Source organism: Sparus aurata, chromosome 9 (genome assembly GCF_900880675.1).
Source record: "Sparus aurata chromosome 9, fSpaAur1.1, whole genome shotgun sequence".
Taxonomy (NCBI): domain Eukaryota; kingdom Metazoa; phylum Chordata; class Actinopteri; order Spariformes; family Sparidae; genus Sparus; species Sparus aurata.
In genome coordinates, this window is record NC_044195.1 from 24,488,500 (window position 1) to 24,761,649 (window position 273,150).

The 273,150-nt window shown below is 42.5% G+C and overlaps 1 protein-coding gene across 3 annotated transcripts; it reads right to left on the reverse strand.

Moving 5' to 3' along the window:
* Positions 1–34,806: 34,806 nt before the first annotated feature.
* epha3 (eph receptor A3) lies at positions 34,807–150,815 on the reverse strand. Of its 3 annotated transcripts, XM_030428377.1 has the most exons (19): positions 150,614–150,813; positions 142,274–142,338; positions 131,749–131,760; positions 130,256–130,916; positions 89,750–89,905; positions 85,102–85,461; positions 77,398–77,522; positions 69,954–70,116; positions 68,984–69,089; positions 68,466–68,530; positions 66,393–66,518; positions 61,443–61,628; positions 57,451–57,512; positions 54,999–55,208; positions 52,034–52,183; positions 50,734–50,927; positions 43,534–43,689; positions 39,206–39,328; positions 37,278–37,477 (listed from the first exon to the last, which is right to left on the reverse strand). In XM_030428377.1, exons 1-18 carry the CDS (start codon positions 150,705–150,707, stop codon positions 39,247–39,249), a joined length of 2,973 nt encoding a protein of 990 aa, XP_030284237.1. In that variant the 5' UTR covers positions 150,708–150,813; the 3' UTR covers positions 37,278–37,477; positions 39,206–39,246. The 3 variants fall into 3 exon arrangements, with proteins under 3 accessions (XP_030284233.1, XP_030284237.1, XP_030284236.1); XM_030428373.1 differs by lacking the exon at positions 39,206–39,328 and having other exon boundaries at positions 34,807–37,477; XM_030428376.1 differs by lacking the exons at positions 39,206–39,328; positions 131,749–131,760 and having other exon boundaries at positions 37,372–37,477; positions 150,614–150,815.
* Positions 150,816–273,150: the final 122,335 nt, after the last annotated feature.

Consider the following 273,150-nt stretch of genomic DNA (forward strand, 5'->3'; position numbering starts at 1 on the left):
CTTTATTCATGCTGCTGACTCTACTTTTCAGTTTATTAACCCTAAGTGCAGGTTTTCTTCACCATTACTGCGATGTCATGGCACACCGCTTTGTAGAAGAAGGTGTTTTCTGTGGTGATTGATTGCAAAGTCACACCGCCACCTACAGGCCTGGCATGCACACCACAGCACTTGCAGTTGTTGCTGGGGATCTGTGTGCACGAGGACTTTTTCCTACCATTTGTTGTACAAATGTGGTATTTTTTTTTTAAAGGCAAAGGAAAAACAGAACAAAAACTGTTGTCAAGTAAACTTGGCCTAATATTTAAGTGACTTATTCCATCGTGTCACTACTTCAAGTTATATCAACATCATCAAAGCCCACTCATCATGAAAAACACGGTGATAAATCAACACAACCAATCAGGCTGCAAACTTGCAGACTTCCCTGGGTGACCCTACGACCTCTGTGAAACAGACGGCATCTAGGGGACATCATGCTTGTCTGAGAGTACAGCCCAAAGGTATTACCCTAAACACCACACACACACACACACACATTTCCCCTGGCTCTGTCCTAGGCAGCATATGGCAGACCTTGAAGTTCAAGGACACCCGTGTTTCACAGATTTAGGAGATTCATCACTGACAAACGCACATTCATCTCAGCCTTACCTTGTAGAAAAGACACACACACGCACACACAACCATGCTTGTGCACACACATGACAGAAAAGTCAGTGAGAGGCATAGGCCACCACCGGCTCTACACAGATTAGCTTCCATCTGACGACTGGAGGTGCAGCGGCTTCAACAAAAGGCTCCCTAGAGAAGGGGTGAAAATGGACACACATACAAAACACACATCGTGTCTTTTGTTGACCTTGTGTGGATGCATGAAGGCATTCAAAAAGTTATTTCTGGCAGACATAAGCTCTAAACAGTTTACATTAAAAACAATGTAAATCCTCATGTTTACTTTATCCGTACCAATGTGAAATCTAGAAACCTGCTTGTTACTTTTTGTTGATGTAGATGGGATAAGATTTAATCCATCCACACAAATATTGAAATCCGCGGACGTGCTGTACACGATACGGAGCGTCGATGCAGAGACACATAGTGCGTCTCATGTGACATATTGTCAACAAACAAGTAGTGCTGCCCGGCCCCTCTTATTTGTCAGCAGCCTGGCCTTGGTGTCTCCGCCTGACATGTTTGAATAATCCGGGTTGTGCTTGAATAAGCACAGCTCGTATCAGCCTCCCATGGATCCGATGGATCATATCTGTTGGCCCGAGCATTTGTCACAACAAAAAGGCGGAAACAGATACAATGGCTATGGCAGCTTAGATCATGTCTAATGCTTCACCCACCATTGTTATTGATCGTAGGCGTTGTTCAATAACCGTGGTGTGTTTGTGTGGTCGGATGTGTGTAACGCTACGTTAAAACCCATTTCTTATGAGAGAATTGTGTTGGCATGACTTGACTGTTTGATGAGACAAGAAAGAGGAAGTTGTTTTTCTTAATTAATATGCATGAGTATAATAATAAATAGATAGATAGATAGATAGATAGATAGATAGGTAGGTAGATAGATGGACAGATGTGAGGTTTTCATTGATTTTTATGACTCTGACCCGTAAAAGAACAAGACTGTGTGTGTGTGTGTGTGTGTGCCTGTGTGTGTATGTGTGGCGGACTAATTAGCCTGTTTGTTCTACATGCTTTATGGGTCCTAGGGGAACGCCAGGAGATGGGCACATACATACCTTGCTCCCTACAGAGGCCCATCTGTTGTACCCACACACCTACACACCTACACACACACACACACACACAAACACACACACACACATACCCACTGCCATAGAAAGCCACTATAAAAGTGCTGATGAGGGAACACAGATATTGATGGGATCACTCATTTGAGCTGTCTGTTCGGAAACATTGCTCAACTGACAGCAGAACGAACACAGTGATGGAGAGGAGAAAGAACAAAGGCTGGGATGGCAAAACCATCAGTATTTATTTGGATTCTAGCATTAATGTTTGTATTATTATAGCTCCTATTGCTAAGATAGTTGATTTCTGAGTCTCATACCCAACTTGTCAAATGCTGAGACTCTTGGACGGCAGCTGACCCAACCTACAATCCCAAAGAGTCAGTATTTGACTGGGTAACCCCCCAAAAAACAGCGTCACTATCTTACAAATTTTGTAAGAGCTTTAATGAAAACTCAAACATTTTGTTGTAACATAATGGGAAAAGCTACAGTATGAAATGTAAAATAATCTGTTTAAAATAATCTAGGATAAGACAATAAAAAATCTAAGTATACAAGTAATATGGGTTGAAGGTTTTTCTAATTAAGACCATAGCACAACAGTATCTATCAAATGTTATCCATTATATAACTAAAAAACGTCTTTACTTTACATACTAAAATGGCAACCCAGTTCTCCTCAATCAAATATTAGCTGGGTGCAAAACCACAGCCAAGTTTGAACTTAATGTTTCTTTATGTTGCAACTTGTACTGTTTAGGTTCAATTTTCTAATCTTATCACTTGTCACATCGCTGTGCCGATGCTGGGTCAAAGCATAAAAAAACACTAAGGGTAAAGAAAACATCATGGATGCCTTACCATTTTGCTCCGAGTCCTCCTTAAAAAGTCTCGGTCAAAGTGTAGTATGTGGCTGAACCATGTCTGGTCAAGGTGCAATAATGTGGCCAGTTTGTTACTGTAGTTGTCCGTGGTAGAGCTCATGTACAATTCGAGTGAAAATGTAAAAGGTTGGTGTAATGAAATGCCCCCTGGTGACGTAATAATTGTTTGCGCAGATTTGTTTTGAAAGGGCAAGGGAAACGTTAGCACACGACTGCCTGAACCAATCCTGTCACTTCATCAGTCAGTCAGCCATAGACACGTTAGTAGGAATGGCAATCAATGTGGTACATAGCCTGTGACACGTACACACTTGGAGGTATCTGCGTTTCACTGGAACATTAACTGCTAACATAACATCCTGGCAGCTGGGCTGACGTCGAACATATTGTCTAACTGCCAAACCACATGTATGTATAAAACCATTTCAATACATAATTGATCACTGCACACTCAATTGTGTGCGAGGCATCAATTTTTCCAGGGTCAAACACAGACTCATGTTGTTCTCACACTTTAATATCTTCCGATCAATCGCAGAGGTTCATGACCATTCTACAAGACTTTCACCTTCTTTCCTCCCATATTTTTCCATATCTATACACTCAAAAAGCCTCTGTAGATCAATGAACAGAGGCCAGCCATGATCTCTGAGTCTTATTATTAATTGTAAGTTTTCCTACTGAGATGCGCCACCTAAATTGATCACTCTGATGAATGAATCCTGGCTTAGAAAATGTATAAATTACCTTTGTATGCACCTGGGTATAACACTTACTCCGCCATTTGTCAGGACCACACTCTGTGATTATGTAAAAAATACCTTTCTGAAATGGGAAAAGATCCATTCCCCTCAGAAGTTGTCAGAAACCGCTGGCCATGAGACCGTATATACATCCCCGTGGAATTTATTTAATTATCACTCCACACCGATGCTGCTCGCACAGGCTGAATACATAGTGTCTCAAACAACAGGGATCTCCCACCGTACGCTTTCAGAACTCCTCGGCAAAAACAAAGGGAGGTGGAGGAGTCAATATTCCACCTCTCGGAGAGACACATAACTGTGAGGCTGAAATATAACACATTGTGTGGTAAGCTCTTTCTCACTTGGCTAACCTTGAATGAAGCCTCAGATGAGAAGAAAATGCTATTTTCACCTCACTCCTGGGCTTCGCTATGAGCTATCTGTGTGTGTGTGTGTGTGTGTGTGTGTGTGTGTGTGTGTGTGTTTCTCCGTCTGTGTTTCTGTGCTCTATTTTCAGGCAGAGATTGCTTCTGTACAACCAAGACCATCTAATTACTGAGTTTCCAGTTTATTAGCAGCACCTGTTCGATCTAATGCACTGGTCGTATCCAACGCAGTCAAATACCGAAATAACAAATTCTCTTGGTTCCTTTCGGTGTTTTATTTTGTCTTGTATTTTGGGGTTTTCAGCAATACTTACATTACATGCATGATGGGATTTAGTTGATTTCAGTTTATTAGCCTGGGCCCCGAAGGAGACTGAACACCAGAGACATCTCTCAATATAATGCAATCCATTACAACACTACCAGTAATAGACTTGGTTCATCAAAACCTGAATATTCAAATTTTATTGTAGATATATTGTAATAGATTGTATTTGATTATATGGGTAGTTAGAACATTTGTCTAAAAGTCTACAGTCATACTAACGGCTATTGGCACAATTGTTTGCACTTTGTTTAATGCATTATTATGCTTTCGTTTGCCAATTAGCACTTAACCCAAAGAACAGCGGAGCCTATCAGGAATGCCATTCATTTTGCAAGCATTTAGCGATATACCAAGTGTTTCGACAAAACATGCTAATGCTAAGCAGGTAGCACGCTTATCATGAGCCACGTCTCAATTTTATGGCTGATGAAGAATGTGAATGTGACATCCTGTCTGTGGTGAATTTCACATAATTTCCTATGTCACCGCAATCAGTTTTCAAATGCAAGCTTCGAAGTCACAACTATGGTGAACATTTTAGTGTGTAAAGGGGATGAGTGTGTATTATTTCAATTGAACAGTTGATGAGGTATTTCAGTAACCGACAAAAGTATCAAGCTGCCAATGGTGCTGGTCAACAGGATTCATCCACCAGGGGACCATGAATGAATGGCAGTCAATCCAAACTTTGGGTGACAGACTTACAGCCTGCAAGCATGGCTAAAAGCATGTTTAATACAGAGATCATCTTGCAATGGAATCAAACCAGACAAGCAAAGCCCATCGACATCTTCATGTCACAACCCATAAGTACTCACTAGTCATTACTTCATTATTACATTAGTACTCAGTTGACACAAGATGGACCGCACCCATCTTCAAACTCACATTTATTTTGATCTCAACGACACACAACTACACTGCACAGCTTTTGAGACTATGGCATCAACAAAATCTGTCCACAGACAGACAGACAGACAGACAGTCAGCTGGTGGTAAAAATATGAAAAACACAAAGAAAATCAAAAGCACATTTCAGATTTTTCTCTTCTTCTTTTAAACCTCGTCACACTTTTCATTTTCTCCTGGTGAACCGCTCTATCGGTGGAAGAGAGACCCCTCCGGATTGGTATGATTTCTCTGATAAATGGATTATTCGTCACAGCAGCAGAGATTCAATCGCGGGGTATGAATGGTTCAGCAGCTTAAGTGCGTGCAAAAGCCTCAGTACTCAGTGGGCAGTATCGTATTAAAGTTTGGGTGACATCTGAGACACGGTATGTTCGCGTGTGCAACTGATTTGAGATGGCTGCTTTTAGCGAAGCTGCTTATGGACGTTTTTTATGATCCTTTTTGGGCTCATGGTTTCAACCGAATACGTCATGCTCTCGAAGAATTCTGTTAATTTTCGACTAAATTTCAAACTGAAAAGCCGGGGGCTGCATGAGGGTCTGTATTACACATGTGAGTCTGTTTTTCCCTCCCTGCATACCAAACCACAGTGGGGTGTCGCTTTCACAACTTCATTCCTTCATCCATCAAACACTCAGCCCTCGCCTTTCTGTTTTTTGCCTCTGTATATCAGACCCCATCTCTCCCCCGTCTGTCTCTCACTCCCTCTATCTCAGTGGGATTCAGGCCCTTAAACTACTTTCCCTGTGGCCTCTGACCTCCCAGGTCACATCCTCCCCGTCCCTGACCTTCAGAGTCAGAGCAGCCTTGGGAAAGCGTCGGCGGGCTGATTTACCGATACGCGGGACGGTGGAGCTCCAGGGAGGTCAGCAGGGGCTCGCATTGCTTCACGATCCCACGAGCTGGGCTGGATTCTGGGTTAGTGGTGATTTAGTGATAGGGTGTTCTGGATCTGAAGTGCAATGTCAAAGGACATGTGGGAGACATGTAGAAATCCGAGAAGTGTGTTGCAATGGAGTGATGTCTCTTTACGCAGCTCCATCATGTTAGACAGGCGAGGGGACGAGAGGGGAGTGGCTTCCGGTTCAGTTAGATGTTTTTTTGTGCAATGAGGATCACAGCCCCAGTCTCATGTAATTAAAAACACCTCACTAGATATCCAGATTAAAATATTTCAGATAATCAGGCTTTGGTTTACTGTTACAAATGATTTGAAATGTGTTTTGAAATGCAGTGTGAGGGGGAAAAGTCGTTAGCTGAATTTAACTTCAAAGAAAGCTTTCCCATAGCGCCAGTGGCTTCTAGCTGTGGTGGACTTGGAAAATTCAAAATCAGTATATTTGCACTGAAAGAAAAAAATACTGTTTTCTGCGTTTCAAATAATTGTCCAACCCCTTTACAAGATTAGATTTTGATTATACGGTACTTTTTATAACCGTTCATTATGTGTGTCGTCTTTCGGAACCCCAGTCAATAAAAGTTTAAAAGACAGTTTTTCTTTGTCTGGTTGGAAAGGTTGGAAATCAGGAAGGAGGCTGTAGTGTTAACATGATACTTTATTGGTCCCTCAGGGGAAATTATTTCCCTTTTGCCCCCTTTTACTTAAAGGTCAGAGGTCAGTGTCAACTACAAAGCAGCACCACCGGAGGTGGAAAATGTTCGGTCCATCTCAGTCAGTACATTTCCATGCACACTTAAGGTCATAGCTCAATCAGGGAATTTAATTTGATTATTGCTATTGTCCCAGTATACAAGTACCAGGGGAGAATTGATTTATTGAGGGAGATATGTCCGACTCCACTACAGTAGGTGGCGATATGCACCGTTTCAGCTAGTTGCTACTTGACCTTCATCCGGCTGACCTATTACATGTCATACCAAACAGGTTACAAAGCGCCAAACAGGCTGCACAGCGAATGGTGAAAACATAGATGACTCTTTTACACTGTACATTACATAATATATATTGTAGTAATACCTTCATCATCGTCTTCTTCCTTCGTTTATCCCGGCTTCCTAATACATATTCATGCCATGGATGACTTACGGGTCAATGCCCTGGTGCATGTGCAGAACGCTGAGACCAGTTCAGGTCCAACTTAGAGAAATTTGATTTTGGATGTGTGATTTCAGTCTGATTAACATGTTTACATGGACTTCAAAAGTCATGTAAACATGTAAATGTAAATGTACAGCAGGAATGTTTGAGCACCATCTTTAACTGTACCGTTCATCTGTAAATGTTCCACAACACTCTGTCAGCTTCAGAATATCGATTGTCTTGAGCTCCACTTAACCCAGGATGCATCAACAGCATCCCTGCAAAATAATATTGGTTGGAACTTTTTACCTGTGGGGAGGTGAGCCCTGGCACAAAAACGGCTAAATCCCCACCATGCAGACACTAGCTTGATAAGGCTCGCACAGTTGGCAACCACGTTAGTGTTCGAGTAATATTACATTTTCAGCGTATTGGCTGCTAACTCAGTGTTTGACTGAAAACAGTGGCACACTGATAGCAATGTGGCCAGAAACGGGTGCCCATTTCGGTCTTGCTTTATCAAACATTACAAAAATATAGATAACGTAAAAAAAAAACATGTACTTTTTCTTGTATTCATTCTCAAATGTCAACTAGATACATAGTTTTTATGTTTAAATGTCTTTTCATCACCAGCAGTGTGCTGAAAAAGTACAGGGATGTAAAGACATAAGCCACATTATCTACACCAGACTTTTGTGTCAGGTTGAACTCACACATGGAGAAACCCTGTGGACATTAATACACAAGAGAACAGATAGAGGGAGGTGTGGATTAAGATAAAATCCAATCTTCATGGATTACCCTGACATTCTTCATTCCTCCTGTACATTATCAGAGTGCAGTTTTTTTTTTTCCTTTTTAACCGTGTGCATGTTTGTTTATCTGGCAGAGGGGATTAAACACATTGTGTGCCAACACAACCATGTGTCCTCTCCCTTCACTTTGTTCATCTTACATTTTCAAAGAGCCAATTAGCATCATCCATCTGCCACCATACTTTTAGATGCAGTGCACTCCTGAACTCGGAATCTCGCTCGCTCACTTTTACGCTCTGTTTAACTGGCTCATGGAGGTTGCAAAACGCATGCATACATGTAACACATAGCGTGCGCAAGATGTTAACAATAGTTTATCAGCATCATTTGTAAAGAACGCGGCGGCATCTGACTCCCACATAGCTTCTGTTCTTATCAGTGCCTGGTTAATGATTCAAGTGAGCTGCAAGCAAGACAGATAAAGAGTTACGTTACAAGGAAACATACGTTATTCCTTATGGTTTTGGTTATATGATTCAAACTGTGATTATATAAAAAAATTTAAAGGTGCACTGTGCAGATTTGTGTTTTACTTCGTTCGTATTTGGTGGACCCTGCCACCTCTCTAGCTTCAAACAGTGTTCTGTTCCTCTGAGATATAACAAATACCGCTGAGCACTATAATTACCTCATTAATATTGTAAATATTAAAATTCTGACTTTGAATGTCTTCAGAACTACAAAATGTCCCTTTAAATCAGCTCTGATTGATTAACCAGTTTATATCCTTGGTACTGGATCATCTACATGTGCGGAATGATTTTGTTTAAACATGTTCAAATATGCTTCAGATAAACATACTGCATGTTTACAGCAATCTAATATAATGAAAATCTCTTCAGTTTGTATACGATAAACTGTTAGCATATTAAAACTGTGCAGTCATCACTAATGGACAAAGGGCACAGCCCATTTTGGATAACCTATAAAGCTTCAACACACACAGTTTACAGTGAATTCATAATAAAGGAATCTCCCCGGCTACTATTGGCGTACTTTGAACTGTACCTTTAATTTCACTGTCAACAGCAATCACTAAAAATGGTGTATGAAAGTACCTTCACCCAGCCTCTAGTCCTCTCCGTCATGGTGGTCCTTCATTTATAGCCTCCATTAATCATGTGGCAGTCATTAATTCAGCCAGCTCTATCCTACAACAAACATGAGCCGTTTGTGACATGTTTGGAAACAATGTCAAATCACCTAATGACAGCCCGCGCTAAACAGACAGCTGAGCGCATGGCATGTTTTCAGCTTTGCACATGTTTAGGGGCTTTACTCAAACAAACATCATCAATTTTATTCCCGTGTTGTTTTGCCATTTCCATATGAGGGGAAGAGCTCACATACACAACATCAACACTCGGAACTGAAAGGTTCCCATTGACATAAAAATGACAAACGCTTGAGTTAAATATTACACAAAATAAAGGCTTATTCTTATCCGGTTTTATCCGTTCTGATGATACACATTTTTTTATCTACCAAAAATAAAGGACAAGCAACCACACTACTACTTTTAGGATTCTTTTCATCATCATGTTTAATTATAATATAATCCATTGTTCAAATCCAAGCTAACCACCCAGGCCATCCTCCATGAAGGAGCAAGCTTCACAGTTAACCCTTATGCCAATAGTGCATTAGATTCCCAAATCAGTGATATTAAGTAAAGAATGTGTCATTGGCTGTCTTTTCTACTGATGTGTTGAAGCTATGATGTCTCACACTGAGAAAAGCGCTTGATTGTCACAACCAAAGGAAACCAGCGCATCGTATTTTCAGCATGGCCATAAGTTTGGTAAGTGGTAAAATGAAATTAAGTGTAAATTATATATGAACACCTTGTTAATGCACATTGGCATTAGAAATTGATCCTCGTTCCAGCCATGAGTAAAGTGTGCAGCTCCAAGCCCCAACGACCTCGACAGCAAGGAGCCTGGAAAAGAAGGTAGGATCATTAAATCACAGAATCTCGCTTTGGTGCCAGACCTTGGTGACAGGTTGGTCTTTAAGTGTGTTTCTCCACGCATCTTCCGTAGACTTCAATACAGCTATCTATGTCGTATGACATCAAATGAAGAGACGCCTGCAGTGAATTGAAAGACCACACTTCAGAGAGTAGGCTGATTTGCTTTGCGTAATTGCAGCCTCGATGGAGATATCTGGTCGGGACTGGTCCTGTTTCATCCTGATTTGGTCACAATTAAAAGCCTCGTCAAACATAAATCATTTCTGGAGTGATGACCCGTCCTTCTTTGTTAGGTTCCTTGCGTAGGGCAGTCTGAATGTAACCTGAAAGGCAAAACTCATGTCGAGAGACACAGTTTTAACACCGCTCACTGCTGCTCGTTAAGCTTTCTGCTCAGAGAGCAAAGTAGAATTTGAAGGCCCGTCGGATGAGCATTTTTATCAACTCAGATCTTCAGGGGTTCAATTTTAATGGAGGGTGGACAGTAAAAATGACAACATTTAGAGACATTTTAATACTAGCCGAAACTTTAATAGTGTGTGGGACAGTAACATTGTTTTGGAAACTGGTGGGGGTTCGTGGCCCCTCCCCCATCCCCAGTGGAAATTACACCCTTGCATGCCAGTGGAGCTGTTGGCAGCCCCGGAGCAGATGTTTTCATTTTAGCTCATGTGACTGGCAATGGGATCGTTTTGTATCACACTCCATCATGAAGCCAACGCTGATGACAAGGTCATATCACAGTGTGTGAAAACTGCCATTCCCACCCATAGTGGTGGGGAGGAGGCAGATAAGGAGGAGAGTGAAGATCAAGGCATTGATTACCGATAATATTTCTTTATTCTGGAGCTATCTCTGTGCCGGTACGTGCTCATTCATTGACATGTGCTTCAGAATCACACACTTTCCACCACTCACCTCCCTGTTTCCACACATACGTGACAACTGCGCGCACACAACTGCCGCCTTAAACATCAATAACGGATCGGCAAATCCCCGAAGAAACTCCAGCAGGCCAGCTCTTCACACATTAGAGCAGCCGACATCATGCCAGCCGCATCAGCCACCACGGTCTGTAATAGTTATACAGCTTACATTAAGAAGTGCAGTATAAACAGCCCCGTCCGTGCACCAGACCTTCTGAAATGCAACAGTTGCTTGGACCAATCTGTAATAAGCATACTCAGCCCTAAGGCACGCATTAAACATTAACACTGGCTCTATACAGGCCTGTAATCCAGCTCTGTATTCCTTCATGTGAGCCGAGAGGCCAAATCATACAGCCCAGAAAGAGAGTAAAGCAACAGACATCTTGATTTCTTCTGTACATAGGCCAAAAAAACTTCCACTTTAACGAAAAAAACAAGTGCATCTGGTCACTTTGAACATTTTGGTCTGCACAGGGACCCACAAATATCCTACCTACATTTCCTGTGAATGGAAAAGGTGAAATTGTAACAGTGAGGATGCTAGTTGGATATTGTGCTCTGAACCTTCAAAGTAGCAAATATTGTCATATTTTGTGTGCTGAGCATATGGATCGCCATATGGAGGAATGGATCGTAACGCAGGAGTAGATTTTTGTGGGATGATTTGACACTTTTCCACCCTCGTTTTAATTTTGGAACAGCTTAAATCTGAAGGTTAGACCAAAATAAAGTAAATACTGTGGCTGTATCCAGAACCTTTAGTCCCAGGATATACTGTTCAAGTAAAGGTTTCTTCAGCATATTGCTATCCTCATTTCCACTGCTGTGTGAGGGCCTGTAAAGATTTGAGAAATCCACTGACATATGAAAAAAAGCCACAGCTGTTTTTACACGTCATTTTTGCACACATGAAATGTTCCATAATGCCTGGACTTTTTCTTTGGTCCATCTGTCGTATCCTTCCTTCCGTAACTCCATGTTGATGTGAAGTAGGATAAACAAAAAACTAGCTGGTTTGCAGCTGCAGATGTTGAAAAAATGGCTGATAAAAAGATGAGACGACGGCTCTGACTTAGGAGGCAGAGCAGTCATCCGCCTAGTGAAAGGTCAGTGGTTCGATCCCTGCAGTCGACATGTTTTTTTTGTCTTTGGGCAACCAAATGAAACTCAACTTGCTCCCGATGGCTTTTCCATCGAGGAATGTGGCTTCTGACAAACACAAACAAACACTAAGCAACTATACCAACCCAATGGCCATGATACATGTTAGCTAAGTACGTTTACTGCAAAACCCCAAACTTAACATTTCTTTATTTAGTTGGTCTGTTTCATTTTTTTTTATTTTCATCACCATGATGTTCTCCTAACCACTTGGTTTGGGTTAGGAGAACATGATGGTTTGGCATAAAATACCTCTTTTGTCGCCACATAAGTGGCTGGATATGGTCCCACTTTAAGTGAAAAGTAGCCAGCTTTGATCAACACTAAAATGGCTGGAAATGTCCCTACAGACTCGAACTACTGTTGCTTGTCTGGCAGCCTTGTGGCTTGTAATAATGCCACCACTTCCCTCTCCACCTCTGGATGTGAAAGTCAGCCAAGCATGTACCCTGAACGTGATATGCCATGTTTAGTAAAAATGTCAACCTTGGATGTATCTGTGGTTTGCAGAACCTTTAACTGCTAAGGTTATGTCTTGGTGACTGGACTGGTACTATATTGTACCTCAAGCCATTTGACTTTTCTATCATTTACAGTCTCAATTTAAATAGTCAATTTTATCTACTTCAGGGGGATCCAGTCCGTAGAATGTGTGTATACGATAACCTTTTACTTTTCAAAGTCATGAACCACATCATTTCCACTTGAATTCAGTGTCTTTCAGTGATGTATTTGAAAATGAGTGGTTGGCAAGGTCCTGTGTGTGACACAGCTCGCGCTGCTGAATGCTACTGAGATCATGGTATTCATCAGTTAACCACACTTCCCGTCTCTTTTCAGCAGACAATGATTGCTATGTAGCCTCTGCTGAGGAAGCTTCCTGCTGATGTGTGGTGATCAGCCTGTCCTTTGTGTGTGTTGCTCAGTGCGATGGTCCACACTGAGGATATGACTTTTTATACAACACTTTTGCACTGGTGACAGGAATCCCGACTTGGCAGGGCAAAATAAAACGGAAGACTTTCAGTGAACCTTTCCCCACGAAGCACACGCACTGCAACAATCCCGAGCCTGGTCCTGTTTAAAGGAAGGAATTAGGCCGCACTGCTCAGCGGTTTTGCCGTTGAACTCTGGTATTAATTGAAAGCTGGATAATCTGCTTTATCAGGAGCAGATTGCAGAGTTCATGTGATGCATGCTTTCTTTTAAACGCTTCCAATTTGGCTTGTGTATGACTTGGTACAAAGAAGTACAGGATGTTGTTAGACTGCTACCACAGCCACAGAAAATTCTCGGTTTTCCTGACCCTAAATTGAGGTGTTGAGGATTCCTGTGAGTCTGCAGTACTTGCAAGAACAGTGAAGTTGTTTTACATTCACGTTAAACATCACATTATATTTAAGATTGGCCCTCAAGCCTTTGTCTCATTCGCTGGAAGCAGTGGTTTACGTCCAACATTGGTTTCTTTTAGCCATGATGGTGATGTTTTCCTAACCCCACGGCACACCCTAACTTTAACCAAGTACTTAAAGTTGTCTTAACAGCGCCTCACTTTAAGTATGACATGCACTGGAAATGATTGCATTGGTTGCTTTAGGAAACACTTAACCTTGAGGACTTACATTTCTTTCCCTCCCTCCCTTTCTCTGCTCTCTTCTTTAATGTCTTTGGTAGCAGTTCGTTTGAATGTGTAGGAGGGCATTTAAGCTGCAAAACAGTATCCCATTCAGTACTGCAATACGTATCTTTGTAATCTGAATTCTATTAAAATTCCACTTCATGCTTTCAATTTAACGCTTGTGTATAACAACACCAGTGCAAGTATTTACACTGTTACTCCCCCAGGCTAGTGTCAAAACTTGAGGCAGCTCCTCTGAAGGGAACCAGACATGCTACTGCAGCTGGTTAGCAGTACTTTTGGGTTCCAGTTGGGAAATATAAAAAGAGGACAAGATGTCCGCAGATTTGCCTGTGAAATAGTTGAGGACAGAAAAGACATAGTACACCGCATTCGCAAACAGGATTAGGGAAATTAAATCAACAATGTCGAAGAAAGGGACATGTGTGTTAACTAATAAGAGTTGATGCAGTTACAATAAAATGAAGCAGTGTCTCACACAAGAAAATATACAAAGACTAAATGACAAGCTATCAAATTCACAATCATTTCTGCCACGAGGGGTCTCTCTATGAAAACAAAACAGAAGACATTCGCCTAGTGGTGTGTGTGGAGAGCCAGGCATGGCTGTTCAACTCATCAGAGCAAGCCAAATGTGGAGGACAGCACCAGTTGCAGAGCCTGACCTTAAGGAGGAATAAACACCCGCAGTCACATCGCATTGTGCTCCAATTCAGAGATGTATCCGATTTAAAAGTGGATTTATCTTCACTCCCGTTAATCAACCTGACTGAGGCAGCAATTTGCAGAGGGGACACCGTTGACAGGTGTTTATATAATGTTATGCTGACTATCAACTGAAGCTGGAGACTAAATTTATATAATGAAAGTAATGTTACACAGAGGAGAGCGGAAAAGAGAAAAGAGTACAGGAGTCTCTGGTGAGCGCTGAGTTTAGTGATTGACCTGAATGCAACAACACAGATACACACACCCTCTAGTTTAGCTCAGGAACTAAGGAGGTTAAATCAACAGGCGACCAAAGAAAATGCCCTGCTACCTTTTGTACATTTGTGGAAGTACACAACTTAAAAAGAAAAATGACAGGGTCGTAAGAATGTCTTGTCTTTAGAAATTTGAATCCAGAATCCTACTGTCTCTTTGAACTAGTTAATTGGATCAAAATAAAAATAGGAAGAAATGTGTTAATTGCAGCAAAACGTCGCAAATGTGTACTTTTTATTATTAGCTAAATTAAATTAAAAGCAAATGTAAGAGGTAGCAATACAAATGCCTGCAGTCATGGAGTCATGAGATTACTTTGCAGGCTGTTGAAAGTCTCTCTTAGAAATGCACAGTATGAGATGGAGATAGATAAAGTTGTAGAGAAGTAAAACTTACCTTACCATTTATTGATTTTACAAAACATGAAACTAATATTCCTTATCAAAATGTATGTATATCAAAATATATATCAAAAATGTTATTATTATTAACCTGAATTATTTTTTGTTGGATTAGGTAGTGAAAAGTACATGAGCATTAATATTAAAGGTTTGCTGGGTTTTTTGAGGAAAGACATTGGACAGGACAGACATTATTATTATTCTTTTTCTTAATTTTTTTTTTTCTATAATTCAACTTCAGTTAATCAGCCACAAGTCAAACACAAACTCTGTTACTGGCCCATTAATAACTTGAATCTCATTAGCAACATATTGACCTTGAGACGGTTGAGAAGAACATACAATGTTTTGTTTATGTCTGTGAATGAGGTGAAGGAGTTTGCGACATTTGGCAAATGAAAAGATTCCCCTCTACCCACACCAGCAAATAAAATGATAAATAACTTCATGTCCTAATCTGTAAACCTTACATGATTTATCTAAACTTTAAAGAATTTGGCAAGCAAGTGGACACCAATAACAATTTGAGATTTTCAGCCAAATGAAATGAAATGTCGACATGAATCGGTTTTGCACAAAATCACAAGAGAGTTCATCATGAAGCGGTCCGACAATGAAACCAAACGTTTGTCAAGAAAATGAAGTGTAAATCTAGGGATGAATTTTTCCTCCGACGTGTCTGGTTTTAAACAAACGTCTATCTGGCAGCAGGAAGAGGGAGTGACGTAGCGCTAACCTGCCTGTGATTGTGATTCAAGCCCCTGCATTATGAATGATATACGAGCGGGCCAAATATGCTTGATGGCATAGTAATTAGGAGCCATATATTTTCCAGGGCAACGTGACGCCGGAATCATTACCGCCTATCACCTTGATGAATGTTTCATGAGACTTAGTGGTTATGAATATATTTGTTCGCATTTTGTATGTACATATTAAAATTATGGAAAGTTCCAGGGAGAGAGGTTGTTTGAGAACATTTAAATTCCAGTTGCTGTCCAGTTGTTGGTTGCGGCTGTAGCTCGGATGCTTGGCTGAAATCATAATTTTTTTGAATGATATGTTTTCTGTTAATCATCGTTACCGTTGCCGGCCCTTTTTAATCATTTGAGGGTGAGGTTTTGGAGAAAACAGTGATTGCCGTCTTAATAATATTGGCAGCACGTTGTCAGCTATTGGCAGCATCGCTCCAAATATTCCAGTGTTTGTATGGGCCTTCGGTATATATCGGTCTATCAGGCTCCGGATCAGTGAAAGGATTGTGGAAACAGAGAGTTTGGGCCAATTGGAGGAAATTTAAAGTATAATAATCCTCACGCAGCGGATGTAAACCGAGCGAAAAAGAAATGTAAATACGGACCAGTCAGTGTTTCTCGCACACGAATGTGCCCACACAAACACACACGTATTCTTACATATGTGCATTGCAGGTGCGGCTCTTGTGACTGATGAGCCCGAGAGAGTTTCCAGAGAGAGAGCCGCTCTGTGACAGCTGCCTCTACACACACTGTTAACATGAAGCTCTCCATCCCACTCTCTCTCTGCCTTCCCCTTTGTTCTTTCTCTCTTCTCTCCATGCCACTCTTGCTGGCACATCTCTCTCTCCCTCTCCCTCCCTCTCTCTCTGTGTCTCTCTGTCTTTCCACTGTGGCCGAGCCGTGCCAGAGTCAATCTCTCATCCCCGAGGAGCAAGGTGCCAGCTCTCAAGGTACGGTAACAAGAATAAAACGGAGAGTCATCTAAAAGAACTCTGCTCCGTAGTCCACTACAGGGCAGGGTGAAAACCAATCTGTAGTGGTTTAGGGGTCCAGACCAAAGAAGGGAAGCAGCTGCAGCCATGCCAGTGCCAGGATTGCATTTCTATCTCCACACATTGACAGAAAGTTCAACAATTACCCCAGAGCCCAGCCTCAAAATATGATTAGCATGGACCCAGATGATAATGGCTTTTACATGCAATTACGCCAAAGGGGGAATTACCGAGTGTATGGGAATAATGTAGCTGGGGAATGAGACAATTGCTTGCTAATGTCTGTTTTTGTTGGCGGAGCCACTGGAAATTTATTTATTCTAAGTTTTTATATGCAGACAGGCTGCGTCTGCAGTAAACGATATGATGGATATTCATGAAAAAGGGTTATGTTTATCTTATTCAATTAATAACATGCAAGGTTTTAAGAGTTTTTTGGACGGCAGCAGTACTGTACAATTCGAAAAACGACAGAAGCATGCAGCACAGACTTATTTAAAAAAGTTCACTGTTCAGAATCTGCTAATAAATGTGAAAGTAACACTACGGCAACTTAACACCGAGATCTACACATTTTCCACACATTGTGTCTCTCTCCAAAGAGGTAATTGAAACGAGGTGAGAACTCACACAGATGGTACGACTGTTGTGAGGAGTTGTGTTGAAGCCTCTTGTTTATTTGACTCAGCCACCACAAAAGCTTGGAAGATTCACCAGTTAGTAAAAATGTGTGACAGCTCGGCTTCTTCTGTTGGTGTCAGATTTATCACTTTCAGTTGCTCTCTTTAGTTCTGGAGGAAATGGATGCAAAAATCCAGATTTCGAGGACTTTAAACAGCACGTGCATTTTCTCAATAACCCATTTAATGGCCATAGCAGATAGTTTCCTTTAAATCACTTAAAGCTGCAGCTGAGCTAAACATAAATGCACTGGAATTGTTTGTTTCTTTGAGTCTGTTGTGTTAATTTGATCAACCTTTTCACCAACATTCAAACAGTTTATACACCACTTTCTGGGGGATGATTTTCAAATTGCATTTTATTGCATTTTAAATGCAATTTTGTGTATGTAAAATTAAAAAACTACATTGTAACATCTGTAGCTAATTATTTGTGCTCCTTAACGCTTTACTACATACCAATTTAGTATGTTTGGGAAAAGGCCCACAGAATATTTTAAACACATAATCTTAAACACAAGTGTTTCATATTTGTCAACCAGGTCAAGCAAAGTAACATCCCTCAACAGTAGAATGCGGAACAGAAATACAATTAAAATCAGCATATTGATATATATAGTTACATTTCATAAAAACTGATAACAGATACTATTGTTTGAAACTGTCTTCTGTCACTTGGTGATTAAAAGTCTTTTGTTGCAAGACCCGCGACAGGAAATAAAACACAAAATATTAATGACATTGAAATCTGATTAGAGATTGGCACAAATGAAGACCAATCCATGCTTTAAATCTGACTTGTATTAAGCTAGACAGAACCAGTCAACAGAGGAACATGCTATAAAAAAGAAAAAATAATAAAGCCCAGCTCTTTTATCGGGTCGTACCTGGAGGGTTTTTAAAAATAGAGAGAAAATAAAGCCTCTATTTTGAACACAATACCCTTCAGGAAAATCCTTCTCTGTGACTTAACTTGATTTCCAGAATTTCCTGAAGCACCTTTGGGTGAGGCCCAACAACAAAGCGAACAATAACTCTTTCTACCAGACAGAAACGTTTGACTGAGACGATATTTCCAGCTGAGGTGAAGCCGGTTGACGATAGCGTTGCTGTGAGAGATTTTCTCAGTGGGTGTTCTGCACACCCTTCTATACAACAATACTCAGAGACACACATGCACACAAAAAATAACTGAATAAATGGGCACCGAATGAATCTGTAATCCGAACCCTCGCCAAACTGTTTTTTCTCATTTTTCAACAAATCACATTGTCGCAAATGTGATTCATATTTGTAAATGAAGTTGTTGATATTTTTATTTGTAATATATTATGTTTTACTGCTTCTATCCTGAAACAGCCACAAATTCAGTATATTCCAAGTTGAACAATCTGTCATCTCTCTGCCCTTGTACGTCTGTCATAAATACAAAAGCAAAATGAACAAAAACACAGAAGAAGAAATGGCAATTAATCAAATAACCAGAGAAGTGACACGAATGACAATTGAGAAAGAGCTGTATTTTTGTGCAAGTGAATGTTTTGTTGAAAAACTTCTAAATATAATGATAATAAAGAGAAGAAGAAGGAGAAGAAGAACAAAATAAATGAGCTGAACATTTGATCAAATCTGTAGTACATATTCAATCAGATTGCACTGTATCAACCATACAAAACATGGGAAAAATGCTGGCTGCGTACGATCTTGGCAGCTCAATATATCACACTAACCTTATTAGTAATCATCACTTCCAAAGCTCCCCACTTCATTTCTATTGTTTAGACAATCTCTGATCAGAATGCTTGTGAAGAGCCGCCGTTGCCACCCGGCAGCGTCAGCTTTTTTCACTGGGAGTCAGCTGCGTCGTCTGGCGGTGTTGGGTAACCCTGAGTCAGAGCTCTGTGGCCTGTCTCGGCGTAAACAGATGGTCTCTCCGTTGATGACTAGTTTCTGATCTCACCCAGATAGGGATTCAGGCTGTCAGATTGGATTTCCAAGCTCCGCAGAGGTGAGACGACCGAAATCGCATGAAATATGTGGAGCATAAACAAAGGACCCTGGTCCGGTTTCCTAGGAGAAGTTCTATTTAGATAATCACAATCGAATTGTGTGAGGAGTGACAAGTCCTAACGTAGGAACCTGTGGTTTTGTGTGCGTATTTAGCGTCACTATCTATGATGTTTGTTGACAATAAAGATATTCACCTTGAAAGAAGAAGAAAAGAAAACAAGAAAAGAGTATCAGAAGCTCCTTTGGTTGGGCGGTAGCTCTCTTTTTTTGAGGTGGGCCAAAACAAATACGTCTCCTTCTTAATTCTTCCTTCTTATACGAAAGTTCAGGTAGGAACTCCAGAGTTTAATCCAAAAAATCAAACGACATTTTGCCGTAAATAGGTACAATATTACATTATTACAGAAAGTATACGCAATTACACAGTTAGACATGAACTTTAAAAGGTGCTACATAAGTAAGACCAAACAATCAAACATGAAATCATAACCAAAATGTGAAGAAGCAATAGTTTTGATATCATGACATCTATACCGTATTTTGTGTTGCGGAGGTATCTACTGAAGTTAGCATGCTAACTAGCTAGCCTCTTGTCTGTCCTTGCCCAGAACTCCTGTGCTCCCGCGTAAACATCATCACTTCCTCCAGTACTCCGAACTCCCATTCCACACGGCTAGCTGCCAGGCTAACTGAGCTAACCAGCTAACTGCAGCAAAAATAGCAGCAGTAAGCAGTTACGCTAGTAATATGCTGCCCGCTACTTGTTTTGAGTATGAATTCGACATTAGGCGTGTATATTTCACCTTTTTGGCAACAATTACTAACTGTGAACTCACTTTAACCATCAATTGAAAATGTTATACACCACTTACTCCCCCATTTCCTGTTGTCACCCTTTTCACCTGTCACAATCCAATACAGACAAAAAAAGCCTCCAAAATTAATAATATGATAAAAAGAAATCTATTTTATTTTAAGCTGTTTGCCTAATGTTAAAGCTAGCTGACATTAGCCATATTCGTTGCTAGCTAGTTGTGAAGTTTGAATCAATGTAACTCACCACCCGAGAATGTTGTGGGGAAGCCCTGTGAGTCGATTACCAAGTGCAGTAGAGTCCTGCAGTAATGATCATCATTGAGCTGCGGAACTCTTTTATATTTGGACCCATTTACTGCAATCTAATGTTGTTGTGCAGTCATTTCTGAGGATGCTAAAACTACGTTAGCTAGCGGCCTGCAAACTTTATCTCTCTCGAGAGGGAGTCTAACACAGTTTCACGGTGTGTTAGACCATGGATTAAACTTACACCGGAATATCCCTTTAATGAGGTATTTAACCATTTAACTCCCAAAACCAACATCCCAATCACCTTATTAACGAGCTTCATAACCACAATCTGAGGATTCTTAATTTTGTATTGGTTTATACTATACCAACATAAACCACAACAGAAGAATCGTCCTTTGTTATAAGAGACAGCACAAGCCATGCATCTTCCTCGCAACTACTGTACGCTGTCACTGAGCGCAGAGCCTGGACTTAATAAGAACCAAATGTCCTTGACCTTTACTCACACTGTCCACTTTCCTTTTACATTCCTCACACACTGACTCTATTCTTCCATCTCATGATGTCAGTTTAAAAAAAAAAAAAGTGCATATTCTCTGGACCCAGATGAGGGAGGAAGAAGGACTTTCCGCGTGGGATGAAGTGATCATCCCTCCTCCCAGAGCTTACAAGCTTGACGAGGACCAGGGTTTATCTGAACCAAGCTGCTTAATACAATGAAAATATTCCTCCCGATCTCTCCACCTTGTTTTTTTTTTCAGAGGGGAGACAGTAGGAGGAGGAGGAGGAGGAGGAGGGGGGATTTGGAAATTTTTGTGGGGATTGCATTTGATCAGACTGGACCTTTACTAGGATCCCGCCTCACATTTTCCATCCAAAGAGGCTGAGGCGCTAGTGGACCATCACATCATTACAAGGGCTTTGATAGTCATACCTCTGTTATAAGGGAAAGTAGGCAAGGTGCCCTGTGTGTGTGTGTGTGTGTGTGTGTGTGTGTGTGTGTGTGTGTGTGTGTGTCTCATCTGCCAGTTTGGCCCACTTCGGTTTGCAAAGGTGCTCTCCAAACTGAAATACAAGATTTTTGTTGTAGAATAACATTTGCCCGACGTTTCTTCTTTTCTCGTCCTATTTTTTCCTGCTCACCGGCAACCTCGAAATAATCCAAAACAAAATTGTTTGAGTCCTGTGTTGTCATTCTGTAAATTTGCAAACTGAAGCTCTCATTCCATCCTCTTTTGTGACAAACCATGCCCAGACACTGTGATGTTACAGAATTTAAAATGTGTCACGTACGAGTTTCCTCTTCCACACTCCACAGTTTTGCTGACATTTTATATCCAAATAATTTCCCACAATCTCGACCGACATTTCATAATGCCAACCCAAGAGGAGCAATGAAATTAGAGATGATCAATTTTTCAATTTCAAAAACAACCAAAGCGAAAAAGTTACAAATATACAAATATAAGTAGAAGACAGAAGAAACGATGCCATGCTACAAAACGATGTAGCATGGTCAAAATACAATTAATTACTTTTCATAAATTATCTTTACACACTTGTATCTGTAACACAAATGTTTTTGCGGTACACAATTAGATCCGAAAAGTAAACTAGCTTCCAATAAATGTGATTTACAAAACCCCTGAAAATGTGTTGGTACAGCAAAAATGTTAAATATGAGCACGTTAAATCAATAAGCATGAGGTCATTTTCCTGAACTCATTACGTTGTGTATACTCAAACTTTGTCTGCTTTTACATATGTTTTTTTTTTCTTTTACCTTTACTTATCATATTATGTTTTACTTCTCCCTCAGGGATGAATGAGGTGAGGAGAGAATATTACATGTGAGAGACTAGTGGAATCTCAATATCCTGATGGGCGATCTCAGCATCTCAGCGTGCAGTGGTGTAAATATTTTTGGAGTTTTGAATCTTATTTATATTGTTTATACTGTCCTCGCTGCTTTTTTACTTTTATTTAATTGATGTTCTCTATTTTTGCTATCCCCTTTGCTGCTGTAATAACGCAAATTTAGTCGCTGTGGGACTAATAAAGGATTATTTTATCTTGTCTTGTCTCATTTCATGGGTTTAAATGTTGGCACAGCTCCTTCCAGTGGAACCATCATGGAATGTATATTCAGAAAAGGTATGTACAGCAGTTACAGTCATGTGAGTGATGTTCTCTTGATCACAAAACTGACCGACTCTCCTCACGCATAACTGCAGCTGTCACTATGTCATATCATTATCACTTTTTATCATACTTTTTCTGTGCCGTGGTGACGGCCATGTTGGAATTGGTGACGTTTATTTTGCTAAGCGATGAAGTTCACTGAAACTACCGCAGTTGTATATTTAACACAAACTGTGACTTTGTGGACTTGCAAAAATTAGTTTTTAGATCACAATCATCATTGATTGCACAATTCAAACTGGGTCAAAAAAAAAAATCATTCGTCTCTTGCCATCGAGCACCATCCATACGGTAGGGACATCTGTACATTAAAGCAGAGGTGGTAATAGATGCAGAGTTAGAGTGGGCTCACAGAGGGTTGCTGACTTAAACCCTTTGCATGGTGCGATTCTCAAGCACCGTGGTTTAAAAGCCCTTACTGCAAATATGTATTCTCAAACAAACCCAGGGGAGCTCCTCTTGACCACACGTGAATGTGAAGTACAGCAGATTGAATGAAGATCACTCTGAACACATTGTGCTGGATTGTGAAAATTCACATTCACATTTTTTTCCTCTATTGCGTTTAGTAATACTTAACAATACTGCATACATTTTAGAATCACTGCACAAGACAGTACGTATCAAAACTTCAACACAGCACTCTCCATACGTGCGTGTAAGTATACATGTTGTGAAACATGTAATCAATAAAGCAAAAAGGCTCTTACCCCTAAATGTTAGGTCTGTTCCTCTACTAGCCCACTATAATGCTGTATTAGCAACATAATGCCTCCATTAGGACAAAGTGTCATCTTACCAAATCAATACCGACATATCTGACAGTTCCCACGAGTCTCTCCGTCCGTCTATCTGTCCCCTGCTAACTGCTCGTGTCATTAGTGCATTAAAGCAGCCACTTCCCTGAACTGTTTGGACGGCTGTAACTGGAGAGGAAGTCAGAACCGGAGCATGAAAAACCCTGCCGGCACGGCCTGGCTCGTTAATGTCGTTTTCCCCTCTTATGACAATCATCGGAAGAGGATCGGTTTTATAATTTTTTTTTCTCGTCGCAGCAATCAGCTCCATCCGGTTCCTGAGGGCTCTCCCCGGGCCTGCAAAAGTCCGTCTGCATATGTACAGGTGCACATGTAAAAAAAAAGAGTCCCGCACGAATGTCCCAGCATTCGCCAAACCCCGGCTTTGGCACTGCTCGACTCGCGCGACTCAAGGTAATTCAGAACCGTACACGTGTGTGAGCGAGCCTTTCCACCCTCCTCCACACATGCACAAACAATGAGGTCCCCCATGAAAGTAGGACTGAGATCTAAGGCGACCTAACCGAGTTTGACAGTCAACAGCCCTATTAAAGCAGGCCCCACTGCAACCAAACACAGCGGTAATTGTAAATGTCAGGCAGAATTAACACAAAAATAAATAGCCTCGCTCTCCCTGTGTGTGCGCATGAGGGGGAAGAAAGAGGGAGACATTTTGCAGTTCAACTTTTTGAGACACACACAGTCAGTCATCGCCCGAGCTTCACAGCGTGTCTCCTGTCTAATTTTAATCTTAAGAAGAAACCTGACCCGCACTCAAAAGCATCAAATTATACATTGTGACTGTATAAACAGATTACACTCCGTGAACCATGTAACATTTATGGCTTTTCAACACAACACATTCACCGTACCGTTGGCGCTTGCGTGCTTTTTTTATTTTTTCCATACCCTCCGCCTAGCCGTGATCGCACTGCAAAATGAAATGACGATGATGAAAGGACTAACCCAGGGCTGGACTATTCTCCCACATTCCTGCAGGACGAGTGCGGTGTGACTGACTGACTGGCTGGCTGGCTGACAGACGGACTGTGGTCAGATCTGAACCGGCTTACTTTTCGGGGCGGGGGGGGGGGGCCGGAAAGAACTTGTCATGTCTCCCGAGCTGACATGGAAACACACAAGAGGGGAGAGGAATAAAGAAAGAGAGAGAGAGAGACTGTGACTGAGAAGGATAGGAGTCCTGCTTCACGCGCCGTGTGGAGGCATTCATGCATGTATGCCTTTTGGTCTCAGCAGTACGTCTGCTTGTGTCATTTGTTGTTTTCGCTGTGTTATGTCCCAATTGCCCGGTGGAGCTCTGTATTTATGTGTGCAAGCGCGGATCTGGTGTAGTGTTCACTGGTTAGGTCATGGCTCCTGGCCCGAAGTCCTTCTAGACCGGGTATGGATTAGTTTATTATTGTTCTGGGAAGAGTTTAGCCACACAGCAGCTCCATCTGCAACATTCAGAAGGGAGGGACTTTAGTTTAAAGGCAGAAGTATAATTGCGAAAAAAAAAAAAAAAAACTGAATCAAGATTTAAGATGGTTACATATGAAAGCTGGTAAACTCCTTCACGCTACACAAACACAGAGCGCATAAACAGTTACTTATATACATTTATAAACATTTTATGTTTATAAGTGCATTTTTTTGAATTCTTTGAATTTGCCCGGGATGAATGTAGAACAGCTGCAGCCACAAGATGGTGATGATAACACGCTCGGCAGCCTCACATCAAAAGTTCGACGTCTGGGAAACTCTGTGCACCAAGCATCTATGAAGTAAACACAGAGTCCGCCTCCTCGTTTCCCCTCTTACTCCTGCGGACTGTCGGCTCAGAACAAGATCCAAGTGCAACATCTTGATCCGGAATGTCGACGTGGAGGAAGGTCTCTGTAAACAGTCTCCGACTGTCTGAGTCCCATTCGTCTGTTTGTTTTTTGTGCTACTGGACATCAGCCAGGAGCCACCTTGAGTCAAAGCTGCATCAGCATGACTCTTATCTCTTCCTCATTGGAGCTGCTCAGGTCTGATGGTCAGCAGATGCCGTTAGCAGTGATTGTCTCAAAGTCTGTAGGATAAAGAGGTCACCGCAGGAGAACACACTGATAAGATACAGGACCAAAAAATAAAGAACCAAAAAAAGCAGAACTTACTGTAAACAGGAAGAGAACTAGTGTTTGAGTGCTCCACTGATTTAGCATCACATATATCACAGTTGGATACATGATTCATTTTTTTTTTTTATTTTAAAAAGGAACAAAATTGATGCAGCAGGTCCACTTCATCGGTCCTCCTCATTTTTAAAACCTGTGGCCACCATTACCCACAATGCAACTTGGCCAGCGACAGTTTGGTTTGAAAGTTGGGTGTGTTACAGTAGTAGAAGTTAATGTTGCCTCCAGCTGCAACCCTCAAGCTCACATGATGAGCGGGCTGCAGTGGTCTGGTAACATTGAATCTTTCAAGCTTCACACCCCGGACTTCATTCAGTTTCATTTTCAAACTTGTCTTCAGCTCCGAGCGACACTGACTAAAGCGACGTCACTTGAGGGAATGATCAGACGTCATGCAGCTCCCACTGGAGCCACAAAATACCTTTTTTTTCCCTAAACCTTAGTGATGTTAGGATTTTAAATGTTTCAGTACTTTTCCATGAACATAAGAGGATTTCAAAATAATCCTTAACTTCACCATGTTACCCTGTATGTGTTTAATTAGTTTAAGTTTCTGTTTTTGTGGGTTTTTTTTAAAACATAGTAACAAAGAGAACATTTAGATCGTTTATTTGAAACACTATGATAATCTTAAACTCCAGAGCAGTTCAATTTGAGGCAGCAGCAGGTTTTACAATCATCTCTCTCTCTCGAGCAGATTTATAAGAAGCAACCACCTCAGTCCTTTTTTTATGTACGTTTGCAGTTAAAAAACATAAAAATACTTGATATCAGACCCCCTTTAAATCACAGTGTGTCAAAGCAGCTTCACTTTTAATGGAATCTGGCCACTCTAAGTCACCAACCAAACAGTAGTTCTGTCTTTCAACAATATCGCCCCCCCCACACCCGATAATAAATAGTCACTCCTTAACCACTGCAGCAGCTGGTAAACGCTGGCCGTGATATCTCCTGGAACTCAGCTGCTAACTCAAAAGTGGCATTAACATGTGGCCTTGCAATTCGTGGAGGTCAAGCTGAGCGAGGAGCGAGAAAAGTGCTAGAAACACCAGTAGTCAAAGAGAGACCTTGTCAGAAACGTATCCCTGCGTCCCTGGCCCTCGACCCCAATCATAAAACTCACAGACACGGAGGAGAACCCACCAGTAAATCAGCCCGTCGCTGGCTGACACGCCGGGTTTGATCCTGGTGATATATGGCTTTAATATGTGGATGGAAAGATGGGGCAGTGAAGAGGATGCAAGAAACAGAAAGAAAGAGAAAAAAGACTTTATATAAATATTACCCTTACAATTATGTGATAGTGTTTCATTATAAATCAGATCTTCAGTCCTTCACAGATTAACTGTAGTCTCTCCAAGCATAAATGTACCAAAAACAAACTTTGACTATACAGTTCGACTCAAGCCTGGGAACCTTGAAAAATATGCAAGCTCATGTTTCATTTTCTCTGGCACGTATGACTGACATCAGACAGATTTCCCTGCGAGTTGGTTTGTAACGGGCCAATCACAACCATTTTTTCGACACCGGGCGGGTTTGATATGATGGCTGACAAAGGAGCGTCACACATGTTTCATAGCTCTGATTGGTTAGAGGTCTATCCAATTGCATTCACAGGCATTTCAGTCAACGGCAGACGATAACGCCCCTCGGAGAAGTTCCAGACCAATACGCATTTTGCGGATTAAGTCTGGCGATGTGTCGATAGAACAGTTTGGCAGCTCTAGATTGTGTAGACTGGGAGAAAATGTGTTCAGCTGTTTGAGCAAGATAAATTAAGACTCCAAAGATTCCTCTCAGGAAATGACTTTGTGTGTTTTAGATGTTGACACAGAAATAGATCTCAGAGGGTCTCGTGATGAACAGCAAGTAGAGGGCATGTTTTAGAATTCAGTATATCTAAATGTTAATTCTAATGGAGTACAGAAAACCTTGTGCGGAACTTGGTGTTGAAAATATTTATAAAGTATTTTGTGCAAATGTGTCGGGACCCAGAAGCAGAGGAGAGGCTTTGGATGAGATGAATAGTGTTTTATTGTAAAGGCAAAGCCGAATTAGTGGGTTGAGGTGATGAGGGGCGGTGAGCTGGATGAGATTTGGACCTGGAGCACAGGAAATGTTCAGTTTTTGGAAGGTGCAAAAAAAAAAAAAAAAACAAGGTAGCAAAAGCACTGGAGGGCCTCAGTGCTTGCACCACATAGACTGATCAATCTGGCAACGAGTGGCTGTTGGGTCGTGAGTCGGGTTTTAAACACCGCAGGCTGGTGAGCTGATGAGGAACAGGTGAGCTGATGCAATCAGAAGGAGTAAAGTGGAACAGACCAGGTGAGATGAGTTGGATCGGCACGGCCAGAGACACGCGGCTTAACACAGAGACGAGGGAGACAGACGCTGGGACACAAGGGACGGGAAAACACGGAAGACACAAGGAAAAGAGGGGGGGAAACCTGGAGCCCATTTAAAAGCCATTACACAAGGTCCCTGTAGACGACGAGGGTCTTCACATTTATTGAATTAGACAATTTAAACTCAATCAATTTGAGTATTTCAAAAGTTTTCTCAATACATTTGTGAAGTGTGATACACACAATTCTGTTTTTGCCTGACCAGAGCTACCAGCAGTGTGTCATGAGTGGAAGCACCAACTATGTTTCCACATTTCTAACCGGATTTCTTTCAAGGTGCACTGTGGAGTATCATTTTCAATCAAAAGAGAGAGATCTTCTATTGTGCCTAAAGAAAATGAATAAACAAACTGACCTAAAAGGACAAAGCAATTTCATCCTGTCTTACTTTGTTTATATGTGGCGGACCCTGCCACCTTTCTAGCTTCAAACAGCGGGCCTTACTGTCATCTGAGAATAGCTTGTTTGCTCAGTTATACAGTTTAAAGTTCATAATATTGTAAATATTTTCTGAGTTTTTTATTTCTAGTAGTGCCCCTTCAAATCATATCAAACACTTATCAGTATTAGTACACTGATTGTTGACATTAAATCTGACAACTAGAGCTTTGGCATCGGTGTATGAGACCTTTTTTCTGTTTACATGTGTCTGTTGAGAAAAAGCCAGAGATGAAAACTGTAGCGGGCCTGCAGGGTTTCTTGTTTTGCTTCCAAATTTACCTCCAAATCTCCTCATTTGCAAATAAATAAATAAATAAATGAATGTGTAGGAGCTGGATGCTGAGTAAACAAAAGGCAATCTCGTTCCAGAAGGAAGACTCCATCACGCTCAACTATGTGAAATTCATTCATGTGAATGATGCAAAGGCTGTGACAGCAGTGGAAATCGGGCTCTTGTGTTTGCATCGTGATCTCATCCTGTAATCATCCGGCCCTGTCGCCATAGACGAAAATATAGAGGGAGGTTGAAGGAGAGCAAGAGCTATGTAGAGCCTATGTACTCCTGCGTAATTAATACTAATTAGACGCTAATGTCTATAAATTGATCTCAACGACCGGGACGTGTATTAATATGTGATTCCAATGATGCAGACTTGAAGAGCAGAGGGGAGGATGAGAGGGAAGCGGATGGAGGGCAAAGAGGTGAGAAGCGAGGAAAAGACATACTGAACTGAAAAGGAAGGAGGAAGAAAAGAAGGTGGAAGAGGAATAAAATAGAGTGGAGAGAAAGGAGAATAGAGAGCGCTGGAGATGATGAACAGAGAGGGAGGGAGAGACAGATGACAGAGTGCTGACATCAGAGGGCCAGCAGTCCCTCCACATCACTCAGCCTTCATGGAAAATCAATTCTCCGCGGCATGGACGATGGTGTCAACAGCGGGCAGGACCAGCAGCTCTATAGCCTCGCCTCGACCATTAACATTAACAGACAGAGTGGTAATAGCACTCTTCAGGTATTATTACAGTCTCTCTGATCTTCAGATGGGGTTCTGGGCCAGGCTCCAGAAAACGATGCTTAATACTAGTAAAGGAATGACAAACTTTTAGAGGTCATTTTGTGGAGAATCTGGGGCAAACACCAAATTCTGATCAAATGTAGCGATATTCAATGGAAGCACGTGTCGTTTTGTTGTTCACATTCAAGGAAAAAATGTATATTTGTGATGTTGCAAGGACATAAAAAGGTTTTATAAAGTGCACAATAGATTTGTGAATCGCACATGGCCACACTACTTGGTGATCCACTCAAAAAATGATAGACTGTATTGGAAGAAATCTAGACTTAAAGTAAACTAGCCTCACAAGCAGCTCTGTAAGGCTGCACTTGTACTTGCATGCTAACATGCTCAATGAGGGTACTGTTTCTACAATGGCGGCCATCAGTTTGGGTTGCTCAGATGTTGCGCTGCTGTTTTCAAGGTTTCAAGTCAGTCCAACGTAAGTTGCCTTCTGTCAGACAGCAGCTTAGGTTGGCATTTAGCCACCTCCTAGCTTATGATACCATTTATCAGTGTGACACAATATAAGAGGAAAGGTGTAGATTTATTCTTAAAGCATCACTGCATATCTTGGACATTTTTATTTAAGCCTAATAGTAAAACACATTAAATGTAATCAGGCGATAATGTTGACAAGGAAGTGGTTAAATGCTAACGTTAGCTAATGTTTTGTTTTTTTCTTCTTCCTAGTTGCTGATCAAACAGGAAGCATGAATTTATAACAATTTGCCAGTTTCCCTTCATCTATATGACTTGAAACCTGGACCCTTGCAGTGTGACATTTGAGCACCCTGAGTGTGAAACCAAAGGAAAATGGCCATCATGTGAATAGGGTCTATACAAGTTTAGCAAGCCGAGGTGCAAAAATGCACCCAATTTGCATAAAACATAAAGTAATTAAATAAGTGGTGGTGAAGGAAAGGTCATGGGATGACCAAACTCATTAGGATACATCATAAGGAAAGCAATCAAAAGTCAAGGAATTTAACTCAAAACCAAATTGTAAACCTCAATGTAGCGCTAGAAGAAGTCAGAGGGTCACGACAAATTTTATCACAATCTATGAAAAAAATATGTGGAGATGGTGGAGAGGTATTTCAGTCCAGAAAGACGTCGACCGACTGACTGACCATCTTAAAAGCTTCATGTTTAGCATGTCTGAAAATCAAGGCTCAAGACAGAAACAGGAAAGTTATGTGGTTCTAAAGCTTTGCCTTCCTATTTATAGTGCTTCCTGAAGTTGAATGTAATCTTGGTCATATCACTGTGTCCCTCACAGAAAAAATAGACCAAGTTTAGCCAGAGGCTATTAACTTGTCATTTCTGAGACCGAAATGTCCTCTTCTTAGAGTGGGTTGAAGAGGTGGCGGGGTCAAGTCATTTATGAGCTTTCTTTGGACTGCTCAGGATGAACTTTCCCACCCATGACAGTACCGAAACCACACATCTGTGTGATATTGTACTGTAAATATATCGACTTTATTTAGTGTGATTGGATACGCCTCTGTGGAAGTTCCATCGGGGTACATCAGAGGGTGAAAAGCTGTGTCTTCGTCTGATTGTTTAGCTCCACGGCACCTCATGCATCTGAGATTTATGTGTTGTCATGTGCTCGCATGGAACGCGCTGGGGGGGTAAAACCCAGTCCGACATTAAAAAATCAGAAATAGCAAGACATGCAGATGCTATTAATCTAGTGTCAACATGCAAAAATCCTGCAGGTGATTTCAAACTTCCGATGAACCAACCCCAAACATGAACATGATTTTTAATCCCACTTGAGACGTGTAGCTGACAGCAGGTCTAGGTCTACCTGGGGTCTAGCTTGATGAACGTACACCTGCACTCTCCGCTATAGACGGATATGTTACAGTCGTACCACCGCTGTGCTGATAGCTTCACTTCCCTTTGTGATGGAACCATTTGTTAAAGTGACAGAAGCGGTCGGAGCACTGCGGTCCTGGGACCTGTGTGCATGTACGTGTGTGTGTGTGTGTGTGTGTGTGCTGCGACGATAACACTGTATGTTACTTTGGTAATAAAATGATTGAAGAGTCAGTGCACGCTCAGGTTCCGTAGAGAGCACAGGCATTACAAAGCCAGCAACCGACATGCATCTATCCGTGTATGTGCGCACGTGTACATGTGTGTGTGGCGGAGACGGTATTGTGACAGCTTAGTGCTCCCCGCTGTGTACATGTGTACGCAGAAGATCCTCTTTGTGTCAGCGCTGCCTCGCTTTGTGTGTGTTCTGCACAACAACTGGAGGGAAAAAAAAAAAAAAAAAAACCTTGATTAATTCCAAAAATCTGCTGCTGCAGAAAGATAAACATGTCGTGCAAAACAGATAATTAACACATGACATCCCGGTCCTTTATCATTGAACTCTGAACCCAGGAAGTGAGCTTAGGAGGATGACTTTCTCGCAGCGGGCTGCGTGGTTAGCCGAGCAGTGCAAGGTTTTGCAAAGCGGGCCCCTGCGAAACAGCTGCACACAGCTGGAGGCCAGTTTTTTTTGGGTTTTTTTACCGAGAACAGAGCGGGTGGAGGAAGAGAGAGAAGATAGAGAGGGATGAGGCCACGGAACAGGCTTCAAAGGGAGGAGACATCGCTACATGGGGAGGATGAGATGTGAGCCACCGTCATGCTCCTTTTCCAGAGCAAATAAATAAATAAATAAATAAATAACAAAATTAGGTGGGATTCTATCAACTGTATTTAAGTGAACAAACGTGCTTTAGGAATACAGACAGTAATAAAAAAGACTGTAGACAGCCCCAGTGTATGTCAGTCGTTTTCATTTGTTAACCATCGTCAACATTTCTTGGTGCAAGCAAATGTTTTCAGAAAATGATGCCTTTAAAAAGTGATGTGGGACAAAATTGTCCATTTAACAGAGTGCTGAGGACGGGTTCCCAGCGTCCCCAGTGTGAAGGATGGGGACGCTGACTCATGAGTCATGACGGAGGGAATGTTTGACACATAATTCAAACAATAAAAATGTCTGAAAATCTGTCTTCAAGTCAGCATGTTTCGCAAATTAAATGAATGACTAGCGTCTGTTTTCGCTCTTTTTTCCCCCTCACTCTGGTGTGTGTGTGTGTGTGTGTGTGCTCACAGTTTTTGAACAGACGGTTTGGCCGGCGGAGTGTTATTTACTCAAATAAAATACAGGCTGAAAACCACAGTAAGAAAACTGTCAGTGATGGTTCCGTGACAACCGAGCCCTACGTAGAAAACAGCTCCAGTGTCAAAAAAGTCTGGAAAAAAAGCAGCTGTATTTGGGATGATTGCATATTGCACCCCTGTTCAAAATGGGAAATGAATTTTACACATCATGACTTTGTTTTCTCATTATCATTACTCCCCGAGTGGAACCATGCTTTCTGTATCAGCGGCAGCTAGGGGAGCGCGTTTCAACAGCACGTTGCCAAGCGAGATGATGAATGGTGCTGCTTAATCTGCTCCGGCGTTGTTGCATTATTGTGTGCCACTGTTCCGAAAGTTCTTATCTGCTTGGACAGGGCTGCCACAGGCATCATATTGCCAGCACACCTGACTTCTCTCCTCCTCTATGTGGCCTCTCTACCTCCCCCACTTTCTGCCCCTCCCTCTGTCTTTCCCATCACCCCGGTGGCTTCGGTACCATGGAGTATTTTTTTTGTTTTTTAGAAGGAAATAAGACAGAGTTGGTGTCGTTGTCAAACATACTGTGTTCATTGTATCCTGAATTGGGGAGGGCAACGTCCTGTTTTCTCTTCCCGTGCACATCTGCCTGGGAACATCTGGACAGTGTCGGCCTTTCAACATCGAGCAGAGCGACCATCACTCTCTCCCCGTCTGACACATCTCATCTCCTCCCAGCCAGCCAAAATAGAAAAAAAAGTACACTGATACTCCACATTAAAATCAGACAACAAATTGACTTTAACTACGGATGATCGGAAACAAAATACTTTATTAGATGTGGCGGTGGGGAGACGAGAGGAGAGGAGGAGGAGGCAGCTGGGTGCAGAGGATTAGAAACAGAGGTGGATAAATTGGAAGCTGGTTAACAGATGTGGGAGAGTTTGTGGACGGAGTGTAGTAGGTCTGAAATGCACCTATTTGCTAAACTTTGCTTAATATTAAAGGTGCAATAAGTAACAATTAGCCACTTTGAATTCATACTAGAAACAAATAGAGGCAGCATATCACCAGCATAACTTCTAACTGCTGCAAACTATTCAAACTATACATCTATGATCTGTAGCCACTGTTAGCTTGTTAGCTCATTTGGCCCCGAAAATCTCTTTTTCTCAGCTGTCCGAAGCTCCTGTGCTAGCGGTATAAACACCAAAACTCCCCTGGCTGTCCAGTTGATTGCTGCATTCAAACTATACAACTATGATCCGTAGCTACTGTTAGCTTGTTAGCTCAGTTAGCCATGCAGCTAGCCGGACAGCCAGGGGAGTTTTGGTGTTTACTCTGCTTGCCCAGGAGCTTTGGACCACTGGGAGAAAGAGGTTTTAGGGGTCAGGGCTAGCTGGTTAGCATGCTAACTCCAGTGGATGTTTGTTAGATAAACTCTGTAGATAAATTTAGTTCAGTTTTAAGTGTTTTGAACTATAAATCTTATATACTGCATCGTTAATGTACAGTTATATGTGTCTATTAAAATTTGACCCACTTTTACTTAACACTACTTTTTATTTTGTAATTCTTTCAATGAGATATTCGATATTAAGTGTTAATTTTCTGTTGATCTTATATTTTATTTTATTTATATCATTTTCTAACTACAAGTGTATTTTGATCTCTCTTTATTTTACTTTAAATCCTGAGTATGGAACGATAAATTATTTTGTAGACTCATTGTTCAATTCAAACACAAGCACTGACATCTTGTTATACTTAATAGTGAAGACTTATAAATGTGGCTATGAATGACCTCTCTATGGACTCCTTCTCTGTTCAGGTTCATTGACCTGTGAACTCAGTGATTTGAAACACCTGTTCCGTACACTATATATGTCAGCCGAATGATTGCTGGCTTTTATCCCGTAGAAGGCAGGATGTGCCAAAAGATTGATCTGTGGAATGTATAATAAAAAAAAAAGAGAGAGACGACATCTGAGTTATGAGTGGTTGACTTGATCTTTTCAACATATGGAAATATGCTTACAGTTAGAAGAGAAGCCCAAAAATTATTTGCCGCCGCGCAACATGGTGACAGGATGCAATGAAAACACAGGAGCAGCTCTATCATCGTCCATTTTTTGGAAAATATTTTGCCAATATTTATTATAAAAATATAAATGTTTCCACTACAAATCATTTTACATTAGTAGACAAGGCCATCTACATTTGCACACGTAAACTCTCACACAGACACACGGGTCAGTCTTGAGACAGAAGATGAGGGATAGGGTGCATAACAGTATTGCTCTCTCAGATGTCCCAGGTTTATAAAGTAAGTCAAAAAACCAAAAACACAGATAGCACTGACACATAATTTACTGTATGCTACAGAAAACAACAAAAAAACATCATCATTGCGCTGTGTAATGTTAACAAATAAATAATAATGTAATCATAATTGCCTTTTTATTGTAGAAAAGAAAAAAAAAACAGAGCAGACATATAATTCAAAATAAGATAAAATATAATACAGATGATTTTTGTCTCTTTTTTTAATTAAAAATGTTGCACAATTTTTTTTATTTATTCTTTTATACATACAAACATTTGTACAAAGAAGGATGGCCATGTACATATAGTGGGATCTGTAGCGCTAGTTGCTATCATTACGATGGTTTTACATTATGTACATGCTAATTAGAAACGCATAGCAGCAACAGCAGCATCCACAGGTAAGACCGAGTAACAGAGGACCGACTGACACGATGGACAGGGCCGGGGTTCCCAAAAGCACCGAAAATCACCTTTGTCCATTGGCCAAGGCAATAAAACGTCCATTCAAAGTGCTCAAATAGTTTTATACAACGGTAAGTGCTCTGAAGAAGCTTAAAGATATTACCCGTCCAACAGCACAAAGTACCAAAGTGCCAGTTTAGAAATACTGGGTAAATGTTGCACTGAAGGAATCGGCCGGGTGATGTCAAACATCTTTAAGTCTTCACAGTACAAAGATCATCTCCGTTTTTAAGGTGCCTTTAGGAAATCCCACCCTGGGCATACAGTATGATGTACTAGGATACAGAAAGCAGTCATTTTCTGGAAGTGTTGCATCTCTTTCAGGGCATTTTCACACCTTGTTAGTTTAGGGCAGTGATTAAACCCCCACCCTCCCCCCAAAAAAAGAAGACAAATTAATCAAAAACAGAGCTTTTTGCTCAGTGATCCCACGACGATCCAACCCAACGAGAGGAGGCACTCTACTTTTTGCATTAAACACACAAGCATTTATGGATTAACGGCTAATTAGTTCTTTTTGTTAATAAGTTATTCTGTCCAAAGCAAAACGGACTGAAACACCCTCAGATCAGCTGCTGATCTCGACCTTTTTAAACGTATTGTACGCGGAAAAACAGATCCCGTTCGTTAGAAGTGACACTTGATGTGTAGGGTTGATGATGCTGACCAATCTTACCTGAAGAAGTAAAAAACAAACAAAAAAAAAACCTCACTTCTAGTTAAAAACACTTCCGCAACACAGCAAGAATTGTCTGAAGCCGGCGGCCTTGACGTCACCGCTCCGTCTTATTTAAGTTCTTTTTTCCTCCTTCCAATTTCCTTCTCACAGTTTCCTCTTTTTCTTGCCCCTCTGGCTCTGCCGCCTTCTCTCTTTTCTCTCTTCCCCCCTTGTTCGAAGAAAGTAGCACAATTAACGTGTACATCCTGAGATTTCACACAAAAAAAGGGGCATCGGGGTTGAGGGAATGGCGCTAGAACTGTACAACATCTGCTCAGAAGCACATAGAACATAGATGTCACCATAAAGAAAACTCTTGCGTGTGAAGTGTGTTATGGCCCCAGTACCTTTCGAAAAGCACAGCATTCAATACGTTGTACACGTGACGGACTCATGGCGTCCATACGATGAGACTATTGAACTGATTATCATAATTATTGCTTTTTTTTTTATGTGACATGTCTACTGAATGCAAATGCTATAGGTTAGAGCTACGGAGTAAGATGGCTCGGTTATTGTCTAGGTGCGTGTCCGTACGGGCTCCTTCATGGATAGAGACGGTAAATGTAGGTAGTTACAAACAAAATCTCACGCCTCGAGACCTCATTAGTCCAAGAAGGGTCCACATCCGGGGTGAGCTGCTGCTGTCGGCCATGCTCCTCTACACAAGGCATCTCAAGCTGTTTCACCGCCTCGTTCCACAGGCGCGGTGGGAGGAGACTGTGAGCATGCCCGTCCCCTTTCTTTTTTTTTTTTTTCAAAACCATAAAGGGAAGGCTGTGCAATCCAGCTGAGCCAGTATTGGAGAGCTCCGGCTTTATGTTAGTCCAGTCCTTGCCCTGTATCCTAGTCCAGTCCAAGTTTGTATCTCAGGCCAGGTCTCTCTGACCTCCTTGGCTTTTCACTTTTTCTACCCTCTTATTTGTCTGTAAGGCATCTCAACTTGGGCATGAAGGGACGGAGGGCTGAAGAGTCAGCTGGCAGCGCCGCACTGAGCTCTTCATCTGTCAGGACGCGATATCATCTCTCAAAGAAAACAATGGAAGCCCTCGTTTGAATCATATTTTTCCATCCATTTCCTGTTTAGATATGAAGCCACCGTGTTAGACTGTGAGTAGCAACCACGCTGACAGACAGGTCTCTTGTGTTCTCAATCCTCGGGGTTCATTTGTCTTAAACAGGTACCGGGCCGTTCTTGGTGTGGGAATCTAGGGCTTTGAGGCTGCTCACGATCTTCTTCTGCGGTCCAACGATAGTCACTCCAACTTTTTTCAGATCCCTGAGAGGGCGGAGAGAGGAGTGGGACCAGACAATGATGGAGGGAAAGATGGGGAGAAAAAAGATGGGGGAAAATGCGCGTTAGTGTTGGCGGATGTGACACCCATGTGACATTTGATGACATGCTCCCAGTGCTGCTCCCTTGCATCTGTCATTCACAAAGGACTGCATTTCCCAGAAGGCCACTGGGCTGCCACATCTCTTGAGGTGGTATAAGAGGGGGAGGGGTGTTGCCTCCACTCTCCATCACTAACGGAAACGGAGGTGGGCCTATGGGGCTCCACTGACAGCTGCTATTATGACCCTGTCAGTGGAGGAAACAGGGCCACGGTGGCATAAGAGACCTAGTTTCCTGCATTGCATTGAAGTGGGACTAGTATGTGGACAGGAGCAGCACTGGTCCATGTGTAGCATACAATACTCGCATTCAAAGAAATCTGTTAACTTGTTAAAACTCGTAGAAGCCCGTAAAAGATTAGTCACATGCATTCAAGTGTAAGAAAAGACCATGTGTGTAGCTACAGCGTCAGTTTCAAGTGTGTTATGACTGACATACATCGAGTACACACAGTAGTTAGTCAGCTCATTGAAACATCCAAGTCCTTTTTGAAATATACAGAAACAACAACCTGGAAAAATAACTTTAGAGATGAGTGTACACAAGAAGTCACGGCACACGTTAAGACTCATCTCTTCTGCCCATCTAGTAGCAATAACAATGGTATTAGTAGAAGCAGCAGTGTTGCGGTGGTGGTGTCACCGCGACAAACACTTTTAGCCATTGAGACATCTTAGTGTCGCGGTAAAGTTCATATTATTCAGATGCAAGCAGAGCGTGTAGTTCTCCAGAGCAGCCAGAATAGCAGACATCTGGAAAACGTTGGAAAACGTCTTGACCAGCAAGAAAACTGAAAGCGACAAGAATCACAGCGTTCCTTCACTTGGTGCCACAATATAAAGGGATAGTTTACTCGTATTTACGTTTTAAATGCAAACTGTACAATTTGTTGTATGTTTTCCATAAAGTTTACCACTAAAAAAGACCAAAAGAGGTTTTGACTTAAACAGGATGCCATTGAAAGGCAATAGTCTTGGGACAGCTACAGCTAGCAAAATAAAGGGTAATAATTAGGAGCATTTAAGGTCTAATATTGTTCATTGGTAATATCTGTCATGCTAGTTTTCTCAGAATGTTTTCTTTTGTTGTCTTGAGATCGACCTCATTTGCGATATAGACCAACATTACCAGCCACAACCACATTATTTGCAGGTCTCCAAATACAGCTGGATGGAAACACAACTATTAAGATATCACTTAAAGGTGCAATATGTAAGAATGTGTTTAAAACTAAAATGATCACACAAGAGAATGTGCAGAAATGACAGTATCTATGTATTGGGTTGTAAAGACATCTATTGGAGTTAACATGTTAACCAGCTAAACCCTAGCCACGTTGTACCACGGGAGATGTTAGTCAGATAGTTAACAATGCCGACACTACCCCAGTGCTCATTAGCTTCATGGTTAACTGTACTTACTAGGTAACCACAGCTACAATTAACAGCAGCTAGCAGCTATGTTTGGAGTGTGAATTTAGGAGATGGCCCATTCTTACATATAGCACCTTTTAATATCAACTAACTATCCCTTTAATAGTCAGACAAGTGAGAGCCTAGTCAGTGGTTCTGGAGGTAGGTTAGTGCTGGTTGTTCTTGGTCCTCCACCCACCATCCAGAGCCTGAGGAGGCGGAGAGGAGCTGGGCTGGGCGTTAGAGAGTGGTGATTCCCATGGACGGCTCCCATTCTGGGCAAGTGGCCGGTGTGACGTGGACCTCCGTCAGAACCACTCTACTGAGAAACAGCCAGGCCGGGCAAACATTAACATTTTGAACTGGTTGTCATCAATATGTGCTTCCTCTAGAACAGTAGTTAAGGCACATTTCAAATGTGATAATACATGCTTAATGATTAAATTTGACTTTACAATGCAAGACAAACAAACATTAATGTTACAGACAAGAAAGAAAAATATGGTAACATTTTATAAAAGCCAATAAATGGTAAATACAAAAATAATTTACTTTAGTTAATCATTATTTAAGTGTTGTAATGCTGTACAAACTATTTACTTAGCAATTGCAAAGGTTCCTATACATAGGTTGCACTTTATAATGGCCATGTTTGTAGATGCACTACAGAATATTAATCAACCATTAACAACATATTATACAAGCTTTTCATTGATTGTTGTGAAATAACTTTTAACTAGAGTTTAATTAACAATGAATGTACCATTTGTTAATGATGGTTATTGTAAATTGTTAGCAAAAATACTCTTTAGACCTTTAAGTGCCATGGAAAGTATCTGTAAGCAAAATATACTGCCTCAAAAGATACAGAAAATACGATATTTCATGTCGCTGGTGGACAGTAATTTTAACAGCAAAAAATTTAAATCTTAGCTAAAAACTGTTAAAAATGACAAAAATAAAAAAGCTAAAAAACCCAACAATTGCAATCGAGGTAGAGGTCATAATTAAGCTTTACTATGATTCAGTTTGTATAATTGTGACTCTTTGCTTTTGGGATATAACCATTAATAATCTAAAGCCTATAAAACCTGTTGCTTTAAACTATGGTGTGGAAAGGCATCTGAAAAGCAAACACAATAAGACATATCACAACATAAACTCACGCCTCAACAGTGTTAAGTAGCAACACATTGTAAATTCATAAGGAGATGAACTTGGAGTCATGTGCAATAACATTGTTCATTGTTCTTAGAGTTAATTCATTTTAATGCAAATCATATATTCGAATCTGTCATGTAGCCAAGTTTTGATGTCTTGATAAGTGTGGAGACCCTAAAAATAAATTGCCAGCATACATCAGAAAACACATAGTAACTCATCACTGTTGTGCCTTAATGCTGTTCTGCGTCCGAACAGTTGTGTTGCCATCTTTTCTTTGCATCACAAAAGTTATGTTCTGCATTTTTGAGCCAATGTACTCTCCAGGAGTTGCGCGTAAATGGGTGTAAATTAACATTACCCCTTTCTTAATAAGATGGGCCTTTGTTATATCAGGAGAGTGTCCCGAATCATATCAGAAACAGACAGTGATAGAACATGTATAAACTGCTGCAACATGAAACACATGAGGTTACGCATCATATTAACACAAAAACACCTGAAAGTTCCTTCCTAAAGAGTGCCACAGTGTTAACTTAAAAGTGAGTTCTGGTGTTTTTTTCGTAAACAGAAACCCACCAACTTTAACAGCTGCATCACTTTATTATCACTCACGGGCACATGTGTCCAGGCTCAGGACCAAGTTCATCACTTCCCTCAATCAAATACCTGACATGAACCTTGCATGCACCCTGTCCAGAGGAAGAAAATAGTCCAAATGATGCAGTATTCCTCAGTCAATCCGTTCCATCCCATCTCGGGAAAAAAAAAAAAAAAAAGGACTTAAATTACTCCAGCAGATGAGTCAGCACACTGCAGCCAAGTATGATTACTGCTCCTCGGAGGTCAGAGCATCGCCGAGCCTTGTGCTGAATATCAAGGACTAGATTAAGACTGTACAAATCAATACAGCGATCTATATTGAGCAATGCCCCGGTCTCAAGCCAAGTTTGTTAGCCTTGTAGCTGAGCAAGCCTTGGGTGCCTTAGCTTCAGCCTTCAGTGGATTAATACTGCAGTAATCCAATTTAGCATCTAGCTACAGAGACGCATCATAGACTAAGATGATTTCTTTAGTGCAAGGTTACTCCAGGGCAGTTTATCTGCCATGTATTCTGTCGATACCTAATGTGTATTTCCATGTAGTGCAGTGTGAGCTCTTTTTTTTTTTTTTTTTTTTTGGAACATGTTGAATGAAGACAACTTTTCAGTAATTAGAAACATATTCATTGAATGAATGGGATGAGAGATGTCGAGAGCAAAAATGTGTGTGTCGAGAACAACAAGCGCAAATCATCATTAAAGAGACTCAGTGTTATTGCTACTTATCCACAAATGTCTCTTTCGCAGCAGTGAGTCAACACTCTCGAGTAAAGCTGCATTTTGCTGCTTGTTCCTTTGGCATAAAGTGTCAGAGTTCCCTTTTCTAATTGAAGCTGTAGGATACAAGGTTCTATGGTTTTAGCCACAAGTCATTGCATTTTGTAGCTGCCCATGTGAGAAGATTTCAACTTTCCTTTTCTTCACCCACATACACCATTTTTCACCTTTTTTCGCACACATTGCTTCTTCTCCGGCCATCAGTGTAAACGATTGGTGGTTTGGTAAGTTATTGACAGCAGTTACAGCTGACTGCAGCGCTGACCACCACTACCTCCCCGCCGACCGCCCCGCCGCTACTGCCGTCACCACAGCGAACGGCCGCCTTGATCACAATGATTAGAAACGTCCAATTATTTATCCGGTCACATTCCACACCAATTAAAGCAGCAGCAGGTCGACAGAGGGAGGGAGAGAGAGAGAAGAGAGAGAAGAAGAAGACCGGGAAATAGCTGCACTCTGAACTGTAAGTCCGAGGGAGGGCTTGTTTATCGGTTTAATCTCAGGATTTATTAACACTCTGCCGGGGATTCATAATTCATTTAAGTCGTTTTAAGTGCAGGACTGACCACGATCTGATCCACTATCTCAGACCCTTTAGTCAGCATGGAGATCCCGTCAGCGGAGTCCGACTTTTTACTCCCTGTCTCCGTCCCTATAAAGTCCCTTTGAAATAAAATACAGTTCCTCATAGTTCCTCATACTGCAGAACTGAACGCACTCAAGAACAACAAAAAGAAAAAAAAAACATCTGTGCGCAAATCATTTGCTTGTTTTGGAGTAACATTGCTCATTTCTTACTGACATGATGTGCAAATCAGTCCTATTTTGTGCTTGAAGTCAGAATTGACATCCATTTTTTTTTTTTAAACCAAAAACAACCAACACATGGCCACATTAAGGGAATCAGCGGTGCCTAAACATAACCATATAAATGTCCATGCATAAGAAAAACATCTGGGTGCTTCGCATTTGCTACAAAACACATTTTGCCAACATATTTGTCATGGAACGGTTATAAAAAAACGGTCTCAAATTAATACTGACGCCTTTATATGACCTATAAAAGCTAAATGGGACCATTAGAAGAAGATCAGTTATTTCTACATAGTTATTCTCAGTGTCTGTCATTGGGTTGGATTCCGACTCGTGGTTCGGGTGAGTCATAAACTCCTTTTTATAGTGGGGAGCTGAGAATGATTAGAGATACCTCGCAGCTCGAAGGGAAGAAGCTGCTCTGTAGTCCGGCCAGACTGCAGCTTATAACGTAACGTTGTGTGTTGGCCTCGGTAGTTGGAGTTATATCTTGCTGTTAGCTTATGTATCATGATTACATTACATTACAAGGGGATGTTGATTAACTTTAGCTTTACCTCAACAGAGAGAACTTCAGATCTGTTCACTGTAGTGAAAACATACTGTACGTCCTGCAGCGTGCTCTCATTCAATGTGAAACCTCCAGATTTCCTCCCAAATAATTTTCTGACAGTTCTTGGCTTTGTGTTTTAACGCTTCACGGTATAGAAGAGTGCCATGCATACCTATTTGACAGCTTTGCCTTTATCTGCTCGTTCAAAGGCCCCTTCTCTCAGCTCTTTTATCTTGTCAAGCCTTCCCCTCTCCTTCTCTCCCTCAATAGTTTCTCTCTCGTTCCCTCACCCATATGGAACTTTCCTTTCTCTCTTTATCACTCTGTCTTTTGACGCTCTCACCTTCTCCCTCTGTGGTCATACTTGCAACATTGAGAGCGTGGCTAAAGGCCTGTCATTATGAATTACCATGACTCTCATCTGGACACCTTTGGTAAGGGCTCTATAGCTTTCTTTACTCGCTGAGAACAAGAGTGTGTGTGTGTGTATAAACTTCACCAAGAGCCTCTTCAAATTCCTGGGTCTTGCCACGGGTACTGGGGCCCTGTATACACTGCTGACATGAATAGGCAGAGAAGCTCAGTGTGTGTGTGTATCTGTGTGTGTGGTTGTCTTACTCTGTGGAGGTCTTGGCCAGGGTGTCACAGGAGCTGTAGCTGACCCCGGAGAAGGCCTCCTTGCAGGGCAGGGTCCTCATTCCATCCATCCAGTCAGCCATCGTACCCGCAGAGGGAACTTCTGAACTGCTCCTGTCCAACAACAAGTTGGCCGGCCTGAGAGGACACAGGCGGAGTATCGTTAAAGATTTTACAGGAACACGATGGCATAAGAACCAGATCATCAGGTGACACGTCAAATCATCAGTTCCAAACTGCTTTTTTCTCTGTATCCACCTCATTCATTGATGTCAATGTCAATGCATAGTATGGAGTTTGTTCTGAGCATATATGCCCCGTTCTTGTCACTTGAATGGGGAGTGACGATAAGAAAACTTCCCCCCCGGGGAAATCAAAGCCCGCAGGTGGACAGTATGAGGGCAGGGCACCTAGAGTGCTTTCTGAGCAGCAGCCTCAGTAGCTGCAACGATTGCGACATTGTTGCAGGAATATTTACAGTGAGCGGTGTAGCATACTCTGGCAGAGGCGGAGAAGAGCAGGCAGCACCGTCAGCACATAGACTGCCTTACTGTACATTGCAGAGAGTTCCCCATTGATACTACTAATTCATTATTGCTGCTATACTATTGGCAGCAGTCAGTGTTTCATTTAAAGCTGGGTTAACAGATCTTTCATCACCGACTTGTCATCCTTTGTGCACTGTTGACACTCAGTCACAGAGTCATGACGGGCTCCGGGGCTGAACACGTCATAATCATATTCATCAGCAACGCTTCTGAACTTGATCTACAACTCTGCCTGACTGATCATGTTAGTTGTGAAGCTTCTACCAGATTTTTTCATTTCACTTGTACGCTGCATGAAAGGAGCGAGAGGTCTCACTCCTCAGCAAATTCTGTTACCAGCTCTGGAAAAAATGTAATGTGTGTAATTCAGAATGTCGTAAAGACTTTTTTTAACGTTGTCTGGAATTTTTTTTTTCTGATGAGGTTTATGATCTGCTGCTTTCAGTTGTTGCCTGTTTTTCAGCGCAACTGGTCTCCTGGCAATGCGAAAGGAGTAAATAAACAATTTTTAGTGGGTTACCTACATACTTAAAAAAAACACATACATACTAATGTTAGTGTAAAAGTGTTATGATTTCTGTAGCTGTACAATGTTGGTGAAATGTTATAAAACCTGAAACCGATTAAAGGGAAACTTGAGAAGGAATGAATGGCATGGAAGAAGATTAAATAATTGAATTTAAAAAATGTTATACCTTATAACATTATACACATGTATAAAATATTTGAATCATATCAAACTTATACTTACATTTATACATTTGTACATACACACTGTGCTGGCACACCTATACATGACTAAACGAAAACCAGACGGCTCTCATCAGTGATCCACACAAACTGTTACATACTGATATACACTGAACCTGCAAAGTGCCTTTGGGCTTTGAATACGGGGGGGAAATCAAACCGTCACAGAAAATATTTCCATAATATATTTAACATATTCACAGACAACTTTACTAACAAAAGCAGCATCGGTTTCTGTCTAATGTCATTACCGTTTTCCTGCTGTACATGTGCCATGCGGCGAAATGCAATTTTAGATTTGATTAGACCTGATGGCTTCAATTGGATCAAATTAAATTAAATGCACCGCGTTGGGCTTTAGAGTGCTCAGTCAACAGTAGAGGGTGAAGGGAAAGGCTGCGGGCTCTGCGCTGACTCGCTCTGATTGATGGTTGCCGAAGACGTCGGGGAGGGGGGGAGAGGAAGTGCGAGAGAGTGAGACAGACACACAGAGAGGATCAGAGGAGAGCGGAGAAGACACTGAAGATTTATCAGCGTCTGATCTCTGATGTCACCGTGGAGGCTGTACACGAATGTGTCTCACTTTGTTCTTGTGAAACCTGATCGCATCGAGGCGAGAAGGAGGAAACCAGGCCAATAAAACACATCGGGGTCAGTCTGGGTCTCCGAACACAATGACCAATCAAACGTGACGGTTAACACATTCTGTTTGTTTTATTGCTAAATTTGGGGGTAGCGTTCAAAACTGGGTTGCAAACACTCCCCTTTTGTCCTAAAGAAAGGCTGCACCTGCCTTGCAGCAAAGACAAAGGCACCTACGTCAAGACTGGCACACACACACACACACACACACGCACACACACACACACACACACACACACACACACACACACACACACACACACACACACACACACGCACGCACACACACACACACAAACAAATGCACACAAGGGAATACAGTCTCGCAAACAAGGCAGGACAGAACAGGGAAAAGGGTAGTTCTCCCTCTGGGGACACTATTCATAGCCGTGTAAATAAACTCATTAGAATACCAGGAAGTCCACTTCTACATAACTGATTTGGATCGGCAGGTACGTTTGGAGCCAGTGTGCATTATTATGTGCGAGAATCTGGGAAATATTACCAATGATTAGGTTAATGTAATCCACTTGCAAGGTTTGAAAAACTTGATTGAAACATTTTCTAGTACCAAAAAAAGGTTAAACATATTTTTACCTACAAAGTAGGTGTATTGGAATTTAAAATATGGGTAGTGAAATTATAAACTTGACTCAATCAGAAATATGCACAATCTCCCGTTAAAATGTCATCATTCACCAAATATCTAATGTCACAAATTAAGTGTCTTCACATGAGATACATCTACGTGTCATCTGCACTACATACCATTTTGGATTGTCTCAATCTTTCATTGATCTTCATTGTATTTCAGAAGTAAAACAGAAATATTAAGGATGAGTGATAAAAGAGTAGAGGCGCACATGCCCTTATTTGCTGAATTTAACATCTACCCATGCTTTTATTGTGAAGAAGTGAGAAATAAAAGTTCCCCAAGTACTCACAAGGGTAACTTTTTAACTTTAATCGTTTGTAGCACTGGAAAACTGCAATATATGCTTTGTTCCCTTCATGTGGATGCTGTATATTTTGACTTAAAGAGGCATAACACAATCAATAGATTATCACAGTAGAAAATCATCAAGCCGCCATTGTGCAACGTTGCCAAAAAACACCATGCGAGGCTAACAAAAAGGTAAACAGAGAGAAGAGAAGCGAGATGACATCTCAAGCTGTGGCAGGAAAAAGGGGAAAGGAAAAAAAAAGATGCATTTGAGGCATTGGAGTGGGTGTTGTTACAATGATTGAGTCTTTTCCTGCCAGATCAGAGGCCTGTCAAAATTCTGAGGGCCCCCCCAGGACCCCCTGGAGAGACTCGTTTGTAGGAAAAGAGGGGAATCGGGGACTGGGAGGTGCATGAGGGGAAAAGAAGCTAGTGTGTGAATCTCCCTGAGAGGACAGTGGAGTTGTAAGTGACTATTTTTTTAAGGCGGCATGAAGGAACGCTTGAATGAATAGTTATGACCGACTTTTGCTGAAATGAATATTGGGGCAAAAAGATATTTATAGCCACAATTTCTTAGATTCTCACTTTTGGGGCTGTCAGGATAAAGCGCTCATCTTTTTTGCAGGATTATTGATCCTCTCCTTTCCTGTACCCCTCTTGTTCATTTTTTCTCCTCGGATCTCATCTTCCCCTTCATCCTCCTCCTTTCTTTTCCCCTCTCCTGCCTCCTCGGAGAGATAAACTGCAAATGACCTTGTTTCCCCTCCCTTATCATTTTCTTTGTTTCCTTTGTTATAACATCTTCAGCAACATTTCACGGCAACTCGGGAGACAAGATGATTGGAGAGGAAAACCGGGAAACAGAGGGAAGCGATGGAGAGGAAAATAAAGACAAAAGGAAGCATCTGTCTGAAGGCAGAGGGGGGTTTCGAAACCCCTCGTGGACTTAGCACCATATAAGAATGCAGAAAACACCCGCTCGAACAGAAGGAAGAATACATACACGGGAGAGAGAATAAAGTCTACCCCCCTTCTCGTTTTCATTTCCCTTCCCCTTTTTTCTGCTCAATCTTTCATTCTTTTGACCTCTAAATAACCAGGGCTGTGTAGTCTCTTGTTTTTAGAGCTCTCAGGGGAGGAGCGAGGAGGATGAGGAGAGGAGCTTGAACAGATACATGTGGGCAGGACGGAGTGGGAGGAATTCAAGTCTCACTGTGTTAGTGGGACAATTCCCAGGATGTCACTGGGAGAGGTTAGACTGACGGTTCTGTACGGGACCGACGTTAGGACTCTGAGCCGAGACGTTGATGTGTCCATTCGGCATCCTCCGCTGGCTGATGGATATGATGCATGCCAAATCAATACTACTCAGGTGGTCCGAGGGAAGCTATTAACCCAAACTAATCCAAGTGTAACATTTTGATTGGATTCCAGTCAGGCATGCACGGCTCTTACTCCGAACTCTTAATTCATCTCACTTGCCAACGTTTCAGCGTAGAGTTCTAGTTGTCTTTAGGAGACACAGTTTTGGTGTTTGGGTGATTTCATTTAATGGTTCTGGACTCCAATGCCAAAATACCAATCTTGTATCACCCATTCAGTTTTCAAGATCATGTCTATTATTGCCAGGGTTCATGCCATGTTCTCGCAGCTGAAACACACTAGTTCGTACCAATCGGCAGCCTATGAGGAACTGCTGGCAGCCGCAGGTGAGGTTTTCAGCGCGGCGACCAGCGAGAGAAGAAAATAACAACGGCGGCTTGAAAAGAGGTTGTCGTAGATGCTGCTATACCATCGGTTATATGACAACTCGAGAGTATTTCTTTTATTGAAAGAAACGAAAAATAAGAGAGAATAAGATGTTTTTGCTCTTTTCCCACCCGGATGTGGCAAGAGTATGACTTAACGTTACCCAACTGGTGGTCGCGTCCAGAGCTCCTTGATTAGAGAGAGTCATGTGATCTCTATTTACTCCAAAGGACTTTTTGTCTAAAGCAGTGGAAGTAAGTTGCTAATACTAGCAGCCCAGTACTGAAAATCAATTAATCAATAAATCATGTATTAACTACAACTGCTAACTACTAACTGTCTCTCTGTATTCATGCATTTGAACTGCCCGCTTAGAAAGTGCTGGAACTCTCCCTGAATCATGTGACTATCGCCATTTTCGACATCCTTTGTCATACAGATCTCAACTCAAGGGTTCTGGTTGCGTTATCCTGCTGTTAATCTGATTGATTAAAGTCAGTAAGAGAAAGACAAATGGGTCGTCCAAACACCTGCCGAGTACTTTTTGAAAGGACCTTTTTCAAATAGTTACTTTGCTGTCTGTGCACTTTTGCATACATATGTGCATTCTTTAGTACCCTAAACTGGTCTCCTTTCACTAATTGAAAACTTTCTTCCCATTTCCATTTCCAGTCCCAACCTGACCCTACAGGCCAAAATCCACACCAGCATAGACCTCCTTCTGTGGGCCATGGCCACAGCCCCAGTTACTTCCCTCCAAGCCCTTCACCAGGGAACGGCTTTGCTTTTGTTTCAAACCCCATTTCCAGCCCAGCCCTAACTACTGGAAATTAACGGACCCTTAGTCTCCAGACAGAGGTTGTTTGAGTTACGGAGAGGACTAATGTAATAGATGTGATTTATTGTTACAGGTTTACAGAAGCTTGTCATTACTCAGTTTAGCTTGTATGGCTTGGGGAAAAAAGTTTATTACGTAGAAAGCCCAAAGCAACTACATCTGTACTGACCACTGCACATTAACATTGACTGACATGTATTTAGAAGGAGTTGTGTTCTGGTGTGTTTCTTGCTGACCACAAAGAAACAAAATAAACTGCGATCCTTTATGTTCTATACGCCCTGTAAAGCCAATCGGATAGACAGTAGGCTTCTGACCCTGTATGGGCTCCTGTTAGCCCGTAATTAGTCCCGGGCCGCCAACCTTAGCCCGATGACCCTGGTCCCTCTCCATCCTCATGCAGGGACAGTAAACTGTGACCAGGTCCCACCCGAGATGCTCTACCCCAGTCCCAGGCGTTGGTCTGGGCTTCGTGGAGGAGGTGGGGCGCTCCATTAGAGAGCCAGGACAGCCCTGAGACAAACGAGGTGTGTGGAGCTGAGTGCAGCTGCTCCCGCTGTGCAACTGCCACCGCCACACACACTCACACGCAGACACACACGTACATACACAGCTCTCATAAATCACCCCAGCCACCTCTGTCGGCCGGCCTGTGCTCGCCCGGTGTTAAAAGCCAATCAGGGAAATTACATGCAAACTCCAAGGGACCTATTTTCACTTTCTTAAGAAATCATTAGTCAATGTTATGAGCTTTGACGTCTCCATAATACCATGGCCGTCTGCTGCAGACCTAGCGCCTGCCCCTCCTCCCGGCTGAGAATTGACAACTGTACATGGACTGCTCTGGTTCCCCACGGCCCCCTGGGAAAGAACGGTGGTCCCAAGAAAGGAGGAAAGTATAAGGGCCGGTAAAGACGGGGGTAAACAAAAAGCAGCATAACAACAAGTGGAATATGACATTAGACTGCATGGGAAAGGGAAAGATGAGGAAAACAAATAGTTTTAAGTAAATATGGGGGGGATGATGTGATAAGTCGTGCTAATTCTCATGTAACACCCTGCAAACACAGGAAGCAGGAAGGCAATATTTATGTCGAGCTCCTGTAGCGCCTGGTTCCAAAAACAAACAGAAGTGCACCGGGGGAGAAAGGCATTAAATGCTAATACATAACCTCCTTTTCCCCCCTGAAAAACTGGATCACTTTGTCTTTTTTATCGTCTATTAACCGTGAATTGTGCTTCATTCACGGACAATAAAACAAAGGTCTTAGCTGATCACTAAGCAGGCTATGTATTGACCGGCGACGGCCCATAATGCTTTGCATGGAAGTCATAATGGGGAGTGCTGGACTGCCTGGAGCCAGGTGTCTGTTAGTCAACTACATGGGAAGCAAAGGCAGGAGCGAAACGTCACCAGGAAAACAGTAACTGCATTGTTCAGTCTTGGCTTTATTGTTTGAATTGTGTGATAACATAAACGATTACTTGCTAGTCCTTTGAAGATTCAACTACTGAAACCGGATGGCAACTCTCTCACTGATTCACATTCAACAAACTGCCGCACACCCAACGTTCCTCACATGCAAGCGGCAGAAGTCTAGATCAGCAGATGAAAGCCGACCACCTCTGCCTCCCCGCATCACCTGCAGGCACTTTTTCCTCTTATAAATTCTTTCTTTTTATAAAAACATGCAGCGTACTTCTCATACCTGGACGTGGTGTTGGCTGTGATTTTGAGGCTACCGGGGTTACGGATGAGTTTATCCAGGATGCTGACGATCTGTTCGAACTTGGGCCGGTTGTTCCTCTCTTTCTGCCAGCAGTCCAACATCAGCTGGTAGAGGGTGGCAGGGCAGTCCATGGGCGGGGGCAGGCGGTAACCCTCATCCACAGCCTTTATTACCTAGATGTAGGAGGGAAAGTCAAGACTTGAGAAATGAAAAATGGAAAATCTTCAGTATCAAAACATCTAATATGTTCTGTTCTAGTTGTTACGGCTGTTTTGTTATGTGGGCTTTAAAGCTATCCTTGTAGAGATATTCAATATATCATTATGCCCTGAGTGTAAGTGGTGGATTACGCATACTGAAGTTTTTGATACAACACTTAATCCGTTAAGCTATTGCATTGTGGAGCTGGTTGTGACATGAAATGGATCCGGCGAAAAAAAAAAAGAAAAAAAAAGTTTCTACTTCGATGAATGGGGAGCTTAATAAATTAAATGACATAATGCTGCAAATGAGCCACTTCTGAATGAATTTAATACGGCAAGCCTTTTAGAACCATTCAAGACACGCTGCACTACACCCTAATAATGTGATCGCTAGGGTGAAACATTCAATGTTTCAGTCTTGATTCTAACAGCAGCTAACACTACCTTTTTACATAACACATTCCCTTATTTCCCTCTTATATTCCTTCATCCTATGACATTTACCTTAAAGATTTCATCAGCAAATGTTTTGAAATATACGGAAAGTGTTCCCACCATTTAGTGTTCACACCAAAACAGGGAAACGTGCAATACACGTTCCACTTGCATTGATGACAGCATCATTCAACTATTTCATGATTTTGTGTTGGCACCGTCAGCCCTTTGGTTCAGGTTGAGAAAGTTCCTGATCTCTTCTTTCATACAGCAGTGACTTGAGGCCTTAGGAATTTGCCCTAAATCCCGATCTCCCTGTTTCCATCACCAAAGTGCTTTTGTTGCCTTAACCTAACCACAAACATCTCCCACTGTACGTCCACCCTGACCACCACCTTGCATCTCCAAGGCTGCGCATTTCATCCACTGAAAGAAACGCTGTCTCTCATCCAACATACATAATCACGAAAACTATTTACCACTCTACAAAAAACAATTTCTAGGAGGCGGGGTTGATCAGTGGGAGATGCTGGTGCCTTAACTTCCTTCCCATCGGGGCTGGCAGCACCGCTGCAGCGCTGGGCACGCCACACAGTCGCCGCTGCTAAGGGAATTTAACTTGGCACAGTGGCAGTACTCACATCCTGATTGGACATCTCCCAGTATGGCCGTTCCCCATATGACATCACTTCCCAGAGCACAATGCCATAACTCCAAGCATCGCTGGCTGATGTAAACTTCCTGTAGGCAATAGCCTCTGGAGCCGTCCACCGGATAGGGATCTTACCTCCCTGAGAGACAGAGAGCGAGAGAAAGATTAATCAGTCAGTCAGTAATCCAGTCAGTGTATCATTCAGTATATTCTAACACAATCTTGGCACCTATTTTACCATGTTCTTTGGGCTACATGATACATATATCTAATATTTGGTATATGACACCCGATACACTCTGGTTTCTGTCACATCCAAAGGCCTGCATATATATCCTGAAAGATTCAGACAATTCATAAGCTGTTCTGTATCCTGTTAACCCAGTGGACTCTGTGGTTTGGGCTGAGCGTGATGATCTCAACCACAGATCCAAACTGTAATAGTTATCCGAAATATTATTGTAATGTGGTGTGGAGGGCCTGCAGTGAAACCTTCAGAAGAGATTTTCAAATGTCTGATTGAATATTTTTGCTCCGTCACAAGGCAAGCATGACACAAATATTGGAAATTGAAATATTGTTCTATGAAATTTGAATTTGAGTGTAGCCATATAAAGTGACACTGCACCTTCGTACAAGAACATACATATAGGTCATATTTATTTTTAATCAAAGGGTGTTTGGCATCAACCTTAAAGAAAGAAGGAAAAGACACATTAATAAAACCATAATCCAAAGTTTCCTGCTGAAATTCTCACTGTCGTGTCTGCTACATTCATCATCCGAGCTGAGAAGCAGCACAAATGAAGAAAATGTGGCTGCGGAAAAGAGGCTGGCGGCAGCCAAAGCTAACAGAGACATCGGCCAAGTCGCTCGGCTCTCGCCTGGTGCTGTGCATTCACACGCGCTGCCTTGCTAAGAAGCCCCGTCTAATTCTGCCTGATCCATAAAGTAACACCGCTGTCACACCTGCTCCGCGAAGAGGTCAAAGGGCGAGACGTGTGAACACCACACACGCGCTTGGCTCACGTGCACAAAACACACATATACAAAGTCAATCATCCATTTTGCCTGAAAAGTCGAGGCTACGGACTTTAAAAGAAAAGAAAGTTCCACTGAGGGATGGACATCTGCCAGCGTGTGTGGAGTGTTAGTTACTGTAACATGGCAGAGTTTATTATTCTGTCTTATTATTTTAGATTATGTATTTCTGGGAGAAAGGCAAACGGCACACTGACTGTTTATTTGACAAGCAATTCTCAGCCAGAAAATTATACTGTGTTTAAAGGGGCTGCACGAACAGTCTCGACCACAGGATCCTACGACGAAGACGACCACACACACACTCGCACATGCACACACCCGCACACATGCACGCTGCAAAAACTACATATAAATGCCTGAAGTGTGGCATTTCTGTCAATAGTGTTTAATTCTGTGACACATGGTTCAACAACTGAAACAAGTTAAATATGGTGAAATAGGTCCAGTGCAAATCTCCTCAAACTGACACTGGCCTGCCTCCGAGATGTTCATACTTGTTTCTCGAAAACTGAATTGTCTCACATACTAGAGGGACTTTCTTTTTGGGGTTTGTATTCTTGAGGCTTCTATTCGGGGTGTTGCAAGAAATATCCTCAGAGAATGTCTGAGCACTGAGAATGTTTCCACAGTTGACGTTGCTATGGAAGCTCTAAATCAAATCAGTCCAAACTGTCACTGTTGTTCAGGTTTTATGGTCTCAGTTTTTATATATATATATATATAAAAAAAAAAGTTAAGAGAGTTGAGGCCAAGTTGTAAAGTAAATCTTCAAATATCACCTAAGTTGCAGAAATAAAAGCCAGAGACAAAGGGCAGGGGTAACACTTTACAAAAAGGGACGGAAAAATATGAGCAGTAACTGATGAGCAAGTAGGATTCAGTCAGGATGATTCAGTTATAAGTGTTTAAGGAGTCTGCTGGGTAATTAATCAGTATGATGTCTCACTTTACTTGAGGTACACAGAAAGAGTAACTAATGATTCAGTAATTAGTAGTTCACGAGTCATCACAAGTTGGTGCCAATCAGCTGGTTGATAGTCAATCATCAACTCATGAAGAGAGTGGCCAGCATGTAAATTCACAGATATTCATGGTAAAGTAATCATTACCTAATGATTCGTTAATATAGTATCTCCTAGTCTCTCTCTAGTAACTCATTGTTATCTACTACATAGTCCTCCAACCACAGTTATTTGGGAATTATTCATTAACGATTCATAAACTATTAAGTCATTCCTGAGTCGTTCCTTACTCGCTCCCCGGTAACTACTCACAGTTTTGTGTACCTTGTTGTAAAGTCATACCCAAACCTCTAAAAGTGAGATGTGATACCATTGAAAGACTATGATGAAAGATGCTTTAGAGGACATTTATGCCACAAGCGGTGAACCTGAACCAAATTCTGTTCCACATACTCGTGTACACATATGAGTTTTTATCGGTATAATGCATCCTATCAGGACGCATCATTCTTGGAATGTGCACTGTGATTCAGGGAGGTGAGGCTCTGCGAATAAATGTCAGTCTTATCACAAATTTGCTTTTCTTTATGTGGTCTTCTCCCCTTACCATGCAAGGAGAATGGAAGACAGATGCAGTGTGCGTCTGTTTTCTAAGATTACCTCATTATACGACATGTGAAGGAGAGAGATGGCAAGCGAGGATGGAGGTGTATATATGTAGCTCATTTCATTATAATTTATGTGATTATGCACTCGGTAGCCACAAAGACAAGAACATTAATAACTGCTGATTTAATAGGGGAACAGTAGACCCTTTTTTGTTGCATTCTGGGAGCTTTTACTGTGACTAACACATCCCTGAAATAAATGGTTTGCCCTGGGACGGTGCCCAACATATTTATTCACGCTGTCATTTATGTCCTTAATTGAGTTTTTGTTCCAGCTCACCCTGGTGGTGTAAGCAGCCTCCGGGTCGTCCTCCAGGACTCGGGACAGGCCAAAGTCTGACACTTTACACACCAGATTGCTGTTGACCAGGATGTTTCGAGCTGCCAGGTCTCGGTGAACGTAGCCCATGTCTGACAGATACTTCATGCCCGAGGCGATGCCACGCAGCATGCCAACCAGCTGGATGCCTGTAAACTGGGCATCGTGTTTCTGAAAGAGAGAAGGAAGGAAGGAAAGAGCAGGCGTACACTGTTAATGCTACACTCTTAATATATTTTACATAAAACACAGAGGGTCTGACCTTTTGGAATATTTGCATAAAATGAAAGCTCTCTACATTAGTAACCACAGCATTTTCATTAACCTTTGAAAGCCACCTTTGACATTCTGTACCTCATCTTCAGCTCAGCTGTGAAATACCAAGGCAGTAATGTATGGACATTAGGATCAGACCAATATATAAATAAAACGGTCTTTCTCGTTCAGCCCATTTACTGCTATCCGCTCCACTATTATTACATATTTATAATATAATGGCTGATGCGATGACCAACGGGAGCCCTTTCTCTTGAGCCGAGTGACCTAATCTGTGACATTCGTAGAAAAAAAAGCAGGGACGTGTGTTCGTGGTGCAAATCCTTGATATCCAAACTGGATTTTTAGCTCAACAAATTGTTTGCAAAGCGGTTAGACGTGGCATTCAAACAGACCCCGGACAAGATGTAAACACAAAACACATTTTTTTTTCTATTTGCATTGGCAAGCGGTAGTGTTGACGCTGCTTTACACTGGCGAGTGTTTACAAGTAAGCCTATATGTCTAGTTGGGAAAGAGATATCAACAAAGACGACAGCAAATGCTGAACATCATGAAACACTGTAAAAGAGCGGATAATGTATCCATCCAGAACAAGTGGTGACCATCCATTGCTCTTCATGTGCACTCGTTTGCTCTGTTTTAGTCAAAGGTCACCTAGTTTGCGACATGACTGTAAGATGAGTGTGTTTCCCTTTTGAAATCCAACGGGGCCTGCTTCACATCCCATTTCGTCTGGAGCAATTTGTGGCCAGAACCACCTGGCTGAGAACACAGAGCTACAATGGCTTTGGATTTTCGTGCGTGTGTTTCTACATATGACACATTTTCTACGGTGAAGTGCAGGCCTCTGGGGGAAAAAATGTCAGGAAACAACAGTTACTCCCTCCTGCATGTGTCTGGACGCTGTGCAGACACATGTGGAAAAGGGCTAAAACGGGCATCGGTACACACGCTTTCATGCCAGTGTTGCGGCTTGGCTGTTGTGCTTTGGCTAATTTCAGCAAGGCAGGTCCATTCCTCGTCAAGAGACAGAGGCATGGCAAGACTCAAATCCAGCCCGTGGCCAGAGGAGTTGTAAAGATGCAGTTCATAAAGCGTTGACATTTGATAAGCTCTGTGTGAGGAGTTCAGCTCGAACAGTCACAACCGCTAAAATCAACTTTTAATCCTGACCCTTTGGAAGAGAACTTACAGAAATCTATAGAGTCCTTATATTTCCTCTGAATACAGGTTATTAGCCAGTGGAATTAACTGGTTTCATACGAAGAAGAAGAAGAAGAAGAAGAGCAGTTAGGGATTCAGTGCCTTGCTCAAGGGCATCTTGGCAGTGCTCAGGAGGGGATCTGGCTTCTCTCCAGCTACCAGTCCATATTCTGTGCCGACTGGTCTGGACTGAGCGACTGCTGCTGGCTACATCTTTATATCTCAGTAACCTTATCACAGAAAATTTCATTTTAGACGGACAAATTCAATTCTATAATTAGGAAAATACTGATTATGAGTTTTTTCAGTGCAAAAACTGGCATTTATATACAGAGATGTATATTACGTGCAGTATCTATTATTTGATAGCATCCAGGAAGTACGATTTCATCTATACTCAAAGACATTTTGAAGCAAAGGACAGCTTTTAAGCTTGTCAAATCTAGGGTTAAGGTTCATGATACTGCTCTATTTGTCCATGTTTCATTGAGTCCTACACTTTGAGGTTAAATAGTTTAACTTTTCAGGTTTATTTTAAACACGTTTGAACCAAATGTCACTGTTCAGCATTTTCATATATATCCTGAAAGATTCAGACAATTTATTAGCTGTTCTGTATCCCGTTAACCCAGTGGGCTCTGTGGTTTGGACTGCTCACAGACAGGTGTCATTTCTAAAATGCAAAAAGCAAAGATTTACTGTACTGCTTGACAGAATGACCTAAAGCTCAGTGATTGATTGGACTGCATGCTGTGCAGGTGGAAAAAAAAAACTTTATTCACCTCATTGAGATGTTCTCTGATGTGTTTTCCTTGGTCTCCAAGCATGTTTTCCCCCAACTGCCTCAGAGTGTCTCTCATGATCCATTCTAGACACTGAACATGAGTATATGTGTGTGTGTTTGTGTGCGTTTGTCTGTGTTATCACTCACTCTCAGGAAACTGTCCAGGGATCCATTCTCCATGTATTCTGTGACGATCATGACGGGTTTGCCTGTGACAGAAGAAGAGGGTTTAAATCTGCAGGCACATCGTACGAGAACAATCACTTCTGTTCGCTGTCCAGCCAAACAACAGACACTTACACTCCAGCATCCTATTGATTTCAGATTTATTCTCTCTGGGAGTGAACAGGGAGGGCCGTAACTTGACTTAAAGCAGACGTAAACGGGCCCAGATAGGGACCAGGTTGAACTCCCCCTCTCTTTTGTCTGTCACACACACATACACACACACACACGCGCGCTCAGCAGAATTAAACGATCCTAGTTGTAGTTTTAGGGTCCCGGCAGGTCAGCTGTCAGAGTGTGACATCTTTATTTCTGTGGAAGATCTGGCTGTAAATCCACGTCGCCTGCTATCATCTGTACCTGATCAGAGTGTACGGCTGACACAAGGTTTATTACAGGAGGGGAAAAAAGGGGGGGAAGAAAAATCTCTCTAAGAAACCTTTAAATCAGATGTTATTAAATGAACAGCATGGGTGTCAGACGGTGTTTGTGTCCCAGATGGCTTTGTTCTCTCTGCTTCACTCTTGACTTCCCACCAGCCGCATGCTTCTCCTCCATTCTATTCTGATTAATGTGCCCTCCTCCCTCTCTTCCCCTGCCCTCTTTCAATCCCCGACCTACCTTTTCTCTATCATCCCTGCCTCTCTCTTTTTTTTTTCTCCAGCACCCCATCCTTCCTCCTTTTCCTTATACCCCCTCCTGCATGTATTAATGCGAACCCTCCCCACATCTGGCGAGACAGACATTTCTTTTTTTTTTTCTTTTTTTTTTTTCAGTAAATTACGCGGGCTGAGTGGAGAGGGTGATGAAATCGACCTTTAGATGAAACAAATCCATTACACTCATCGGAAAAAAATAAACTTTCCACTAATAATGATGGAAGAAGTTGGCCGACTGGATGTGTTTAATTAAATCAAAGCAGATCTGAGCGGGGCTGATTGAATTACAAATCAAAATGTCCAGTGAGTCAGTCATTTAAAAAAAAACTTTCCATTTGGCACAACAGCTTGAAGTGAATGAGCCAAGACTTAAGGTGAGCTCAAATTATGTTAGATAAATAAACTATAACTTCAAGTTTGTGAACCATATACAGTAAACAATGTATATTTAAACAAACATATTTTCCCCTGAAGAGACTTTCTAATGGTAAAAAATATCTCACTTGAAGCGCTTCTCCTGCCCACAGAAGAGGATGATGGCTACAGGAAGAATTTTTTTTTTCACACTTCTGACGGTAATCTCAGTCTGGGAAAAAAATCTAAACTATTTTTGTCCCAAATCTTCTTCTGTACATGCCCTTTTCCTGCTGTATGTAAAAAAAAGGTAAAAAAAAAAAAAAAATTCTGAATTCTGAGTAAAAAGACATACATTTTTTTCACAATTCTGACTGTAATCTCAGAAATTTTAACTTTAAACCCAGAATTCTGAGAATTCGAAGAGAAAAAGTCAGAAAAAAAGCCAGAATTGTGAAAAAATGGTCATAACACATTTTCTTTTTCTTCTTACAGACAAGCCTTTTTGCTGCTGTAAAAAAACAGAATTAAAGTCAGCAAAACAAATGTTAGAATGCTGAGAAAAAAGTCAGACTTGTGAGAAAATTGCTGACTTTTTCTTTAACAAATCTGACTATAATCTAAAAATTTTGACTTTAAACTCACAATTCTGAGCAAGAATTGTGAATAAAAAGTCAGAACTAATGTTTTTTTCTTTTTACAGCGGCCCTGATCCTCCTCAGTACATGCCTGTTTGCCACTGTCAAAAAGGGATTCACCTTTCCCAACAGCATGGCTTGTCTTGATATAGATGTAACACTTTCTCTTTAAATTACAGTACAAAAATACAGATACAGTTAAACACCCTCCACCCCCGTCCCTAAAAGGCTGTGATGGATCGCTTCGTTTACCAGCGGATGGCTTTTATAGTCGCAGACGGGAACACACGCACCCGGTCCTCCCCTCCTGTCCCCCGCCCTCTTCCCTTCCCTCTTTCTCTCTATTCTCAACATTGGCAGCAAAGATAAAGGCCCCCAAGCCCCATTTGTTCCACGAACACAAGTGAGAGTGTGTGTGTCTGTGTGTATGTATGGGCGTGAGAGAAAAAGAGTACATGCATGTGTGTGTGTGTGTGTGTGTGTGTGTGTGTGTGTGTCTGAGTGTGTGCCTGCAAAATATGCAGCCTGTGGATCAGCCAAAAGCAGCAGCAAGGTAAATGGGGTGTGAAAGTCTCAGGATTATTAAGAATTAACAGGAGCAGCTTAATAAATCACCCTGCAGCAGTGTGTGTGTGTGTGTGTGCGCGTGTGTGTGTGTAGGTGTGTGTGTGTGTGTGTGTGTGTAGGTGTGGCTGAGAGCATATCAAATGGACCTCCTAAAACTATGCCCTGCACTCACACCGCTGCAGCTCACGCACATGTGTTCACGTATCCCACCAAAACTAATGGACTCGCACACACACACAAAAACACACACACACACACACAAAATTGGGTAACCCCTATTAGTCTGAAAGCAGCAAATGAAACCCCAGTCTTGTGTTATTAAAGCATTTCTCAGCGGCTTGACACTAATAGGAAGAGTGGTATAAGATGTTTTAGACAAACATTCTCAATAATGAGGGATTAGACTCATAAAAAACTCTTTCATTTTCAGAATGCGCTGAGTGTAAGGCTGGAAATCTATTTATTAACATTTGCCAAATTCAGTTCCCACGACTGTGTTTGATTCCAAGAATAAAAAGCCTAAAAACATAAAGTATACGGCAACTAGAAAAAGTCCAGAGCATGCACTTTTTTTTTAAGTTCGATAATTGTTCCGAGGAGAAATTACGAATTTTACAGCGTTATTCCTGTCAGCGTTAACTCAAGCGATGACACATATGTTCGTCTGAAATATAATTTTACAGTAGTTAACCCAGTGCGGATTATTCTAAGCACTGACGTGTCTGCAGAAAACGCCAACTGCAGACAGAAAAAAACAGGAACACGAAGGGCCCTTAACTAATCAACACAATATGCTTTCAGTGTTTTGTCTGTAAGTAAGAGTTTGATTCCTTTCTGGCTAAACTGATTTTGATTAGAGGAAGTCGGGCTCTCGAGTCACTGAATTTAAATGACTGGAATGAATGGGCATGAAACAATTAAGGCGTTGGAAAAATGGAGATCGAGGAAAGAAGAACAAACGAGACAAAGTAAGTGGAACCAAAAATTGAGGACAATAAAGTGAAGGAAGTTCTCCGTGTATTTTACTCTATTCTTTAGAATAACCACACTGGCAGAACTACTTAACAACCCCGGTGCCGCAGGGAGAGACGGAGGCCAGGCCCGTTTCTCAGCGACAAAGTTCAGACTCATTATTTCCCCTTTTTCTGCAGTCATTCCTTTTTAAAGAGGCCTTCTGTGTGCTAATGATAGTCTTATAAAGAGGCCCGGAGGGGAGCGAGTCAGAGATATGGATTTATGGATTTATGCCCGCTTTGGACACAGGCTTTGATCAGAGCGCATTGATCTGCAGAGATTTACACCGCGGCAACTCAATAAAACTCCTGCGTTCCTTCACAGAAGTGTCGGACACTTTAGAGCCATTTGTCAAAGACAATTGCAAAAATCCGGAATCGGTAAAAAAGACTCTCTGGTGAGGCCGGTTCTGTGACGGAATGTGAATGCAAATCATATCTCTGGTCTCGTTCACTTCGTCCTATTCTATTTTATTCTATTGCGCTCTCTTCTCTTCTTGTGCTTAAACTGTAATAGATATGCATTACGGACAGTTTCCTCATCAATACTTTATTTCTAAAAGAAAAAGACCTAAATATGAAATGATTTGAAAAACTGGATCACTAGATAACCTTAACTGCACAGCAGAGAGGGATTTTCAGATTCACTTTGCCTTCATGTTGTGAGCCATGGATGTACTTACTGCGCGTCACCACCCCCTCCAGCCTGATGATGTTGGGGTGGTCGAACTGTCCCATGATTGACGCCTCAGCCAGGAAGTCCCGCCTCTGCTTGTCTGTGTAACCTCCTTTCAGGGTCTTGATGGCCACACAGATCTCCTTCTTGCTGGGAAGCTTCAGGCGACCACTGCACACCTCACCGAACTCACCTGAAGATAAAATCATGAAGGCAATTAAGGAATATATATACAAGTGAGGATTTTGGGTGTATTGTCCTATCAGTCTATCCTGTTGCTCAACCAACATCATTGTGCAGCTCAATAAGACCAGGATCAAAGGATATTATGTGACATTTTTTGTAGTCATGACTATGCATCGTGTCGTATTGTATTGTATCGTATTGTATCGTATCGTGTTGTTTGGTATCAGACATTTAGATATAGATATACTATAATGCTGTCATATATCTTTAAGAAAGGGTCAAAATGTTTGTCCACTTAGAAATCCAGGAGAAATACGTTTGCATTTTCTTAACAGATAGCTGTCAGTTGGGGTATGAAGATTCATGTTTAAACTCACATTATAACTTCTACCTTCAAATGTCTTTTTATGGTCGATCTAGAAACTGACATAATCTGTAGAGCGGCAAGTGCATTAAACTGTAAAAATAATCGGATGTTTTTCAACTTGGATCTTATTCCCGTCGGCTGATTGTGTGTAATCAAGCTACGAGTCATGCTAAGTTTGAACTCCCGTTAAGATAAAATCTAGCAAATGCAACTAAACACACAAGTGAAGTGCAAGCCTCCTACAACTATCAAAAAACTACTATTTGAAACACTTTGAGTCCAACCAAAAATTGGGTTAGCTAGTGTAGCTAACACGCGCAGGGATCTAACTTTTTAGGGAGCAAAACTTGCTGTCTTGTTCGGAAACCTCAGTTTTTATTGTATTTTCATACAGATCCAACTTATGCCAAACAAAAAGAGAAGCTGTGATCTGCTTTTTGGAGGATTTTTGATGTCACTTCACCCACGGGTGGCTAGGTCAGTGTCACCATCGGATGTGTTACGAGCAGGCCTAGCATGAGGCAGAACTGTATGTTCAGTTCCTGTGTGCTGAATCAGAAGACAGGTTCAACCGTTATCTGCAACACATCCTCGTACTCAAACGACTGGACAGAATGATTGTCAGCATCTCCCAAAACAACATATATTACCGTTTCCCCCAAAAAACTGAGACTATTTGAAGCACCATGTACACACCATATACTTTGAACAGATGCACTGACCACTGAGTGCCAAACATGACGCTGCGGATCAAAGAGGAAGTGGATGATTACTCTGTCATTACTTAACACCCATTAATCAGGAAATGTATTTATTGATTCTGGAGACAAATCGCTGCATAATTATGTGTCAGGACCAAGAACTAAAAACACCATGTGCGATGATTACACTTTGAAATTGATCCCCCACCCCCGAAATGCATTTTCCAGACAACACTCGACTCTGCGCTGGACAGCGGAGCGACCTTTCAACTGTCAATGTCGTATTGAAAACTCGCCGTGATTCGACATCCACTCTGGGAGAGATCAATTAGCATTCCTCGCTGGTGAGGGGATGTGCGTGTTTATCTCCGCCCGTGTGTGTGTGTGTGTGTGTGAATGTGTGTTCCACTGTAAGCTCTGTAGGCAGGCTTGCTCCATAATGCATATCCACAGCGAGTGTGCTCATGTGAGGTGATGTCAGGGCTTAGACGTGCAACTCTCCCTCAGTCGAGTACAGTCATTCCCCACAGCAGCTCTGGATCAGAGAGCATGGGTCAAACGCTGGACTTGAAGCGGGGAAGTATGGAAAAACTTAGACCGGAATAATTACAACCTGTCTAAATACCAAACGCATGCCTGTTCTCCTGGCCCTCAGCGGCGGACACACGAGCCAGGACGAGGCACCTTTTCATGTGGTCACTGTGAGAGAGAAGATCTCAGGCTAATAAGGCTTGATTAGGGACGCTCGCTCCTTTCCTGCTCAAGGTATCCCACTTTGATGTCGAGGTGGAGCCTGTGTTCTGTCTTTTAACACAATCACCGATTGGCAAGAAGCTCAAAGTCTTGTTAAGAGGTTTAATGAAGACAGATGGGGTTCGAGGCAGGGATGGGAGACGAGGTATGTCGTGTATTGTCCAGAGTGCCTATATGGTTTCATAAAAAATCACACAGATGCATGGTATGTTGTATTATAAGTTGACAGGAATGTTTACCTTGTGGATTAAGCTTCACTGTTCACCTCTGGTGTTCACTTCACATTGACTTGTTTTACAAAAGATTGCGAGGAGATGGAGCAGGATGAATATTCTTGCTTTTTCGAAAACAATCTAAATGTTTTATATAATAATATTAGCTGCTTCCTTATACTTTACTGATGACTAAAACTTGATCATCTTGGTATTTCGAACATGGTTAAAATTAGCATTTTATTAGCACTGTGAGTAAACTGTGCCACTGTGACCCCATTCACTTTATGGATCCCAGTTCTGAATCCTCAGTTTTGGCATTGCGACTGTCACAATCCGTTTATTTGGGGGGAGTTAGAAGTGACCATAATGAAAGAGAGAGAGAGATGGGCTGTTCAATATATCGGTATTATATCATTTTCAGGATATGAGACCACATATAATCTTGGATTTTGGATATCGTTATATTGTGATATGGTGTAAGTGTTCTCTTTTCCTGGTATTAAAGGCAGCCTTACAATAAAGTTATGTCATTTCTTACATCTCTTACATTCTCACATTAGTTTACACATTACTGACGATTATTTGTTAAGAAAAAAAAAACACATGTAGTACAATATTGTCACTACATATACTACATAGGATAAGTGGTAATGACTTACCCTGCTTTATCATCTATTTTACTCTAAATGTAAACAACATTTACAAAATAAACCTCATGCTGTCTTGAAGAAGACTTGAAACCAGCCTTTGAGACAATAAACTAATTATGGAACTGTTTGCTGAGGTAATAAATCAAGTAAGAAGTGGGGTCATTTTCTTATAAGCTTACATGCAATCAAACTTATTTTTGAAACCAGTGGAATCCCCCCCTCCCTTCTTAGAATGATTGCAGGATGTCTGCATGGGATTCAGCCCGAGAAGCTCTGTTCATATTTTATGATAAGCACTGAACACAGAATTTCCCCAAAGTCTTAGCAATTAGCATCAGAGCCTCAAAGGAGCTGTAGTTGCTGATGCTAACAAAATAATTACCGTTTTGTCTTTGTTGGAAGGAAACGGGTATAAGGTGTGATTATTGAGCCAAGTGATGCATTGCACTATCCAAACAGAGTTTGATCCCAAGTGGCTCCAATCATCTCACCTCTAAAGTTTGTTGTTGTAGTGTGAAACCAAAGGTGATAATTTATTACAGAGTAAGATTTAATGTTTAGCCCCCGATATGTTTTCACAGAAGCATTCCAGCATATATATAAATAGACGTGTTACACAATGTGATGTTGGACTTCATGCAAGCACGGAGACACACTAAAATAAATATACTTTGTCTCGGCTGTGCACCGTGCACATTAAAAATGTATAGTTTACCATAGTGTGGGCTTCATCAGTGTAAACTCAACTGTGTGTGAGGGTACTAGGGTTCAACTGATATTGGTTTTGGAGAAGGATGATACACACAGCAGCATTATATATATATATATATATATATATATATATATATATATATATATATATACACAATCTTCTCATATTTTCCATCCACCATTATTTTATTCTTTTTCATATGCCCTGCAAAATCGCAGTAAATGTAAATACGATAAAACAGGAATTCATTTTTGCACATTTCCTGATAAGATTTGAGGAGGTTGAGGCTTAATTGAGTCACTACAAAAGCAAATCACGATAAGGGATTCCCGTAGAGAGCCAGTGCAGCATTGATAGATTCCACAATAAGTAAAAGCTGAACACAAATACTTTATCGTAGAATTGGACAACACTGGCTTGCCCGTATCTGATTTCTAATAAAATATAGCCACTATCTACCCATGTATCATCGGAGGCCTATATAGATTAATATGCCTTGTCTCTACTATGTACGATGAAAAATGCATTGTGGAGTGCAGCGTAGTCCGGTGGAGTCGGGTATTAAGACTCTCCGGCCGTCCTGACAGCTTTACAGTGTGGAGGACTGGAGGGACTCTGGAGACCGGCCTGCCGTTATGTGCTGTGCGCTCCAGTCTCCATCTATTCTGCCTGCACTCGACATGAATCACAATGCATTACCCTCCGGTCTGCACTCCTGCTCGAGTTATCAGGGAGTGCGCGAGTGGTGACGAGGGGAGACAAAACTTGTTTTTACTTTGGCGATCATTAGACTTAATGGGACATTAGACAGAATTAGAGCAACGGGGAAATGCCTGTGGGAATGAAGAGAAAGAGGGAGGGTAGAAATGAACGAGCCGAAGGCAGGAAGGACAACTTCTGATTTCTCTCTCCCCCAATCATCGAGGAGGGCTGGAAAGAAAAGGACCTTAAGCTGGGGCATTAAATGCTTCTCATTCCCAGCTGTGCACTATGGGAGCTCCACATGCACTTCATTTTTTCTGTATGTGGCGTGCAGTCGGTGTGTCTTTGTCATTTAAATAGAGCGTGAACGAGTGAAAAAGTTAGGCACTTTGAGGTGAGAGGAGGAAAGAAGAGGTCCGAGAGATTTCCATTTTTACACCCCCCCCAAAAAAAAGCAATGGAATAACTCTGCAGTGAATGTTTTCCGCAGTGACAAACTTTTCCTCTGATTACCCAAGCAAAATGGTAATCTGATTTGTGCTCCATTCTTATAATACATGCACCTTAGACAATTAAGTTCACACCCAGCGAAGCCATCTAGCACAGTTTCGTTTTGCTCGCGGGGTCTCTGTCTGCACAAAATGTTTTTTCCCCTTTGTCTTCGGTCTCACCTGCTCCCACCACTTTATCGATGGCGATGCAGGAGGCGTCCAGCTCCTTGGCAAACTCGTGCACGGCCTGGCTCGGGTCCTCGTACGTGTGGGGGTCTACGTAGGTCCTGATGCCCGGCAGACGCACTGCGGCAACAAAACACAGGTTGCATCAGTTAATGACCATTTATAAGCTGTGTGTCGACACCCACACGTCCTCTGAGCATTTAAATGGCTTTAAACTTTTTAAGGACATATCACCTTGCTAGACCTCAGTTTCTACTGAGAAAAACAGGACTGAAAATATATCGATGATAGGCGACGAGAACAAAAACAACTTGTACATGATATAGTCTTCATTGTCTCAAGAATTTAGTGCTGGTGAGGAATTTCCTCTCGGGTCAGGATAAGCTTTTAACAGGAGCGTGTAGAATAACAGCGCTTCACAGATGCTGCTAGGTTGAACAATATGGCTCCATGTAAAACAGTTTTTATGTGTTTGAGTAAATCTCAATCAGGAAATTCATCACCAGACGCACACACAGCTGCAGCTGATTTGCGAGACAAATACACAAATTAACTAATTTAAGAAAGACTGAACATACTTGCGATTTACTCCAAATTGATCAACTGAATCCCAGCAAACAAACAGGATTATAGACCCACTGAAGGAGGCTGTTTGTGGCGCTACACGAGGGTTGATGCTCAGCTTTGCTTCGTCTATGTTTCTCTAGATTTTCACCATTAAGGTGCAAAATGTAAGAATGGGTCCCGTCCCAAGTGTCTACTCCAAACAAACAGGAAACAGCATTTTATAACTGATGCTAACTGTTGCTGCTGTCAGCTAGTTATCTAAGGTAGAAGTGCAGCTAGCAGTCTGGATTGGGACCTCAGAGTGGTATTACAAGACAGGACGGGCCGGGGCTAGCTGGTTAGCATGCTAACTTTGGCAGAAATCTCTGCAACACAATACTTAGATGTCTTTGACATAGCTACAAAAATGTTTTAAACAAAAATTCTTACATTTTCAACTTTATATAGCCCTCTAACTAAAGGTTTTGGAACGTTTTGCCAAAAAAACTGCCTTGGATCTTTACTTCTTGTTTCCTACCAAAGAGCACCTTTGTCACATTATGTTTGAATTTCTGAGCACTCTGGACATTTTCCTTCCTCTAGGCATAATGATAGTTGAATTAACAGTAAATGGATTTTGCACAAAAAAGACTTTGAATTTCGTCCCTTCAAAGCCAGTGCGAGCAACCAGAAAGTGTTTCAACACACATATGGGCATGTGAGTATTGTCTTAAGAAAGGCAACCTATCCTCCAAGTCATAAAGTTGTTCTTTACGAGTCCCCGTGGAGGAGTTTATGCTCTGCATCTGACCCATCCTAACAATTCATGAAGCAGTGGACAGCCGTGGCTCAGCGCCTGGGGAGTTTGGGGGGCCAATACCTGGGTCAAGGTTAAAGGTAGGAAGGAAGGAGTATGCCTAATAAATAACACATCGTATATGAATAAAGGAGAACAAAGCAACAAAGAAGAAGCGAGGGGGATATAAAGAAGATGGGAGTTAATTTTACACTCCTTTGTCCCTTTGTGTCGGCCCGACTCAGGGGACGAGTTATACTGTTTTACACGCTGGTCCAATTTCAAACAAAATAGTTTACCTAAAGCCACATGACTGAGCCTGAGTCCAGACTAAACCCTACAATTACAGATTGTTTCAACCCCTAATGCTCGGCGCTTGCTGCAGCTGGCAGTGACAGCAGTCTGATCTTGTCCCCTTTCCGTACGAAGCCTCCAGGATTGTCGCAAATGGACCGAGAAACCTCCTTCTCAACGTGGTCTCGGTCCGATTACTGTCTTCTCATGTGACCAAATGAACCAGACTGAAGAGGAAACCACTTCAAGCTTGGCAATAGCTGGCCCTAAAACAACCACTGTTGGTAAAGACGCGTGAAAATGCCCCGACATAAACATCTCCCCGATTGTGAGTATCAGGCTCAACGTAATTGCCTAGTTGTATTTCTATCAGTGAAATGCAGCGAGGACAGATCGAAGCAGGCCTTAGGAAAATAAAGTCCGATACTTACAGTGGCCGTTGCCAAAGTGCAGTCTTTTCTCATCAGGATGTTTGGATTTGCTGTGGCAACAAAACCTGCCAATCCAAACAGAGGAAGGTCAGAAGTAGTGCCACATCTCCCAATAAGACTTCACCCATTGGCCCAGCCTGGAGGCTAGAGACAGCTTTGTGTGTGTGTGCGGGTGTATGTGTGTGTGTGTGTGTGTGTGTGTGTGCGTCTGTGTGTGTGTAGTCCCAGCTCTTATAAGCCAAGAGAGGATCAGTAAGTCTTATAATGAGCCATGGATTTATACTCTCTCTGAACAGTACTGACTGCCAACTTTCGACACACACACACACACACACACACATAGATTGACAGCCACACTAACCCGCACAGCATTCTTAGCTTCGCCTATACACGCACGCACACCTACATACAGCTGTTACGGCATCCTTTAAAGGAAGCGCAGGAGGAAATAATAGAAAAAAACAAGAAAATGGAGAAAACACTCAGTGAGAATCTAGTCAGACAGCCGGTGGACAGACCTGCCAATCAGCACGTAGAGCAGCACCGTGAGCAGGATGATGGCCACGGCGGAGGAGATGGCGATCAGAACAACCTGGCTGCTCTCACTGGAGATGGAGAAGGCCGCTGAAGGATGACAAATACACACATTAAATCCTACTTCACTTTCTATGGGATATCATTTATCAAATAATCATTTAAAGTATTGGAATTGATTCATTAACCATAAGAGGATGTGAATGTTGTGTCTCTGAGGACACTTAAGACAATAAAAGATTTGAAAATAATGCGCTTTCACAGTTGCTATCTGCCACTGGAATAATGAATACACAGAACCAGACACAACTAAACATCATTAACCAATAAGTCTTTTGAAGATGTCCTTCAAGGCACTTTAGGTCCACTTTGCAAAGACACTTGATTTTTCTTGAGTCTCATTTCAATTGTCAGTTGACTTTTGTAAAAGTAAAATTCACCCATATGAATAGTACTTGAGTTAAATTGTTAAAGTATCTGATATCAAATGTACATAAGGTATATACCAAAGTTATTAAATAAGTAGTGTAGTGGAGTGGAAGTTTAAAGAAAATGGAATTACTCAAGTACAAGTTAATATACTTTGTGACATCCCATCACTGTTTAACTAAAACATGATCATCAACAGTCCTCTCATTTCTTTCCCCTGTCCTCTGTAACAAAATTCACATGGTATTGATTTGCAAGAACAATATTGTTGCTAAATTTAGCTGGCTGCCCTGATATTTCAATTTGGCCGGTTTCGTGGAAAAATGTTCCCCCATAATGCAATACAAGAGCCTCTGAAACAGCTGTTACACCAAACGACTAATCTTTGAAACCCAGGACAAAGACATAACATGCATGGCTCCAGAATCTCGCCGTTCCTCAGCAGTTACTTCTTCATTAATGAACAGTATTTTTGTCCTGGGCTTTTTTATTTATTTATTTATTTTTTGTCATTCTTGAACTTACAGTCGGGACTGGTCTCAAACTGGAAACTGGGGCTGCTGGCTCCGTATCCGGCAGCGGTGCGGGCTCTGATCTGCAGCAGGTAGGCCGTGTTGGGCTTCAGCCCGTTCAGGGTCACGTTACAACCCCGGGCACGGAGGATGGTGTAACTGGTCTCCTGCTCCTCCTGCAAGACAACAGGCAGACAGAGAAGGAATTAATTAGATTTATTCCACTGGTATTTTCTTTAAAACACAAAGCTATTAATGAATACAATAAACACATACAACACAGTCGGCATCATCTGCATGTATGTTCTCCCACATGTACGCCCCTCGAACACAAACACTCAAGAACATTCGAGACAGCTTTGCAGCTTTCTTCCCCGATCCGATGAATTATGCCTTTTATATTTTACGACTTCTCTCCTACTGATCTCCTCTGATAAAACACCGGGAGGATTTACACACCGACGTCTGCGCTCGGCACATTGTTTCCAGATGTGGTAGGAAGAAAAACGGTGGAGAAAAGATTAGAGGGCAGGATGGAGTTGATGAGGTAGACGAGAAACTTTTAGAAAAGTAGACCCCTTGATTTTGGCTCTACGTGATGTTTCCACAATCAAACAGAGTTGCTGAAATCAAACCGCAAAATATTCTGTTTTCGTTAAGTTTTTGTCATCTATTTATGTTTATGTGTGCTCCGTGATAGTCGGTTGTTAGATATATATGGAAATACAGACACGGGGGAAGAGAAAACAAATAATTCTTGAAAGAAATGTGTTAACAAGAAAATAAACAGTCCAGCCAGACAAATATATCCTGTGTGTTTATGTAAAAAACTCATATATGCAGAATCTTTGTGTCAGTGACCGTACAACTTTAATACACATAACGTACTGCCAAACATTTTATAATTTATTCATAATGCATAACATGCTTAAAGCACGCTATATGCAGTTCTATTCACCACTACACTTAGTGAGTGAGATGATTAAAGGTGCACTCTGTAGTTTTGTCTTACAAAAATAATATGCATACTATTGGTAAAGTTATAATACAAACTCAGAAATGTATATTTATTATAATTAATACTGTGTTCATTCATTTTATTTCCACAACTGCATAAATAATCCTTCCATAGAGGAAAAAAGCGAGGAAGAGAGGTGGCAGGGTCCGCCAAATTTAAAACAAAGTAACAGTATGAAATTGTGTTGCGGTGTTTGTTTATTCAATCTATTCAGTCGTGAAAATGAAGAGTTTGTTTGTTTATTTCTTTTAAGTATAAAAATCAATCAATGAAGATTTTTTATTATTTATACTTCTTTCCAAAAACTACATAGTGCACCTTTAAAGAGGAAGAATAAAAAAGGTGTAATACACAAGAATCACCAACCTCTAATTCATATTCCCAGCAAATAGGGGCGCTAAACTTTGATAACTGCATTCTTCTTATACACCCATGACCATAGCTACTGTTAGCCTGCTAGCTAAGTTAGCCTTGAAACCAGCTGGGACTACTTTGATGAGTGTTGGTGTTAGCACAGGAGCTTTGAATTGCTGGGTTAGCATGCTTACTCCAGTAGATATGTCTTTAACACATTACAGACACGTATTTGAAACAACAAAATGTATGTCTTCACATTCTGCTGATAATGTTAGTCAATTTATGAATGTTTTAAACTACAATTCTGGTGTGCTGCACCTTTAAGAGAAAAATCTATACATTACACTAAGCAGCCTGCTACTATCAGGACAGGACAGCAGGCACAGCTCAGCTTAACATCAGCACCAGTAAAAAACAAAACACTTCACTTAGGCTGAATTAATGAAGCCCAATTACTGCTCCAACAAAATTACATTTTACACCAAATGTTGTCTTTCTCTGTCTGTGCCTCGTTTGAATTGTCCAGAGTGTAAAACTGCGGAGCCGATTCCAGCGTCAGACGGGCCCGCAATCACATTATTATTGACCCGCTTCGACGCTATGAAACAAATTGTTCAATAGGTGGAAAATAGGACAAGGGGCCGATCCTTAATCTTAATGACAATCTATTAGGGATGACTGCAACAATCCTGAAAATGAGCTACATGTTTTGCGATGTAGCCAGGCTCGTAAAAATCATTCAAGGCTGAATCATGCTGGAATCCTCGGTTTATAGACCCAGTTATAAAGAGGAACTCATTGGTACGGGCACGTACCCTCGTAGATGCTCGCGCGCGTACACACAGGCAGCGTCTAAAAGAAACTTCGCGCCCATTAATGGAGCGGATCGGACTTTTATGGTGCACAAAGCTTTTTAAACTGCTCGATGTGTGAGGAGGTAACTGATACACCAGACCTGCACCGGGACAACTCCTCATCACAACTATAAATCTACTTGCAGCTTGTCACCGTTCCGCACTCAGGACAGCATGCGATCCCCTGAATATCACACACAGGTGTGGCACGGGCACCTTTGTGTGTGTGTGTGTGTGTGTGTGTGTCTGTGTGTGTGTGTATACGTGTGTGTGTCTGTTGAAAGACGATGCAGAAGGACAGAGAAAGCGCGAACCCTCCGCTTGTGTACGTCTCACCAGAACACGGCTCGAATTTAATACGGCCTCTGTGCTGCGTTCTGCTTTGACAATCTAAACAAAGCTGTGGCAAATTATAGCTTGTGTAAGACACACACACACACACACACACACACATACATAGATGCAAACCCATGCATACCCGAAAACAGGAGATGTTCAGCAGAAGTCTTGTAAATACAGTGTTTCAGTCGACATTCCTTCCGTCTAAGACTAAATAAACAACCCAAATTAAAGTGGATTTGAAGCTCCGCCGTTGCTCTTTAGATCACTGTGATAGAACATGCAAAAATAATCAGCAAAGTTAATTCCCACAAATCCTTTTTTCACAAAGTGCACTTGGAAATGCCTTATCGGCTGCAGAGTGCCCTTTAACCGGTCTAAGCGACAGGAAGATCGCGCAGTTAACCCGGGACTTTTCAAAGATGGAACACCTCGGCTCCTCTGGGAAGCTCTCCGCTCGGGGATTCCCAAGTACCTCACCAAACATTCCCGAAAGAATTCCCATATATAGGATGCGTATAGCTGGAGAGCTGCCCTCGCACACCCGGGCCTCTGGTTGCACAACGGTGTGACACGATGGAATGCGTTGGGTGAAGACAGAGTCAAGCGACTGGCTAAGTGGGTTTAATTAGAAAGAATGAGCTGTAATGGTTCTCCCTGTACGAGCCACGTCAGCGACTTACATCCTGAACTTCTTTACGGTTTTGAAGTAACATCCTTCTATGTGAGAGCTGCAGTATGGCCCCATCAGCCTCAAAACAAACAAATCATGAGAACTATATCTGGAATTACTATTTCTTAAGGGGTTTATGAGCCTATATTTGTTATTTATCACTATCTGTATGTCATAAAAGCAGCAATAATCCATTACTCAAGTGGACTGCGGGAAAAAATGTAGTATGTGGGAGCTAATGCTATCAAGTACTTCATCACTAAAGCACCTGACTAGAGATCCGGAGAACTACATCTTCTGCAGACTTTGCAGTGAACTCCACATTCTTCTCATTCTTTCTCTTAAATCAATATATAGTAACATATATTCAGTTGTATCCACTCAGCAGTGAGTCTCTTTTCATTCACTACAATCATTGTATATCATTTTGGTGTAATATAGCAACAGTCAACCACTCTTTTTTTGTCTTTTAAGGTTTATATCAAGCTATTTTACCAGGGGGAAGTACAGTAGAACCATCTCCATCCATGTTCATGGTGACCAAAACAGGTATTTTACCCCAAGCCATGATATATTTTTTTTTTCGCAGGTAATCGCGGGTTGTGCTGATTGCAACCAACCACATATCCCTCATCATCTCATTCTGGGCTAGTGTAGAACCGTGGCAGCGCAGCAAAGTGGACTCCCTGGAAGAGAACCTGCTCCTCCCGTCGACTTTATAGCTTCCGATCGCACACTGGTTCTTATAGTTTCAGCAGACTATTGAAAACATAATTTAGGACATTATATTCCGGTTCTGCCCAATAAATTCTCCTAAAAACTCCTCTACAACCTGCGCTGAACCTTTAACATAGAAATCTCGCAAAGGGAACTGTGATGGTTCCAGTTGTTTCCAAAGAACTATATATTTCGTGTAACTTTATTTAAAGGTCCGTCGTAAATCAGCCGACTCCCTGCTTCCTAAGGAAACTTTAAAAGGTTTCGAAAAAGTTTAAAACTCTGCAGGTCATCAATTTACTGTCGGTTTTATGATTTTGGAAACAACAGCTGCCATACACATCGAAGGTTATTTATGCCACTGACCTGCTAATGCCTCACGTAGAGCTATCACGGAGCCTCCGATGACTGGGGCGTAATTTATGTGTTAGCATGCTAAAGTGAAATGATCTATCGGGGGTGCACATGGGAGAGATTCTGGAGGGCCGTGTTTGGCTCACAGTTGGCAGGACTTCGGGGGCACAAAACAGCCCAATCAGCAAAAAGGAGTTACAGAGGCTAAATGACTTGTGACGATTAATGTTTGTGTTCTGCCTCGTATTATAGGGCTCACACCAGAAAAAAAGGGGGCCCGGAGCTATGCAAGTGAAATATCTCCACTTTCTAACACAAAACAGTCTTGTTTGATTTTTCGACCGCAAGAACAAAAACAGAGCTGTAATTGTACCAATGTCCTCGTCAGCCGTTATTGAGTCCAATTGAGTAATTAATCTATTCTGCAGAAATATTTCTATTTGAGTGATGCCGTGCGGTTGTTGGCAAAAACAATGTCCGCTTCTCTGCGTCGGGAGATGCTTGTTGCGATTGAATTACACGATGATGTACACTGTGTACTTGTGCTTTAAAGCTTGTGTAAATACAGGCAAAAAACCCACAAACACATAAAAGCGGAAAAAAGCCTGGCCGGTGCCGTGGATCTGAACATCTTCTTCCTGCTAAAAGCTTTCTTTTAATCTCTGTTTTTGTGTTCTGTTTCGCCATCCTGTTTATGAGTATATGCAATTATGTCTGGCGTGTGGATGCGTCTCTCTAAAAGCCCTCTGTCTGTCTCATCAGTGAGTCACGGCGTGGTCTCGGTGTGGGGAATTTAGCGCTCCAACCCCGTTGTCCTCCTATGGCCTTGATCCTTGGCATGCTAGAGGCCCTCGGCGTCCCTCCGCCTGCCACACGGAGAGGCCTCTATCCCGCGTTGTTATGGGGGTCTCCTACGGTTGTCCCTGTTCGCTCTTCTGCATGGAAGAGCCTTTTGTCTGGGGTTTAAAAATCCCCGGGTACGTATGGCTGCTGTGGAGAATCCTCTGGGAACTCGGGTTTGTGCGTCGGTGTGTGCGCGTGTTTGTGTTTCGTGTGTCGCCCCCTGAGCGTCTCCGGTGATTCCTGAGAGAGCGACGCGATTAACGGAGATCAGCGCAAAAGCCCAGATATTTCTTCATTACACAAGTCCGTCACACGCTCTCCTCTGAACTCCGCCCTTTTCATTCTTGCCCCTATCCTCTTTTAATGAATATGCGTTCGTGATGTGCGAGCCCGCACGAAAAAAAACAAAAAAAAACACAGCTGAGAATGAGACCTGCACGGAGCTCTGACTCAGTATCAGTCATTAACTTTTCCTCTCGCTGTTTTCCAGCCTTGCTTTCACATCTTAGGTAAGGATGGCTGAGCAGGGAACAGAGTTTAGAGAGGAAACAGCTTCTGTCGGCCTACTAATCAAGAGATTAGGGGCCACTGTTGGCATTCAAGCAAACTGTGATCTGGGACACACACATGCTCGGACACACACACACACACACACACACACACACTAAATCTGCCAGAGTGATTAAACTTGCATCCACGGCTAATTTCACCATCAAATGTCAGCCATGGCACAGCGTTGGTGCTGAAAGCCAGTGTAATTCGTTCTGCACTAATTTCCCTCACAGAGGAATGAGCGACCCCACAGACGCATTTACTGTCTGCCATAAAACTTGTCTCCATTAAGGAGGGGAGAGGAGAGGAGGACGGGATGTGAAATAGCGGGTGGGGGGGGGGTGAAAGGAGGGGATAGGAGGTAGAAGTAAAGGGAGGGACGGGACGAGCGAGGGGCAGAGGAATGAAAACAGAGAGACAAACAAGAGGGCGGAGGTGGAGAGGCAGAGGAGGAAACGAGAGAGTGGAGGGCACAGGAGGAGAACAAAAGAAGTGAACTCATTTAAAGTGATAATTATATTAATCCATACATCCATTAGCAGAATGGACTCATCCTATAAAGGGTTGTGGGGTTTGCACCCTGGACGGTTCAGCTGTCAGTCGCAGGGCTGACCCATATAGGTGCAGAGCATCACCTACACCTGAGGGCTAATCGAAGTCTTTTGCAGAGCCATGCAGCAAATTCCAACTGAACGTACAAACAAGTACCTCACTGCACTGCGTGACGCTTTTCGTGACTATCGTAATGAGATTATTTGAACATTGCAGATCAAATTTAATCAACTTTAGCCCGAGACTGGTGTTCAGATGCATTTTAACTTTATGGCGTGTAGTGTGACTTTTGGCTCAGAACATCTAAAACACCCAACATGAAAAACAAAAAAGCACTTAAAAAAATAATTTGTCATTTTGGAAAATTAGCAAATTTGCTTTCCAGCAAAATTAGAGTCAGATGAAAAGACTGGTAGCATTCTCCTATCTTTCCGGTAATTGTTAGCCTAGCTTAGCACACAGAATGCACGTGTGACGCACACATGGCCGAATCGAGTTTTTAGCATCCCTATTCACAATGAGGACAGCAACAGAGTGTCAGGCCGCCTATATATATATATATATATATATATATATATATATATATATATATATATATATATATATATATATATATATATATATATATATATATATGCAAGCTCATTTAGATGCCAGGAGGTGGAGGCATGCAGCAAGATGACTGCCTTGCAAGGGTACACTGTTCAGAACTCCTTTTCAACAATTTCAAAGCACTAAACCATTAGATATATTTATGTATATCAGACGTTGGGACATTTCCTGCTGTGTTTTCTTCACCCTAACAAAATAACTGTGTTTAATGTCAGGATTTCATCTGTTCGATCCAAGAACATGAGGGCAGTCTGGAAGAGAGCATGATTTTTATTCCACTCCTGTGCATCAGCTGCAGCACAGATGGTTTGCTGCGGTCCAGAGGTAACAAAATCCATTTTCTAGCAACCAGCAACACATTTCACTAATCAACAAATAAAATACTTGTTTAATGCTTGCTATAGCCTTACATATTTACCATACAGAAATGACAACGATAACAGTCTTCTCATCAAACTCTCTGCAAGTATGTGATGGAGAGTGCGTCCCAAACTGGCGAACAATACCTTCAAGAAGTGCTGTTTTACACCGCCCCACTCAAAGGCACGTGAGCTCAAGCATCAACAGTGACACATCCGGCACCAACCTTTTCGTAGTATTTGATCTCATAGTCGAGGATGATGCCGTTGGGTCTCTCCGGCTGCTGCCAGGACAGGGAGACGCTGTTTCGGGAAGTCTTCTCCTTTCTGATCACTGTTACCGGCGAGGGAGCTGGAAACGGAGACATAGACAGACACGGAGTGAAAAAGAGAGACCCGAGTTCCTTCACGGCGAGGTTCAGTGGAAGTTCAGTCTCCGGCGTTGCATCCTGGTGATTGTCTGTGGTTCCTGTTAGCCTAATTCAGTTTGCTGCCCAGTGGGGCCACATTAAAGGCTGTGGCCCAGGGTTGCTGGGTGGAATGAGACGATGCACACTAATGCAACCTCTGGCTGCTGGATGATAGCAAAAGACATACACACATATAGGCCTGGTGCTCAAATCACATGCTTTGAATTCAGTGAGAACGACGCAGCAGATAGCGCTTAAATCAGAGGACTCATCAAAACAAAACCCCGTCCAATTTACTGTTTAATTAAAACTTTAATGAATTAATAGATCGAGGTGTTATAAGGAGTTTTATATATTTTCATACTGTATTTGGAATTGTATTGTCAGTCTTCCCCTTCAATGCAGATCCACACCGTTGTCTCCTGACAAACCTTTACAGATCCTACAGAACCTAAACTTCAAGTATTAACGTTTTCTTCTCAGACGAACACATTTCTAAGCAGATCACTCCAGTTGTAACTCAAGCAAGTACTGAGCAAACAAAAGCTTCAGCGTGAAGAGTCTAAAAGTGGCGCCTGCTCTTTCCTGAGCAAAAAAAATGTAGGGGAAGGAAGATAATGACGCCAGGATAAACGCAGTAGTGGTAACTGGAAGCAGAAGACACGAAAAAAAAAACACTGCCAGCTCAAAATCGAGATGTGATCTCTGGCAGGCCCAATTTCACCCCACTAAAGGGAATCAAGACGATGCCGCGGATACAAGCCCAGGCAAGCCCAAAATAAAAATGTTGGCGGTTTACATTATTGCAGACCACGTATGTTCACACTTCTAGGTGTCATATGTTCATCATTACACTTCATATAACTTTCACATTGCATGTATATGATCTGACTTGCACGCATGCAGGCGGTTGCATGTCAGCAGGGGTGAGACGGCTGCCACGCAGGAGAACACTGTTCAAAAGCTGCATTTCAACATTTGTAAGCACAAAACTAGTGCACTGTGGGACATTTTCTAGCTGTGTTTGTGGCAATAGAAGCAGGTGAGCCACAACACGATCTCGTCCTCGCCTCGACCGAGTATACGCTGATACTACCACTATTTGCCCTTTTGTAGCTCCAGTCGTTTTCTGCATTTTGAGGGAAAAGCGTTTTACTTTTAATAAGAAACCCTGTAGACCTTCTCTTCCCCTTTCCTTCTCTCTCTCTCTCTCTCTCCGCCGTCCCCGTCTCTCTCTGTGTGGCGCTTTCTCCCTCGCCAATCTTCTTCGCCAATCCTTCACCCATGCATCGCCTTGCCTTGGCTTGCCTCGGGGAGTTCACATGGTCCCAATCCAGTAATTCGGCACATCCCTCCCTCCATCAAGCCCTGCGCCCCCCACCCTCGCCCTGTCTCTCTCTCTCGCTCTCTCTCTCTCCTCACTCCCTTTCTCATTTCCCTTTTTTACTGCTCTCTAATTGCCAGGCAGCTCCGGGGCCAGCCCGGCATCTGAGGCATCGACTTTTAATTTTATTAGACCACAGGAAAAAACATGTTTGTCTTTGAAATGTTCAAGCCTTTTCTTGATTGTGATTATATGGCTGCAGAGTGTGCCGGTGAACGTGTGTGTGCGTGCGTGTGTTTGTGTCTCTCCGTGCGTGCGTACGCTGGTGTGTATTTCCGCGGGAAGTTATTTTTTCTCCTGTAATGAATCCAGATGGGGAGAATCTGTTTCTATACCCCCTGCTCCTGCTCTCCTCCTCTCCCTCTGGTTCTGATAGCGGGGTGAGGCTGTGCTTTTTTATTGGCTCTGTGGTTTATGGTGGTAATGATTTACTGTGTCTGGGCCGCTTGGAGGCAGCTTTAAGTTCCTCTCCTCCTCCGTTTCCTTCTCCTTGCCTCTCTCTCTCTCTCTCTCTCTCTCTCTTTCTCTCTCTCTCTCTCTCTCTCTGCATGTCCATTGCCGAGCACTTAATTTGCTGTCACTCTCCGTTTTTGTCTGTGGTGTAACTGTAAAACTGATACAACATACCAGGCCCACGATGGCCTTAAAAACTCGCCCTTCAGCCGCACTCACCTGTGATTTGAGGGGCACGATGCAGCTGCCGGAATACATCTATTTGCTCCGTATAACACCGGCGTACTATTAGAAATGATAGTAGTTATTTGGATGTGGTGGAAGAAGGATATTCCTGCATAACAGTTCACTCCACTATGACTTCAGTATTCAATATCAAATGAAAAAAAGACTCCCTCTGCATGAAAATGCATCGGCGACGACTACTTGATCAAAGATTTTATCATTAGATCGTCAACACTGATGCATCAATGCATAGTCAGCATTTCACTGAAATAATTTTACTATTTGGTGTGGCTTCATCCATCATCTCGGCTTTTTTTTTGTCACATATTTGAGAGATATACTTCTTAAAGTCTGTGTAAACGGCAAAAAAATTGTGTTATGAGTTTGTCACACCAAAGAAACATGTATCATTGACCACTGAGCCAAATTTGAAAGATTAAAAAAATTGTTAAGTATATAAAATTAGGTCTCTAAATCATGGAAAAACAAGCACTTCTTTCTGCTGTGAAACGCTGGGGGCGTGTCAGTTAGAGGTGCTGTAACCACGCCCATGCGGCGGGGGCTACACGTCATGTTAATGACGTAGGTGTCTCCCCAGGTGTTCCCCAGGTGTTCCCCTTGTCTATCTAAACCCGCGTACAGTTTATAATCATATAGATGCTGTTATAACGTGTATTGATTGAGATCCTGACCCACTAAACATCCTGGAAAGTGACGAGTGAAGTTTTTCGCGCTAAATTACATAATTATACATAATCGCCATCAGTAAACAGGACGCTGTCTGACTCTGTCACTCGCGGGGACGGAGGCTGTTTTTCTGGGGACAGTTTTCCTTAAGTCTCGGTCAGGAGGGCTGGCTGTCGCGGTGATTTATTTTCGTCAAACACTCGGTGAGTTAAACACTCTTGTGACAAGCGTGACAGACGCTGTTTTGTGAGCAGAAATGTGAGGAAGAGTCGGGAGGACAGGGAGGGGACGGACAGGAGGACAGACGCTTCTCCACATACAGTTGTGGTATTTGTTTTCCTCATATAAGTTGCTAAAGACAGTTATAGTTACTACGTTACTTTGTTCGGTCATGTAACGTTGCTTTGTAGGACATTTCTCTGTATTTAGTTGAGTAAGGACCTGTGCAGTTAGACTGTCAGACCGACACGCCCTCGCTCCGCGCCTCCGGATTATCCGTTCACACTGGGACGCTCACCAATATGCGGCCCTGATACTACCTCCACATACCGCCGGTGGGACCCGCCGTCAGCGGGACGGAGAGGGTCGGCTGCGGCGGCGGCCACATCATGCCGGTGGGACCCGCCGTCAGCGGGACGGAGGGCCGGATGCGGCGCGGCGGCCACATCATGCCGGTGGGACCCGCCGTTAGCAGGACGGAGAGTGTCAGCGGGGGTCAGCAGCGGTCACATCTCCTCGTTGGCGGAGGAGAGGATGCAAGCCGGGACGGAGTTGACCAGCGTTAATGGACTCCCCCGTTTCCTTAGGTTTCATCCGAAGGAAACTTAAATAAGCTAACAGCGCAGTCACCCTGCCACACTGTGTCATCCAGGAAAGATGCAGAGCGATGTGGAGGAGACATGGCTGGTTAGCTGACTGGTTGGCTGGTTAGCTAGCTGCAAACTATTGTAAGCAATGCAATCCGAAACTGGAGAGTGAGAGTGGGAGAACCGCTGAAGCCGATGCGTTGAACATATTTATACCACTTCCGCAGCAGGGCGGGGTTTATGCAAATCATATGGCCGCGTTACGTAACGCGGCCATGATTTGCATGATTTCTGACCCGCCCATTAAATCCTGAACACAGAAATGTTGAAAACTGTTTGTGAGCCTAGCTCCAAAATTAAATTCTACATGGCCGAATGGCTTTTACATGTTTTAAGTAAACACATTTATGACCCGTTTAATGTGTTTAGAAGAAAATGCTGATTTGGTTTACACGGACTTTAAGGTCTGGGCTAAACCACCTCTAGTTGCGTTAACTTCCAGGCCGAAATGGGAAACACCAGATGATACGTCAACAGAGTGAGGAAAGACTGAGTAGGATTACAATCTATGTTATTGTTTTGTCTGTGCATCTTTAGGAGTTTTGAATGGAAAATGCCTCAATCTCTAACAAAGTATTGTATTTTGGAGGTTTATTGTACATGTCTTTTAAATTTAAAATCGTAATCTGTTAGGCTACTAGTAACTAAAGCTGTTGAATAGTGTAAGTAAAAAATAAAATATTTGAGTAGGCAATTACGAATATCTCAAAATGGTTATCTTGAGGAAATGCACTCATTCCATCGCAGTTCATTGGTATAAGTAGCCTAGTATAGAAGACAATGAAGAAGGGCTGCTGTCCAAGAATTGCTAAAACTGATGTTGGCAGACTGCACTACAGATCCGTACTCTTCTTCAGGATAAACACATTGGTCAATGCCAAAAAATAATTTCTTCAGTCCTTTCTTTCATCAGGTTTTTTCTTTGCTTGTCGTTTCGCTCGTTCCGCATTCGTCTCATCACATCATCGTGTGTTGTGCGTTCTCTGGTTCTGATCCTCACCACCTTCAGGGACACATCTTTGATATGTGAAGACACGCTCTAATCAAGTATTGATGAAATTGACGCAATCGGTGAGGGGCCTCTGTGTTTTAAAGCGGTCACCTGTAACTGCGCCATGGTACCGTCAGCAGATGAAGAAAGAATTCACACGCGGGCATGTGTATGTGCTGCATGTGCCTGTCAAACCCGCTCTGTTCCGAGTTTAGCCGCAGTTCATTCTGATGAAGTTACACTAATGTGGATCAGAGTTACTCTGCTGTTGGAATCGTTATGACAATGAGTGGAGGGCAAAGGAGGTGGAAGGAGGAGCGCTATCTGACAGCACCTTGACAGCACAGCCAGGACACACTGCCTCTTCCCAGGGAAACACTTAATCCGGCTTTTAACAGCTTTGGCATCTGTACGTGTGTGTGTTTATGTGAGGGAAAGTGTATAGACGGGTGGGGCTGCTGCACTGACATACCTAATCCTTGTAAACTCTCAGGGCTGATGGAGAGTGTGCAGCTGCAGGCCAAGATATTTGTTACAGAGAGAGAGGACTGTGCGTGCATGTCTGTGTGCGCGTGTGTGTGCGGTAGGGAACGCGCGTGTTTTTGTGCTACCATGTGCGAGTGTGCTTGATCTATGATATGAAAAGACCAAGATCCATCTCTTCTGATGATCACTCAAACATTAAAGATGGTTTTCAATATTCAGAGCACACACGGCCCTCTAAGTGTTGATAAGTCCTCTTCAAATCTAATATATATTCCAATCACAGATTGAATCCCCCCGACTAACCACACGCAGATTACAATGCCACACTAAGCGAAGACTCCAAAGCTTTTTGCAAGAGAAAGCGCGTTGTCTTTTTCATTTGTCTGAACACGTGCATCTTTTTCCTCTCCATTGCCCTTTTTCTTCTTTACCAACACATTACTGGGGCCCTGACCTATGTTCAGCCTCGACATGTGCATGCACTGTATGTGAATGAACTCATGCACAACATATATATTTGCTTCTCATCCGGCCTCTAAAGACATCCGTCTGTGTATGTATTGTGTGCACAGGCGACCTTCGACATTTTGCATCTTTATCACACCTACAAGTTTCTTCTGTTGCGAGTTTAAGATTGTTGCACCATTGAGAAGTGTTATTACAGAGGCTATTAACATTTGGAATCAATATACGTTCCAAGGGAACCGATCACGACTGGACAGTTTATGCCCGTCATGTGTAAAAAAACACACATTGATGGAATATTTTCACACAAATAGAGATATCTTTCTGTTTAATTTTTGCTGAATTAACGAGTGAGCCCAAATAATTCAGAATATGTTGTACACAATGTTTCACAAAGTTTAGAAAGTCAGTCCTGACTCCACAACTCACAAAATTGATCGATTTCTTAAGGGAGTCTGGGGACTTTCTCCATGGACGTCAGAGAAGTGGCCTTTTCCTTTGGTGGATACTAGTTCAGTGGTCAGCTGACTGTAAACACTGACATCTGCTGCAAATATTGGCGGGTTAACGGAGCCAAGAAGTTGGGCCTTGCCTTAGTCCCAAGAAAATGTGACAAATCCTGAGATTCCACCTACAAATAGCAAATGCATCCTTTACAGTTCCCTCTAAATCAAAGTGACTTTTATTCTGCTGAAATAAAGCAGGTGCAGGGTGGTACCCCGTCTGCACACGGACCAAAACAAACAAAGAGCCTGAAGCCCGATCAGCCCCAATCGCGATACACCTACTCCGAGCACTCAGTTTAGATTCACAGCTCTTGCCATCTGCCTATCATCATCAGTCTGATGGAGTGTGTAACTCTGACCTTGCTGTATGACAACTTATGAGAGAAACTCCCATCTGTTCTCTCTGCTCAAAAAAAATCACATACCAAGAGCTGAATCACCTTCTACGGTCTGGAACTAAAAAAAGGCCCTACAGAGAAATGCGGGGAAACGCATAAATAATAGCAGGGTGTGGAATTGGTTTAAATAAAGGAATAGAAAATAGAAAAATTGAAAAAAAAAGGATCCTGTGTCCAGATGAAGACCAAAGACATAATTCAGAGGGAAATAAAAACAAATTCTGCAGTCAAGGACAAATTAAAGTAAACAGTGGAGGAAGCGGGGAAACAGAAACGAATAAACGGATGTACAGAACGAGTGCAGGATTTCTGAGGTTTGGCTCTTTCTACAGCAGCAAGACTTATTTTACTCTTGAAATTTCATAGCACCACGTTCCTCATTCTTCTGAGATCTATATGCGTGGAAAGACATTTGCACAGAAAGATCAATGGGTAGTCGAGGAGCACATCTTCACGTTAAGAGTGTCTGTTAAAAGGTTGAGATTCCTTTTTTTTTTTGCAATGGAGGAAGATATTCGATCCCGGTCGTTAAACAAGAGGATAGCGGCCTGGGATCGCCTTGTAAATGTCCAGGTCTGATGGTTGGAGTGCATATGTTTGGAGCACATAAAACTATTATATGATAAGGATATCTGGAGGGAGAGGAAGAAAGGGGGTGCGGTTTTAGGGAGAGGTACATGTGTTACTTTTATTTTATACTCACACATTTGGTGCACAGTACGATTTGAGCTAGGCTGCTTTCTGCATGAGCGCCATGATTCCACACATCGTGCCCGGACATTTGTGGTTCCCATCAGCCGAGAAGCTCAATCAGAGCCTGCTCAGATCGATGACCCATCAGGCCTTGAAAACTCTTTAACTTTAGTATCTATTACTTAAACCAGGACTTGTGGAGCAGGCAAATATGTGGCAGCATGATGTATGATGATGAAGATGACGGTGATGATGTAGTGCTTGTTTGGAATGAAACTGGGACTTTAACGACGCGCTCAAAGTTATTTCTGCCTGATTATCTGTGTGATTGCCTTTATCCATCGACCTGCCTCCTGTGACGTCTCACCTGCTTGGTTGGTGGTGATGGTGACGGCGGCGTACTGCCTCATCTTGGGCGCCAGCGGCGACACGCCGTTCTGCGCCTCGATCTCGAATGTGTAGTTGGTGTGGGCCAGCAGGTCGGCCACGGTCACCGTGGTGTTCTGGAGGCCCGCGGATCTCGGCAGGAAGCGGACGTTGCTCCGGCAAGGCTCACAAGTCTGGGTCCCGCCGCTGCTGCCGTTACCGGTGACCCCGCGGCAGCGTTTACAGAGGACGGTGAAGGTGATGTCCCTGCGCCCGCCGCTGTCCTCCGGCCAGCTCCAGTCCAGGATGACTGAGGTCTCGTTGATGGAGGAGATCACGTTTCGGGGAGCTGAAGGAGGACCTGTTAGACAGAGCAGAGGCGAAAAGGAGATGCAAAGAGGAGGTCATTGGCAGACAAGAGAGTTCCCACTGGAGAAATGGAAAAAGGGAAATGCTGTACAACATATAAAAAAGTACCTCTGGCATTGTTTAATCATGGAACAGTGTAATAAAAGGGTTGCGTTAATATGAGCCTGTTTATGTAATACAGTATGCCTGTTTTCCTCTTTCTCTCTGGATCTCTTAAGAGAAGAGAAGGACATGACTCAGGCTCTTTTCACGCAAAAAAAAGTGAGCCTGTCAAAGTTAGACTGACATATAAAAGTAAAAATGTCTTATTACAAACAGATCTCTCTGAATATTTCCAGATTTCTATATCAAAGCGCTGACTGTAATTACATGGAGGACAAAACAAAACTGCCAAATAACTCCGCGGAGAACTTGAGGAGCTGGAGGAGGAAGAGGAGGAGGAGGGAAAGACTTAGATTGTGTCTTGAGATAAAAATGCTTTGTTTGGTTTGTTAGACTTGACAAGAATTTACTTCAGGCCCAAACCATGCATAGCTCCTGTCTCGGCACTCAAAAGACTCAAAAGAAGGGGAAATCAAAGGGAAAAAACGCACCAAATGTTGAGCGGAGGAGAAAAATCTGAAAAAGGCATCAGGGTATCTGTTTAATGTTGGAATACATCTGACGTGACTGAAGTTTTTAAATCAGTTTTGCAGCTCCTAGACTAAATAATCCGTCTCAAGCTGCGTCTAACTGAAAGGGTATATGACGTGAAATAAATCAGATTTAATGTGTATGCATCAGGACACACATTGTAAGAGGTCATTACTGGAGGCTGTTAGAAATGCCAGAACCATTAAAACTTATGGTGCAATGACATAATTCGTGTTTTTTTTTTTTTTTTTTGCGATTTCGTACCAAAGCCTCCACCTCCGCCTGAACAGAAATCACTGAATGCGGAGAATGTGGCGCCCTGTTGCTATCATCAAACCTACACGCATGCACCGCTGCCCTGAAGCTTTCCAGACACAGCCGGCAGGAGCCGAATGCGTGGAGGCAAATGCCAGAATCAGCTGGCTCGGTCAGTGGGTGGACTCAGTGCTTATTGCTCCTTAGTGAAAAGCAATGTCTGATTGAGCCCATGTGTGAACAGAGCGGGCTCGTCCCTGAGAATCCACAGCGAGCCAGTGGGCGTGCTGATGACACGAATGCAGCTCGCACTCTTTTTCTGCTTGCCTTACATATTGAGAGCGCTCTTTATTGATATTGCCGATACGTCCGAATACATGTAGCATCGATATCCTCCTCCTCCACCTCCTCCAAGCACAATCCACCCAGGCGCCACCTCTCGCCTACACCAAGCAGAGTAATTCCATGGTTTTAACACATCTCCACCCTTGAACAAAAAGGAAAGAAAAAAGAAAAGAAAGCACAAAAAAAGGCTCCACTTTCTAAGGAAAGAAGGTCAAATCCTCGTGCCAAGTTCTTCTCAACTATTCCGGAGGAGTAACAGAAAGCATTCTGACTGGCAACACTACAAACTGGCATGATTTGTGCAAGGCTCAGGACAGGAAGTCTCTGCGCTGGGTGATTACAACCAGTCAGAACCAAACAACTGACAGAACTGACGAAAGATACACACAAGTATCGGCTGCCATCTGTTAGCAGCAGATTACGGAGCAGCATCTACCCTCAGGCTGTGAGAATCCTGAACTCATCCTCTTCACTCCCTGCAGCCCATCATTTTTTAAATTTTTTTTTTTGCGTGTTTAACATAAAAGGACAACAATTTTGATATCATTGTACAAGCCTGTGTTGTAGAAGAGACAAATAAATTAACTTCGAACTCTGAACGCATGCAGAAGCGCGGATAATTTCCAGGACCGATCCTCCAGTTAGATCAGCACCGAGATCTACCGTCGAAACTATTACTCCTTGTCTAATGCATATTTGGTATCAATTAAAAAGAAGAATGTATGTATATTTAAATATATATATTGCCACAGGTCCATGTATCCTTCAAAAACGTTGATACTTAATCCGACTCTGACAGTCCTCTGGCTCACCTGCAGCTAACTCCGCTGACCACATCAAACTCTCGGACCTGTAATCCCTCCACGATATTACCTGCGCGGGCCTGCACATGTGCACATGCAGCCAATCATACACTAATTCCAAATGTCAAAATAATACATCGAGGTCGAGATTAACATGTGACATGAATTATGTTGTGTAAGAGCTGAGGATGTGAGTGTGTGTGTGTTTATGTGTGTGTGTGATGTGCAATTGCTCACAAAGGGGACTTATGTGTGGACAACTCTCTTTGGGCTCCTTCCAGCCTCCTACTTATCACTGGAGACATCAGCAGATGCTAAAAAGTTATTTCACAGCAGTGGCAACGATCAGCCACGAAGACCGGGACGTGCATTTTTTTATTCTTTTTTTTTCTTTTTTTTGCGCTAATTTGGAGGCAGTGCCGTGGGACGCGGGGGGAACGCATTGATGCATCTTTAATTGGTGGAACAAAATTTTTTTTGGGGGGGAGTGGACAAACTCCACTGTTAAGACAGCTGCTACAGAAACGTCTCATGTTGAACAGAGCAGGAAATACCATACAGTTGAAATGTAAGTTTGAGTTCAGTATCCTCGTTCTCCTTCCCCCCCCCTCCGAAATGCTCCCGCAGACATTTTTTATTTTTTTTTAAATGTTCAGAGTCAACTCTAAACAACCTCTACCACGCCGCTAACAGCAAAAGCCCCCCTTCGGAGATAATCATGATCATTATCTTCTAACAACGTATCTATTCATTTGCAGCCCTTGCGTCACTCAATCTGTCCCGACGATGTGAAATTCGCCTAGTTGACAAGATGGTGTTGAGATAATCACAACAGGGACCTGCCATGACTGTCTTTCTAATTAGGATTCTGTCAATGGCTGTGGGCGTCCAATTTGTATTTCCTACTGTTCTCCGCATGGTGAAAGACATTTTTTTTTTCTCCCCTCCCTAGCCCATTTAGCAACGGATGTATCCATAACCTGACGTGAGGGAATGCAGTGATTTATAGTTTTATGGGGAATGCATTTTGGAAGGGCTCACAGGAGGCATCTGCATCTGCAATCCATTTGCATCACAGGGAGACAAAGGAAAATCATGTAGGGAGAAGAGAAGGTGATAAAGAGTTCTCGGGCAGCCCGAGCTTCTGTGACCTTTAAATAAAAAAATAATGTATCTCTTTTTCTTAGAGAAAGCTATTGTTACCGGCGAACTGAGAAATTTTAGACTATCACAGCAATCTTCAACTGTAGCATGTGTAGAAATCAAACTATAAATGAGACTATGTTCACTGTAAACACTGTTCCACTGTTTACATGAGAACCAAATCCAGCTGCGAGAATCAATGTTGGCATTGCACGCTTCTACGAGCCACAGATGTGTTGACGACTCTAAGATTCAATTTCATGTTGTGACAATGCTGCATATGTCACCCAACCTCTCCTAATCCATATTAGAAAGTCTGATGTCGATACATATGTAATGGACACATTGGAGACAGAAAAGCGCAATTCAAACGACATTCTGAACCTCCTGGATTAATTCAGCATAAATACAGTGTGTACAGCTTCTTGTATTGTACATGGGCGTATTGCTTTTTCGCACTGCACGAGGGAGCGGTTAGCCCCCAGGCTAGGAAAGCGTTCACACAGCACAATCCTGGCACATTTCAAAAGTGGGCTAGCCTCAACTTTAGCCTAGGGGCTTGCTGGCCCTGCTCTTGAACTAGTACAAATGCGGTGTGAATCGTGTTGCCCCGGGTTTAGGTTAGCCAACGGTTAACAATACATGTGTGAAGGGGTGAAGTTATCCTTTGGTCACCTGCCTGGGGCTAAGGATAGCCCTGGGCTAAGAATATCCAGTGTGAAAAGCCCTTGTCTGTACAAGAATGTCGTTGGCTTGTATGGGATTTTGCATGGACAGATGCAGTTTTTCAAATGATTCAGTGTGAAAAGCATCTGAAAGCATTTAGACCATCGTGGGACGCTAAAACTAAATGGCAGCCAAACTTTATGGGTTGCAGCACATCTTCAAGGCGAGGTTAAGACAGGTTATATTGCATGTTTTATGGGCTGATGAGAAAAATCCTCCCACACAACGTTGGGGGGTCCTGTGGTCAACCATGTGAATGTAGGAGCAGCTATGATCAGGGAGGAACCGGCATCACAGCAGGACGCCGCAGAAGGCTTGTTATGATATCAAATAGCCCCGAATGTAGAGGTGAACACGTTATAAAAGCACACTTACGGGTACAGGCCATGGAGGCGGGGTCTCCCTCGGCACGGAAGTAGTTTTTCTCGCAGCCACAGTGCAGCGACCCCTCGTGGTGGGAGAAGCTGTGAGGCGGACACTTCGAGCACTCCATGTTCCCGAGCGTGGACTTGTAGAAACCCGCCCTGCACACTGGAGACAAGAGAAGACACGGACGAACGCATGAGTGTCACGCTGAAAACCAGCACACGGATAGTAGTTACAATATCACACAGGTGCGACAACAAGAGCAGAGGGAATGAAAGATCGAGATTATTTAATGCACCCACCCACACACACACACACACACACACACACACACACAAGCAAGGGACAGGGATTGAATGTAAATCTGCTCTTAATGTAACGAGAGTCCCTTAACTGCAGGTAGAAAAAAAAAAAAAACAGAAAAAACAATAATTCTCTGGAATGTCTTTGTCGCTGCTCCCTCTCTTCATCTCTCAGAAGGCGCGACATGAATAATGCAAATTGTCCCCTCAGATAAAAGCGCTGTTCTCTTTAAATATCTGTGGTATTAAATCTGCACTCAGCAGCTCTTTTAACTCCTACTCACCACAAATCTGTTGCAATCTGCGCAAGTAGGGTGACACTCCACCTGCGTAAAGTATATTGCATGTGTAAGTGCGTGTGCGAGCGTGTGTGCTTGTGTGTCTGCGTAGGGGGGGAAGATCAAGGGGAACTTTCCCTTATGTTTTATCTCCGCTTTCTCCTTCTATTTGCTCCCACCCCGCTCCTTTATTCTCGACTCTTTTCTTCTTCCTCTTCTATCACAGGTTAAATCCTTGTCATCTAAACTTGGCTTGATGACGGGAAACAAAGCGTTTTAGCGTACAAAGCGGCTTCTTCAACGATGGCAAACTCCAATTTTACTGCCAAAAGATAGTTAGAGTTTAACATCTGCAGTACTGTACATCTAAGTGCACACTGCGAGTGTACAGGAACTGCAAAATTCAAATGAGGGGTCAGATTATTAAAGCAGCTGGCAAATGGCATTAAACAGATGTGACAGCAATTCAGTGTTTTCTAATGGGACCGATTTGGGATTCAAACCTTTCGTCGCTAACTCACAGTCACTGCTATACAATTCAATTCAATTCAAATTATTTTATTTGTCACTGGGGGCAATTAAATGATTATTATATTAGGCATGTTCAGCAAAAACTCAATAAGAGTGTATCTGTTATAAAAGAAAACACAAATCTGCGGGGGGTTTTTTATTACACACATTTATACCACCTAAACTGGAAGACAACGTTTATTTTATTTAAACCCTCTCTGTTGCTCCTGTCACATTTTTAACGCAACTTGTTGGACTTGTTTTTCATAAACACATATTAGTTGGGGACCCCACACAGTTTGATACTCGAGGTGCCAAATGACTATTTTCATACTGATGACTTTAGTAATCATGTAGACTGTTAATGTTCTTTTACTCTCTGGCTGGGCCCCCTAGTGGCATGGAGGCCTAGATCCATCCCGCCCTGCACCTCTTTGTAAGCACTATAATCGGGCCTAGAAGTACATGAGAACTCAAAACTGTGTTTTCTGCCATGCGACACAGCCATAAATCATGAAGAAAAAAAGAGAAATCGCAAAGGGAAAATGCATTTTCCGAAAAATAAAGAAAACCAGAATCAAGACATCAACACAAAACTCACAGTGATAAATTTGACATTCATTTTACATGCTGTATCTGGATCAAAGCACATGAATCCAGTGGTACCAGGCATATGATGTGTCTTCTTTATCAAATGTATGTATGTGATGAGTCACATGGGTTATTTATCTTTCAAGGAAGAACAGTTTCTTATGATCCCTTGTGACTAACAGCTAGAAATTAAAGATGTTGTGAAAAACTTGCGTTCTGTAACTGACTGTAAAACATTCAGTGGATTTATGCTCAGCCTGCTTTTTTTTAACTGCACTTAGATTACATCAAATTAAAGGCTTCCCACAAAAAGCAGGCTAGCGCTGATTAGTTATGCAATAATCAATTAACCAGTAACCCTCAAATGAAATCATATCTATCAAACAAGAGATGGATAACACACATTGGATCAGACCTGTTTTTTTAAAGCAAACGTAAAGCTTGCAAAGTAATCTGATACCGTTGCACACAGGCAAACAAGCATGTTCTCTCTCTTTCTCTCTCTTGCTCGCACTGACACACACATGCCCACACACACACACACACACACACACACACACACACACACCAGATTAAAAAACATGGCTTGCAGCAACAGTGGCGTGCCAGCAGAATGTGTGGGCTCAGCAGAACAGGTCTGACAGATCCCAGTGGTGGACAACACACTTCTGCAAAAGCCAACATTGCTGATACTACTGCCATATCCATCACTGACACTGGCACACCGAGGTCCCCGCGCTGCTCTATAATACTCCTCAACCTCGCCGCACACGTGGGCGTGAGCGTAATGCAAGGCGAAAGCGGATTTTTAAACAGCCCAATACGATCCTACCGACGGAACGACAACCACAACACTCGTCGACCCACACGCGGAACAGACCACCCTGATTGGAGGACAAGACAGGAAATTGGACCTGACAGCCAATCAGGGAGAAGAAGCGAGCTTAGATAACCGCTGGGTCAGCAGAAATACGCGCGAGAAACGTAAAACAGAAGCGTGGATAAACAGACGTCTCATAACAGTGGCAGACTGAGCTTCCATCTGATCTCTTTATCTGCGAACAGCCTTTGACAGAGCGCGGTTCAACCTTGGATAACACCAGATAACAAAAAAAGCCTTCACTGTATTCACTGGACAGTTAAAGAACCGGGCTCGAAACCAACTGGACCTGTTTTCGTTTAGCTACCGTATGTACTAACTCCTGGCATCAACCTCACTGTGGATTATAAACAAATCAATTATGGAGCTATGCATATCCACAGGGAAATTTACTATATCATATTTTTGTTTTCATATTCAGATGTCCCAAATCACATTTATCTTATTGCTGTGTGTGGAATGTATCTTCCATTTCTTCCATTAAGACAGATATGAGCAATATTAACACTACATTTATCTCAAAATGTCCAGTTGCCATCGTTGGGTTTGAGCCCAGCATGAAGTCAGTCGGATAATGTGTGCTGGTCGGCTGCAGGGCTCCTATCAGAGAGCACAAGGTCAATCAAAAAGCTGTTAGTCAATAAATATCAATTATTGTGATAAACTTACATTCGATTCACTGTGCAAACTCAATAAGCATCCTCACTAATTCAACAAGCTAAAGGCTCCGGAAAACATATCACACATTAGCTACAGGCATGCATAGATAGGAACAACAGGGATTTAACTCGATAGCCAAACACCGTGTGATTAGTAGTTATGATGCGTTACTTAGTTAGCTGTATACAATATGATCCACACAGTCGCTGTGACTTGAGGTTCATCTGTGGACCTTCCAAAAGTGTGTGTGGCTATTAGCACAAATCCCATTTACGGAAGCACAGAGGGACAAGTCATTTTCTTTCTAATGATCCATCCAAGTCCCATCTAAAGTTTTTTCTCTCCTGTATTTATGACTTTAATTTCGGATGGGGGGAAAAAAAAGGTTTTACCAGGATTATTCTAGTTATCAATTAGTTCACAGATTAGTTTTCTCCATCTGTGAAAAAACGTTTTTTTTTTTTAGGATAAATAAAAAAGTGTGAAAACCAATTTCACATTTATTTTTTCATGTGTGAAACTGAGTGAAAAGAATAATAATAATAATTGGCAGGAGAAAATAATACGTTGGATAGGGTTCATTTTGTGTTTCACCCAGTTTCACGTGCGAACATTTTTTCTCAAAACAACAAACAAAATGAAAGACAATTCACCAAGAAAAGAAAGGAAGTGAGTGAGATTGTCAGTGAGATCCTGTCAAGGTTCTCAAGTCATAAACAGAACAGAAAACAACTTAGATCAAACTTAGAAGATGGATCAACAGAAAAAAAAAAAAAAAAAAAAAAATGAAAAGAATCTGCACTTGTCCCTCATTATTGTTATGTTGGACAAAAAAAAATTCAAATTAACATCCTGCTAGACTTGTACAAATGACTCAACATCTTGTGCAACGTTGCGGCTCTGTGTTGTGTTTTTAACGCTCTTAGTGGAGGATAGCACACAGGCATACGCTGTACATGTCGGTGTTTCACATCATCAGAAATTCTATGCATGATTCTTGTGTTATATATCAGCGTATGTATACTCTCAGCATGGCTCTTCCTGCAGCTGGAGGAACTTAGCATCTTACTAGACCTGGACGAATAATCCTGGCGAGTCAACACCCGACAAACACAAGACCAAACGGCCTTGTTTCCACTTGAAAGTTGAAGATAAACGGGAACTTTTTCGGTGCGTAACGCAGCCGTGAAACTTATCAGCCACCGAGAGGATCTCATAAACGTTTCAGTGCAAAAAAATTAACAACCGACGCAGCACTTACGGCATGAGGTTTTCATATGACAGCGTAGTGATATGTTGTATTTTCTCGACCGCGGCCCTAAAAATATTTTTATAACAGTTGGAAAAGGATAATAAAGGGCCCGTTTCTTCCCCGTGTGTGTGTGCCAGGCTGTGACAGAGGCTGATGGTAAAATCAGATTCGGCTCACAGGAGGTTAACTACTCATCTTAGAGGGAGAACTGAGACGTGCGACCAGCAGTGTGAGCGAGAGGGAATGAGTGGATAGTATGATACCGTGTGTGTGTCTGCGCGCCCCAGGAGAGGAAAAATACACTGCCTCTTCAGATGATGGAGTATGTGTGATTAATTAAAATATCTGGTGTGTGTGTGAAAAACGAAGAAGCGAAAGGCACATTTTTGAAAAGAGCTGATCCCCCTGAATCATCTTTTATGTATTTTTAAATCAATAACAGCTGCAGGAACAGCATGCAGGGGCTGAATCACTGTCCGTGTAAGTAGTCATTTGTGATACACACACACACATCCTCGCACACACACACAAACGCGCATTTCATGTGAAAGTCCTGCAAAATACCCATACACGCTCGCGGGGGGTACGACACGACGCCTCACCACTTTCGCTACGTAACGACGGCTGAAACACAATCCCCATCGTTCGCTTTTTAAAAGGGAGGGACACGCGGACATTTACACACATGTGCGCCCACGTACAGAGCCGCGGCGGCCACATGATACGCTGGTTGTAAAATAACTGGGGCTGCAATTTGCTCAATCAATAGTCCAGGTCACAGGACACCCTCATCAATAATTAATATGACTGCTGGACGGTCGAGCAGTCCCATGCAGCCCCTCTTTGTTACAACATGTTAGTTGAAAAAAACCTGACCTGACCTTGGTGCGGACGGATTCTGTTACCCTGCATCCTTTGAAGAGGAGCGGTTTCAACGGATTTCGAGTCGACAATGAGGAAGTTATTGTCCACATTGACAAGTGTTTTTTAAAATGGAATCTAGGATCTGTTTGTGATTTGTAGCCAAACCTCAGTTACACTTTTTAATGTTCAAAGTCTATCAACACATTAGAGCTAGACTTATTTTTTTTAACTCAAACAGGTTTCAACATGTTTTTTAGAGGTCCAATATGTAAGAATTGTCCACCTGTTGAACTAACACTCCAAACAAATAGGGGGCAGTATATCAACAGGGTAACCACTTAACTCTGACTAATATCAGCCCAGTTGGTGGTGCAGCGATGGGAGCGTTGGTATTGTTTACAACACTGGCACTGGAGCTTCGGACCACTGAGAGGATCAGGTTTTCAGGCGTGGAATGGTGGGAACCCAGCTGGGAATGCTGGTAAAAAGCGGTGCCACAAAATGACACCAAAAATGTTACTTCCTCATATTCTGTTGATCATTTTTGTCAATGTTGGGATTGTTTTAAACACAAAACTCTTACATACTTTGTATTCCCTACTCGTAAGTAAAGCAGATTTTTGAGTCTCATTCCCAAATCGACAAATACTGACACTTGGGATTGTAGGTGGGGTCTGTCGCCGTCCCAAAGCGCCAGTATTTGATAAGTTGGGCATGTGACTGGAGGTTCAACTTTTCTAGCAAATAGGATCTTAAAGAAAAGGCTTCTCAATTGTTAACGTTCTTTGGTTTTCTTTACTGAATATCTTCAAGGTGAGGATAAAACAAGACATTTGAGGACCTCATCTTGGACTTTGGACAACATTGATTGACATTTTTCACAATTTTCTGACTTTCTATAGAGCTAATTAACAATAATTGCAGCCCTATACCGCTCAGAAATGACAGCAACTTGAGCTTCCCAAATCCATTGCATGATTATAGTCTCGTTGGAAACATGGGTAAACACTTACGAGAAAGTGCAATCAATAGAAATAAGATTTGACCCTAAATTGCACCCAACGTGTTACATCTCACATGACTCTTGTCCTCTTGACCCCACTCGTTACTTGTAAATCGATCGGTGCTCCGCAGGGGTGGAAAGCGGGACGGTACCTCCGCCCTTGACCTCTATCTTTGCATGAGTCTCGCGAGCAGCTTCACTCTTATTCTCCATCTCTCGCTCAATCTATCTCTCTCTCCCTCCCTTTTGCGGCACACTTCAAGGTTGAAACTCGGCTGGAAAAACACAAAAAAAAAAAAAAAACACAACGACCTAACAATTGATTTCCTGTTTCCATACCACCTCCGCCTCCTTCCTTTCGCAATCCGACAAGATCCCAATGACTTTCACTCCCTCTCTCCGCCCCTTCCATCTTCCTCCCGCCTGCGCCACCCCGCCATCCTGCCCGCCCTCCTCCATTTCTTTTCTGTGGCTTTTTTCCCCTTCTCTTTCTTCTGCTGCGTCCTTCTTGCCCTTAATTGGAATAGCGCTCTTTGAAATGGAAAAGTTATTTACATTGACAGCTCGGGCCTTTTTGGCTGCCGGTCTTATCCGGAGCCACTTGTAATGTTACTGGAAACATGGCAACAGTAAACAACTTGTCCCCCCCCACCACCATGAAAACCCCCTGTGGGCCAAACAAGTAACAAGTTGCAGAAATCTGGAAAAGGGTTGGAGTCCTTTGAAGGGAAAATTTCACTTCCTGATAAATGATGTCATTGTTTAAAAATGGTGCACCGTGGCATGACTCAGGCGCATTGTTGACTGATGTGAAAATACATAACAATTCGAGCCAAGTGCGCATTTTTCAACAATGCAGTTGCGATGATCTTATCATCATAGTCATCTTCATTACCTTTCAAAAGCCAGGAGACACCGAGATATCCGCAGAAACAAGCACATCTGTCACAGACAAAGGAAAGATGCATCCATACACTCAAGGCTCCGGTTTATGACATTATCACTCCAGCAGCACAAAATGACACAGACATCCATTATGCTCTATTACAGTCAATTTGTTAAAGCTAATACGTCCGTAACACGACAAAAATGAACTCCTTTTCTCTGTCAGAAATACAAATGAAAGCAATCATCAGAATGGAAAGGTTGTGTCTTGGGGCAGATTGCGACGTATTCCATCTCTCTTATGCTCAATTATTGTGTCGTTTGCCATGATAATCGCATCGGGAACGTATTTGAGTTTATTCATATGTCGGCGGAGGCGGGCCGATGTGATTTCGCTCGCACATCTGAGCGGGCGGAGTGGTTCTGTACATCTGCAAGTTTCCAGAGGCGATATCCATCAACTGGAGAACACATTAACTGTCCCAACTAAAACCTTTAGAGTAATTTAGTTTTCTGCCACAGCGACGGGCGCTGCCAAAGTTAATCAGAATATAACAAAGCTTTCTAATGGGCTCTTGGCTCTTAAGGTCATAATTGCTGAGTGTTTTATATCATGGTCATTTTTTTAGTCCTGAGCTGCTGCAGCAAACGTTGGATGACGAGTCAGGTGGGATGTCATAGGAAAGTCTGCCGCATTAAGTGGCTTCTATGTTCATCTGTTAGAGATCTATACGTCTGGACAACAGCCAGTAACTGCTCAAAGTCATCCCTTCCAGGCGGGAAAGAAGCACACACTGAAGATCAAGGACGAATGCTAAAGGGAAAGAAATGTGTGTTGTTCACATTACATGTACTAACAGCTAGGTGAAGAAGGCTGCCAAGCCAGAAACCACTGTTCAAGGCAACGTTTCAACATTTGTGAGCAGGAAACCGCTCAAACCAGGTAAACAAATCTTTTCCTCACCCCAACCAGGTGGTTTTGTGCTTAAGTGAAACCAGTCCACGAGAACAGCGATGACACATCCTAGATTTGAGAACTGACACTGATGAAGTGTGAAGTTTGAACTTATCTGTGGTTTGCAGAAACCTATATTGCTACCATTTATAGTGGCAATCAGTTTAAGATTTGTCACTTTAATTTCCATCCAAGAAAGCCAAATCTATTTGTAATATTAGTCTTGGTTCAAGTTTCTGGCTAAAATTAGCCATCAACTAGCTTTCCAATAGGAAAACTACCAACTGTTCTCATAGCTTCCACGGAGCACTTTAAAAAGGGCCGCACGATCAATTCCTGACCCTGATGTCCAGCTTCATCTTTGCCATGACCTCATACGCTGCATTATCAGCAGCCATGGAAGTGAGTTGGGTTCATCAGCTGAGCGGTGGAGGGCCAGATTGGTGTTTGCGATGCTAACTGCGGGCTAATGGCCTGGAGAGACCCCGCTATTCAAGTCTGTTTATCTATACACACTCAAAGAGGCTCTTCTGCTGCCTGGATGCAATGTGTCTGTGTGTGTGTGTGTGTGTGTGTCTTTGTGTGTGTGTGTGTGTGTGTGTGTGCGATTCAGAGCCCAGCATACTAATCATTATACCACACAACCACCACCACTTTATGTCTGTGTGAAAGAAAGTTGCTGTGTGTGTGTGTGTGTGTGTGTGTGTCCTTGTTTGTGTGTGTCCTTGTGTGTGTATATGTGTGTGCACAAACTGGCACAGGGAGGCTTAATTAAGTGATCTGATCCAACACTGATTTGCATAATAAAGCGGCCTGATGAGGAGGATAAGAGGAGGACGAAAAGGAAGCCGAGGAAGATGAAGGGAGGCAGAGGAGGTGGATGTGAGGAGGTGAAATAGAGGGATGGAAGAGGAGGAGAAGGAGGAAGTGCAAGGTGAGGAGGGTCTACATTAGATGCATTGCAGGAGGCAGGAAACACGTTTGAAAGTGGAAGGCGCAATAAGCCGCACAAGCACATTAGCATCACACGCTAACAGACCAACAACTGTGTTTGTGTTCCACGAGATGCATCCTCCCCACTCTCTATTTTTATTTATTTTTTGGTGGGGGGGGGAAACACACCCTGATTTACCGCAATCACCGTTCAACCTTACACACAATTATTTCCAGTAGCTTAAGAGTGTGCAAGTAATTAATGTGACATAATCATTAAGCAGTATAGCCAAAGTGTGCTGCCAACACTGAATTAGATTTTAATAGTGGCAAACACCGGCCTCCATATATCAGTCTAACCTCGATGATGAAAAAAAAAAAAAAAAAGAACAAGCTCCTCTCTTTGTTTCCTCCCTCTCTCTCTCTCTTTAAATTCATAAAAGCTCTGCACAGTTCAAGGGGAAATTAGCAGAATCAACACATCGAACGTCTATTAGAATATACTTGTTTGCTGAGCTGCTGCACTGTGCACCAACCTGAGATTGTCTAAAGCAAAGTCAAATATTCAGAGGCATGGGCATAAGATACTTTGACTTGTCAGATTTATGGAGATTTCCAAAAAAAATTATGTGGAAACGAGAGTCGTCTGAGATTGACATTTGCACAAGTGGAATATCACATTCACATGATATGCTTATTGGCAGGAGATGGGGTGGGAAACGAGGTGGCATTATTGCAAACGAGGGCTGCCAAATCTCCAGGCGTTTTTTGTGGCAACATTTTTCATGGGACGGCAGACCGTCTCCAGATGTTCTTGCAGTGACCACGACCGGTTATTTTTCACAGGAAGTCAGATCATCAGCTGGCGTTTTTTGTGGTGACCAAAACTTGATGTTTTTCAACCCGAAGCCGGACCGTATCCAGGTGTGTTTTGTGTTAACCATAACTGGGTGTTTTTCAGTGGAAGTCAGACCATCTCCAGGTGTTTTTGTGGTGACCAACACTGGGTGGTTCTCATGGGAAGTCGAATCATCTCCAGCCGTGTTTTTGCCGACCAGAACCGGCTAATTTTCAAGGCTGGACGAACAATCTCCAGGGGGGTTTTCTGTAGACCTAAACAGGTATTTTAAGCAAAACCATGAAGTTTTCCTCACCCTAACCAAGTGGCTTTTGTGCCTAAACCAAAGCATAGCATAAGCACAGTGTTGTGACGGAAGAGAAATAGAAAATTCGACCGAAACTAATGTAAAGTTGCAACATAAAGTAACGTCCGGTTTCAACTAATCTGTGGTTTTGCACAAACTTACAATCATCATTCTGGTGATTGGGTTTCACATTTTTGAGTGCTTCTAAGGATTCCATTAAACATTTCTGTTTTATTGATAATGCAAAATGACACATTTCAGCATGGTTATTATCAGTAACAAGGTTAATGCAAGTCATTTCACAATGTAGTGTTGCCAAAATATGCCAGGACACAGCACGCAGCGCCTTTCCTTAAACTCTCTAAATGGAGCATGAGAGAGAAATAGCAGTTACATTAGAGTAGCATGTTTGCAAGTGTGTGTGTGTGTGTGCACAGCTGCTCTTATGTGAAGGACAATAAACTGGGGCATAACAGGGCAAGTGCTGTACAAACCCCAACGCACGCAGAGGCATGGATCAACTCCCCGCTGTATCCATCAAGGATGCAATAACTGTTTCCTACACTCTCCACACTCCAGAGGTTAGCCAGGTCAGTCGGAAAAATCCAGGACAACTAGCACAAATTCTCTAAACACACACCTACACACACACACACACATAAGCACACACACACAATGACGAGATGTTAATTTCAGCGCAACGGATCAGGGGAGACAGGCCTGTCCCATGCACGTACACTCTTGTGTGAACACATTTATCTGTTCTGATTTCATATCCGTCCAAGTTACATATTGATCACTCCGTGTGTAATAGATCACAAGATGGAGAGACAGGAAGGATGTGGAGAGCCGCGAGACCGAGTGGGAAATCACGGTCCAAAAAAGACGAGGACACAGAGCACATTCCCACACATAAACACTAACCACTCGCACACACTAACAATACACCTATTTGTCTTGATCCATCACACAGCACCACACCACCGTGACATTTTCACAACACACTAGTATGCTTGTGTGTGTGTGTGTGTGTTTGTGCATGCATCCTTTTGTGTCGTGTTTGAAGATGACGCTGACCTCTTAATGCCCTCTCACTCGTCCAAATACAGACTCTCTCACACACACACACACACACACACACACACACACACACACACACACACATGCGCATTCCACTGTTACACTCCTTGGAGACACACACACACAGACACACACACACACCCACACACTGCACCACCTAAAACGGCCCTAAACCCATTTGCCTCCACTCATCCTTTACTGGACTATTGTGGCGCTTTGAATGCGGCCGATAAGCAGCCATGTACACCCCGCACACACACATTCGCACAAACACACTAGCTGTCGTCATCTCGGTGATTTAGAGCTGGACAGACCATTGTGCTGTAATCCGCATGTGTGACAATAGTAGCCAGGTGCAAACATGTCACCATTTACATGCTGATATGGGAAAACTGATGTGGAACTCAAGACAGATTTGTCTCTCCATTGGCAAGGTGATTTATACCAAGACGCTATTTTAAAGCAATGTTATTATATAAATGTAACACATAACAGTTCTTTCTGTTACAAGTCTCATAAAATACAAGATTCATTTATTATCCTTTAAAAAAAAAAGGGTTGCATGAAGAAATATAGTTTTTCGTCCCTTTAGGCTACCATTGAAAAGGTAATTATATAGTCCAACGCAGATTCATCATCAATAACTCATAAAAATAAAACTGTTCTTTATGTATATATTTTTGTGTATGGAAGATAAGTAAAGGAGTCTCACAGACTGAAGAAAGTGATACAGGATTAGTGATAGAATGTAATTACATTTACTCAAGTACACTTTCGTTGTACTTGTATTTCCCAGTTTCTGCCACTTTATACTTCCACTCCACTCTATTCTGGAGGCAATTATGCTTTTTACACATCACATTCATTTAGAAACGTTAGTTACTAGTCGCATCACAGCCGAACCAGCGCATTTCTTAACTGATTTATTTCGTCGGCAATTGGATACAAAATTCCTGGATTCTGATAATGGTATCTGTCGCATACACACTATATTCAGACATGTATCTATATTTACAATTTTTTTTTACTTGTACTTTAGACACTTAATTACATTTATTGACAAAACATTTTTGATACTTCAGTGCATGTGATATGAGATACAAGACTGTACGGCGGCGGACACTTATGTATTGCTTGCCAGGCGGCAGCATGATCCTCTCGATGATAATCAAGCTTTTACAACTTGCAGGTGACGTGGAGAGCAGTTCTTGATGGACTGATACTGGAGCAGTCTTATATAACTGACAGCAGTGTGGATATGATTGAGGAATAGACATGGATACAAGCTACATAATGTATGGATGGATGGATGGATGGATGGGAAAACTGGAGTGAAGAGTTAAATGTGAAGAGTGTGAGGGGAAAGGGGGCCGGGAATTGAGAAATAGGGGGAAAATTTTCCAACATGCATCTTTCAACATCAAGTAAATGTGTCTCTAGCCGTCTGTGTTTGTGTGGGCGCCAGGTCTTTTTCTGTAACGGCAACCAGGACAGTTTTATTGACCAGGGCCAGAGAGGACACGCTCGCTACACTAAGAGAAAATAGGCCATCTACAATCCTGCTGGACACACACACACATACACACACACACGATGCCGGTGACCCACTTCACCCAGTGTGCTCTGTCGGCAAGACTTACACAAAGAAACTGATGTGAGGCGCTTTTATAATTGTATTGATGCGAGAAGGCGCGCAGACGTAAACACTATTCTAAACCTCTGATATGACAGATATTGTTATATATGCTTTACTACATGCAGTATTTATTAGAAATAGATACATACCACAGTGGTAGTCTTTGGAAAAAGCCTTAAATGCAACAAAGCAACATTTCATTAAAATGCAAATTACTTCTGAGTTCTCTATCTTAGGTTTTATTGTGTTTTAGCGATAATGTAAATACATTTCAAGAAGCTTTTCCACCATTCTATTTATATATCTCTTCATTTTCTTCAATTTGATGTTGAAGATGTTGCATCTAGACATGAGATACATTTCCTAGTGAGTCTTTATTTTCCATCTTTTGTATATAAACTCATTGATTTCATCCCTTATAAGTATGACTTATGTGCTCTAACTCCAGCTTGAGGTCCCTCCGGTGTCTATTGTAATGCACATGTATAAACATCCATATGGTCGCTGACACTGAGCCCCAGTCGGGGAGTATCTACTCTGCCTGCTGAGGTCTAGGTGGAGAAGTGTAGTAAAGCCCACTAGGGAAGACCACTTTCACTGCTGGAGCACCTGAGGACGACTGAAGGACACACACACACACACACACACACACACACACACACACACACACACACACACACACACACACACATGTTTGCATACGCTGACAGACACGTACGCACACACCTCAGTACGTGGCCGCTGCCATATGCTAAAGAGCCCCTGGGCTCCTCTCACTTCAGACAACATGACATTCTGGCTTTCACATTGCCCACCGTGTTACTCTCCCTGGGATCTTAAACACCAGGACTGGAGGATGGAGTCCAAGACGAATGGAAAACTGAAGAGAATAAAGGAACATTTACTCCAAATCTGATAACTCCCGACCGCTGGTTTCTTCTCCTTACCTTGCAACATCATTGGTAGATAACTGCAGGATTAAATTGCACTCCTAACTATATGTCACCTCTGTACATCACAGAACACATGAGAGAATGCAGATCATCTTGTGTTTTTTATCAACTTATTGTTGATTTTCAATCAATGATTATTGTTGCAGATTATAGTTTGTTACATTCTGAAACAAATAAGGGTAACACTGGTGTTCTTCAGTCTGGAATTCCGACATCTGGTTTGCATCTGTTGCTACGGGAATCCACCTAAACTAGCATAAAAACAGGGATATGATCCGTAGCGACTTCATCCACTTTTCCGCTGTCTGAAGCTTAAACTGTTTCGCTGACACTTACTAAATCCCTTTTTCTTCAAATCCAAAAGTTGTACTTTTCATTTGATTAAAAAATAAAGGTCATCTGGGCATACAGGATTTTAATTTTAATAAAAATGTCTGCAGCCTGTGGTGGTCAGAATGCCACAGGTGGAATCATATACTACAAAGAAAGATAAAACTAATTCTTCAGGTAATGAAACCATGTAACTTTTGTTAAAATTTTTCACCCATGACTGCTTCAAATCACAGTCACGCCTCGCCTCATAACATCAGACCAAACCAAGCATTTCACATGCGTCTCATTAGTCCTCACCTTGAGAGTGAACGCCGCCCTATGAATCTCTGACACTTGCGGGAAGGTCAGAATCTATTTGTTAAGGTCTGAGAATTCCTTAGTGCAGCCCGTACCCGAGGTGGCTAATCGGATTCTCCTGCATGCCACAGGGGACAGAATGAGAGGCAATTTGATCAAGGTCTCACATAACAAAATAATAATCACATTCACAGCTCCATGCCAATGCTGCAGCCCCTTCCTCTTGCAGTTGGGCGCATTTAAATTAGCTCTGTCTCATTTGATGTCCTGCTATGCTGCTCCACAGCGTATGCTCCTAACCTTTGAGGGCAAACTAAGGAGATGGAGAAGACCGAGAAAGTCACAGATGCGACTTAGCCTGGGCATGTCTTAATTTGATTTTACTGTTTTGTTTGCTTTCTGTTTTCTTATCAATTTAATTGAAATGGAAACAAAAAACCTAAGCAACCAGATAATGACTAAACCTGGAATCCAGACATGTAAAAAACATTCCTGAATTCCAAAAGCCTGAATGTCACTAAAATGAACATTTGGGATTCATTATGTGTTACTTTCTTTGGACTGTTATTTGGATCATTAGCTGGTGATGTTTTTTACCGTTGTCAAGGACGATGACATCTACTGGATGGAAATAATTTAGGTGTGTTAACATGGAATGGGTTTTATTTGTTGGCAAAATCAAAACACACAGAACAAGCTTATCATATTATACATTATGTAGTCATGTACATTTTGCACTACCTTTACAGGATCAGTGCGTATGATTTAATGGCAGCTAGAGACAGTTGTAGATTGCACCCAACTGAACATCCCTCGTCTCACGACCCAATCGGCAGAATAACTGTTAGCTAAGTATGTTTTGGCAAAACCACAGATCGCATCTTTATGTTTTACCTTTTCAGTTGTGAGGGTTGAACTTTCTTTTCTCTGGTCACAACGCATTGCCTAGGCTCCGGTTAGGTTCAGGTAGATCATGGTTTGGCTTGAAATACCCGTTTTGGTCGCCACAGTCATGGACTTAAACTGCGATCAGTCATTCGGCAGCCTTGTTGGCCGTAATAACACCACCTCCATACCCTCCACCTCCTCATATTAATGTCAGCTAATAAGCATTTAATGTGAATGTGATATGGTCTCTATCTGTGGTTTGCAAAAACGTCCTGGCAACTGGGCAACAGTGTTTTGTTTGTCCACTCTGGGCTACTGTAGAATCATCTAAGAGTACCCTCTCCTTTTTCCTCTGTACTGTAGACATTAAAGACTCATTCTAAGGTCACAAAAATATAACAATCCTTGGTTTCAGGTAATTACATACAAATTAAAACATAATTGGGATAATTATTACTCATATGACTATGATTATTATATTCCATTTCTGCCAATAAATCTAAATCTTTCTCACTTGACCTTTAAGTGAGATAAATTGAACAGTTGTTCTCAAATACTAAATTATCTCTATTTTCATCGTCTTTTAAGAAGTTTTCTGGCTCAATCTCAGCGGTTTCACCACAACTTCAGTCTAAATCACCCATCCTCAACTCAGCCTGACCTCTTGCAGAGTCTCTGCCACACACAGACTGAAAGAAGCTTAATTTCCTGTAATTGGTGGTGTATGGAATATCTATCTGTTTCTCAAACTTCTGGGATTTGCTTTGGCTTCAGTGCGAGGCCTATTGAGTCTGTAATGGCTGATAATACAAGTTCCCTGTTTTGGTTGGATTCTAGTGAGAATGTGATCATTCGGTGAACCCTCAGGAGTGTTTCCCTCCATTGAACCCAACGCACGTTGGGACAGTGTCCAGTCCCAGGACCCTCTGGAAAGGATTAAGTGGCGAGAGAAAATTCAGGAATTCATAACCTCTAAGTTCACGATCCGCTGAGAGATGGTATGTGCTGCTCTGCGGAAACGGCGAAATGGGGTCTCCTCAGGCAAGAGGGACCGGGAGTGTATTAGGAGGTTAGGTCAGAGCTGAACTTCTCTGTGAATGTATGTCGGCCATGTGCACATGTATAAATGCATGCATGTGTGCATCCGTAGAAAAATGCGTGTGTGTGTGTGTGTGTGTGCAGCGGGATTCCTGGGGCAGGTGTCTCAGCAGTGGTTGGGGCAGAGCGGCGCTAAATCACTCCTCAACTGACACACCTCACCACAGGGTGTCCCGCCATGTGTTGCTGCTGAGAGAGAGCAAGGGGGAGAGAGGGAGAGACCCAGGGGTAGCGGTTACTGGGTCACAGAGAGAGAGATAAACCTCTCTATAAATCAGCATCATGTGATTTAGGTGTAAGATATGCGCGTGTGTGTGAAAGAGAGAGAGAGACTGTTTTGTATACAGGCAATGCCCTTGGAAGTGTGCCTTTTATGTGTGTACTGCATGCATGTGTACACCCATTTCTACTATGTGTGTGTGTGCGTGTGTGTGTGCGTGTGACGGACCAGCGCAGGTGAGCTACAGACAGGGCCAGACATCCTGGCACGATCCAAGTACACATCAAGATTCTCGCCTTACCCCCCCCCCCCCCCCCCCCCCCCAACTCTCTCCTGGCTCCTCCTCTCCCATCATCCTCAGCTGTCGCCACACACACAGGCACAGACACACCGTTACACTCACATGCAAGAGTGCCAAACAACTAATTAATGAGTGTCACCCGTTTTTAATTACTCGTATGATTTTTTTAAAATCAAAAATAATGTGTGCGCGTGTTGTTTTATGGCACATATAATGCAGGCAATCATATACTGTGTACACGCACGGGCACAGTTATCACGCTGAGAGTGTAAACAACATGTTGTGTTCACAGTGTGTGTACATTGAGTCACCACTGATGACAGAGGCATGGACAGTATTCACATGGGTCCACTCAAAACAAACTTCCTGTACTAATCTTAGCACACGCACGCGTGCATTACACTCACATGTATACACACTACCATGTATGCTGTGAAGCTACACCTACAGAAACCAGTTAAAAATAAGAAAAAATATTGTAATGAGGAATATTAATATATGAAGACTATTTCAGATGAGAGACACCATTGAGCATATGAAAGAAACAGTGTAAATATATTTTTGCTTGAGGTTTTCTAAAGATACAACTATCATTGCAATTTGATTGGCATTTTGCACAATCAGGCAGTTAAATGGCCTTTCTAAATTTAACTACTGAAGCTATCAACAGTTTTTGGTCCATTAAAAGGGTCTGGATGTAAGAATTTACATTGAAAACATTCAAAAAATAACTAAAGTTATTAACAGAATGGGATTAAGTGACAGTTTGGACATTATGATATCTATGTATAACCCCGGCACATCACGATCCAAAGCTTCTCTGTCGGGCGTGAGCGCTGACACTCCCCTGGTCCCTGAGCTCTCAGTCCGAACCGATAGCTACGTGGCTGACTGCTGTCTAGCTAACGTCAGGTACAGTAAGCTGCAGTTAGCATTTACTCTGGTGATATGCTGCCCCCTATTTGAGCATGACGGGTGGCCAATTATTTGACCATTCCGTCTCTACTGTAATCGACAAAATTTGACCACCGCCGCAATTTTTTCTTTCATCCTGTATGCAGTGATGGAATACCTAGACGATGCAGTCCTCACTGGAATACATTAGGTGTTGACTGTCATTGATTATTGCGACTCATTGAAAAGCGTATGTGTTTTAGAAGTTACCTTGCTAAGTGAGCAATCCTTCTTGCTTCAACAACCCCAAATGCGCTCTAAATTATTGAAGGCAGGTGTCTGATGCACATTGAATACCAAACCATGTAAGACCTGTGAAGAATTGGTAACTTTTTTGTAATAAACTCAATTGAGAGGCATTTTGCACCTGTTGTGACTTTAAACAAAGTAGTTTAAAGGACATTTTCTTAGTAGTTTTAGCTAAGCAAACTTGATTTCTCCCTAGGGTAGCGTCGCTGCTGTTTAACTTCTTCCATTGTGAAGTAATTGGTTGCTTGAAAATCTGCTTTCAAAGTGCTTCCCTCACTCTATTTATTGGTTAAAAGTGAGGAGGAACAAGGATAAAATGACACGAAAAAACATCATGTAACAATGTGTAAAATGAAACTAACCGACATAACATTTTGAACGTATGGTACACGGATTTGCTTTAGTTCTAGAAACAAATACATGTAAAAACTCAAATATCACATCTTTGCACTACCTTTGCTCAGGAACCACTAGGTCATGACTTTTCTAAACTTTCATTTCTCTGTCTTTGAGCCCCAGGAGGTTCTAAGAGTGGGTGTTTGGTGGTGGGGCTGAGACACTTGGGGAAGTGCCGGTTCAGCATAAGTGTATTTCCAGGGTTGCACCCTGCTGAGCTGAAGTTCGTGGGAGTCTGTGGAGCCCTGTCTCATCGCTGTGGGAAACAAAAAGTAAAAAAAAACAGATTGGAGTTGTCATCCTCCCAAAGCAATGCTTACAGCAGTTGCTGTTCAGTGCAAATACACCACTGTATGCTCACACACACACATACACACACACGCCCTAATGATACGCTCAGGAACAAGTACACATATTGAGACTTGTTCACCTCACACATTGTCTTGTTCTATTATTACCATTCTTTGGATCTTATAAAGCAGGATGTGTGCATGTGTGTGGGTACATAGTTAGTCATCCAGATAGAACAATTGTTTCTTGAGGACTCAGGAAGCAATAGAAAATAAAATGCTTTCAGAAGGCCTCTGTGTCACGTCAACATCGGTACGCATACAGTATAGAGGCACGAACACAACCACATCTGACCGTGAATCAAAGGAGCACCTCTCTGGGCAGCAGAGCCCAGAGCTGACTCACATTGTCCGGAAGATAATGGCCTTTTAATAGGAATCAGATACCGGCCAGGCTGTCTCGTCCGCAGCTTCCTCCCTGACCACAGCTAGTGAAACTTTACTCAACACTCTGTAAAACTCGCAATGAAACCTCCCTGACACCGTCCTAGAAGGCTGGAGAATAATAGTGTCCCATTATGGCCGCAATGCTGTTCCAGAAGCTTAACCTATCCTTGGAAGAGACAAAATTGTGTAGAATGACTGAAAGACCCAACGGTCCCCTTTGATTCTATCAAATATCAATATCACATAAAGATCCGGATCCGGGTCAAATTGTACACAGTCGCAGATACCAGCCACCTAAATACTTTGATATATTTACTTGAAATTTACATCTTACAATGTTAAAGAAAGCGGGTCAGGGTCCAAGACTCCATCCCTTTATCCGAGTCTAAACCAATAGTTTATGGGGTCTTTTCTGAATAAAGACCCATACTCCATTCAAGTTTCGTGGAAAGCCCTTCAGTAGTTTTTGTGTAGTCTTGCTGAACAACCAACCAACCAACCAACCAAAAAAAGCTATTAACCAACAAACAACCTACCAACCAACCAAAGAAACATTTTTAGCCAACCAACAACCAGTGTACCAACCTCTTAACCAACAAAGAATCAACCACGATGGGCAAAAACACAACCTCCTTGGCAACGCTAACTGTTTATTATCACAACAAAGACAGTCTATCTCTTCTATTCCCACAGTCTACACACCTTATCAAAAGGCTAAAGTCTATGTGGCTTATTGTCTAACTGTCAATAAGAATGGGACACCAGCGAAACCAATCAATTAACTCAATTAACACTTTCTGTTTAGCATCATTGGCTTGTGTTACTGTAGGTTAATGTTATGAGGAACGGCGAGAGCATGAAAGGCTCTCACTGAAGCCATTCATCACGGGCGATCGCGGACATTCATCATAGGGTTGCTAAACAGTCCCATGAAGAATGGACTGCCACGGCCCATTTAAGTTCAAACCGAATTTTGAATGCTTTTGTGTATTATTTAAGCATTAGGAAGCATTAATATGAAGTAAAGCATATTGTTTTTATTATAATTGGGAAATTATTTGCAATTAGTGTAATAGCGAATATTTGGAAGAACACGAGCTGGAAAGACAGTCCATTACTCTCACACACACACACATGCACTGGTGTCCCCCTTAATACTGGGGCCAGTGACAGGCTGAAAGGCGAGAGTGATGGATGGGCAGGGCTTAATCACCTTTAATCAGCTCTGTCCTTGAATAATGATGAACAGCCTCCTTTTAACACACACAGAATGCAGAGAGAAAGAAGAAGAAAAAGGAGAGGGAGAAGCTTTGAGTTGCGTACTCTTTGTTGAATTCATAAGTAGAGGCAGATGCAGTCCCTCCTCCTCTGCCTTCATTCCATACATCCACTTACTCAATGCGGCAGATTCACTTTGTACAGGGCTACTGTGTACATTGGCTTGGCTCGCACAGCCTCAAATCTGTGTATCCTCGCCTTAAAAGCCCAACACGCCCATGTCCTCCTTTAGCTCAGCAAGTGCTCAAGGAAGGTGTTGTTTTGTTGTGCGACTGCCACTTGGCGATAGAAAATTCCACGCAATGCTGAGATGGAAATATACTGCAACTCTCAGTGCCAGCCAGTGAGAATACTAAAAACATCCTCGCAGCTTTGCAGGTGTGAAAAGCATGCAGACACTCAAAAGTGAGGTCCTGTTAAACACGACGGTTAGACATGTTCAAGCATTTCATGGTCGGATGCGACTGAGTATGTCTTTTTTCTGCCAGCAGGTTGTGTGTAAATATCTCACCTTCAGCATCAGGTGAGAATAAAGCAAGCAATTTATGAATTGGACTGCATATTTTATATACAGGCTTTCATCAGGCACTGATGAAAGTAATATTTGATGTATGAATGTAGCATTAGCCCCAGACCCGGGCCTCATCTTCTTGAACCCTCCCACTTGCCCATCAACCACCCGAGGCTTGGCGTGGATGACAGGCAGCTGAAGGGCAGTGCTGTCAGGGAGGCCAAAGGCTGAAGCGTGGGGGGCCTGGCGGGGCGGCTGAGCCCTAGGACAATGCTATTACAGTGGGGATGAGGACTGCATGAATGACCTGAGGAAATCATGGGGCCAGCAGGAATGTTCCCCCGCTGGGCGCACACATGGTATTTCACTCTACAGCAGGGTGATAACCCCTGCTCTGCCCAATAACAGCCGCCCAGAACAGTCCATCATTAAAAAGAAACCTGCTGAAGGGTTCTCATTGCAGGCAGATGCAGAGCGTGGCACAGTTACATGTATGCAAACCTATCACAGCTGTTCATAAATTCATAATCTTTACAGACTCTTTTGAGCTCATTAACCATGTTCGTGTACCTTGCCCTCTTTTTAAATGACTAACTTATTAATGTATATCTTGTAAAACCTTTTTCTATGTCAAGATGATGCCTTCTATGACCTGTAACAGTGAAACACCTAAGTGCACACACGCAGCTAAAACCCTCTGATGCATTTACTGAACACCTGTATAAACCAACTTATTTATCTCATCCTCTATGTCTCATTTTTTTTCTCATGCCCTAGTGCTCAAACACATAGCTCCCCGTCATCCATTGCATTTGACCACAATATGTGAGGGGCCTCCCTTTGGAGCGCATGTGGCCCCGCGTTTTAAGCCACAAAGGAGCCAACAGGAGCATGTAACAACCCCATATAGACTATTCTATAGTGTGTGTTACATACCCTCCGTTGACAGCAGCCACAGGTTACCATAGTTCACCAGCTGACAAGAGTCTTTCAGTCTAAACTCCTTGAACCTCACCAGGACAAGGACAATCCAATTGGCAAACGGTTATGGAGACGGATAGCTGCGACAATGGCTGTGCTGTTGCATACATCAAATGTAGCTAGCTGTTAAGGCAACCCTACCTATATAATACTTCCATAAGCATATTTAAGTATGTGTTTTTGATAATAGAGCACAATCTCCAGCTACTATGGATCCCATACGTAATGGCCGTGATCACGGTGACACAAACTGTTATTTTCCGTTGGGAGGCCTCTTGCTGTTGCTAGGTAATAAGTTGTCAACTGCCAATCACTTGTAGTCTGGTGAGCTAAGAATATAGGTAGCTGTATGTTAATGCACTTCAAACCATGGTGCTCCTCTAACGCTTCTACCATCAGTCTTGCACTTGAAGGGCTCTGCAGTCAAGTTTGTGATAATACATATTATTTCGGTAAGAATAACTCGATAAGAGTTTAAGTTAAAATTTACATTATGTAAATTATGCAAGTTAATTTATCATATAACATGCCTTAAAAACAAATCAATCTTAAAAACTCTCTGGGAACCGACCCACATTCTTCTTTGAGGAAAGTCCTGTGTATGACCCAGTCAAATAGCCCATCCACCCCTGACATCACCTGTTTCCTAGTTTTTGCAAATGTTCAAACTCAACCTTTAGACTATTTTTGATCAACAGAGTCGTACTTTGAAGTTGATCATAACTGTTTCAAGGAATTGAAATCTTCCAGACTGATTTGAAGAAGAAAACTGCGTATAACCTTGAATTTTTCAGTTGTATACCGTGCAATATTGTGCATAACCTCTTACGGTACAAGATGTATGATATTGTCTCTTCATTCCTAACAAGTAGTCCGTCAAGATCAGCTCAATTTTCACTTGTGTTCTGAAATATTGAACAGACTAGCTGTCACATGTCAAAAAAAAAAAAAAAAAACATACTGCGTGTATGAAAGCATCCTCCAATGTTAACCATATGTTAAGAATCTAGCGCAATTAACTGAAAGTGAAGCGGTATGCTCCATCGAACTCAACAGGCTTCCTCATCTTTCCCATGCACTGGAAGCGTCTGTCGTGCCAGTAAAACCCTTCTTCTCTTTCGTTATTGTTTTTATAGGCCCATAAATAGTCCAGGCTAAATTAATGAGGCCACAGAGACGGTGATGGAGGGGATAAAGGAATGGAGAGATGAAGGGAGTGATAGATGGCATCATTATAATGCAGCACATCTCACTTAACAGAACTGTTGGCTTTGGAAGTTGCATGTTTTAGCGTTTGCCAATTCTCAACTAGCCTTGCGTGAAGTTGTGCGCGCACACACACACGGACACACACAAAGTAGACAAAGCTAACAAAGCTCTTTGAAGCGCCATATTCACATGCACACCCTGTAAACAGATATGCATGAACATACACACAAACATACTACATGCGAGCTGGACCAGTGAGCTCACCGCAATTATATATATATATATATATATATATACATACATCCAAAAATCTTCCCAAGCACAGTTCATTCACACATACACACAGACACAGACACACAGACACACACACACACACACACACAAAACACACACACACACACACACACACACCATCATAATTAGCTCAACTGCAGCTATGAGAAATGAAGATAGCCTATTCTTTCCCCACCTGGGGACAATTTACTGAGTATCACAGTTAAGCTGAACACACTGGTAATTAACACTGAACCCCACTCAGTTAGCTGGCTGATAGCAGAACCGTGCATTGTTTTAGGTGAAAGACTTTACAGAGCCCATTTCTCTGCACACCACAATGGGCCATTCTTCACTGCGGCATCCTCGCACCAGGAGGAGAACTTAAAATTCACATGGAGAGGGAGACTAATTACTGTAAAACTAGACTGCACTAAACCGAACAACTCTGCAGCCTTCTGTCGGGCTGAAATCCTTAATTCCTATAAGTTCCTGTACATCTTATGTAGACTGACGAATTTCACCAGCATTTTTAGAATCTGAGATGTAATGCTGGCAGACAACTACATAAAGTAATGAAAAGGGGGGAAATAATTGACCAATTTCGTCCTTTAGAATTTTGTGTTTCCCACACGTGTTTTATTGCCAAGGACAAAATGCACAAGCATGAAGGAGAGTTTTATCTTTTCTTAATATCAGAATTGAATGATACTGAAATTTATCTACAAAATGAGGAGGAAAAAAACAACAAACAGATACCCTGAAATGCGGAGATGTGGGAGGAGATTGACACGCTAGATGAAAGATGTTTGCTTCATAATTAAAAGGTGTGCACTCCTGCGGTAAATGTATGGCATCGTAATTAACACCTTATTTTGCTGATAATGGGATGCAGCGCAATCTATCAGCGATCAAGCAGTCCTCCCTCCCTCTCCCACCTTTTTACGTCTCTCAGCCCCTGAATTTCTGCATGTGTTTCGAGTTCTGTATGTGTCACTCAGCACGACATTAGCATGGTAAGTGCATGCAGATGGCAGCCACAGCCAGTAACCTTTCAGGAGCCATTTACATGTAAATCGATGGATTAATTGGCTAAAGCTCATTAGAGTTGGGGTCTCATCAATACCACACACCTCAATTACCCCTGGCACTGAGCTGTCATAGCCAGACCCATCCCCCTTGACACACACACACACACACACACACACACACACACACACACACACACACACACACTCACACACACACTGACTCTCTCTCTCTCTCTCTCTCTCTCTCACACACACACACACACACACACAAATACACACACACAAGAACAAGTGGTTTACATAAGGCCTTTTAATCAGGAGCTTGCAACCCCCCATGAACTTTTGAATCAAGTGATTGCATCCTACAGATTGTTCATTTTCTACTACTATAATGTATATCTTATAGTCTATATCTTCACTGCATTGAACAGATTCATAACTGACAAAATGTGTGTCTTTATTTCATACTGAATGCTGATATCCATATTATGTTATAGACTGTGCTTCGCTTAGAGTGGCCGGTTTGGAGACTTCCTGCAATTGCATTAAGGTTGTAGGACTATATCCTCATGATGACTGCCGAATCTCATCAAAATGTCATATTAAAAAAAAATCAGATTTAACCAGAATGTATGTAGAATGTATCAATTGTGTATTTGGAGCTGGCAAATCTGCTAAAAAAAACTATGCCGTGATCGTTTTAATCACAGCCACAATCCAGGATATAAACAATTATATTTGTTCTCATTTTAGAAATGCCCTGTAGACTATAGCCAGACTTGAAATAGCTTACAAAATTCTTCATTTACACCATTAAAACGCAATTGTGTATTAAAATTAGTTATCCACCATGACACTAGCTATAACTCACTTTGGCTTACTCACAATATTGGTGGAACGGTCAACCAAGCCCGAATTCAAAGTCAGAAACTGGGGCAAGAGCCACATAGCATAGAGTTCACCGACATAAACATACATGACATCACAGCAGTGTGGTGGCACACATGGTGAACAATGACTTTTTACCTCTTCATCTATCTTTTACTTTGTTTGTTTTGTGATACATGCAGTAAATTTTTGGTTTTTTTTCCCGAGCAGTGCACCGTGACGCTTTTAAATTGAAAGTCGGGAATTCCAACTTCTGACCCGCAATGGAACGCACCAAATATCACCCAAGGAAGAGCAAGGTTATAAAGTTATTTCTCCAATCAGCATCGCCATCTAGTTGGCTTCACCACTCTGTATCTTCATGTATCACAGATCTGCTAGTCGATGAAGTCATGTGAATCTTGGAAACAGAGATAAGGGAAATTGAATACCGCAATCTCTGTGGACGCCTTAGAGATCAAACACAATCTGAAATGGTCAGCTCGCCTGCCCCCTTTGTGTGATTAAATAAAAGAAAAATATCATATCAGAGGTGGCCTAACAAAAACTGATGTCCAGGTTTTAGTGAAAGGTCGGTATCAGCCCACTCGCATCAATAAAACACCCACAGCGATACAAAGCCAGTCAGAGGAGCAGGGAATCAGGCAGGAGTCAGTGCAGAGGCCTTGCATTAATCAGTGAGATTCCTTGAGGCTTTGCACTTTGGCATCGCCTCCAGGTGCTGAAATTGAACACTTAATGGCGAAAGACTAGCGGAGCGGAAGAGATGGAAAAATTGGTCGGTTGTATCGCTAGGCGTGGGCCGCGCTACCTTCACCTTGACAAATGCCTGGTGCCATCCATTTGAACAGGGAGAGATGAAGGGAAATGAATCGGGGGAGGTGGGAAATCTGTGGATGATGAGTACAGTAATCTTGTTGGACACTGCTGTCTGACATTTTTTTCTCTGCTCACGTTTACAGCGCCGCTAACCTTCCATGCATATTTGTGTGTGTATGATTGTGTGTGTGAGCGACTGGGAATACGTGTAATTTCTTAGAAAGGTCAGTGCTCGTCTCCACAGTATCCCTCAACCTTTAAAGGTTGGATTCTTTGTCCCGGTATAAGTGACACTTTATTCCAGCCTCTTCGAGAGGAGAGACTTAGACAAAGACGGAGTGAGAGAGGCCTCTAGTTTGAGGGCAGTGGCATTAAACAATTTGGCAGCGCAAACACTTGTTGACACACAGTGGGGGTGTTGCTAGAGCCAATGCGAGGAGACTAAGCTGTGGGGCTAATTCGAAATACCGAGCTGCTTGGCTGGTCCCTATCCCAGCAACAAGTCATTGATATCATGAGCCATTATCACAGCTTAATAATACTGACAATATAACTTTATTTTGTACCTATAAACTTAAACTTCGCTGTTGAGACCCAACAAGTATCCAAGCAAAACAAATCACACACTTAAGCATTCAGCTGCGGGATGGAAATCTGAGGTGGAACCACTGAGTCCAAAATCATAAAAACAGGACCGAAAGTAGCAAAATATTTCAATACAGGCACAATAACATGCATGTTAACTGAATATAGAATGTAACTGTAATTGTAGACATGATATTTCGTACATTGTCTTCCCTCGCACTTTACATTTACATTTTGCCAATTCTTAAAATCCTGACACATTGTAAGCCCTGTCTCAGAGAAATTACATGTAAATATACAAGTAATTTTCAATGGCAATTACTCACAAAACATCGCTTCTGAACAAAACCCAGGTTCCATTATAACAACTACATCATGATAATTGATGTCGCGTTTAAATTGTGTGCTTGTTTTTTGTTTTTTTTTGTAGGTTAATACGAATGGCTTGAGGGAATTTGCTTGACAATCATTGCAGAAAACATTTGAGGCAATGCATAAACTTTCACACACACACACACACACACACACACAGTCAATCTAGTGCTTTGTTGGATGCTGGAAATTGGTATTGGAAGATAAAAACGACTTTATTCAATACGAACGGTTCTTATCTAGATTGCTTTGGTCAGTGAAGAACATAAAGGCAAACACACAAGTGAGAGAAGACATACACGCACACACAGCTGCGGACCTTTAAGGTTGCCCAGTGTGGTCTGGCTGGTCTCCTTGCTTCGCTGCTCTGTGCATGCTCTGTTGTGTTTGGCATTCAGGGCGCAGGGGCAGCTAAAGGCGTGATCACCGAGGCCTGACCGCCTTTAATCAGCGCATGCAAACTGGGGACATAACTCACACGAAAAGGACCCCCGACGTCTCTCGCGGATGCACGTATACAAACCAGAGTGCATGTCATTCCATCTAACGCCACGTCAACCGCCGTGGCTAAAGGTAAAATGTCACCACTCTGCTTCTCGTGGGTGGATGGGGATGGCTAGAGTGCGCAATAAATGAGTGCAGGGACCTTTTCCTTTATCTCTATCAAATGTGGGAGTAGGGAGAGTCAAGGATGCATGTAGTCTGAGTCCATGAATCATTTCAGGGAGACAGGGATGATGTTTGGGACCTCAGCGACTCCTCCACAGGGACACAGGCTGAGAAATAAGTTCTCTTGAGATGGCTCACTTTATTTTCTGTGTGCTAATGCCACCACTGTATGTGTATGTGTGTGTGTGTTTTATCAATGAGTGAGTGGAGTCCACTTAATCTGAATTGCATCATAATTTCTGTGCAGCTATAGAAGGTCTGCAGAAGTGCCTGTGAGACATTTCTATACCCCAAACTTCTCTTCTATGTGACGCCAGCGGCCATAAAAGCAAAAGGTTGCTCCAGCTGCTCGTCTCCTCAGCGTCATGTTTCCAGGCACAGGCTCAAGTTTACACCGGTGGCTGAGGTCACTGGCCATTGACGCAAACAGGTTTGCACGTTATCCCAAAACCCAGGTAGGTAGGTAGGTAGGTAGGAGCAGCTCGTCTTTTCCTGGAGAGAACCATAGAAGATTTACCTTTATGACACTCTTAATTTAGACAACATCCAGATGTTTGCTACTGGTCTCATGTTAAAGTATTAAGGCACACAGTAGAGTACATACCTCCACCCAGGCCAAACAGTCCTCTTTAGGTAGTTCAATCAGGCCTAGTCCAATATTAAATGTAGTATATCCTGATCAGCTAGATTGAGATTTTCATTTGGATCAGCATCGAAGTAAACTCAACTACGGCTGATTTATTTTCATCAAAAATACGTTTTTCACTCAAATTTAACAATCACTTTTAAAAAAGCCCTGTTGTGAAAAAAAACAAAAAACAAAAAAAAAAACCTTCATCTGGATACACACCAAAAGCTAACAGGGTCTATTGTGGGCCAAGACCCATTCCCTGCCTAAGTTTTATAAAAAATTAGTTCAGTGGTTTTTGTTTAATCCTGCCCACAAACCAACCAACCAAACACCAACCAACCAACAGACGGACATGGCAGAAAACATAACCTCCTCGTTGGAGGTAAGAATAACCTAATATGTGCCAACAAAGTACTTTCACTGTATAAAGCCCAAATAGATTGGAGCAGCCAGAGTACCCCCCTACTGTGTTTCCTTGAGAAGCTCAGTCAGACTGGGCATGAAAAAGAGTGCAATAGAAGTTTCTACAACCTCTGGAGCTGTGAATGGACCTGAAAACTCGAGAGCAGCATTTTCATTCCAACCCTTTCTGAAATTTCTTTTTCTGACCAGGTTCCTTTGATCCGCTCCAGCCTGCTCTGGGTCAAAAAGAGGAGCACCCTTGACAGGCATTCGATTTATCCCCAAGCCTGCAGGATAGCAAGATGTACATACATTTTTAGAAAGCTCTGGAAATTGATGTCTTAATGGATACATGTAGACAGGACTTTGGAATGTGCGAGCAGAGGATGACGGATTGGTTTGAAAAACATAAATGAATTCACAGAAAGAGTTAAAGCATATTTTAATGTGAGCATCAGAATGTGTGTGTGTGTGTGTGTGTGTGTGTCGGTGAGAAGCAGCTCCTGCTGTGGTAAGCACTTTGTCTTCCTTTCCTCACCTCTGCTCACTTCTGGTTTACTAATGACCTGTATATATTGACAGATGTGTCTCTCACCCCTATGTCGTGCACTCATTCTCTCTCTCTCTCACACACACACACACACAAACACACACACACACACACACACACACACACACACCTACACACACACGCACACACACCCACACACACACACACACACAGACACACACAATGATCCCAGAGGAGCTCTGAAGCCTCACTTCCTGCAGGCCTGATTAAGATGGAAGACACAAACAATAAAAATGCCAAGGTTACCATAGCAAGGTCAAACACACATGCAGACAACAGGTACGAGGAGATAAACATATTCAGAAACACAAAGCAGTCGAGGGTAAACCACGGATAAGTTCGAGGAGATTAGTTCTCCGCCATTTTTTGATTCAAGGTTTCTGGGGCCCGCTGAGACCTACAACCGTAAAAAATATACATTGGTATTTTGTGTATAGTGATTTGCACATTGATTGAAAACACGCAATACCCAAAGTTGCATATACATACAAAATATTCACAGGTCAGGAATGAATACAAAATGAATAAAGTTGATAAATTACATATAGTCTCCAGTGTATAGTAAAATATAGAACACAATGCACTGGGAATCTTGCAGCCAACATTACTCAACAGTGTTACCAACCTATTTTCTTGGGATACAACTGTGGGCTGCTGGATGATCATAACAGTCTGTGCGTGCCTTAGTATCACCAACATTACGTTGATCACAAGAGGCAACCTCCAGGGCTGAAAAAGGAAGCCAATAAAAAAGTGCTCAGCGCTTCAATTCCTGGAGTGGCCCCTTGAGGGCTGGTTCCAAAAACCAAGCTGTCACCAAACACTGGACTTTTTAGGCTTAAAGTCATGCATAATGAAGGACATGAGTACTTTGAGCCAAGGCTAGCTGCTAGCTGTATAGCTAGCTGTCAGCAACCAGGTTTAATTCGGCTTGACTTAGCTCCACCTCTTTTCCTATTTTTGGATTAGCCAGGAGTGAGGTCATAGCTCACTAGAAACATGCAGTGATCATCACAGAGACTATATCCATGTTTCACATAGTCTATGGATGATCATTTAAAAGACAAAAGAGAAAAAGGCATCAAGAATCCAGCCTACCCTTCTGGCACCAAGTCAGCATCCCAGGACGATAAGTTTGTGGGTGACTGCTTGGACTTGAATGCATCAATATGTGTCACACAATTTAGCATGAGATAAAAGTGTTGAAGCTGCCAGTGCTGAAACTAAACACGTAAAAAAAAAAAAAGACGCTTGGAGTGACTGGGAGATTTCTCTGACAGATGAGTGCAGCAGCTCAAAGCTTTTCACTACATCTGAGCTTGCTGTCTTTATGGCGACTGGCTAAAGCCTCGCTGCAGAGCCACCACCAGATTTCCATGCTGTGCATTTACCCTCAAAAGCGTTAAAACAGACATCGCTGCCTCTGCTCGGCTGTCATTAAAGAGCGCAGCGTTTGTTGAGACGGAAAGGTTGTTATGCTGACATCTGCGATGTAGCAGCACGGAGGGATCAGACAGCTGCCGGAAGACAGACATTTATGCGGCGACGTTTTCAGGTTTTTTTTGTTTTTTTCCAGAGCTAAAAATGACGCTCAGAGGCTCCTCTCCACTGAACGCATCGCGGCGGTACAATGAGATGATGCTTCTGACAAGTAGGCTCAGTGTCACGATGCGTGGCTACAGGACGTGTTCGGATAAGTGAGACACGCGACAGCACGAAGCCCCCCGGATGTGTGTGAAGGTTGAGGGCATCTTCAGCACCAAGGACAGCAGACGGGACGTGATGGATTCACAGTAATGGGCCCAATTTTATTCAGCAGTTAGATAAAGAATGTGATGAGAGCTTACAGTGAATTCTTTGACCCTCTCCTCTGGTCTCTTTGGAAGGACTGTGCAGTGATTTAAACTCCTTCCTCTGCTAAACTGTTGACATCAAAGTGATGCACTTGATCATATTAAGGACAAGCTGTGGCAGTGATAGTGATAGTAGAAAGTAGTAACACAAGGTGAGGAGGAAAAAAGTGAGATGCAGATTTTGATCAGATTATGCTGTAGGTCAGATAGGTAGGGCAGAGGATAAGGGCCATCAAAAAACGTTTTGAGAGTAACTGAGAATAAAAGCTGAGTTCTGAATTTGTTTTACAAAATTCAGTCTTTTTTTTCAGCATTCTGAATTTTTCTCTGTCTTTAATTCTGAGAAAGAGCTCAAAACATCTTTTTACAGTGGCCCTAACCCTCTTCGGTAGGCCAACGCCCCTAAAAGTGATTACAAAAACACACCGACAGTAAAAAAAATATGATGACGCTTCATAATATTTGCCCCACAAATGGTGTCTAATCAATTATTCTCACGCTTTCATCGGTATTTATGCAAAAAACATAAACATTTGTAATGCAACGAGCCCTCTCGTTGATTAAGATAACTGCTGCGTTCAGCAGTGACAAAGAAAAGTCTAAATATTTGTTAAATTTGTGAATGTGACCTGTGTGTCGAGTTGGAGTGGGAAATCTTTTCATCAATTGAACTTAGTGGAACATTAAGGAGCCATGCAAAAAGATAAGCATCAGTGCAGCAATGCTGAAAATAAAAAAAATAAATAAAAAAGCATAACCAGACATGTCAGCCTCTGTGGAGGTTGAATTGATAGCGGCAACGTCACAAAATCACAAAACAACCCTTCTGCGCCAAAGACTTTTCAGCGGGGATCTGGATCCCGGTGACAGCTCGCTTTCTTTCTGTCTTGCCTTCTCCTCCCCCACGTCTCCTCCCTCTTCCATCTCCCTCTCCAGCTTGCTCCCTCTCATCCATCAGGGGTGATGGAGTGACTCCCCCCTGTTCCCCTCCCCCATTTCCCCCTCCCCTGTTACATTACATGTGTATCCAAACATCTACTGTGTCTGTCAAAGAGGACGCTTCCCTGCAGCGCCCATCCCTCCGTCCTTGCCCGTCCACACACGGAGACACACACACAAGGAGACACACACACACACACACACACACACACACACACACACACACACACACACACAACTGATGTCAGGGGTCTCGCAGTGATCATCCGTAGTCAGTGTATACGTATAGAAATGACATATGTGTGGTCTTTTCTTTTCTTTTTTGTGTGCCTATGAATACCATGTCTCTATGACCAGTACAGTGCACACAAACCCACACATGTACGCACACACACACACAAAGACTGACCACTGCGAAGTGCTCCTGTCAACTGACAGGCCCCCCCGCAAAAAATAAACACCCCATCTATCTATCCCACCATTTCTGTTTTAGGCCTGGTTGTGTGTGTCTGTGTGTGTGTGTGTGTGTATGTGTATGTGTGTATTTGTCTGTGTGTGTTAAGTTGAATTCCTGAGCCTGTGGTTACCAACAGCTTTGAAGTCCCAACAGCACCAGGGCCCCGGGGTGACGGGCTTACCCGCCGCCCCCAGCCTGCGCTGGAAGGCCCATAAAGAGAAAAGCAAACAGGCAATAATACCCCGAATGAGCAAACCTTTCCTGCATCTTTGGCTGCAGCCTCCTCCTTGGCCCCTGCACGCCAGGAGCAAACTCACTGTGGCACACACACACACACACACACACACACACACACACACACCGACGCTGCATCAGTATACTATATGACTTCCACGCAGAGATAAAGAAGTAAACATTGATTTTGAGGGACAAACAGTCGTGCGTTCGCGCAGCCGTTCAGCATACAGCAGTATGGATGAGCATATGAATGCACTCTCCCTCCCTCTTTCTTTCTCTCTACCCCACACACATACACACAGACACACACGAACACACGGCTGTGTATGCAGCACACTTTAAACGAGCATACACAACAATATTGCTGAGTTTTCCTTGCTCGGTGAGTCATTCCTGCCTTTGCACTCCAGCTGAATGGCGCCTCTAATTAACGCTAAGTTCATTATCTCTCTCCCTTCTCTCTCTCTCTTTCTCTCTCTCTCTTTCTCTCTGTCAGTCTTCCTCCCTCCCTCCAGTCAGATTACCCTCCCGGTCGCTGGGTTGTGGAGTGGGAGTCAGTGTGATTGCTGCGGGCTCCTCGGCATGCTTTAATTAGCTTGTGAATTTTTCTTTTTTCCTTTTTTTTGCACATCAAGGTTATAGAAGATGCTCAAAAAGTCAAACAGTACTCGGAGGGGGAGCTAGGGAAATTTGGGCAGCGATGAAAAAAAAAAAAACCGGGACAAAATAAATGGCGAGCACAAATAGATGTGTTTGAACCGAGGACCTACTTGTAAAAACACAGTAACACAGTTTCCTACGGGCCAATTTAGGCGTGCTAACAGAGTGAGATCCAGCGCAACATGACACACATGCGGCGTCCCGGAGAAATCCCCGAAAAAGCTCCTTACACCGGCATTCTCACGGACTCCTCCTTTGTTCGGAGAGTTTATGTTTTTAACTCATTCTGATTTGTGTGGTGTGTCTCTAGCTGGGACGGGAGAACTGTGATTTGTTTGGGGAGAGCGTTTTTGCATTTTTTTGCGGCGTACAGTGTTAACGCCGCGATTCAAGACCTTCTCTCGTCGGAGCAACTCAATCCAGGCCTTGTCCTTTTTTCCTCCAGCCTCTCCTCTCATTTCCAGCTCCAAAAAGGCGAGATGCCAGAGCAGCGCACGCAGCCAAAGGGGCTGCAGCAGAGAAAAGCCTCCACGCTAAGCTAAACTGACAGCAGAGGAGGAGACTGATGCAATGGAACACTAGCGCCCGAGCAGTACAGTATAACACTTCATTCACCCAAACAAATCAGCGCACACACACACACACGGGACGGCATGAAGTGATGTGATCGCCTGGATTGGCTTTGAAAATGTGCGCGGGCGGAAGTATACGGGAAAACACCCGCTGCCGACCACGACTGTGCAGGTGCGGCTCAACAAGGAACAGAGCGCAGAACAGTAACAGGCTATTGTTACACCCTGACTGTGCAGCCTCCATTGTGAAGGTTTACAGCTTTAGTATATATGAGGTGTAGCCGGAAAAAAGGAACAATGGCTCAGACGGCTCCGTGAACGGGATAAATAAACGCACATGCAAAAAAAATAAAATAAAACGCGTTTGGGTAACAAAAGAAGAGCAGAATCTGTGATGTATATCAGCCTGTTGCTGGATTGGAAATACTGTCATTGTAATTTAGAGGCTTTGCTGTTGAGTGTGTGTGTGTGTGTTTGTGTGTGTGTGCAGCGCTGACATGTTCTTGTGGAGAGCCTGGCAGTTATATAATGGCCAACACAAACAAACAGAGTCCTTCCAAAGGGGACCAGAGGAGAGCCAACAGCTCCGTGAATTCACAGCGCTCAGCCTCAACAGTCAGCTAAGAAAATATACAAAAAAACACGAGAGGAAAATACACAAAGTGGGCGGTGAGAAAAAATGTAGGCAGGACCGTGGGACTCTTCTGTCTTCGTTAATTGGCCCGAACGGGAATACCATCAATAAATATTTAAAGTAGAGAAGGATAAACCCATCCGGGACAAACACAGCAAGGCCAGCCTCCCACTGGACTTCAACAGTAAAGCACGTAGCTTCCTTTTTTTGCAAAGCTAAATGCTAAACGAACGCGTTGAACAGCAACAGTCTCAAAAACCGGTGGCCGCCAACCAAAAACAATTGGAACAGACAGAGATCAACAGCACCAGCTTCCACCCCAGTGACGTCAAATCTAGTACCAAATCAAAAAAATGAGCAAAATGGACGGCAGGTCACTCTCTCGGCGGGGTTGACTCAGGTTCGCGTGACAAAGTCGGTGAAAGATGTGTAACGCGTCCGCTGTGAAAGCCGAGCATGACGCGCGTGCGAGAGAGAGAGAGAGAGAGAGAGAGAGGGGCAGCAGCTAAATCACTTAAGCGAGAGAGTGGAGAGTGATAGAAAACATTCGACATGAGATGGAGATGGACGGCAGGCTTTGAACCAATGGCCAAGACCGTCAGCCGAGGGAGCAGGAGCCGAGGGGGGAACGGGAGGGGGTGAGGAGGAGAGAGAGGACGTAAACAAGGAGAGAAAGGGCCTGCTATTTGGAAACGCTGCCATCAGAGAGTCATCATTTCAGAACATGTTTCATCAGCGCCAAATGACAACTTCACATGACGCTTTTTCCTTTTATATATGGTCAGAAACGCAGGCAAGAACAGCGACTCGGGCTTAGGTAGGCTTGGGCGTATGCGTCCCTGTATCTGCGCGTACGGGTTTACCGTATGTGTAATTATAATAAGCGTTATGTTGCTGGCAAGTTTGAGGATTGTGTGTCTCGATAAATCCTGCGAGAATGTAAACCTGCGTCTCTCCTCGACGTACAGCGGAACAGCTGCTCGCTTTTCGCAACACACACACATGCACACACACACACACACACACACACACACACTCAAACTGGACAGACAGACATCCGTTTGCTGTTTTAGGATCAAATTAGGGTTGCAGGAATTTCACACTGATGGTAGATACGAGTTAGTTCACCTGCTCCGGTCCGTTCTAATGACAGATGAAAGAGTGACTTAGCGAGATTAGATCTGGCCTCGAATTCTCCGCGGAAAGGCCGGGGCCCGCTCCACAAAACATACAGTAATCCAGACGATGACTGACGTGTCCATTCACCTCGTACGGTCGGGGAAACAAGAAAAAAAAACCTTGTCTCTCTCCCCCCGACAAAAGATCCGATAACATCTCCTGCTCCTGATGCACACGGTGAAATATCAAAATGTGTTCGCAGTAATATACACTGTATGCTGTGAGGTAAGTAATGACACATCGCAGCCATAGGCCACACACACACACACACACACGCATTCACACACACTCTCACAACGCCGGCTCACACATGGCGTCCCGTTGCCAAAGCCAGACAGAATTCACGTGTTCGTCCGAAGGCGCCACTGCAAAAACATCCTTGCTTTCAACAACATTTCTGGCTACTACACACACACACACACACACACACACACACACACACACACACACACACACACAGCCCAGCAAGATAATGACAGTCTAATACTGGAGTGTATTCTGTTAAAGCCCTTAAACACACTTTGGAGTCTGTGTAAACAAAGGCAACTGCTCTCATATTCGCTCTCTTCCTCTCTCGCTCTCTCACACACACACACACACACACACACACACACACTCATGGAGCAGAGACTCATGTAAATGAAAGATGCTGCAATAAAAGGCTGTCGGTCAGAGAAAACAAAGCATGAAATATTCAGCGAAGGTGCTCCGTCCACGTCCGACTCGGAGCAAACAGTCGATGCCAGCAGCACTCAGTCCAGACACCTCACTCCGGGTCTCAAACACACAGCGTGTACTGTACGCTCCATCTCTCAGTTCGAACAACGAAAAACAAATGACTGATTATCTCATGAAGTAGCGAGGCATCATGGGAGTTGCGGTCTACATTGACGACCAATTGACCCAGTTGTCAATGAAAATCCATCCGACGTGACTCGGGATTAAAAATATTCGTGGACGGGTTAAGATGAGGTTCGACAGCTTCCTTCCTCCCTCTCTGACACATCATCAGATGTTTGTCCATAAGTTGTTTTTGGACATTTGTAAATGTGGGTTTGAGTCAGATGTCAGTGTCGGTGTCTTTAAATCCACCTCTTCTGCCTGACAACGAGAATTCAAAACAACAATATAAGGACATTTTTTTCTCGGAGCCAAGGGATTAAAACATTACAAACTCGGCTTTGCAGGCTGAATTCGACTCCGTTTTGAAGGTAATGTTGCATGTAAATAGTTGAGAAACCACGGTTCAGACATCTGTCTCTGTTTTATCTCGCTGTGCCACTGTAAATATGTTTTCATCCCGGTCCCTATCTGTCCGTACAGCGACCTAACCCCGTGCACTCATCTATCTGTTAACACAGAGGGGCCTGGAGAGCGGGTGCTGCGCACTGGGGGCCCCCCAATGGCTGCACGCGGGGGGCTGTGGGGGGCCTGTTGGTGCAGCTGTCCCACTCCAGCGTAACATAAGACCTTATTAGAGTCCATTAGACCTCTCTGAAACCAATAAGAGATTGTCAAATACATCCAAACATTCGCACAATTCACAGAGAGGACGGGAAGTGAGAGGAGGGCGGTCGGCCAGGGGGACAGAGGTCGGCCATTTGTCTGGAGGTGCTGCTCTTGTATCCACAGCTTTTGACCTTTAAAAGATTTGAGGGGAACGGCGAGATTTGTGGATGGAAGATGTAATTATTTTGCTTTAATTTGTTAGATGAAGACTGAAATGGCATGCAGATATAGGGCACGTCCAAATTAAGAGCTATCCTACTCGCTTTTAGGCTTGTCAAACTACCCTGTTCATCAAAATTAAAGTTTAAAAGTAAATGAGACTGATCCGAATTCTACAGTATCTCTTGCAAATCCTTGCTTTTGTTATCATTTTTTTGCCTGCGGGCTTACATCTTCCCCCAGTCTGTTTACATTTCGTACATATAAGGTTTTCGCCCGACAGCTGCGACAGAGTCTCCCCCTCGCATCTGGACAGGGCTCGTCTGGAGTCGGCTGCCCCAGAAAAGGAGCTTCCCTTTGCCCCGACAGCAGGGGCTTGACCTGGGAGACCGCCTTTGATCTTTAATTAACACTGGGCGACGCTCTGAAGAGGAGGGAGCTGATGAACATGGGAGCATTCAAGGAGCCGCTACAATAACCGGGATAGCAGAGAGATAAAGACAAGCCGCTTCTTTTCTCTTCAAACCTGCGACGCCGTTTCAAGTTTTCCTAGTCGTCGCGGAACAGCCGCAGTGCAGAGGTGGCTGCTTTTTTAAAAAAAACACAACGTTGTGTCTGGCTTCTTAAGCAGAGCGAGTAGCTCGCTCAGACTGAGGGGAGAGGAGCACATCGAGAGCGACATGGGCCACAGAAACCAACCAAAGCCCCACAAGAAAGAGAAGGTGGGGTTTTTTCATGAGACATGCAGCTGGAGCTTCTGTCTCTGACGCCAAAGCCACTGTGAGAAGTTTTTCTCTCTGGCTTCATTAAACAAAATATAAAGAATCATAAATCAGCGCAGCATAAAGAAAGCAAGTACGTACTGCCTCTGTTATTATATTGCATTATATACCATGGTATTCAAATACGCTGTGTGCTTTAAAAGATGTATTCCAAGCACTCCTTTCTACAAAAAATGTGCAGGACACAATTATGCAGCTGCAATGCAAACTGTAATTGATGAAAGCTGTCTCACTAACCGCAGAAGCCGCACGCTGGAAATGTAATTTTGAGTTATCTAGTCATGTCTGTGCGCACACATGCAACTGCTTATGAAGGAAAGGTTTACAGGGGAAAAATAATGAAAATTGAAAAGAACACTTCTGGGGACTTTATAACCCATTATGCTGTTGATTTAATCAGACGTGCTGAGTGCTGAGACGAAAGGCTCATTATGACAATTAACGGTTGAACAGGCCGGTCAGCATGTTCTTGATTACAACTTGTCAAATACAGCAGTTTGGTCGGTGGGCTGCAAACTTCAAATTCAAACTTCAAAGCGTAATATGCAATGCCCAGTTAGTCTTTCAAAATAAAGCACACTGACAAAAAGTTAGGAATAATGACATACAATGGCGAGAGATATACCAATTATTGGCCTGGCCAATTATCAGGGCCAATGTTCAGCCTTTTTTCTGATTAACAGTATTGGTGATTCTTCTGTCAGACTGCTGATAAAATAGTATGTGACAATTAATAGCCAATAAACACTAAATAACATAAATCTGCAGAGTTACTAGTAAGCCTAGGACAGCTGACCAGGCTGCTGTATTTGACACTGCACCCGTTTCTTGATCCCAAATGGATAACATTTATTTCATGTTTCTGACAAAGTACTGTATAAATGAGGAGCAAAAAGTACAATCAAAGGATGATTACAATCAATAAAGAAGCTGTCTGAAAACTTGCTGCATCTGCTCGTCAAACCATCCGGTATGGGCTTTTTTCCACTGAGCAATGTGTCAGTCCAATTCTACAGCACCAGGCGCCAAAAAAAATCTTTAGTGACTTCTGTCATTGTGACATTTCTTCTTTTCAATAACCCCTTGGCAGCAACTCAAATCAATCCCTCTGCAAAAACATGTGTGAAGATGGAGTTGCAGACGGTCTGAAAATGAAAAGTCAGGCGGCCAGACGTATACTTCTTGACTTTTGCAACCACCTCTAAAAGGCGACTTTGGGGTGAGATCGAGTAAATCCAGACTCCAATATCTGCCCACTCATGACTCCACCGACACCCACAACCATCACCGCAACTATTCCATTATTCACCATCCACCCCAGTCTGCTCCTTTCTTCAGCGTTATCAGTCCCATCCTCGCTACTCTGGTTAAGATCTTCCCATGGCTAATGATGTGTCACAGAGGAGATTACTATTGAACTACTGCGCGCTGCGCCCCACAGACCTGGAGAACACATCACACACAAGCATGGAAATATATACGTGCACAGCTATCAGCTAACACTCTGGGATTCCCGGGTTCTTTTTGAAGGCCGCACACATACAGAATCCAACGTGCGCACGCGTGTACACATCGCCGGGACATCAGCCATTAATGGTTCTGGGCCGACAGAAATGAAGTGTGACCGTCTTTTCATCAAACACATTGGCAAACTTTGTAACTTTGGCAAACTCTGCTTTGCGTCACACAGTTTTTTTAACAAGTCTGTATGTGGAATCAAATCTGTGAATCTGTAGACACATATTAAAAGCTGATTCCTTTGACCGGAGAGCTGGAAGTCAACAGTTACAACTCATGTTTGCCACAAAAATGGCTCCATAAAGAAGAGACATGAGGGATTCGATAAGAAGAAAATGTAGAAAGTACGAACAAACTGAGAGATAAATTCCATGACTGAAAGAAGAGCTGTCTTACTTTGGCAGGTGTTGCTTCTCTCCTCGTACCCGGGGTTACATAGACACTTCCCAATAGGCACGAGCCACTCCCCCTCTGTGCTGCAGTACATTCGCGGAGGCTCCTCCTCCTTGGAGTGGTTGACACATGAGCCTTTGACCTCCACCAGCGACTGGGAGTCCATGGGCACCGTGTCGGGGAAGGTCGCCAGATTCCTCACAGTGTACGGGCACTTCTTGAAGTAAACCCTCACCGACACGAGAGCTACGCAGGCGCCCACGTCCTGGAACGCCAGGTAGAAGCCCTTCTTGGTCATGGGGCCCACCTCGCGCACCTCAGTGTTGAGCTTGAGGATGCGGTCCCCGAGGTCCATTTGGGTGAAACTCTCGTCGGCGGCGATGGTGTCAATCTTGGAGAACTGGTGCTCCCTGAAGTGGCTGCCCTGGTCGTCGTCCGTCTCCAGGTAGAGGAGGTTGAAGGTCTCCTTGCAGGTGCCCAACACCAGCGGGATGGAGTTGCAGTCCCTCAGGGTGAACTTCAGCTCCACGTAGATCTTCTGGGCCGACTGGCGAGGGATCCAGTTGGTGCGAAGCCAATTGTTCTGGCTGTACTCCATCACGTTGCAGACCTGGAAGGTCCTGATGGGAGTGTAGTGCTCATCCACGCCGCTGATCTCCTCCCACTGAAAGAGATGGAGAGAGGGAGAGGTGGAAGAAAGAAATGGAGGGAGACGAGATAGAGAACCAAAGGCAAGGAAAAATGCAAAAAGAGAGGGGTGAAGAGGAAGGGGAGCAGGCAGAGTTATAAGGAAGGACCAGAGAAAAGATAGGTAAAAGATGCAAGGACACCAGGAAAAATACGGGCAGCGGGGGGGGGGGGTGGGTTTCGGGGTCAAAGGGGAAGATAAAGTAGCAAAAACATCGGAGTAAAGGTTGGAGAGGGAGTTTAGAGTCAGAGAAAGAGGAAGAAAGAGGAGAAGGAGGGGAAGATAGCAGAGAGAGAAATAAAGTTATCTCCACCCTGTAAGCATTTACACATAAATTATTTAGATTCAGATTCACTCTTGCTGAATACTAAGCATCTAATAAACACTCAGGGGTGAAAAATCACACTACCAGATCTCTCGTAAATGACTCAAATTAATTAAAAGCAAACCTGCCGCCTCAGCCAAATTTTGCCTGCGATTGGAGCGCTGTGAAAACATCTCAGAGAAAAGTGTGGCTTCCCGTCTCACTCCCACTAAATTTGTGTGAAGCTGCGTAATCATCGTTAAATATAAGCACGATCTTATAGTGTTTTTTTCCACCCCTTCATACTAACATGTTTTTTTTTTGTTTTTGTTTTTTTTTTCTCTACAAGTGAGGACTTTCAAGCTGCAAGTCTTGGGTTATTTGCATCACAGTACTACTTCTACTGAAAAGGAAAAACGTGCTGAATCCACTATGAAAACAAAAGAAAGCTACGAAGTATAGACAGATGTGAGTGTATACCAGGAACGTTCGTGTCTATCTTACATTTTCCCTCCACTGGGAGAAAGCAATGAGGAGGAGAGGAGAAGAAAAAAGAAAGCGGGGTCATTCCTTTTTGAATTCAACACAGCGGGAAGACTCATTGATCATGCGCTTTTGGCGTCGCCGTCCGGGCAAATCAACACTGAATCAGAGCGATGATGAATGGGCGAACACCTGAAACACTGGGCTCATTGTGATTAAAATGACAGTCATTAGAATGAATGGGCCTTAAATGTGTAAATGGATGCTGTTTTTTTTTTTTTTGTTCTCCGTGAAATTCAGAATAGACGTGTGAGTGAATGAGCTTCAGAGAGAGAGAGAGAGAGAGAGAGAGAGAGAGAGAGGGAGAGAAGAAAAAAAAAAAAGAAGAAAAAAAAAACACTTTCTGGGTAAGTGGAGACTGAATTATCGCTCCTTTCACACAGGCATTAATGGAAACATAAACCCACACACACATATACGTTCACATAAGGCTCATGTGAAGTGTTTAAAGTCCGGACACAGCAGGTGCTCTCGACCCCAACACGGAAATTAATGACGAGCTAAGAAAGTCTCGGTTCTCCGTTACATGTTTTTTTGCGTGTGAAATGTGTGTGTGTGAGAGTGTGTGTGCGTGGGTGGGTGTAAAGCACATCTATGAGTGCCCGGCGGTTTCGAGGAGCTCTCAGGCTGAAGGATGGGCCACTTGCTTTTCATCTCACAGCAAAGTTAATGAAACACCCCCTGAGAGAGTGAATGAGAGGGACGGGAGGGGGAAGTCGAGAAAAAGTAGAAGAGATAGAGCTGAGAAATAGCAATAGGGAGAAGAAGGAGGAGGAGGAGGAGGAGGAGAGATAAAGCGAGAAGGAAAATTGTGGGGAGAGATTCCATTGGTGTTTAGTCTCCCCCGTCATGCCTCCCCTCGGCGTCACCTCATTCATCAGACCGCCGCGGGGCCCAACAATAACAAGGAGGAGTCGACGGAAACAAGGAGTGTGGGGGGGGGGGGGCTAAATACGAAGAGGCGAATCTAAACTTAACATTTTCACCTCGTCCCACTCGCGCGTTTAATCACTCGACTCCAGATATCTGCAGGAATAACGACGTGGTGAAATGCGGACAGGTTCGACGATAGAGCCTGACACAACAGAGCAACGGTTCTGCCAGTATGATTAGTGATTCTGGTGACATCGGGTTTGATAAGACAATGTACTTACTTGAACGTAATGAAAGGGAGGCATCCTAATCTGCTGCGTGCTTTTATATATATATATATATTTATTTCCTGTCAGAGTTAAACGTCTGTCTGCCAAGACTGAGAGCAGCACAGCCGGGGATCTGACGTTTTTCAGTGCAGATGCGATCTGCCTCTGCTGCTGCTGCTGGTTAAAAAAAAAAAAAACACCTCAACGGAACTTTTACCTGCTAAAAATTCTCATGCAGAAATGTACAGGGAACAAGCTCTTTCCAAAAAATACATACATGGAAATACTAAATACTTAAACCTTACGTGTATAGAACCGTGACGAGAGTGCAGTTTACATTTAGTCTCCCTGAACATTTACACGGCACTAATCTAATGCAGCAAATTGGGTTTTGAGAGAAACTTAAAGGGGCGCCATGCCGTTTTGGAAACGCTATCCAAACTCAGAAAGTGAATATTTACAATGTCCGTAAGGTAATAATGCAATGCAGTTATTTTCATTAGGGAGAAAACGAGCCATCCTCAGAGGGAGATCAGGTCCTTAGAACACTGTAAGAAGCCAGCGAGGCGGCTAATCCTGTAAATATACACTGAATTGAAGTACGTTTGTTTGTTCAGTACATCCAGTAAAGAACATCAACTAATAATGGCTTCCTTCTTTCCCTCTCTCTCTGTAAATATATTCTCCTAATCGACACAGTGCACCTATAATGTTGGAGTCATTACATTTTCTCTCATCATAATGAGAAAATATTCAATGAAAGTGTCAAGTGAAGTTGCATAATGTTCATAACTGGTTTGTAACCATCTCCCCCCCCATATCTGTTTGGTTATGTTTATGCACTCAAGGCATTTGGTTGTGATTACAGAGTGATCTAGGTCTCTCTGGATCGAGCAAATTGGTAAATATGGGACATTCCAAACAGTTGAACTTCTGTGTTGGGCTCCATTTCTCTACTAACGCGAGCTACTGTTGCTCTCTGCTACCGGAGCGGAGAGACGAGGCACTCGAGAACCAATCCTTTGGACCGCTGCGGAAAAAATTCCAACCGGGGTCGTTCAGAAAGAAATCCACGGTCCAGCGGCATTAAACGACTTAAACAAATCGTCCACAGGCTGAGAGAGACGGTGAGGCCTCATTATTCACATCCTGTGGTCAATCCGCTCACTAATGGCCAATAAAAAAGTGATTAATACACACAAATTGCTTCATAGAGCTGCTTCAGTGCTGACTTGTAGCAGTGCTTTACTTTTTGTAGAGTGTTTTCACTATATTCGCCCCAGAGAAACTTTTTCTTGGCCTTAACTGTGGTGTTTTAGGAGGTGCAAACCCTGGTATCTGGTGCCAGAACACTTTGTATGTAACAATTACGTACATTTGGCAAAATAAATGTAATTTCTAGAGGACAGGGGAAATTTGTACCTTACATTCACAGCGCAACAGTGGCAAACAGCACTGTAGCCACGCAAACATGAAATATTCAATATCGCCTGTCAAATATAAGGAGCACACAGAATTCTGCCACTGGCCCTGCGCCTCTCTTTCTAACTCTCTCTCTCTCTCCGCCATCTAATGAGAAATTTACAGAGGATGGAGCACATTGTAAATGGAGCAGACTTAAGTGTCTGCTCTGGATTGTGCCCACCCTGTCTGGTAGCTTCAAGAGCTTCCTCCGCTTAGTCAGAAAACCATTCTTACATTTCATTGTTCCGTGTTTGATTTCCCCCGACCCTGAAAAGTAAGCTACTCAGGCAAAATTTGTTTCTGATGGAACAAGTTGCCATGAGGGTGGCGGGCACGATGTTTGTGTTTCTGAATTAATGTGTGTGTGTGTGTGTATGTGTGTGTATATTATGCGTTCTCTGTGAGCAGATGTCTGCGTGAGCTGCAGGCTTTATGTCTTATCCCTTTGTGTACTTTCGGGTCCACCGATATGATGCAAACTGGGCTAAATCTGAAGCGACTGTTTTTGTTTCTGTCTTTGGGAGGGGTCTGAAGTTTGCACACACACACACCCACACACACACACACATACAAGGGGCTCTAAAATCAAACCCAGGTGTGTGTGTGTGTGTGTGTGTAAGCGCCTGTATGTAGGCTATGTGTGTGTTTTGGGTGTGCTATATCCTATCCCAGAGAACAGAGATGACTTGAGTGGAGGTAGTCTCTGCCAAAGTAAATGAGACCTCTGCTATGATGTGAGGAGCCCACTCTGGAGGATAGCATCTATTACATGGCGCTACCCCAATCCCCAAACATTACATCATAAGAACGATCTCCTCCAACCTCGAGTCACTTCCCTGGGATAGTGAGGTAGGGCTTGTTTTATTGTCCCCTTGCTCGACAAAGGAGGGAAGAGAGAGCGAGGAAATAAACAGAGAATGTCTCAAGATAATTATCTGGCTCCAGATCCCCCCCCCAAAAAAATCATCCGTCGCGAGAGAGTGATGCGGTCTTTGGTGGAGTGTAGGTATTACTTGTATGGGATGAAATGGGATCGCAGCAGCCATGAATCTTCAGCCTCTGCTGTGAAGACATAAAGCGCCACGGACTCAAGATCAGAGCTCGTGCAGACGAGAGAGACGATGTTGGACAATTCTGCAAAACTTCACGGTGAATTCAGTGACTAAATTAAAGGATAAATACATTCAGAACGTCTTTATCCACAAAAGATTCTGTGGTAGAACAACTGTAGCAGATGGGTACAAAAGTAGAATAATAAAAAAAAAAAACATAAAATGGCTCCACACATCTTGTCTGGTGTAACCCATGTTTTTAGGAAGCCCTGAGATCCTAAATTGACTTTAGAATGTGTTATTTACAGTTTTTTTTAAAGCCGAAAATCTTCACTGTAGCCACTAAGCTAACAGCATTAGCGCCAGTACCGTCTTAAGTGAATGCAGTTTGCTTGACTGTGCATCTAGGGTGTAATACAGTCTTTTTTAATCAACCAGACAAGCTGTATTAAGTTATTTTATCTTTTCTTTCTTTCTTTTTTTTTGTGATGTTTAAAACAAGGCCCTGTCTACTTCAGTAGTTTAGGGGAGCTGTGAAGCTCCAGAAATGTTTTGTAGACTCCAAAAATGACTGGGTTTTAATTTTTGGTTGACCTTAACCTTTCAATCCAGACGTACGATTTTTACTGCTACTGCTTTCCGCTCTCTGCAGCAGCAGGAAGCTCTGCCACCACAGTGAACGTGTGGATCTGTTTGTATGTCAACCGGGATGGGTATGTCCCCAGGGAGGCGTAACTCCCCTCTCCCCGCCCTCTAATTGATATATAACAACACTTCGACCCTACACCAGCCCTCGTGACCTCCGACCCCGACCCCCGATGGTCACAGTCGGGGCACCGTTTGGTGTGATCTCGCCCCTGGTCCCTCTGATCTGTGCTGTAGGTAGGTGAAGCAGCCAAAAGGGACAGTAAAATGGAGTGCGGTAACTCGATCCGCTCATGACATTACAGCTACGGCAACAGGCACGTCTCAGAGTCACCGAGTCAGCACGCTGGTTCAGGCACTTCAAAGAGACGCAGGTCAGCGGGAGTTAATGGACCGGTGGACGGGCCAGTGTAGGGTAACAATGCAGTTATACTGAGAGTAGTCGCGTTTAAAGAAACAAGATTGAGAAACATAATTGTTTATTTCAAGGTTTAAAAATGATGCCGTCATTTTTGCAGTTTTCAATTCCCATGCCAATGTTTATTTATTTATCTATCTATTTATTTATTCATTTATTTATCTATTCAATTAACTTTGTTTTGGGGAAATTATGTTGTGAAGAGTTGTCAATTGCTGCTATTTATTTTTCTTAACATTTATTTTATGTAGGCAGTGTCATTAATGGAGTTTCAGTTATGACCTAAAACATTTTTTCTTTCTTTTTCTGGGACCCTTCTCCATTAATGATAGTAATAAAGGTCACATCTACAGTGTAACAATTATTACTACAATAAGATCGTGGTTGGCCAAAAGTTATAAAATTCATTCAAATTAATTTTTACTTTATTTTTCATTTATTTTTTCAATTTTTATTTAATTATTTTTTTACATAAATATTCAGTTGAACACGAAATATATGGAGATTTTTTATGATGATTTAAATGTTTGTCATTGTCATTCTTTAATTCAAACTCACTTTGTATATTTTAAATAGACGGTTTGTAATTTTATTTTGGACATAGACTTGCTGACTGGGGCTTTATAATAAAAATCTTGAGAGTCACAGAGCTCACGCAGTACATAGCATATGTACAGCTGCCCATTATACTCCTTACAGCTGGAGAGGAGTGTATCGAAAGGCCGGAGCGCCCACAACAAGTGCGGAGCCGGCTTACATTCTGGGCTCCACAGAGGTCGGAGGTCACAGACACGACAACTGCAGCATATCAGTCAGAGGAGGACATTTCATCAGCCGGTCTTACCAAAGGGACACCCTAATGCTCCCCTCTTCTTCGTCCTTCCTCCTGTTTCCGAGCGGCTCCGGGCCATTTTTCCCCTGGCTAATCCTTGTTAATGCCTTGCTCAAGGACACGCCGGCAACGACCGCTGAAGGATTCATTCATTTTCAATTAATTCGGAAGTCGGCACGACACTCGTAATACTGCGGGGTGTTATTGTTACGCTGGTAGGACATCTGTTATTCACGGCTGTTTGATTATACAAAGGGGCTGATAGTTTGGATTGTTTTGGGGAACGCTGATCTACGACTGGGATGTACTTCTTGTCCTGACGCGCGTATTTGATGTCGCGTTCAAACCTTTGTCATGCTGTATCCTTGTTACCAGTCAGACGGTTGACATCAGCTTTTCTTACCAGGACGAATGTAACTATAACACACTTTTATACACCCTCCTCTTCCCCCCACCTCCTCCTCCTCTCTCCGGTCACTTGCCCTGCCCTGTTAATCCTCGTTTATGATGGGCTTTTCTCTGTACGCTCTCTCTTTCGGGGGGTTGCGGGGAGAGCGTTTTATGCTGGTCGGGCTGATTTCCTAGATGGGGTGGTGGCAGGCCGTGGGGGGGGAGCTTTAAGAGCCCTTGGGTGACAAAAGGAGTTGAAACAGCAGTCTGTACACTGAGAGGGGGGGAATAAAAATAAGGAAGCCTGCTGAAGAAGTAGACCCTGATCAAAATATGCCCTCCATCCTCCAGACCTGAGTAATGGAATGTGGGCTATATGTTAAATATTTCTCATTATTTCACACAGTATGAGCCGAGTTAACACATTGTGACCGCCATTTTTTAAATCTTTTTTATAGACGTCACGCTTCTTCGTAGAGATACAAAAGTTCAGTCAGCCCCATTGTTACGTAGCTTCTTACGAAAGACTTACACAGTCCTGTAAAAAGTATAAGTCTAAATATTTACAAGCAGGATTTATGTTATGACACGATGTATATTATCATATATTAAATGTTATTTTTCTTCTTCTTTGTTGCCTCCGCCACACTGTAAAATCTTACAAAGGGATCTGAGTAAAAAAAAATTAAAAAAATGCAGAAACCGATAACCTCAAAAAAAGTAGACTGATAATTTTAAGTCGTTGAAACTTTTTCACTCGTGCAACTGAAACGTAATCGTCCACTTTCCTTGGCAATTCTGAGGTAATCAGTATCCTGACTTTTTCGAGGTAAAATCAACTTCATAGGTAAAATTTAAAGGTACAAGGAGGTCGTCAGGTTTTCACCCATGTCTGTTTAGTGATTGATTGTTGGCATAGGATGCGGGTCGGGTCAGAATACAGCTCGTCAACTTATCTTATAACTTATAGGTGCGGATCCGGGATATGATGACTAAGTAAAATCAGCTTTTAAAATTTCAAGTACAAGGAGGTCAGGTTTTCACCCGTGTCCGTTTGCTGATTGATCTGTTGGTTTGTCAACAGGATCACACAAAAGCTACTGAATGGATTTCTGAGTGGTTCGGACAGAGGGTGCGGGTCGGGCCGCAATAGAGCCCATTAACTTTTAGTGCGGATCCAGGATATGTTTTGGATGGATTGGGATTTTAAAAACAACGTATTTAGGTGGCTGGTACAAAATGTGGAGGTATGCACTCTATTGGGTCTTATTCTAGTTTGGGCACTGACATCTTTAAATACCTGTTTACTGTAACATCCGACACACGTGTCATTCTAGCATGACCGATTCAAGCTGTTGTTGAAAATGCTGCAAAATAAGTAAAGTTTAGGCGTGACTGTGAGTTGAACTGAAGCAAACGTGGCTTTCAGTGACCTTTCTCTAAACTTTCCAGTACTTTAAAAAATACTTCACTCTCTCCACATTTCAGATTGACATAAAAAAAATTGCACATTGTAATAACAGCTAGCCAAGCATAAATGTTACTTTTTTTTTTTTTTTTTTTACAGTTAACATGAAACAGTCCTGGCAGGAACATCAATGCGGCCGTATCCCCCGTTGGTCCCGATGAAAAATGGACCTCGCTTGTTATGTGCCCATTAATTCTATTTTGTATGCACAGCCCGTGTCTGGGGTGTTGGTTTGTTGCTGAAGAATGCTTTCAAAGCACGCAAGAATGTAATCTTTAACACTCTTTAGTCTTGTGAAGGGGCTAAGCCCCCCGGACACTGCTCGGCAATCAGCCTGCCTCCCAGACAGATAACAGTATATCTGGATCGCACGCACTTGCAAACACACACACACACATACACACACTTGTCAGTCTCGTCGGTGGCTCCGGAGTGAACATCCAGGGGAGGCTAAGCTCTTAATTTGTTGTGACCGGAGCACGTTGTGTCTCGGTAGGCCAATAGCCGCGGCCTCTCCATCAATGTGAATGAGTGTGTGTGCATGTGTGTGTGTTTGTGAGGGCTCAGTGCCACTGCCACATTATGAGAAATCATTTGTGAGCAGCAGTCTCCCAGGGCAGGCTGCTTATCGGAGCGCAGTCAGTGGATGACGTGAGTAATTACAGATGATTCACCTTGAGGACTTGATCATCAGCAGTATCTCTCCCTCCCTGTCTCTCTCTCATCCTCTCCTGTCCTCCCCCCCCCCCCCCCCCCCCCCCTCCTCCTCTCTTTCTTCCTCTCTTCCTCCCCTTCTCTCGCTCTGTCTACCTCTTTTTGATCCTCGTCCCTTTCTCTCCAGAGTCGTTCTCATTTCAAGAATGACATTGGCTTCCTTTTCCCGTTGCATTTTTATTTATTTTATTTTACGAACTGTGCAACCGCTCGTTTGCCTTTCTCTTCTGAACTTACTCGAAGCAAACTGTCTTGAAATAAAGCAGAGCTCGCTGCACAACTTCTATCGCACATTCCGACGTCCATCGCCACGCATTTTTTCCTAACCGCTCATTCGCGAATAACTTTCTATCAGCACAGCATCAATCTCTCCCCTCGGTGGGAGAACGGTCACGCAATTGTTCTGCAGCCTGCAATTGTCTTTGGACTAAATACATCTCAACCAGCCTGCGCTTTTTTCTTTTCTTCTTTCGGCGTCATTTTTTTCATTGTGGTTCAACCTCATGAAGAAACTCTGAGCGCTGCGACGGGGGCCAGCGCTGTATATGGCCGAGGGAAACAAGGTTTGGCAGCTCCACGGAACAAATGACTGGATTACCTTAAGCCACTGCCAAGGAGTAATTCTAACACTTAATAAAGGAAAAAGGAGGAAGTGTGGTATGTGTGTGTATATGTGTGTATGTATGTGTGTGTGTGTGTGTCAGCGAGCCAGCCCCCAAGGCACAGTAGTCTAACTAGTTAGACAAATAAACACTGAGCGAGAGCCCACCGGAGGGACTCTGGTAGCAGAAAGAGAAAGAGGCTGATAGATGAGGCTGTAGATGCCGCTTTCCAAAAGTTGGGGCTACGTTTTTGCAACGTTACTAGATGATTTTGTTTTGTTTTTTGTTTTGTTTTTTTCTAATGAAAGCCACAGTATTATATTTTACATTTTGCAGGTTTTAAGGTTTGCACCCATGAATTTCAGCACAAAATCTGAAAAAAAGAGTGACTGTCCTCGGGGTCGTTCCTGATTTATCCAGACGTTATTGCAAAATGACGCATCTAAAAGAAAGAAAACAATCAGAAATCAGTTCAAGTCGTGCTGAATTTAATCTGTAAGGTTAACTGTCTGGAAAAGATGTTGCAAGAGCAATTCTGTACCGTTAAAGGCGCATTATGTAGTTTCGGGGGAGAAATTTAAAGTAAACTTTGAACTAAATAAAGAAACTCTTTGTTTTCATGACTCATACTGTTTTACTCTGTTTATATTCGGCGGACCCTGCCACCTTTCTAGCCTCGAACAGCGCTCTGGGGACCTTATTTTTCTCTGCTTGTTTATTCAATTATGGGAAAAAATAAATACTTCTGAGTTTGTATTATTTCTATTCATTTTATCATTATTTATTTTTTCTTCTCTAAAACGACATAGTGCCCCTTTAATCACATTCCTTGATAACAAATCGTATTTTAGAGCCTGGTGAATGATGTTTCGTGCAGTATGAACATTGCACGTTATCGTAAAACATGATGAGAACTCACTAAATAAAAGTTAATAAATATCAATGTATGAAAAAATAATGTATCTATTATAACCAATTATCTTTAGGAAATGTGCCAGAATTTTTTCAACGGCATTTTCAAGCGAGGGTAGTGACTTTTAATCGACTAGTCCGCTATTGGCGCACAGCCCTAGTTGCAATATGTTGGTAAGTATCACAACTGAAGTCTAAATCCAGAAGCAGAAACTACTTTCTTTTTTTTCAGAATTTTTGTCACGCATGAACTTGAAAAATGTGTGTTGGGGGGACGAGCATTAAAGCTTGTGTGACCGACAGAATGAGGCGGAGCGTGTTTACAATCAAGAACAGATGGACGAACAAGTGAATTTTTCAACAATGGAATTACGATGTTTACATGCAGCAGCAGCAAAATATCTGTCTCTGTTGTTAATGTGGATATTTACTACAGAGGGGTAAGCCCGTCGACATTCCTTGTGCCTACAACCTAAAATCCCTTAATGCCTTAATCTTTCTTTAAACACCAGGACATACACGCAATACATTTTCCCTTAAGCATCTTGACCATATGGCGAGCTCCGAATGCTTAACCTCTTAACCTGTGAGACGGAGAATGGACAAAAAAAAAAAAAAAAAAAGAAAAAAAAAAACGTCTAAAGAAAAAGTGGGTTAATCTGCACTTGGCTCATTGGGTCAACATCACATAGTGAGAACCGCAGGAGTTTGAAAATCCTGATTTCATGTGGCGCGGGCCTGAATCCCACATCCAGTTTCGTGTGTTATTTTTTGGGTGGATCTGTCTCTCAGTATGTCGGCACATTCAGACGTGATGAGGGTAAACACAGAGATAGAGGTTACTCACCCCATGCGACGGGTAGGAAATCCATCCTAACTCCCCTTGGCTCGCTTTGGAGTCTAACAGGTTGACTGTGGTGGGGAAGAGAGAGAAAACAAAGGGAACATATGAGTGTCTAGTCCTTGTTAGCCCCAATTAGCCTTCATCTAATCCCGAAGGAGGGATCACCAACCTCAAGCACTGATCGTGACTCTATTTACTCAGCTGCCACACACTTACACACACACACAACCCATATCCTTTGCTAACCAACAGCAACAGTCGGCTTTTCGTCTCTTGCTGCGTGAGGCATCAAAGCAGAGGTTGGCAGGGTGGACCGGCGACATCACAGGTATCCAGGAGAGATACTGAACTGAAGCAGAGCCAGCAGTTTTTAAATCGCGACAGGAAGTGTTTGTTTTCTTTCCACCCATTTGACCCCTCATTCTTCTGAGCGACGCAACGGTGGCAGGACTGTCCCCAGGTACACCAGGTCACGTCCAATCACCAGTTTCAGTAGAGAGTGAAACAATATGATTGGCGAATCTTTTCATAATGAATGGCATGGAATTGTATGTTAATGTCCTACCGAGCACAAAGAGAAACTAAGATGCCATCTAAGATGCATTAAAAATTTGGAATAAAAGGGAGGAAAAATAAGACAAAGCGCTCCATTAGCTTGACGGTACAAGGGTCAGTGAAAGGGGATTCGTTTTACATGATGCCAGACAAGCAGCCGTGTCAGTTTTCCGTAACACGGAGTATTTTGGTGACACGACTTACTCGCAAATTGAACTTCTTTGTATTTGCCGGCCTCCACAGACTGAAATCAGGAAGTACACAAGCGCATGCATGAACAGATTCTCCAAGCGTTTATGCACTTCTACAGAGTGCACAGAAAAATGAGCCGCAACCGTTTCTAATGTTAGTGTGAACACATGGGAGCACAGCTGTGAGTGCAGACAATAGTTTTGGTGAGGGGAAGGTGGAGGCAGCTCTACGGATGCTCTACGGATCCCCCAGAAATCAAACTGTCACGGGCATCAGTTTCTATTAAAGGTGCACTACGTAGGATTGGAGAAGAAATTTTAATCAGAAGAGAAGTTCAGGGATATATATATATATATATATATATATATATATATATATATATATATATGAATTAACTGAATAAACAAACCTTAAAAGTAAAAATAAACAGACCTTAAAAGGACAGCACAGTTTCATACTTTGTTTATATGTGGCAGACCCTGCCACTTTTCTTGCTTCCAACAGTGTCCTGTGGACCTTACTTTCCTCTGAGAACACCTTGTTTATTCAATTATGGAAAACAAATATCTATCATTACCTCTTTAACATTGTAAATATTAGTAAGTATGAGTTTGGATTTCTTTTCCAAAACTACATAGAACTCCTTTGTGACCTAACACAAACTTGGGAGTACTTCCACTTCAAATAAAATAACAAAAAGCAACTGTTTATAGAGCTACAAAATAAAAAAATAATGGAAATTAGTTAGCAATATTCATGTAAAAATCTATTTGAACTTTCTGTAACAATTTGAGCAATTTACACATGTTAATCACTTTTTTTTACTGGCCATATGTGAGCAGTCTCTCTCTGTTGCCCTTTACAGGCCTGTGGACGACTTGTTGATGTTGTTCGATGCTGCCGGACTGTGGATTTCTTTGTGAAGGACTGATTTTGGAGCACAGATGCATTACCTGAGGATAGTTTAGAAACGGAAGTCCGCTAACATAAATGAACGACCGCTCTTCCAGCACAACACAAAAATCCCTTAGAGTCCCTTTAAGTTAAATTTTAAATTCCTGCAAAATGATTCAATGTCTTGTTGTCGTGAAACGCTGCTGAGGAGGAACAAATCAAAGTTGAGGGCAGAAGTGTACGATGATGTTACAACAATGGTGAAGAAGACTCTTAATTGTGCACATTTAATAGCTGTATGGTATTTTCTCCCCTTTTTTGTATTATTGAGCAAAAAAACAAAAAACTTTCAAAACTGTGAAATTCAAAGCTTTTCGGGTTTCAAATCATTCAAATGAATCATTTATGTCATTTCCATTCCACATTTTGACCTCATCATCATGAATTTATATGTTGCTGAGTGATCTGCATGAAAATTCAGAGGATGAATAGCCATCTAAAGTAAATCTAACAATAAAGCTGCTTTGCTCCGACGGTCTCCTCGTTTAAGTTTTGCCTCTTTCCCGTCCTGCTGAGAGCACATCAGTCCACAGCTCGACACACACACACACACACACACACACACTTTGGAGCGAGCGCACGCACACAACAAAGTGAAGCAGCAGTGCAGTCAGGCCCTGCAGCTGTAACTCTATTCACTGTGAAAATATGAGCAATACAATCTCCCTGTATTCTCCCATTCAGAGCTCCAGCGAGAGCGCAAGACATCTCCGAAGACAGTCAAAGGGAGCGTTTGTGGGTCAGCGCCGCGAAAAACCGTTTTAGTCAAGCAAAATTTACCCCTCACAAGGAGCGTAAACGGAAATTTTCGGGGCGGGGGGGCCTGGGAGTGATTTCGCCTCTCTGGGAAACTAATTGTTGTTTCACACTGGAATAAAGGTTGAGATGGAAATCATCGTTTATTTTTATTTTTTTCTCTCCAGGCAGAGTCTGATAGCTATCAGCCAAAGAGGCGGAGAAGAGATGGAGGAAGACTACACACGGAGGGAGACTTATTATCACATTCCGGGCTGAAAAAGGCCCGTAAACGGAGGGATCACCTGAGCTGCAGCCACGCTAAGCCACTCATCCAGTTGAGTGGCAGTAGACACATTCCTATTAGAGTCTAATGAAGCTATCTGTTCATGTCAGATAATAGCAGCTCAGCATCCAGGGCCATTGCTTCCAATTTACATTTCTCAACGAGCCGAGCCCACCACTCCAATCGAGCCGAGCGGGGGAATTTGAGAGCAGAAAATTAGACGGCTCTCATATCGCAGGAGGGGGAGAGAAAAAAAAAAAAAAGCTCCCTCCAGCTGCACTTGGCTTGGGGGGTGGGGGGGAAGAAGCAGCACACACACACACACACACACACAGACTCACACAAGCATGCATAAACACTGTGTGTACGGGTGAGGGAGGGGAACAAAAAACACAGGATCACAGCAAAAAGGATGCACAGCCAACAAAAACCTGGTGAAGTAAACACATATCTTTGTGCTGAAGTGAACGCACACCGAATGAAAGCACTCACTCACACACACACACACACATGCGTACACATGCGTACACAGTACAGTGTGTGTCGAGAAACATTCACATATTCCCGCACATGCGCACTCGAGCGGGGCACAAAAAAAAAAAGAGAGCAACGTTTGCTGACAGTCTTTCTTACTCTCTCTCGCACACACACACACACACACACACACACAGAGTCAGTTAGCAAGCTAGCGTCAGCCAAGCATATAGCCCCTGCCCCATCAGGGAGTGCCTCTAAACGGGAACTAGGAGTATTAATAGCTAAACCGAGCTGGGGCTGTCTGGGAGGGAGCAAAAACATCACAGGGGTGGAAACAGGTGAATCGATATGTGAAACGCCCACACACACACACACACACACACACACACTGACCCCCGGTGAAGCGGAAGTGGGAGTTTTTCCACCATGAGCTGAAGGGAACACAGATTTTTCTTTGGGGGGGGTGGGGGGGAAGAGATTGGTGGTGGATGGTGCTGATGGATGATCTATTGTATCACCACTCAGTAAATCCAATGAACACACCCCCCTCCCCCCTTTCCAAACTCAAGACCACTTTCAGTAGCCCCGGCACAAGCACATGTTGAAATATTAACAGCAAAAGATCCACGGGGCGCCTTATTTTTGATGTGTGCATTCTCATAATACAACAGCTAAGTTAGACGTTCTGCAGCAGCCACCCCCCCCCTCCTTTCTCACTTCCAGTAAAATATGATGAGGGGAAACCCGATTCACAGCAGATGTACACCGGAATTCAAATCCTTCCAGTGGAGGACACGGACGCAATTAAAACAAAAAGAAACGTTGGGACGTTTTGGATGAGTGAGATGGAGGAGCTGTCAGTCAGTCAGGACAAGACAAGAGGGTCCAGAATCAACACATGGGCTGATCAGCAGAGAGAGAGAGAGACTCACACTCCCAATCTGGACCGGAGGCAGAGAAAGAAACAGGGTGGGGATAGAAAAGTTGTGCGCACATGTGCCTCGAATATCTCCGATCTGATGGCGAACCCGGTCGGAGAGAGGGCTTTGTCTCTCTCGCTCTCTGCAGCCCCGGCTCTGAGAGGAAACGTGGTGGAGGCTGGCAGGCCGCAGTGCAGGCAAGAGCAGGGCGACTTGTGTCTGTGTTAAAGGGTGAAGTGTTCACCTCCCATTATGAATTATTCAAGTGCAGAGTCGCTCTGTCTGATGCTGCTGCTGCTGCTGCTGCTGCTGCTCGCCCAACCCCTCTGCCCCCATTCCTCTTTCTTTCTTTCTTTCTTTCTTTCTTTCTTTCTTTCTTTCTTCTGTTCCTCTTCTATTCTTAAACCTTATATCCCTCCCTCTCTCTCTCTCTCTCTCTCTCTCTCTCTCTCTCTCTCTCTCACACACACACACACACACACACACACAGATTTCAACTCACATAAAGACACACAGCTCTCCTGTGCAGATCCAGGTTGTATAATCTTATATTTCTACACTCTCAAACACAAACCGTGTGTTTCACATCCAACTCCGAATCCCCAAAACACATGCTGTAAAACTGAAGATCTCACTCTTCAGTCCTCAGCTCAGTGTTTACGCACATGACTACAGGCCTGTGGTAGAGGTAGAGAGAGAGGGGTTTATTTTTAAAGGAGGGGCAGGCTGTGTGCGTTTCCAGCACCTTTTGAAAGGTACCATCGCTCACAAGGGCCCATCCGTCCCAGCGGGACCGCCGCGTCGGTGCTCCCCGGGCCAAGTCTCCCCACCGCCGGCTAAAAATACCGGAGGCCTCTCGGCGCCCCGCAGCGGGCCGACATCACACCGCGCAACCACGCAAACTTGCACCGCAGCGAGAGAAAACTTTCTTTTTCTTGTTTCGATTTAATATCGGAAATTACTTTTTTTTTCCTTTTTTTTTTTCAAACAAGCTCTGAAAGAAAGTGAAAATGGACCCGCGCCCCTTCTGTGATTTTCTCAGAGGTTTTCTGTGTTTCATCAAAACTTTTCCCCCAAAAAAGTTTTACACGAGTTAATTACGACCTAATGAATGTGACACACCAGCACATGCTGCTTAAAAAAAATAAAATACAAAAAATGTGGCCAAGATGGGAGAGAAGGTTACAAGAAATATGACCAAACTTGTGGTTTCTTTATAAAAGAACAGGAAAATAATAAACTTCTCCATCGTTGAGGTTTGTTTCCCTGAAAATATCTATATGTTGTTTATCTTCTGTTGTTGACGCGCCTTAAGTCCTATAAAGTCCACAAGTTGTTAGAATTTAATTAATTCCTTAATTTACTCATTTGAGGCCTGAGAAAATCTGTCGGCGGATTTCCTGCAGAACATTTTATGAACACCGATGTTAAAGTACAAAAAAAAAAAAAAAAACAAGCTCACAGGCTGGATCTGATCATCTGCAGCCTGTCGGCACGAAAATAAAGTGAACAAACTGAATTCACCCTTCAGTCATGAACACTGAACGAGAAGAGGACACAGTGAAACCATTTGGGTTGGGTTAAATAAAAAAAATTAAAAGTCACTGTGGTTTGTTATTGCGTGTAATTATAAACTAGAAGTAATTAAAACGGAGACACGTTCAGTGACTCTTTATCCAGTTAGTTAACCGGGCACACACACACGCGACTCTGATCACAATACAAGTGTAGTTTGATTTATTTTTATTCCACAAGAGGAAAAAAAAAAAACCTCCTCTCCTCGTCCGTCACTTTGTAACTTTGAGTTAGTTGTGTGTGCTTGCAGCCTGTTCTGCATCAGACAACAATTCATGCTTATTTTATTTTGTCGATCGTCTCCGGAATCTGAAGCACAGTTGGGTTTGAGGAGCAGGAACATTTGCATCGACAGAGAAAATAAAAAGCTTTGTGCCGGTTCAGAGTGTGTGATTACAGGATCAGATCTGTCTATATGAATATATCTATACAATGTGGAGACGGAGCGGCTCGATACTGACACTCTCTGGCAGATTCATGTGTTGAGAAGGTGAATTCTAATTTAATTGGTCGATTTGTTTTTTGTTTTTTTCACATTGGAACCTTTTTTGCTTTTTTTTTTTTGCTTTGTTGCTTTTGCTTCATACGAACTTGTAAACCGGTGACGTGTTTATCGCTCTCTCTCTCTTTCTTTTTCTATCGCTCTTTCTCTCTCACACACACACACTTATCATATTGTAGATTCTGTCAGGGCGGTGTGTGTTAGCTGTGGTTTTGTTTCTTCTCTTTTTCTTTCCTGTGCTGAGGTCGCTGATACCAAACATCCATCAGCTTTTCAATCTCGATAAACTTCGATCCTGACTATATAAAAAAGAAAAAAAAAGTGATATAATTAATAAACCTAACCAAGTTTTGAGGCAGTTTACAGACGCACAGGAGAGCTTTCAGGTTCCGTTTTTTTTTAAATAAAAGTCACAGTTCTGATCTGCGATATATACGATCTTTGTCTGACACTGGCGAGGCGCACAAAAAAAAAAGGACAACTGCAGCCAACCAGGACGACTTTCGCCCAGAAGACGATAAAACAGAATCAGATCTTCTTCATGATCTTCTCATTGGTCACATCAGCAGTGTAGAGAAGAATCAACCCAACTTGGACCCACTCTGAGGGGGTTTCTTCTGGCGCGGCCTTCGCACCCAAACTCTCCAAACTCGTCCGCCATCATCAGGACGAGCTGTTTTTTTTCCTCATTACTCTTCCTCGCTGTCGTCACGTGAGTCGCAGGGATCAGGGACATTTCATTACCTCACCTGTCTGTCTCTCTACACTGGCGCGACAGAGGAGCCCAGATTACGCATACTTAAGGCTTCATTTAATGACTTTATTGGTGTTAAGGTTTAAACCACTCACATCTGCGTTACAGCCCTTTGTCTCCTCCTTGCAATCAGATCTATTAAGTCAGTATTTGTATTAATTCGTTGTATTTTTTTTTTAAAAAAGAAGCTGAATCAGAGTGACCCGTTACAGAGTGTGACCCATATGTATGCCCCCCCCCCCCCCTGTGGACAGTTTTAACCTTTGCAGATCTCAGCTGCCCCTTCAGCACGTGTGCGACATTCATTTCTTCACTTTGACCATGACAAGTTAGAACTGCAGGAGGTAAAGGTGGCCATGATAATGTTTTTTTCCACTCTTTTGTTTGTGTGTTCGAAGAAAGTTTAAGCTGATCTGTGGCTGCGAGAGGAGGAGGAGGAGAGGCTGGTTCACTCGTTCCAGGGCGCAGCAGAAAGCGACCGAGCCGAACGTGGACCAGTCATTTCTTTCTCTCTCTTTTTTTTTTTTTTTTTTTCAAAATATCGCCACATGCTACGAGCGAGACTCGCGTCGAGAAGAAGAAGGAGAAGAGTTTAAGTCCTCTCTCTTTTAATGAGACATGATTTGAAACACGTTCGTGAATAGAAGAAAAAAAAAGACGCACAGTTTTACGAGGTTCCCCCCTCAGCAGCCCACAAGTCAACTCTTTCTGTGTGTGTGTGGGGGGATGTATTCAGGTCAGACTCGTAAAAAAAGAGACATAGAGAGCGTGTTTTTTTACGCACTGTGCGATTGCGCTCATCTTCTATTTATTGCCTTTAAATCGGCGTGGCTGGAGCGCCGAAGTGGGGCGTCTACCCCCAAATGGATTCTTGGATGAAACGCAAGACAACGGGAGTTTTTTTAACCACGCAGCTCCTGGATCAACTTTTAACACCGTCGGTTCAGGTTCATTTATATATATATATATATATATATATATATATATATATATATATATATATATATATATATATATATATATATATAAAAAAAAACTATTAACCGCCTCGATCGCGAGATTCTACAGCCAGTCTGCCTTGTTTGCCTCCCACTTTCAAGTTATTGTGTCATTATTGTCCTCTCGGTGATTAACATCTCCCGGGTGTCACCTTCACGCGCTCCTGATCGTCTTTTGAATTGTCTTCTTCGTGATATTATTTTTCTAAGGGGGGGGGGGAGCAAGTCCAGCGGCGAGCGCACGGGCACTGTCCGCGACGTGTGCCGTGGCGCACCGCTCACACGCACACACACACACACACACACGAGCGCGCACGCATACAGACATAAACACACATGTCCGCAGACAGACAGAGAGACACAGAGAGACAGATTGAGAGAGAGAGTTCCCTTACCTTCATTGGGGGGGTAGATGACGGTGAACGCGGGGACGACGCAGGACAAAAAAAGAGGTAAAATGAAAAGGAGCGATCGCGGATTGCAATCCATGGCGGCGGATCAGAGGTACATAACTCCATGAAGCCACTGACTGATCTGAGAGCGTCTCCTCTCCACTCAGCTTTCTCCCTCTCTCCCTCTCTCGCTCCGGCTCCCTCCCGGTTGGGGAGGGGTGGTGGGGGCGGGGGGGGGGGGGGGGGGGGGGGGGGGGAGAGAGAGAGTTTTCCGCTGGGTCCTACAGAGTCTGACAGGCAGCACACAACACACACACACACACAAAGAAAAAGAACGCGGCGCGCAAGTTCACCACAGGTCAGTTTAGATCCTTTACCACGGGCTGTCTTCTGGACGTGACTGACAGCCAGTCAGCACATTTCACAGGCAGTTGGAAAAAAAAAACAACAAAAAAACAAAGTTGTAGTTTGATTCATGCAAACAGAGAAAAAAAGGGGGGATATTATAAAACTGTCTGGGAGGAAAAGCGTGATCCACTCTGCTTTTTTGACCTTTTGTTGCGATCATTTGTTCACGTTTAACCAAATATCACCTCACTCACAGTCTCTGCTCTGCTCTCGCTGGGAGTTGGGTAAAACTCCAGCTGGTATGTCATAGATTCAACCTGAGTGTCACTCAGGCTCCAGTTGGCCACATGACAACCTCAGCAGCTCACTGCAGGCCTCTATTAGAACAAGTGACTGTAAATCAGCCGGTAAGAATTTCTCTTTTTTTTTTTTTTATAAACAACACTGTGTGGGAGAGACAATTACAACCTGGTGTTTTCAATCAAACAGACAAACGTGGCCTGGGATATTTTGGATCACAAATCAGGATCCTCTTGGGTTTCTTTTTTAAAGCTGTTATTGCCCACTTGTTTTCCATCAAGGATCTGGAAGAGCCACCCGGATCCTGTCATGTTTGGGTTTTTTTTAAAACGGCCGGGAGGGACTCGTGTTTTAACTCCTCGTTCTGGAAGAAAAAACGGAGCCCAGTTGTTTGACTTTTTGTCACAGGGAAAATGAGGCAGATCATTTGCACAGGGAGTTTTTTTCTTTTTTGAAAGGCACACAAGGAGAATTAAAGGGGCACTATGTAGTTTTTGGAGAAGAAATTCAAAGATTAACGAGGTGATGATACGGAAATAGATATTTTTTTCCCATACGTGAATAAACAAGCTGTTCTCAGAGGAAAGAGGAATAGAAGTTCCCCGAGAGACTGTTCGATGCTAGAAAGGTGGCAGGGTCCGCCACATATAAACAAAGTAAAACAGTATGAAGTTGTGTTGTTGTTTAAGGTCAGTTTGTTTGTTCAGTCATGGAAACAAAGAGGGTTTGTTTAGACATAAAAAAAAAAAAATCAGTTAATGAGGATCTTTTTATTTTGATTAAAATGTCTTTCCAAAACTACATATTGCTCCTTTAATCCATGCATGAAAACAATTATTTTTGCTGATTTAACTGTGGCTGTGATGTCTTCTAAAAGCCAAAGACTGAATTTGTGATACAACTCTTTTAACGTGTAAAAACTTGCATGTATAATTCAGAATCGTGTGTGATTTTAACACGTCTGATATCCTACTTATAAAAAAAAAAATGGAAATGTTCATTTGTACAATTTCTCTGTTATAATGTTCATGTGTCTGATGGACAGAGTTTTTACTCCTCCTTGCCTCGACGTGCTTGTATTTTGGGTCGACTTTGTAGCATTTACTTTTTTCTGTGAGGGGCCATTAGGGGCCCCTGACACCACAAGACTTGATCCACGCTGAAAGGCAGGGGTGGCAGTGTAGCGTCAGGGACCCTCGCTGAGACGCCAGCTGTTGTGGTGTGGTGCGGTGGGGTGGGGGGGTTGGAGGCATCTGACGTATGGGAAAAGTTAGAAGGACGCGGCACACACAAGCACAGCGATAACCCTGTCGAAAAACTGCTGGAAAACTCAAATTATTATTATTATTTTTTTTTTACAGTTTCCTGGATGTGATTTACTGCACCGTGGGTCGTCTCGCTCAGGTATAAAAAGGAAATTCCTCTTGCATTAAATAAGACAAAACATATTTTTCTGTGATGAAAAACTCGTTTGGTGAGCAAACGGGCGGGATGGTTGGGATTTCTCTCCCCCCCAAAAAAACTGAGGGAGATGCCAAAAAGTCACAGTGGCACTCAGTCTAACTAATGCTAATGTTATGCTCCCACTGAACGCACTTAATTACCTTTTATAGAAGACCGATTATACAAAACCATTATCACGCGGCAGAAAACATTGCTAAATGTGTGGAAATGTCTCTGAGCCTATGCAAATGACATGCTGCATTTTGACACAGCGCCTCACTTCCACGGGCTGCACAATCTCTTTTTCTAAATTTCACTTTTTTTTGTCTCGCTCAGTGGATCATGTTGCAGGCAACGTCTTCCCAAATCCCTTTCTGAAATGAGCTGGAGCATTTTTCACAAAGCATTTAATGCAGATATTTTCATGAAATAAATGACTTAACAGCAACAACTGGGAGCGCCTCAAGATTTATTGTTTTCAGGTTGTCAACGGATACAGCCAAGAATGATGCCAGGAGGTCTCTGGCCACATTATTAAGTGGCTGAGGCATGTGGATTTACAGCAGGTTCCAGACGTGCCAGCCTTCGTCATACATCATCTTCTACATCCCACTAATTCACTTATTACACAGCGAAGGAGATTAATACGAGGAGGCTCCGCGGCTAACAGTCCGTTCAAAGGGCTGGTTTGTTCTGGGCTTTCGTGGTTTACACGCGTTAGGATGTAGTTTCTGAGAAAACAACTGCATTTATTTTTGAAATACTGCACACTCATGGAAAATTGTCAGGATTATAAACATGCGGACAAGAAAGAAAGCATTCAGGAGCTGGGCTGAAGTTACTCTTTATGTGAATGATGACACATTTAAATGCCCCTTGTCCTGCGAGAAAGCCAACTTAAAGTGCTTAAAAAGTAGCAAATAAACAATAAACAGAAGAGTTTCAAATTGAAATATGTGCAAAAAAAAAAAAAAAAAGAAAAGTGACTGCCAACAAAGAAACTTAAAGTTATTTGGAGCATTTGTGAATACGATTATGTCATATAATGTAACTTTAAAGGAACTTCATGCTGACAGACAACAATAATCAGCAGTAATAGTTTTCATTGGTCTGAGAGTTTTCAGTCACTAAACCTGCAAGTTAGCTCAGACTAATTGTCGGAAATCTGTTTCTGATTGTGGTGAATTGGAAAAATGCGATGGGTCCCTCCCGTCTATCCACTCCAACATTTTTTCCCTCCTCTCAATGAGCGCTTGTCCATTCTTGAACTCTTGCCAGTGGAACAATCCAGTACGAGATGGAGGGAAATATTGATTTAGGGCCGCAATTGTGAGTCGTGATATGTCCTGGCGTGGCCGTTTTTCGCCGCCCCGAACTAGCAGATGCCGTCTGAAGCCGCCGAGCCTCGGCCTCCTCGCACAGTAACGCGCAAACAAACAAACAGATAGGCGGACTGTGTTTACTGCCTGCTGTCAGTACCCTCTTCCTCCCTGCGGTTCTCAGGCGGCACATTCCTCCATACTCGCAGCGTACAGAAGGAGGAGAAGCCAGCGGGCTGCTGGCATGTAACACTATCCCCCCACACCAAACATCATACCAGGGACGCTTTCTTACCAGCGCCAGCCACCACCACTCTTCGAGCCTTCTCCCTCGTCTTTTCCATTTTCCTCGCAGCACATCAGGGAATTATAACTGAGGAAAATTGCAGCGGCCCGGTTATTGTTCTCATTAAAGCACGATTATTGTTTTTTTCTTTTATGTGCATTATACCCAAGTGCATGATAAAAAAAATAAATAAATACTTCTGAAGTACTTCTTTATGAGTCCATTCAAGAGGAATGATCATAGTAATTGGTACACATACTAACAACGCTTGTCAGACCGAACTATCGTCAGCAAAAATAGAGTCAAATATTATTTGGGTTTATTGACTGCTGGTAACCACCCAACATACGGGACACTTGCTACTATTTACAGTGCTACTTATGAGTTTCTGTGATATTGACTACAGACATACATACATGCAGACAGAGGCGAACTGTCGGGAGAGGCAAACCACACAAATGTTGAGTGGCCCCCGAAAAAATCGTTAAAATCGGCACCCGATGACCCCTCATATTGGCACATTTTGCTATAAACCCCCTTAAACTTCCCAAAAAGGCATTCTATTGTTCGCTATTGCTGCCTCGAAGTCTATGGGGGTTGGATTTTTTTGATCTTGTACACTTGTTGGCGTCAGATTATTTCTAACATAATAACCGAATTTTGTACAGGTCATGTTCCAGTCGGATATTTTGATGTAGGCTTTATTCAGAATGTAGCGTGTCAGATATGTCAATATTAGTCATGTTTTGGGATCATTCTTTGGACATGCTTCCTGCCTCTTGGCTTGCCTAGCCAACAGTTGACGGTTGACTTGGATATCAACAGGGGTTTTGGATTTGGACCAGTGATTGGACAATATGAGATTTTATTGCAGATCACAGTAAAAATGCTCAGGATTATTCAGTCGTGGGGAATTATTAGGATAATGGTGGATATCCTTACATGAGTGGCTTTTAAGGGCAGTGTCAAGCCGGCTGATGAAAATATAGAATCGGATTGGGGCCACAGGAAAAGCATTCTGACCTAAATCTCAGAATTGAATTCTGGCTTTTAATTCTGTGCTTTAAGTTAGAAGTCAGAGTTTAAAGTCAGAGTTGGAATTATGAAAAAAAAATATGATAATTTGTGTCCTTCATCATATTCCGTACGTACAGTTTAACTCTTCCTTATCTTGGACAAAATGTAAGGGAAAGTGGTTTTAGTACATTTTAAGGCCATTTATATTTGAGTAATTGTTGGTATAACATTGTGAATTGCAATTATTTTGTCCAGGATAATCGTGACAATCCATTTTCATATAGTCCCATTCCTGTCCATGCTGACCTTTCTCAACAAGGTGGTTGAATGAAAAGAATGAAAAAGGGAGGTTGTTCATTAATCAGAGTACAGCACCGCTGGACGTAAACCAGAATATTAGTGAAATATTTATTTTCCATTATGCGAACAGCTTCGTGGGAATGTTTTTCTTTGTAAAAAGGGCAGAAGCCCAGAACACTTGCACACATCAGTGTCAATCTGATCAAAGGCAGAAAAGCTGGAGCCTCTGATTATTACGGCTGGAAACAGTTTCCAGTCAAAGTCTGTGTTGTAACGTCGTTTCATTCTTATCTGGAAGAATTTGTCTAGTTGAGCTGTTTACACGAAGAAATCAAGTGCCCCCCGATTTCCTGCATTCGCACCCATGATTAATTGGGTCATGGTTCATGTGGCAAATTCTCCTTCTCGCCCTCCGTGAGACGGCTCTGACTGGACTGACCGACCTATAACAGGGTCCTGTGAGACAGAGCCAGCCCCAAACGACTCTCTCTTTCCACATCCAGCCACAATAACTTCCTCATCAAACCGCTGCAGTGCAGCGGGAAGAGGCTGGCAGGGACGAGGGAATAAAGCACGACAGAAGTAGATTAAGATTGGATTATTGTCCATTTGTCAAAGGAAGGACTGTCCGCTTGATGTCGTTCTGTAAAACCTTGAAAAAAAATGAAAGATGCTGCACCCTTCAGCACGCCCTTCAGTAAAGACTGGTTCTGCAGGATTTGTGGTTGTGCAATGTTTTTTTTTCACGGGCTTGTTTCTGCCGGGGCAGAGACGCTGGTCAGGTCTATGGTCACACGTGTGTCTGTGTGAGCGACAGCAGCGTAAGCAGTCGGTTGTGTCATTCCCTCAGAAAAGCAACAGCATGTCGGAACAAAACCCAGTGCTGAAGTCAGTTCACACATTCTACAAGTGATATAAATAGTATGAATAAAAATAGTCATGTTTAACATAAAACGTGTCAGTAATACCGTATTACTGTAATGAGAAAGTATCCATGGTAAAAAAGGATGTAATAGAGGTCTGCTTGTAGGATCGCTAGAATTTTATGAAAGAAAGAAAGAGAGAAAAATGAAAGAAAGCAAAAAAAGAGAGAAAAAAAATAAAGTCAGAAAGAAAGAAAGGAATGTGCATCGAAAAAAAGATGAGTGAAAAAAAGATGAGTGAAAATAAAATATAATTAGAGCCACCAGAAAAAAAAACTGTGTTGTATAAAGAAACCAAAAGTCACACTTTAAAAGTAAAGATATCTTGTTAAAATATAACTTAAGTAAAAGTGATTAATGCCAGTAGTAGTGGAGTAAAGTATCTGATGTTAAATTAAGTAATTTCCTGGTAATAAATGTATTTGAATGTACAATTAAAGAAGCTTGGGGAATAATGGAATACATCTCATAGGATTACATAAAAAAGGTAAATGTATTCTGGTGAAGTTACTAGAAAAAAGATATAATTAGATTACAGATGCATTCATTAAAAAAGGGGATTAATAACCAGATTACAATTTTAAAATGAAGACTGATATACTGCTCATGCACATGACAACAATTCAGTATCACCAAAGTATGAGACTCTTGAATTGTTGTTACAATTGAGGTAATCCAAAAGTAATGGAAAGTAATCAAGTTACATTACTTTGATATTGTGATAGGTGGATGGGGTTACTGACTTCTATAACAGACAATTAGTAAGTGTATCACAATACATTTCTCCAAACCCTGCAAGAAAAAGTAAATTATTCCTACAAGTGTGATTACTGGATACTGACCAATTACTGACCAGGATAATTATCAGATCCAATATTCAGCATTGTTTGGATTAGCTGAATCAGTGTTATTTCATCCAACTGCTGAAAAAATAAATTTAAAAATGTGCTGCTTTGTGTTTGTGATGCAGTATTCACTGTGCAAAGTAACTAGTAGTTATCAAATATATTAGTGGAAGGGAGTAAAAAGTACAATATCTGCAATGCAAATGCAGTGGAGTGGAAATACTAAAGTAAAGTACAAGTACCTAACAATTGTGCTTAAAGTCATCACAAAATAAATCAAAATGATCATATTTCTTTGAAAAGGGGGAAAGGTAGGACATTTCCCAAAATCAAACAAACATGTGGAAGTACCTCAGACTTGGAACTGTGTACTGCAACTGAGTAATTCTACAGTGTAACATCTGATTTCTAAGTATTATTGCGTTCATGATGTGATTATCCGGCCATGTGCTGAAACTTTTTTAATATTCTTCACAAGATACAAAATATCTCACAGCAAAATACATCATTGATTTATTTTCTTGTTATGATCTGCCTCAGATGTCTTCCGTTCGGGGCTACGGGCCTTTGTTGATGTTGTGTTTTTGTGCTGCACATTATCACATTAAGTATTGTCATGCATTTAACCAGTTCAAAGAAAAATGTAAGACATAACTTCCCGTGTTCGTGAGGATCCTTTTTTTTTTTTTCTTTTTTTTTTCCAGGGAAAGACTGACCAGAAGGGCGAACTCTTCCTGAGCCGGCTCCAGGCTCCACCACTCCTCACGTATACCTTACAGTAAGACAGCGGCGTAATTGACGCTTAACTAGATTATAAATGTTGCTTATCATTCCCCTGAAAGAATCATACAACATTGTCCTACTAGGGAAAACACATTTAGGCGACTGAGAAGTGCCCTGAAACAAAACAGTCTGACTTGACAGTTTATTTACTGGGGCAACTAAACAAGGCTAAACCATAAGAGCCGGTAATTAGAGAGGGAGGAAACAACATTTGGTCTCCTTGATGGCGTTGAGGTTTTGTCACAAGGAGACACACAAAAATGCAAAACAAGCAGACAGAAACTCTACCACTCTCTCTCTCTCCCTGTGTCTCGCTCTCTCTCTTAAATGTGCGCACACACACACACACACACAAACACACACACACACATAAAATGAAACTGGTTTGTGAAGATAAAAAGTTTTGGAGATTCGGTTATAAATCATTAAAACTCACCCAGTGACCCATTTAGTTCATTTTTTTTCTGAATGTGACTCCATAAACAAAATAATTCCCTTACTGTTCATTTACAGAAGCTGTGGCACCAGAAAGTAATCAGTAATTCTGGATCTTGAATTCTAATAAAATTGAATTGTTTTTTATAAAAAAAAAAAAAGAAAAACAAACAAACAAAAAAAAACATCTGATACAAGCAGAATCACTCCACTGCTAATTTGACAGTAACAACAAACCCCATTTAATGATCTTGCAACAGTCATGGCCAAATACTTGCCTGACATAATTAGCCAAAGTGAATGGAAGCAGTGTGTTTTTCTGGGAAGGGAGTTCCATCCTGACACAAGAAGACGTCCGTCACGGAGTCGGCTCTCATCAATCTTTGAAGGACAGTGTCTTAACCCTCGGCTCACCCCCTCTGCCGCTCCCTCTGCCAGTATTGTCTTGGATACTGTTCCTGCTCCATCTGCTGTAGGATTAGATTCACGCACTTGCATGGGCGCACGCACGCACGCACACACACACACACACTGTCACTCAGGTTTTAGAACAATGTCTGCCAAATAGGACCTTGGCACAATTGCACTTGACGCACAAAAACAGAGGGACGCAAATGTAAGTTTTTGTCATTTTTATTCATGAAATCAACTTTTGGAGTATGTTCACAGACAATGGGGAAAAATAATGCGAGGAGAGGCATCTCAACTATTTAGTTTATGGCCCACCATAAGGTTTTAATGTGGCCCATAGATGTGTCTTGTTTATTTAAATAACTAAAAATACAAATAAATTAAAGTTTCATTATGTACGAATAGGCCACCTTGAATTCATACGACCAGACATAGGGGCATAATATCCCCAGAGTAAGTGCTATCTGATGCTAACTGTATCCTTGTAATAGCGTCATTACTGTAGCTACTGTTAGCTTATTAGCTCAGTTAGCTGTGCAGCCAAACTGTGACACTTACATTACCAATGATGCAATGTAGCTACTGAGTGACATAGCTCGAGGCAATGTATTAGATTAAAAGCAGCTTCCTCTGGAGCCACAAAAGGCTTCATATGACATTATTCACATATGCAGAAGAATTCTCCAAGACCTGTCAACACGCCTTTTATGAGTAAAATTGGGGTGATGCAACCCTTAAAGGGTACCCGGGTTCCTAGCACCCTTCAACGTTTAACAACACCATATAATAAGTGCTCTCTTTTGCCCTTGGTCTCATTGGTTTTGGTCCGACCAACAGAAAAAGTTTGGGTTGCCCTGGTTTGGACAGTAATTGGTTATTTTCATCAGATAGCATTTACTTTGACAAATTAACAAATAAACACGAAGTGAGACACGTCAGTCGAAGGTCATTAAGCTGATATCAGACACCTTTATAAGGCGTATGTCTTTGCCCGTATGCTTTCTAATGGCTCAGAAATGGCTCCCGGAGCTGCACTCTTCTTTGGAAAGTCAGTCAGGTCTGTTGCTGCGCTGTTGCAGAGACATTTAACTAAAATATTCAGGAGAAAAGCACCTTAATTATACAGATGATGGAGTACAGGCCCTGAAGTAGTGTGTGCTGGCGTGTGTGTGTGCGTGTGTGTGTGTGTGACTGTGTCAGTATCACACTGCTTCCATAATGACATCTAATTGGCCTATGGCTCTGCAGATCTCTCCCTCTCATTGGGCGCATCTGTGTTGTCTAGACTGTCGCCGCACTTCTTCTTCTCCTGAAGAGACACATTTACGTATGCAGCGACGCACATGCCGCGTGCATACATCTTGGCATGACATATATGCAACACGCGCGCATACACATGCGTGCACACGAACTTTCACTCGTTATTCACATCTCCATTAAAGTGTGTTGTGTGTTTGGTGACAGACTGGTGTGTTTACTTCTGGTGCTGCGGGGAGAGGAAGACGAGACAAAATGGGAGACGCCGTGGAACTGGGTAAGCAAACACACACACACATACACACACACACACTTGTTGCCTGCTTCCTGCCCAAGCTACTAAATGAGGTGTTCCTTTTTCATTAATCATGGCGGCTGTTCGGGTTACCTGAGCGACGCACAGTCGTGCAGTTGGGGAAAAAAAAGAAAGGGCACCTGGAGCACTGGCTGACCCTGAACAGCACCGCACGGGTACCAATTATATTGCATTAATATGTTTATTTCAACACCTACTCATTAAATCACACTCTCGCGGGCCTGGACGGAGCATTTCCATGACTGATCTATACGTCGACACAGACGCTGAACATTAGATACGGAACAACGCGAGGATTGATGTGCTGCCGTGATGGATGACGTAAAACAAGCCCTGCTCTGAGACTTTTTTTTTACAGTAAGCTAAAGTCGTAGCGCGAACGTCTAAATAGCAACGTCTTTGTCTAAACCACCCATATGTGGATTTCTGTGCTTCTGTCATCCGCTCCCGGTCTCTTGCCTGTGGAGCTATGAGCAGTTGGAAGGCACAGTGAAAACCAAGGCCATGGGTGTGGTGCACGTCTACAAATTTAATCCCAACTGCGTTAGCGAGATCGTGTGTTGAGACATCAAGAGTGTCTTAGCTGGAAGCCTTCCGCTGGAATGTTTTGTTTGTGGCAACGCTCTTAACGACGTATAATATGCAGATTACAGGCCCGCTGGAAACATAACTGAACGCATCTCACAATATGGCTTTTCATTAGTCAAACATCGTGACACAAAACCTTTCGACCGCAGGGCATTTTTACTACCGTGAACTGCACAGCGACTTCTCAAAAAAAAAAAAAAAAAAAAAAAGAAATCCTCCGAGAAGCGTGTGATGTGTCGCAAAGACTGGAACCCCGTCAGAACCAGATGAACTTCTCTCATAATATGTAACGTTAGATTTATTGTTACTTCAGGCCTCCGGATAGCCAAAAAAAGTATTAAACACAAACTTTTCACGTCTCGGGCGCTGTTTTGAGTGTGGCAATAAACATGAGTTTACAAGGAGCTCACGGAGTATTTAAAAATGTTTTATGGAAACTGTTATAAGGTGCAGTCGACTGTTCACGGACAAAAGAAACCGAACTCCGTCAAAAGAAACTTCAGTAAAAACCTTGGAGGAAAAAGTGATGCCGAGCCGCTGCCGCTGTGAGAAAGTGGACAATTATGTGTGCTTCTTGGACTGGGAATGATTATATTTGCTCAGTTGAACATAATCACATCAACTCATAATAAGAGGTTGTCACATTAGCGATTATACATTGCTGACGACGCTCGAATCGGCCGCTCGTCCCATAAACTCGCACACTTGGACAAAAACCCACCGTGTATGAAAAATAAGACATTGTGTCGACTTATTATTACCCACAGGGAGTCTGCTGGGTGTTTGCACTCTTATTCCAGCTGCTCTTTCTTATGCAAACTGTTACAACAGCACCTCATAGATGTCCGACACAACCTGAATGCGCATATGGTAAGACATCAGGGAGACAGTTGCAGCACCCACCTCGTTTCTTGTAACAGGGAAGTTGCTGGCGGTCAGTGGTTTGGGTTCTTTGATTCATTGATATCTTGTTTTATGTCGTGGCACTTTCCCCACCACATCTGCCTCGTTAGCACTGCCCTGTCCCCAGTGTCTCTCCACTAAGCCCGTTGTTGTCCGCTCACTCTTTGTTGGTTCGTCTGTTTTTCGTCCACGTGTCTCCTGTGCTCCTGTGCCTGTTCACCAGTCGTAGCGTGTTCCCTGTGTTCCCGATTTGTACCTTATGATTTTCTGGTTTGTTTCTATTTGTCTTTGTCTTTTTATTTATTTATTTTTTTCAACCTGTCTCTGTCTGCATTCGGGTCCTATTTCGGTAAGTTTTTTTTTTCTCTCACGTGTTTCATCGTATAACTGGTATTTAAAGATGGATCTCTGTTTGTCAACTGTCCGAAGAAGAGCATTGCTCGAAACGTCACTTGTGGATGAGTTAACAGAGCCACAGTGCGCAGACTTCGTTCCGTTTTTTTGTACTAATCGATTAGGAAAATGTTTAGACTGCGGCAGCCCTAAACCTAACTATCATGTGAGGATGCACTGTATTCTGCTTCCTTGTTGATGAGTTAATGAAAGCAACACAACAAGTCAAAACAAACCAATGAGTCTCTCATTGCTCATCATAACCAACCCCGTTCCCGTAAAAACCACACGGCACTTCATCATGGATCAGGTATGTTGGCATCCATTATCCTATTATTTGTCAGTGCCGGCTGAGTATGTATATCCTCCGGCACACATGGTTACCATCAGCGCGACTCTGACCGCAAAACCACAGTGTTAGTCTAATCTCTAAATACCGTGTGTAATGGGCCCCATGTCATTATGTTTCTTCGCTTTATGACACACGGTCCTCGAAAAAAAAAAAGAAAGCGGCACAGCGCTGAGTGTGTGTTTGCACCACATCCAAGCTAAACACTGTAATACTGAACGGGCAAAACCCTCATCAGTTGTCACAGCCATGTCTTTCATGTAAAGAGCGTCTGCTTCCTGTCTTGTTTCAGACGCTTTTTAAGTGCATTCTGGAGAGGGCTTAACACGCTTTGACAAACACGCAGGCGCTGCGGGCCTTGGCTCTTTTGTGTCGGGCTTTTTATCCGCGTGGGTTGACGGGGGACGGTGAGGTCACCGCATGGCCCGAAAAGTAGAGGCATTTGGGTGAACTTGCGTTATCACTCGACTGTCTTCAACGGTCACCGTCTCTCTCTCTTTACACGCCCCTTCAACTTTCTTTCCGCGCTACCAAGACTCATCCCGTGAACAGAGAGATTACCTCCATTTGTCTTCATTAGCATATTGGCTAACAGGCCCCCTTTGCCGGAGCCCGTGGGAAACTGCTGTAATTGCTAAGATAGCTGTAGACTAAACCACCGAAGGAATCTGTTGAGCCGCGTGTGCGTGTGTTGCGGTAATGGAGGGATTTCAGAGATGAACTTCACCTTGACTCTTCGCTCCTCTCTCCTGCCTCATATATCTGTTTGTGTGTGTGTGTGTGCAAGCCGACAGCAGCGAAGGAGACAACAGCCCAGAAAATTACTCAGAGCGGCCCAGCTGTTTCTGAATCTCATCACAGGAATTTATCAACAAGCATAATTCTGGCACCCGGCCTCCTACAGCGCTCCGAAACATCTCCATGAAAAGACTCATCGCACTGCGTTCTCTCCCCCCCCCGTCCTCGCTTGAGAGCTCTGCGTACGAGGAGGGTATTTTGGAGTTTTCAATTCATTCGGAATGAATGCCAAAATGAGTTACCCTTGCATATCTGATTTGTCGAGGAGGAGAGGTTTGTTTGATCCGTCCTAATATATGGATGATTGCAATACACAGTGATTCAAATTATGAGGCGCGCACTCATCCTCAAAAACACCCCTATACATTCCAACTGGCAGCTGAAATGCTTAATTGCAAGGCACAAACAAACACAAAAAATTACAGCAACTGTGCCCAATTAGGGGATATTTTTGCATTGCTTTCTCTGTGGTTCTATGGTTGATTAGCTGCCTGTTCAGGTAAGCAGTCACCAGCGAGTACATCTAAAGTTCAGACGGTTCAGGTCAGGAGTGCGGCTCCGAATCTGGCTGTGGATTTTAATGAAAATTTGTGGGAGCTGTGTCTATACAAACATGTAGGCTTGATTATTATATGAATTCCATATTTAACTGCAAGCTGAAGGTTACCCTCTCCGTGTGCACCAGCGAACGGTTAAGTATAGCGCTGTCTTCTTGCATTTAATGGCATTCTGTCTCCTGTCCAACCGCCTTGTTGTTGCATAAAGAAATGGGATGACAAACCTTCAATAAGAAATGACTAAGAACCTTGCATGCGTGCAGTCATGGGCATTATACGAGGGTGGGACAAGTTAACTGGATGTTGAAGCGCCGTCGCCAGGAGGCTGAGGTAAGGTGGGTCAGACACAGTCAGCACAAAAAACGCCTCGAACAGAGTGTGTAAACTCGGTGGGACGAAGGGAAAGGAAGGGAGATGGCAAATGAGACTAAAAGAGAGGGAGAGAAGGAAAGGATTGAAATGAAGAGGAAGTAAACTAAATAAAAAAAGGATGAAGGGTATAGAGGCAGAGAGGACCTCTAGCAGTAAGATTTGACTTTGTATTATGTACTTTAACTGTCGTGCTACTAGGCTATTAACATCAGGTGATACAACTGGGCACTTCGTAATAGTGTGAGCTTTGGGAATTTATGTAACAGAAAACAACAAAAGGCATTGGTGGCGGTTAATTGTTTCACATCAATTAAGATATTTCATTTGATTGCTTGGGTTTATTGGGTTAATTTTCTCTCTGAAATGTTACTAAAAATGTATTTTAGCCAAATAAAGTACATTTTATCATGACCCTGTACAAAAATCTGAAAAAAATGAGTCATTGAATATATTTACATACTTTTAGCTTTTTAATATCTTCAAATATGCGATCTGGTTGCACTTGGTCCTAATGAAATTGCAAAATGTAGGCATACAGTCTCATCCTGGACTGATAAAGGCACCAGAACACTTGAAATTATATCTACGCTATCAAAGAAAAACTTCTAGTGGAGATCTTCCAAAACAAACTCCTAACTCCATTTTAAACGCGTCCTACGCCCATGTATATGTAACCTACACTGTGTGCATAGGTCGACATACAGTAAGAATCCTACTGTCAGCCCCAGCATTGCATCCTTATTGACTAAAAGGGCAATGGAAAAATAAAAAGGGGGCAAGCCTTTCCACAAACGGCGTACGATTATTATGCATATGTGAGCACACAATACACCAATTTGTCCCGGGGGTGCCCGCCTCGCGTGTACAGTCCAGCTAACATACACACGCAAGCCTGTTAGAAGGACTGAAGCGCTGTGACACGCGCCCAGTGGCACAGTTTCACTGACACACACGCTCAGCATCACCCCATCCCTTACCTTCAGATGAGCTCAGCTGTTACATTAGACAACAAATCCTGTGCCGTAGTTAAACCTCGTGCCGCCCAGTCAAGTGAAATGCTTCACGAGACACAGTATGATTCATAACTTGGGCATAACCAAATTTATTTTAAGTGCCGCCATCACCGATTGAAGCTGGCCTCGAGCCAAAGATGTTCATCCCTTTCTTTCGCAATCTGTACAGCAATGCGCACGACTATCGCTGCCTTTCCTGAGTGATTAACTCAGGTCAGTGGAGTGTCCTAACCGCGGATGGCATCCACACACAAAATCACTTACAGTTTTTGCTCATTTCGGCAGCAGAGAAGCACGCTGCGTTACAGAAGTTTCAACAGTGAAAAGCAGTTTTCCAGCTCGAGATCCGGGAGTCCTTTCATCCAGTCTGTCTCTCTCTCTCCGACACAGGCGCAGGCAAATAATGCATCACACAGCTTCTTTCACGAGGTTGTCATTCCTGAGACGTGCTTACTGAGGCTTGTTTGCAACTGGTATCTTTTATTTTAACAACCTCATGTTGAAAAAAGAAATCGTCTTCTACCAATGTAGAAAAGCAAACTTGGGTATTTTTAGTCAGATGCTTTTCAGGAGGATATAATACTTTTTTTTAGGAAAATTAAGTTGTGTTCAAGAAAATATAAAATGTCACACCAAAGTGAAGAGATTGTGGTGGTTGCGGCGAAAACATCGTCCCATTTCAATTATAAGTACTGACAATATTATCCTCCGAAATGTTTTCCTTTTTTTGTCACTTGTGTCATTCTCCTAATTTTACCGTATACGTTAAAACACTTCCGGATGTAGTTATACAAAATGTTTTTTTAGTTTCTTACCCGATCTGACTGGAATTACTCCTCAGTGTCACAGTGACAAAATCTGTCTAATGTATTCTTCCTTTGAAACACATAAATATTTTTGATTACTCTGGACTAATCATATCAACGTACTAAACACTCATGTGGTTCGAGATGACAAGATAACCTCATCCATCTTATAAAACTGCACATGACAACTAGATTGTGTGTGCAGCTAGCAGAGTGTGGAAGTGTAGCAGCCTTTTTGTTTTTTTACATTACTTTCAATTTAGCTGACTCAACAATACAACTGAGAACTGAAATCAACTTGAGATAATAAGCTGAAACACGTCATGTGCTACATTTAGAAACAATGAAGAGGGTTCGCAGTCTGAACAGATGAGCTTTCAGTCTGCTTCCTCCACCCTTGTGGAGCCAGGAGAGCAAACGGTCTGGACTTTGTTGAACAGCCAGTGGAGCAGAAAGTGGTTTTTGGAACCAACGGAAGTGCTCCCCTAGCGCCGTAGTATAAAGAGCGAGAAAAGTCTATGTCACGGGTTGATCAGGGTGGGTCGATGGATCATCTTTAGGAATCTCGCCCCGGGAGAGTGGGATTCCCGTGTGTTACCACTTAAGGTTGATTACCTTTTTTTAAACGTTACGTTACCAAAGTATCACGGTACCTTACGTAAACAACGTGATGCAAAGTGACGTGATGGAACTAACGTAAGTAGCGCGGTTATTTTAAGGCAAAGCGGGATCTATTCCTAAACCTAACCACGACCACTTCGCAACATTCATAACAGTTCAAAAGTCAAAATAATATGTCATCATAAAATTTGAAACGTTTCTTAGCAAGCTGTATTTAACCAGAAGCTGCATAATTATTATTGATCACTTGGGCTGTGGAGCCTTGCACGTGCTAAACTGATGCTAGAGGGACGCTGACCAAGCAGTTCTATTTGACAAGTTGTCAGTGAGAACATCTCGTGTCAGTTTGGACTTCAGAGAAACTGGTAATGTGATCCAACTCCTGCTTAGTATAGGTTGTGGATGCATTGTGAGCGGTAAAAAATAAATAAATAAAGACATAAAGCAAGAAGATTGAATGAGCTGAAGGTGAGAGACTGGTGGACTTGGGAGGTGGTAGCGAGGATGGCTTCGGCCCCTCTACACCGGATTGATCGAATGCGATTAGAGGTGCCTCGCTGTCTGCCAGTGTACTCCGGTACCACTTAGATTCTGCTCACTTTGCCAACCCACCCAAGCTTACACTTCCACCCCCGCCCCCCCCGTCCGTCCATCCATCCACCCATCCATCCATCCGTAGTAGAGCGTCTGCCAGGGGCTGAACCACACGGACAATTCCACAGAGAGCAGCGCTGCAATCGCTCGCACTGAGAGAAAAGAAAAAAAAAGCACACAAATGACCTGTCTGGTTAAATGAAGAAGAGGAATACCGCCTGGCTTTTTCCACACATTATCTCTCCTGTCTGTCTTTCCGTCCCTCCCCTCACTGCTGTCTGCACTTTCGGAGCCAAGGCCATCCCGGGCCCTGCCAGGTCGGAGAACTCAGCCGCATGTCAGACATCTCACTCCGACACACTATCCCTCCCTTTCTTCTGTCTCTGCCAGTCCTCCACCTCATCCTCCCCGTAGGCTTTTTCGTGGAAAGTTGCCCTCTTTTGTTGTGCCAGAAGCTGCATCCCAACAGTCCTCCGCCCCTCTCCCGCTCAATCATAGCAAACAGAGGCAACAGAGGTCTTCAAGATAGATTATTTTACTCCTTACTAAAGCAATAAATCATATGTTTGGACCATTCGGGGCGGAGCGCCGCAGCTCTTTTTCCGGTCTGATAGCTGCTCAAGGACTGATTTCATCTGCTTTCCTCGACTTGCCTCGCAAAATTAAAAAGGGTCAGTCAGTTAAAGTAAACCGTCACATGCTTGTATATCGAAGTGCGGATCAACAGGGGTCTTGTTCAGGGCCGATCGTGAGGTCATTGTTATTATTATTTTGGAGCAGAGACATATCAAATCAGCTCCAGACTCACAGGTACATAAATACAGGGCAGCTTTGTTTTTCCCCGAGGTCAGGTAAGTTTAGCTCGACGCATCATCCAAACTGATATGTCGGCTTAAACCAATCACATGCGGGCGGTGTGCCAGAACGGTGAGCCAAGCATTCCGCGGGACGCCATTTGGACTCCCGCCTTCACACCTCACGGACATTTACGTTATGTTGGTTTTCTTTTCTAACCACCTATAGATTTACCAGCGGACCACCTGCGAGACTCGCAAACCGAGCGCAGGCACAGACACGCTGACACAAAACACAACCAGCTGGCAGACATCAGAGATCCCGTAAAGGAAACGCGGTGATGGATGTCTAAACACAGAGGAACAAATGAAACCAATCAAACCTAATCAGGAATGGCAGCCCAATACAACGGAGGCTGAGCAAACATAAGGAATATGTCCGCGGGTTGACAAGGATGCAGCTACATCCTCTTGATTACAATAGCGGCTTGACATACTGTATACAATCTGCTCCGCTGTTAGTCTCAGCTCGGTGTGCAAATGTTTACCTTGAGCAGCGGATGGTGAACAATGACTTTCATGGGAAATAGACCGACAATGTTGCACTGACACTAAACTGGAAACACTGGCATGATGTTTTGGCTGGAGCTCGTGCAGACGCGTCCGGGGAAGCTTCTTCATTCTGTCCTCACAGTGCAAAGAACGCAGAGCACGTCCAAACTGCAGAATGGAAATACCGACTGTTCTGAAGACTTGAAAGGTAATTTCACTGCAATGTCATGTTTATGCACTCAAGCCAAACGTATACACTCAGTTGCCAGCTTATTAGGAATTCTACAACTAATGCATGTGTACTATGACAGCTGTTCATTGAATCCTACCTTCATGACGGTTTTAATGTTCAGTGTTTGTTGGAACTGTTTTGGATGTGTGTGGATTAAACTTGTCATTTTGGAGGCTTTGATTTGTGATGCTATCGATGGTCTTCCTGTTATTTAGCTCACTCTACCTGACATCAATGGGGTGGACAAAATAATAGGTCCTAAGAGTGTCCTCCCAGATAATTGGCCTGGATTTGTTTGCATTACGAATGTGGGTTGCAATAAAACTGTGGTATTGGAAAAAAATAACCCTTGGGGGAAGTGGATTTAGCAAAGGCCAACTGTTGTGAAAGCGGTTCATACAAACACATCATCGCTTTCAAAGCTCCATGCTGATGGTACAGTGTCTTGTAACAGGGTGAATGGTGTCTCTATCACTTGTTTCTGCACTGTGTAACTTATGTGGGAGGGTCGGATCACAGTGTCACATACATGTTTACTTCAACACACAAGTTTTCAACACCCAACGTTGTTATGACGCGATGAGTGTATTGCTTGGAGTCAGCGCCTACATTTCATCTGTCACCTGGGATTTGTATTATTGTCAAATCCTACATAATGTTGCTTCAAAACAATGCATTGTTTTCCCTTCTGTTTTTCACAATCAAAAAATGTATGTCATGCATGTAATAGTGCAGGAAAGAAAAATTCTCCTTTTTAATTTTTGAAGTAGGTTGTCATTTTTACTCTCCCTAATTCCCCCTGCATAAACATCATGGGTTAAAACGTTTAAATAAAATAAGCAAACATTGTTAAGGATTTTTCCCAAGAAGCCTACGAATGAAACTATGAAAGGGGCCAGAATGAGGTTGCTAAAGGCCCACATTCAGCCCACAGTCTGCCAGTTGAATAGTTTTGGTATAGAGTGTGGGTAATGGTGAGAAAGTGATGTTACCAGTATTCAACTGTTGATGTCAAAAAACATGACACTAATTGGAACAAATAACTTAAAAATATACTTTTTCACTGTTAGACAGAAGTATTTCCTTTCTTTTCCACTCTACTACTCTGTTTCTGACAGCTAAAAACAACAACACAGACTTCTGTCTAAGAATAACATGAAGACGTTTTTAACAAACAGCACTTCGGACAGAATATACTGAAATCTGTGCTGTTTTTAAAGCTGGCTCAAAACAGGGTGGGACCCTATTTATTACCATAAAAAGTGATTAGCGTAATATAGTAATTAAGTCTTGGCAGAATGACAGCGTATGGGTGGATACTTTCTTCCTGGTAAATCCCCATTACAGTGCGGTCTGCTGTATCCCGTGGAGCTGAAGGCGTCGGTGAGAAAAGTTGATTTAAGCAGGCGGCGGTGTGAATGACATTCTCCAAACTGAAGGTTATTCATTAAGCCGTCCCCGTTGTTGGTGCGCGCTCCAAAACATGTTGACGGCAGATGTCATCCCGTCTCAGCCAGTTACTGGCATCCCAAACTGCTGGTAGTAAAATATAGTCGCAGAAAACTGTACCATGAAGCATATCTCTGCGGTCGAACTGACTCACCCCCTCGCGACACACATGCACAAACACGCAAGCAGAAAACACATTAACACGTCATGGCGGTGCCGTTACTCACTCTTCATAAAGGAGCAATGTTTGCTTAAGCAACCACACAAGGGAAATTAACAAATTCTTTGTGTTTGTCTCCATCACAAACACGCCCACATTCTGCACACGTTCACGAACACAAATCACTTCGGGGGGAATACATCAACACATTCTGTCAAAAAGAGGCTCCTTAGTTTCTTTTTATTAAATCACATCGAAGCAAACAAAACACATTTATGCGAGATTTATGAAAGAGACAAAAAATAATGAAATACATTTAACAAAAAAACGCAGCAGCCGTCAATCTACCGACTCGCCCGGCTGTTTGTTAACGTCTTACACACCGCATACACTTAAACACAAGTCCCTGGGAGAATGTATTCTGCCCACTGAAAGATCCTAATGAAAAAATTGTTATCATAACCGCAGATGATAAGATCACTCAAGAAGTTGGCTGAGCGAGAGTTCCTTCAAGTGTTGCATTTACTGTGTAGGCAGAACACGAATCAGGTGTTCATCGAGACACTGTTAACAGCAAGTGTGTGACTTCTGGATTTTCATACAGTAAAATTATACTGTAGCTTTCCTCATCTTAGAGTTTTTTTTACGTGGTGTGATGTGCTTGTATTCTACCTGTATTTTGGCATTTTGGCATTAAAAAGACAACCCGGAAACAACAATGTAACCAGTGTCCTCGCTTATCTCACCTTTAAGTGTGCTTTTTTTGTATATATTGTTGTCTTTGCTTTACCTTTTTTAGAAGTTTTATTTGTGCTTTTTTTTTTACAGCATTGCTGCTCTGTTTTTCCAGCTGCTCACTGGATTGGCACAGGGACTGCAATTGGACATTAGCCAGGATGGCTAAACTGGGACATCGTTCAGTGTCCCTGTGGCTTTAAACTGTCTTGAAAAATAATTATAATAGAAATAACTGTCTTCTCCCGTGTTTCAACCAACGATAGTACTATCTTAATAAAATGCAGGAGCTGTACCTGTATGGAAATTTTGCTATTGGTCCCAAGAGAAGATGAACAATGAGCCTAGAGGAGAAATGCTGCAGTTTGACACTGACAGACTTCAGTCTGTGTACAGATAACGCAACCTTGGACTTCCAAATAGCTTGCAGTACATACTCCAAAATTACCTTTAAGTTCTGTGGAAAACAGATGTGTCCAATTAGCATCTGTATCTGAAAACTATGCGTTAAGAAATGTCAGGTGATGTAGTATAAAGAGCAAGATAGTCTTAATAGGATGGAGGCTTGGCCTGATGGCTCACACAAACACATTTTCAACAAGGAGGCCGGTTTCCATGTCCCCTTGTTGACTTGTTTTAACTTACATCTGTAAGTCAGCAGATGTGATATATTTAAAATCTTTCCCTGAGCCTAACCAAGTTCTTTTGTTGCCTAAACCTACCAAACTGTGACCATTACATGCGTTTTGTTTTGGTACCAACATGACAGTGGTTGGCTGTATCACTTGAATGCAAAATTGGGCTTAGAGGTAAGCACTGCACACAATTTATCACCTAAAGCCACTTGGTTTGTACGCAGAATGATGAGTTGGCATGAGACCAAATCCACCACGGGCAAACTTTGCCAAAGAAGTAATTACTGCTCGGCATTATTATTGCTTTCTATCATATTAGTTCTGTGGTTATTACGAGAGAAAGCGAGCCAAAAATGACACCGCTAGGATCTTGAATCTCCCCGAAACAATTACACGTCTTGTGGGTTAGCATGCACTGAATGGATATGGAAAAAAAAAATATAAAGCAATAAGAGAGAGCTGATTGAGGTGTTTAATAATCAGGCACGCTGATTAAAGAGTTCAACAACGAGGTGTGATGTGGTCAGACGGAGCAAAAAAAAAGGCATAAGGCATTTTTTATTGTTTGTTTGTGTGCATGGTTGTGTCACCGTCACCCTGCGTTCTCAATTATTGAAGTCAAAGGTTTTTTTACAGACAACATTAAAACCGGTCAAATGGAAACTTGCACAAAAAGGGCTGGTTATTTTACATAAAACCATGGGCATCATAGGTCCTGATGTAAATAGAAGGGCCATATGTCAACTTTTTGAAGTATAGGCCTGAAGAATGCAAGTAAAAAAAAAACAAAAAAAACCCATCCGTCTGGTTTGTGTCCCGTGATGTTATAAACACTGTCAGAGGTTTTTCTCAGCCTGCCAAGAGTGAAATTCTCCAAGACAGTGAAAATTTATTTTTAAGAAATCCATATTTGTATAACTTAAAAATCCAAACCATAAAAAATGTTACATGAAATATAATGAATGGTGGAGCTATACTCTTTAGGATTTTTTAAAGGCGCAGCAGTCCGGCCGGAGTCACTGAGGCCACATTCCATCAGTGAACCACCTTGGAAAAGGAGTACGTCCTGTTTTCCAGACAATCACGGTACTGAGTTGTTCTCCCGACAGGCCTTCCCCTCTGCTGCGAGTAGCTTAAGTCATTACACAGTGTGAGGACGATGATGATTCCCCCGGAGGTGGTCAAGAGGTAAATTGGAACTGAAGTGAGGGGTTCTGTGTCCACTGTGCAGAGCGGGGCTCAGACGAACCCCGGGGTCTTCAGGCCCCTCGTTAGCAGCCTGGCCTACATGTTTTCATTTGCTGGCAAACTGCAGGAGGTCAATTGCTGCTAAATTACCAGCTTTGGCTGGGAAAACAGCGTGCAGATAATTAGTTCACTCTGCCTGTCCACACGATTAAGTTTTCTGAAAAACAGTCTAAGAGACGATTCAGGGCTTCACTGCTGCAATTAGGGCGACATTAGTGCAGCGTTTGTGCCTGTACATGCATCTGTGCTAGAGCGGCGAGGGGGAAGGCAAAAAATTGTAGTCAGTGTTTAGCAGACAGAAACCATCCTGTGACTGAGGCAACAGCAAAGGTGGGACACAAAGTCTATATTTCACTTTAGCTACTGCTAAACTGGCTTCAGCTTCTGCTCGCATTAAAGAGACTTAAAGTAATAATAAATACTGTTTTTAATCTGTAATCAGTCATATCATTTCACCAGTTTTAGCTCAAAAACATGTTTTCTCTTGCAATAAAAGAAGCAAAGCTAAATATAATTCAGTGCAGCTGGAGTGAAAACTGACTAAGTAATTCAAAGCTGTCAGTGTCATTTTTTGAATAACTGTCCCCAAAAGCCAATTGTTCATTCATTCCCCAGACAAGGAAAAACAATCGTCGGCCTCTCAGGATGAAGATTAAACCTGATGTATGACAAATACAGACACGTTAAGATGGAGACTGATGTGTCGTACGGCGTTGACACGCCCACGGCATGAGCTGACGTCACGTGTATGAGCTGAATGTGCTTGGGTTTGTATTGTTTTCTCACAAACCCACAAAGCTGTCTTTCATCAGTGTGGGACAGAAGATGAGACCTGTGCCTCAGTGGCATCACTTCATCTGCATTTCATTGTCGGTTTTGGAAGCAAATATCCACGATACAAAAAGGCCAAGCATGGTGAACTCCATTCAGTGCTTCATTAGGAAGAATCTCGCAAAAACACAAAGCTGCTCTGAAATTATGCACGGATGGAGATGAGAGGAATGAAAAGAGGAGATGAAAGAACCGAGCAGATTAGTGGATTTGAATCTAAAGAGTAAAAAGAAAGGGAGTTGTATTTTAGCATACAGAGGATAAGAGGACATTTTGTGGAGGGTGAGAAACGGAGGTAGCTTTGAATTAGTCAGCTAGGTGAGGCCTTATTAAGTCGTTCTCCTCGTCTTTGGGTGGGTCTAACACACTGCAAGCTAGGTAAACAATGTAACTACTCTTTTTCCATAGGTGTGAATGGTCCAACTCTTAATAACCTTGAAGAAAAGTATATGTCAGAAATGATGGATGGAAAAGAGGGAAACAAGAAAACAAAGAGAGTGGGTCAAACTATGGCTGTGGAGACTTGTTATCCAATGATTTAACTCAAACACAACATCCAAATTGTCTGACAGAAGATACATTTTATAGAAATTGTTATAATAATCCCCTAATCTGCCAATTCATTCATTTGTCCATTGTCTAGCCTACCTCCCAGAACTTACTGAGAGTCAAAGAGGCCGGAGCCTGTCTCGGCACGCATTGTGTGTGAAAGCCGAGGAAACACCCCGGACATGTTGCCAGTCACAATAACAGGATAATCATTGCAGTGTTCCCTGTTCTCCCATTTCGATCGGAAGAGTCATGAACCAAATTCTGGTATCCAGAGTATTATTGTTTGTAATCTTCTTTCCCTTTGTTTTGTAATGTCTTGAGATGTGACATGTGGTTAACTGCAGGCCCCTTTTAGAAAAAAAAAACAGTACTCTAATGGTGTTGTATACACTGGTGGTTTAGGAGGCATCTTTCTAATTGCGCAGCTCAATTAGCCACTGGGTGGGAAGCATTCTTAAGAATTCTACTGTGCAATGCCAATGCCGTATTAGGCACTTAATGTTGTGTGCAAACACTCTGTTAATATTACAAGTGAGCACAATTCGCCACACAAAGTGCACACTTTGTGGGGGCTGGAGATGCACAGTGCCGATGTGGTAATGACTAGAGGCTTCCCCTTCTGTTCGACTACAGCAAAGAGGACAATACACTTTAGGTCATGAGGCCCAAAGTAAGGCTAGCAGCCCTGGGAGGATCCAGCATTGGGCCCAGTGTTACTTCTGTGTTTCATAAGCAAGCTGAGGAATGAGATCTTTAAAATGTGGTCTCATTGTGCAGTTATTGCAGTAAACACTGTGCTGAGTGTTGTGATATCACTGTGTTGGTGTTCCTATAACATCATGATTTTTTTTTTCTTTTGTTCGTTGTTAAGACCACATTCACTTATTGTTTTCAGTTTATTTATTCAGTCTTCTGTCACTGTTTGGTCAGGTTTACGCAACAAAAACACTTGGTAAGACTTGGTAAGCAATAAAAAACAGTTTTTAGTTTTGGGTTGAAATTGAACCTTTCACAACTTTTAACAAGTGTTTCAAGTGCTACGTTAAAAAGTAATTTTTCCTCGAGTTGCAAAGTTGTGACATAACAAAAACCTGACCGGCTACTTGCAGTGATGGTCCCAGAGTAAGCTTAATTATGATGGTCAATAAAAAAACAATAACAGAGTGATATCACATCTTCTTCCCTTAGCATTTGAAGAAACCATGTGTAAATTGCCCTCTTAGTAAATAAATAAGATACAATGTACATCTTTTGGTTTGAATTGAAGGATTTAAAAACATAATGGAAATATAATTTATGAGAAATGAGCTCGCCCATGCATGAACTTATTTAAATGATTAACGATGGGACAGTTTTTTAGGCACTGAATACCTCCCTCGTTCTTCTTTATAAAAATAAATATATAAATGAAATAAATGAATGATTAAAATAATTTAATTGCAACCGTGTAGTCCATGCACTAATACAGGGAACAGTAGTGTGAAGCTCCTGACAAAATAAAAATACTGTGTATTTATATGTAATTCATTAACAGAAACTGAATTAAAAGAATTTAGCTTCATTTTTGTGTCACTGTTTTTCATTTATTCCCACTCTCCTCATCAGTTACCATCATTACCCTCCTTCCATTCACATTCACAGTCCTCACTTCCATACTGATTTTTTCCTTTCTTCCCGTCTTTACAGATACATTTATCTCACTATTCAGTACATAAATTATGTATCGTATCAGGCGTCTCTAGTAGGTCAAGCCGAGATATAGAATAAATGAGTAAAACTATTTCCTTTTTCCAAATGCGTTGACTATAGATTTCCAGGTTTAAACAAAAATCACCGCGCCTCAAATTCAAAATAAATATTTAAAATCATCTGTTTACAATTCTGTTGGTCAAAGCTGCTAAGTCTTTCATGGGGTCTTTTGTCTAAGACCAAAAGCAAATGTTGACATTTGAAATGGAAAGGATAATGGAATAATGTCCAGGTGGAAGCAACACTGACAGGCCTCCTAAGCAACGCTGTTATCTTCAATTATCTGTAGCATATAATCCACAGGGTCAATAGAAAGTAATATTTGGGTTGTGGACACAAGGATTTCCTCTTGTATGCGCCGAGAAAGAGATGCAAACACAGTTATCTGCTGCACACGCACCTTGCCGTGGGCAAACTGCTCAGCTTTTTTTTAATGCTGGACTGACCATTACCCATGATGCACACGTACACGGGCGAACAGACAGAGCAAACGCACCAACACACGCATGCATGCACAAAATGCTTGTGTGCATGCTCGCAGTGTGCAAACACGTTGAATGGGGGGATTCATGCATGTGTGCAGGCCAGGCGCACAACACACAACATATATTGTTATTCTATTATCTGACTCTCTTTAGCTATCTCCATCATACAGGCCTCCTGTGACCCCGAGGGTCAAAGCTGGGACTGGCCCTCCCCCAGTGACCTTTGTTAGGGTTAGCAGGGGAAGACCCCCGGGGGAGATCTACAGTAGGGACAAAGCTACACACACACACGCACACAACTGCACTACTAACTGTGATATGAACTAATGGTTATCCTTCGATTAAACTAACAATCCCTCACTCTATACATGTCAGTACATACACAGTCATGTAAAATACATACACCAACATTGATACACACGGATAGTCATTTTAATCTGGTGTTTTAACCTTGAAAGGTTAATTAAAGGCCTATTGATAACAATCATATTGATTTTCCTTTAAAACATTATTATGCTTGCGAATTAGGCTAATACTTTTAAAAGAAATGTTGGGTCCAAAACAATTGTTTTGTTCATGTCTGTGCAAGAATTGCGGCGGTTGGCTACACCTTCGACCAAGGTTTGTCAGCCAATAGTAAAACACCCTTAGGATCAAGAGGTGGTTGCCAGTATATGGAAGAACACATTAAAAGTGATAATCTGCCTCGCATACTATGCTATCTAAGGTTAGTTCACTAGCATAAGCAATGTTCAGTGTACTGTATTATCCCTGTTGAAAAAATAAAATAAAACAATAACATGTGCCATGTGCCTGTAGCACACCGAGTAACAAATCTAGTAACTAGTAACCATAATGGACCATAATATAAATTATGCTGACAGTACCTTTTGTCTGGAGTCACATGATATATGTAAATATCTTTCTCATGTTTAGGGAAACAACAACAACCAAGAAGGCTCACACTGTGGACTGATTATTATTTTAATTAGTAATTCGAACATATTTATTGGTAATGGTTGGCCTGTGGTGAAGTGTCAAACAAAGCTTTGCCCCTTCAACAGTCAAAATAATGATCTTTACTAGCCGAGGTATACTTTTAAACCAATCAAATAACTGAACATTATTCATCTGCACTACTCCCCTAAACTTGTACAGAACACCACCGATCTAAATCTCATGATGTTCAGAAACTAATTCTGTTTATTATTAAGCAGTATGTTTCAACAACAATACACACAGGGTCATCCCAGAGGTTAATAGCACAGCTGTTACCTGGGTAACCAAACAGGTGCTCTATTGTCCAATGAAATATTGCTTTTTTTCAGTGGACAACGCACACAAAGGCTGTTTGGATTTCAAAATCGCTCCCTCATTCACTTTTGCCTAAGAATTAATGGTTCAATCCATTCAGCAGGGAGCAGTAAATTGGGATTTCACCCACTTATGAATATCATTGATTTATTTTACATCACTGTGGCAGGCTGAGTGTTGCATAACTGTGATTGACACATCAATCAAATGTGCATCATTGCATTCAGCAGAAAGTAGTGTTCATGCTATGGACACTAGATATAACAAAAAAAAGGAGTGACTTGGGATATTTAAACACTGAAACACACACATACTGCAATGCTCATACAGTGCTCCAAAGGAACTGTTTACCAGCAGCAGTCAGTTGTTTAGACCTGAAGGCAAATCAGGTCTGTTTCTTTAAACTGATCTTCAAGACAGACTGTATACAATGTTATTTACAAGTGATCAGATCCACATCCACAACAAACAACCAAGGAACAACTAGATAGATCCATTATCACATCATCAGTTGCTGTTTTTACAGTCCCCTTCTGTGTGTCTTAAATGTGTTTTAAATGCGTTTGAAATGTCAATTGTCTATATTGTTGAGGCTTGTCAATGGGGAATTTCTGTCACTCTTGAGACAGACAAAAACATTTTTCTTTTTTATCTATCTATCATACAGAATCCTCTAATAGTGCTGGAAGATCATTTATTTCAGCATCTGACTGCTGTTCTTGTGTCGTCCTCCATACAGCTCTGCCACAGCAGTGTTGATTCTGCTCATCTGCTCTGATGAACTTCCGTCACTCTGGATTTGAGGTTGTTGTCGTGTGTCTTGTTGCCACGCAAGTGACACTGTCAAAACCGTTTTCAGCAGCCAGAGCGTCTGGATTGAGAGGCTTGGATGCAATTTGCACATTTGCATTTCATGTGGTTTTTCGCTGTCCAGCGTTTCTAAAAAAAATCTATCTGGATACATTTTGAAAATGCCAAAAAATGGATGTGGGCTGGCAAACTGTCCAAGGACTTGGTGTCCCTGCAGTATTTTGGTAAACTGATTGATCGTGATATTTGCAAATGTATTTGTGATATTTGCAAAAATAAATATTACTTCAACAGTTGAGATGATTTCAACAGATATTTCCCCAAATAAGTTTCAGCTGTGAGATTCATCCGATTCATCTCGTGAAACTCTGAGAATACTTTCTTACATGAAATCCAAAACAAGACTTTCTTTCAGCCTGAAGGACACAAAGACGTCCATTCTTACCATGAAAATCTGTGGGACATTATTGGCCAAATCTCCTCCCTATCAGGGATTGGCTTCCAGTTAATCCACCTATTGTTATTCATTAGGCCCCTCTCTTATCGCAGCTTCATCTGTGACCTTTGACTCCTCTGTCAGGATAGATTAGCTCAATCGACTCTGATTAGGACATCATCTGCCCCAGCTCGGGGGTCAAGTTCATTATGCGCTATCCTAATTACAGATTTACCTTGTTTAATTGGACATGTTTGGTTGAGCTAACAAGGGTCATTTGAAGACAGATGAACAGTTACAGACTAGAATAAAGCAAACCAAATCTTAACAAATTAGGGAAAATTCATTGAAAATGATCACATGGGTCAGCCGCAGCTCTGCTGATTCTAGATATTATGCTGAGAGGATGAGGATGACATTTCAGCACGAAACAGGTCTCCACAGAGCACCGCTGGGACTAAATGAGTGTCATTGTGAAACATTTCCTGAGACCAATCATCAAAATAATTGAACCTTTCATCAAAGTGCTACACCCTGGTTAACTCATCTATTTCCAATTCCAGTTGCAAGGCCTCCTTCATTTGGAGTTGGTGGATGTGAGTGGTGGCTATAACTCAAGAAGATGGAGTGAGAGGGAGAAGAAAAGGACGGGAGAGGAGCCCGGGCTCTTGTATGAACAGTGTCGTGAAATATACACCTGACGTTCCATTCTTTCTTTTTCTTTTTTATCTAGCGGGTAGAAATGGAATATATAATGAGGCTATATTTAGGGCCTGATAACATGACTGCACTGAGTAATGAAATAGCAAAGGTGGAGATTCATTACCTGCCGCATTATGATTTAATCAAACTGCACGGAATTATATTAATTTTTCTCCAACAAAGGGCTCCTTCATATCTGGCCTTTTCTCCCTTGAGCCTGAATGAGGTCGGCAGTGTTAGAGAGCAATTCTTGCACCTGTGGTTAAAAGGTCTGTGGAAGGGAGAAGAATGATCTTTTAATGGATGCGGTTGCAAATAAAGATTGAATTGAACTGTCCAAAGTTTGCCAAATTGAAGCCTTGGAGCGCAAATCAAGCATCTGCCATTAAATACTATCAACCTGTTGCCTTACATAATTAAATCCCTTGAATTCATTTAGAAAGGTGGTTAACAGAAAGTAATTTACCTCCAGTCTGATCTGATTCCACAGAAGCATGTGAGAAAGAAAAAAAACCCTCCACCCGTCTATTGTTTCTACTTACATTCAAAAAGCCAGCGTTGGTCCAAGATCTGTTTCGCGGCCTACATTGTGTAAGTCATGTCTGCTTTGTTTTAAAACAGCTACACAGCCATACATTAAATATGTACAGACATGAACATGAACCCAGCTAGCCGGTAGCTCCCTGCACAGGTCAGCGGGGCAAACAAAGGGAAATAGCTGGAAAATCGGTCTCACGTGTGAATGAGCCTGAGAGTTTTCATTTTTGTCCCAGTACAGTTACTGTGACTGTTTGCTTGTACTTTTCAGAAGAAGCAGATTGGAATTAGCCTGAGAATCAGACCGAATTCATCCATTCATAGGGTTATTTTTTTATTCTTTTTTTTTTTTAAATGATCATAAAATATGTAAATGTCGCTGTAAGTCAATGCACAACTTGTACCAAGCAATTTATGGCCTGACGTCCTTGTTGGCAGGACATCATTGTTTGTCTTAGCCTTCCAGGATTGTTATAAATCACTGTTGGAAAAAAAATAAATCACATTTATGATCTAACAAAGCTGCTTGGCTGACGGTTAAGGTTTGTTTAGGAGACATAAATGATTTGGTTGGGTTCAGGAAAAGATCATGGTTTGGGTGAATGCATGTGCTTTGTTAGAAGGGGGCAACATTCGTCATGCAAAACACATGGTTGAAGTTAGGGAATTACCGTGGTCGTAGTCAAAAGAAACCTACGTTTACGATTGGAAGTAAACAGGAAACCAAAAGCAGTTCTCCTTGGATGGGTCCAGAGTTTTGGTGTCCAGTCGGAGTCATTCCTCATGTTGCCAGGGTCATACAGTATGTTCCCAAGATTTAAATGGCACATACTGGGAACATGACAACCTTTGGGGGTCCTATGTTCCAAGATTTAGGGTTGGCTTTGACCCAAAGAGCAAAATGAGGGGGTGCATGTGTGTCTAAGCCGTCCATCCTGACCTCACCTAGCTTGACTTTCTGGCAAATGGAAAGGTGTCACCTTCCTTTCCTGTCCACTGGAGGGCTTTGTCGCTTAATCGTTTTGGGGCATTTTCTGAAATTGTCTGTTTTCTTGAGAAAAGAGTCTCTTTTCATGTTTTTTCTATTGCTACTTTTCGCAAATGTGGCAAGGTAAATTGCAAGGATGATGACATCCCCATTGTTAATCCTGTCTATGATCTCATGGGGTAATTGGCAGTTAAATGTCTTTAAATATGGATACAGTGCATCGCTAACATCACAAGTAACATAAGTGTCCAAAATAACTGCCAGTTTCCAACCTTCCTCTATCATTTCTAGGCTCAGTGATGTTATGAAAAACACTTTAATAAGGAGACAGCTAACTGCTATGGCTTGAACCAGCTTCCTCAGCTCCTGAGAAACTGCCACACCAGCAGCTGAGAGGACTGTATAACTTTATGGTAAATCTTCCACATAAAACAAACAGAGAAGTGCTTCGCTACAACTCAGCAAACTCTGTCACCTAATAAAGATCTTGCAATTGAAAGTTACACAACTGCCACTATGTGTGGACCATGAGCTTGGATTGTTTTTTCAACTCCTGCTTCCAAGAGCAAGAGTCAATTTTAATATTTTAACCAAACCCTATATGTGACTGATATTTTCTCCTATTTGCTAAAAAATGTCTGTGACAGGGTTCCATCAACCTTGCAGTACTATGATATCACAAGTTACCCCTTGACTGCCAACCCTTTATGTGCGCATCGCCATGTCTCCTTGTGCCGAGCTAAGTCGCCTGCCAAAGAAGATTGTCTGTTAATGCCACTGACCCGGTTATGCTCGCTGCCACTGCAATACCTCGTTGAGATGCACACTTTGCAAGGTAAACAGCATTTTAAAGGATCCTAAATGAGGTAATCCAAATGCGGCCTCTCCTCCTCTCGCCCCAGGCAGGGTTTTGAATGCGCGAACTGTTACACACCCTCTTTTATGTTAATCTGCTCCTCTGGCTGCAAAATAAGAACCACATGTCTGGCAGAAACTGCTTCAGAGTGCGCTGACAGACCGGTCTTTCATGGAGTGGATGCTGTAGGGCCTGGCAGGGACACCAGCAGACTGAGTGAAACGCAGAGGCCGACAAACTCGGTTGGAGAGATCTTCCAAGATATTGATAGATGTGGTTACTTAATAAACTTGACATTTGGCAATCGTTTTCGAGAGCGACGCCAGCCTTGTAGAGATCAAAACAAATCTATGAGAACTCACAGAGTGCTACCTCTTTCTAGCCATTACCTCACGAACCTACACAGGCACTCAATCAAACGCTCCGCCGCTGACTTTCTGTCTTTACTACATTTGACTGAATCAAGACTAGGACAGTTACGTGATGATTTGACACACACATTTGTTAATGCCCAAATTAGCTCTGTAGACCGAGTCAGTAAGCTGCTTCTCCATGGACATTGGGTGTATCATTTTAGTATTCCACACATCAGGCTGAGGACTATGAGAGAGAAAAATTGAAGGAAAATGGTTGCACAGACAAAATACTGATTAACAACCATCTATGATCCTGCTAGCAGCTCTGTGAGGCTGTACCCACTGGTTTAGCAGCTCTTCGAGCTCTATGCTAACCAGGACTGTCGACAGGGGGGAACACCAGGTCAACCTGGGTAACCCTTAAAAATAATATGCTGGAGGGCCTCTGGAGATTATTTTGTCCTTGGCAAGAGCAGGACTGTCGGCAGCCCCTGCTTCTGACATGCTCACAGTGATAATGCGTGTTAGCAGGCTGAGGTTTAGCACATTAGTTTAGCGTTCTAGAAACAAAAAGACAAATATTTGAAAGGTGGTGCTAGAGAAAATCTCAGCAGAGGATTACCAAAAGGAAGAGTCAGAGGATCACCAAAGTCACTAGGCTTCATCCTCTGGGGACCATGAATGTCTGTTGAGATAAGTCACAGAATAAATGAAAACTCTGACCTGCAGATGCACCAGAGGATACGACGGTGAAGTCATTGAAATTCATCAGGTTAATATGGTCCGTGCCAAACTGCATCGCAATCCATCAACTTTTAGATGATTGCGAGTCATTATTGTGTACATTGGATCCATTTGGTTGCGATGCACTGTTTTAGATAAAAGGCCTGTACAGGGCCTTTTGAACTGAAACCCTGACTCTCTGACTATTTTTATTAAATCCGCCTCTCCACCTGTCCCTCCATCTCACTGTGTCCTGCAGTTTTTAAACGAACCAGCTTTTCCTTCTGGTCAAAGCATCGATTTACCGTCTGCCTGCCCCTCACGACGCAGCCTTGTTCAAGCAACTATAAGCTCCCAGATGTGTTATTCTAATTAAATCTATAGTGTAGTTTAATTCTTTGACAGCCTTCCTTCTCTAAGTTATCCATCTCGCCCTCGAAACAGAGTGGTATTCACTCTGTGTAATTGAAAGATTTCCCTGGACCTGCTCCAGGCTTTAATGTGTCTGGTATTTGCAGCTCAGGGCTGTTTGCCTATTTCTTTTGCACTTCTAATACATTAGCCATCTTGTTGTGATTGAGCACAGCAATAGATCTTTCCAAAGGCCATACAATTGGCCATTACAGTTATTGTTTCCCTTAATGCTGTGCATTTGCCGTATGGGCTTAATGACTAAGAAGTGGAAAAAGAAACTGCTGTTTTCTCTTGTGCGTGTTCTCAAAGTGACACATTTACAGCCATTATTGTAAATAACAGTTTTATAGGTGTGACTGTACAGTTTTTGTTCTTGTTTTATTCATTCTTATTAATTGAATAGGAGCTGTATTGTAATTTATGTGTTAGCTTTATTTCTATTCTAAAACACCCTCTTCAACCGTTACAAATTCCTACAGCTAATCACCATCTGTGCTGTGAACCACTAAATGATTGTGTCAAACAGAAGTATGAAAAATTCCTTTCCAGGTAATTATGAGAAATTTATTCAGTCTCCTATATCTCAGTTAAAACAGCATCTAACCACTCCGTGATGCACGAGGGAGGGCGACGCAGCGCAACCCGATCCCTACTGTAGGTTTACTTAACCAACACTTTAAGCACAGTGCAATTATACCTATTTTCATGTGATAATACCATCTGTAACATTCATACAGGCTCACTGTTTCCTCGGTCCTCTCACCTCAAATTATTGCCAGACCAAATCGACAAATTCACGGAAGAAAGGCAATACTGTTTGTTTAGCCCGCGACCAACCATGGCCAACTCTCTCTGCGCCGAGCATAGAGCCACATGAGAGGGGAGCCGGAGCTAATGGAGAAAGGGATCGCCGACGTGAGAGGGCAGCGGCGGGCTGGGAGTGTACATGTGTAAGCCATTTCACAGAGCCACGCCATGGGAAATATCTACCTTACTCTCAGCTCCTATTTCCATAAGATTAATTCAGGGAGAAATAATAACAGAACTGCAGCCCTTGTTAATTGGGTCATATTTCAACACATACAAGCCCGCCTATTAATGATATCAAAACACACGAGAGTGAAATGAAGGGGCTTCCCCATGTGCGCTAAAAAAAAAAAAAAAAAAGAAAGAACCTCGGGGGTGAAAAATATTGTCATGGGTCCAAAACAACCTGCTCTGGCCTTACACAAGCCGAATCCAGCCCACTGAGACGTTTGGAAAAGTCTTTACGACTTTATGGGAATGTACAGTAGAAGGTGGAGTGGATCACTTGCTCATTTCCTCTTCCTGTTTCTTTTTCTCAGGTGTGCATGTGTGTGTGTGTGTGTGTGTGTGTGTGTGTGTGTATGTGTGTCAGGCTGCGTCCCAGTCTGAGCCCGGGCAGTGGTCATTAACAACGGAGGGCGTCATTGAACGGCTCAGTGGTCATTTCCCTCTTTAATACCAGAATTTACCACTTGAGCCTTCAATTTCCACTCCTTAGGCAAGTGTACACACGCACACACACACACACACACACACACACACACAGAAAGAGAGAGAGAGAGAGAAACCACCTGCATGAGAACGCAACTACATTTTTGTTAGCCTTAAAGAAAATGAACATACAGGTAATGTATGAACCACCAATGCATTACAAGTAAAAGGTGTTACCTTTATCTCACAGAAATGTAACCCTTTAGGTTATTCTGTCTAAGTGTAATTAGATGTTGTGACTAGAAATTAGACAAATGAAGTTTGATTTTCAGTTTCGCGGTGTATTAGCCAATATTTATGATCGCTAACTACATTATTTCATACACTTTTTACAATTTCTGAATGAATAAATGATATTTTTCCCCACTGGCTGGTAAGCAGGATTATGCTTTCTCAAGAAGAGTTTGATGAATTTGAGAACTGATGCAATTGGACTCCAGAAATCCAAAAAGCGGTCCAGTTATTAACCAGTCAGCCATTCGTGCTGACTTTAAACTGCTTTAATCTTAAAGTTACAACATGAAAAAGTTAGAAAAGACTTTCATTGCTCATCGACACTATTCAGCTTTATATCAAGATAATTACACTCATTCATCACTTCTCTATCGAGTAGTTATCTAGTGTTAGTGTCGGAGTCGCCATTCCCACCGTGGATCCAAATGGCATGCACATAAGATTCACGGGAAGCAACACATGAACATACCCAATGAAATCCAGAGAACAGGAGCCTCCTCTACCATTAAAGCCAATACATTTGCTAAAGCAGGGATTACACACTATCCTAGCATGGGGCTACTGGCCTTGTTATGCTGGGGGGCTAAGTTCGGAGTTGAGGAATCCAGGGGTCAACCCCTATGTGAAGCCCCCTTTGCACAAACAAGAGCCCTAAACTACCATTAGCCATGCAAATCCAATCTGTGAGTGCTGATTGTCTAAAGAAGAGAAAGAAACTGGAAGTCTTAACCACGATCCAGTTCAGCCTTCACCTTTCCTTTGCCCTGCTTTCTCTCTCCCCCCCCCTCTGTCACCCTGTATTGCTCATCGTGGACATTGTGAGTGTCTCCGTGCATGTCTGCCCTCACTGTAGCCTGGTTTAACCGGAGACATTGTCCAGGCTCCTTAAGTAATTTCTCTCCCTGCCACAGCCACACAATGCCCCTGTACCAACAACTGTGTTACGGCTGCTCAACTGTACAGGCGCTGCAGTGCCAGCACAGATTGAGACCATGCTACAGGAATTAGGCACACACACACAGAGACACACACAAACACACTACAAACGAGTGCCACATGCACGCACACAAGATGCACACATATACGCGCACAAAGAGGAGCCCACTCTTACTGCCAAGTGAATCGTCGGATTTGCATCTCATTTCACCGGTGTGTGTGCATTAGTTTTAGTGTGTGTGATTTTTTTTTTTTTTTTATAGCTCTTTGAATACCTTGGTGGCACACAAAGGCTTTCTCTCTCCCTCTCTGTGGAAAGGCCTGTACCATTGCAATAGGGAACAGATTTAGATGCGCAGTGACAGCTTAATAAACTGCATGTCTTTGAATGCCTCCATCTGCAGGGGGAGGTGTCTGGGTGGCTCGGGGAGCTGCTCAAGATGCATCAATAGGAGGAGGATCTTTCTCTGGTGGTGCTAAGGCCTGCACAAAGCCCACAGTGGCTGACCTACAAAATGGTGGTCAAGATGGGGCTTTATGTTTAAGGGCTGAAAGGGAGGAGAGGTCTGATTAGTAGGTTAGGGAGAGTTCAGTGGCTCTGTAAGGCTCTGGAAGACCTGCCGACTGGGGTTTGAATAGGCCTGGTGGCATGGTAAACAGGCTGAATGGGAATCCAAAGGCAAGGGGAGTGGAGCAGCAGCGCTAGGTGGGAGGAGAAACGCTTGTCTGGGTTCAGGAAACCCTAACAGGAGCTGTGTAGAGGGCACTGGCCCCAGGTCTAGGACCCATTGAGGCTGGTGCTCCGCGAAAATGGGGCTCTATGGCATGGTGTTAAACCAATCCCACTTCACAGCTAACCTCTCATTTATTCATCATCAAAGCAGGAAAGGAGCTCATGATCAGGAGAGCCTTGGTGCAAACTCAGATAAGTTGAGGGCACACCAGAAACCCCTCCGTATCAACTGTGAACACCTTGTCTCAGGGCTGGCCCGGATACCATTCTTGGGACTTCGGGGCTTCAATGACAATTGTCCAGGAAAATTTGACACTCATGCACATGCGACCAGTGTTTACCTATATACTGTTCAGTTATTGTTATTTTGAGTCTAATGGCAGCTGAGTACAGTTGATGAGATCAGAGTGGTTCCTCTCTTGAAGGTCTCAAAAGTCATAGAAATGAGCGAGTGGTGGATGGTCCAACCTACCATGCCAAAGCATCGCTATTTGATGAGTTGGGATTCAGACTCAGCAATCACTTTAATTATGGACCTATAAGACTGCTTAAAGGTCTCCAATTCGTAAAAAAAAGTAGATTTTCCAGTCCTCATTCTCAAATTGTCAAATATTAATGCTTTGCGATTGCGACACTCTCTTTCTTCAAATACTGAACGCGAAAGAGAAAAAGAACTGTAAAAGAAAGCGATGTTAATAACTATGGCAATGGTTGACAATTCATAAGCATTTCGTCCAGCCTCATATATTTGTCATCTGTCCTGCGTACGCTCATGCTGCTACCCGAGCACTGGACAAAAGAGGAACTCCACCAAAAAACTTCTACAGTATTGGACCTTAACAAATTGTTCAAACAAATGTTCGGTGCCAAAAAAACTGCCAACCTTCCACCAAATGAAACCTCTTCTTCTCTTTCCAGCCGCCTCACTCTCTCTCTCTCACACACACTTATACTCCTCCATCTGCCAACATTTAATCAGCACTGTACACATCTCTGGTTTTGTTTTTGCCATTGTCCAACAAAAATTGGTTTGGGACTCTCTGGGGTCCCATTTGAGCCCTATGCAATGTAGAGTTTTTTCTCCTCTTTCATTTGATTCAAAATAGGACCCATCCCAGGAGGAGAGGAGGAGGAGGGGAAAAAGAAGGAGTCAGACAGAAAGGCTGCTTCCAACTATTGTGCTCAGCCGCAGACGTAAGTGGAGATCCCGCTCTCTCTCTCTCTCTCTCTCTCTCTCTCTCTCTCTCTCTCTCTCTGTCTGTCTGTCAAGCATTGTGATACTGGGAGGTGCAGACTTGTTGTAAAGCTTCTTTATTAGGATAATTATGACTACAGACATGCGGTTGTTCTCTACCCATTCTCTTTCTTTACTCATTTTAATCCAACGCTGAATAAAAGAAGTGATCATTCACAGCGGTACAGTTGAAAACCGCTGCTGCCGTACTTCTCTGTATCCTCTCTAACTGCTTTAGCGAGAGATCCATCCGTCCTCTTTCCCCATCCCAGGGCCATTCACGGGGTTCAGCACCAGTCCTCCCAGCTCAATCAGAGTGAATTAGGTGAGCCGGAATGGGGATTGCTCAGTACCTTCTGCTGTGCTCCGGTGTCCAGCAATTATGCTAATGCTAAGCGGTGGCCCTGTATGCGTAGCCCCAGGGCAGAGCAAGTGGACCACTCCCCATTCAAGCGCTTAACCCCAATCTAATGCTCCATTAGTGCCACAATACTATAGCTCTCCGTTTGAATACGAACTGGCTTCTTCTTATTTTTGCAGACAGGCCATAAGCACGCATAGAAGTCTGTTGGTAATCCATTAATTTAGTCTGAACTTGTGTTGGTTTGAATGGGTTTCCATGAGATGAGGATGAACAATGGTATGGTTTCCATTCACATTTTGGGTCTATGCAAATTAGGACATATTGAAAAAGGAAATCTGAATGGAAACTCCAAATTCAGGCTGGATTTTTCCCATATGTTGTTTTGGAAACCAATGTTGCCTTCAACCCAATCACGAGAATAATGGTGGTATTATACAGTTGTTTTTATGAACCATGGCAATGTTACGAGTTTTGGTTTCTTAATGTTAAATATTAGATTTTATGTTGTGACAACACTCTGCTTCTAGTTTGCTTAGGTTTAGTCCCCCCCCCCCCCCCCCCCCCGAAAAAAAAAAAAAAACTCGACCACTATTGAGACAAAGTTCATGATTTGGCTTACTTAGCACACCACAAACACTGCTGGGAATCATCCCAGTGTCTTGTCAGAAACATATTTTTTTTGTTGGCACTGCCACAGCTGGAAAATGTTTCAATGTCTTGTTAAAATTACCCAGTCTTGTCATGCTGAGAGTAGAAGAAGGTGGACCCAAATGTAAGAGATGGCAGGCCGGTAGATCAGTTGCAGAACATTAACTCAAAATAAACCACGGCAACAGGATAACTGAACGGCAGGATCAGGGAAACGCAGCAGCCGACAGGTGACCAAACTAATGACTGCCCTTACAGTCCTTAGTTTAGTTAGTTCATGTGGTGTCGTAATAATCGGAAAAAGGTATTTCTGACAGGGATTGGGTTCATGATAATCATGCATATTGTGAAATACACTTCTAGATCTGTTTCCTTTCTAGGAAAACAGATCTTCTAGATTTCTGTGAACAGATTTCTAGGAAACAGATCACTCAAGTATGGGAAACAGCTGTCAGAGTGTTGTTTGAACACTAAAATGCAAAACAGCTTCCATGTTGCTCCCACATTTTGGACCATTTTTCTAGAGGTAAATTTGAAAAAAGTGTACAAGGCACCTATATACGTCCCCTCTCTCAGTGTGTACCTGTGTCTTTGGTTGTGTGAGTATGAAAACAATGCTGTCTGCTCTGCATTAAGGGCATCGTGCCTCTCTGTCTAGTCTTTGTTGTATGAGGGAGCACGGTTAGCTTCTCACTCTTCATCTCACTGGAACGACCGAATCAGTCAAAAACACTTGGATGTCCCCGAGCTCTGTGGAACAAAATAACTCCTGGTGATCTACTCCCTCCATACTGAACATCCATTATTCCTGTGAAATCTTATCCCACGCTGCCTGTATATTAGCATTGTCATGAATCTAACCTCTCAGCCTGCGTGGACATCTCCTAATGAGTCTGTCTGGGCCTGTTTTCCCATAATATCCTTGAATGCTACCTAACACTGTGACAACACCGGTCTGGGGCCATGGCTTTTTTTTTCCTCCAGAGCGAGACACAGTGGAAACCGTTATTAAATTCCAACAGAGATTCTCATTCCGAGGCAGACTCGGCTCATTAAATTAAAAACGACGAGGATCTTTGTTTGCTGCAACAACAGAAGAGCCGGCTAATTGCCTTTTTGATATGAGGAGCTCTCGACTCCAAAATAAATCAGTCCGACTTTTTAAATAAGCCACGGGGGCCGAGAGACACTGTCTCTGAACGCAGTGTGTGAACGTGCGCCCATTTTGAAGTGTAAATTGATTGTTGATGTTCAGTTCAGAAATACAGAAGCTGCTTGGTGTCCTCTGCTGGCTCTGATCGGTGCTCACGTGAAAAGGTTCTCCCCAGTACAACTCCCATAATATTCTGATCTCTGCAACTGACAGGAAATAGACTTGATGAAGACTAGATGAAGGAGGACGCAAGATAAAACGTGGAATATGTAAGTCTGATCGAGCCTGTTGAGAGCCACATCCCTGCACGGCCTTCCCCGTTTGTTTTGGACGAACCAGAGTTCACTGTGGCTAAGCTGAACCCGCTAGCCCACATCTCTTGGCTCGCAGAGTGCTCCGATGTGTGTGTGCGTGCAAACAGGATTTATCTAGCATGTCGTACACAAGGCTGTGGTGACTGGCAATCTGGATGACCACAGTGGGAAACTGAGCTTCACAATATAGAGTAAACTCTCTCTCTCTGTACACACACACACACGCACAAAAGACAGTGAGAGAAAGATGCTAGAAAATCCTATTTGCTTTGTGCTAGGACATGGTATCCTCGACCCGCACAAACACACTGCCGAACACACTGCGCCGAGGCCTTCCTCTTCTCTCATACACACCCATAGTAACATTCACACACACACACACACACACACACACTGTGTTGGCTCCTGTTCCGCAGCTCGATACCATTGTGATTATATGGTTAGTGCCACTGATAATGAGACAGACTGTGGAGACATGAATGTGAGAACATTTAAGGACACACGGTGTGTAGGCACGTGGTATTTAATGTCCTCTTGCTCCGATTTCCAGTCGTCACATAACCTCGTTGACTAGCAGAAGCCGCGCTACGTAAACAAACCAATAGAGCGATGTGGCCAACTGCAGGACTGGCTCGATCGGGTGAATTACATGGTTCTTCCTTGGGTGACGCACTGTAAACAACACGATGAGAGTTAAAGCTAGCGGCATGGGGGATGAGGATCATGAGCCAAAATGCAACTCACTGTCAGCTGCATGGGAACGGTTTGAGTTTTGCTACTTGAGTTGTAAGCACTGATGGAATGTAACAGTTACTGTTCTCATTACTGCACTTAAGAACAATGTTGAGGTACTTTTCGTTTACCTTTCATTTTCTGCAACTTTACAATTCCACTCTACCACATTTAGGAGGCAAATATTGTACTTTTAACTCCACTACATCCACATTTGATAATTGGTCCACCCATAGTATACGATAGGCACACATGTAAATTTACTTTCATTTTTACTCGTCATACTTAATTAATGTCTTTTCCTTGTGAGAATCTTTAAAGCAACATTGTGTTAAAATGGTGCAAATGGACAGATTCAAAGGCTATTTCAGTGATTTCATAGTCCAGAGGAATGTTGAACAACCAGATGACAATTAAGATCATGGATCACGTTCGCAATTGATTTGAATTCTATTGCAACTTAAATTTCTCAGCAGGTCACAGTGTGTGCACAATTGACTTCCTTATACATTTTTTTCTTTTTGGTGGACAAATTATTAAATTTTTTTCTCAAACTACACAACAACCAGATATATAGCTCGACCCAACAGATGTCGAGTGTTGGGAATAAAAATGGGCATCATGTGTAACGGCTGATTGTTTTATCCACCATACTGCATCGCCACGGTGGGCGATTGTGTTGGGATTGTGTGTCACGACAGTGGAATTTTCTTCTCTATTTTGATACAACAACTTGAAAAATACCCATGTTAGATACTGCAGGGAAAAAACTGACACAACACTGAGGGTATAACATTTTTCAATTAAGGGGGAAAATATGACAAAGCTTGTGCACTGTGAGTTAAGCATCCACGTTCGTTTACTTCTGGAGAAAGTGGGACTATGTGGTCACCACAGCGGTGCATGTGTCAACTTGCTGTCAGAGAGGAGAGTGAGAAAACACAGCTGGAGAACCATTGTCTGTTCAAGTTCTTATACCCAGAAGCCGGTCACTCGCACCTTCTTCCAGATCACACAGGTTGTGAAAGGCTGCAGGGCATGATAGGTCGAGGACCAACATGGAGACCATTTAAACAGACAAACATATTGTGTAGTGAGGAACCAGCATCAGCTGATAGAAACTCACACAAGTCTATAAATTATGTTTTTACCACAATTTTCAAGAATCCACTTAAAACTCACTTGCCTCTTGGATGAAAACACCGTTTGTCTCTCTGCGTCTCTGCCTGAATATATGCACTGTATCTCAGAGCGGCTCGAATCAACAGTCATCAATTACCGCTTCAGTCTTCCCTCCTCTCGCTCCCCACCTCGCCTTCCAGTCATCACACACACACACACACACACACACACACACACACACACACACACACTCTTTCAAATGGTTTTGGCCAACGCAAGCAGAAACCCACCTCTCCACAAGGACAAAGTGGTTGTTTTCCACCCTTTCCTGCTCCAGTCAGCAGCATAAAAATTAATATTCTCTCACGTCAATCCTCACTTGAGGAACACGTGGAGACAGAGGGGTGTATTTATAGAGACTGCTCTGACATGCAACCTTTTCTTTTTCAGTACCTTCCCAGTTCTCTGTACCCATGCAGCTCTACCAGTCCATTGTCTAAAAATCCAGTATCAAGATCGACTGGATGTATCTAACAAAGACATTACGAACAAGACATTGCGAAAAACTGAATATTAAATAATGTATTTGCCATTGGGATTAAACAAGCTTAATATCTGTATATACTGATGAAAAGTTTGATTGAGGCGCTCTTCACAAATCTTGTTCAAGTGTCGTGTTCGGTGACAGGAAAATCAATACATCTCCAGGGTTTTATTTTTCAATATACTCAAAGTCAGTTAATATTAAGTGGCTACACACTACTGAACCAGAATGCAGACCAGGGGGTGGCCAGGGGGATTGGCAGGGCCGAAGTCAGGAGAGCAAATTAAAACTAATTTTAATTCACCTTATCCCAGTCTTGGTGTCCGCTTTAGGGTCCTGTTACAACCAAACCATAACATTTACCATCCTGTTTATGAACTCACAGAGCTCATGGAGGCAATGACAGTACTTTACACCCATAGTCTGATTGCTGTAATTTGCGTTAAAGAATCATATTACCTCTCTGAATCACAACTCAGTCAGATCTGGAGGAACCGCCAAAATACAGGCCTTTTTAGATTGAAGCATGACCTGGTTTCTGCAGTTCTGTCATGTCCATTGCGAAAAAACTTCCATGAATCCACACAGAAATCAAGAGGATGCTCCTTATAATTCCAGAATTTGCTTGAGAATCTTCAGCTTCTTTAGTTTTCTGCAGTATCAAAGTAATTCAGTGACCGTTGTGTAAACATCTATATGTATATTTCAAACAGGAACTCCTAATAGCAATTTCGCAATATACTTTTAATGGCGCCAATCTGCCAAAATGTAAACAAATACAGGCTTAAAAAAGATGTAGGCCACAGCACAACTAACTGAATCCATAGCAAAGTTATTCTTCTGGTTAACATCCTCCAAAGTGTTATGGGATGGAATTTTCAGAGAGTAGGACATATCATCTATAGACCATGGATGTTTGAACCATCATGGCAATCCATCCAGTAGTTCATTTCCAACCAAAATGGTAGACCAACATTTCCATCCATAGAGCCGCACTCCTAACATGGCTTCTCTGGAGACATACAAGAAATATCCCTTTTCTTTTGGAGGGCGTTTTGTTGTTTTTTGAATGACAACAAAGCAACAAAGTATGAGCCAAAGTATGAGCCATGCAGAAGCACAGAGAGACAATGTAAACAAACTTGCATTGGTTGCTATAACTTGCAATTTGATTTCCTGTTGGACTTTGAACAAAAAAGATTGTTAGAGCAGTTAAAGTCAAAACTACTGCCACAACAAAGCCAGAGTTGGTCAGCGTTTGGCACAGATTGTTTACAGGCCTTGGGATCATAGTTTTATAACAGAATATGGCACAAACTGTAGATGGGGAAGTGGTATTTTTGGTTTTAAGTGCCTGTGTTGGGGAATCTGGTTAATTGTAGTTGGATGAGAAATTATCGATGTGTGGTTTTTCTGTCGGGGCGGTTTCTTTTATACACTCTGATGTTAAAATTACTGTACGGCCCCACCCAGTCATAAGTTTCATCGCAGCCCCTCTTGTGACTTTTCACAATATACATGGCTTGAACATGACTTATAACTCTATTCCACCTGAGCAAGCAAATTGCTTAGCTTTAACTACTTTGACATATTAACAACTGATATTGTGAAAAAACAAACTGAAATGTTCTTCAATCTAATGATAAACCCGGCCTCATGAGGATAAACGAGACTGCTGAGGTGAATGCTCGCTTGTGCTCGGGAATGTAAATGGAATGTAACGGCATCTAAAAAAGGCCGAGAGAGAAAAAGGGAATGAAGATTTACACAGGAAGCGCACAACAATTTGCATCCATTGTTCACTTTTCAAAGTGAATCATGTCTGCTGCGCCCTTGCCTTGGTGACTACAGCCTATATGGAGACGGAGACCAAAAGTAACATTTCTCTTTCTCCATTTCTCACCCTCCATTTATTCCTCCCCTCCCTTGTTCTTACAAAGGATGGGGCCATTACAGATGTCATGTTGACAGGTGGGAGCTCTCCATCACTCTATAAGAGTTCCGGTTTGTGGGATTTGCTGCCACCCAGTTCACAGCGCCGCTGAAGTGTGGGTGGGCTAAACAAGCACCACAATTAGGTCAACTCACCGGTTGCGAGGACCACAGAGGAGGGCAAACGCGGACGTAAAAGTAGAGCTCAAGTACCACTTTCGTGAACAAGGGTTTGCTTGAATTTTATCTGCAGCAAGTAGAAGTAAAATTACAGATCAAAAAATTATCCAAATTAAAATCTAATTTAGGGTTTAATATTATAACAACTCATACTTAATGACTGTATAAATCAATTGCAAGTGACCAGCAATGAGCAGATTACAACTTTGTCATATGCTGGTTAGGTTTAGGCATGAAAACTATTTCAGGATTAAAATAATCACACCACTTATTTAACTTCAATTACAAACATATTTATCCTTTATCCTCCGCTATTTTATTTGAAAGTTAGCACCTGTAAGTTGGCAGAAATCTCTATATTGGATTAGGAAAAGTTTGTGCATATGTGTCAATGGTGGAACATCAAGGGCTGCAGACTCACCTGGATTCAGAACCTAAGTGGGCAGTTTGGACAGTACTAAAATCACAACAAAAAACACATGATTATGGGTGATGGGTATAAAATGGTTTTTGCATGCAATTCGCAACCTTAAATCAAAAATTGCTTCATGACGGCCAATACGGATATCAGTCAACTGACAGCCATCTGTTTTTAAAAGGATGATCTTGCCCTGATGTATCACTCCCACTTAATTTCTACCATTCCACTCCTTTCACATGATTGGTGCTGGAGGTCACAGTGGTCTGATTAAAACCAGGCGATGAAAAAGAGCACAATGATGAGAGCTAAATGGTCCTGGGTGATGGAGTGAGCACAACAAACAGCAAGAGATGGTCAACTTACTGAGCACTAATGAAACTCTCTGTGCTCATGGTCGTTACGATAACGAACAGTCGGCGTCTGCGGGAAAAACATCAGAATATGCATAATTTATGATTTATAAACCGTCATACAAATTTGCACAAATCTGCATATGTACACATACACGGCACACACATCGGAGTAGAGCTGTTTGGCCATTGTCATTTTACTTTGTTTGGGAAGTGCTGAGCTTTGGCCGGCTCATCTGCTCTGTGTTTGTGTGTCTTCATGTGTCTACTTACTTATTATAATACCCCCCCCCCCCCCCCCCCCCCCCCCCCAACAACAGCTCTAAGGATGTATTATTGAGCCCTGACACAAGGCTTGGCTCTGTGACTGACAAAGAACACGATGAGGAGTTGCCAAGATACCAAACATGTCTGTTTTTCATAAAGTGTTTGTCTCTGTCGAGGTTGAACATTGAAACTGCCAAGTGTTGTTTGTTTTGCTGACAAATAATATTGACATTCCATCAGTTTCCTGATATCTTGGGAGACAACACATTCATGCAATAAGAGCTTTCTGGCATTGTAAATCTCCTCGGTGGAGTCAATGCGGTCATCTAAATGTGGATGAGATTTATCCCAAGATGCAAAAGACCTTGAGTGTTCTGAGGCTGACTAATAGGTGTGGTTTGAGGTGGTCAAAGGCGTTCTCTGTTTCATTCATTACCGCTCCTGGAGAACACCAGCACATCACTAATGGCAAGCTGAACCTTCCTGGGATGTTGTTGGGAAATTCCGTTATTTTATTTTTTTTTAAACCTGGATCCCATTTTTCCATGTTTTAGTGAGTAAATGATTAATACTTACCAAATGTTTTGGGATGGGTCCAGTAGCTCGCCACACCCGGCAGTCCCCACATGGCTTAAATGGCTGCTGCATAAATCTTTGGAGCAACTTTGACAATCAAAGTTACATCCACTTGATGTTCTTGTTTTTGCGACAGTCTGACAACGTCACGGAAACAATCCCTGTGAAGATAAACCTTTTTGTTAAATAATAAAATCATTTTGGGAGCCAGAAAGACAAGTCTTGAATAAAGGTCCAATTTGTAACATTGATTTTTGAGTCTCATTCCAAGCTCGTCAAATACTGATGCTTTGAGGTTGTAGGTTGGGTCGGCCGCCATCCCAAAGCTGCAGTATGTGACGAGTTGAGAATGAGGTTCAGAAATCAACTTTCTTACAAATTGGACCTTCAAGGATAAGTCTCGCTCCCAACTCTTGGAAGAGGTTAGTTGTTGCAAGAAGACAGCGTCGGCAAGCGTTGGAGAGAGGAGGTTGGAGTTTACCTTGAGGAACCGCCAGCAGGAATTGATTAGCAAAGTCATGGCTAACTAGTTAACAGATTTTCATTCTATACGAGGCAACAACTGTAACAACCCACTTCGCTGTTGAGATTCAATACAACAAGATCATAACCAAAGGTGTTTTCTTGGTATCTGGAAAGCAGGATGAGTCCAGACTTTGAGTATAACTATTTCTCAGTCATGGTCAATATTAGTATCGGTTCAGGCATCTGATCAGGATGTTTCTCTGAGCGAAGACAGCTTAAAGAGTGGAGTGCTGTGCATACATGAGCTTCTTATTCGGACCGCCAGTGCTTAAGTAATTAAGCTTTAACTGCTACCCAGAGAAAGAAATTAAATATGTAGGAGGTCAGGCTATTCCTTCATCTTATGTTGTGTCTGCCTCACCCAGCCTCTCTGCTTTATACATTACCCCACTTTGCTTTTCCTTCTTATTTGCTTCTTTTCTTCTTTTCTGCCTCTTGATGTACAAGTGTTTTTATTTTCGAATCTCACTATACAGAGCATTGGCAATACATTTTAGATTTTGTCTACAGCTTTTGGGAATCAAGTTGTGTTCTTTTTTTAATTCAATTGAAGTCTGGTTGTCCCTGCTGAAGAATTACAGTTTACCAGCCCTTTTTATTTAAGACTCCTGTGTCCACTTCATCAAGGCCTCTAAATCCTTACAATTGTCCTCAGTCTTAGCCACGCCCCACCTGCTTTCTAATGCATGTCGTTGGCCCAGCTGGCAAAGGCAGGGTCACTGCAGGGTCTCGTTTCCAGGGATGTGATCCTTCACTACAAACGAGAATCTCTAAGCTTCCCTCTGGAGGCCGAGACAACGCAGAGGAAAAGGGCACGAGGAGATTGGAAGGTAATGAGTCTGTTAATTAAAAGGTTTTTCAAAACCTGACTGCAGTCTCAGCCACACACAGAAAAACACAGCCCCCAAGGTTTGTGATGCAACACAGGCGACCGGTCAATTCCCGCTCTCCTTTGCCCATTAAGCGTCTGATCGGTGAACTCTGATTGAGATGAGGTGCATGAATTAAATTGTCCTCGTCTATTCGATCTAGAGGCAGGTGTTGTATTTAATCCAGTCCACGGCGCCCCTACTTGAGGAGGGAATTGAACAGCAGCGGCCTCAGCTATATTATAATGCTGGTCTGCACATGAGCCTGCTTAGATCTCAGTGTGAAAACCAGCGGTGTCCAATCCACCTTCACACACTCGTGCACAACACCGTCCCGGAGGTTTGCAGATCAGGCAGAGGTGACCTGTCATTTCCAGTTCTTCTCTCCTTGTTAAGTTTCTGATCATTGAGCATCGATTTATCCACCGCCGATACAAGCCGTGTGTTTATGTGTGTGTGCTTAGTCTTGGAGGAATAAAGGAATAGACAGCTAGGCTCTGTAGTCATTGATTAGGGCCCAAGCAGACCTGACCCTCATGTATGCTGCAACTCAAAAAAATCAGCAAGGTGGCTCCACTGATGTCACACACACACTCCATCGATCACTGTGACATACATTGAAGATGACAGATACACTGACGGTAATCACCGCTGAATGTGGGGAAAGACTTTCTGGAGAGCCAACCAATTTATTACTGACTGTGACTGAGTGACAGACAGATGGACACACTGATGCATGAAGACAGGTGAAAAGAAGAAGAAGAGAAAAGATCAGAGGAGCCAAACGGAGGCGCCGTATGATGAACCGACAAAGGCAAGACAGAATGGAGGAAGAAAATGATGCATGTTAGAGGTCAGACAGGGGCATTTCCCCCTATTGGTGGCCTCTATCTGCGGTATAGGGTTACACACACACACATGCACTCCACCTCCACATGGAGACGGAGATTGGATTATTGATCGCATCGAGACAGACGGATCTCAAAGGACAGGAGAGGTCTCTTTAGAAGGGGACTTGTCTGGTGATAGTCACTGCTAACAGGAAAACAATATGTGACCTTAACTGAGGAACGATCAAATCAGGCCTCACCTCAGTGTCATACAAGTAAAAAGGGTTCAAATACACATTCGCATTTTCTGCTTTTATTACATTTTTATCACGCTAGTCCTTGATTTTTGGATGCAAACAGTGGCAGCGCAGCTTTTGTTTCGTCTGAGAATGTTTTCCATGACAACAACTGACAACTTGGATTATGTTTGATCTTGAATCCCCGATATCATTCAATATGGATAAAAAGAAAGATAGGGAATTTGTTAAAATAATTTTAAAAATCATCAACAATAAGTGAAGAAATTACAGTAATCACTTTATGAGCTCACTTCCCGAGTGCACGGCTAACTGAGCTAACTGAGTTAACAGCAGCTACAATTAGCGGCAGTCAGCAATTACTCGAGTAATATGCTGGCCTCTTTTTGCTTTAAGTATGAATTTGACAGGACACACTATGGACGGAACTCTTACATATTGCCATTTAAAGACACATGAATTAGAATTTACACATATTTCTTCTGATATAGCAAGAGATAACTAAGCTATATCACATTGTATCTACTAACTAAGGATCCATCTTTGTATAGCATCAAAGTAGTTTCATTTAAAATGGCTGGAAGGTAGAATGATGTTTGTGTTCAGTAGATGACGGTGGGGTTGCGAAGGGGGGTGAAAAGGTGGTCGAATGGAGTCTAATGTGGCTGAGCAAATCTGAGTCGAGACTAAGGGTAGGGTGGGGGATGTCTCGATGAGCATATGGCTTCATCATCCCCCTGTGGTTCTTGTAATAGAGAAGAATAAAAATTACTGGGATGGAAGTATCAAGCCTAACACGATTGATGGTGAGATGAAACCAAAGGACCAGGTGCAACACTCATGACTATAGGAAGAACATGAACCGAAAGGACCTGCGACAGCCACGGTTTGAATTCAGGACCTTGTTGCCCTGAGGCAGTGGAGCTAACCACTGAGCTGCCACCCTGTGAGAGGGGAGTGAGTATAAGAACCGGGTTTGGGGGGGTGGGAACTTGAAACAAACAGTGGAGACAGAGGTTAGATTCGCCTATATAGGTCCACATCGATTGAGGAGCAGGTGGCTGAAACAGTGAGGGTGGCGTTCTCGCTCCTGAACCTTAGTTATAATAACTTCATTTAAATACAACTAAAGACGCTACGTCTCCCACATATCATGTCCTGAGGCCATGGGCTTTGAGGAGTTTTCACCCATATCATGTAACACACATGTAGGCAAACACGGAGAGCAGAAGCAGACAGATAGTCTTCACCATCGGCTACCACAGAGACCTGGAGACTAACCTCTGTGATCCACAACCAATTGAGGAAGCTTACTGAACTGAGTTCTGAGAAAGATAAGATGAAACTTCAGTTGTCCCTGAGGGGAGAGTCGGTCTTTTCAGCTGCACAGCAGAACACAACAAAGAAAGCCTGAGCAGGGCTTGGCAAACTAAGTATCAAATAAAGAAACCTCTGTCAGCTTCAAATGAATATGGTAATGTGCAAAGTGAAAATGAAAACAAGTTAAATAAAAACGTACACAAACAAAGGCGTACTCAATGCTTTTCTCTGAATCCTTTAATCGCCCGCATTAACACTCACATATGAGTGTGTCTTATTCATAACAAATATGGACATTCCACAAGGATAAAGTGGTGAGTCACTGATACCCTTGGCAACAGGAGGTCTCCATTTAGACATTTCAAGGTGAGTTAGACCTCCTGACCTCGGCTACTTTCCCATGAAGAGTCCCTAATGGCTCCTCCGAGGACTGAGTAGCAAGGACCTCTTGTCCTGCATACAGTAGGCAATAGAGAGTATGGAGTAAAGGAATAAGCAGTTCTATACATTTATTGTTGCACATGTTCTTGCTCAAGTCACGATCACTTAACTCTAATACATTGGTTAATGTTGCAATTCCAGGCAGGCTTTCATAGGAACTCCTAAATATGCAATTAAAGGATACAAGCATACAGAAAAGTTGAAGCTGCTTGTTTGACCCAATCGTCCATCCCCAACCTCCTCCCTATGCAGAGTTTCTCAATCTGTATACTTCTTCACCTGACATTCTCCTTAAGTGCCATAATAATGGCTAAAAATAATTTATATCACAATCCATATGCCAATATGTATTAAAGCTGCTTTCCCGGTCGATCTACATGTTTTTTTTCTGATTAGGACGGGCTGAGAAAAAGCATACTTGGGCAAGCAACACAGGTTATTTAAGTATTTTTCTTTTTCTACTTACCATGGGGGACCAAAGCAGGTAGTTAATGTAGCCGAAGGTTTACAGCTAGGCCTGTTGCCGTACTATTGCTATCAAGGCCTGGTTGGAGCTATGCATAAATATGATGGACGACAGGGCTCTCGTGGCGCTGTTTCCTCCATCGAAAGACCAAAGTATGATCAGAACTGACTTTGTGGTCATTCAGTTGGGGATTTTCTTACAATTTTAAACTTTTACTGTTACCTTTGATAAATGTGTTAATATAGACCTTTGGTGCTCTGAAAGAAGTTTAATTCTTTGTTCACTTTGTCAAATTGATTTAATACCATCATTTAGTCCGAGTCAGCAAAGCTAACTGAGTCCGTCCCAGTCATTTGTTTTAGCCTGGAGGTGTCTTCTTAACCCTTTAAGGGCGAATCTTGACCCGGTATCATACTCCAGCAACCCCCAGACATAAACAAACCAGCATGGGGATCATCTGATGGTAATGGGGCCATTCGTCATCATTTACTGGTCGTGTAACACTATCATTTATCAGTTAGTCATAATGGCTTTGTTTCGGTCTCCTAACAAACCAGATGTTATCTGCAGACTGCTGTGCTTCTTTTTAGGATCTGTTTCACATCATTTGGTGTATTTGCGCGTCTGTAAAGATGCAAGGAAGGATGTGGAGATGCAGAGGAATCGGACATGCATTCCTGGGTTGAATCCACAGCAGGTTTATACAAACATGCTCCATGTGGTAGGAATGATCAGCCTGTGAGAGGTCACTGTTTGCCTCGTATCCCACTGTTTGGACAGGACTCTAACAATCACACAGATCTCAGCTCACCAGGACATTTAAACAAGTGCCCTGCATGACAAAGCTCCTACCCACATTTGTTAGGTATTAACTTGCCATGCAGCGATTCCCAACCCCATACTATCTAAATATTTGGGAGAGCTCTGAGATAACTGGTGATCTCAAGGAACATGCTGGATGAGTTTCAGAGAGTGTATTTTGTTTATTGGCCAAAGATCATGGACAGGCTAACACTAACAGCATGCTCAGGAGACTGACAGACAGACATTATTAGATTCTGATCACTGAATCATTCTCTGACCTAAGAGGAAAATTAGCAAGAGAGGCCCTGGTTTTCATCATCATTTGTTCAAGCTTCAGAACATGATGAAAACCAAGGCTTCTATAGAAAACGTGTTCATTTTACCAAGATGTTCAGTTCTTGAACTGACATAGAGGTACAAGAGGGCTACACCACTGTGGCAACAATGTTGGCATTCTAAAAGTGGGTTTTTTTTTAAAAAAAAGATGAGATGCTACTGTATATTGTGATACATTATATTTATTGACTTGTTGAAAATGCGACGGCCTATTCACCCGATTTGCATCATTCTCAAATCCATTCCGCCTTTTATTAATGGGGAAAACTCTCAAATCAGTGAAACTCCATACCGCATTTTCACAGCTACCTTGCGCCTAGACAGATTGACACATAGCACACAGGCATATACAAATGAGCGCGGCGCTAACATTAACGTCCTGTCGCCAGGCAGCTGACTTAATGTGGGTCACAGACTATCACCACAAAAAGGCTTGAACAAAGAGAGAATTTGAGGTGGGGTGAAGGTAAACATGACAGGAAAGTGGAAAGTTAGATGGAAGTGAGAGGCGGGGGGGGGCCTTTCTGCAAGCATTTATTCAAATTATTATCTTTTAACTTACTGCAATGCCACCATTACATTAGATGATACAACTGTATACCTGATAATTGTGTGAGGTCACAAAATGTACTAATAGAAAATAGCACAAGTAATTGTTGGCGATTAATGTGTCAATTTAAATATTTGATTTTTTTGGCTTTATGTGTTGGATTAAAACATTTTAGCAAATATGTATTTTTAGCTAAGAGAAAGTACAGCATATTGTGAGTCCTTGACACAAAACTATTATAAATTAATAATTTAATCAATTTCTGTACTTTTAGCTTGCTAATATCTTCAAAAATGTGGTCCGGAGCCAAATGCTCCCTCTGGATGACATTGCAAAATGTAGGCTTGCCAATATTTCTTCTCAAAAGTAAAAAACCACCTGTTAGAATTTACTGGAATACAGGAAATTATGACATCTACTACATTCAAAACATTTCTAGGAAGGAACCTCCCACCCACATTTTTAAATGCTTTCTACGCCCAAGAGTTTTGGTGATATTTCACTTTAAAAGTCTATATTAATCAAACCTTAATATAAAAACATGCAGCACTTTAGAGGTCAAGAACTCATAAACTTAGCGTTAGTCAGCCATTCAAATTACGAACACTGCTCCGAATACTCTGCCAATTCTCTCTCCACTGTCTACCGTCACCCTTTTCCCTCGCTGCATGTTAGCACCCTCTCTTTCTCACATTGCTCATCTCTTGCATTGATGTGTGTGGCGGTGTCTATCTGCGAATCGCAGCCCTCGACTGCTGCCAGGTGCTGGCAGAGCGTCAGCTATTGGAAGAGAATGCTCATGAATCTATTTCAGTGTTTTCATCCGCTGACAAAAAGGTAGGGGGCGCGCAGGGGGATCGGGAACCCGCAGAGTGTCCTTATTCAGCCATTCATGTGTGCCCAGCAGCTACCAAAGGGAGAGCCTGCCCTTCTCACTGATTATCACTAAGGAGAAAATCCCCACCTAAAGGAGCAGATGAGGAAAAAAAAAAGGGAATATCCTTCACCGCAACTGACACTGACATCAGTGTTTATGTGGCAGGATGGAAAAGCAGCAAAACAGAAAATCGACTAGGGAGCAAATTGAGAATAAGATTGTCAGGAAGTGGAAAGCAGAGGTTTTTGGCCAGAGTGGAGGGAGGAATCTTTAATTAGAATGTGTTGAGAGATCATAGTTTCCCTTAGAGCTATCGGGCCTTTTCATGTTTATATAATGCATATGCATGGGCTGGAGCAATCATCTGAAACCAGATACCCAATTCCACATCGTGTACCTCCAAAGGTTCACTGAGAGATTCGTTCTTGGACCTGAGACTTTGCGCTGAAAGGTGAAGGTTGAGGTTTGAAACAAACATGTGGTCGGCATGTGAGCCTTGAGACACGCGATATCTATAAAATATGAACAATGCGTCTTATAAATCATTTCTCCCAAAACACTGAGATCACAGGAAATCATCAAGTCATGGCAGACTGCATTATGGGATGGGGGCAATACACACAACTGCGCATCATCTTCTAAAAGACGAGTGAATACTATACCACTGGTGTGAAAGCATGTCATCTCAAGGCCCCGAGCCTAAGAGCTTTGACGTCTGCCAGCATCGTCAGAATCAGAGCAGATCCCCGAAGACGATCCGACAGCAATCACAGTGAATAACTCCCCCACCCTCTTTCCTCATCTGAACCAGCAATAATATGATGCTGGATTAATTTTTGTTCCTCTTGGTAAGCCATGAAGGAGAAGGAGGAAAAAAAAATGCTTAGTGTCCAAAATAATGAAACATTCCATGACACGTCCTTATCAGGCAAATGAAAAAATCACATTATCTTCAAAAGGGGTTTTAAATGCCCGCCCGCCCGTTTGCTCGCTACCTCGAGCTGCATTGGGAATATCAACTGAGAGACAGTAATTCGCCCGAGCGCTTAATATTCAGTTCTCAGCTATGTAATATGCAAATTCATTGGGGTCACGCAGAAGTCACATTGAAAAAAAAAATCCCTTAAAGTTAATTTGAGAGGCAGTTGGAGATTTTTCTAAGAAAATCAGTCAGTTATGGATAGGGTTCAGTTAAAGTCAAACTGGCAGCCTCCTCTAGGGAGCGCAGGGGTCCCTGCAGCCCTGACACAAGTTGATCTCTTCAGATTTACTGTGCCTGCACTCTTTTAAACCCCACGGCTACCACATTAACACCGAGCATCTCCATCAGTTTCCCACAGGAGTCTAGCGCAGCAGTGGAGAGCTTGTCCTACAAATCAGATGGTGAAGCCTGGGAGGCCTGTGGAAAGAAAACACACATACACTCTGTGCAAGGGCAATTTATATTTACTTGGAGTCGACAGATTACAGAATCCATATGTGTGAAGTCATGTGAGAGCTCTTTATCTCTCCTCTAGCTTGTGTATGCACGCACACATACATAAAAGTCAACAGGCCACTGGAGAAATCATCATCCACAGTATATTGATCTACATCAACACAAATCCATGCAACTAAATGAAATATGCATGTTGCATGAGATCGCATCGCACTACAAAGCTGCCGTCTGAAAGATATGTCATTATTTAGCAGCTTTCCAAGTGTGAGCTGCTGGCTGGTTTGTTACAGACCCAGATGCCTCTGAGAATGGGATATCGATCTCACTCCAACGGCTCCAGATGTGACGTTTTGTGGTGGCTGCACACTTTGTGAAATCTATTCTGATCTGATATCGCATGTCCGGTAACAACCGGGGATTGGTGTCCTGATGATGGCCTCGATGATGCCGAAAAGGGACGGAGGAGGCTGCACCGCAGCCTGCGCTAATAGCTGCCAGAGAGGAAAAATTAGCCACTTGAAGATGGGCAGGACTGATAGAGGGATCATGAAGCTATTAACCTCTAAACAAGCTGCTGAGAGCCCAGCAGATGGCAGGGCTGATGGTGAGAGTGCTGCCAGATTGGGCTGTGAGCAGAACGACAGCCCAGGCTTCTCATGGATGCTGATAGAGTGGTCCTCCAGGCAGCACAGCATGTGTTTGCACAATGTGTGCATGTATATATGTGTGTGAAGGCAAATATGTGAACAGTTTTGAGTATGTCTGCTATCAGAAATATGTGAGAGTTCGCAAAGTCAGTGCCATGTTTGTCACACTTTGGCCCAGTGTTGGTCTTAGATTATGATACAGTGTGTTATGCCATATATGTACATTTACATTATGCATGTATGTATTTTTATGTTAAACTCTTAAACTGAAAGCACTGAACATATTCCTCTATCAAACCCTCAAAGCCCTCTCTAAACTAAGGACAGAACCAGGCGCTCCCACCGTCATCTTTAATAACGTTACAAACCACACACATCACTGGAATCTGTGCACACCACAATTGAGACAAACACATCAAACATCTCCAATCACTCTGCTCCAACTTTGTTGTGTGCGCATGATTGTCGATTTGTTTACTCTTCATAACAACAAACAATGTGCTCCAGCGAGCAAGATACAGACAACCGGAGAGAGCTGAGGCATAAATACAGGAAGGACTTGAAAGCTCATTCAAACTCTTTAGAAGACGATTTCTCTCAAATGAAGACATCAGGATGGAAGCTGCAAATACACGAGTTGAGTGTGGATTAACGGTGCAAAGATACACAGAGGAGCAGCGCTGTGCTAATAGGTGTGAGCTGTCGAGGCTCTGACGTTAGTTGACAGCACCGTAAGGCACAGTGGTGGGATTTGATCACACCGCTGAATATGAGGGTGGGAATTGTGTCTGATGTCTGACAAAAGGGCTGAGGATAGGAATAAGCGAAATCTCACACACGTACGCTGTCTTCATGTCACCTACCAGTACTGTGTATGTACAGAAATGTGTTTCAGGCACCAACTATTTTGCAGAGAAGCTCCCTAAACTCAAACACACATGGCTGGTAACTCTAATCCCCTTACTGAGTGTGGTAGTTGGTAATAAAGGAGGCCACAACAACCAATGGGTCACAATACGGAGCCCGCTATAGGTCATATTGAGAGATAAATTGTGTCTTACCTCACATAATGTTTTGTGTTCTCTTGATACGACACTTTGTCTGTTGCAGTGTCTTTGGGCTCATAGGGTAGAGCAGACAGCCTGGGTGGTGGAGCAGCCCCCGGGCTGGTACAGCTGGCCTGTCATCTCTAAATTACGAGCCCAGAGACACTCTGACAGATAACAGGGGCTCCAGGAGGATGAGTGACCCCGATAGGAGTGGCAGAGGATCGAGGGAGAAGCCGCTTAGTTGCTGTGTTTAATCCTTGGTAACGTGGCTGAGTGGAACGGAAAGAAAAAAAGTATTCGTGAGGGAACGCAAAACACAAAAGAAGCCCTGCTATGACCCTTACTGGGCTCCGTACAAAGACAATGTTTTGGAGTTATTCATAGATCATAGTTCGGGGGTTTGAGTTAGGATTGAGGGACATTCACATGTGAAATTACACGCAAAAAGCTCAGTGCAGACAGTTAAATGTAAAATGTAAAGACTTTTGATACACTGGTGAGTCATTCTAAGCCATTTGGTCAGACCACGATGCCATTCCAACAAAAATATCCTCGACATTGAAGACAGTTCCTTATCTTTTCTGTGCTGCTCAGGACAGGAACACCCACATGGTCCTGAGTTGTCCTTTAACATCTGTGCAACCAAATCTTTGCATGACTCCTGCATGACTTCACACATTGACGGCCAATCCTTTAAAACCGAGACGGGTGTGGCGATCATGTATGTATATGTACAGCAATATGATATTCATTAGGGAGGTCATGCAATCACATTTTTATGAGACTTATTAAGACTGTATTAAGACAATGAAGAGGTGTGGGACACTGAAGTTCTCAGTCATTTGATGCGCTCAGCATGCAGGAGCCTTAATATCTGCAGTTAGGTCACTGAGCTAACTCTCTATACATGGTTTAAGTTATTACAGCGTGCTTCAGTGTGTTGGGGCTGTGAAAATGGAAATTCCCTGATACCCGAGAGTTGAACTACTCCAAATCCAAGTAGGACTTTAGTATCACATGTATTTCTTAAATACACACAAAACCACTAAAATGATGCCAATTCTTCATTTCCTTTGGGGGTTTTTTTGATACGAACAGTGGAACTGTCGTTTATGGTGGAGGATGCATCATTAGTTTGACTATATTGTACTGTAGCTGACCAAAAGGAAATATGATGTATGACCCATTTTGTTAAGAGACACATAACAAAGGAAAATAAGACAGCAAGATGTTTGACCTGATCATCAGAATAAATGTTGGCCAAGTACCTTTGTTCAAGATAAACTGGATGTTTCTTTATCGTGTAACTTTCCGTTTGTTTAGGGTGAACTTTAGATTTTTTGCCACTTGATATGGGTTATCATGGAAATCATCATAGTTTGGTTTAAAATACCTTGGTCACCACGCTCACTGGCAGAAATGGTCTGGCTTCTAATGAAAAAAAATAGCAGGTTTTGGTCACCACAAAGACCGCTGGAAATGTCTCAAGGTGTCCCTACAATTATCCAGCGGTTGCCTCTTTGGCAGCCTCGTTCGCTTGTAATAATGAGATGTTACACACTGAAACATCCAATTACAGAGAAAATTATACTTGTCAATCGTTATCAAAAAAATCAAGCAACGCTTACAGAGTTTACCATCCAGTGTTCAGTAACCAGCATGACCCCGGATTCATCCTGCAACAATGCGAGAAATCATTCATATCAACGGCTGATGAAACTGTTCGGCTGGATGCAACATCCCATGTACTGGAGGGGATTTTCACACAGTGTTAAAATCTTGCTCATGTCATGTTTTATTAAAATGTGCTTAACAAGAGGCCCTTGTTGCAACGGCAGTTGCTTTGACAAAAAAAAGAAAAAGGAGTGAAGGTGAGGCCATGTTTTAAATTGCTAAAATGTAGGTTAAGGATTCAACATAGCTGTAGTTGTAAGGTTAAAGCAGAAACAAAAGTGAGGTTAGGGGGAAAACAAGTCTAGTGGGAGACGGTGGAGGGGATTCTCCGCGAACAACATGGTTTTACTGGTGTTCCTAGAGGCTGCTTCCCTCAGCTACGCCTGCAGGTACGTGAAGTGGAAGTCAGAGAAATGAAAACTGATTAAAGTTACACATGAGCCTCCAGGACCAGTGCTGCACTGGTGCAGGACAGCAGGATATGAACAGGGGTCACGGAGTGTGTGGATGGGTTGGGAGGGAAGAGTGAGTTAATTAGCTCATACCTCCATAAAGGCATGTGGTGCAATATCCCTATAGATCCCTACAGAGCTCTGCTTAAAGCTCAGGGTAATCCTCACAGCTGAGAAGTGACTCATCACACATAAACGTACACACAACACACACTTTTTTTGACACCAGTGAGGACTTCACGATCACTTCATTTACTTCAACATAACCCTTGATCCTGCATGTTGAAGACAATTACTTCACAGATGGTGGTTGAATTCAGCTACTTGAACTCTTCTGTGATTACTGTTTTTTCTTGTTTAAAAGTTTATTTTATTCTAATTTTAAGCTCTCATCACAGGAAGTACCTCATCGATTATCTACGTTTGATTCTAAAGATCATTATAGATATTACATCCAAAGCCAAAACACATTAAATTTACATGACAGGCATTACTGACCGATAACAATGTCAGACACCGTCATGCTGCAGAGCTCCAACATCAGGATAATATTGCATTTTCTTCAAATGTATATGTTATTTATGTTATTTCTGCAAGTAAGGGTCTCCACTTTGATGACCTCTCGAAGAAGTGTGGGATAATGGTAGCTGCTGTCTTCATTCAGTTATTCAACCAGCAAACAGCCAAGCAGGCAAACAACTGTGTTTTGGCAACTCATCAATAAAGCATCTGGGTGTTTTAGTAGGGAATCAAAATTGGGGAAAAACTGTCTTCTCTTATAACCAAACATCCAGTAGATAAATTTCCGTAACATATTTAGACCAAAACACAGTATTCCACACATTAATGGTGAGAGAAGTGCAACAAACTACAATTACAGATGCTTTCAAATGCATTTATATGTCAAAAAACACGATTACTGTCCATATGGGAGATCCTATGATGGCCTCGGTTTGATTGACAGTTCATTTGAACTGATAGGAGTTTGTATGCCCGGCCTGGAACCTACAACAGTCACAAAGTCAGTGTAAGGAAGGAAATAAAGAACTACAATGAACTATAACGTTTACGCTTCGGTTTCTCTCGGGAAGGTATTTTGAGATTAGAAAACTGCATTCTTTTTCCAGTGTTCAGAATTCTTTTTAAGTGATATTATTATCCTATTTGAACTTAGACGAAGGCTATATGATGCAAACTCATTGTGTTTTCCAGCTAGTAGGGGCAGCTACAGGTCATCTGCGGGTTTATGTTTTTTCATCAAAGAATACAAAGATAAATATTTCAGTGTGTTCAAACTCCTATGGATCAATGCCTGAAGCACTGACAGAGCCTCTGGCAGCTTGGGGAAAAAAAGTCTGAGTCTGAAAGTTGCCATTTCAGGAATTGTTAAACTGATTTTTGTCAGCCAGCCTCTAAATTCTGTATCATTCTACTGCCTTGTTTTTCTCTCCATGCTCTGCAGTTGTCCTCCTCAGTGTTTTTCACCTTTCACCATCATCCCACCTGCACTGCAATCCTGTCATCATCCCAGGTACTGATGTATATACTTATCAGACCAACCCCTTATTGTTCTCTGAAGGCGGACCCAGCCTTAGCATTCCAATGTCCTTGTTCCTGCCTGCTTATTTCTGTTTGAACCAGTTTGTGCTACTTTATATATAATACCTTATAATCCCTTAAATGTTAAATCACATTTATTTACCCATTTCAACCTTCCAACTGGATTGACACAGGAAAAACCTTAGTTCCTGTTCCTATTCCGCCCCATACAGCCGTTCAAGCCCCAGCAGCGCCGCTTTCACCTCGTCTACTTCAAACACAGGCGTCACTGGAAGTAATGTAGGACAACTGAACAAACAACGTCATTGCCGGTCCCGGTGTCTTAATTCGGCCACACACGCACACACACATGTAAAATACACACAAACAGGTCCTACAGCGTAGGAAATGAGAGTGTGTTCAGGGTCCTGCGTGCTGTTAAGAAGGTAAACAGTGCTGGGGGTCACTGTGGGGTAATAGCGCTGTTTATCGGGGGGACCAAGCAGGTTTGCTATTGACATCTGTAATGAGATTAAGACGGATGGGGAAGGACGGGCGGAGAAGATAAAGCGACTTGGCAGGAGGGGGAAGAGTTTTTCTCAACAAGGAGGTTAATCTTGGAATACAGACAAACGACAATACGGGATGGTTTTAAAAGGCAGAGAGGGAAAAACATGTTTGTTGGACATAAATCCTTCCTATTTCTCTCCATAGAGATGATTCTATTTAATTTTCTCATTTTTCACACTTAAATGATCACCCTGTGGGGAATCTTGGCTTGTCATAGCAGGAAAAGCACAGGTGGAACATTAATGATGACTGCACCGCATAGAGGTGTTCCAGGGAGCCAGCACACACAGCGCAAGATACTGGAACTGGCAACCTTAATGGATTGCAACTATTTTTGATGTCACCAAAGGCTCAATGTATATTATTTTTAATATAACAGATTTTCAATCAGGACGCTACAGAGGTCAGCACTTCAGAACCTACGTTGTTTCTGAGTGCAGTTTGCATGTAATCTGAGTTTCAATACATCCTCGGACCTAAATGCTTGAAATGGTCAATTATCAGCAATTGCATTTAAATAATTCACTGTTATGTTCTGGTTTCACACACTGGACAAAGACAGTGGTCTTCTGAATGAAAGTCAGAGGCTTTCTTGTCCCGACCATAGTTTTTCTCCACGCCCACATTATGTCAACATTCCGTTTTTTTCAGGTTCGGACTTTCCGAACTATGCACAGACTTCCACAGAATGCAGAATAATTTTCCTGCATTATAACATTGGTAAGACTTTGCTAACAAACATATGTCATTAACTGTTCATACATTATATATTGGTCTCTTGCTTGGAAACTGTTTCACCTTGCCTCTATGCAACCACCATCCCCTCCTCCTTCTGAGATGAAAGTCAACTCACATACCTGTGATGTGACAGATATTGTAAAAATGTTGAGGTATGAAATGTTCTAATTTAACATCTCCACCATTTGCAGAATTTTACAATGTCAGCATTATCTTGTGGAGAGTAGGCTGCAGTGTTTGTATGTGCTAACAAACTTTTATAAATAAAAGTGACTCCGGAATCATTTGACCCGAGGCTGCTGGTTAAATTGCAGGTTCATTGAAATGAATAAAAAACTTAACACAAACACAGAAACCACGAGTATTGTGTTTCACCTTGCCAGAAGCTCTACCAGTAGAGGACTTGTTCTGAGGGCAAATAAATGAAATGAAGGCTTGTGGAACAGAGCTCAAGGACTGTGGTTCTTTCTTTGTCCCCGTATGGTTTACTGGCCCTGAGGGGGGTACTGAGGTTGTGAAACAGAGGCACATCTTTCCTCCATATAATTCTGTTCCTCTTGTACAATACATCCACCCTGTGGTGGTAATAAAAGCTTTATGGAGTATTATACTGAAACATTTACAATGAAGTGTGATCAACACAAACAGCCCTCCTTGTTAAAGTGCAATATATTAATAACTGCACAGTGTTGTGCCAAGTCTAAATGAATTGTGTGTCAAATTAATCAGCTACCTTGTCAGGTCGCCGGACAAAAATAACAATGGACAAAGTTTTATTGGGTTTGTGCAAATAGGGAAAAAAAAGAACCTCATGGCTCAAGCTCAAATCGAGCTTCTTTGCCAACAGATGCTATCAAACTGGACGAAGTTGGTTTGTTCCAGTCCATGAAAAATGCAGGAAGACGATCTCCTCATAGGTCATGAATCCCACAGGATCCCAATATGAACATGTTACTGCATATATTCTCAATAATATGCTTAACGGGTAACTCCACCCATTTTACACATTAATAAAGGGTGTTTACAAGTCTTGGGGAGTACTATGTGTAAAGAAAAAAAAATGCATTTAGTTTTCTGTGGCTCCATGTAATCTGATAAGTATCCTCCAGTGATTAGTGGTAAAATTGCATTGTAGGTAATGTAGGCCATGCTCTGAAAAGCAGTCCACTGGTAGAGCATTGCACTACTACAGTGCAACTGGAATCAGTATGGACAGTTCAAAAACAAATGATCAAAATCAACACAGCACAACCAGATATATTGCCTTTTTTATTCTATACAGTCTTGTTCTTTTTCAAAACCTTGTACCTTATCACCCACAATGCAACTTAGCCACTGAATGACATAGCTGGAGGAAATTCTGCAGATTACATGTAGCTTCATCTGAAGCCACAAAAGGCGTTATACTACTTTTCTTCACATATGCACTCGTACTCCCCAAGACTTGTAAATAACATTTAATGTGTAAAATTGGTGGAGTTACCCTTTAAGTACACTACATATCATGTTTTAAGGAAGAGAAGATTTCAAAATATAGATTAACTCCAAAAGACATACACCTAATTTCTCATCTCTCTTCCACTAGTTCCTGCAAAAAAAATAAAAAAATAAATACGTGGAAGAATCAACAAATCGGTTTACCCTCCTCGGATCCCTTCTCTGCCTCTGTCTTGTTCTGTCTTACCGCCTTTACATATCCATCACTCAACCGCTCTCTCTCTATTTCTCTCGCCGTCTGTTTCATTTTATTTCATTATCCGTACCCTCACACATCCCTTCTCTTCTCTCGCCTTCCTTTTCACTCAGCGGAGCCTCCTTTCTCCTGCCGTCCTCTGTCTCAATCTGCCTGCAGTGTAGTTATAAGTTAACCTGTTGGAGGAGGAGTGCAAGGTGTGTTGGGTTTTAATCATCCCGAGGGCTGGCTGGGTGGCTGCTGGAAGCGCGTCTGCTGAGACTAATTGGAACAAAACACTCCCTTGTTCTTTAGAGAAAAAAGACAGATGAAGGAGGATAAAGACAGAATCACGTCTGCAACTGCAGTTAATTAGGAGCATGCAAAGAGGAGAAAGAGAGGTGGAGAAGAGATCATCAGTGTATGTGTGTACATACACTCTGAGCTTAGGATGAATCGATGTGTGTCCATTTATTTGTGCATGTATATGTGTGTGTGTCAGCAGTGCATGTCCAACAGTGACTTATTAGCGAGCTCTCGGCTGGCAGATGTGATTAAAGGAGAGGTTGTAATTCTCCTCACTTCCTTTAAGTCTATCAGGTGCACTGCAGCAACAGCAGCTTGTAATGTCACTCCATGCCTCTAAGTGGATTTTGATGCAGTGAAACAGAAGATGCCAGCCAGTTCTCACCTTGCTAATGGAATCAGTGTGTTACGGGACAAAGCAAAGGGCAAACAATCCTGAACCAAAAACTTATTTACGTCATTCCTTGTACAGGTCAGACTCGGACAGTTAGCTGTGCAGTTAGCGGTCTGGACCTGTTAGTGTTTACACAGCTTGTACAGGAGCTTTAGAGTGAGACAGGCACATAAGACAGATATCCTAACTCCAGTGGGTGTCTTTTACAACACAGTACATAGATGTTATAATGTCAAAACTATTTTTTATTCATATTCTGTTGGTAACTCTAGATATTCTAGAAGGTTTTCAACTAAAATTATCATGTATGGCACCATTAACGCAAACTTGCAGAGCACGCGATGTTGTAAGATAGACTTTGGATTACGTACCCGACTCTTTGCTCCCAAATTAGTGTGTGACCGGACCAAAACCACTTTATTTGGGTCCTGGTTGCTCATTCTGCCCAACACATTCGTTACCCCTACCACTTAGCTCTACCCCTCTGCTGATGTCTTGGTAGCTAACTAGCTACCTAGCTAACATTACCTTGTCATTGCTGATTGGTGCATGGCAGCCCAGTGTTGGTTTTTGATTGTCAATGTTGTATCTCCCCCGTTGGTGGCATATGATGCCAAAAATGTTCAAGTGCAGTTGGTACCACTCCTCTAATATCGGTGATGACGGGTAGGAACACGGGTCGCTGGTGTTAGCCGCTAATGCACCGCATGTGGCCAGGTAACGGAGCAGTGTTCTTTTTGATGACTTGAATGATAGTGTGAAGTTGTGAATGCACTGTTGATAAAGTAAAGCTCGAGAAATCACCACTGCATACTGGAAATATCAATAACAATTAATGATAAAATTAGGGATATGAGTGAACAACTAGAAATGGGACTGAGCCCAGGTCTGCGCCCAAGTAGCTACCAAAGCTGATCATTTGAATCAGGTGTGGTGGAGCAGAGAAACATCTAAAACATGCCTGACAGAAGGCCCCAAGGACCGGGACTGAAGAACACTGAGGTAAACCATGAGTGTTGCAGGGCCTTTAAAGGAACAGTAGTGAGATTCATACAACTGTTACACAGGCTTAAGTTTGTAAAATACGAGCAGCTTGTGGGCTTGGCAGGAAACCCAAAGTCTGTCAAGACATCTTTTGAGAATACACACAAGTATTTGTGCATAATTTAGTGGCGTTCCACAGTAAGTGGTCTAGACTTATTTTAATAGTGGCGGCGCACGGGGATGTGCAGGTAATGTAAAGTAGGGCATACAGATGACCTTAGGCAGCTTCAGAAACCGCTTCATCCTCTCATCTCCCCTCCTCTGTGACTCAACTGTTTAATTCCTGTTATCCTGTATCCTTCTCCTTTTCTTTTCACACCTGCCCGCCTAGCCGCACCTGCCCACCAGTTATCTCCACAGAGTACCCACATTAGCCCATCACCTGAGCCACTCACCTGCTTTCACAGCTGCTCCTCAGTCCCCAATCAGCCTCTGTTTAAATATCTCCACACCGGGGTTTGCGGACACACGGCAGGCAGATTAGAAAAGGCGCGGAGGAGCGTGTCCTCTGGGAGGTGTCTCACACACCTAAATAATTCAGCGACTGGTATGGATGTAACTCCCGACACTGAGGTCTCCAAAACCTACAGCTGCACGTATTTGTGCGAATATATCAAACCAACACAGCATTTAGCATATCGAGCTAAGTATATGTATGTATGAATGCCGGTAATCCTGGTCAATAAGGAGCAGAGATTTTACACACAGTGTCTAAAGAATTGAAGCAATGTCATCATCAGGTCCACCTGCGTGAGAGCACCTTGAGTGCCGACATGATGACACGACAGTGAACTGTGCCACATCCTCTCGCTGCTCATAATTGCTCTCCACTTGCCTTTAATTAAAAGACATAATCCCATTAACAAGCAGAAATAGGATTAATACTGCCTCAGACTCCAGCTGCTGCACTGTAATGAGTGTGTGCATGTGTGTGTGTGTGTGTGTGTGTGTGTGCGTGTGTGAGTGAATGTGTCTGGTCCCCTGACTCAGAGATATCACCAATACCACATGGGTGATGTGGGTGAGAGGAAGCCAGCAAAGAGAGATTTAAGAGAAGTACAGAAGAGAAGAAGAGGGTTCGGAAAGAGAAACGATCGTAGAACCCAGCAGATAATTGAAAGACTGAAAACCAACCGAGTGGCTTTTGAAAGGATTTTGCGCCGCTAGATGTTTTTTTTGTTTTTTTTTGGAACAGCATATTGACAGCTTCATTATATGGTTAAATTCAAAAACATCATTACCGCTGATTTCCTTTTTGTTTGGATTCATAAACGCTTCTTTGTCGGAGGATATTTTGCATCCTCTTGGGGGAAAACGTTTTGTTCTAAACGCTCGCGGCGCTGAAGTATCCCAAATGTGAAATTTGCAGAGAGAAAAGGGTTGAAACAGAAAGAGAGAGAGAGAGAGAGAGAGAGAGAGAGAGGTGCTTGATGACAAACCAATGTGACGAGAGGTCACAGTCTGTCCCGCAGAGACATCCTCCCTCGCTGCCGAGCTAAAGGTGAGAAACAATGACCGTGAAAGGATGACATGCCAGCACAACGCCACTATTGTAGAAATAACAAAGGCTGCTGCTGAGCAACAAGGATAAGAGGACACGGTAACAGGGGAGCGTTCAGTGTTCCTGAGTCGATTATGTTGTTGTTGCCTCACAGCGACGCCTCCCTACATCGCTGCCGTCCTCTAATGTACCTCTTGCAAGCCGACACCATCCATAGTCTCACGTCTGCTCTGTCATTATCACATTTTCCTCTTCCCTCCACTGCATTGTTGCCTTCAGTTGGCTATATTAGCACGTCATTCTTGAAATATCAGTCAATAGGCCTTCATGTGTTTTATACTTGTAATCGAGAGTAATAAATCCAGAAAATCACATCAAGAACCGTTCAAAAGCCAGCGGTCCCTCTAAGTTGGTAGTTTAGTGACGCTGCTTGATATAATGATAGGTAATAAATGACACTGGAAACAGGGCTGACGTGATAATGAACTTAAAGAGAGTCCTCAACAAAATGTATAGCTCCATTCACCTTTTTATGAAAATGTATAGCTAGTTTAAGCTCAAGTTGACTGTATCGATGAACTCTAACAAACTCATAGGGTTGTGTTGCAGGAAGCCAGTTTCAGGAAAAAGAAAGGCTCATCTCAAAGCTCAACTCTGGACACATTTTTCTGACAATAAGTTGAAATTTCATCATCGACCTAGAATTCAAACCACTTGCAAACACCAGCTGATGTCACTTTAGCTGGCTAGCAAACGGTGGCAGTTATGGAGGAGGGCAGCGGATCAAACAGGCGGCGTGAAACCAAAACGGCAGGCAGAGTTAGTGAGTAGCCAGTGAACATAGCGTACTGTAGCTGCTGTGGGGGATCCTATCTTATACAAGTGGCCCACCTTAAATGACCAAGAAAACACATCCCTTCTCAACATTCTTTTATTTGTGTTTAAATTGATCAAACTCACATTAAGACGCACTAACAAAGAGAAAAAAAAAAAAAAGGACAATATTCATACGTCTTCTATCATGAAACCAAAGTCTGGGCCGTGCAGCTCACACACACGTCGCAGTGTGGAGACGGCTGCAAATACATGCCCGCCCTGAAACTATAAGGAAATTAAAAACAGTGTCAGGTAGACGGTAGGTAGAGGTGAAATTCCTGCCTGCTTTGACTGTCTCCATATTGCCTTGAGAGCATCTATAAACCGTTTCTGTTGAGACAATGAACTGACAGCACAGTGTGCTCCCTTTCTCTCTTGTTACAAGTCAGCAGTCGATCTCTCTCTCTCTCTCTCTCTCTCTCTCTCTCTCTCTCTCTCTCTCAGTTCATCAACTTAAATGATCATCCGGTCAGGGCGTTCAAACAAGACGGTATGTCCCTTAAATATAATTAAAATGTCAGAGTTGTGAACAAATTGATGTTTTGGTGCGCAGCCCCCAGAAAAAGAAATTAAACACGAGAGGTCCGATGCTGTTTCAATTTCACACGATTTGAGCAATACGTTCATGTCCGGACTCGTAATAAATATTAACTGTCCTGGGTAAATTATAAGCTGTCTCGGCGCTGAACGTGCCTCGGAAAAAAATAGCGTTAACAAGTGTCACTATCAACCAGACACACTGCTTGCCTCCTACTGCATGATATCATTTCTGTTTTTAGCGAGACTGGGAACTGTCAAAAGAAGGCAAACTGTATTAACGTCTGTAATTATGAGGCTCAGACGAAATTACTTTGGCCCGTCCAAATTTGAAATTCTGGCGCTCTGCCTGTGCTTTAGTGGAGCATTTAGCAGCTAAAGAGACAGATATCTCCCCTCAGGAGTTAGAGACCAGAAGTAAGATCAAATAAAGATGCCACGATACCAGAAACACGACTCCAAATGAATGCTAATGATGCTTTGTAATTGCTGGAATCAAAACAGGAACCCTAAATGTCTTAAAAAATCAGTTATTGAAGGTTTAAGCTTTGATGGTCAAGTTTAAATGCAAGCCAGATATGGTGGCATGACAGCAATATAAATCAGGAATCAGAAGAAATAAGGATGTTTTGAAAAATGTTCCAGGACTAAAGAGGTCTTGTTAGAATAATAAGCTGTTACTGTAGACGGACCAAAACTTGTCTCATATCTTACCAAAGTTGGGGATGTGTGTTGGTTTACGACCATAAGAGCGAGGTAAGAGTAAGGTAATTACATGTTGGCCCGGAGTTAGACCAGAAGAGTCAAAGAAGCGGTTATAATAGTACAGAACAACTGAAATAGTTCTGTTGATTCTTACTTGAGAAAAGCAAAATTGCAGCTTTACGTCACACAGTGTTCTGAGACTAAGTGACCTTGTGTGTCATTCCACACGGTCATCTAATGGTCAGCATTCCAACAGCCAACTCTGTCAGTCTGTCAAGTGTGTGTGTGTGTGTGTGTCTGCGTGTGTGTGTGTGTTGTGTGTGTTGTGTGTGTGTGTTTGCGCGTGTGTTCTTGATGTGTCAGGGTTTGAACCAGTGAGTGATAGAGTTCAGAGGGCTTGTCTGCGCTCTCTCTGTAGGTTTCTCTCTGACAAGACAGTAAAGTGACAGCGTCAAAGCGTGGACACCCCACTGACAGCAAAGGTTACACTGATAAATGGGGCCAAAAGTGTCCTTTTTCGCTAAAACTGGGACATACCTGCCAGTGTCACACTCCGTTAACGCGGCGTCGTGTGTGGTAAAGTTTATTGGAATTCCCCTTAATATGAACACACGACTCGTACGCTTGTCTTTCATAGACAGTGATGAGTTTTAACACAGTTCAAAATATTGGCTATCAACAGCTTCAGTCCAGAAATCTTGGTATCAAACCGCAGGCTCCACATCAGTGAGCCACGTGAAACCTGGGCTTCACGGAGCTATCAAACCCTCCTGACTTCCACTCCTATAGAGATCAGTGGTCTCAACACGAGACATATCTAACACCAACATACACTTGATCTGAAGGCGCCAGTGTGACAGAACTGCCGTTTGCCAGAGCTGACAGTTGAACTGCATCAGGAACTTCTACACCTCTCTGATGTCAACCAAAACTGACAGGTGGGCTTTGAATGTGACCAGTCGGTTCAGATCAGGTAGTGGTTCGGTCAGGTCACAGGAACTAGTTCTTTCACAGCATAGCCGAGTCCTTCATGTGGACCAGGTCAGTGTGTCTGTCTGAGTGAGGATGGAGTTTTGGCGAGAACAAATAGAGACAGCCCGTGGACCTGGTGGCCATGTTATTTGTAACACACAAACAGATAATAAATGTAGCACAATGCAGCAATAAAAGACAATATAGCACAATCTAGATTGCTATTAGTCAAACTACCACTTCAGAGTGATGTGATATGACTTAAACCAATGGTGTGTTTACATAGGAGACATTTCAGCTGTGTTTGTCATGGATATAAATAATAGGACCCAAATACAACACACTCAAATGCAGGCAGGTCGATGGCAAAAAAAAGAAATCCCCAAAAACCAAAGAGAAATACAAAAACAAGCAGAAGTACAAACAAAAGAAGCACTGGGAACACAGGCAGGAATATGAGGAACACAGGAGACACAGGGCTGAAAACAGAACAGAGGAACCGACAACAACAACAACAACAGAGGCTGAAGTACGAACTGAACCAACGGAAGGATGAGGTGCATGTGGAGCGACACTGGGAACAGGGCAGCGCTCACAAGGCTGGTGTGAGACTGGACATCTGAACACTGGCAACACAGGTGGAGCAGGAAGTGGAAAGTGACAGCAAGAATCAAGAAGATATAACTACAAAATAAAACAGAAAATAACTAACCAGAAATTCTGACAGTGTTTTTTTGTTCATCTGTCTCAATTCACACACACATTCACATACTGATGGCGGAGGCTGCCAGGCAAGGTGCCAACTGCTCATTTGGGGTTCAGTATCTTGCTCAAGGACACTTCAACATGCAGCTAGGGGGAGCTGGGATTCAAACCAGCGACCTTCCGATAACTACACGACCAACTCTACCTCCTGAGCTACAGCTGCCCCCTGTTACCATCAATCCAACCGTCTTGAGAGTCCGTGCTTTTTCAATGTCTTTTGCGCAATAAGAGCTAAAAAGCAGCCCACAAAGGCTTTTTCAGTGTGTGCGCCCAGTGAACACCACGTTGTTCTTTTCAACACATCCATGCTCGTAACAGATAGGGTTCAGTATCTTTTGCTCAAAACACCTCTGAGATGCAAAGAAAAAAGTTAGATCCATTTCTTAATGAAGTATTGTTTCTAGCTGCTTATATTGTCGTCTTCCTTGAAAGACGACAATAATGTTCTAAGGTGAGGGAAAACTTAAAGAGGATCTGGTGTGTTGAATAACCTGATTAGAGACATTTGCATTGGAAATGGCCTCGCAGCAGAAAATACAGTACAGGATGACTCATGCAGGGTCACACAGGTCAATGTAAGAGCTGCATACAAATTTCTGCAGGAAAAAAAAAACTAAAAAAAACAATCAGCAGTATCAGATGTCTCATCTTATAAAGCACATAATGAAATGCGACCACCGATGTGAAATAAATACTGATTGGAAGTTTGCTTAACTCCTTTATGATTTCCAGTCTTTGAAAGATCACACCGTTAAACAACCGTCACATCTGGTTTATAAAGTTCCGAACTGTGAATTTATCCGGTATGGATTTATTTAAGTCGGAGAGAACGATAAACAAATCAATAAAATATACGCCTTTGGCCTCGTATCAGTTAACTTGAGGTTGGGTTGCCCTCCTTTCATACCGCTTAAGCTTGCGTCTCGGCCGTGAGTGACGTGATGGAATATATATCAGTATGTGTCAATGCAAAGCCCGGAGTATGAGATGGAGAAAAACGCCTATGCTGTCTGCATCGAAATGCAGCCCCACTGTAAGGCTTTGACATAGAGATTGCATAACAGCTCATGCATAAAACATCAAGTTATGCATATGCAATGCACACACAAGCAGGCGGGCATATGGTGTAACCTCCTATTTCCTCTTTTTTGCCAAGCCAAAGCACCAAGTTCATGGAGCTGATCGTACAGCGTGTGCATTCTTGCCTGTGCGTGGACATGTTCACGTCCGACAATGTGCCCTCTCTTGAAGAGCTGTCTAATTGGGGAAAAGGTTTTCTCTCCCACTCACGTTTTTCTCTCCACCTCATCCTCTCTCCAGACCAAAGAGGAAGCCCACCGAGTGATCTTCATCAAGTCGAGGTTTTTGAAGAGGACTCATAGGAGAGAGGATTAGGATTAAGTGGGAGGAAGTCCAAAGGCAATGGCAGCAGGGGCGAAGACGCTACCAGGATCATGTTTGCTTTTAGCACGGCACATGTGAGCTGATTAAAAAGGGGGGAACAAAGTGAAACATGAAAGGCAAGACAGACTTCCCTCCAAGTGCTTTTTGTAAGTCACTTTGGTGTCTTCTTCGAAAACCAGATAATGATGGCTCACAAAAAAGGGCCACGGGAGGACTTTAAAAACTTCGGGCCATTCCAGCTGAAGTTTGGAGGGTGGGAGGACGATGGAGGAAAAAAAAAAGCTGACAATCATTAAAAGTGAGGGAAAAAAAGGAAACTTCAAAGTGAAACTTTAAAAAAAATAAATAAAATGGAGATAGTTTCGGGGATAATTATGAAACTTGGAGCGGAAATTTGTCCCATTTTTATTTTTTTTGTCCGTGAGCCCCAAAAACCCAAATCTTTCTCCCCCGCCTCCCTGTCCTCGACTTCACCTCTCCGGCTTGTTTTTTCCCAAGCTGTCCTCCTCGTTACCTAGCTAATCCCAGCTACTGTCAAGATTTAAATGCTGCTTTCAGCGTGTGCCATATTTTTCGGCATTCAGCATTCAGCATCATTTCCCTGAGCCCGACAGACAAGGAGAGAGAGAGAGGGGAGGAACTGGAGAGGAGATAAAGAGACACACTCCACGGATTACACCGGCGCATACACACATAAATATGCATATACACATGCAGGAACACATTGTATGAGCCTCTGTTTAATTAGCCTGGTGCTTTATCAGGGTGATCAGGAGTTCACAGTAAAGTTTCCGGTAGATAAAGCAGTGTTTGGGGAAGCCGCGGCCTAATGAATGCTGAGCAGCACGGAGGAGGACGAGGGGGTTCGAGGAGGAGGAGGAGGAGGAGAGAGAGAGAGCTGAAGGAGATGAGAAGAGGATGACAGGAGGGCGCTTCGGTTTAATTGCTTACCTGATACTTTTCCTTTTCTCCTTATCATCCTCTCCTCATCTATTACAGCAGATGAGGAAATTGCCTCCGACAGATGCATCCGACGCAGAAATGCTTTCTTTTTATTTGCTGGAAAAGGAACTGAAGCTTTATGGTGACAGTTTAACTGGGATGGTAATTGACGGTGCCCTGCGCACACTGTTAGGACGTCCAAGAGTTCTTTTGTGCGCTGAGATAGGATCCAAGGGAGTAGCTTTGTGTTGAGGAGTGATCGGGACAAAAGGGCTAAGATAAAGTCACTGACGCATCGCAAGTCACAAGTTATGTTTATATAGGCAGTGTTGACACTCTTGATCTTACAGTTCAAGGACTTTTTCAGGGCAAAGTATTTAAATGTAGGGGCCAATAATTCATGTACATGTTCACATTGTTGTAGTCGACTTCTTTTTTTCGAAAGCTTTCATTATACTGTTTGTTTTCTTTTGTTATTTACATGTTCTTATATAATCAATAATATCCGTATCAATTCATGTCAATAACATACACCCAGGTAAACACAAGAGGATGGTATGAGGACAGAGAAGAATAGCATGATAATAACTGTGGGAAGGAAAATAGCATGATTGTGCATTAACATGTAATTTCTTCTAATTTGCTTGTGTACGTATTTAACTGATTGTGCTTTTATGGAGTTGGGAGACAATTATCCCCAGTGACACCTAAGGTAACTGATTATTATATTGTGCACTGATATGCAGCACCTTTAGTCATAGTCCTGAAATTTAGTTTTGTTATTTCCTGCTTTATTTTGAAAGGCTCTCCTTTTGTGCCATGTTTTACTTTACGCTTGCTGTCTTTGTCTTTCTTCCCATCTGTTTTCTGTGCTCACCTGTGTTTCATTTGTTAACTGGCCCATGTGTATTGAATTTAATCATTGATTCTGTGTTATGATCCTGTCCTGTGATTCGTCTCTCGAATCAGATCTGTAAAGACCAAGTGTCTGCACTATTATTTGCAAGTGAACAGATCTGTGTTTTTTTTTGGGATCCAGACATCACCAGCATATCTGTATGGTTGCTATTGTAACAACCTAGACATCAGTAACTCCCCACACTGGTGATGAGGATTTCTAACACGGACACCTGAGCATTCGTCTCGCCCTAAATGATCACTAGTCAGTTCGTGGAACTGACAGCCTATCCTCATGTCTTCCATACCATGCTCTTTTTTAGCAGGATGGATTCTGCTCAGCCACATGGATGCACCTCCATCTCTCTGGATTTGACATTGCTGTTATGTGTCACACTGTGAGAGACCCAAGAAACACTTTGAAATCATATGAGTGTCCAGAATGTATGGACTGACATGCAAAGATTTGAATTTTTATTTCTTAGAATCAATCTGGACATGCCAAAAAAAAAACTTATTTGGGCTAAATAGTCTAAACGTAGCACACCAGGCATCTGTAGAAATCATATTTGAATCACATTTCAAACCCCCTCCAAATGTGGCTTGGATCCAATTTGCAAAAATGGGATTTCTTCTTGCTGTCCAGAATTCCTAAATTCAATTTGGATACAATCTGGATATGCCATTAAAAAAATTATTTGGTTTGGCAGAGTGACCATTGCCTGTGGTTGCATTCACGTTGGGTTTTACCTGATAACAAAGAGTATGACTGATCTGTTGGGTCTATTTCTTCAGCGTCAAGATCTCAGCAATAACTTTAAGTGAGACACCACCTTCAAATCCTGCAATAGTCTTTAAATGTAAACTGAAGAGCATCGACCCGTCTCCAGAACCAGCTCAAACAGACAGCGAACATTTTTTGACTGTGATGTAGTAGATTTAAACATTTTAATGTTGCTGTAGTGCCATTACTGAGAGGGAGGGTCATTTTGTACATCATGAACAAGGCTGAACATCTGTCAACATATAGACCCATCCATCTAACCAAAAGAGGACCCAGTCATACGTCTAGTTACCAAACTTATTTTGAACATCCACAGACATCAATGTGGTTCATTAACCAGACATTTCTACACTGAACCTGTGTTGCATGTCCACGGATGTCCAAAAGGGGTCCTAGCAGACGTCCAAATATTAAATTGAATGTCCATGAGATGTACTAAAGTGGTCCTGTACTGACGGATGTTAAAAGACATGATCTGAACGTCTCCCTGACTTCACTCGTTTGCTCTGGGTGCAAGCCGAGGCTCCTAATCAGAGCTGATTTCATTAAGGCAAAGCACCAGCCTGATATTTCTTTGTTTTTGTTTGCGAGCAAATGATCCCACCACCCACTGTCACGGCTGTGTCCAAACAACTTAGCGATGCTACTTGATGATGATACGCAAAAATTCTCCTGCCAACTTTTTACTCAAAGAAAATTAATTCAATAAGAGGTAATTTGTGGTAGAACCAGCACCCAGATTCACCCCGTGCCAGCGAGTGGGATCATTCCCTCCCAGTTATAATGTAATCACATCCAATTAGGGGAATGACAAAGCGGTCTTCAGCGTTTCGACAGGAGGGGAAGTGTCATCTTACTGCCTGCGTGTTCACGGGGATAGCTAGCTCCATCGTTCCCCACCGTCCTGCCAATGTTTTCCTTTTTACCCCCTAAAGATTTTATTTTCCAATTTTCCACTGGCTGTCTGGCCAAATCATCACAGAGCCCAGCGAGGGAGGAAAAACTCAACCATATTGACGATCCGTCTGCTGTGGAGGAATGCTGCGATTGGGATCCAGAGGAGCCAGCGAGGCCTGGCAGTGTGGGCATGGAGCTCTCAGCAAGGTAGGTTATGCTTTGGGGTTTTTTCATTATAATGGGGAGCAATTGTCTCAAAAGAGGCAAAAATACAATTTGTCCTCAATGTTCACAAATCTAGCAATGTATCAACCCATAATAAACAATCAAAACAGCACAGTTAACCATAATTCTGTTCTCAAAATCATTTTCCTTTCCTTTTTTAAATGTTACTGTGAATAATTTAATTTAATTTCTTATGTTTGTCTGAAGTTATTCATAGTCCAGCGAGTCAAGAGTGAGTGAGTTTGGTGAGTCAAAGTCCGAGGAGAATTATTAATAGAAAATGTTTAGTTCCGCCCCTTTGAGATGTTCCTTGAAGGTCACTCTGTTTTTTTTTTACTTTATTCCTGAAAGCTTCAGCCCAACACAAAGGGAACACAAAGACGGTGGTGAAAGAGTGGGAGAAAAAAGGAGAAGAAAGTATAAAAGCAAGTTCTGAAAATCAATCATTTTCAGTCAATTTAAATCAATCTTTCCTTCCACAGAAACACAGTTGCCTCATTTGCATTGGAGCACATACGTATAATTTAAAAAAATGAGGAGCGACAGCCGCAGAGCCATGACCAGAAGATCTCATCCATAGTTTAGAGGAAAAAAAAAATTGGATATTGACTTCAAAAACAGCAGTATAGTGTTTGCGGAGGCTTTGATGAGCAGTTCACAAAAAAAAGAGCTTTGAAAGCCTGAGATTCCTTTTCAGACGGAGAACTGGCGCACGGCGGAGGAAGGGACAGGCGGCCAACATACACCGTCTGGGTTCCAGCGTCGGGGCAGGCAGTGATTGCACATATGCACACATACACGAAAAAAAAAGGGTCAGGCAAGCACAGCAAAAGAGGAATGTGGATTATTCATGAGTCTACAATATCACTGAACAGCTGGATTGAAATATATCGACCAGAACGCACACACGCAGCAGAGGCCTGGCAGGTCGTGTTATTGATGTCATTCATTGTTCTACTGCTCAGCACCATTACCCCACGAGGCGCCCCGGCCGATAGGGGTGCTGACGGTGAGGCTTTAGTGACCCCATCTGGCAGGGGATTGGTTTAAACTCGGAGCCAAACGGAGAGGAGTATGAAAGGGGCAGACCACCCACCAACAACAGCAGTTCCGATTGGATAATCCACAGCTCGGTCCAATTGTTAGTCATCTTTCTCAGTCAAAGAAGTTGGCCTTTGTTATTGAAGGGTGTCTCGGGTAGTGTGTGGGCTTAAAGCGTGCGGAAAGGAGGAAATTGAAAATTGCTGATCTCTGTCTGGCGAATAAAGAGCAGCAGCCCACAGCAGGCTGTCAGCTTGGTTATGCCACCCACTCTGACAGGTCTGCCTCTTCCAATGGAGTTTCACCGAGACTGAATTTGAGGCCCTATCGGCTGGATCTGATGTAAGAGTTCTGTGGACGTAAAACGAGCTGTAGGTGCCTGTTTACATTCATATACATGCAAATGTGTGCCTGTGTAAATTCATCCCTTATAGAGGCTCTATCAAATTAAAACAACCGCAACATGAACACAAATTAACCTGTGTGATGCTGAAAATGCTTGTGATGCTTGTTTATAATATGTTTAACTTTTATGAATGTTTTCCACAGAACATCAACCATTTTAGCATAACACCATAGAGCAGTGCTGGAAAAAAAGGATAAGGACCCCTCATCTGGCCCCAAGATAAATAAAAAGATTGTACAAAAGTGGTCAAAGATTGTATTTTATACTTTTCTAGATATTTTATTTTGAAAATACTTAAAGTACTTAAAACGGCATAAGGCCTGAAACATTATTAAAACAACATAATTTAGAAAATGTTCCTTTCATAGAGGTAAAGTCTGGTAAGATTTGCCAGATGAAGTAATTAATAGTAATAATAATAAATGTCTTTCTGTAGACTTCCAAAGAATTATTTACTTATACTGCACACAGCAAAACTGTATTTTGTTTCGACTGTGTGGTTATGTGTTTCGTCATATGCAGTGTTGTAAAAAAATACCGCAAAGTCATACTTGAGTAAAGAAAATATATTGTATTAAAAGTGATTTTCTGGCAATAAATGTACTTAATTACCAAAAGTAAAATGTACAGGCCAGGACTCCCTTGAAAAAGAGGTTCTTAATCTCAACGGGATTTTTTCCTGGGTAAATAAAGGTTAAATAAAAAAATAAAAAAATAAAGTACATGTGTGTACACTGTGTAATGTGGGTCGACAGATTTAACTTCCTGGCTGATAATCGGCTCTGACATTCAGCATTTTCTGATTATCATCAAAAAATATAAGTATTTTGTTATCTAATTCTGATGCAGCCTGCAATCTGTGCAAAGTAACGCGTAACTAAAGTTCTCAAATAAATGTAGTGAGTAAAAAGTACAATATTTGCCTTCAAATTGTAATTGAGTAGAGGTATGAAGTAGCAGAAAATGGAAATACTCAAAATTGTACTTGTTCCACGTATCTGTAAGTGTGATGTGTTGACATGTACACACTCTGAAGTGCAAATGCATTCTCTCAAGTGTGCAGGTGGAGCACACATTAAGCAGTGAGTCTCTGGGTCCTCTCTGAGAATCAAGCCCCTCATTTCCTGCATTCTGATGAATGTGCAGCACTTTGTTTCTTTGTCAAAATCAATTTATGTTGGAAAATATCTGTGAAACATAAAAAACTCAATTTAAACTATTTAAAATGTATTGAGGTACTTTCTACTACTTTCAAACAGGCATATTTATTCTCTCGTACACTTACTTTTCATCTTTATTTTTTTATGTTATCATAACTGAGTCTACACACACGTGTCACTGCTTTGACTTTCTCTGGACAGCTGCGTAGCTCATGCTTAACTGGCTTATCTGATGCTAACTTAGCTAGCTAGAACACTTTAATTATTTGCAGGCAACTTACCTTAAGACTGATTAGCAAACTCATTACCTAGCAGTTCATTAGCTGCCATCACAGCGTCCAACTTACTAGACTTATTTGATTTGAGACTATTTGATGAATACATTTCCTGATATCAGACCCCCCTGGCCCTTTTTCCTTCCAGCTCCTCCATTGTTACCGACCGTGCCGAGGCCCGGTTGCTTCTCCTTTTCGTTTTGTGGCAGGTTGCAAACATCGCCTCAGACCGGTGGTTTTCAAATGTTTTTTTGTGTCTAAGACACACCAAAAGGCAAGCCAAAATTTCAAGACACACCTGTAATCATATCCTTGCAAAATAGCCTCTATAACACATATCAGCTATTCACCGTATGTGTTCACTTTTAGATCCCTTTGAGATTTTAAAGGATTTTTTTAGGGTCTAGAAGTCGCCTCTGTATTAAGAAGTGAAAGATATAGTAAATTGAATCCACAGTTGTACTTTTCATTTTTAATCTATGGCTGTAACAAATTCCCAAGGCGCACCACTGTGCCTTGTCACACCAATTGGGAGCAACTGCCTTAAAGGTTGCATGTTACCACCACTTACTTTACCAAAGGTGTTGTTAAATCCATAGGTCGCATTCTAAAAGATCTCCTCTACTTTCATCATTTTAGCGGGAGGGGGACGAATGCGCGTCTTCTAAATATTATGGCAGACGTCTCCTGCGCATCCCTCCTTTCAAATACTTTTCTCATGTATACATGTGTATGTGGGGGTAATTGGTATGGCCCATCCTGTCTGTGCAGTTCGCTGCCACTGTGACTCGGCTGTGAGTCAGGAAAGGTTGTCTGAAGGTAGGGGAAGGATTAGAGCACTTCAAAGCAATGCTCACTTCTAAGCTGGCTGATGCAAAATCCGCTTTGTGTAAATGGACAGCCGGCACTCCAAAAAAAAAAAAAAGGAAAGAAAAATCCGAGCCGGGAGCCGAGGACGAGTCGACTGTACTCTCAATACGCTGATAGAACTTGAAACAGTCTCAACTTAAACTCTTCTAGAGAGGATGTGTGAGTGTGTGCACTCCAACTTCAAATGAAGCAAACTCCGACAGAAATTATATCAAAATGATATCATGACCAGACTCAGACATGGGCTTTGTGCTGAGAGTGTCTCCACGCCAATACTGATTTTGTGGGAATTAAGTTTCAAATAGCTTTTTTATCAGTGGTAGAGATTCTTTACATAAGTAAAACTACTAAACTCTGAAAATATTCTGCTGGAAGTAAAAGTCTTGCATTGAAAATGTTACATAAGTAACAGTATATAAGTATAATCAGGAAAATGTACTTAGAATATTAAAAATAAAAAATGTCCCTTTGACTGTGAAACTACTACATATCGTTAACATGATTATGATATTAAATTACACATGTACCAATGTAAAAGCAGGGTTAAATTGTAATAACTGGTTGAGGTGGAGCTCAACTGAACTTCTTGTACAGGACTGCAACTTATAATTATTTTCATGTGATTGTTATTTTCTCCATTGATTAATTGTACAAAGATTTTTATTAATTAATTTTAAAAAATAGTAATGACGGAGCCCCAAGAGACACCTTGTACAATGTTTGCCTTGTGTATCTAATAGTACAAACCTTAATATTATTGCAAATAAATGTTATTATCACAGTGAAACTATTACATATACATTGGTTACATTTATAACAACATTTATTAACTTGTTTAATGATTTGTTTGCAAAAAAACGGAATTTGTAAAGTAATAAACTCAGTCAAATGATTTTTGTGAAATATACAGTATGACAGTGGCCTGAAAATAGCGTACAAGTACCTAAAATTCGTAATTAAACTTGGGTAAATGTACTTAATTATTTCCACCACTGCCAAGAGTTTCTGAAATATTTGTTAGCATAGACACGGGAAGTACGGGTGCTGCAGGACCCCCGAAAAAAAGACATTATAAAACCATTAATTGGTAAAAAAAAAAAAAACAACAAAAAAAACAAAAAACAAGTGTGATGTGTGTGATCCATTCTGACACAAAAATAAATGTATAATTATTGTGTAACGTGCCAAATTTATAAGAAGGCCCGAATAATAAAGAATTTGTCAGAGTCAGCATTTAAGAAAGTTCATAAAGTTTCTCTTACATCAATGATGCTCAAAATTGGGCATTTTTTTAAGGCAGTCTGGTTAATTTCTCTCCCTGCTCATTTCCTGGCTTTAGTTGCTGTGGATTTTCAGACATACAGTATATACGTGTTCAAGTTTGTCGTGCAAAACATATCAAATTGTTGTACATTGTTGTTAATAACTATTTGCTTTAAATCATCCTGGCCATTCAAATGAACACAAAAACACGTTAGCGTTGCGGACCGTTTACTATGATGTCATTATGGGTGACCACTCAGCGCCCCCAGCTGTGAGTGACTTCAGCGTCCCGGTTTGTTAGCTCGTCTCGGGACACCGTGCAGAAAGCAGGATGGCAGCTAGTGATTTTACAAGACCACTCTGATGGAAATGTCATATTAGAACCAATTTAAGAATAAAATAACTTTATACAGACACCAACTTTATTGCTGAAAATCAAAACAGTGAATCTATTTTCAAAGAAACTGCTTTACTTTAACCAGATCAGACTGGATTGCAATTAATCCATAGACCAATATCTTTCAGGTTTTTTTTTACTTCGGCATTCAGATTTATCAGTATTGCTGATGAGACAATAACACACACACACACACACATACATACACACACGGGAGATACAGAGAGCCTCCTGGCTGTCTGTGCAGTGATATTAAGACTGGGAGGTGGGAGGGTGATGGAATAGCTGTGGTCAGAGCACAGTGACCGGCAGGGCCGCTTCGGTAAGTCCTAAATCACCAGGAAACCAGCCCGCCGCTGTGATGGATGTGCGTGGCATGCCCCGGATCAGGAAACCTCCAATCCGTCTCCAAGAAAGAAACATTTCAGTCCGGGACACACTGGGCTGGGTCGCACACTTACTGTCTACACAGAGATGCACGCATGCAAATATACTAGAACACAAAACCACACAGAGAGACGTACACACAATGAAAAAAAAAAAAAAAGAGCCAGCAGGCAAAAGCGGAGCAACAGATTTATGTGAGCAGAGGTGCTGTGGTCAGGTGAATAGATTGGTTAGCTGGCAAGGTGGGTGGGTTCTGTAGCCTCTGCGGCCAAGACAAACCTTCTAATCATTCCAATAGCATGGCTGATTTATGCTGATAAATTATATCTGGAGGGGAAATCTACCCGCAATTGCAGTTCTGACCGGCCAGAAGAGATCCACAGCGACGTTTCAAATCTTCTTACAGGAAAAGGGAGAACGAGTGTGCCGCAAAAAGTAGTTTTTATGTCAAAGGGGCATCCGTCTTCCTCAGATTGGTGGGATTTGTGTAAGTAAGGCTGTCTCAGCTAACTTTACCTCATTCATCGATCATTTCGCGTTATATATAGACTTTTTGTGAACATAATTAAGTCAGGCAAATAATTCTCCAATGTTTCCGACATGGTTTTTACAGAAAAAAAGTACAATCGACACAGTTAAATCCTTAAAGAAATGGCACATACTCCTTCTTCCACATTTAAAAAATTACAGAAGATATGAAAGTTTTCTTTCATTTCACAAAACAAACTACTGAACTCAAGATGTCTCCTGTTTCACTTTGGAGTTCGTCCTCACTGCACTGGAGGCTTCAAGTCCCAACATCTTGTTTATGCAGAATGTTGAACTGGGATTGGCTTTCAAACTATTTGTGATGTCACAAATCAACCTTGAAGGCCCCACCTCCTAAAATCCGATTTTCAACAAGCACAGAGAAAATTCACACTAGAAAGCTAGAAAAAAGCTTTCTAGTGTCTACGCAAATGTCATTTTACACAGTGAAGCTCAAACATTCAACTGCAGGAACCAGAAGAAAAATAGATTTTTGACTGTAGGGGGGACTTTAAAATAGGAAATTGCTAATAAAAATGCTGATAAAAGTGTTTGTTTCGTCAGTTTTGTCATTGAATTGGAGTCAAATCATATTTTATTAGTTCTGACATTGTAAGTGCAAATACTACTGTAAAAAACAACAACAATAATGTGTATGAAAACATCTAGAAAATAAATATTAAAAGAGTAATGGATTCATACGCCTTCTTCAAAACGTCAACCACAAAAAAGAGACAGTTCTAAGTGAAAAAAGATCTGTTTTTTTTGTTTGTTTTCTTTGTGGCAACATTCAATGAGCTCCATCACTTGATGTGGTTGAAAAAAAAAGGAATGTGCAATGTGTAAACACACAGTCAGCTGTTCCCGAACATTAAAGACGAGGCACGAACAAGCCGGATGTTGACCAGGCCCTCGAAAGAAATCCGCGTATGGAGTCAATATGGAGGAGCACTTGGCGTTGTCCGCGCTGGCTGCATGTTGTGTTTATCCAAACAGATTAGATTTCTGCCAGAGGATCTCTGCCAGCTCGTCTCCTCTTGTTCCACATTCTGGGTTTTTGCAGCCACAATAACTGGAAACTTTCTTTTGTGCAGGAAACTAGAACATCCGGCTGCCATAATTAGTGAGGAGCCACAACAAGAGAGGTTCTCCAACGCACCAGAAAATTATTCTTCAGGTCTGTACATTAGAAGGGAACAATCACAGTGAGCACTTAAATGGTTCTCTGTACCAAACTAATGAGAGCAGTTCAATTTAGATATTTGTTGTGATTTGTTTTGAATAATTCTGAGGAAACAATTGAAATTTTAACGTGCAGACATCATGGTCACAAATCTCATCTCATCATGTTGTGAATTATAAAAAGGAGTGGCATTTCCACAAAAGAACCTAGGAAAAACAAAAAAAACACAAAGCTTCGTGAGCAATATGTCGGACGGCCAGCGGCTTGTGGAGAACAGCCTGGCCCGGTCGGACCACAGGGGACCGAGAAGGGCAGAACCCATTAACCCTCGACAATAACATCCTATAGTCAGAAGATGCCCTAATGGCTTATACAGTGTAGGGAGAATAAACCCAGATGTGTTTATGCACAAAGTTTTGATTTATTGAGTACGATTACGGCTCCCGGGAGCTCTTTTCTTTACAGTCTTGTAAAAGTTTAAATGTCACTCAAACGAGATTTAACAAAAGTAATTCCCTTAATCTGGGATGTGATAAAGCGGGATGAACCATTTTAAACCAATTACTGCGTGAGCATTTTTAGTGGCAGGAGTATGTCATACAGTGTTTGACTCTGGATTGATTAACTTTTATTGACAGTGAGTAAACCTAATTTGAGGTTGTGTTGGTGGTTGTTTGCTTTCTGAGGATCACTCAGAACTTTGTGTGGATGTAAACGAGGCTGGAAGATTAAAGTCTCTCTCATGACTGTAATAAAGTCATTTTCTGTACACTTTTATAATTTTGGATTTGAATCAGCAATTTTCCTTTTATTTGTTATTCTTTATAAGTACTTTTTTCTGTCAAGTATTGCACTTTGCTACATTTTAAGTTGTATCTGTTACAGAGTAAAAAATAATAATGCACTAGAAATAAAGATTATGTCGTTATTGGTTGAGGTTCACATGATTTGTGAAGTTTTGGGAGTAACGGGCCGCATGAAATGGGTTTACATAATCAGGATAGGAAAAAAGAACACTGCATTCCAGTAAATTTACAGTAATAAAACATGTAATTAGATTGCAGATACATTCAGTAAACTAACAGGATTATAATTTTAAATCTGCAACACTTAATGAGACTCACAAAACTTCACTCTGGTCGTCAATGGAAACAAATACACTCGATATTAAGATTAAATAAAAGTAATCTCAGTGATATTTCTTTCTATATTTGAATATGTTGGATTGTGGCCCAAGCAATGGAAAGTAATCAAGTTACATTACTTCAATATTATCATACTTGGATAACATTACTGACTACATTTTCTAAGAGGTAACTAGTTACCGTATCAGAATACATTTTTAAGTAAACCGCCAAAAAGCTTTTTACTGAACATATCGTAGGACTCACTGTATGGGTTCTGTGACATAATGTGGATCCACTAGCATTGTTGGATTGACATTAGCCTGAAGATGTTCTTTAATTTTTCAGTCTATTCACATGCAAATTTAGTTGGGCCAAGAAATATAGAAGGACCAGACATTTTCAGTGGCCTGTTTGAAACCGTTTTTTTTTAAAGTGTTGGAAGTGAAAAATCCAAACAATTCAAATTATTTCAGTAAAAAAACAGCAATGTTGGCATGCGGTGACTTATATAACACATCTATAAGAATATACAGCATGTGCGAGACATACATAATACAATATATCTGCAGTTTGAATATTTCATCAGGTATCAGATTATCTGGGCCACTCGGAAGTTTCTTCTGGGTCAGATTTGGCCCGCTGACCGCCAACTGAATTACCCAGCTTTCCCTATAATTTAACAAATGCAGCAATGTACATTTTGCTTGACTTACTTCCTACTTTTATCCCTGTACATTTATAGTCAATTACTCAAGTATTACATGTAGTTTGCGTCTGTCTGCTGTCTGTCCCTCCAGTCTGCACCATCTGAGACAGCTGGCCACTCTGAAGCAATCTGAGAGATCACTGGGCGTGTAGTCCTATTTCTCTTCATGTCTTGCCGCAGAATGAAGAAATCCTTGAGATTAGTGCCTGGTTTGTATTTGCTGACAGACTGGTGACAAGCCGGAGCGAGAGTTTCACATTCGGCGGACCACGCCCGGCAGACGTGTGTGCTATATTTGTTTTGAAGCGTTCACAACTGCGCATTCAAGGAATATACTTTAAAACATGTTGTTTTTTTGTTTGCCCGGGATACCAACCCCGTTGTATTTCTGAGTTTGAGAGCAATGACAGCATTTCTATGAGGTGGGGGATAAATTAATGCAGTTACAGCCACTACACGCTACATCACAGACTGGAAATTAATCATTTCGTCCCCTCGCTTTGAGCGCTCGGAAGGTTTTTTTCTTCTTCTTGGCATTTTGTCCTGTATTGAATAGTTTGACGGTGATTTGAAGGTTACTGGGCACTGGGGCCTTCATTTGATCGTTTAATGGTGAAAACACAGACAGGAGAAAGCGATATGACATGCAACAAAAGTTCCTTGCTGAAATCAAACCAAAGACTTTGCAGTCCTCTGGTCGACCGACGACATGTTAACCACTAGGATAGCAGGACGGCCCTTTAAGGGGAAAAAAACATGGCCGCTCTGCAGACACAGGGAGACTGCTCAGCCTTGGAACTACTGTTGTTTAGTTGTTTCTTCTGTAGTATGAATTGACCCATTTTCTGATCCACTTTATTAAATAATATAGTATCAGATCTTAAGGTTTACAATAAGTATGGCTACATATGAGTTCACATACAATCTGTACTGGAATATATAAAATATCCTCCTTTTTCCCCATTGGTTTAATTCTAATAGTCCTTGGTGGGAGTAGGGAACCACTTAAAACGCATTTTCCAGATGCCACATGTCACGTTGATGACAACATATCAAAGAGTAATCAAACCAAATGTGATTTTAAACAGTTGCAGATGTCACTTTGTATGATATTGATCCGCGGTGCCGCCCGCCACCCTGTGTCTCGACCAGCAGGTAGGCAGCACCAACCTTTCCCTGCAGTCAGCGTGAGCATGGCTGCATTGATTAGGTGTGACTACTGGGGTCAGGGGCCAATTCGGGGTCACCTGAGGGTCAAGCGTGTTGTCCAATATAACAGCGGGACCTCCAGACCGGATCCGGCCAGTCTCCTGGCAACAGGCACCGCCCCCCACCCCGAACCATGAGAGCACCCGTCCCGGTGGTGATTGAGACTGCAGGGCTCCATTCTCTTTTCATCAGCCTCAATTCATCCGTCCCCTATAACTTGGCCCAGATGAATTAACCTGAACAATGGGAACAGGGGTCAGTAAAGCGTTCGCCATTGTCAACACGGGGAGCAGTTTGAACAAATGTTCAGTTCACACTGTTTTTGGCTGAAAACAATTTTAATGCCAAATAATTTGGGGGACATGCTGTGCAGACAGAGCCAGGGAACGCTGGGTCCTTAATGTTTCAATATGAATGTGAAACTACGTGTGGATACAGCGTAATGTCTTGTTTCTGTGCACCAGGAGTGCCAGGACTTTCTCCCCTCGGAGGGACAAAGCTTCAACTTCATGTCGACAAAAAAGTAAGCATCTATTGTATTGTAATGTATTGCGCTGTGATCCATTTTCTAAGTGTGATCTGAATTGTTTTCTCTCCTCTGTTTATGACTTTAAACATATAAAAAAAAATAATTAAAATGATAAAATAATAAATTGCCAGTTAACTCTTTCTCTTTTTTTGTTGTTGTTTTGTTGTTGTAGTTGTTGTTGTTTTTTTATTGCCGTTTCAGGACTTCCGTATTACGAGGATCCTTATTTTGGTTAACGGACTGACCGGTGAGCTCATGCTGCCCGCCGTGCTCCGATTTAAAAAAGTGGCCTAATTAAAAATCAGGATTTCTACAAATTTGATAGGCATCTTTGCCTCAAGAAAAATAGAACATCATGAAAAATATTTATATTTTTAAGTAATTAGATTTTTACATATAACTATATACATCTGATGGGCCAAATCACACATTATTGTGGGCCAACTTGGGCCCACGGGCCGCACATTGGGCAGCCTTGCTATACACCAAACACATATACACTGTATATTTTCTGGTTTCCACATGACAAGGATGTATTAGCATAAAACTACTCTGGATGCTTGTATGTGTGTGTGTGTTTGTGTGCGTTATTTATGACTTAAATGTCACTGAACTTGACGTGACCTTCTTTCATTCCCAGACACGAGCGCTGAGTGAATTCAACGCAGCACCATCAAAACGTCCCGCTGATACATTTTCAAGCTATTCAAATAAGTCATTGAATTAGAATAACACATGACTCGGTATCTCATAATGTCAAGTGAATTACAGAGTGATTTGCAATGAAGAGGAGTCAGCGATTCCAGGATTACATGCTCAGTTGAATTCAATAAGCCGGTGTGTACTGTAATAGGAAACCACAGAAAAATCCATACTCACCGCATCATCTGATAAAAATGTCTGCCTCCTGCTCCGCGGGACTCTGTTAAACCTATTAAAAACACTTTGTTCTGCTGCTAATTTCAAAATAATACGCCGATTACAAAAGAGCAATAACAGACAACAGTGGTAAATCATCTTGCGCCAATCAAAGAGGTATTAAAAACACCATGAAGTATGGATCATTAACGTTGTGCGTCTGTGGGGATGAAAAAATGAGAAACAGACTGAGGAGGCACATGCGTTTGTTTCGATGATCTTTCCATACAGAAGGTTGTTAAAGTCAGAGGGAGAGAAACGCAGGGCTTCAAGGGGAACTTCACATTTATGATATCACGCACATTTATAAGGAAATTATAGTCTTCTCTGGCTCTAGAGGGAGCTGTGAAAACTGACCAGCAGGGCGGTGTGTGAATTAGCACCCCTACCAATTTACAAACTGATAATAATAATGCATCCATTTATGCCACGCTTTTGTATTTCTTCTTTATGTGGTCAATTCGTGATGTGATATTCCTGACGAATACAGTTTCATCCAAGGGGGAAAAAAATAAAAAGTGACGTGAGGTTCCAGTCATTGTTTTCTGCGAGAAGCGAGAAGTTATTTTTGGAAAAACTCAACCCAACCCTGAAAAAGTGCTGTCTGTGCAGTCTGCAAGTAGTTTACACTGAGTCAGCATGTTTTATCTACAGTCTATACAGTAGCAGTGATTCACTAGCTGGCGGCTCAGGACACCCGAAGGTATCATGACATATGTCTGAGGGGTCACACAGTGACGCATTACAGAACAAATGGTTTTATCATTTTTAAGGCATTCCGCAAATATTTTATATATTTATTCATTCTTTTTTCTTTTGGTGTGTGTGTGTGTGTGTGTGTGTGTGTGTTAATTACACTTTGACATCACCATGCCTGAAATATTATTGAGTTCAAACGTAGAAAACTGTGCTCTTGTTGAACAGGTTCTGGGGATCTTCTCTCTGAGTTTGTATTATGACCAAATTAATATAGTAAAAATGAACTATCTGAGTTTTAATTTATTTTCCAATACTATATAGTGCACCTGTAAAAAAAAAAAATAATAATAACAACATCTTTATAAACAACCTCAGCACCATTAAACAAAACAATACAATTAGCAAATATGAAAAAAGAAGCTTATACACAAAATATAATAACCTTTTTTTATTTTATTTTTTCACCTATAGCTAAAACCGTAATGCCAGCTATGCACAATCAATGGGCTATTCTTTAATAGACGCACTTAACTCAAACAACAGAGAACATCAAATAAAGTCTACATAACGAAATAAAGGACGACCACAGTCATTCAAGGAAATGCAATGAAAATGTATTTCTCCGGAATACAACTTGTACAAGTTAGTTGTACAACCCTGAATTGTAGAAATAAATGAACCTGAAACTTTCAATGGAATGTAACATGTTACATTTTCGCAGTATTTTGATACTTCTGTATCACACAGAGAAGAGAGAGCAGTAAAGCGTTCGTTGGATGAAGAATCACGCTGCTTCCTGGAGCTCCTGGTGAAACACATTACAACTGTAGCCAAGTGTTTTCACTTTGCACTCAACACAACGCCACCTGCACTGAGTTAACGTACTTGTTATTAGCTGGAGGTGGCCTTTGTTGCACAGTGACGGCAATTAACACAGAAGTCAGCTGCTCAAGAACATCATTTTTGCAATCAAGGCCACAATACTTTTACTTTGAGTAAAGCACTTTGTACCTGTCAACTGTACACGTTGATACATCCCTCCCATGATTCCCTGCTCTGAAGCAGGATGTTCAACGCGGACAGAGTCCACAGAGAGCACTTCCAGGACACCTCCAGAGGCTCATAGGGAGCCCCCCCCCCCCCCCCCCCCCCCCCCACACACACACACACACACACACACACACAGATCACCAGGCCCCGCCCCTGGAGACCCATGACCAGGATCATCCATCCTCTGGATCATGACACTAATGACTGCAATGTGTGTCAAGTGGTTTACACTGCGGTGACTGCAGCCCATCATCCAAACAGTCCCTTCTACCCAAACACCTCCACCATGGCGTGTGAGTACGATCGGTCCTCTCTGGTATCCACTTGTTGTGTGTCTGTGTACAGTAGGAGTGTGTGCTTATGTGTGTGTGTGTGGCAGCTGGAGGAGTAACTATATCGACATAAAGAGTGTGATTTGCACTTCTGTTTTTCCAAATATTTGCTCTCCCTGCATCTGATAATGAAGATTATGTTCTCCCACTTTTCCCCAGATTGCTGAGATTAAGGTGTGCGTGACATGTGTGTGTGTGTGTGTGTGTGTGTGTGTGTCCATGTAAGCCTCAGTAATTGGGCCAGCTCTGCTCTCCCTCGGAGCCCCCGGAGGTAGAAAAACTCAACGTGCCATTACATCCTCCTCTCCGCTCCCTTCATTCAATTCGTCACACACCTCCTCTTCTTCCAGGCAAGTGTTTGCACCTGTGTGTGTTTGTGCGCGTTGTGTGTTCAGATGAGTGTATGGTTATGAGTTCATCGAGGCTGGTGTGTGTGTGTGTGTGTGTGTGTGTGTGTGTGTCTGTGTCTCATAATGAAGCCATATGGCCTGTCTGTTAGTAAGCGAGCTGCCAGCACTGGGAGCTGTGACGCTGGCAGAGAGCGCCGAGATGAGACGTGAGTGGCATATTCCTTTCTTTTCCTCTTTTCTTCTCTTCATCTTCTTCTCTCCTCTTTCTTTCTGCTCCTCCTCCCTCCTCCTGTCGTCTTTCTGCCTCATCCCTCTGTCCTCACCTCCCCTCCCCTTCTGCTCATATCTACTTTCTGCTCCCTTTGGAAACCCCCCCCCCTCCTCTTCTTTAAACTCCTCTTCGTCCTCCATCTACTTCCATCTTCTTCTCTTATTTTGTAATTACACCCACTCCTCGGTCGTCTCCCTCCTCTCCTTCTCCCTCCCCTCCTTGCCCCCCACATTAGTCCCTGTTGTTTTTCGCTCTCCCTCTCCCCTCTCTCCCAATAAGATTAAGTGGTGTGAAACAATCCATTTCCACATTTTCCTGTGAAGCCCGGAGAGGAGACTGTGGCCTGACCTAAATTTACATGTTAGAGAGGGAATCTGGATGACAGCACATGGAGGAGGGAGAGAGAGAGAGAGGGAGAGAGAGAGAGAGGGAGAGAGAGAGCAGGACGATGAGGCGGGGGGCGTCTCTGTCCGTCAGAGACTTTTTATTCGGACGTAAGAAAGAAAGAATTAATCCGTGTTTCTGTTCAAAAAATGAAAGTTATGATTCCCCGGCTATGATTGTGATTTAACTGTATTGTAGAGATCGTAAAACTCTGACCTACCGCCTGAGTTACTGTTGAGTTTAACAGTGCAGAGGGCTGATAGTAGATGATAAACACACAAAAACAGGATCAGGAACGATGAATTTGGATGGTTTGTGTCTAAATGAATTAACTCATTTTCAATACATTTCAACAGTTTATAAATCATAATGTAGCAAAACACAATATAAATAAAGTGGCACAAAAATGAGCAAATGTAGATACTGTTGAGAAGGAAAGTGTCTCGATGAGTTAATCTACAGGAAATAAGAAATTATGAAAAATTGTCAATTTATGGCAAAATATTTAGAAGTATGCAACTCAGATTTTAAATGTGTTTTTAAATGTTCATGTTTACTTTAAATGCTCTGTACTGTATCTTCAAACAGACTGTTTTAATCACTTGCACACAGTAGTACTGTTCGAGATGTTGGAAATGTGTCTGTTGCACTTTGCACATTTTTTTGTTGCGGTACTTTTCTTTTTAACACATCTATCCTGCATATGTTTAGAGAAGCAGAATATTTTCAAAAGAATAAAAATAAATCCGGTTTTACGGATGAGGATAATTACAAATGAGAGTTTCACAACGGGAAAGCTCCGTGTATTTTTAAAAACGAAGCCTCCACACAGCTGAGTCGTGACTTTGTTACTTTACATTCTTACTTCCTTTTTCATCACAGGGTTGTTCTTAAATTGCACAGTGTTGTTTTATACTGAAACATAAACATACAATGAAAGTGTAGCTTTTTAAATTAGTATTCTATTTTATTTTAATAACACGCAATATGCAAGATCTGTGATCTATGATCGATGTCTACATTGTGGTTAACTAGGTAACTTTATGAGCTGGTTAAACAATATCAGGGAAACTTAAGATCCTGCATTTTTTGGCCATTAAATAAGTCACCAAATAATACAAATGGTACATATTTAAAAGTGTAATTTTAATTGATGAAAAAAATCACACAACATGAAATTACTGAAATTTAGTTCTTTACACATTTTGAGATCATCGGTGAAGCCCTGTGTCTCCATTAAAATGACACAACAGCCACAGGAATATTTAGAAACATTGGAAAAACTTTATTTTAGAACTCTTCAACTGTAGAGAAAAAAAAAACAGCAACTCAAAATTAAACTTGACAGCAAATTTAGTTTATTCTAATTGTTTTGTAATCCTGCTGCATTCACATTCTGCAACTGCTGGAATAAACTTTTCACTGTCATACCCTCATTCATAGTACAAGTTGTATTCAATACTACCTGCTGCCATAATATATAAATGGATTTAATTCTGATCTGGTGACAGGTGAACTGATTAAAAAAACTAATTCTCTACAATACATGAAGTCATTTTCAGACACTTCCTGCTGTATTTTTTTTTATCATGTAATTTTTTTTTATCTATGTCAGAGGTTGAGGCTGAATTTATGCACCACATTATCATGTGTACAAATACTGCAGAGGTTGAAGTGATCCCGAATTAACGTTTGTTTGTTTTTGCTGTTATTTTTATGTGAGGAACTGTTGTGCAAAAAGAGAGAATATTTTAGTAGTATAACTTTATCCTGGAACTATCTCTCAGTGTTTTTTTTTTATTTTTTTTTTATATATATATATATCTGTTGATGTCGGGCTCTCCCTCTCCCTCTATTTTCGTCTGCCATGTGTTCTCCGCGGGGAGCAGGGGAGGTAGACTGCTTCTGCATGCACGGGTGTGAGAGGAAGATTCAACACCCCTTCACTCGCTGAGACACACATGGATGGGCTCAGTTCGGTTTGTGTCTCTGTGAACATGACTGAGTCCCAGACTCTCAGCTGAAGGGAGTGGGCCTTCAGCTTTGTGTGTGTGTGTGTGTGTGTGTGTGTGTGTATGTGTGTGTGTTTCCTGTTTGTTGGTATGACACTGTGCCTGTGTGTCTGTACACGTGTGTGTCTCTGTTCCAGCTAGGTGGCATGAGTTAGGCCTCTGCGTTTGCCAGTGTTCCCGTATGTGGGATGGCAGGCAGCTTGCGTGATCAGAACAAAGCAAGAGAGCATGACAGAAAATCCCTCAATACCCGGCCTTTAAAAAATGCAGGAGGCCAACGCACGCAGAAGCAAGTAAGGTAAATGTATAAATTATGGACCGAAAAAGTCTGCCTTCAAAAAGAGGGAGAGATCCCCCACATGAGGCTGCAAACTTTATTGCATGCGAGGGAGCGGCTGCAGCTGCTGAGTGTTTCGCCCGGAGTCCCCCTTCGCTCCGTCTTGCTAAATAATGAGCCAGCACCTTTCTAATAAATGGACCGTGTCGGGCTCTGCTGCCAAAATATTTGGCACGGAGCCAGAAAGGTCTGTGTACAGGTTGGCCCCCGCGAAAGAAGCTGTTGTGATTCCACTGAATGTTCCTTTATTTAGAAAACATCTCCAGCAGATTTAGAGGTTGTTCATAAAGATCTCTCAGGCATTGTTTTGTTTTTTTTGACTACAGGTACAAATCCTAGAAATGGACCTTCCTTTATATGGAAATAATTATTTACAGTAAGAACAATAGAAATTCAAAATAGAAAACAATGTAAGAAAAAATATGCATATCGACATGTCACAGACAATGACAAGTAAAATATAGCAAATACATATTTTATGCATTTAAGAATAAATGTGTCTGTTGTAGCTGTTACATTGTACTCATATTGAAATAAGTGAGAATCTTTTTTTTTTTTTTTTTGCCAGTGCTAATGTTAAAATGAAAAGTACCAGTGATTTTATTGTCTTTAAATAGATTTTCTCTCTATCAACAATATCAACATCACAAGACAAGTTTGTTATACTAAGTCAAACAAGTTATAATCAATGTGATATTTAAAATAAGAGAATAAAAAGTGAATTTTTACAAGATTTGAGGACTGATGGAAGTATTTTTTTTTTTCTTCCACCAGATGCAGTGAACAGAAATGTAGTACAATATACAAGTACAAATTTATGAAGTACAATATGCTTTTTTTTAATATATAATACATGAAAAAATAGCATTTTGTGATTTTTCTTTAGTTACAGTGCTGTTTGTATCTATTTCATTTACTATACTTACAATTAAATTATCACCCTGTACTTTAATTAGGTGACATCACCACAGGACACCACAGAAATTCTTCTTGTTTGATTTTCTGATTTAGAATTTTCATTATTTTCACATAAAGACATATTTATTATGGCATATCTAGCATATGACTGTACTGTATAAAACACACAAAAAAAAAATTTCCACTGAGGTTATATCCTGAAATCATCACTCCTACAGCTGTTCTCGTCAGCCATAACTTCATTTGTTTTCTATTTGAATTCTAAATATACTGAATAAAGTTATATATGTGTGTTTTTGACTGTGTCTCTAACTCTGTACTCTGAGCTGGTGCTTTCAGGAAAACATTCACGGTTCAGGCTTCGCTGAAGGTCCACAGAGACAACAGGCCTAATTTTTTTTCCCTTCTAAATCACAAGCTCGGCTCGTCGCAAAGTTTCGTAAAATTCAAAATGTCTATAACCTAAAAAAATATAAAGTAAATAATTTCCAAAAGCTTTTTGGGGCCGTACCAGTAATTGTGTCAAGCGGCATGCTTTAGCTTACAGTGGGACACACATTTTAAAAGGAAAGTCATGAATAAAACAGTGGCCCATAATATGATGGAGTGAATCACGTGCTTTTTAGCTTTTAATTTGGAGCCTTTAATTTGAATTTTACTTCAAAATTTTAGCCTGATGCTAATTCTGTCATTTAAGTGCTTATAAATTCTGTGACTGTGCGAGGAGACCGTTCTGAAGTCACCTCGAATAAACACATGACCAAAGGTTTCCTGTCAGACTACCAAATGATGCAGCCGCTTTCCTTTTAAGCACTCAGCGGCTGTGTGTTCTTCTCTGTGAATGTGCAAAAAAAAAAAGTGTGTGCTTTCTCTCTCTCTCTCTCTCTCTGTGTTCGGTGTGTGTTTTTGTGTGTGTGTGTGCAAAGTGTGCGCATGCGCATTGGACGGGCTTCCTGGAGTCCTCTTTAAACTGTGCATCGAAGCGCGAATAACAAGTCAGCACACGAGTCGGTCCTTTTGCCCGCCATGACATCGCGCCGTCAACGCTGGGATTTGGACGTCGCCTATCATCGCTCAGGCGCGGTCTGAGCGTCCTCAGCGTGCAGAGTTTGCATGGTAACATACTGTAGCGATGCACGTGAAGGGGGTCAGGACATGCCAGCGTGCTATAGTGTGTGATGGGGGCGGGGGGGTGAGATGCTGCGTCGTAACAGCTGGTGAGCTCATGTCAAACCCTATTATGTGCTTTTACATGGAAATACATGCAACAAAAAAGGAACGCAAACAAGCCACAAGAACATTTTAAGTGGCTGAAAAATGTTTAGACGACACGATGCGATATAAAATAAAGAGTCAGAGTGCGCAGATATCACACTGGGAGACAACGGATTCTGTCTACGTACGGGCGCATGGGATTGCCGCGATGGAGCTCACTCTAGTCGACATGAGAGAAGAGCATACCTCTACCTCAGCACACTGACAGCACAGTCCACCGTATGTATTTAAGGAGATGATATAAACTCTGCATGACTCACGACGTTCAGCAGCAAACAGCAGCTCACGCCCGAGGCTGGACCGAGTAATCGGATCATAAACAAACACAGCGCTTTCGACACGACGTCGCCTTCCTTTGGATTAAATACGTTAAGGTGCGGCCGCCCTCCCCTCACCTATCCGTAGGTGCGAGTTGCAAAAATATTTGTTTGATACGGAAAGGCGGTGAATTATTCAGGGATTATTTAATAATGCAGAGAAGAGAGGGGGGGGGAGACTCAAAACCATGGCGGTGAAAAACTGCTCAGCCGGGGCTGCCTGCGAGCTCTCGCCACAGATACAGAACACGCCATATGTATTGCCCTGTTTGTTTTCTAATTGGCAGCCAGCCCTCTCAGACACGCAACCTTCATCCACACTCCATATAGTCCCTTGCATACGTCCCATTACCCGGGCAAAGTAGGGGAAATGCAAATTCGCTCGTTTGCTTTTCCCATAAGCTGGAAGTCCCCTGGATGCACCCAGAATAGCACATAACTCAGTAACACTAAGTGCACAGATTGTGTTTAAGTATGTCTGTGTGTGCGAGTGTGTGAGTTTGTGTGTGTGTGTGTGCATTAATCCGGGGATCCTGCAGATACCAGTTTGACGCACAGACAAGTGATATCGTTAGAAAACAGCTGCACTTGTCACCAAACAGAGGAGGCCCTGGCAAAGTAGAACTAAAGCTGAGATGATATAACATCACACCAACACATACACACACACTCGTTCACTCACACATACGGAGAGAGCGAGGGGGAGAGAGAGAGAGAGCGTCTACTCGGCTCATCTGTTTAGGTGAGTCACCACTTCTTAAAGAAGCAGTGGGTGGTTATGGCACCAGCTTTAAATAGACAGCATCCAGCACGGAGCTGATCTGTAGGGTAACAGAGACGGACGCAGGGAGAGAGATGGAGAATAAGACAGGGAGCGCCGCAGAACGAGGGAGAGAGATTGGGAGAGTGTATTTAAGTTGTGCTGAGTGTGTCGTGCTGAGCTGGAGGGCTAGGAATCATCTCACATCCGTCATGGAGGCTGGTTGCAGGGTCAAACTCGGTACTGTGGCGAATGGCCCTGTTATCACACAGCTTTACATTCGCTGCGCTGCCTTTACTCAAAGGCAGCAAAACAGGGCTGGAAGACAACCAAAAATAGAGACGCCCAATTAGAACTGCTCCCAAAGCTTTGATGGAATTAGCAGTGAAAGAGGGCTTGCATAACCCACCCTCCCCGAAAAAAAAAAAAAAAAAGACAAAATGTGCAGACAGCATATGCAAACGCCTGTCCTATTTACTGGAAATGAGTCCTGGGTCAATTTTCTGGTAGCCATGAAGAAAAAATTATTACATAAATAAAGCGTGCAAAGAAGGTAACTTCGACTTTGTTGTTTCGTAAATCGGATTTTTGCCTAGTTTTACATTGAGTTCGGTCCCGTGAGAAATTGTTGGTGCGTAGCCTGCAGATATGAAGAAGAGCATCCTGGTGTGTGTCGTCCACATCAGCAGCCCGCCCGCCTCGGGGGCTATACAGCCTCACACAGCAGAAGAGGGAAGGCTACAGTTATTTTACCAGACTATTTCATATATAACACGTTTTTCTCAAGCCTCCGTAGTGCCAAACACTGACCGACACAACTGAAAACACCACCAGCATCTTAATGAAACAACACTTTGTGGATTTCAGGAGTAGAGAAAGTCGAAAAATTAAGATTGAAAGAGCACATTTGAAACATAAGATGAGTTTCTTTACATTTTTCAGGCTTGCGCGCTCAGAAGCAGGTGGCAGCAGTGGACTTAAGCAAAGTTACAGTACGTACAAAAACAAATCCCCTCATGTATTTTCAAATAAGACACTGATAAGTATAGAAGTGAATTCTTCTTTAAAAGTTGTTCTAGTTGACATTTTCCAAAGATGATATTATCAGACATGAAGCCGACTAATTTAATTTAGCATTATTCTTCTTCTCTGAGTTTACAACAGGGAAGGATCTCCTTTCATGAGGTGACCTACTATGATTATGCAAGTACCATTCTCGAGACGTACACAGACACAGTGCCAGTGTGGAGACGGTCCGGTTTGATCACAGCCCAGCAGCCGGCAGCTCCTCAGCTGCTGACGGGACTGAGTGTCATCAGCGGAAAACAGAGAAGGGAAAACAACAAACAGGCGTATAACACCACTTTGAATATTCTGGGATTTCATCCAGAGTCGTCAGCAACCTCGTCTAACTTGAGCATAGAACATTCAAAATGAAACGTTTCTTGTTGCCTCACCAACAACAGAAGGATACATCAGAGACAACGCTGTAATTAATGTTTTTTTTCTACTCCACGCAGCTGTAGTAGAGGACAGCAGGAGGCTTTTAAAAGCTGCCGATTTCCTGCTTAATGACATTAAACAGTTCTTATTTTGATAGGCTGATGGGCTGTTAAAGTTGTATTTTTAAAAATCAATGGACTTTCATTTTTATTTTTTTTTACAGGTTTGACAAGAAAAAGTAATTTTTTTAAAAAATTAAAAATTTTGAAAAGATTTGTAGCTTGTCAGTTTGAAGACTTTCTCGTTAATTTCTTCAAAACACACAGAGACACACACACACACACACACACACACACTATTATCGGAAGTCTGTCATCTGCAGTTTGTTGGCCAATGACATCTCTACACACCCACGAATGATTGGACCACACCGGGACCTTAGCGTGACGCCTGCTGACAGACAGATATGCAGGACCAATCCGGGCATTCATTTTTGCATCGAATTGTCAGCTTTTATTTGTAACCAGGATCTTTTATATATACATATATATATATATATATATATATACATATATATATATATATATATATATATATATATATGTATATATATATTCAAGACCCTTTTCATGCTGAACATTTTGACTATCACAACATATTGACCAAACAAAGTTTATAGAAAGTTGATCTACATTTTTCTTATTGACAACAACGCCAACACTACTCTAACCCTGTAAGTATTATTGGTGAAACCAGCGATTCGATAAATCTAATCCACCTCAATTACGATTCAAAATCTAATCAAACACATCAGTAAGCCGCACTCTTTGATTGGGTGTCATGGTCTTTCATCACGGTCAACGTACTGTAGTTTGTTTGGAGTCGATCCCGAGCACACAGATCTTCGCCACGTGTGTGTTCATCCACGGTTGAAAAAATAGTCCCTGACAAATTCAACCAGCCAGCGGTTAATGGGTTAAGTCAAAGGAGCAGCTCCCCTCCTGCGCCCTACCCGAGCAGACAGAGAGAGAGAGAGAGAGAGGGAGAGAGACGCTGGCGATTGTTGGGAGCTTCACCCTCCTTCCTCTCACTAAGTAAGAAGTGGGATGGGGGCGGCGGGGGTGGAGTGAGTCGCGCTGTGTGGGGGGGGGGGACGGAGGGCGCCGCCGAGCATGCCTAATCGGACAGGACAGTTCCTGCTTATTATAGAACCAAGTACGGATAATAAAATCTGAATCAAACTGCCAGCTGAGAGCCACGAGAGAACCTCCTCTTCAATTTTTAAAGTTATGGAAGCGCTTGACACTGAGGTGGATCGAATAACACCGGTTTGCGTGCAAATACTTACTTAGCGAGGCCAGGCCAAATCTGCGCAGCCGACACGCAGGTGAGCGCCGCTGCCACTCCGGCTAATTACACCACAGCCAACCCCCCCCCCCCGCCCTACAGTCACTCGGCCCAGCACTCCCACGCTCCCGCCAACTCACCAACTGTCACAATCCCTCCCTTGAGTGGGCACAGTTCATTTCTTTCCATTAGTTTTCACGAGAGCGGTGAACGCGATGACAAATTCATGTTTTGGCTGCCGGGAACCGGTGGCAATCACGGAAACGCCGAAACACCCAAACATGAAGAAGGGAGAGGCCGAGGAGAGAGCAGAGAAAGGCGGCGGCAGCCAGAGGGAGGCTGGCATCTCCGAGCAAGCTGCAGGCCAGCCTTTATCTCTCACAAACTACGCTCATATGCAGCAGATTTGCATTAGCAAAATACATTCGGGGGCAAATATAATGCTGCCTGGATTAAGCCTTTTCTTCTGCAGATCAGAGGAAAAACGTTAATACTGTGGATATCTGCCAAATTTCCACTGCCAAAGTTTTAAAGAAGAAAAACTGTTTGTGCCAACTCGATTAAGGTGCAGCAATGTTTTTAATGTTAAGTTAAGGTTAACTAAATATAAAAAAAAGAAGTTAGTGTTGAAGAAAGATCATTTGTACATTTAACAGCCACTAATCCACAATTAGACAATTATCATACCAATTGTAACATACGTATTGCTGCTGTGTAGATTGGAGTACATAATGTAATGATAATAGTAATAAGTCCTAAAACCTAGAAATCAGTTAGCATTCTTGTACTTCCTGTTCCCTTGTCTCAAAGTCAATTAATTGGTTTTCAATGACATGCCTGATATAAGGTAGCTATCTATTCAAACATATTTACACATTTTGTTCTACAACATGAAATACATCATTAAATGTCCCCCAATTGAAGGTGGTTGCTAACAAGTGGCTAGATTAGACTATAGGTCATCACCCCCACGCAGACTCATCCACTCACTAGTCTGTCTTTACAGGCCGACTTTAGTGACAAACTGTTCTAAATTAAACTTAACAACTTCAATCTTAATCAATCCATATAAATTGTTAATGGTAATTGTGTATTAAGACGCTAAGTGGCGGTGACGTTTCAGTCATGCTGCCACAATGAATGTTAGCGTTTTGCTTCTAGTAATTTAGTTTCTGCTACGAAAATCACAAAAATTGTGTTCATCTGTGAAGATTATCTTGCTGAACCAAACGTGTAAGTATACTTAACTTGTGTTTGCTTATTATTGGCAGCAATTCAAAATCCATTTCAAAAATCCCTAGTCTTTCAGCAGGAGGGAAACAGGACGATGCTAACTTCTGGGTTAGCCTACAAAAATATTTCAGCAGCACAACATGGCATCCAGTTCATTTGCTTCCAAAAGTTTACTCACTCACCCTGAGGCAGGTGTGGTTTCAGTATTTCAGTAGAGGAACTGACCACTGAGTCTTTGCTGACTTGGAGTAGTTGACTTCTCACTTTGGTGCGATGATGTTTAACATCACTGTTGAGCGTGCTTGCAGGTAAACCAAAGGATCCTTCTGACCACACGTGGTCCCAGCGACTCACAATCAATCAATGTGGATTATTTGATGTAATTGAAATCCAACTGAATGGATATTGTGTCGTACTGTAAGTGCATATTTCATCCTTACACCGCCAGCTCTGCAAACACATAATCCTCTGAAGTATTATGACGTGAAGGCTTGCATGATATTAACATATGATTAGGATGTGTGATTATTTCCATCATTTCAATCAAAATACGATTTGCATGGTTTACAAGTGAAGCAAGAAGGTAGAAATGCAGTTGATCTACAGATTCCTGCATTTTTAACCACTGGTCTGTAAAAACAAAACGCTGAGTAGCGCCCACTGAAACAGGCACAGCTCTGAATCCCTGCAGTGATTTACAACATGGTGTGTACCTTCTGAAATGTTTGTTTTCTCATGATCTGAACGGGTTGATTAGGTCAGCGGTGTGAGGATTTAACCTCCCAAATGAAAACTAAGTGGGGGTTGGTAAATATAAGCTTGCTGATTTGCTCAGACAACCCTCCCAGTTTGCTCTCTCAGGCATCCCGAGAGGGAAAAAAAATAGTTTACTCTGCTATAATCCTGCGACGGCACAGCTAGACTTCTTCTGATGCAGAGAAAAAAAGAAAAACTGTACAAAATATCATTTCTACAGCCCAAAAAAGTCACTGGTGAGCTCGGATTATTAATTTGTTTGCACAAATGAGTTTTCCTCTCCTTGACACAGTATTCAAACACCCTGCATTTAACCATCCACCTTTGCCCACCTGCCAGTAGGTGCACCATCTGTGCTCGCAGCCTCCATCTGTAGTGCTTAGTCAGACCCAAACCATATGTTTGGTCACTGCTCCGTGTCTTCTTTCCTCATCTGTGCCCACTGACTCCATCTCCATACCACGAGTCCAGCTGCTTGGCCGCTGCCGTACGTCTGATGCCTGTTGAAGTTGCCAAAAAGCACAAAAACTTTATTCATTCAGGGAACCAGCGTCTCTTTTGCAGAAATGTCCTGTTCACACAGACACAGCTCAGAATTACAAGCATACGAGGCTTTCATGCTTCAGCGTAGTCCGGTTAAGTGAAATCTCACCAGATGAGGAAGTGCCCGCCGTTAGACAACACATGACTGAGTAATTCACGAGTAAAGACTGGAGGAGACTGACGCAGTGTCATAAACTTTCTGGAATAGAGATGCTGTGTGGAAGTACCTTGTACAAAGTGTAAATGAAGCAAACCAACAAAAAAAAAGGGGGTGGTGGGGGGGAGGGGGTTGTCTTCAGTGTGAACACACTTTTTAGTTCGTGCCAGCACATTCTGGCAGAACTGGAGCATGAATGTTTAAATAAATGTTTTCCCTGATCATTCATACAACAGCACAGAGCAAGATAATTAATTTTTGGATTGGATGCAATCACAAATCCGAGCTCTCAGGGAGTTTTAATTAAAGCGATAATATAACGGTGAAATTAGGTTTATCGCTTGTTTGGATCTCAAGTAGCTGTCACCATGGCGACGGCAACTTTTACTGTGGGGGTGATGGGCTCGGGCCGAGTTTCTCATGGCCACGTTTCTGTGATCAAGCTCCCAACAACTGAAAAGCCTTTTGTTTCTGGTGACATTAAAGAGCATTACGCAAGCCAGTTCTTATCATCTTATTATTTATCATTCATCCAGGCAGCTGTTATAATAGCTGATGGTAAATGAGAAGAGCTGTGACTCATTTTATGGTATCATTCGGTTCGTGATGCAGTAATGAATTCATAATGTAATAATGCCTTTTGGGGAAACCTCCCTGTTTTGTGCCTTGTAAAGGTCAAGATGTGTCTCATGTCACTGCCCCACACCTGGTGAGGATTCAGTGTCATTCTTCAAACCGCCTCAGTTGGTTGAATGCTTGCCAAGAATCACGACCTTCTAACCAGGTTGCATGGTTTAATCAAACCCCCATTTCACACTGTCAAGTTAATCAGCAGAATCAATATTACGCAACGTATGTTCCTGCAAACCATGTCTTTGTTGCCACTTTATGTTTCTTTGGGTTCCAGTTTCTATTTTTATGTTGTGGTGGCACTGCTGTGCTTACGGCCTCATTGAGCTTAGCCACAAGAACCGCTTGGTTAGGATTAGAAAAAACAAACATTTGTGCCTTACAATGTGTGTTTTGGTCAACACAAACACGGCAGGAGACGTCCTGAGGTTGCGTGAACAGCACCCGCTTTTGTCGGCACAAACAAAGCTGGAGATATCCTGAGTCCTCGTATAGAAAACATGGCAGGTGATTGTCCCAAGCACTCCTTCAGATTTTCCAGCAGGATCGTACTAAACACCTAGCTTCACTTCACCTCCATCCCCATCTAATCGCGATATCAAAATCATCCATTAAAAAATATGATTTAAACGTGTTATGACGCGTATTGTAGAAATCAACATGGTGCGTTTGACACATACAAATTTGAATGGATGGCAGAAAAGTTAACTGTAAAACATTCAATTCAAGCAAATGGGCTGATGCTTTCACTCCACTCACATGTTAGTCACTAAAGAGCACCGGGTTTTCAAGTGTTTTTTTTTTTTTTATAAAAAAATGTAAAGCGAGAACAAATCACACTGTAGTTCACCATAATCAAAATAATTGTGTTAGTTGATTCACAACAATGAAAGTTAGTTATTGTGAAGATAGACTCAGGGAAATCTGCACCAGTCCATTGAAATTCATCACTATTAAACTCAACCGGCCTTGTGACCAAAAGTTCCACATTCAGATTCTGCTGACAGCAGACACTAAACACATTACACTGCATACAAACACACACACGCAAGCCCACACACACAGGGACATATGAACACACTCTCACATTGTGTCATCTGTTCTCAGCAGTAATTTAGCAGTCTGTGATGAGATCTGGCAGGCCAACATGACAACATAATGACTACGCTGACAAGTGTGAGCACTATGAGACACAGAAATGGGTAAAAAAAGAAGAAGGAGAAGAAGAAGAAGAGGATTTGGGCTATTTTCAGGGCCTGTGTGTGTGTGTGTGTGTGTGTGTGTGTGTGTGTGTGTGTGTACAGGAGGACAGAGGAGGAGACTGTTAATTACTGTGATAGAGAGAGTGAGAAGGCTTGTCACGTTAGCCCCAGGTGGCGTTGACAATAGAAGGTGATTTACATGAAGGATATGATGGAAGGATTTTTAGAGGGCTCGTCGGGCAGAGAGAGATGATTATGGCTTGGAAAGGTGTGTGTGTGTGTGTGTGTGTGTGTGTGTCAGTGAGAGGAAAAGAAAATCTGAGCGTTCATTTATACGCATTCTGGATTACGGTCCCTTGACGTTAACCTCGCTTTGTAACAGTGTCACACACTCTTCAAATCTTCGTTATTAAAATTATAACCCTGCTAACTTTAATAACACCACTGACTTATTTTTAATTCAAAATGTTATCAAGCAAAAACACCAGAACAAAATTAAAATATACAGAGCCGGTCCAAGTTCTGAAGAATTTTAATGAGATGAGGGTTTCAAATGGTGGAAGTCTGACTGATGGTCCCCCGTATGTAGATACACAGTGTAATAAATATTTGGTATGCAAAAACATTCAAAGCAGTTTCTGTCTGGCTTCAGGACGTATTTATTTTTCCATATGTATGATATATGCTGAGAGAAAAAAAAAAGAGAAGGTAACGGTGCAAGTGGAAACATCACGTCTGACAAATCAGACATGAAAGATTAGAGGCGACGAGAGAAGCTGAGAGTTAATGAAGCAAGATGAGACATTTAGATAATGATGTGAAATGCGCTGACGACATTAGACAACAAGTTCAAAAGAGGGGATTTAGAGAAAAGGGTAGAGGAATGTGAATGAGAGAGATGAAATATGCTGACAAAAGTGAGACGGGACCACATGTGAGACGAGGCAAAACGCATAAAGCAACATGAGATGAGATTGCACGATTTGAGATGGAATGAAGTAAGAACAATCCATATGAGACAAGTAGAGATTAAATATGACACAAAATGTGTAAAAGAAAATAAATAAATAAAAAGACAAGATGAGACAACATTCAGTTAAAGAAGATGATATGACATGCATCGGGATGAGAGGAAACATGAGACAAGGAAAAATGCGTGAGGCAAGTTAAGATGAGATGAGATTCGGAAGATGGATGGTAAGTACAAGCAAAATGAGCTCAAAAAAAATTATACGTGAAATGAGACAGAATGCTTAAGACGAAAGAATTGAGATCATCATCATCGTGATATGCAAGGAGGAAACAAGTGTGAGGCAGGGTGAGATGGCGTGAGTCGAGGCAGCAATAATCGAGTCAGACGTAAAGTGGTGAAAGGCAAAATGTGTGAGCCAACGCTCAACTACGTGAGACAAAATGACGGTGAGAAATGCTCAGACGAGATCATATAAAACAACAAGTATATATGATGAAATGTGTTGTATAAAATAGAACTATAACAGAACTAGATGAGATGTACAGTTTGAATTAGATGCGATAAGAGACAGTGAGATAAGACTCAGTGAGACCAAGAAAAGCAAAATTACAGGAGGTATGATAACTGACTCACAAAATGTGACACAATCAAATTAAATGAAAGAAAATGAGATGAGACAAACTGAGATGAGACGAAAACGTATATTACGCGTCATGACATCCTAGAGTATATTTGGAAAAAAACAAGACTAGAAGAAAGAATTTGAGTTGAGGGAAGAAAACTTGAGGTAAGTCGCAATGAAGACCAGACGAACCAGCAAGGCGCTGATGACAAACCCGCGAGACAGAATGAGAAATGACAAAAACATAAAGCTATAGTAACCATGTGCGAGATGAAAAGAGACATATGCAACGGCAAAAAGACTGAAGACGCTGTCGAGACAGACTTTCCAGTGTCCTAATAACAGAGCAGGGTCCTCAAGAAGCCCGCAGATCTTATCGGAGCGACCGCGTCCTGTCGCCCTAATCACCGCAGATGTGATAACTGAATTATCCGTCTCCTCTGATCTTTCCATCTGATAGCGAAAACTGCACTTCCTCCTCTCCGGGGCATAATTCAACTCCAGTGAACTGCCACCATTTCCCAGTCTCACATCTGCACCCCAGCTCTGATCGTATCTCCGCAGTTCAGCAGGAGGAGCTGGAGGGATCGCACAGAGTCAATTGCCTGTCATGATACATTGGTCAGGAGCCAGCCTTGAAGACCGATGGTTTGTAATGTATGTCACGGCTCATAAGCGGCGCGCATTTGAATCGGAGCATCGCGGTGGTGAGCAGTTAGTCGAGATCGGAGCGGTGAGCGAGAAAAAAAAAGGCATAAACATACATTCAAGTCGATTAGGATCATCCGTGGAAGATTTGTGCTCAAACAAATCTAAACCTACACAGCTACAGATAACGTACAACAACATCACAACCAATAAAAATATACATATACAGAGATATCAAGAGTAAAATTGAAAAATATTTAGAGGATAAAGTCAAAGGTTAAAGAACAAAAGTCAGAGTAATACAAACAATACATCCAATTAAAGATATGATAATAAATCAATGAAATTAAACCAGTTATAAGTCGATGAACTGACCGGTTTCAAAGGAGCGACTGCAGCACAGCCGGGACTTGATGATCCTTCAGCTGAGCCAAAGAGATCAGTCATGGCATCAGATTGAAGCTCTTAAAGTGGGCTTAATGAAAAAAGATAAGAAAGGCGGCCAACGTAACCTTTAGGTCCATTCTGGACTGACTCTGGATGAGACAAAGTTTAATGGTCTGCTGTGTCCTGCTCTTTATTGGAGCGGTTAATAAGACGTACATTTGCTCAAACATCACAACCTGTTTAAAAATGACATCTAATTAGGTATAAATGCGGGTGGTCGACACACCTTAACCACTCCCAAAGCTGCCATCTCCAGCTACCAGTGGTTCCGCAAAGTACGCTGACGACACCATCCCATACCTGGAAGCCTGGCTAGATGGATTTGCAAGTTCACATGTTCACATGACCTCATAAATCCATGGTTTATCGTTTTTGGGTCGGAATTCCGACCCAAGGTAATTTGGGTTGTCTAGTTACAGTATGGACATAACATAACAAAGCATGGCATATGACGTTTTTCTCTTAAAGCACAATCTCTTTACCACTGCCTGACTGTCTGAGGTACAGCCGCCCACTCAGTGTGGGCTTTTTCATCAAACTTTGTGGTGTTTTGGTGAAACGAAAGGACAGAAAACGCCTTGATTTATTTTAAACCTTGGTCTTTTTCAGTCAGGTCAGATTAAGAAATTGTGAAGAATTTCAAAGAAGGCTAATTGTCTTGGTCTTTCTTGATCGGATAAGACTTGACGATTATCAGCAGTTTTATGTGCTCTTTCTCTGTGCTTTTGGCACTGATGTCATTTTCAAAATCTCTGTCTCTGTTTTATCTATACCTATACTTAATACTATACTTTACCTCATCCAGGAGTTTACTTTCACGATGTTTGAACCCTATAGATACAAATCCTCATCTGGAGACATTTCAAATGGTCTTTGACCACACCCAACACTGATCATGGGTGTGGTACAGGTGCAAACTTGACATTTTTTTTCAAAGTGTTTTTTTTGGCCTTTTGGCTTTATTGATAGAACAGCTGAAGACTTGGGCAGGAAACAGGAGGAGAGGGGGGGAGTGATACGCAGCAAAGGGACCCAGACCGGGAGTCAAACCTGGGTCCACTGCAGCGAGGACAAAGCCTCTGTACATGGGACGTCTACTCTACCAACTGAGCTAAGCGTCGCCCCGCAAACTTGACAGTTTGAACCAGAAGAGATCAGTAAAAACAATGTTATTTTCTCCCAAAACTACAACAAGAATGAAAAGAAAGAGTGTCGTGCCCTTTGGTTTTAGTTAGGATTTTTAATTGTTTCCTTGCAGCACTATAAAACGTGTATCGAATTTATAGGGAAGGAGCGACAGCAAACCTCTGAAACAGTTCTTTACAGCACCGTGGGGAGGTTTGTCTGTCATTACACCGTGATAAAGAGTGTACATCTGTGTCTGGGACCCGCTGACCTGCTTTAAGCTCCAAAAAGTTTGCGTTATTGAACGTTCTTCTCCTCGGCTTGATAAAAACCGCCGCGGCTGCGCTACAAGAAAATTGATTATCACCACATATAGCCCTCCACCTCACTCATCCTCTTCAAAAGAGAGATGCAAAATGATAACAGATAGCCGGTTAATGAAGCATGAATGATTAAAGAGCCCCGCAGGGAGAGGTTGTCAAACACCGCAGACAGCAAAGCGTTTTTTTTTTTTTCTTTTTTGTATTTGTGTCATCGTCTGTTCACTTTCAGGCTGGAGGGCAGGAGACACACAAAGGGAAAATAGAAACGGGAGGGAGGTGCTGTGCCACAGGGTTGAACTTGAAGGAGACCAGACGAGTTTGCAAGAAAAAAAAGATAGACTAAGAGAATAAGACTTGGGATTAAAGGAAGGTTTATCTATCTCTCCCCTGAAAAGAGCTCTGTCGGAGGAGGTTCGGAGCAGAATCTGGGTCTTATTAATTGTACAGGCATATTTGAAAGGCCCTGGCAAGTGACCTGCTTCTAATATGAATTCAGGATGGCATGAAAAACCAAAACATTATAATCTTCTCATCTTAATACGGGCCATTAGACCCCCACATTAAAACCCCTGCGCACGCTCACACTATTAACCTCACAGCGCACCTCAGACACACACCTACAGTGACTCAGCTCTCTGCGACTTTTCCCGGCTCTCCACGTGACTCCTTCATCCTGCCTTTGATCAGGAACCGTCAGTGAACGCGGGCAGGATTTACGTCAGCAGAGGCAAGCAGCTCTCATCACTTTTGCTGCGCCAAAGCTTTTTTTTTTTTTCTTCTTCTTCTTCTTTCCCATCAGCAGAGCATTTTGAGGAGGCACCCAGCATGGAGGAGAATTACATCAGCTCTGAGGGTGCAGCTTTTTTTCTGTCAGCAGTGTCTCAGAGCTAGTAAATAATCCCTAAGTGCTCCCTGTTTGACCTCAGATTGATTCGTCGGAAGTAAATCTCGCTTCTGCGCGCGCAGAAAAAAGTGGAAGGCGCTAATGAAAGTGTGAGAACAGTCTGTTGCAGCTCGGTAATTTAGTTTCTGTCGACAAATCAAACATTCAGAGAACAGTAAGCCACTTAAACTTGCTTTGTAAATATGAGTGAATGCAATCCACGCTGCAAAACGGGGATTTTCAAACAACGCCGGCATTTCCCTCATGCTGTAGATCAAACTGTGGCAGTCGTTTAAAGCCCCTTTAATTGCCTCAAGGTATGGGATTTAATTCACTTTAAAAATTCATCAAATACCCAGTTTACGTTTTTCCTCACAAGCCAAACTCGTGATCTATCTTTGTAAACAGGAGTTTTTAGAGATTAAGAAGTTTCTCTTCCGTCTCTTTAAGGCTGTTAAGCGTTTCATTTTACTGCACATGGTTTTGTTAAACTGTAACTTTTAGAAATGAGAATGACTGCCGACTGAGCTGGCTAACTTCCTCTTCAGTGCCTGGCGAACTTGAATAGAGATAAAATGATATACTTTTGTAAAAAAAAAAGATCCGTCTTCCTGTTCATCCATCATCCATTCGTTGTGTTGAACACCTACTATCTTTGGTCAGGGTGTGGGGTCCTCTTAACTAACTCTGAGGGTTGCTGTGAGCCGTATGCGTTTCGGACATTGGGCATAAATGAGCCGTAAAGCTCACATTGACACATAATATGTTTGTTTAATCAGCACAACAACTGAAATGTTGTTTTTTCTTACAACACACAAACCTCAGCTCGTCATGTCCCTCCAGGAGGTTGCGACATTTTGATCTCTGATTTCCAATTCTGCACAACCATAAAATCTCCTCCAAACACTGCATCATTGTGATGACTGGTCCCATTTGCAGAAAAGCCGCAGTGATTGAAAAAAATAAATAAATCATGGTCATGCAGAAATCACACAATTCACAATCGATACATCACAACCTCCCGGGGGGGCTGACTCGTATACGCTGCTGATTGGCTTTTTGTGACACACCTTTCCTAATCTCGTCGTTAGCTGGCGCATCGTGAGAGGTTTTGAGATGGCTAACTCTGGGCAATCATGTCACTTCTCATTGCTGGAGGGGTGGCAACATGCAAAAATAGTTACAGATTTCTTTTTTAAACGTTGTCCGATTTACATTTTGTAAGTGACCCAAACGATTGAGCCCCTAATAAGTGTTAAAAGCGGGAATTTAAATCATGATGACAACTAGCGAATGGCATCAGGGAGTTGGAGACAATAAGCAAATAAAAAAGTTGTGAAAATCTCACATGATAGAAAAAACTAATCAACAATCACCTCCATTAGCTCCATGAATCTCCTCAGAAGAGGATTTATGGCGACTCATCTGTGCTGCCGATCCAAGCGTCTCTGACACAGATGTGGCCCCATTAATGTACAGTGTTTAAACAGACTCTCACATAATGGGGGTGCCCTAATATAAATACTGTATGCGAACCACTAGTGCTATATAAAGAATGATCAGAATGTGTTCGTAGCAGAGCAGATGGTTGCAATTCTGCCAGCGCTAACTAGCGCCGAGCGATTATGTGTGATGATAAGTTCCTCTCAGTTGAAAGCCTATCATTAGGGCTTTAATTAAAGCAGTAGCCGGGGCGGGTGACACTGTCTGCCACAGATTCCTTGTACCCATGAGGGCTGATACGCTCGCTCCCTTTCTGTCAGAGCCACGTGGTGCACATGTGTGCCACATGAATCTATTTTTCCTTTCGTGTAAGTAGCTTGGTACACACACACAGATGGCAGTGTGTAAGACTGTTAGCAACCAGTGTCGCCCTGTGTGGTCGAGCGTCTAGACTAAGTGGATGCCCGATGGCATTTATTAAGGGAAAAGCCTTTCACAGTTGGACACAAGAGCCTGTCAATCTCACAGCAGAACTCTTTTTACTCGTCCAAAACTGCAAGTGCAAGGATATATTGACAGAATGTGTATTTGTACAGCGGAGATATTCAGTCACATTGTGCATCTGTATCGTGCCGCTCCGCCCCGCTCACAGATAGACAGTCCTCATTACAAAAAATGAAATAAGTGCTCTTCTGTGCGTTTGGCCTGAGTAAAAAAAAAAACTGGAAAAAAACGATAATTCCATCTGCACAAAGGACAAGTGGATAGTCTGGGCTCTGTGTGACTGCCCTAGTTTTTTGGGGATGCAGATGGATTAATAAAACATGGCTGGGAATAGATGTTGCACCCCGGACCTGATAGGAGAGTCAGAGGAGGACAGAGTCGCCCTTGCTACACTTTAATGTTTTGGCTCAGGACTTTTGGTTCTGTGAATGTCCACACCGTCCAGTGTAAACAGAGATTAATATTTAAAAAGCACCCTGGCTCACAGGGCGCAGTTACTATCACCATTTCAGTGACTTCTCTCTTTGCTTATTTTAGATTTGCTGACATGTGGTAACTTTACAGTGAAGTTCTGAACCAACTGTGTGCAAATGGGCTGGTATAGTAACAATTATTATCATTACAGTTATATGTTTTGTTGTTCTGACTCTTCTGTGGATATTGAAAATTTTCGATCAAGGGTAAATGTATTGATTGGGTTCGTGTTCTGTATGATTCTCTGGTCCAAGGTGGTGAGGAAGTCAGATGAGAGTCAGCTGGCGGTCAGTGTCTCTCATAAAGTTAAAGGGCCAGCGTTCAGGGGGAAGACGCGATCAACACCTGACTGATGACGTCAGCCTTGTCATGACGTCTGCGTCTGCTGCTGTCCTGTTGTTACCTGACTGAACATCACCTAAATATAAGGCAAGACAATACGAAAGTCTGCCGAGAACGCCATGCTTGGGTCTTCTCTCCATGCCGCATGTGTTAGAGAGATCTGATTCATCACACCAAGGCTGCAATATCTTGAGAGAACTAGCGACTCTCAGACTTCAACAGGGAGAATTTCCCTACACCTCTCAAGCTGATAGAATTCAAATGGAACAATGACTAGAAAAGTTTATCTCATAGGCTGATAACATTCATCTTTAGTGCCTGCGATGGTCTGTCGCCCTCCGTTTGGGAGACCAGCGTTCTTTAATCAAGCAAAGGTAAAGATGTGGAGGCCTGTCAGAGCATCGCCAAGGAAAAATTAATTGCCAAGGATGCACGACAGGGTTACGTAATCCTTCAGTTATGACACTTTCATCTGATTTGGAAAATGAAAGCTGACAGTAAGTATTTTAACCTTATAGTCATTGTCTCGTTACAGCCGTCCCGTGTTTACCCAGTCTGGTGAAAAATACCCAGTATCTCAAAATAATTGCTTTAGAGAAAAGCACATCACTTAATCCCGACCTTCTTTGTGTCTCTCCCCCCACACCAACCCTCCGTTTCCCTGCAACTCCCTGTCTCTTAAAGAGCACTTTGAAAGCACCAGGCATCTGGCAGCAGCCTTATTAAAAGAATATACAGTTAAATTGAATGCCATCAATAGCGCTAAACTGCAGGCGCTGTATAAAATGTCAATCAGCGTCCTAGAGAGGCCGCCCGTCGACTGCTGCTGGAAAACGAGCTGATTTGAACGTTCCCTCACTTTGTTAGCGTCCCGGGATTTATGGAGGCGGGAAGGACAGCTGACTTTATATCAGACAAATTGAAAGAAAGAAAAAAAGAAAAAAACACATTCGAATAATGGTTTATCTCCTCCACCAGCAGAGGCTCATTTAAACGAGTGTCATTTTTTTAGAGCACGCAGGGCGAAAATCTTTCTGCTCAGTAACCAGCCGGCAGAATCCACATTTTGTGATAATTCATCGCTGGCCTTGATAACGCAGACTGCATCCTTAAATTTAAAGCAGTAAAATATTTATTAAAAAAAGGACAACTCGTCTCATTTCTTTACTTTCATGGAGAACCCGCACTCCTACAAGCATAATTAAAAAAGGCTTGATGACATCCAGGGTGGTTTTTTTTAGTAATCACATGATACAAAATGATTGATTCTCCACCCTGTAAGTTAGATTGATCCAAGGAAGGTTGTGTATTCTTCCCGCTGAGGTTGCGTCGGAACACCTTTCCATCTGGTGAGTGTAGTTCAGAGTTTACTTTACATTTTAATGCAAATGTTGTTGATTCAGCACCAAGCTGAGAATGAAAAATAGCAAAATAGATGCAGGCAGATACGAAAGCCCAGAGAGGCAAGACAGAAAAACTAATTCTGGTGATTTGTTTTACCATTTTTTGGTAAAATTAATCACGTTTGGGCAGGTAAATACATGTATGCCTTCTTCCAGGTGATTTTAAATTGCTCCATGCGCTCTGAATTTGGGTAATACAAGTATACCATGACAAATGAATCCCCACAAAACAAAAAAATCCCCTGCCAAAACACTTTCACCTGTTTTTACAGATGATACAGAAAAATTTAAAAAAGAAAAATGGCAATGGATCATGGTGGCCTTCAGGACTACCATAGAAAAGTGTGAAATAGCGTAAAAGAGCTCAATCCTTTTATATCATAATGTATTTCCCTGAAATTACCTAAAATAAAAAATAAAGATTATAACACCGGAGTGTTTTTCTACGGCTTCTCTCGAGTCTTTCCTGAAAAAACGTGTTTCCATATTTTTACACAGCTGAAGAATGTGATCCCGGAGAGTTCAATTACAGTAAGTGATAACATGAGGTTAACTTGATCCTTTATTGAAACAAAGTCTGACTGATGGATGTCAGTTCAGACAGTCTGGCCGTGTTTAGTCCAACGGAGGCGAGCTATCCAAACACCTCGAGCTGTTTGAATTAATGCTGTACAGTACAGTAACCATCGCCCGGAGAAAATGAAGATGGATGACCTGACTATGAAAAACATTCCTCGGTCAAAGGTCACACACATTGGCTCACATGCAGCCTCCGACTCGCTCAAAAACATAATCCACTGCGCTAGACTCAATACAAACATAATCCAGTGTGTTCCCCATGTTGGAGAGTCCTTATCTTTGACTGACCAATAATACAGCAAGTATCTTGTTTGCCCCCTGAAGCCAGCGGGAAGCTATATTTATGGAGGGGAAGTAAACAAAATATCTCAAATGTTTTCAAATCCAATTGCATGTAATGCAGTCATGATCATCATCCCTGCCATTACCGCTGCTGCCCCTGAAATGAAATCTCCGAGTCATCTCGTCTGCTATTAGCTCGGCATTACATTACAGTCTCGGGGAAGGTCAAGGTGACGTGTAGACTTGTTCTGCTCTCCTCCTCCTCCTCCTCCACGACACGCAGGATGAATTCCTTGCAATAGCTGCAAAGTAGCAATTTCCTGTCATTTGCCAAAGGGACTTGTGAGGACTCTGTAGAGAGAAGTCAGACTTTGCTCGTTCGACTTTGCCCCCCCCCCACCTCGCCGTCCCGCTCTCCAAAAAAAGCCGCTAAATGCAGTATGAACAATTACTGTCTCGAGTCGGATGATACGAAGCCCTGAAACGTTCCACCGAGGATGATTGTGTTCTCCAAATGGCCGCGATATTGCTGTGATTTCCTGGCTTTTAGCAAAGTGCTTCATATTTACAGTGCACTCTCGGGTCTCGATGAATAAATATTGTGCAGTTGTCTGTGATGATGCCGTTGAGGACGATTGTTGCAAATCACAGCCTCTTTTGAGGACGGACGGTAACATAAAAATAAGCTATTGTATAGTAAAAACAGGCCCACTTTGCGCTATCTGCTTGTTTACTTCTATCTGGGCTTTTTCTGAGAGCTTTTTATCTTTTTTTCACGAATGCCTTCTTTTCTGTGGCAAAGACGAGTCTTGTAAAGTATTTCTCTGCAGCCAGGGCCTCATATTTCCCGTTGTAGCCCTGCACACAAAAGCCGAATCTAAATAATTCATCTGCTACATTTGTACTGAAGGTGTATCATCCTATGAAACGCTCGGTTTAGTCTCCCAAAAACTGTGTTGTCAGCGCAGCCAGGTCGGACCCGTAAGTGCTTACGTCTTGCTTTCGCAGCGCCACCAGACTCGCACAAAACAAACGCTCCCTCATGTGTCTGTTCATCATCGCAAATACCCCTCCGTCACACAAATGGGAGGCACATCATGGGCCGCCTGAGTTATGACTCTTCCTGTTAATACAGAGAAGAAGCTTGTATCCTGCAATGGATATTCAGCGGGAAGGAAATCAAATAAAATGGAGGCTGTTTTTGCTGACACATCTGCAGCGGGTTACGACGCTGCCAACTGGCAGCTATGACGATGATGACATATTGACAGAGGCTCCGCGGGGACACTCGCGCCTCCGTCGCTTTTTTCGCCGGGGCTCCGGGGCAGGAGATTTCTGCTTTGGGGTTTTTTCATCGGGGGAAATCTGGACGGGGTTGATGACGCCTGCGGGCCTCTTGGATGAGGATGGATGAGGACATTTGGCTGTCAGCAGTGAGGAGGCCTATCTGGCTCTGTCAGAAGTCCACGATGGAGAGAGAGAAGACACAGGGGGCCCGGTCTCGATAGGCAAATGCAGCCTTCCTCACCATGCATTCCTCATCATCCTCATCTCTCGCAGGCTGGAATTTGTGGTATTTTCGTGTCGGAGCTGCTTTGTAATGCCAGGATGCCTTTTTTATACATTTTTTTGTGTCAGAAGAATCTTTCTTCGGTCATCGATTGCTGCTTCGGTGAAGGAGGTGCTTGCTCTTCTTCTCTGAACTCTAGCGTCTTTAACAAATCATGCTATTTTTTTTTTTTTTTCCCAGCCGGGGTAGGTGTACGTAGAAGTGCCGAGGGAGCCACTTTAGATGATTGGGAAGAACATATAAGAGCCCCGTGTGAGACAGCCATTGATTTCACTGCATTTTTCTCTGCCCGTCTTTGTTGTTCAGGGCCCTTCGGGGCAGCAGTCTGGTATCCCACAACAAACACGCTATGGGGGGTTGAGCAATCCACAGGCCAGTCCACAGGGTGCCTTATCAATCAATATGACCTTCTGCTGGAGCACTGGTTCTCCCCTTCGTCTCTGCCTTCCCCCCCCTCCAGCGTCTTCTGCAGCCTACACTGCCCGCTGGGTGATGTAGGCTTTTTAGCACATCGCAGAGCCGAGCCAATCGGTGCTCATTATCTGGGTGTCCTATAAAAAAAATTTAAAAAAAGGATAGCGGTGGGTTAACATAATGATGTGATTGTCAGCCAGGAGTATATTTGCAACCCACTGGCATGACATTAAATTGTTGAGTCACTTCTGGGCGAGCCATTAAAAATCAGTCCCAGAAAATCTCAGGAAGAGGGTGAAACAAGAAAATGGATTTAATAAACGACTGCAGCCGCCTTGGGAATTTGAGTCCGGAATGTTTTCATTTTCCCCGACTGAGGAACGACTCGCTAATTGGGTTACGTGGGCTCAGCGAAGGAAGTTGTCAAGCTTCAGGGGTTTTTATTTGTGCCTGGCCGTCAAATCACAGCCCAGGGCGGTGACCCTCTGGGCAAGCCCCCACGAGGGCCCTTACGGTACAGCTGTCTGATGAGTCAGTCCAGAAGCCCCGCTTTTCCCCGAAAATCCCAGGTTCTGAGGTGATGGGGTGACAGAAGGCAAAAGGCCACACAGCTTGGTATTATGGCAGGGTTTTACTGCCCCTCAGGTCGGCTTAGTGGCTGCTGAGGAGAAGTAGCAGCCTTACTCTTAAATTTTAAGGACACAAAAACCACAAGTACAGTGGATAATGCTCCCTGCGGACACACACCTGCCCACAGCCTCGCATTCTGGATCTGTGTTACCCTGATATGTTTGTCGTATTAGAGATAAACACTGACAGATAACTCCATGTTTGTTCGTTAAGGACAGGTTTGAAAAAATCTGATTTTCTCTCACCAGTCCTGACACTAAGCTGCTGCGCTTTAGCTGATTTTGCTACATTCGCGCTTAAGGAAAGCATTTGCGTACGAGCTTAAAAATTTAATGAGTCAAAGGCAATAATACGGTCTGACATTGATTTTTCCGAGCAATTATAAGCAACGTCTGCAGCACGGCCATAATTACGAGGGCCACCCTGCCTGCCAGGCCCAGATGTTGGGACTTAAGCAGATGTGGTCCACCTGCTGGGATGAGGACACTGACTTATGACCAGCGGATCAGAGCAACTTTCTTCTTGTCCACCGTCTTACAGGGAGAGACCACAGCTCGCAGCTGCTAATGACATACAAATGGCCAGCCACCGATGACACAGTGGGAGTGTTTGCATCTGTGCATATGATCACAGGAAACTGGCTGCGTGAGACTAATGATTGTCAACATATGTGCAAATTGACTCCCCTGCACGATAACTTGCCAAAATAGTTTTAGTAATTGGAAAGATGCTAAATAACACTTTCCTACCTGCCCAAATGTAGTTATTCAATGGCTGCACCGCCTTATTTTGAACTATTATTGCAGTAGAATGTGGGTTCTGCCAAACGAGACAAAGACATCAATTCAGAGAATGTTGACTATTTCACACCATAAAGGAAAGCTGCGTCCATCCAAATATGCATTCATGCCTGCCCATGCATGCATGTGGGAATGAGTCTAAGCATTTGTGTATGTGTGTGTGTGCCTGTCTGAAAGCAGCTATGGTGGTGGCGGCTTCCTGGGGAATTGAAATTAATGAGTGTAATCAGAAGCAAACAGCGAGCCAGGCAAGGGCAATTAATACAAGCAAGGCGAGCAGAGCTGCCGGTTTGCTCGGCCAGGCATGGCTGGAGCCGAAGAGATGGAGGATTAAGATGCAACCACAGACAAACTCCGCAGCTTTTCCATACACGCAGCAGATGTCCGCGGAGGGGAAGGCGCTGGGAGCCTGGCATCGACACACATCCGCCAACCGGCCACTCGGTCAGCCCGGCCCAATACGAGCTGACAACCTCCTGGCAGCGTTCTGATAACACCATCTTCTCTGTTTAGTTCGAGAGCCAAGGGAAGGCCCTCAGCGGGGCCCCTGCGCTGCATACGAAAGGGACTCGGTGCGAAGCTGCACAGTGGAGCTACTATGTGTGAGAGACGGAGAGAGACAGAGGAACATAAAGAGATAAAGAGAGAGAGAGAGAGGGCATTGTGTGCAACTCAAGTACATCTCAATGTGAGGGGGTATTTTTTGGTTACCCCTGAGTTCCCTGCATGTTTTTCTGATTGAAACATCCTTGGCTGCATGCATTCCTTCAAGCATACTTCAGTATAAATAAACACGTCGGTCCCAGCTGCTCTCAGAAAACGGCTCTGCTTGTTGTTTTCTCTAATTGACGCTAAACGAGAGCGTCACCCGCCCAGGATCTTTTCACTCAGCCCGCTCTTTGTTCCCCTGAATGGCGTCGGTTCCCCCGGCGGTCTCGCATTTCCACTGTTTACGCGAGATAATGATGCATGCGTAAGGATACACCGGCAGGCCAGGAGAAAGGGGGGCTGATATGAGCTGCGGCGACTGCCTCGTCAGTCCAAACCAATCTGCGTCGGAACGGAACTATGATGTCAGCTCACGCAATGTGGGATGCGCACAGAAAATTACAAAAAAAAGGACTCCAAACAAAATAGCCTAAAGGTCATGGGAGGTCGCACGAACACGATGGCCAAACCTGATTGTACGGACGCCACAATGTTCCTGAACTCATTCCCTTCCTCGTGTAATGTCCTTAAAATGTAAATGTTATTACTTTGCTTACGTCTCCAGTCCAAGTAAACCTCTCCAGGAAGTTACCACGGCTTTGTGGCATGAGGTGACCGGGCAGTATGTTGTGATGTAATGTGATGTGTAGACACGAAACATTTCAATATCGGTTTCTTAGATCAGCTTAAAAATGTTAGTTTTGGAGAAGAGAAATCAAACTCAGAAATACTTATTGTTTCCCATAAGTGAATAAACAAGCTGTTCTCAGAGGAGAATAAGATCTCCAGAACCCTGTTTGAAGCTAGAAAGGTGGCAGGGTCCGCCACGTGTAAACAAAGTAAAACAGTCTAAAATTGTTTTGTCCTTTAAGGTCAGTTTGTTTATTCAGTGGTGAAAACAAAGAGAGTTTGTTTACTCTTTTTTAACCAATAAATAAATCAGTCACCGAAGAGCATTCTCTTCTTACCCAAAATTACGTACTGCACCTTTAAAGTGCGTAGAAGCCATACAATTAAAGTGTCATCCCCAACCAAACAAAAACTTAGAAGACGTCACCGTCCCCAAACAAAAGATAGAGTATAAGGTCGGAGAATTGCGGAATGTGGCTTTAACACCGGTGCCAAACACTGCTGACCTCATTCCCTCCTCCTCCAGTTATGTGGTTGTTTCTGTGCAGTTGCAGCGCCGCCGCTTTATGAAACACTGCTGGGTTGGAGGGCAAGTCCAACAAAATGACAAAGCAACTCCGTCAAACTTTGATTGAATTCTCCTCTAACATGTTTTGTCAGCAGGAGAAATATCATTGCCTATTGATTGATTCTCTTACCGTTTCATAAATCCTGCTCTTTATTGTCCAGAGAGTGCCTGCTGCGGAGGAGTATTGTGTTAAAGCCGCCTCTGACACCTTCACTGGTACCGATAAATTACTGACACTTCAATAACTTGTGAAATACGCGCTCTTGTGCCTATGAAAGGCAACAGTTTAACGTGTCTCTCTTTTAGAAGCCCATTACTTTAATGGAGGACAATTCAAACTCAAAAAATTTACAGTTTTTCCTCGTGGCTGTGGCCGGATAGAAATTGCCTGGTAACATCAGCTCACTCATATTGCTCTTAGGGAATTGATGAGTTTCCTCACGTAATAGTGTTAAAAGGATTTTTTTTGGCCAGGGATCAGACTCTTTCCTCTCTCTGGTGTAGCTTGTCTGCCCTCTTCTGGCCTCCTTTAGTCGTGAGGTCAAGTCACATTGACTCATCACTGACAGACAAGATCAACATATTAGTTTTAGGTTAAACGTGTCAATCCAAAAACATATTGTTAAAGAGTGTTTAAGGACATCACCTTAATCAAGGAGTTCTTGAACTCCCCAGGAAAGGAGCCCCCCAGGACCCGCTTTAACAATTACTGCTTGCAAAATACACTCTGGCATTAATGGATCTGTAAAGCCATCAGATTGTCGGGAGAGTGAAAAATGGCTGTAGCATGAAGCGTTTAATAAAATAATCTTTGATAGCTAATGAGGCTGTTTTCTATGAGCAAACGCCAACATCCAATCGGTCACAATCAAAGCAAAAAAAGTGTGTGTGGGGGGGGCGATGGATTGACAATTAAAGTGGCAGTCTCCACGGTTCACCACCCATAAGCTATTTCAAAGAGCCATGGATTTAAGTTTTAGCATGTTTCTTTATGAGAAACACACTTTCCTATTAGAAGAGGGGAACGAAAAAGAAAAGGGGGAAAAAAAAAGCCTCTCCGAGTCAAAACCCTCACCAGACGCCACTGCAGCGGTATTTTTGAACCCGTGCGTCAGAGCTGCGCCCGTGGCCAAACCGCTTATTAAAACGCAGCGAGGCCAAGTGCCATAAAGACAGAAGGCGAGCAGCTTGTTATTATTCTTTCTGAGAGGTGAACAGGCTGAGATCAATGGCTGCAGTGGTTTCCCTCCTCACCACAACTATGGCCCAGTAAAGCACAAAGGGCCACGCAGCTCCGACCCGTACAGTCACAGATATTAACGATTCCAGGGGCCTTTGAAAACGGCTGCCAAGAATAATTTCCCACATGTAACATTTCCCACCAAAGCCACAGAGTCATACTAGCATAATCTGTGCCCCACCAGGCCCTGTATGCCCCGGGCCGGGACGACGGAGTGGAATCAATGGAAAACCAGGTCCACTTTATAAATAAGGAGTCAATTTGGAGCTTGTGAAAAGCACTGTACATCAATTTTCTCCAATTAATGGGGCATATAATAGCATATTGGGGGGAAAAAGCTGTATTTTGCAGCAAAAATGTGGCTAAAAATACCAGTTAGTACTGCTGTGGGGATAAATCTTGTACTTTCAAAGCTGATTGAGCCTGTTAAAGCCTCCAGTGTTAAAGCACACTGAGATTTTATGTTAATTACGAAGGGGCACGCTGATTCTCAACCTCATCATCCTGATCCGGAGCTGATGAGGCGGAACCATTTTTAGCTGTTACCACAAGGACTGCACCAAAAACCTAAACGTCTTGTGCCATTTTGGCTTGTAAAAATATAAAATGTCAAGCGTGATGGAGGTTTTCCTTCCTGACCACAGCTTGCGAATATGTTTATTTTTATATCAGATGCCCGACCACCCGGGGGAATCATTTCCAGTGTGGTGTGGGCGGCTGTCATCCTGAAACTGCACCTTTAATTAAACCTGTCCAAAGGCCACGGAGATGGTCAAAAGTATGGATATCGAATGCTTTCCGCCTCCGTCCAAAAATATCAAATCTGGCCTTGAAAGCGATGTCTTCTATGCATTTTGGGAGTTATCAATAGAGCTGCCAGGCTATGGTATGTACACATTGTACACATGCTTGCCCTCTGGTGGCATTAATGGGGCAGAAGTCGCAAGAAATTACACACAAAGACATAAAATACATATTTCTAAAGATGTGCAAATTGCAAAGAAGCATGTAAATCAAGTTATCAAATCAATGCAGTGAGTGAAAAAATACATTACTGGCCTCCAAAATGTAGTGGAGTCAAAGTATAAAGCAACAGAAAATGGTAAGTAATGGAAATGGTAATAAAAGCAACTCAAATTTGTACGTAAGTGCAGCACTTGAGTTAATAAACTTATTTAGACTCCATCAATGCACAATTATGATCAAATGGATTCTGCAAATACATTATGACCATAAAAATCTGACAAACAGATCGCACTTTGCATCGAAACACCACATTGGACAACTAGGAGAAGAGTTTGGACTTTGTGAGAAAAAAGGGATCTGTTGACAGGACTTTGCTGAATGAGGCGTACGTGTAGATATACATTTTCTAAAGCTTTTCAGTACAGTGTCACCTAACGTTGCACACGGATTCCGGATGAACAGGTAAGGTCATTTAAAGATCCATCATGTGCACCTTGTTGCGAATCCCACTCTGCCTCCAGGACAAATAGAGCCTGTAGAAAACATACAAACTTCACAACTAGGCTTTCATTATCCCTACAGGTTTGTACCTATCAAAATGTAAACCATGAGCACGATAAAGCACTGTAAATCCACGTCGCAATGTTTCACCAGCAATAACGGGCGGGACACAACACAAGTGAGTCAGTAAAATGCAATGCACTGCAATACAGTCATTGTTATGACTTCCTTCTAACAATCTGTTAAGACAGAAAGAACAAATGCTGCAGTACAGAAAGGGCAGATCACATTTCATATATTTTGACACAGCTGTCCGTTACAGGCCATTGGGCTCCAGGTTTGGGTTTAGGACGT

What these genes read in the sequence shown, in the direction of transcription:
- epha3 (XM_030428373.1), bottom strand. Translation starts at nt 150,707, where the DNA reads ATGGATTGCAATCCGCGATCGCTCCTTTTCATTTTACCTCTTTTTTTG. An exon ending in CGCCTCCATGGCCTGTACCC is followed by an intron (nt 85,462 to 89,749) that starts GTAAGTGTGCTT and finishes TCTGTCTAACAG; the next exon opens with GTCCTCCTTCAGCTCCCCGA. An exon ending in ACAGCCAACACCACGTCCAG is followed by an intron (nt 43,690 to 50,733) that starts GTATGAGAAGTA and finishes GTGTCCTCTCAG; the next exon opens with GCCGGCCAACTTGTTGTTGG.